General features: G+C 43.9%; 11 protein-coding genes and 1 long non-coding RNA gene across 33 annotated transcripts in view; 5 read left to right on the plus strand and 7 right to left on the minus strand.

The window, feature by feature from the left end:
* The first annotated feature begins 4,770 nt into the window (after nucleotides 1-4,770).
* si:dkey-6n21.12 (schwannomin-interacting protein 1) lies at nucleotides 4,771-22,838 on the plus strand. The gene is made up of 7 exons (XM_055938477.1): nucleotides 4,771-5,211; nucleotides 14,908-15,244; nucleotides 17,367-17,545; nucleotides 20,023-20,116; nucleotides 20,293-20,445; nucleotides 20,706-20,823; nucleotides 21,581-22,838. The coding sequence occupies exons 2-7, from the start codon at nucleotides 14,975-14,977 to the stop codon at nucleotides 21,679-21,681; spliced, it is 915 nt and encodes a 304-aa protein (XP_055794452.1). The 5' UTR covers nucleotides 4,771-5,211; nucleotides 14,908-14,974; the 3' UTR covers nucleotides 21,682-22,838.
* A 5,379-nt stretch (nucleotides 22,839-28,217) lies between these two features.
* si:dkey-6n21.13 (P2Y purinoceptor 3) lies at nucleotides 28,218-30,346 on the plus strand. Its single transcript, XM_055937111.1, has one exon. It carries the CDS (start codon nucleotides 28,435-28,437, stop codon nucleotides 29,851-29,853), a length of 1,419 nt encoding a protein of 472 aa, XP_055793086.1. The 5' UTR covers nucleotides 28,218-28,434; the 3' UTR covers nucleotides 29,854-30,346.
* Nucleotides 30,347-42,357: 12,011 nt separating this feature from the next.
* Nucleotides 42,358-69,541, minus strand: zgc:92664 (uncharacterized protein LOC436695 homolog). Of its 8 annotated transcripts, none has more exons than XM_055938478.1 (7): nucleotides 68,915-69,534; nucleotides 68,345-68,449; nucleotides 53,757-53,851; nucleotides 53,227-53,328; nucleotides 52,619-52,842; nucleotides 52,222-52,329; nucleotides 42,358-43,197 (listed from the first exon to the last, which is right to left on the minus strand). In XM_055938478.1, the coding sequence occupies exons 1-7, from the start codon at nucleotides 69,119-69,121 to the stop codon at nucleotides 43,133-43,135; spliced, it is 906 nt and encodes a 301-aa protein (XP_055794453.1). In that variant the 5' UTR covers nucleotides 69,122-69,534; the 3' UTR covers nucleotides 42,358-43,132. The 8 variants fall into 8 exon arrangements, with proteins under 8 accessions (XP_055794453.1, XP_055794454.1, XP_055794457.1 ...); XM_055938479.1 differs by having other exon boundaries at nucleotides 52,222-52,326; nucleotides 68,915-69,532; XM_055938482.1 differs by having other exon boundaries at nucleotides 69,107-69,531.
* Nucleotides 52,780-57,230, plus strand: LOC129865592 (uncharacterized). Its single transcript, XR_008761398.1, has 2 exons — nucleotides 52,780-52,862; nucleotides 53,081-57,230. It is a non-coding gene; the product is annotated as an uncharacterized LOC129865592 (long non-coding RNA).
* Nucleotides 69,542-75,829: 6,288 nt separating the features above from the next.
* On the minus strand, nucleotides 75,830-92,388 carry alox12 (arachidonate 12-lipoxygenase). 2 transcript variants are annotated; one of them, XM_055938487.1, is made up of 14 exons: nucleotides 92,014-92,388; nucleotides 89,303-89,458; nucleotides 88,965-89,166; nucleotides 86,341-86,422; nucleotides 86,139-86,261; nucleotides 85,701-85,807; nucleotides 83,075-83,247; nucleotides 79,533-79,676; nucleotides 79,240-79,443; nucleotides 79,034-79,120; nucleotides 78,680-78,849; nucleotides 78,049-78,271; nucleotides 77,795-77,965; nucleotides 75,830-77,577 (listed from the first exon to the last, which is right to left on the minus strand). In XM_055938487.1, the coding sequence occupies exons 2-14, from the start codon at nucleotides 89,447-89,449 to the stop codon at nucleotides 77,398-77,400; spliced, it is 2,013 nt and encodes a 670-aa protein (XP_055794462.1). In that variant the 5' UTR covers nucleotides 89,450-89,458; nucleotides 92,014-92,388; the 3' UTR covers nucleotides 75,830-77,397. The 2 variants fall into 2 exon arrangements, with proteins under 2 accessions (XP_055794462.1, XP_055794461.1); XM_055938486.1 differs by having other exon boundaries at nucleotides 89,303-90,030.
* Nucleotides 92,389-93,926: 1,538 nt separating this feature from the next.
* Nucleotides 93,927-117,783, minus strand: LOC129865594 (proline-, glutamic acid- and leucine-rich protein 1-like). Of its 2 annotated transcripts, none has more exons than XM_055938489.1 (17): nucleotides 117,582-117,783; nucleotides 117,056-117,226; nucleotides 114,993-115,142; nucleotides 114,754-114,825; nucleotides 114,563-114,622; nucleotides 111,720-111,876; nucleotides 106,361-106,493; nucleotides 106,115-106,202; nucleotides 105,872-105,960; nucleotides 105,507-105,620; nucleotides 105,090-105,240; nucleotides 104,728-104,884; nucleotides 104,459-104,514; nucleotides 103,068-103,301; nucleotides 96,623-97,285; nucleotides 95,318-96,370; nucleotides 93,927-95,080 (listed from the first exon to the last, which is right to left on the minus strand). In XM_055938489.1, exons 1-17 carry the CDS (start codon nucleotides 117,723-117,725, stop codon nucleotides 95,060-95,062), a joined length of 3,513 nt encoding a protein of 1,170 aa, XP_055794464.1. In that variant the 5' UTR covers nucleotides 117,726-117,783; the 3' UTR covers nucleotides 93,927-95,059. The 2 variants fall into 2 exon arrangements, with proteins under 2 accessions (XP_055794464.1, XP_055794463.1); XM_055938488.1 differs by having other exon boundaries at nucleotides 93,927-95,090; nucleotides 117,582-117,776.
* A 15-nt stretch (nucleotides 117,784-117,798) lies between these two features.
* Nucleotides 117,799-121,741, plus strand: LOC129865597 (mediator of RNA polymerase II transcription subunit 11-like). Of its 2 annotated transcripts, none has more exons than XM_055938491.1 (3): nucleotides 117,799-118,065; nucleotides 119,877-120,098; nucleotides 121,424-121,741. In XM_055938491.1, the coding sequence occupies exons 1-3, from the start codon at nucleotides 117,996-117,998 to the stop codon at nucleotides 121,642-121,644; spliced, it is 513 nt and encodes a 170-aa protein (XP_055794466.1). In that variant the 5' UTR covers nucleotides 117,799-117,995; the 3' UTR covers nucleotides 121,645-121,741. The 2 variants fall into 2 exon arrangements, with proteins under 2 accessions (XP_055794466.1, XP_055794467.1); XM_055938492.1 differs by having other exon boundaries at nucleotides 117,802-118,065; nucleotides 119,877-120,007.
* Nucleotides 121,742-121,793: 52 nt separating this feature from the next.
* On the minus strand, nucleotides 121,794-180,617 carry arrb2b (arrestin, beta 2b). Its single transcript, XM_055938490.1, has 15 exons — nucleotides 180,492-180,617; nucleotides 146,068-146,098; nucleotides 145,074-145,134; nucleotides 141,589-141,633; nucleotides 141,083-141,285; nucleotides 140,837-140,896; nucleotides 140,607-140,674; nucleotides 140,303-140,438; nucleotides 139,941-140,025; nucleotides 139,563-139,635; nucleotides 138,012-138,149; nucleotides 128,362-128,445; nucleotides 126,693-126,769; nucleotides 126,538-126,592; nucleotides 121,794-126,433 (listed from the first exon to the last, which is right to left on the minus strand). Exons 1-15 carry the CDS (start codon nucleotides 180,515-180,517, stop codon nucleotides 126,340-126,342), a joined length of 1,236 nt encoding a protein of 411 aa, XP_055794465.1. The 5' UTR covers nucleotides 180,518-180,617; the 3' UTR covers nucleotides 121,794-126,339.
* A 20,984-nt stretch (nucleotides 180,618-201,601) lies between these two features.
* hmgb3a (high mobility group box 3a) lies at nucleotides 201,602-209,692 on the minus strand. Its single transcript, XM_055938507.1, has 5 exons — nucleotides 209,584-209,692; nucleotides 205,937-206,166; nucleotides 204,996-205,135; nucleotides 203,410-203,584; nucleotides 201,602-203,074 (listed from the first exon to the last, which is right to left on the minus strand). The coding sequence occupies exons 2-5, from the start codon at nucleotides 206,084-206,086 to the stop codon at nucleotides 202,916-202,918; spliced, it is 624 nt and encodes a 207-aa protein (XP_055794482.1). The 5' UTR covers nucleotides 206,087-206,166; nucleotides 209,584-209,692; the 3' UTR covers nucleotides 201,602-202,915.
* Nucleotides 209,693-220,247: 10,555 nt separating this feature from the next.
* Nucleotides 220,248-241,385, plus strand: LOC129865601 (CD99 antigen-like protein 2). Of its 5 annotated transcripts, none has more exons than XM_055938503.1 (12): nucleotides 220,248-220,600; nucleotides 226,602-226,670; nucleotides 227,043-227,084; nucleotides 230,691-230,810; nucleotides 231,951-232,049; nucleotides 233,593-233,673; nucleotides 237,013-237,075; nucleotides 237,923-237,994; nucleotides 238,262-238,306; nucleotides 238,449-238,568; nucleotides 238,697-238,762; nucleotides 241,302-241,377. In XM_055938503.1, exons 1-12 carry the CDS (start codon nucleotides 220,543-220,545, stop codon nucleotides 241,361-241,363), a joined length of 897 nt encoding a protein of 298 aa, XP_055794478.1. In that variant the 5' UTR covers nucleotides 220,248-220,542; the 3' UTR covers nucleotides 241,364-241,377. The 5 variants fall into 5 exon arrangements, with proteins under 5 accessions (XP_055794478.1, XP_055794481.1, XP_055794477.1 ...); XM_055938502.1 differs by having other exon boundaries at nucleotides 220,252-220,600; nucleotides 227,040-227,084; nucleotides 241,302-241,385; XM_055938505.1 differs by lacking the exon at nucleotides 231,951-232,049 and having other exon boundaries at nucleotides 220,252-220,600; nucleotides 227,040-227,084.
* Nucleotides 241,386-248,570: 7,185 nt separating this feature from the next.
* On the minus strand, nucleotides 248,571-262,151 carry LOC129865598 (myotubularin-related protein 1-like). 6 transcript variants are annotated; one of them, XM_055938494.1, is made up of 18 exons: nucleotides 261,566-262,151; nucleotides 260,150-260,252; nucleotides 259,967-259,993; nucleotides 259,519-259,542; nucleotides 257,172-257,247; nucleotides 256,827-256,921; nucleotides 256,575-256,682; nucleotides 256,055-256,156; nucleotides 255,809-255,892; nucleotides 254,924-255,073; nucleotides 254,445-254,633; nucleotides 253,840-254,025; nucleotides 253,556-253,714; nucleotides 253,382-253,429; nucleotides 253,178-253,270; nucleotides 252,880-252,993; nucleotides 252,565-252,741; nucleotides 248,571-252,261 (listed from the first exon to the last, which is right to left on the minus strand). In XM_055938494.1, the coding sequence occupies exons 1-18, from the start codon at nucleotides 261,688-261,690 to the stop codon at nucleotides 252,088-252,090; spliced, it is 2,034 nt and encodes a 677-aa protein (XP_055794469.1). In that variant the 5' UTR covers nucleotides 261,691-262,151; the 3' UTR covers nucleotides 248,571-252,087. The 6 variants fall into 6 exon arrangements, with proteins under 6 accessions (XP_055794469.1, XP_055794468.1, XP_055794470.1 ...); XM_055938493.1 differs by lacking the exons at nucleotides 259,519-259,542; nucleotides 259,967-259,993 and adding an exon at nucleotides 257,545-257,610; XM_055938495.1 differs by lacking the exon at nucleotides 259,519-259,542.
* An 8,851-nt stretch (nucleotides 262,152-271,002) lies between these two features.
* The window catches only part of LOC129865600 (myotubularin-like), a 58,576-nt gene continuing 41,220 nt past the window's right edge, over nucleotides 271,003-288,358 (minus strand). The window contains exons 9-16 of one of the 3 annotated variants that reach the window (XM_055938500.1): nucleotides 288,138-288,323; nucleotides 285,912-286,097; nucleotides 285,409-285,564; nucleotides 285,097-285,144; nucleotides 284,627-284,719; nucleotides 281,425-281,538; nucleotides 279,960-280,136; nucleotides 271,003-271,606 (exon numbers count right to left, since the gene is read on the minus strand). In XM_055938500.1, coding sequence (XP_055794475.1) covers nucleotides 271,427-271,606; nucleotides 279,960-280,136; nucleotides 281,425-281,538; nucleotides 284,627-284,719; nucleotides 285,097-285,144; nucleotides 285,409-285,564; nucleotides 285,912-286,097; nucleotides 288,138-288,323 — 1,140 coding nt within the window. In that variant the 3' untranslated portion in view covers nucleotides 271,003-271,426. Of the gene's footprint in view, nucleotides 271,610-279,959; nucleotides 280,137-280,167; nucleotides 280,608-280,734; nucleotides 280,771-281,424; nucleotides 281,539-284,626; nucleotides 284,720-285,096; nucleotides 285,145-285,408; nucleotides 285,565-285,911; nucleotides 286,098-288,137; nucleotides 288,324-288,358 lie in introns of those variants that run through there. The other 2 variants (XM_055938499.1, XM_055938501.1) reach the window with 2 other exon arrangements.

Below are 288,358 nucleotides of genomic sequence, written 5' to 3' on the forward strand. Positions count from 1 at the left end.
GAATTCCTTTGTCTTCAGAAAAGCAAATGGAACAGAGCTCGCTCTCACATGAACGAGCGTCACGAGCTCAAAGCATTCTGCCAGACCTCTGACTCATTCCCCTCTCATTCGGCCCCACTTCACAGTAGAAGCATCAGACAAGGTTCTAAAGACTGTTGACATCTAGTGGAAGCCGTGGAAGTGCAACATGACTCATATCCCACTGTATCTTCAATAGGGAATGAGTTGTAAAAACGACCAACCTCAGATTTCGCACTTCCTGGTTGGATTTTTTCTCAGGTTTTTGCCTACCATATGAGTTCTGTTATACTCACAGACATCATTCAAACAGTTTTAGAAACTTCAGAGTGTTTTCTATCCAAATCTACTAATGATATGCATATATTAGCAACTGGGACTGAGTAGCAGGCCATTTACTCTGGGCACGCTTTTCATCCAAACATGAAAATGCTGCCCCCTATCCATAAGAAGTTTTAAGATGATGGATTTTTAGTATGAAATATAATTAAATGATACACTACTTCCAATTCAGAAATATCTGTCACTACAGTGTCTGACAATGTATGGGGTTGTAGTGGATATGACACTAAGCTTTGAATTTTCTCATCAGTGCCCCCATTTTAGAAAACAGTCAGACGGTAGCAGTTGTGGTGTTTATGAGTGCTTGTTCTCTAAAGCAGGCTTATTAAAGAGCAATGTGAATCCACTTTTTCACAATGGCAAGCGAGACTATGTTTTTCCTGAGTTATCAGAGAGGAAATTACTTAGTTGAAAGAAGTTAAGATTTTAAGCTTGAAGGACACAGCAGACTGATTAAATTAATCTATATGCTTAATAATTCAATGATGTTTAAATATAAATGTGTTATTCATTTAATGTAGTGGTGGGAACTGATATTAATAGTTCGATATGATATTAATATTGTTTGATATCGATATAAGAAAGGGATATCGTGATATTGGTTTATTCTTCTTAAACTCTGTAAAAAGGCATTACATGCCTGTTCCTGCATGCACAAAGCAAACCTCTCACAGACATTCTCACAGGCTGCTTACCATACATAATTATCTTTTATTTTTTTTACCATACTTAATTGCCTGCTGGTGAGCCATCAACTGTGGGTGGCCTTCCCATTGTATTAAAACTGGTTATGTAGGTTAATGCCACCAGAACACACCTGGCCCAATGGGAATTCCGCAAGTAGTTGTCTGGACTTTACAGAAAAGTGAACGGTCACACAGTTGCAATGTATTTTCTACAAACCGATTTGATATCAATATCTGTCACGCCCTGACCATAGTAAGCTGTTTTTTCTCTGTGTTGGTTGGGGCGTGATAGTGACTTGCGTGGGTCATCTAGGTGTTTTTGTACTTCTATGGTGGCCTGATATGGTTCCCAATCAGAGGCAGCTGTTTATCGTTGTCTCTGATTGGAGATCATATTTGGGTAGCCATTTCCTCATTTGTGTTTGTGGGATCTTGATTATGTGTAGTTGCCTGTCAGCAACATTTTGTATAGCTTCACGTTTCGTTTGTTCATTTGGTTGGTTTGTTCGGTGTTCATTCATTAAAAGAGAATGTACGCATACCACGCTGCGCCTTGGTCTCATTCTAACGACGGACATGATAGAAGATCCCACCAACAAAGGACCAAGCAGCGTGCCCAGGAGGAGGAAGTATCCTGGACTTGGGAAGAGATCCTGGATGGGAAGGGATCCTGGACTTGAGAGGAAATCCTGGCAGGACAGGATCGCCTTCCTTGGCGGGAGTCGCATAGGAGCATGAGAGGACAGCAATGACGTCGGGGAGGAAGGCCACAGAAACCCCAATAATTATTTTAGGGGGGGCCCATGGAGCAGTCGGCGGAGCCGAGGAGTGAACCAGAGCCAGTCAGGGAGTCGAGTGAGGAGCTCGGCGCAAGATTCCGGGGAAAGGTGCTGGCGTTGAGAGTGCTGCAGAGCGAGCGTGCTGAGGTCCGTGTCATCAGCCCGGTGCCACCTGTACCGGTCCCACGCATCAGGTCTCCAGTGCGCCTCCACAGTCCAATGCGTCCTGTGCCTCCTCTCCGCACTCGCCCTGAGGTGCGTGTCATCAGCCCGGTGCCACCTGTACCGGTCCCACGCATCAGGTCTCCAGTGCGCCTCCACAGTCCAGAGCTTCCGGCGACAGTTCTCAGTGCAAAGCTTCCGGCGACAGTTCTCAGTGCAGAGCTTCCGGCGACAGTTCTCAGTGCAGAGCTTCAGGCGACAGTTCCCAGTGCAGAGCTTCCGGCGACAGTTCTCAGTGCAGAGCTTCAGGCGACAGTTCCCAGTGCAGAGCTTCAGGCGACAGTTCCCAGTGCAGAGCTTCCGGCGACAGTTCCCAGTCCAGCGCTTCCGGCGACAGTTCCCAGTCCAGAGCTTCCGGCGACGTTTCACAGTCCGGAACCTCCGGCGACGGTCCCCAGTCCGGAACCTCCGGCGACGGTCCCCAGTCCGGAGCCTCCGGCGACGGTCCCCAGTCCAGAGCCTCCAGCTACGGTCCCCAGTCCCGAGCCTCCAGCTACGGTCCCCAGTCCGGAGCCTCCAGCGACGGTCCGCAGTCCAGAGCCTCCGGCGGGGGTTCCCAGTCCAGAGCCTCCGGCGACAATCTGCAGTCCGGAGCCTCCAGTGGTGGTTCCCAGTTCAGAGCCTCCGGCGATGATCCACGGTCCGGTGCCTCCAGCGACGAAGCCTCCAGCGACGGTCGGCGGTCCAGAGCCTCCAGCGACGATCTGCAGTCCAGAGTCTTCAGCAGGAGTTCTCAGTCCGGAGCCTCCAAGGATGATCCATGGTCCGGTGCCTACAGCATCGACCCACGGTTCGGAGCTTCCGGCAATGATCCCCGCACCAGATCCGCCATGGAGGAAGACGTATCTGCGAGCGGAGTGGGTACTTCGTCCCACACCGGAGCCGCCCTCGACGCCCTGCGTCATCCATCATAGATGCCCACCCGGACCCTCCCCTATTGAGTCAGGTTTTGCGGTCGGAGTCCGCACCTTTGGGGGGGGCTGTCACGCCCTGACCATAGTAAGCTGTTTTTTCTCTGTGTTGGTTGGTGCGTGATAGTGACTTGAGTGGGTCATCTAGGTGTTTTTGTATTTCTATGGTGGCCTGATATGGTTCCCAATCAGAGGCAGCTGTTTATCGTTGTCTCTGATTGGGGATCATATTTGGGTAGCCATTTCCTAATTTGTGTTTCGGTGTTCATTCATTAAAAGAGAATTAAAAGAGATCAATGATCTCTTTATCTGAGCAATTGTATTAGCATAAAATAATATAATTGTCCCATTTCTTTTGTATACAATATAGCTCAGTATTTGGATTATTTATTTTATATTCTTTTTTTGATAATCTTTATCAAGTGTGACAATACTTTTTGACCTGACTGTACATTTTCCATATCGGTGCCCATCACTCATTTTATGGATTTATTCGATAAGTGATTCAAATTTGTGATTCAAGTGACTGAGTGTATCATAGAGTGTGTCAGAGCAGGTATTTTTAATTGACACATTCATGGAATGGGTGATTGAAATCAATGAATGTATCATAGAGTATGTCAAACCATGAATTTCTAAGCCGATACATTTCATGAAGTGTGGACTGAAATGAATAGTGTGTTAGACCTTGAATTAACTGACATTTTATGAAATTGGTGACGGTAGTAAGTTAACGTGGTTCAACCTGCACTGTTTATATTAAGTAGCTGAAATACTGAGGGTTGTTGATAGGGTTAATCTTTACTATTTTCAGACCAATATTTCATCTACAGCCCAAATTGTCTTTGGTGATTCAAATACAGTATATTGCATTGTGGCCAATGGAATGGGTGGAGTAGACAGTGCTGCAGGGTATTTAGATCACAGTCCCCCATGAAATAACACCATACATAGATTCTACAGACCCTAATGAGTAATCCCAACCCCACTTTTACCTGGCACATAGAATAGTTTTTTTCTCCACAAGCCAATGTGTCTTTTATAGGCCTACAGTGTATTGCATTGGGAACAATGGAATAGGTGGAATGGAGTGCTGCTGGGTATTTAGACCGCAGTCCACCAAGAAATAACCCCATATAGATTCTACAGACCTCACTGAGTATTCCCAGCCCCACTTTTACATCTGCACATAGAATCATTTTTTCTCTACAACCCAATATTGTGAACATACCAGTCTGAACATAGATTTTTTGATAGTGGCCTTAAAATGTTTTTAGAAGAACATTTGTAATTGTTTCCATAAATGATGTATTGTATTTGCTTATAAGCACAATACAAATGGACATTGATTCAAATGTAATATCTTTTGAATGAGTTATCCACATTGCTAGCTTAGATTACTCGTTGGTTATTACTGCATTGTCGGAACTAGAAGCACAAGCATTTCGCTACACTCGCATTAACATCTGCTAAGAATGTGTATGTGACAAATAACATTTGATTTGCAAGGTTTAGAAATGCGGTCTTTCATTTTTAAGGATTACTGATTACCATATAAAGTGACGTTATTATTTGTGCTGCTGGCAGAATACTAGTCGCAAATACTACTAACACGACAAGGGGGAACATAGCCTAAATAAAGTTGACTAACATCGTGATTTGTATTCTCTTAGTAATCATCTCCCTATCAATCAGAATTAAAATTGACAGAATCAAATCCTACTTTCTTCTACCATTTGAATTTCAGTAGTCTGTTAGAAAACGGTGAAATATGACACCTGGCCATTTTCGTTACTTATTCAGCCCGTCTCTCTCCACCCCTCCTCTCTCTGTGTCCCTACTGAAAAGCCGTGAAATTCCTGAAGGTTTTACGCTTTTGTTTCAATTGTTTTGGCGCAAGAATTCGTGGATTTCTTGGAGATGCTCGGCTACTAACCAGCTATAACGTTAGGCTGCTAAAGTACATTTGCCATTGGTTGTAACTTCAATCAAAGCAGCGTAAACAAGCTTCCCATAATCTTGCAGTTCAACACCCTTCTCCCGTTACAGTGAGCGAGAGGTTGAGATAAAGGAACGGGGAATGAAAAAAAGTGTGGAAACTCAGGAAGAAGGAGGGGAAGAAGGAAGGAGAATAAAGGGAAACTAGGAAGAGTTTTCGCTCAAGGAAGAGAGAGAAAGTTATGTGGACACAAGAATCATCTCCCCCGGTTTGACAGCGCAAGAAGCTGTGATTTCTACTCCCCTGGGAAATTGGTAAGCGATTCCAAATAGCTATTGGGTTAAACGATCGACCACTGACTAACTAAACAATATGCATATTGGCTACATCTATCGATACGTGTCATGTGTTTATTTTACTTCGCTTCTTCTCTAGGCTACGTCTTGGGCCTATTATCATTATATAGGCTACTGTTACTATAGCGTACATCAATCAGTCTTGAAAACAATTTTCTGAAACAGCGTTTACGTAACTGTCTTTATTTTCTATTTCTTATTCAATTATATTCTGCAGTCTGTCTTGATCTATACACATTTCAGAGTGCAGTTTGGATAGCCACATAGATAGACCCACTGGTAACTGAGGCTGTAAGTTACTTACACTGGTACATTATAAAGTTGAAACGCTCTATATTCTGTTTCCAGGCATTCCATGTGTTACCTTACCGTTTAACAAAAACATAAACTTTCTGAAACTCTCCTCTCTGTTGAACTCTAACTTCAAGTCGTCCCAAAATATAATCATTTGAATAATGTTGATAGCTTCTTTAAAGTAAAATGTTCTTCCTGCATATAATTTTGAAGTCGTAGGCCTACCAGTGCTTAATTTTTGCCGGATCCTGCCGGAACAGGGTCACCTCCGTTTTGGACTGTTTTATTCCGGAACGTATTTGGCCGGATCCGGTACCTCTTGTGTCATGAAAAATAAGTGTAACTTTTTGCGATGTAAAAAATATAATAAAAGCGGTCAAAGTTCATTCGAGTTGCCTCTTCGTTAATCATAGCGCAAAGAGTTCTGGAGGTGCTGAGGCACCCCTGATGAGTGGTGTAAAGTACTTAGGAAAACATACTTTTAAGTACTATTTAAGTCGTTTTTGGAGTATCTGTACTTTACTTTACAATGTATATGTTTGACAACTTTGACTTTTACTTCACTGCATTCCTAAAGAAAATAATGTACACATTTTTGCAATTACATTTACTTTTGATACTTAAGTATATTTAAAACCAAATACTTTTAGACTTTCACTCAAGTAGTATTTTACTGGGTGACTTTCACTTTTACTTGAGTCATTTTCTATTAAGGTATCTTTACTTTTACTCAAGTATGACAATTGTGGACTTTTTCCACCACTGCCCCTGATAAATTGAAATACATTTGCCAAAGTTATAGAATAACTGCTGCCTGTTCAATGAAAATAATGAAATCATTCAGAATAGCCTACTACACCATGAAAATGCTTGTCATTTAGCCACAGAGGTCAATAGCGTCTTTTAAAAAATAGCCTAGCTGTGGATTGTGTGTAGCCCAATAACAAGACATAGCCTAGAGTCAGGAACAGGCAGCAAATCTGTCAGTGAACAGCATGCAGACAAAACAGGACTTACGCAATATTTCAAATACATTTGCGGGAAAACACAGGTTGGAAACCAAATGGCTCCTGCTGAAAAGAGAAGTCTCTAATCTGTCTGCTCTAGCCTAACAAAATATTTGATAAACTTCCAAATATTATTTTACAAAGTAAAACGAGTGAGATATACAGTGTATTCGGAAAGTATTCAGACCCCTTGACTTTAAAAACAAAAAGTACGTCACATACTTATTCTAACATTTATTAAATCGTTTTTTCCCTCATCAATCTAACACACAATACCACATAATATTGGGGTGGCAGGTAGCCTAGTGGTTAGAGTGTTGGGCCAGTAACCGGAAGGTTGCTAGATCGAATCCCTGAGCTGACAAGGTAAGACTCTGTCCCTGAACAAGGCAGTTTGCCCAGGCCAAGTCTAGGCTGTCATTTTAAATAAGAATTTGTTATTAACTGACTTGCCTAGTTATATTTAAAAAATAAAATAATGACAAAGCAAAAACAGGTTTTTAGAATTTTTTGCAAATGAATTAAAAATATAAAACTGAAATATCACATTTACATATGTATTCAAACCCTTTACTCAGTACTTTGTTGAAGCACCTTTGGCAGCAATTACAGCCTAGAGGCTTCTTGGGTATGACGCTACAAGCTTAGCACACCTGTATTTGGGGAGTTTCTCCCATTCTTCTCTGCAGGTCCTCTCAAGCTCTGTCAGGTCTGGTTGGGGAGCGTTGCTGCACAGCTATTCTCAGGTCTCTACCAGTGGCGACCCGTCATTCAGGGCAGGTGGGGCTCCAAATTTTTTTGTGAAGCTTGCCTATTTTGCCAGTTATTTTGACATTAGTACGTCTCACATATCATTTTGCAAACAATGTAAAAAAAAGATATATATATATATCATTGAGTTAATAAAACCGCATACAAACATGGCCTCTTTTTTGTTTTCTTGAGTAAGCAGCTCCAAAATGCAGGTGTTTCAACCTAGCTCAGTGCATTCTGTGGTGGTGGGGCAAGCCAGCAGAAAATAGGAGCATTGCGCCGTGATTGGCTCAGTGTTCTGTCACTCATGGGGACACTACTTCACAGGCCAAGTCTAAGTCCTTAGTAGGGGTAGACATCAAACATTTAAGCCCTTTGGGTCCTCCCATAGAGTTACATTAGAAAAGCCCTTCCAAGAAGGCTCGGAAAGAATCACAATCATTGGCCACAGATAAAATGACGTCAAATCACGTTATATGTACGGTAGCTTTGTTTGGACTGATCATGTCAACATCATACTTTCAAAATCTTAGCTAGCAGTTATCAACATGAATCAAGTCGACAATCTACTGACAAATCCTTTTTAATCCTTGTCATATGAAGAGAAATAATGAAGAGAAATTATAGATAAAATGTATCGGTGCTCATCAGGCATTGGACATAAACATTACACAACAAGTTGGAAATTGCAAATTAAACAATGAGTGGTTTGGAAAGAATCAGTGGCTAACTGCAAGCGTTACAAAGCAACCACTAGCCTGCTATTCAGTGAAGTGGTTGTGTGTTTTTGTCCCGAGTACCCACCATAAATCCAGAGAATTCCAGACTTTGATGACAAAATTTGCCCACAAAGGACTGCCGTGCCAACTTCCTGTTTAAGTGAGCACAGCACAAGGTGAGTCCAAAAGTGTCTTGTATGCAGCTGCATAAATGATGTAATATGCAAGGGAGATATGTATACTGTAGCAAAGAAAGTAATACTAAGTGTATGTTGTGTAGTAAGCTGTTAGTAGCCCATGTGCCTCACCCTAATAATTTGGTCCATTTTCACCAACGCGGTATTGTAAACACATCGTTTGTAGCCAGTGTTTGCTTGTTTGCAGACTTTTTTGTACAGACTCGACAGTGCTACTGATAGTAGTGGTGACGCTTGGCTTGCACATGTAAATTCAGCACACACAACATTCTATAATAGAATTTTGTTATTTGACGTATCAAATTAAAAGCTGATTTAATACGTCAAATAGTGTTATTTGACAGCGTTCAATGTGCCTCACCCTAATAATTGTGTCTATTTTCACCTCTTAATTTCGCCTACTGTTATAACATGGTGGTGCACATGTAGCCTATAACCTGTTTTAGAGAAATGTAATCATCAAATATTGTAAGAGCTTTCATTGTCTGCTTATATGCCCCGTTTATTTATCCTACGGTTCTGACTTGGTTTACAGGGAGTACACTGTAAGAACGGCCCATGTTCGGAATTCTGTCGCTGTACATTTCAAAGGTGCTGAACAAATAGTTATATTGACTACGTCCGTCGTCGTCGCTCGCTCATTAATGTCTTAATCGAAATTACGGATTGCCTCTTATCCGCTTGTCCTCCCCTTATGCCATAGTTTGTACATTTTAATTGTCAGTAGAAACCACATTTGTTTAAGCAAGTCAGCCATATCAGATATGTTTTTTTAAATGCAGTAAATGAGGCTGAATTAACTGTTTCGTTGCCAGACAAGGCTCCGCTGATAGCCAGGTGTAGCAGTGGTAAGGTGATGGGACTGCTGTTGGGACTCTGTTGTTGGGACAGCTTTATGTAGGCCCTAACAGTTTGTGGGACCCGTTTGTCACCGTTATAGCGTAATTAATGTACTGTTTAGTGTTGTGTTGTGTAGTGGCTTTGCTGGCATGCATCCCATTTTTTGTTTTGTCCCACCAAAATGTACATGCTAAAATCGCCATTAGTCTCTACAGAGATGTTCAATCAGGTTCAAGTCCAGGCTCTGGCTGGGACACTCAGGACATTCAGAGACTTGTCTCGACATTCAGAAACTTGTCTCGTTGTCTAGCTGTGTTCTTAGGGTCGTTGTCCTGGTGGAAGGTGAACCTTTGCCCCAGAGGTTCTGAGCACTCTGGGGCAGGTTTTCATCAAGGATCTCTATGTACTTTGTTTCGTTCATCTTTCCTATATTTCCTCCAGATGGTATATCCAGACTATATTTCCTCCAGATGGTCGTCCTTCTGGAAGTTTCTCCCATCTCCACAGAGGAACTCTGGCACTCTGTCAGAGTGACCATCGGGTTCTTGGTCACCTCCCTGACCAAGGTCCTACTCCCCCAATTGCTCAGTTTAGCCGGGTAGCCAGCTCTAGGTGTCACGTTCTGACCCTAGTTATTGTGTTAATCCTTTGTTTTGTTGGTCAGGACGTGAGCTGGGTGGGCATTTCTATGTGTTGTGTTTCTATGTTGGGTTTATGGGTTGCCTGGTATGGCTCTCAATTAGAGGCAGGTGTTTGGTGTTTCCTCTGATTGAGAGTCATATTAAGGTAGGTTGTTCTCACTGTTTGTTTGTGGGTGATTGTCTTCCGTGTCTGTATGTATGTTAGTACCACACGGGACTGTAGCGTTGGTTTGTAGTCTGTACCTGTTTCGTGCGTTCTTCGTGTATTTGTAAGTTCTCATGTTTTAGGTCAGTCTACGTCGTTTTGTTGTTTTGTAATTTTCCAAGTGTTTTTTCGTGTTCGTCTTCGTCTTTAAATAAATAAATAATGTCATCATACCTCGCTGCACATTGGTCTTCCGATCCCTCTCTCCTCTCCTCGTCTGAGGAGGAAGAAGTAGACAATCGTTACAGAATCACCCACCAAACTAGGATCAAGCAGCAGGGAAAAGGGCAGCGACAGCAACCGCAGGAATCCCAGGATTCATGGACATGGGAGGAGATCTTGAACGGAGAAGGACACTGGGCGCAGGCTGGGGAGTATCGCCGCCCCAAGGCTGAGCTGGAGGAAGCGAAAGCTGAGCGGCGGCGATATGAGGAGGCAGCAAGGCAGCGCCACAGGTACGAGAGGCAGCCCCATAATTTTTTTGGGGGGGGCTAGAAAGGAGTGTGGCTAAGCCAGGTAGCAGACCTGAGCGCACTCCTCGTGCTTATTATAAGCAACTGACACTGGTCAGGCACCGTGTTATGCGGTTAAGCGCACGGTGTCGCCAGTATGTGCCCATAGCCCGGTACGCTATAGGGCAGCCCCCCGAAAGTGTCGTGTGAGTGTGGGCATCCAGCCGGGGCGTGTTGTGCCTGCTCAGCTTGTCTGGTCTCCGGTACGCCGTTTCGGTCCAGGGTATCCTGCGCCGGCTCTGCGTGCTGTGTCTCCGGGGCGCTGGGAGGGTGCAGTACGTCCTATGCCTACGCTTCGCTCGTACCAGGCAAATGTGGGAGTGGAACCTAAGAGAGAGGTGCGCGTAGTAGGCACTAGATCTCCAGTGCTCATCCACAGCCCGGTTCAACCTGTGCCTGCACTCTGGAGGGTACGGGCTGGAATAGTACTCCAGCCTGGGGGAGTGGTGCAAAGGCTGCGCACCAGAGCTCCAGTGCTCCCCCACAGCCCGGTCCTTCAGGTGCCTTCTCTTAACATCAAGCCTCCTGTAGGTCTCTCCAGCCTGGTGGGTCCTGTGGCAGCCCCACGCACCAGGCTGTCTCTCCGTCTCCTTCCTACAGGTGTGCCCGTCTGCCAAGCGCCGTCAGAGCTGCCCGTCTGTCCCGAGCCGTCAGAGCTGCCCGCCTGTCCAGAGTCGTCCAGCCAGGACCAGCCAGAGCCGTCCAGCCAGGACCAGCCAGAGCCGTCCAGCCAGGACCAGCCAGAGCCGCCCAGCCAGGACCAGCCAGAGCCGTCCAGCCAGGACCAGCCAGAGCCGTCCAGCCAGGACCAGCCAGAGCCGTCCAGCCGTGACCAGCCAGAGCCGTCCAGCCGTGACCAGCCAGAGCCGTCCAGCCGTGACCAGCCTGAGCCGTCCAGCCGTGACCAGCCGGAGCCGTCCAGCCGTGACCAGCCGGAGCCGTCCAGCCGTGACCAGCCGGAGCCGTCAGCCAGCCATGACCAGCCTGAGCCGTCAGCCAGCCTTGACCCGCCGGAGCCAGCCGGCCGGGATCCGCCAGAGCCAGCCAGCCAGGATCCGCCAGAGCCAGCCAGCCAGGATCCGCCAGAGCCAGCCAGTCCGGAGTGGTCCCTCAGTCCGGGGCTGCCCCTAAGTCCAGCGGGACCCATGTCTAGGGTTCCCAGTCCAAGGTCGGTGGCAAGGGTCGCCACCTTGAGGAGGCCACAGAAGCGGACAAAGACAAGGGTGAAGTGGGGTCCACGTCCTGTACCAGAGCCGCCGCCGCGGACATATGCCCACCTAAACCCTCCCCTATAGGTTTAGGTGGTGCGGTCGCAGTCCGCACCTTGGGGGGGGGGGGGTTTGGTTTGTAGTCTGTACCTGTTTCGTGCGTTCTTCGTGTATTTGTAAGTTCTCATGTTTTAGGTCAGTCTACGTCGTTTTGTTGTTTTGTAATTTTTTCGTGTTCGTGTTGGTCTTTAAATAAATAAATTATGTCATCATACCTCGCTGCACATTGGTCTTCCGATCCCTCTCTCCTCTCCTCATCTGAGGAGGAGGAAGAAGTAGACAATCGTTACACTAGGAAGAGTCTTGGTGGTTACAAACTTCTTCCATTTAAGAATGATGGAGGCAACTGTGTTCTTGGGGACCTTCAATGCTGCAGAAATCTTTTGGTACCCTTCCCTAGATCTGTGCCTCGACACAATCCTGTCTCGGAGCTCTACGGACAATTTCTTCGACATCATGGCTTGTTTTTTTCTCTGACATTCACTGTCAACTGTGGGACCTGATATAGACAGGTGTGTGCCTTTCCAAATCATGTCAAATCAATTGAATTTACCACAATTGGTCTCCAATCAAGTTGTAGAAACATTTTAATGATGATCAATGGAAACAGGATGTACCTGACCTCAATTTCCAATCTCATAGCTAAGGCTCTGAATACTTATGTAAATAAGGCATTTCAGTTTTTTTATTTTTAATACATTTGCTAAAATCTCTAAAAAACTGTATTCAATTGGTCATTATGAGGTATTGTGTGTAGATTGATGAGGGGGAAAAAAAGACTGTAACGTAACAAAATGTGGAAAAAGTCAAGGGGTCTGAATACTTTCCGAATGCACTGTAGGCTTTTGGCACGAACGCATCGGCCATCACCGGTGAGTGAGCTGCGCATCATTGGGTGAGTAAGTGAAACCGAATCGCATTTTTTAGGACTATAATTTCATCCTCATATTGTAGTCTACAATATGTGTCTCCACACATGTAGGCCTATGCTGTTGATCAAATCAAATTTTATGCGCCAAATACAAGAGGTGTAGACCTTACAGTGAAATGCATACTTACGAGCCCCTAACCTACAGTGCAGTTTAAAACAATATGGATAAGAATAAGAGATAAAAGTAACAAGTAATTAAAGAGGTCAGTAAAAAATAACAATATATACAGGGGGTGCCGGTACAGAGTCAATGTGTGGGGGCACCGGTTAGTTGAGGTAGTATGTACATGTAGGTAGAGTTAATTAAAGTGACTATGCATAGATGACAACAGAGAGTGGCAGTGGTGTGGAGATGGGGGGGGGGGGCAATGTAAATCATCTAGGTAGCCATTTGACAAGATTTTCAGGAGTCTTATGGCTTGGGGGTAAAAGCTGTTTAGAAGCCTCTTGGACAAAGACTTGGCGCCGCTTTCCGTGTGGTAGTAGAGAAAAGAGTCTATGACTAGGGTGGCTGGAGTCTTTGACAATTTTCAGGGCCTTCCTCTGACACCGCCTGGTATAGAGGTCCTGGATGGCATGAAGCTTGGCTCCAGTGATGTACTGGGCCGTCCGCACTACCCTCTGTAATGCCTTGCGGTCGGAGGCCGAGCAGTTGCCATACCAGCAGTGATGCAACCAGTCAGGATGCTCTCGATAGTGCAGCTGTAGAACCTTTTGAGGATCTGAGGACCCATGACAAATCTTTTCAGTCTGAGTGGGAATATTTTTTGTCGTGCCCGCTTCATGACTGTCATGGTGTGCTTGGACCATGTTAGTTTGTTGGTGATGTGGACAGCAAGGAACTTGAAGCTCTCAACCTGCTCCACTGCATCCCCTTCGATGAGAATGGTGGTGTGCTCGGTCCTTTTTTTCCTTTAGTCCACAATCATTTCCTTTGTCTTTTTCACGTGTCCCCAGCACTCAACTGTGACCTCTGACCTTTGTTTTCTTGTTGTCCTGGCACCACACGGCCAGGTTTCTTACATCCTCCCTATAGGTTGTCTCGTTGTTGTCGGTGATCATCTGCAAATTTAATGATGGTGTTGGAGTCGTGCCTGGCCGTGCAGTCATGAGTGAACAGGGAGTACAGGAGGGGGCTGAGCACAGTGTTGTTACCTACCCATGTGTATGCTCGCAGTACACGTCCTGGTAATCCATCTGGCCGTGCGGCCTTGTGAATGTTGACCTGTCTAAAGGTCTTACTCACATTGGCTGCGGAGAGCGTGATCACACAGTCTTTCGGGTACAGCTGGTGCTCTCATGCATGTTTCAGTGTTATTTGCCTCGAAGCGAGCATATAAGTAATTTAGCTCGTCCGTTAGGCTTGTGTCTTTGGGCAGCTCTCAGCTGTGCTTCCCTTTGTAGTCTGTAATGGTTTGCAGGACCTGCCACATCCGACGAGCGTCAGAGCCGGTGTAGTACGACTCGATATTAGTCCTGTATTGACGCTTTGCCTGTTTGATGGTTCGTCGGAGGGCATAGCGGGATTTCCTATAAGCTTCCGGGTTAGAGTCCCGCTCCTTGAAAGCTGCAGCTCTAGCCTTTAGCTCAGTGCGGATGCTGCCTGTAATCCATGGTTTCTGGTTGGGGTATGTACGTTATGTCACTGTGGGGGGGACGTCATCGATGCACTTATTTATGAAGCCAATGACAGATACTCCTCAATGCCATTGGAGGAATCCTAGGAACATATTCCAGTCTGTGCTAGCAAAACAGTCCTGTAGCTTAGCATCTGCTTCATCTGACCATTCATCTGATGGATTTAAGGTTGTTTTTATTGATCTCAGTTTGTCAGCGTCAAAGTAGCCTGTCATTTCGATCATTTGTGCGGTATTAAAAAAGATTCTGCCCAAGTCTCCAAGCATGTAAAATTACGTAGAATTGCATGAAATGCGTTTATAAAAGGCCACATTTTTCCCGGACCCGAGGCTACTACAATGTTCCCCATGTGTGCAACTTCTGTAAGTACCTCTACTCTACTGCTTTGTGTCACTACGCAAATGTGATGATATGCATGAAATGATTTATTGTAAAGGTGATTTTTTTTTCTCTTTTCAGTACCTCAGAGCTCCCCAGGTCACCCCCATCTCGCACTCGCTTTTGGTTCCAGCACCTCCTGATTTACAAATTAAGCACTGCCTACCACCAAGTAGTGTAATATAGTTGTTATAACAGCGTAGTAACCAGTAGGTTACTATAGTTCTTTATAACGTGTTTATTAAGTAGTATGATATCATCTTTATCTTAGACAACCCTCCAACCCAGAGCGGAGTGAAGTCTACCCACGCTGGCAGTCTCTCCTACTGACACAAGAGATGGAGGGAGAGAAGGAGAGAGAGAGGGAGCGGGGAGAGGAGAAAGAGAGCGACGAGACGGAGGAAGAGGAGAAACAGAGCGACGAGGCTGAAGAGGAAGATGACGAAGAGGATGATGACGAAGATGCGGAAGGAGCGGCGTTGGTGTGGCAGGAGGGGTCATACGGAGAGGATGACCTGGGCCTACCCATAATGCATTGGGAGGCGCTGAGCCTGCGCATCGCAGAGCTGGAGAAACAGGAAGAGGAAAAGAGAGAGAAAAAAACAAAGGTCAGAGGTCACAGTTGAGTGCTGGGGACAGGTGTTTTTGGACAGGTAGTGGAGAGGAGAGGGGGAAGGGGAGAGGAGTGAGAAGAAAGAACAGAGGTAACGGGTCATAGTTGAATGCTGTCTGTTACTTATGGATGTGGACAGGTGACTCAGTTGTCTATTTATGGGAGAGAGGTGTGCATCTGTCAGGGACACAGTGTTGTACAAAAAAACATGAAATGTGTCCATGAATGCAATGTCAGTCAGCTGCTCTATTCAGTGACTAGTTTTGTGTTGAAGGAGACTACACAGCACTGCTAAACAATATACAATATTAACTTTTTTTGAATCCATTATAATTTTAACCTTTAATTTATCCAGGAAGTCCCATTGAGTTCAGAATACCTCTTTTACAAGGGAGACCTGGCCAATAGGGCAGCTCGTTAAAAAAACTATTAAACTTACACACAGGAGAGGCTCTCCATAACTTGCTCTGTATAACTTGTGCTACCTACAGTCATGTGAAAAAGTAAGTACACCCCCTGGAAAGTTTGATTTTTTAGTAAGTATTTGGACAGATGGATATGTAATCTTCACTTCAACACCATTGACAGATAAAGGTAACCTAATTTAACAAATTAAACTGAAAGTTTATACTTTGCAATCATTTATTCATCGAAAGTCAACAGAAATGCAATTCCATAGTGTGGGAAAAAATAAGTACGCCCCAAGCTTCAGTAGCTGGTGTTGCTCCCTTTGGCTGAAATAACTTAATGTAGCCGTTTCTTGTAACTGTCTATCAGTCTCTCATATCGACTGGAAGGAATTTTTTCCAACTCTTCTTTACAGTCCTGCTTCAACTGTGTTATATTCAAGGGATTTCTTGCATGCACGACCCGCTTCAAGTCCCCCCACAGCATTTCGACAGGATTGAGATCTTGGCTTTGACTCGGCGATTCCATAACCCTCCATTTCTTCTTTTTGAGACATTCTGTTGTAGCTTAGTTTGTGTGTTTTGGATCATTGTCCTGTTGCAAGATCCATGTTCGATTCAGCTTCAGCTTTTTGACAGATGGCCTCACATTCTCCTCAAGAATTCTCTGGTACAATATGTAATACATGGTTAACTAAATGATGGCAAAAAGGCCAGGCCCTCGGGCAGCAAAGCAGCCCCAAACCATAATGCAACCGCCTCCATGCTTTACGGTTGGTATAAGGTTCTTCTGTTCAAAGGCAGTTTTTGCCAAAGATGGCGTCTGGCATTGCGGCCAAACAACTCCACCTCCACCCTCCATCTGTCCAGAGCACATTGTTCCAGTAGTTTTGGTCTTTACCCAGGTGTTGTCTGGAAAACGTCAGTCTTGTCTTGATATTCTTTTTTGAAAGCAGAGGCTTCTTCCTTCCTGACCTCCCATGTAGGTCAAGATTGTGCAGTCTCTTTCTGACAGTTGACTTATGCACTTCAATATTGATTGTGGCAAGAGAGGCCTGTAGATCCCTTGTTGTTACCTTGGGGTTCTTAGAGATTTCTATGAGCATCTTTCGGTCAGCTCTTGGGATGAATTTGGTGGGACGACCTGTTCTAGGTAGATTGCCAGTGGTCTGGAATTTTCTCCATTTGTAGATGATTCGTCGGACAGTGGAACAATGTACTTCGAATTGCTTGGAAATGGATTTGTAACCCCTCCCAGACTCACAGGCATCAATAATCTTTCTTCTGGGGGCCTCGGATAGGTATTTGGATCTTTGCATGATGTGTTACAACACCCATATGGTTAAGACCAAACCAGACCAAGTTTATAATCTTTATGGAAGTCTGGACCCTCCCAAGGTACTCTCTAATGATTCCCTAATAATTTGCACCTGTTTTGATGCACCTGATTCTAATTTTAGCCATTTTAGGTGAAGGTAAAGGGAGGGGTGTACACATTTTTTCTGCATAACGAAATTGCTTTTCGGTTTATTTTAATTGCATAACATTTTCAAAGTACATTTTTTGGTGTGCGATTTGTTAAATTGGGTTCCCTTTATCAATGAATGTGGTTGGGAAATTAGCTCAAATATCCATGTGTCCAAATATTTAAAAAAGGACTACTTTCCAAAGGGTGTACTTCTCACGACTGTATATCTGATTCATCTCCAGTCTTCCAGTGTCCTGGAACGAGGTAAGAAATTGTCAGCAAGCCGGCCGGAGGAGAGAGAGAGAGGGAAGACTCTGTCCATGAACCGGCCAGGAGACAGGGAGCAAGGGAAGAGTAAGGAGAGCTGGGAGGACGGAGGCGAGGAGGACTGCAATAGCCGCGTGACAGCCCTAACTTCTCGGTACGAAGCGCGGTGCCGTCTACGTAACATTGTGTTGTGATAGTGCTGTTTCATTATGTACTAATAGTATAGTACCCAGGCTGATACAATCAGGAATAAATCCCACTTCTGACACCAGTGAAATAGTGAAATGAAACCAAGGGAGAAGCATAAGGTCAGAGGCAAGAAATGAACTCAGAACCTTGTGGTCAATAATCCAAGAAAGCTAGCTCCAAGAAAGCTAGCTTCCAGGAGGAGTGGTATCAAATAAAATTTGAATGGTCACATACACATGTTAGCACATGTTATAGCTAGTGTAGCGAAATGCTTTTGCTTCTAGTTCCGACAGTGCAGCAATATCTAACAAGTAATCTAACAATTCCACAACAGCTACCTAATACACACAAATCTAAGTAAGGGAATGGAATAAGAATATATAAATATAAATATATGGATGAGCAATGACAGAGCGGCATAGGCAAGATGTATTAGATGGTATAAAAACACTATATACATACACTACCGGTCAAAAGTTTTAGAACAGCTACTCATTCCAGGGTTTTTCTTTATTTTTTACTATTTTCTACATTGTAGAATAATAGTGAAGACATCAAATCTATGAAATAACACACATCATGTAGTAACCAAAAAACGGTTAAATAAATCAAAATATATTTTATATTTCAGATTCTTCAAATAGCTACCCTTTGCATTGATGACAGCTTTGCACACTCTTGGCATTCTCTCAACCAGCTTCATGAATGCATTTCAATTAACAGGTGTGTCTTCTTAAAAGTTAATTTGTTGAATTTCTTTCTTAATGTGTTTGAGCCAATCAGTTGTGTTGTGACAAGGTAAGGGGGGTATACAGAAGATAGCCCTATTTGGTAAAAGACCAAGTCCATAATGGCAAGAACAGCTCAAATAAGCAAAGAGAAACGACAGTCCATCATTAAGGTCTGTCAATACGGAAAATTTCAAGAACTTTGAAAGTTTCTTCAAGTGCAGTCGCAAAAACCATCCAGTGCTATGATGAAACTGGCTCTCATGAGGACCGCCACAGGAATGGAAGACCCAGAGTTGCCTCTGCTGCAGAGGATAAGTTCATTGGAATTACCAGCCTCAGAAATTGCAGCCCAAATAAATGCTTCACAGAGTTCAAGTAACAGACACATCTCAACATCAATTGTTCACAGGAGACTGCGTGAATCAGGCCATCATGGTCGGATTGCTGGAAAGAAACCACTACTAAAGGACACCAATAATAAGAAGATACTTGCTTGGGCCAAGAAACACGAGCAATGGACCGGTGGAAATTTGTCCTTTGTTCTGGAGTCCAAATTTGAGATTTTTGGTTCCAGCCGGCGTGTCTTTGTGAGATGCAGTGTGGGTGAACGGATGATCTCCACATGTGTATTTCCCACAGTAAAGCATGGAGAAGGGGGTGTTATGGTATGGGGTTGCCTTGCTGGTGACACTGTCTGTGATTTATATCGAATTAAAGGGACACTTAACCAGCATGGCTACCACAGCATTCTACAGTGATAAACCATCCCATCTGGTTTGGGCTTAGTGGGACTATCATTTGTTTTTCAACCGGACACTGACCCAACACATCTCCAGGATATATAAGGGCTATTTTACCAAGAAGGAGAGTAATGGAGTGCTGCATCAGATGACCTGGCTTCCACAATCCCCCGACCTCAACTCAATTGAGATGGTTTGGGATGAGTTGGACCGAAAAAGTGAAGGAAAAGCAGCCAACAAGTGCTCAGCATATGTGGTAACTCCTTCAAGACTGTTGGAAAAGCATTCCAGGTGAAGCTGGTTGAGAGAATGCCAAGAGTGTGCAAAGTTGTCATCAAGGCAAAGGGTGGCTATTTGAAGAATCTCAAATATAAAATATATTTTGATTTGTTTAAAACTTTTTTGGTTACTACATGATTACATGGCTGTTGGCTGATGGCCTTGAGATAGAAGCTGTTTTTCAGTCTCTCGGTCCCAGCTTTGATGCACCTGTACAGACCTCGCCTTCTGGATGGTAGCGGGTTGAACAGGCAGTGGCTTGGGTGGTTGTTGTCCTTGATGATCTTTTTGGCCTTCCTGTGACATCGGGTGCTGTAGGTGTCCTGGAGGGCAGGTAGTTTGAACCCGGTAATGCATTGTGCAGACCGCACCACCCTCTGGAGAGCCCTGCGGTCATGGGCGGTGCAGTTGCCGTACCAATCGGTGATACAGCCTGACAGGTTGCTCTCAATTGTGCATCTGTAAAAGATTCTGAGGGTTTTAGGTGACAAGACAAATTTCTTCAGCCTATGTTGTGCCTTCTTCACCACACTGTCTGTGTGGGTGGACCATTTCAGTTTGTCCGTGATGTGTACGCCGTGATGTGTATGCCGAAGAACTTAAAAACTTTCCACCTTCTCTTGTAATCATGTTCATCAATGCCAGGGTCATTTCACTACTTACTAACAAAAAATGTTTTTTCCCCTCATCAGTCTTTCGAATCAGATGAACCTCCAGCTGTGCTTCATCAATGACAGCGGAAGCGAAGAAGAGGATGAGGATACTTGCAAAAAAGTTAGCGTGAAGGTAAGCATACACACTCAAAAGGTAAGGCTGGTCATAGATAGAGTGCTACAGCTCTTATGAATCAAAATGGAAACAAAGAGGGACTGGATATATCATAGAATTGTGAAAGACACTTGTTTTCTTGTATTCCAGATCTCAATCGTAATGCCATTTTGTTTTGTTTCTGTCCTTTCAAGAATTCCAAAATGGTTGGTAAGAGCGGTCCCAGTGTGCAGGTGTGCCAGCAGCCAAAGTTGCCTGCCCCCCCTGCAGCCAAGAGCAAATCATCAGGCTTCAAGGCTGCACTGAGCGCGCTCAGAAACAAGCTGAGGACCGAGCAGAAACAGGAGGTGAGAGCGGGAGGGAGGGACCTGAATCCCAAATCAACACCTAGCCCCTACCCCCTCTGCACTCCTGTAGTTCTGAATGTATAGGATAGGCACTTGCTTCTCCTTGCCGTCTGATACAATCCCATCATATCTACAGGAGTGGCTAGGAAGGAGCGACTAGCAGTTAATAGTACTGCCCTCGGGGTGCACAGTGTTTTGTTATTAGCTATTATCCTCAGTTATCTTATATTCTGTTCTTCACTCTGTCCCCTGTGTCTCAGAGCCCAGCTTGTTGTAATCAGCTGTTGAAGAATAGAAGACTGGACCGTAGTGACCTGCAAGCCTTCAGTCTCAAAGACCTCAACGCCCACCAAAACTCTCTCAACAAGGCTATACAAGGTGAGTGGTCACTTATATAATACACAGGATATATTGCATATTTACACCGAGTGTACAAAACATTGCTCTTTCCATGACATAGATTGACCAGGTGAATCCAGGTGAAAGCTATGATCCCTTATTGATGTCCCCTGTTAAATCAACCTCAGTCAGTGTAGATGAAGGGGAGAAGACAGGTTAAAGAAGGATTTTTAAGCGTTGAGACAAGTGAGACATAGATTGTGTATATGGGCCATTCAGAAGGTGAATGGGCAAGACAAAATACTTAAGTGCCTTTGAACGGGGTATGGTAGTAGGTGCCAGGAGCACCGGTTTGAGTGTCAAGAACTGCAACGCTGCTGGGTTTTTCACACTAAACAGTTTCCCGAGTGTATGAAGAATGGTCCACCACCCAAAGGACATCCAGCCAACTTCACACAACTGTGGGAAGCATTGGCGTCAACATGGGCCAGCATGGAATGCTTTCGACACCTTGTCCTGACAAATTGAGGCTGTTCTGAGGGCAAAAGCGGGTGCAACTCAATATTAGGAAGGTGTTCCTAATGTTTTGTACACTCAGTGTATATTTTAGATATAGGCTACTTTATATTTGACCTTTTTCATTTATAAGTTATACCAACCTTATTATTGTACCTTTATTTCACCTTTGTCAAATGATCTGTTCAACTGCATTTGATCTTACATTTTTGATCTGACATTTTGTTTGTGTTTGTGTGTGCGTGTGCATGTGGGTGTGTCTCTGTGCCTCGCCCATCAGACCTTAGCACAGAGCTGGTGGTTCATCTACAGACTCGGGACCAGCTGAGGACAGAACAGGATGCTATGCTGCTGGAGGTACAGGATATGACATCACTCTGACGTCACCTTAGAATCACATATAGAAACCTGACCAAGATGGCTGCCATTATCAGCACAATCTAGAGCGATGCAGGTCTATGACAAGCCACTCTTGCGTATTATATACTCTATGGACGACACTTTCAGAAGGTCCATCACCATAGAATAATTCGAATCATTCTAAGTTCTACGGTCATCGTCTAATAAAATGGAATCCCGGTGTCAGAGATCAGGTCACAATCAGTCAATGACGGACACCGGTGCTTGACATTAATGGACGAATCAAATCAATGTGAAGAGACTGCATCACTCCTAAATACTTTTTGGATTGAATTGCACAGCATTTTGTTTTTATTTCCTAGTGAGCAAAACTGGTTGAAATGACATCATCACACCCAGTTTCACATCCATTATGACATCATATCAACCGGTTTTGCTCTGTGTTTTTATAAAGGGAAACGTGTGTCTGGACTTTTAATGTTGTTGTGTTGTAGTGTTTTAGGGGGAAAATAACGGTAATATTATAAGGGATTAATAAGCTGCTATTGCTGCCCATGGATCAGTCTAGTTCAAATGTCCATTGTCATCCACATGTTGAAATGCAATGATTGTTTGGTGGCACATTATTTGAACTATACGTCATACGGTATCATAACAAATGTCCGAAGATTTCTTGTCATTGAGCGTTACGACGTAGAGTTTGAATAAAGTGTTACCGATTGTTTTTATTCTTGTCGCTGGGACACGTTTCGTTGTTTGTTTTGATTTTATGTTGCCGGGACACAGCTATGTCTTCTATTCTCGTCTATGTTTTAATGTATGTATGATGATCGTTGAATGAGTCAGTCCGAGAAAGGGGCATTACTAACCAAACAGACACACACAGTAATGCGAGCACAGCTCAACTCATTGACTTGGGTCTATAGCAGGAAGTGTAAAGGGAAATTGAGTACTATATTAACCTGCGTACTGTTGTAACATGACAACAATGTACCTACCAGCCGACCGACAGGATGCCTGACCAAGCCTCACTCGTTTGGTACTGTTGTCATGAAACAGCAACACAAGGAGCATTGGGATTTTGTGCGGGTTACATGAGTTTGACGTCACTGTTGACGTTGTTTTATTCTACAATAATTTTGCATGAAATAAACAGGTTGTCAAGGAAACATATTGTATGTAGGTGTGCTAGTGCTGCTTTGTATGTATGTATGTATGTATGTACCTGTATCTAGAGATGGATTAAGTGTACGTGTACAGTAGCTATTTACATAATGTATTTAGCACAGATGTAAATTGTATACATTGCTCTGTGTGTGTGTGTGTGTGTGTGTGTGTGTGTGTGTGTGTGTGTGTGTGTGTGTGTGTGTGTGTGTGTGTGTGTGTGTGTGTGTGTGTGTGTGTGTGTGTGTGTGTGTGTGTGTGACTTCAGCCCTGGTTAGAGTTTGCCTTAGCCAAATGTCTAGATCAGCAGAATGGGAGGAAGTGAGGGGGACATGGGGAGGGAGGGAAAGATAGAGGGACAAGATGAGAGAGAAGGTGGGAGGGAGGGACTGTGTCACACCGACAAAGACACGAGGCAGACAGGGATGAGTTAGAGGAGCCAAAAACAGGTAGAAAGGAGGCAGACCGAAGGTGACTCATTATGTCAAGAAAGAGATAGACTTTCCAACACAGAGTTTCTTGATTGGTCATTTTGTTCTTATATGTTCACCATTTTACCCGTGGTCTTCACTGGTATCTTCTTGATTGGTCATTTTGTTTTTATATATTCACCATTTTACCCGTGGTCTTCACTGGTATCTTCAAAGTCTTTTTGTTTTTTTGGACTCTGTTTTTCTAACTTGGAGAACAGGGATAAAGGAAGAACGCTTTGAACCACAGATCATTTCAACAGGTATGTCCTTTATTTTGCTTACAAAGCTCACAGATTGCAGAGATTTAGGTATTTATGCTGTTTACATTTATAGATTTATTACAGTTACATTTATTGCCACTCTCTCTATGTGCCATACTTTCTTATGACAACCAGGAGAACATACCTGACACACACAGTACAACCAGGAGAACATACCTGACACACACAGTACAACCAGGAGACCAGTCCTGACACACACAGTACAACCAGGAGACCAGACCTGCCACAAACAGTACAACCAGGAGACCAGTCCTGACACCCACAGTACAACCAGGAGACCAGACCTGACACAAACAGTACAACCAGGAGACCGGACCTGACATACACAGTACAACCAGGAGACCAGACCTGACACACACAGTACAATCAGGAGACCAGACCTGACACACACACAGTACAACCAGGAGACCAGACCTGTCACACACAGTACAACCAGGAGACCAGTCCTGACACACACAGTGCAACCAGGAGACCAGACCTGACACAAACAGTACAACCAGGAGACCAGACCTGACACACACAGTACAACCAGGAGACCAGACCTGACACACACAGTACAACCAGGAGACCAGACCTGACACACAGTACAACCAGGAGACCAGACCTGACACACACAGTACAACCAGGAGATCAGACCTGACACACACAGTACAACCAGGAGACCAGACATGACACACACAGTACAACCAGGAGACCAGACATGACACACACAGTACAACCAGGAGACCAGACCTGACACACACAGTACAACTAGAAGACCAGACCTGACACACACAGTACAACCAGGAGACCAGACCTGACACACACAGTACAACCAGGAGACCAGACCTGACACACACAGTACAGCCAGGAGACCAGACCTGACACACAGTACAACCAGGAGACCAGACCTGACACACACAGTACAACCAGGAGACCAGACCTGACACACACAGTACAACCAGGAGACCAGACCTGACACACACAGTACAACCAGGAGACCAGACATGACACACACAGTACAACCAGGAGACCAGACATGACACACACAGTACAACCAGGAGACCAGACATGACACACACAGTACAACCAGGAGACCAGACATGACACACACAGTACAACCAGGAGACCAGACCTGACACACACAGTACAACCAGGAGACCAGATCTGACACACACAGTACAACCAGGAGACCAGTCCTGACACACACAGTACAACCAGGAGACCAGTCCTGACACACACAGTAAAAATATTCCCCATTTATTTGTATTTATTATGGATCCCCATTAGTTCTTGCCAAGGCAGCTGCTACTCTTCCTGGGTTTCAGCAAAATTAAGACAGTTACATACAATTAAAAACATTACAGTACATTTCACAACACATTAAGTGTGTGCCTTCAGGCCACTTCTCTACTACCACATATCTACAACACAAAATCCATATGTACGAGTGTATAGTGTGTATGTTATTATGTGTGTGTGTACGCGTGTGTCTGTCCCTTCACAGTCCCCACTGTTCCATGAGGCATAGTTGTATATGTTTTTAAAAAATCAGATTTTACTGCTTGCATAAGTTACTTGTTGTGGAATAGAGTTCCATGTAGTCTTGGCTCTATGTAGTACGGTGTGCCTACCGTAGTCTGTTCTGGACTTGGGGACTGTGAAGAGACCTCTGTTGGCATGTCTTGTGTGGTATGCATGGGTGTCTGAGCTGTGTGCTACTAATTTAAACAGGCAGCTCAGTGCATTCAACATGTCAATACTTTTCACAAATACAAGTAGTGATGAAGTCAATCTCACCTCTACTTTGAGCCAGGAGAGATTGACATGCATATTAATGTTAGCTCTCCATGTACATTTAAGGGCCTAGCAGTGCTGCCCTGTTCTGGGCCAATTGTAATTTTCCTAAATCCCTCTTTGTGGCACCTGACCGTACAACCGGACAGTAGTCCAGGTGCGACAAAACAAACTAGGGCCTGTAGGACCTGCCTCGTTGATAGTGTTGTTAAGGCAGAGCAGTGCTTTATTATGGACAGACCTCTCCGCATTTGAGCTACTGTTCCATCGATATGTTTTGACCATGACCGTTTACAATCCAGGGTAACTCCAAGCAGTTTAGTCTTCTCTACTTGCTCAATTTCCACATGATTTATTACAATATTTAGTTGAGGTTTAGGGTTTAGTGAATGATTCGTCCCAAATACAATTCTTTTCGTTTTTGAAATAATTATTGTAATGTCCCAACTCTCTAAATGCATGGCTCTTATCTATTATATTAAACACTCAGATAAATAGAGTAGTCATGAAGAAGCGATTGAGTTAATTAATTTGAATTTAAAAAATTGCACCTGTTGGTGTATATAGGACCTATATTTACCTAAATCCTCTATATTGTATGCGTGAAGTGATGTTGATTGCACACATTCACAGACATACACACATCATGTGTAGCCCACTCGCACTTGCTTGTGTGTGTGTGTTTTGGGCAGGGGGGGGTCGTAACTGGGCACGTGCAAAGCACTGGACAAGGAGATAGCAATGTGGTGATGGTACAGTATAATGGGATAGTAGGACCTGAATGAGTTGGAGTTCAGTAGATAGTGGCCAAATGTGAAGCGACCCACACATGTTCATGAATGACATACAAGCCTCAAGATGAAAGAAAAGAAATACAATGACACACAAGTTAATGAGTCAAGAGTATGAAAATGAGGTCAAAGAGGAGGTGGGAATGGATGGGTGGATGCATATGGAGTCATTGGAGGGTGGAGGGGAATGAAACGAAAGATGAACGGGGGGGGGGGGTGGAGGGATGGACTGATAGGACAAGGGGAAGTGTAGTTACTGATTATCGAGTTAATGGAGTGAGAAGAGACTGAATCAGCAGCATATAGTCGTACAGGAGGGCAAAACACACACAGGAGGGTAAACAGCACTGGAGATTGTGTAAGGGGCTGGGGGGAGTCACCGGTCAGCAAGGGGGAAGGAGGGAGGGAGAGTACAAAGGGAAGACACCTCATGGTGTATGTTGAATGAAAGAATGAAAGAAATTAAAAAGATGACGATAACCGTTTAGAGCCCTCAAACTCAATTCTGGACCTCAAAGCCATTTCCACATCATTTTTTCATTGTTCCTCTTTATTCAGGGACTGATTTAAACCTGGAACACCAGGTATGTGCAATTAACTATCCGGTAGAACAGAAAACCAGAAGGCTCTGAACCTTGTAGGGTAAGAGTTGAATACCCCGGGTTTAGAGTATGCTAAAAGTTCTATAACTCCAGACTTCCAGGTAACTGACAAAATAAAGAAAAGACAAACATAAATTGTCTTAATAGGGCGTTGGGGCACCACGAGCCAGAACAGCTTCAATGTACCTTGGCATAGATTCTACAAGTGTCTGGAACTCTATTGGAGGGATGGGACAACATTCTTACAGAAGAAATTCCATCATTTTGTGTTATGTTGATGGTGGTGGAAAACACTGTCCCAGGCGCCGCTCCAGAATCTCCCGTAAGTGTTCAATTGGGTTGAGATCTGGTGACTGAGAGGCCATGGCATATGGTTTACCTCGTTTTCATGCTCATCAAACCTTTTAGTGACCACTCCTGCCCTGTGGATGGGAGCATTGTCATCCAATGCTTTGGTAGCCAAAATAATGGCCTGCCTAGCATTTTTTCCATGACCCTAAGCATGATGGGATGTTAATTGCTTAATTAACTCAGAAACCACACCTGTGTGGTAGCACCTGCTTTCAATATATACTGAACAAAAATATAAATGCAACATGCAACAATTTCAAAGATTTTTCTGAGTTACAGTTCATATAAGGAAATCAGTCAATTTAAATAAAATAATTAGGCCCCAATCTATGACTGGGCAGGGGTGCAGCCATGGGTGGGCCTGGGAAGGCATAGGCCCACCCATTTGGGAGCCAGGCCCACTCAATAAGGGAGTGTCCTGACTCTCTGAGGTCATTAAAGATCCCATGGCACTTATCGTAAGAGTAGGGGTGTTAACCCCGGTGTCCTGGCTAAATTCCCAATCTGGCCCTCAACCATCACGGTCACCTAATAATCCCCAGTTTACAATTGACTCATTCATCCCCCTCCTCTCCCCTGTAACTATTCCCCAGGTCGTTGCTGCAAATGAGAACGTGTTCTCAGCCAACTTATCTGGTAAAATAATGGATAAATAAATAAATAAAATGGTAGAGAAATGAACATTGAATTCTCTGGCAACAGCTTTGGTGGACATTCCTGCACTCATCATGACATTTGCACATACTTGAAACATCTGTGGCATTGTGTTGTGTGACAAAACTGCATATTTTAGAGTGGCCTTTTATTGTCCCCATGCTGTTTAATCAGCTTGATATGCCACACCTGTCAAGTGGATGGATTATATTGACAAAGGCTAAAATGCCCATTAATAGGAATGTAAACAAATTTGGGCACAACATTTGAGAGAAAAGCTTTTTGAGCAAATGAAAAATGCCTGGGATCTTTTATTTCATCTCATGAAACATGGGACCAACACTTTACATATTGCTTTTGTATTTGTGTTCAATGTACTTTGTATCCCTCATTTACTCAAGTATTTCCGTTATTTTGGCAGTTACCTGTATATCCATATCATATCACTGTACAGGGAAGTATACTATGAAAATTCATTGATATGAGATGCAATGAATGAATGGGTGATTGTAACAACCCTCTCTCTCTTTCTTTCCAGGTAAACAGAATTTGAATTGTGAAGACAACATAAGTGAACTTGGGAATTGGATAATCAGAAATCAAACAGAGGCAACCAGAAGGAACAGTGGAATGCGAAGATGAGACATAATCTCAACTGACACGGAAACACCCAAACGTCACCATGACAACAACAACGATGGACACCCCTGCGCTCAATGATGACATTGTTGAAGGAGTACACCACCTCCTTAACTCCTTCTCTGTCAATCCCTCGCTCCCTCCCTCCTGCAGCATCGACGAGTCCTACAAGTACATTTTCCTCCCTCTGTGCTACTCCTTCACCTTCCTCTTCTCAATCTCCCTCAACTTTATCATTCTCTGGCGTTCCTTCAGACGCACCAAGCGTTGGAACGCCTCCCTCATCTACATGGTCAACCTAGCCTCCACAGACTTCATGTACGGGTTGTCACTCCCCTTCCTGGTGGCTAGCTATGTGATGCGTGACCAATGGATCTTTGGGGACTACATGTGCCGATTGGTCCGCTTTCTGTTCTATTTCAACCTGTATTGTTCTATATTCTTCCTGACGTGTATATCTGTCCATCGCTACCTGGGGATATGTTACCCTATGAGGACCATCACACTGGAGACTAAGAGAGCGGTCAAGGGGACGTGTGTGTTGGTGTGGGGGGTCGTCTTCGCTCTTACGTGCCCCATATTCCGGTTTGCCCAAACGAGCCACGTGATGAGAGGTGTAGGGGGAGAGGCTATGGCGATTACCAGTAATAACACTGGCACCGTTAGTAGTAACGGTACTGGGGAGGTGGAAACATATCAGAACTGTTGGGATGATGCCATCGATAAGGAGTTCCAAGACTATGTTCCATATGGAATCATCCTACATCTTCTAGGGTTCTTTCTCCCGTTCTCTATCATCGCCTGGTGCTACTCACATGTGGTTCTGACAATATTCCGGACCCTGCGCTCCCAGCCCCAGTCACAGCGAGGCAGAGGAGAGGGGGGTGGAGTACGTGGAGGAGGATTGAGAGGGAATGGAGCTGGAGTTGTAGGAGGAGGAGGACTTCAGGGAGGAGGAGAGGGGATGTCGATAGTTCTCGGCGCCCACTCTCCATACGCCCACCGACGGCGTAAATCCATCAAGACCATCATCACCATCACACTCCTCTTTGCCCTCTGCTTCTTCCCATTTCATGTCACCAGGACTATCTTCCTCATCCTGAAAGTGAAGAAAGGTGTCCCGTGCCACACCATGACGATGGTATCCATGTGTTATAAGATCACCCGGCCGCTGGCGTCTTTCAATGCCTGGCTCAACGCACTCCTCTACTTCCTCACCAAGGAGAAAGGGGGTGGCGCCCCCTGTTGCCCACCGCCAGACTCTACTGCAGCCAACCAGCAGCATGGGCTCCTCTGGCCACTGAGGAAGCTGGGAAGAGCGGGAGATGAGGAGGAGGGGGGCGACAGGGGCGAGAAGGGGGGCATGGTCAATAACAAGGGTAACAACAAAGAGACAAATAAAACGTCTGTACATTTATTTGGAGGGATGACCAAATCCAAGGTCAGATATACAGTGGAATAAGTTCAATTCAATTCGATAGACTTTATTCATCCCGAGGGTATCAATGCTGGCAGGCATAGGTTGAGTTGTTGTTGGTGGCGGAAGTCTTCTGCATTCCATGTGTTTCATTCAGAAGCAGACCTTTGTGAACAGTGTAAATGGTTGGGTGCAGAATTCAGGATGTGAAAAGGAACGGTTTGGAGACACAAAGGACATTAGAGATGATCATTAGAGATTATCTTACTATCATTGGCAGTATTCAAATGTTGATGAATAGATCTGGATGAGGATTGTGATACTGTACCATAAAAAAACAATGATGGACTCTGTTATATAGTTTTTTTTATTTTTATGAATTTGTTGAGTTGAAGGAAGTTATACCTCAGGAAAACAAAACTCAGAGACAGATTTGGTATCTGTTATTGTATCTTTTGATAACAGCCCTTGATGACAACTGTATTGGTCTATTTCCTATTCATCTTGTGTCTGACATTTTGGAAATGTGTAAAATATGACTGGATTAAACATGTTTAATGTAATGTAACTGTCCAATGAGATTGTGTTGTTGAATTGTGTGTGTGTGTGCTCCCACAAGGATAGTAAAACAAGGTAAATTCTCCCACGTGGCGACATTTCCCACGTCCCCATAAGGACAAAGGCTATTTTAAGTTTACGGGTTAGGTTTAGGGTTAGAGGTACAATTAGGGTTAAGGTTAGAATTAGGGTTAGAGTAAGGAGTTTGGGTTAGAACTATATGTTAAGGTTAGGGGTAGGGTAAGCGATAGGGTTAGGTTTAGGGAAAATAGGATTTTGAATGGAAATTAATTGTAGGTCCTTCACGAGGATAGAAGAATAAAATGCATGTGTGTGTGCATGTGTGTGAAAGAGAGAGAGAGTAAAAAATGGTCATGCCTTTGTAAACAAATTGGATTAGCAATAATGTTAATAATCTCCCTATTCACCTGAACTCAACCCAAAGGTCAACCTAACTAATGTAGTGCTGAGTGTCACACACACACACACAGAAAATACATTTTACAACACCCTAAAATCTGAGAAATACTCTCCACTCATTCACAAAAACAACCTACTTGATTTAACATGGAATGGGGTTGTACATTGTAGAATCTAGACTATAGTGATGTCACAAGCACTTGTCAGGAACTATGGATCCTGCAACCTACTCCACTCTGTCCTTCCGTTTGCTCAAATTATGGTGAGGTGAGACTGACGGACCGTAAAGACCTAAGATTGTTGTTGCCTTTAGTTCTGAGCTCTGGGTAAATTATTAAGCTGTCATTTGGGTTGTGTAAGTACAGAGAATCTGCTGTATTGATGGAAAACTACTTGTGTAAACATATTTTTTAATAACATACTATTTCCCCATGGAATTTCCTATGTTGCTGACTATCTTTCCCCTCGATCCACTATGTTCACAAGTTCACAACCCCTATTCCATCTCTTTGAAACAGATAAACTTATTGTCATTTGACTCGTTACAGGGGCCTAACATACCTAAGAGGTCTTGTACAGACGCATATACAGTATATATTTATCAGACATGTTTTTATGACATTTATGTTTTCATTGCTCCTAAAATAAACTCACAACAGTGCAACTCTCTCTCTCGCTATCCTGCCCTCTCTCTCTCTCTCTCCCGCCTCCACTCTCTGATCCTGGAAAAAAAGTATCAACATTGGATGAAGAGCTATTTATTGTCCATCAATTGAGCGAGGTATCTAAGAAACAGGAGAATGTAGCAGGCAGGGTGCCAACTGAAAGGCTTAGTTCCATCCTTGTACACACAGAAAGAGAGAGAGAACTACATAATGTTAGTAGCTTACACACTTTTAAGACAGCGTATTCTTATCTGAAAATATATCTAATGCATATTACATGGCAGTTAAACAAATAGTTTACCATACTAGTCAAAGGTGTTGTATGCCCTCTAAGGCCTAGACCTACTATATCTCTGGCCTAGTTGAGGAGTGAAATGCATAGGCATACATTGGTGAACTGAAGGGGGCGACAAATCCTCCCATTTCACCCTTTCCCGGCTTGGAAATTCAAAACAAAACCGGTTATGTAATTTCCCGTGCTGCACTACGACTAGAACAATCTTTGACGGTTATTAAAATTGAACAAAAAAAATAAAATTAAATCATAGGAGCAATTTTAAGCAAAAGTGAATAGCAATATGAATTAGGCTAACAATCACACACCTCGTGCATTTTGTTAAAAATTTAAATTCTACCGTTGAAATTTATATTAATTTTTTTCCCCTTTTTCTCCGTGTCACCAGTGTGTGTAGAGCTGTCGAGGCGAGGCGTTGGCGCCATTTTCAAACTTCTGCTGCAAGAGAATGAATGTCTTGGTTGTAAAAGATATTTAACGAATTAATTTATATTTTCTGAATTGCATTTACACGGGGATTTGTTTTGTTTGTTGCATGAATGGTCGTTTCTTCATGGGACGAGGACGTATTTTCTCATGGTAAGCATTTTAGCATGCCTTGTTTTACAGGCTAGATAACATTAGTTTCATTTAGCTAATGGTAGCTAAAAAGAAACATGAAGTTAACTAGCTACGTTTTCGACTGTTTTGTGGGCTGTTAGCCAGGAAATATAGCAAGCTACATTTAACAATTTCAACCGTCGTCATGTATTTCAAAACACTTTCACTCAATCTCAAGATAGATTAGTAGCTAACCTTATATAGGATGACTAGAAACTCGGCTAAGTTAACAAGATAGTTAGTTACTACGTTACTTTGGTGGAATAGCCATGTTTAGCTTACGTCGCTAGCTCGTTTGAAATCTTTATGGCAGTTTAACACTGCAGTAAGATTTAGGCGACTTAAAAGTGAATATCTTTTAACGTTAGCAAAGTACCTTCAGCGATGTAGTTAGCTAAAGTAAATTGATTCAAAGTTACTGTTATCTAACGTTAGCTGCTAACTATTAAATGGTTAGGACAGTTATGCTACGTCGGTGTCACACCCCCGTTTCAGTGCGAGTGCCATAGGTTTGCTTCGCGAACCCCTCCCCCAAATCCGCTCATGCAACCCCCCCTCGACAATCTACTCCACCCCCATATGTTCATATCAAATATTCGCTGAACTTGAAAATAATCACAAAACTGATTGTAAAGTTACAAAATGTTAGTAAACGGCTGAATAAGTTGTTTAAATTGAATTAAGTCTGTAGGGTAAACGGTCAACTGTGGGGGAAATCGCAACGACATTATCTGAATCAGCATTTTTTTTGTCGACCCAACCCCCGTACTGTGCCATCTAGCTAAACACGATACATCATATGAATAGATAAACAGAAAAAATATCGACAAATGTTATCTAACGTTGCATTGATCGATTGTAGATCACTTGAACCATTGTGACTTTCTTTGGTGTGCAATTTATACTAAGTAGCTTACTAGTTCCCTGTAACTGACGACAGTTGCCTGTCTTGCTCCTTGCCCTTTAGCTATGTTGCAAAATTTGATAGCCATCGCGTTACTTTTAGCTAAGATTGCGCTCTGATAAACGATGCTGTTCAACCATCAAGTTTAGTTAAAACCGTAGATAATGTATTCATCGGTGAATAATTTTACAATTTCTACATCTCACCCTATTCTTGCCATAAGATCACAATCTAAATATTTTAATGTATTGGATGATAGATACAATTAGTTGAATTTGTTTAATAAAACGTCTCCAAAATATTTAGAATAATACATAGGAAGAGATGTTGAATAGGTCAATGTAAAAAGATTCATTGAATTGTTCCTAGTGAAAACCAGAGACCACCATATCGAACCTTGTATTTGTAACTGCGTCATCGTTGATGCCACGTACTGCACTTGCCACTGTACAATAAAAATGTTTCCTTTGCTTCTTTTCAGAACATCATATAGTCCCATTCATTCAACTGCAATCTAGTATATATTCATATTGTGTGGAGTAAATCATTCATGTACTTTCAATGTATTTTCTGGTGCAATTTATGGTAAAGAAAAATGTATGCATGTCAATTAATATAAAAATAAGTAATAATATAGTGACCCCCAAACTAGGCGCCTAGGTTTTGAAAAAGCATTTACTTCACAATATGCCACCGATTTTGCTGAAGGACACACCCTACCAAACTTTTTAACCTAAACTCTATTCATGCAGATATAAGGCATGATCTAGAATCTGGTATCTGATCAGTAATATTTGTTAAGTGAGGCTCAGATTTCTGTGTACTGTAAGCTAAAACATCTGCTATCTTCTAACTAGTGTGTCATTTTAGCACAAAACCTACAGAAATATACAATCTGACTCATTTGACTTCTGCTAATAAACCACAATATATTCAGTCTATCATATGGCACTGCTATGAAACAGGTGTTCTTTCAAATAAAGGTTGATTTTTAAATGTATAAAACATTCTATACGTGCAGTGAATATGTCTCATATTTTAACATGGCCTAATTGAGTTTAGGAAGTCAGACGGGTAAAAGACAGCGCATTGCTGTATCATGGCCCCTGTTTAATACGCACTTTATTCCCTGGTGAATGTCTGAAAAGTTGTAGGTGTCTTTCTCTGAAGCATCTGTCACAGTACATTTTGTCAGGTTTGTGTGCATCATATTTGAAGCTATTTTCATGTTTGAATGGATTTGGATTGTGTGCTTGGCATGCTGTGGGCAGGATTTTAGACTTTTTCTGAGGTTGGATATAGTGGCTATTATCTGCTTAGCTTACACCCTGTGGCATATACTGCTAGGCTAATAATGACTTTATGTGACTGGATTCATTTGTGCTTGCCAGTTAAATGTGTGGTATTCTTTCAGACTCTATAATGCAGTGTTTCCCAAACTCGGTCCTCGGGGCACCAAGGGGTGCATGTTTTTGTTTTTGCCCTAGCACAACACAGTTTATTAAAATAATCCAAGCTTGATGGTTAGTTGATTTATTTGAATCAGCTGTGTAGTGATAGGGCAAAAACCAAAAGTGCACCCCTTGGGGCCCAGAGGACCGAGTTTGGGAAACACTGCTATAATGTAATGATTAAGCTTTTGTACTGGTCTGGGTTGTCTACAGTTACCAGAATAACCAGACAGGCGTGCCTATTTAGAGGTAGTTGGGCATTGCCAAGTCAACTTTGAGATGTTTTACTTTAGAATCAGAATTTCTGAATTGTGTGTTAAGTCTAAACATTTATGATGATGGCATTCTAGCTCTTTGTCTTTATTTTCGTGTGTGTGCGAGCGTGTTTGTACGTGCACTTATTTGTGTGGGTGTGTGGGGATGGTTGAGGCCTTCTGTCCCTGGTAAATCTATCTGTAGATCCAGAACTCAATTTTCTCTACTTTGTGTGCTTGCTCTCTTCCTTCTACTCCTCACATTGAACCCAGTCAAATTATTTGATTGCTGCTTTTCTGTTCGAACGATGATGTTGGCCAGAGACCCCAAAGGATCGGAGAGACTCGGATATGCCATTTTTTTTTTTTTTTTTCCCCCTGCCTGCTCGTCCTTTTCTTTTCTGTTAATGCGAAATGGAACTCGGACCAAGCTTGGAAAGTAGTCGTATCTTTTTTTTTTTGTTCAGCTCGGCAACGTTCATTTGTGGTTTGTGGCTAATGCCTTTTTGCTTCAAAAACTCTGAATTGTCGCTGTGGCAAAAACCACCACACAAACGCGCAATGACACTTTCCTTAATTTTTATTTCCCTCGCTCTCTGCTTTTCTGCAGTCTAGCCTGTTCCTTCTTTTGCCCCCCACCCCTCCCTTTCTCGCTCCCTCCCTCTCTCTTTCTCCCTCCGTTGGCGGAGTGAAAGCCTTGGCAAGACAACAAAAAGTCGAAGCGAGTGGCGGCTGCTGCTCGCACTGGTGCAGCCCAGACTAGACAAACGTACCCTCGCAAATTAATTTTTTCCAGCCAGGCCTTTACCCCCACAAGCCCCAAATTTCACACCCATCACCCCAGATACCTTGACGACCCCCTGCCTTTTTTTCAGATTTTTCGCACGCTCCGAAAATGACAATTTTTATTGTAGAAAGTGATGCTGAGGGAAAAAGAGTAACAGCTCCCCTTGCCTTTTTATGCCTACTAAGTTCCCCAAGCCTCCTCACTAGCTTCAGCGTAGAGCCGAGAGAGACTGCACACACAGCACAGCACAGGAGCCTGCCTTGGGGCCTGGTGGAGGTGAATAAGGGGGGAGGGCGGGTAACTGGGACTATGGCTTGGGGTGTAGTAGGCATTTTCATTTTTTTTATTTAACCTTTATCCAAAAAGTCCCATTGAGGTCAGAATACCTCTTTTTACAAGGGGGACCTGAGTGTAGGAGTGTGGCGTAGGAAGAGATATTGGTGTACTAGGGGACAAAAGTTTTTTTGGGCACATTTTAGGACTTGGTTCAGAAAACCTCCCCATTAGGAAAGGGAGCCCCCAAAGCTTCTTTGACATTTTTTGTTCTACTTAAATTAGGCTATGTTGTTATTCCCCAATGATAATTTCCTTGAGTAATTTTAGTCCTTTTTTTCTCCTTTTTTATTTTGTATTTATTTATTGAGTTATGGGTGAAGTTTTAGTTGAAGTTTGTGTGTGTGGAGCGAGAGGGTGTAGAGAGTACATTGGCCTTCAGAGGTGCATCAATATAAGGAGAAATAGGCTACTACACACAAGGTGTGGGCTAGATTTAATTTGAAGAGGGTGTTTACATTGTGTTATTGGCCCCCAACCATTCCCCTTTTTTCCCATTATTTTGAACAAGGACCCAAGGTAAGTGAATCCCTTCTTCTCTTTCTTCTTTATTTTCTCCTCTGTTTCAGGTCTTTTAAAATGGCCTCTGATTTGAATGGAGAGAGACAAGCCTATCTATGTCAGAGAGAAACACTGAAAATGATTTTCTACTACCTCGTATGTCTGTCGCTCTTCCTGCCTCACATTTTCTCATTCTCTCTCCCTTACCCTCCCTCGCTCTTTCTGTCCCTCTGCAACCACTCTTTCTGCCTCGCTCTTTTTCGTTCGTTCTCTCTTGCCCCCCTCCCTCTCTCCCTCCTTACTCATTTTGAATGAGCCTATCTGGCAATATAGAGTGAGAGAGAACAAATGCTTGTTGCCTGAGTTCTGACGTGATCATTGGCTTTTTAAAATCTCTAATGAGCTACTCATAATGTCTTCCTGCTTTTCCGGAATGAATAATAATAATATCAATGTGGTCGTGTGGCACTAGTCTGAAATAGGCTAATAGGCTATGTCATTATCTTCTAGCCTTTCCATTATTTTAATTGTATGAAAATTGTGAATTAGTTTGGCATTAATCAATACTGTCTTGGTTTTTGTCTGGTCCTACTAGGACAAATGCTATTTGACCTTGAAGTGTTTTTTTTCTCTTCCACATTGTAGGGTTAAAGTGGTGGTGATTTTGTTGAAAGTCTTAAAGTATGGCCAATTGGTGTTCATTCTGTTAATATGAATTCATATCAATAGTATATTGGTGAAAAGTTTAATTTCGGTCTACTTTATGCCTTGGAAATTCAACTTTTCTAAGTCTAAAAAGTTTATGCGAGACCCCCCCACCCCTTCCTAAAAAACAAATATTTTTCTTACTTGCAACAACAACTATCACAATTTTTACAGATTCGTTCATATTTCAGTAATTGGCTTCACTGTCTGTTCCTGTTTTGTCTCTTAACTTTTTTTTCAACAGATCACAAAACGGATTCCAAATATGCAGGTCTTAATAAAACTAAAAACCTATTGTAATTTATGTATGCGTTTTGTCTTATCTGTGTTCTGCAACTGGAATCGTGTTAGTATAGCCAGATTTGAGGGCCACATCAGTTCTATTTAAACAGTCAAGTCACTCTTCTGTATCTTGATAACACAAAAAATGTATTACTTGTCTCAAATGTAAATTCAACTAAACACATTGTGTGTAAGATTAGCCTTATTCGAGGGCCACATCAGTTCTATTTCAACTGCTAGTGCCAAGAACGGACCCCTTGTTGTAGTCATACAGTCAAGAGGCCTCTTGTGCCTCTTCCCCCTATTTTCATTCCCCTCTCCCTCCTCTCTGAGATGTGTGTGTGTGTGTGTGTCTTGTGGTTGCTACGTTAGCTGGAGCTCAGGTGTATCGCTGCTCGTGAATGTCAAGGTCACACCTTCTATGGGGGCTCTTTCGCCCTCCTTTTCCTCTATCTTCTATTCCCCCCTCCTTTCCCATTCTCTCCCTCTTTTCCTTAATTTTCTTTTCACAAACTCTCACACACACACGCACAGTCATGTTTGAAGATAATCTTGTCTTGATGACAGTGATGTCCCAAACGTTCGATTGGTTACTGCTGCATATAGGGTGATTTATTGTGGTGATGTCTGTCATTTCTATGATTAGAGTAATGACATGACTTATTATTTGTTTAAACTGGCCTTTTTTTCTGTTCTGTCAAATCTTTTTTTAAATGAACTTGTATTCCTGTTTTTACTATTGGGATAGATTTATAGATGTGGGGAGGTTGTCTTGATGAGAATAACTGACTCCTCGTGCTCTATGGTTTAGAATGGGTACTGTTTTCAAAATGGCACATTTTATAACGGTTATTCTACATATCGAGTTAATTGTGTTAATTTCAGCACATTATTTTCGGGATTCAGTTTGGCAATCTGCAGCACATAATGTCTTTTGTTTCGGGGGGGTTATTGTAGGCAATGGGGGAATAAACATTTATATTTTATTTAGTAACCAAAAACCATTTAGAATCATCAGAGTTATTTTCAATGTATGCGGATGTTGTCCTGTTTGGGCGTCTTGTATAAATTGTTCTTCTGCATGTAGCATATCAGTATACCACCTGTAAAACTTAGAAAAGGGGTCAAACAGGCAAAAAGGACAGGCTTTAAATATTAAGACTAAGTATTATACAAATAGTTATTTTTAAGTATATTTTTACAGACTCGGTTTCTAACATTCTGATAAAATTAGGGTTTGAATCGATACATTTATGCACCTGGTGTAGTTAGTGAACTGTTCAGAAAGTGTCCTCTCTCCCCCAACTTCTCTTTTTTTCATCATCATCCACCATTTTGTCCACTTGCCCACCATCCATTTTGTGGTCTCAAATACGTGAAGTATATCAAGTTGTATTATAATTACAGTTTAATTTAAATTCCTATGAATTACATAGAATTGACTTGGTATTGCATTTGCCAAGAAAATCATTTCACCATCTGTCTCTTATTGTTTTCTTAAGAAAGCATATCTATTGTTGTACTACTCACAACTCATGTTTCTAAAACTCTAGAAGCAATTTGCCACCAGAGTGTAAAAATCGCATATCTTTAAAATGTTATAGGCCTATATGTAATATCTTGGTTTTGTGTTATTTAAAGAATCTCTTTCACTGAAGTATGAGAGAGAGAGAAGAGAATCTTGTCAGATTGTTATGTTAATGATCTGTTTTCTTCTTTATCTCCACAGCTCTATACCATGGAGAATCCTCTCTCTCGCCATCTCTCTGGGGTACCCTTTAGCAGCACATCATGTTTTGCAGGTATCTAAAAGCAACTCCAAACCATTATGTGCTGCCGCTGGGAGCCCTTGGAATCACGGCAATTCCAAAAGAACACTTCTGCCAGTTCTGCCATTCCAATTCTGACTATCAATGTTCCATTCTGAAGGAGAACTCTCCTTATCTGCACTGGCAGTTGTCAGTGTTTGTTAAACCTGTAATGTTGTCAGCTTATCACTTTTACTGTTGGCTCAATGTCATGTTTTTTGCCTGTTTTACAGTGCCTACAGAAAGTATTCATACCCCTTGACTTATTCCACATTTTGTTACAGCCCGAATTCATAATGAATTCAATTGATTCTCACCTATCTACACATAGTACCCCATAATGACAAAGTGAAAGCATGTTTTTAGAAATGTTAACACATTTAGTAAGTATTCACACCCTGAGTCAATTAGAATCACCTTTTGCAGCAATTACAGCTGTCAGTCTTTCTGGGTACATCTCTAAGAGCTTTGCACACCTGGATTGTACTATATTTGCACATTTATTATTTAAAAACAAAAACAAATTTACTGTCAAGTTCGTTGTTGATCTTCACTAAACAGCCATTTTCAAGTCTTGCCATAGATTTCCAATTTGATTTGAAATCAACTGTAACTAAGCCACTCAGGAACATTTATTGTAATCTTGGTAAGCAACTCCAGTGTTTGTTTGGCCTTGTGTTTTAGGTTATTGTCCTGCTGAAAGGTGAATTTGTCTCCTAGTGTCTGTTGGAAACTAGGTTTTCCTATTTTCAAGGTATTGCCTGTGCTTAGCTCTGTTTCTTTTTATCAACAAAAGAAAACTCCTTAGTCTTTGCCAATGACAAGCATGGCGCTTGCAACGCCAGGGTTGTGGGTTCAATTCCCACGGGGGACCAGTACAAAAATGTATGCACTCACTACTGTGAGTCGTTCTGGATGGAGCGTCTGATAAATTATTTAAATATAACATGGTGCAGCCACCACCATGCTTGAAAATATGAAGAGTGGTACTTGGTGTTGTTGGATTTACCCCAATCATAATTCTTTGTATTCAGGACATAAAGTTACATTCTTTACCACACTTTTTGCAGTTTTACTTTAGTGCCTTATTGCAAACAGGGTGCATGTATTGGAATATTTTTTTCTTCTGTACAGGCTTCCTTCTTTTTACTCTCATTTAAATTAGTACTGTGGATTAACTACAATGTTGTTGATCGTCCTCAGTTTTCACCTATCGCAGCCATTAAGCTCTGTAACGGTGAAATCCCTGAGCGGTTTCCTTCCTCTCCGGCAACTGAGTTAGGAAGGACGCCTGTTTCTTTGTAGTGACTGGTTGTATCACTACACCATCCCAAAGTTCACAATGCTCAAATGGATATTGTCTGCTTTACTTTTTTTACCCATCTACCAGTGGGTGCACTTCCTCCCTGGTCTTTGTGGTTGAATCTGTGTTTGAAATTCACCGCTCGACTGGGGGACCTTACATTTATCTGTATGTATGGGTTACAGAGATGAGGTAGTCATTAAAAAATCACGTTAACACAATTATCCATGCAACTCGTGACTTGTTAAGCACATTTTTACTCCTGAACTTATTTTTGCTTGCCATAACAAAGGGGTTTGAATACTTATTGAATCAAGACATTTCCGCTTTTCACTTTTAATTAATAAAAAATAAATATCATTCCACTTTGACATGGCATGGACTCACTGTGTGCAATAAGTGTTTAATATATTTTTTTATGACTGCCTCATCTCTGTACCCCACACAAATTATCTTTAAGGTCTCTGTCGAGCAGTGAATTTGTGTGTAAGCCACTGACACACAAAATCAATTTTTAAATTCTGGCTGTAACATAACAAAATGTGGAGAAAGTCAAGTGGTGTGAATACTTTTTGAATCTTTCGGTTTGTTTAATAGTTGCTAGCTTCTTTTGAATATATCACTGAAGGGGAAATTCTTTGTGGTGGGGAATGAAACGTGTAAAAACATGGCGCCATAAAATACATAAAATGACAGTAAAGACGTAACTTTCAGGGTGTCTCTTCCTAATGTTGGAGCGAGGGCTTTGGCGTCAGCCAGAAGAGCCCAATGGTCCTACTGGCCGGCCAGGCTGTTAAGTCTGTAGCCAGGAATACTGTAGGAGGGACCAAGGGTTTTTGGTCTGCCTGGTGGTGCTTCCAATGCAGTGTCTGTGTGACTGAGGTCTGTCAGTCTCCATGGTGGGCTGTCTCCAGACTAAGGCCGGGTGGTCGACCTGGCTGGCCTCCCCTCTCTGTGTCTGACAGTTGGCCTGGCTGTTGAGCTCTCCTTTAGTCAGCCTGATAGTCTCTCTTCCTCTCCCCAGTGTGTCTGGCGTTAGCAGCACATCATTACTGGTAGCTGCCCCTTCTCTGGGCTGCCAGTATGGCTTGTGCTGCTCCAGTCAGCCACACACTTGTCTACAATACATTTTTACCTACTCCTCAACCTGGAGCTAAAATGACATAAATTCCTGTGTTCATATTCTGCCATTTTTATTTTACTCGGTTATGTTTTATCGGAAGCTCTGTGTTAGTGGTATTACAGTGGCATATTTTTACAATGTGCCTGGCTGTCCCTCAGGTGTACTATTGGGGGTTAGTGATCATTTGAATATATTACTTCATTTTATAAAGTTGGGGATATTGTGTAAGCGGAAATAGGCCTAATCTCACAACCCTAGTATTTAACCACTCTAGCAGTTTGAGCCAGTAACCAAAAGGTAGCTGGTTTGAATTCCTAAACCGACAAGGTGAAAAATCTCTGCCCTAGTGCAAAGGCACTTAATCCTAATTTGCTCCAGGGGTGCACGCCATACTAATATGGCTGACACTAAAACATCACTGCACCCATCTGTTGTTTTTTTAAAATATTTTTTTACACTTACTGTGCCCACTAGTGTTTTCAATTGTATAAAAATCTCATTTCAATAAAGACTACACATTGAGTGACATGACTCCTGAATTAAATATTACCAACTACAAGTTTACTAAGTCAATTTATTCAACATAATTCAGCAAATCACACTGGTCATTTGATTGTCTTTAGAGTAAGCCTCTATATAAAACTACACATTTTTGTCAGTAACTGACCGAGAAATATTTGCCCTTCAAAAATTACCTTGAAGGGTCATGTTTTGAACAATAAGATAATCCACTGTTTCAAACAAAACTGCACTAAACTAATTCCTGTCCTTCGATACAATTGTGTTCATATCTATATTATCCAGTATGCTTTTCAAATACCAGTTTAATTTGCTGGTGCGCTCAACACTGGGTTCACAAGTACACGATACCGTATACAAGTTTGCAGTTGCAGCCTTGTCAAAGGGGAATTCGCAGGGCCACCTACCCAGATATCATAGTTGACATAAACCAAGATGGCAAAATCTACACACTGTAGTCCTTGGCCATGCATCTCTGCACATTAGCTTTTTGTGTAGTACAAATCAATCGTGTATGAATAAATAAAATACCATTATTTACATCCACCAACACATTCCTCATGCAAGAGAAATTTGCATCCTCATAGGCCTTGGCTTAAAAGCAGGGAATAAGGTGCCATTTCAGATGCACACAGAGATCCGCCAAGGCAAATCTGAAGGATCTCGGCTGTTGTCCATAGGAGAGATGTCTGGTCTGCGTCTCAAATTGCACTCTAATCCCTATTTAGCAGATTACATTTGACCAGGGTCCATAAGGCTCCAGTCAAAAGTAGCGCACTATGTAGGAAATAGGGTGCTATTGAAAACATCTTGAGGTCAACGAGAGAGGAGCGGCAGGTCACTGGAGTTCATGATGAAGCTGGAGTCGAGGTTCAGGTTGTCTGAGAGGAGCAAAGAAAAACATTTTAGTTGGAAAAAATTGTGGATCTTTCTGGCAAGATTATAGAACTGACTTGCCACAAACTCAGTTATAGTATATTTTCTGCAAGATCTAAGCTATAAATGTATATCTTCTAGATCAATTTATGGCATGTTAATTTATACTTTTCCAATACAGTTTTTAATTTAGCAGACACTCATTCATTCAGAGTGCCTTTCTCACAGCCACATAGAAATATTTTTCCCCCACCTGGTGGGCTTTGGAATTCAAACCAGCAACCTTTCAATTATTGGCCCAGCAGGCTTAACCGCTAAGCTACATGCTGCCCCTCAGATATAGTAATAGCTTCAAATCAATTTTTATTGGTCACATTCACATTTAGCAGATGTTATTGTGGGTGTAGCAAAATGCTTGTGTTCCTAGTAGAGGTTGACCGATTATGATTTTAATGCTGATACAGATTATTGGAGGACCAAAAAAACCGACCGAAAATTTATCCGAAACCGAAAATTTATTTGTAATAATGACAATTACAACAATAGAGAATGAACACTTATTTTAACTTAATATAATACATCAATAATTCAATTTAGCCTCAAATAATTAATGAAACATAATCAATTTGGTTTAAATAATGCAAAAACAAAGTGTTGGAGAAGAAAGTAAAAGTGCAATATGTGCCATATAAGAAAGCTAACGTTTAAGTTCCTTGCTCAGAACATGAGAACATATGAAAGCTGGTGGTTCCTTTTAACATGAGTCTTCAATATTCCGAGGTAAGAAGTTTTAGGTTGTAGTTATTATAGGACTATTTCTCTACCATTTGTATTTCATATACCTTTGACTATTGGATGTTCTTATATGCACTTTAGTATTGCCAGTGTAACAGTATAGCTTCCATCCCTCTCCTCGCCGCTACCTGGGCTCGAACCAGGAACACATCGACAACAGCCACCCTCGAAGCAGCGTTACCCATGCAGAGCAAGGGGAAGAACTACTCCAAGTCTCAGAGCGAGTGACGTTTGAAACGCTATTAGCGCGCACCCCGCTAACTAGCTAACCATTTCACATTGGTTACACCAGCCTAATCTCGGGAGTTGATAGGCTTGAAGTCATAAACAGCGCAATGCTTGAATAGCTGCTGGCAAAATGCACTTAAGTGGTTTGAATGAATGCTTACGAGCCTGCTGGTGCCTACCATTTCTCAGTCAGACCGCTCTATCAAATCATAGACTTAATTATGACATAATAACACACAGAAATACGAGCCTTAGGTCATTAATATGGTCGAATCCGGAAACTATCATCTCGAAAACAAAACGTTTATTCTTTCAGTGAAATACGGAACCGTTTGGTATTTTATCTAACGGGTGGCATCCATAAATCTAAATATTCCTGTTACATTGCACAACCTTCAATGTTATGTCATAATTATGTAGAATTCTGGCAAATTAGTTCACAATGAGCCAGGCGGCCCAAACTGTTGCATATACCCTGACTCAGCGTGCAAGGAACGCAAGAGAAGTGACACAATTTCACCTGGTTAATATTGCCTGCTAACCTGGATTTCTTTTAGCTAAATATGCAGGTTTAAAAATATATACTTCTGTGTATTGATTTTAAAAAAGGCATTGATGTTTATGGTTAGGTACACGTTGGAGCAACGACAGTCCTTTTTCGCGAATGCGCACTGCATCGATTATATGCAACGCAGGACACGCTAGATAAACTAGTAATATCATCAACCATGTGTAGTTATAACTAGTGATTATGATTGATTGTTTTTATAAGATAAGTTTAATGCTAGCTAGCAACTAACCTTGGCTTCTTACTGCATTCGCGTAACAGGCGGGCTCCTCGTGAGGCAGGTGGTTAGAGCATTGGACTAGTTGCAAGATTGAATCCCTGAGCTGACAAGGTAAAAATCTGTCGTTCTGCCCCTGAACAAGGAAGTTAACCCACCATTCCTAGGCCGTCATTGAAAATAAGAATGTGTTAACTGACTTGCCTAGTTAAATAAAGGTGGGGGGAGGCAAAATCGGCGTCCAAAATTAACTATTTCCGATTGTTATGAAAACTTGAAATCGGCCCTAATTAATCGGCCATTCCGATTAATCGGTCGACCTCTAGTTCCTAGCTCCAACAGTGCAGTAGTATCTAAAAACTAATCACAATACACACATCTAAAAGTAAAAGAAAGGAATTAAGAAATATATAAATATTAGATTGGGCAATGTCGGAGTGGCATTGACTAATACAGTAGAATAGAATACAGTATATACATGAGATGAGTAAAGCAGTATGTAAACATTAAATTGACTTGTGTCTATGTATAGGGCAGCAGCCTCTAAGGTGCAGGGTTGTGTAACCAGGTGGAAGCCGGCTAGTGATGGCTATTTAACAGTTGGATGGCCTTAATGTTGAAAATCTTTTGTCTCTCGGTCCCAGCTTTGATGCAACTGTACTGACCTCGCCTTCTGGATGATAGCGGGATGAAAATACCGTAGCTCGGGTGGTTGATGTCCTTGATGATCTTTTTGGCCTTCCTGTGACATCGGGTACTGTAGGTGTCCTGGAGGGCAGGTAGTTTGCACCCGGTGATGCGTTGGGCAGACCGCACCACCCTCTGGAGAGCGGTGCAGTTGCCATACCAGGTGGTAATACAGCTGGACAGGATGCTCTTAATTGTGCAGCTTAAAGTTTGAAGGTTTTAGGGGCCAAGCCAAATTTATTCAGCCTCCTGAGGTTTAAGAGGCGCCGTTGCGCCTTCACTACATTGTCCGTCTGGGTGGACCATTTCAGATAGTCAGTGATGTGTACGCCGAGGAACTTGAAGCGTTCCACCTTCTCCACTGCAGTCCAGTAGGTGTGGATAGGGGTGTGCTCCCTCTGTTGTTTCCTGAAGTCCATGATCAGCTTCTTTGTTTTGTTGACGTTGAGTGAGGTTATTTTCCTGGCACTACTCTCCCAGGGCCCTCACCTCCTCCATGTAGTCTGTCTTGTCATTGTTGGTAATTAGGCCTACTACTGTTGTCGTCTGGAAACTTGATGATTGAGTTGGAGGCGTGCGTGGTCACGCAGTTTTGGGTGAACTTGTGGGGCCCCTGTGTTGATGATCAGCGAAGCGAAGGTGTTTCCTACCATCACCACTTGGGGGCAGCCCGTCAAGACCCAGTTCCACAGGGCGGGGTTCAGATCCAGGGCCCTGAGCTTAATGATGAGCTTGGAGGATACTAATGGTGTTGAATGCTGAGTTATAATCAATGAACAGCATTCTTACATAGGAATTCCTCTTGTTCAGATGGGATAGGGCAGTGTGCAGTGCGATTGCATCGTCTGTGGATCTATTGGGGCGGTAAGCAAATTGAAGTGGGTCTAGGGTGTCCGGTAAGGTAGAGGTGATATGATCCTTAACTAGCCTCAAAGCTCTTCATGATGACAGAAGTGAGTGCTATGGGGCGATAACTAAATTACTAAGTTACCTTTGCTTTTTTGGGTACAGGAACAATGGTGGACATCTTGAAGCAAGTGGGGACAGAATGGGATAGGGAGGGATTGAAATAGTGTTTACGGACAAAGGGATGCACGATATAAAAAAACGGTGCTCATATCGGAAATCGGCCGATGTGCAAAGCTGATGTGCATACCTATATAACATGATGTAATGACGCCACGTATAATTTGGCACTATACGTGCAACACAGCATTCCTAAACTAGCCCACAATGTCTGCTGTGTGGATTGAGCAGTCAACAAGTCGAGCAGTCATTTGAAAGAGTAAGAAAATTTCAGCGGGGCAACTCCCAAGGTGAAATCTATTAAGGCCAAGATAATGGAATTCATTGCCCTTGACAATCAACCGTTCTCTGTCGTGGGTGATGTTGGCTTTCGCCGGCTGGTCGAGCACCGGTACACTACCAAGCACGCAATTTTTTCAGATGTTGCCCTACCGGAGTTACACAGTAATAGCTTCACGACATACATACTATGGAACGCCGTGAGTCTTTGCATGTCAAAAAAGACAGTAGCACTGTCAAAGCTGTACAAAAGTCTGCAAACACCGGCCACGAACGATGGGTTTACATTACTGCGTTGGTAATAAAGCATCATTTGTTCGACCGCAACTTCTGGGGTAGCTAGCTTTAGCTTGGTACCTAGCTAGCACCAATACAACCAGCCTGAAAACAATGTTTCATTATTCTTAGCAATGATTTAGGAATCCTTGTAAGTATTAGCTAGGTTGCCACTTGTTGTTAAATTGAACTTCTGGTCATGAAAATAAATAGCTAGTCAGCAACTTAACCCTGTTACCCAAAACTAACGTTATAAGCAGCCAGCTAGCTTCATTTGGCTAGTGAGGCTCGACCGCACCGGGTTGTGTGTTGTGATGCTAGCCACATTAGTGGAATTTGAGGTTTGTCTTCAAAATAAAAGTAATTGACAGTAATGCAAATGAATACAAATAGTAAAATTATGCCATACTTATTTAAGGCTAATCGCAAAGTCCACTATTGTGGCTAATCCTTATTGTTGCTAGCTTCACATAGATGGGTCCAACCACCATTAATCAAATAAGAACTGTCTTATAAATTAGGGTTATTTTAGATGACACCTAGCTAACTATAGCTACTGAAACCGATGTCATATTTTTTGACACGCAAAGACCCAAACGGCATTCCATAGAAATGCTGGTTAAGAATGAAACGACTAAATGAACAAAAGCACAGCAAGTAAGTGAAAGAAATAGGTTTTGATTATGTTTTACTGGTAATGGGGATATACGTAAATGCCAACAAAATAACTTTTTGGTCAGTGTGGTGTGCGTGTAACCTTTATTTAACTAGGCAAGTCAGTTAACAAATTCTTATTTACAATGATGACGCTGGGCCAATTGTGCTCCGAACTATGGGACTCCCAATTACGGCCAGATGTGATACTGCCTGGATTCGAACCAGGGACTGTAGTGACCCCTCTTGCACTGAGATGCAGTGCCTTAGACCGCTGCATCCATGTATGCGTGTTAAATAGTTACAGAAAAACTATTGTCAAAGTAATGACTCGGGACGTCGGGTTTGAAATGAAAGCTTCTTTTAGTAATACTACTTGTTTGCATTACATTTAACAACGTTAGATTCTACAAAACAATAAAAGTTGCTAGTGAAAGTCAGGATAATCACTTGTACATAACTGCCGCGTTCTCTCTACTTCCTGTCGCAAGGCATTCTGGAACGTGCAGTCTATGTATGTAAAATATGTTTGTAGTTCTCTCAATCTCCAACACACAAATACAATTACATATGTAAACTGTAAAGAAAAATCTTTAGATACAGCTCAATTAATTAACTTAAACATTAACTCTGTAACCCATTAAAGTTACGTCATCCTCCCCCCGATGAACAACTGTGTTCATCTAAATCTCTAGGGAGTATATCAACTGAATAGGTCTCAACAAAGTCACTGAAGCAGTACGAACATGACCTAACTAGGCTATCTCGGCCTGGAAACAGTTCCTCAATCTTTCCTAGTTTCCAGGCTTGTCTGGGTGTGTCATCTTCTCCAATGAGTACAACATCACCCGCTTTCAGTGGGGTGGGCTGTGGTGTGTCACGACTTTAGATCCAGCAAGTAGTCTCTTCGCCAACTGTTCCAGAAGCTGGTCACAAGTCTCTGCCTGTACTTCCATCTGCGTGTCATTTCCTCCTTGTTTAGCGTTGGGTGCTGAGTGTCAGCTGGAAATGGCTTGGGTGGCAAAGAGGTTAGTCTTTTAGCCACCAGGAAGTGTGCTGGGGTCAGGGGTTGTGGTTCATCCACTTCATTGTGCAAGAAGGTCAGAAGCCTAGAATTTAGGATAGCTTCAACCTCTGTCAGGACTGTGCACATCTCTTCAAAGTTGAGTGAAGCTCTCCCAAGAAAATCTCTCAGGCATGTTTTCACTGACCTGACGAGTCTTTCCCAGAATCCGCCCCACCAGGCTGCTCGCTCGGCGATGAACCTACAGGTGATGCCCCTTTGAGAAGAACGCCAAGAGTTGGGGCTCTTCGATTGCCTTCCACAGCTCTTTCAAGTCCTAATCAGCTCTCTTGAACGTTTTTGCATTGTCTGAGTAGATTACCTTGCATAATCCTCTCCTTGAGATGAATCTTTTAGAGCTAACAGGAATGTCTCTTGACTGATCTGAGACTAGTTCCAAATGCACTGCTCTGGATACAGCACAAGTGAACAGTGCAATGTATGACTTCTTCACAGAACCATTTTCTTTCACATAGAGTGGTCCTGCAAAATCCACACCTGTGACTTCGAATGGTGGGGATTCAGTTATTCTGTCTTTTGGTAAAGGCGCAGTGACCTGCTGTCCAGCCCTTGCCTTGAATCTCTTGAACACTATACATATTGCCACTGTGCTCTTGACTAGCTGCCTAGCACACAAGATGCAGTATCGCTCTCTGATTTATACTTGAGTAACTCTTGCTCCAGAATGCATCACCTTCTCATGGTGGTACTGTATCCACATTTCTGAGTATCTGTACTTGAACCCATGGTTGCTGCTCTCTGAATGTGAAGTTGGACTGTGGCAGTCTTCCTCCTACACTGAGTAGTTCATGTTCGTCCAAGAACGGTTTCATTTCTCTGATTTTACAGTCATTGTTTAGGCTTTTTACTGTCTTCAGTAGTTTGATCTCCTGTCCGAAACTCTGTTGTTCTTTTACCTTGATCCAGTACTTTTCTGCATCGAACAGTTCGTCAGCAGTCGGTTCACCTTGCATCTTTATGTTTGTACGAGCATTGGCTATGACTCTTTATCCAGGCGGTGACTCTGAACACTCTTTTCAGTTTGCTGTACCTTTCAAGCTCCAACACAGGGTCAGTGACATCTGTGCTGCCTGCTGCGAGTTGTACAGTAACCTGGCGACTGGACTTGAGTTCTGAATTTACCTCTTCTGGAACCTTGTTATCATCAGTCTCCTCGGACTGATTGGGTGATGTCAGAATTCTGGGTCCATTCCACCATAGCTGGCTCTGTGTCAAGTTTCGAGCAGTTTTTCCCTCTTGTAGGGAGGTCGGCTGGATTAGTTTCCCCTTCAATATGTGACCATGACTCTGGATTGGTCAAGGCCTGGATCTCTTTGTCGCGAACAGAGTGACACTGTTTCCATTTCTGAGCTGAGCTGCAAATCCAATGCAGCACGATCATCGAGTCTGTCCACATTTTGATTTGTTTTTTCTTCCATTTTCAGTGTGGTCATCAGGTTGTTTGCTAGTCTCGCTCCAATCACAGCTCCCATGAGCTCCAGGCGTGGCAGTGTCATTTTCTTGAGTGGGGCTACCCTGGACTTGGATGCGACTAGACTTGTCGTTGTTTCCCTGTCTTGTGATTCACCTTGCAAGTAAGCTACTGCACTAAGCCCTTTCACTTGCATCACAGAACACGTGTAGTTTCAGGGTGTGGCTGTTCTGTACCACCTTGGTATGGTGAGCTGGTGTAACTGGGGTAGTTCTGGACACCACTGTTGCCATTCTTGTGTCAGATCAGGTGGTAATTCTTCATCCCAGCTGAGTCCCCACTCCCACATTTCCTGGAACATGCACTTGATCCTGAAGGGGGTCAGGAAACCAAGAAGGTCAAAGATACGTGCAGACCACTGCAGAACACTTCTTTGTGTTTTCCCTTGCTTTAGAATGCTCAGTAGCGGCCTGAGGTCAAACAAAGTAATCTGTTTCCGGTCTCCATCCTAAAACCTTCAGCACTATTCCTTGTGATTCTAGCGTCAATGGGTGGTCAGTTGTCGTACTCTCCTCCCATTTTGTTTTCAGTTCAGGAGAGTTGGTCATCCACTTGCAAAGGTCAATGCCTGCAATCGACAGCATTCGCTTTGCAGTTGTTGTCACAAGGTAAGCCTCTTCAACATTGCGTGAACTTGCAATGAAGTAATCTACAGAGTGACTCTCTCAATAGCTCTACAGCTTCTGGTTGTTCTGTTTCATATTGTTTCAGGTGCTTCCTGATTGTAGCTGCCAGCAAGAATGGACTTGGGGAAGCTCCAAATACCACTCTTTTCATCCTCAGCACACGCAGCTCCTCTTCATTTTCTCCCCTTGGTGGGCCTGTGAGCCATAGGAATCTCACGGCGTCTCTATCTCTCTTTGCTAGGGGATATCAACAGGAAAGCCTTCTTGATGTCTGCCATGAATGCGATCTCATGTAGTCTGAACTTTATCAGAACGCTGAGCTGAGCAGAACCGGATTCAGGTTAGGTCCTGTGAGTAGACAGTCATTGAGGAATGGACAGCCATCTTCATGGGACAAGGTTATGAACTCCGTCATGGTTATCCGTGTATTCGCCAATGTTTTTCTCTGAGGCTGGCCGGAACATATCCTTGTCCGCGTGATCAAAACAATCTTGAAGCATGGATTCCGATTGGTCAGACCGGTGTTGAATAGACCTTAACACGGGTACTTCTTGTTTGAGTTTCCACCTATAGGAAGGGAGGAGCAAAATGAAGTCGTGATCAGATTTTCCGAAGGAAGGGTGGGGGAGGGCCTTGTAGGCATTTTGAAAAGAGTGACAGTGGTCCAATGTTTTACCAGCGTGAATACTACAGTCAATGGTCAATGTGTTGGTAGAACTTTGGTAGCGTTTTCCTCAAATTTGCTTTGTTAAAATCCCCAGCTACAATAAATGTGGTTTCCAGTTTGCATAAAGTCCCGTGTAGTTCTTTTAGGGCCATTGTGGTATCAGCTTGAAGGGGAATATACAGGGCTGTGATTATAACCGAAGATAATTCTCTTGGGAGGTAATACGGTCGGCATTTGATTGTGGTATTCTAGGTCGGGTGAACAAAAGGACTTTAGTTTCTGTATGTTAATCACAATGACACCATCAGTGTTTGACTACCTTTCTTCTTCCCGGAGAGTTCTTTATTCCTGTCTTGAAGACCAGTAATTATTGATTTCCCCTCATTCGGGCAATAGCAAAGGCTGTGCATTATCACTAAATAGTAGTCAAAATAAGCCCGTTCTCTCTCACCCTGATCGAAGTTGAGTTTCTTGGAGTTGGATCCCTCTCCCAGTCCCTCTATGTCTACCAGGTCAGAGTTGACGTCAGAGTCATTCAGAGCACTCAGAGTCACATCTGCTGGAACACACAGGCAGGAAGAGCTAAGTATTTTTCTTTATCCCATTGTTTCAAATATAATAGACAAAGACTAAATATTTTCACAGTTAAACTATTCAATTTGATCTGCAAGGACTTTTCTAATTGCATTGCACATATTTTGTTGAAAAACAATTCTTTACTATTACTTTCAATATTGAGGTAAAAACAAGAAAAAAAAGGCTGAAGGTGGGACTGATTAGAAATCATTGCCAAGATGGCAACTACAAAATGTATTGATTGATTCCTTCCTTCATCCACCTCCACTCACCTGCAGACTTCTGTTTCTTCATGGTGGGAATGGCCACAGTCACATTTCCCTGGACACCTGCCTTCATGACGACCTTTGAGGTCGGCACAGCAATGACAGTTGGTGTTGCCGTGGTGGCCATGGTAACAGCAGTCTTCTTGGCGGTCTTTTTTGGGGAGTCGGTGGAAATGGGCATCCCGGTCTCGTCATAGAGCTTCCTCTTCACTGTACTTTTAATCTGGACCCTTCGGGAAGAGGAGACAAGGTAGGATCAGGTTAGCGGTGGTGATTTAACCAGTACCCTGTCAAATATTTTTTTTTTAAAGTAAACCATCATGAATTGATAGATCTTTAGCACTAGCAGATAGATAGTACAATGCATGTGTGGGTAAATAGATCTGAATGTGATATTTTAGATCTTCTAGTAATGGTTTAGCTCATCGGGGCTTGTGTCACTGATAGACTATCTTCCTATTGCTTTAGAGCTACCTCTGAAAACATCTCATTGGACACGTCACCCAGACGCGAATGGAGCAAAGTAGAGAGATAATGGGTAAGAGACCAAGACCTGGTAAGGAATACAATGATAGAAGGCCATTAGGAATGAAAAGAGACGGTGGTGTCCTTACACGGTGCGTTCCTTGATGACAGCGCTGAGGGAGTTCAGGTCATCACCAAACCTCACCACGGCCGATCTCAGCTGCCCAATCTCAGTGTCCGTCCACTTAGCTCTGCAATGAGACACAGGGCGTTTCAGAACCACTAGACTACATTGCAGTCGCACTGCACAGATCTACAAATCACCTAGCATCCTAAATAACTACACATTATGATTTTGTAGATCAGTCTGGTCAGTTGGTGATCAGCGATTGATGCCCTTGAACGCGGCCAGAGACGAAGAGAGGGTGGAGACGAAGAGAGAGTGTCGAGTGCTATCAGGTATTAATGACGCAACAGCGTTTCCTCAGATTGACTTCTTGCCGGGGATATTCAAGATGGAGCACATATCAGTGTAATGTGTACAGTGTGCTACAAGTGACACAAGCCCAAAAATTACTAAGTCATGATCAGTAGACTTATAAATCAGACTAGACTTGGAACACTACATAATCGATACAGATATTTATCTCTATCTGTAACTTGGTGTGTGTATTCTCACCCTGCGGGACTGGAGTCAGCCACGGGGTGCAGTTGCATGGTCAGCTCCCCTAACTTGGTAAAAGCAGCTCCTGCTGCTGAGAAGATCTCCCCAACCTTGAAAATTAAAGCAGAAAACGCCTAAATCAATACCTTTGAATTATCCTATTTTCTTTTGAGACAGTAGCAAAGGTCTTTCCACATTGTTACGTTACAGCCTTATTCCTTAGTGTACACACAATACCTATCCCATAATGACAAAGCAAAAACAGGATTAGACATTTATTTTTTAATAAATAATCACATTTAAATAAGTATTCAGACCCTTCACACAGTACTTTATTAAAGCTCCTTTGGCAGCGATTACAGCCAAGTCTTCTTGGGTTTGACGCTACAAGATGTATTTGAGTTTCTCCCATTCTTCTTTGCAGATCCTCTCAAGCTCTGTCAGGTTGAATGGTGAGTGTTGCTGCACAGCTATTTTCAGGACTCTCCAGAGATGTTTGATTGGGTTCAAGTCCAGGCTCTGGCTGGTTCCCTCAAGGACATTCAGAGACTTGTCCCGAAGCCACTTCTGCGTCTTCGCTGTGTGCTTAGGGTTGTTGTCCTGTTGAAAGGTGAACCATCACCCCAGTCAGAGGTCCTGAGCAGGTTTCCATCAAGGATCTCTCTGTACTTTGCTCTGTTCATATTTCCGTCGATCATGACTAGTCTCCCAGTCCCTGCCGCTGAAAAACACCCCCACAGCATGATGCTGCCACCACCGTGCTTCACCGTAGGGATGGTGCCAGGTCTCCTTCAGGGGTGACGCTTGGGATTCAGGCCAAATAGTTCAATCATCAAACCAGAGAATCCTGTTTCTCATGGTTCGAGGGTCCGAGAGTCTTTTAGGTGCCTTTTGGCAAACTACAAGCGGGCTGTTGTGCCTTTTACTGAAGAGTGGCTTCCGTCTGGCCACTAACATAAAGTCCTGGTAGATCCAAACTATTTCCATTTAAGAATGGAGGCCACTGTGTTCATGGGGACCTTCAATGCTGCAGAAATGTTAGAGTACCATTCCCCAGATCTGTGCCGACACAATCTTGTCTCTGAGCTCTACATACAATTCCTTCGAACTCATGGCTTGGTTTCTGCTCTGACATGCACGGTCAACTGTGGGATCTTATATAGACAGGTGTGTGCCTTTCCAAATCATGTCCAATCAATTGAATTTACCACAGGTGGACATCAATGAAGTTGTAGAAACATCTCAAGGATGATCAATGGAAACAGGATGCACCCGAGGTCAATTTCAAGTATCATAGCCAAGGGTCTGATTACCTATGTAAATAAGATGGGTTTCTTTTAATTAATTTTCTAACATTTTTTTTTTAACTTAACGCTGTGTCATTATGGGTTATTGTGTGTAGATTGATTTGATCTAATCCATTTTAGAATAAGGCTGTAAAGAAACCCAAATGCACTGTATGATCAACTGTATTACAAGGCAATGCCATGTTGAAAACTTTTACGGACTACAAAGGGAAACCCAGATGCGAGCAGCCCAGTGACGGAGCCTACCAGACGAGCTAAATGTCTTATCCTCGCATCGAGGCCAGCAACACTGAAGCATGCACGAGTGCACCTGTGTGATAACACTCTCGGTAGCCGATGTGAGCAAAACCTTTAAAAACAGGTCAAGATTCAAAGTCGTGGGGCCAGACGGATTACCAGGACGTGCACTCAAACCATGCGCAGACCAACTGTCAAGTGTCTACACTGACATTTTCAACCCCTCCCTGACCGAGTCTACAATACCTACATGTTTCAAGCAGACCACCATAGTCACTGTGTCCAAGGAAGCAAAGGTTACCTGCCTAAATGATTACCGCCCCGTAGCACTCACATCGGTAGCCATGAAGTGCTTTGAAAGGCTGATCATGGCTCACATCAACAGCATCCTCCCAGATGCGCTAGACCCACTCCAATTCGCATACCGCCCAAGCAGACCCACAGATTACGCAATTTCAATCGCACTCCACACTGCCCTTTCCCCCCTGGACAAAAGGAACACATTCAAGATCCTTGGTGTCCACATCACCAACGAACTATCATTGTCCAAACACACCAAGACAGTAGGGAAGAGGGCACAACAAAACGTTTTCCCCCTCAGGAGACTGAATAGATTTGGCATGAGCCAGATCCTCAAAAGGTTCTTCAGCTGCACCATTGAGAGCATCCTGACCAGTTGCATCACCGCCTGGTCTGGTAACTGCTTGGCATCTGACCGTAAGGCGCTAGAGTGTAGTGCATATGGTCCAGTACATCAATGGGGCCAAGCTTCCTGCCATCCAGGACCTATATAATAGGCGGTGTCAGAGGAAAGCCCATAAAATTGTCAGACTCCAGTCAGACTTTTCTCTGCCACCGTACATCAAGCAGTACCAGAGCACCAAGTCTAAGACAAAAAAGCTCCTTAATACCCCCAAGCCATAAGACTACTGAACAATTAATCAAATTGTTTTGTACACTGCTGCTACTCACTGTTTATTATCTATGCATAGTCACTTCACCCCTACCTACATGTACAAATTACCTCAACTAACCCCCACACACTGACTCAGTACCGGTACCCCCTGTATATAGCAGCATCGTTATTGTTGTGTTGTTACTTTTTACTTTAGTTTGTTTTCTTAACTCTTCTTTAACGGTAAGGTCTACACTTGTATTCGGCGAATGTGACAAATAAAGATTGATTTGATGGCATAATATCAAAACAGGATTAGTCCATTTTATCCAGCATTGTTGTTTTGTACGGTTGCAATGCAGACTTAATCTTTATTTTAAGAGATCATTAATGAGGGGTTTTCCTCCATGCAGACAGCGCCTTCGTGTGGTAGCTTCCATTAAAAGTACATGGAAGTGAGAAAAAAGTTAATGCATGACATTGACAACATTCAGCCACGTCCTGGGTCCTTGACTTATTATAACACGAATAATGTTTTTTTCTTCCTTCAAAAGTTGAGTTGCCTGGTATAGGACAGTAAAATAAAAATGTATCTTTGGAATAACCCAGGTGAGCTTAAATAGCGGTTACATGGCTGCCATTCGAATTCGCTTGTTAGCTGACGACGTTAGGTAGCTAACATGAGCTAGATTTGTGCAGGACCTAGCTAACAGCAAGATATACGGCTAAAATCAAAACGTGAGAATGACCTACCTTCGTTGAGGCTGAAGTCATTTTTCTTTTTGTAGTTGCTGAACAGATGCAGATTTTCCTGTGAATAACGCCGTTTAGAGAAGCTAGCTAAGCTTCAGGTTAGTTAGCCTGGTTGCACTGCAGGCTCAGCTGTTAATACAAATACTAACTTCGTCCACGTCCTACAATATTCATATTTTTGTTTGCAGTCCGCAACTGTTTTCGGTGAGCCTGTGAATTGTATTAACACGGATCTTATGTTTTTTTGTTGTTGCAATAATCAGAAATGTGTAGCTAAAAATAAATGACATACACAAATGACAATGTGGACAAACGAAAGACTTCACCTGCGCAAATAAATCCCAAATGCTGATTGGCCCAAAATTCACACCACGTGCTCGTGATTCTTCTTTGGTATCATGACGCACATTTGGTTTGTGCATACCGCCACCTATTGTGCGGTATTGTGTTCGAATATGTTACATATATTTTTTATTCTTCAAAGTAGCCACTCTTTGCCTGGATGAGAGCTTTGCACACTCTTGGTATTCTCCCAACCAGCTACATGAGGAATGCTTTTCCAACAGTCTTGAAGGAGTTCCCACAAATCACATTTTAATTGTCACATGCGCCGAATACAACAATGCTCACTTACAAGCCCTTAACCAACAATGCTATGAGAAGTTTTAAGAAAAAATAGTGTTAAGTATAAAATGGAAAATAAAAATAACAAATAATTAAACAGCAGAAGTAAAATAACAATAGCGAGGCTATATAAAGGGGGTACCGGTACAGAGTCAATGTGCGGGGGTATCGGTTAGTCAAGGTAATTGAGGTAATATGTACATGTAGGTAGAGATAAAGTGACTATGCATAGATAATAAACAGAAAGTAGCAGCATTGTAAAAAAGGGGTCTAGGTAGCCCTTTGATTTGCTGTTCAGGAGTTTTATGGCTTGGGGGTAGAAGCTGTTAAGAAGCCTTTTGGACCTAGACTTGGCGCTCCGGTACCCCTTGCCGTGCTGTAGCAAAGAGAACAGTCTATGACTAGGATGGCTGTAGTCTTTGACAATTTTTAGGGCCATCCAATGACACCGCCTGGTATAGAGGTCCTAGATGGCAGGAAGCTTGGCCCCGGTGATGTACTGGGCAGTACGCACTACCCCTTGTAGTGCCTTGCGGTCGGAGGCCGAGCAGTTGCCATACCAGGCAGTGATGGAACCAGTCAGAATGCTCTTGATGGTGCAGCTGTAGAACCTTTTGAGGACCCATGCCGAATCTTTTCAGTCTCCTGAGTGGGAATAGGTTTTGTCGTGCCCTCTTCATGACTGTCTTAGTGTGTTTGGACCATGATAGTTTGTTGGAGATGTGGACACCAAGGAACTTGAAGGTCTTAGCCCCGTTGATGAGAATGAGGGCGTGCTCAGTCCTCTTTTTCCTCTAGTCCAAAATCATCTCATTTGTCTTGACCACGTTGAGGGAGAGGTTGTTGTCCTGGCACCACACGGCCAGGTCTCTGACCTCCTCCCTATAGGCTGTCTCATCGTTGTCGGTGATCAGGCCTACCACTGTTGTGTCATCAGCAAACTTGATGATGGTGTTGGAGTCGTGTTGGGCCATGCAGTCATGAGTGAACAGGGAGTACAAGATAGGACTGAACACCCACCCCTGAGGGGCACCTGTGTTGAGGATCAGCGTGGCGGATGTGTTGTTATCTACCTCAGAAAGTTCAGAATCCAGTTGCAGAGAGAGTTGTTTTGTCCCATGGTCCTTAGATTAGTGATTAGCTTTGAGGGCACTATGATGTTGAACGCTGAGCTGTAGTCAATGAATAACATTTTCACATAGGTGCTTCTTTTGTCCAGGTGGGAAAGGGCAGTGTGGAGTGCAATAGAGATGGCATCATCTGTGGATCTGTTGGAGCAGTATGCAAATTGGAGTGGGTCTAGGGTTTGTGGGGAAATGGTGTTTGTTTGAACCATGACCAGCCTTTCAAAGCCCTTCATGGCTACAGACGTGAGTGCTACGGGTCGGTAGTCGCTTAGGCAGGTTATCTTAGTGTTCTTGGGCACGGGGACTATGGTGGTCTGCTTGAAACATGTTGATATTACAGACTCACAGGGAGAGGGTGAAAATGTCAGTGAAGACACTTGCCGGTTGGTCAGCGCATGCTCGGGGTACACGTCCTGGTAATCCGTCTGGCCCTGCGGCCTTGTGAATGTTGACCTGTTTAAAGGTTTTACATCGGCTGCGGAGAGCGTTATCACGCAGTCATCCGCTGTGTGGTCTCATGCATGTTTCAGTGTTACTTGCCTCGAAGCGAGCATACAGTTGAAGTCGGAAGTTTACATACACCTTAGCCAAATACATTTAAACTCAGTTTTTCACAATTCCTGACATTTAATCTTAGTAAATATTCCCTGTCTTAGGTCAGTAAGGATCACCACTTTATTTTAAGAATGTGAAATGTCAGAATAATAGTAGAGAGAATTATTTATTTCAGCTTTTATTTCTTTCATCACATTCCCAGTGGGTCAGAAGTTTACATACACTCAATTAGTATTTGGTAGCATTGCCTTTAAATTGTTTAACTTGGGTCAAACGTGTTGGGTAGCCTTCCACAAGCTTTCCACAATAATTTTGGTGAATTTTTGACCATTCCTCCTGACAGATCTGATGCAACAGTCAGGTTTTGTAGGCCTCCTTGCTCGCACACTCTTTTCAGATCTGCCCACAAATTTTTCTTTAGGATTGAGGTCAGGGCTTTGTGATTGCCACTCCAATACCTTGATTTTGTTCTCCTTAAGCCATTTTGCCACAACTTTGGAAGTATGCTTGTGGTCATTGTCCATTTGGAAGACCCATTTGCGACCAAGCTTTAACTTCCTGACTGATGTATTGAGATGTTGCTTCAATATATCCACATAATTTTCCTGCCTCATGATGCCATCTATTTTCTGAAGTGCACCAGTCCCTCCTGCAGTAAAGCACCCCCACAACATGATGCTGCCACCCTTGTGCTTCACGGCTGGGATGGTGTTCTTTGGCTTGTAAGCCTTCCCCTTTTTCCTCCAAACATAACAATGGTTATTATGGCCAAAAAAGTTATATTTTTGTTTCATCAGACCAGAGGACATTTCTCCAAAAAGTACGATCTTTGTCCCCATGTGCAGTTGCAAACAGTTGTCTGGCTTTTTTATCGTGGTTTTGGAGCAGTGGCTTCTTCCTTGCTGAGCGGCCTTTCAGGTTAGGTCGATATAGGACTAGTTTTACTGTGGAAAAATATATGTTTGTACCCGTTTCCTCCAGCATCTTCACAAGGTCCTTTGCTGTTGTTCTGGGATTGATTTGCACTTTTCGCACCAAATTACATTAATCTCTAGGAGACAGAACACATCTCCTTCCTGAGCGGTATGACGGCTGCGTGGTCCCATGGTGTTTATACTTGCGTTCTATTGTTTGTACAGATGAACGTGGTACCTTCAGGCGTTTGGAAATTGCTCCCAAGGATGAACCAGACTGGTGGAGGTCTACAATCTTTTTTCTGAGGTCTTGGCTGATTTCTTTTGATTTTCCCATCATGGCAAGCAAAGAGCCACTGAGTTTGAAGGTAGGCCTTGAAATACATCCACAGGTGTATTTCCAATTGACTCAAATGATGTCAATTAGCCTATCAGAAGCTTCTAAAGCCATGACATCATTTTCTGGAATTTTCCAAGCTGTTTAAAGGCCCAGTCAACTTCTGACCCACTGTTATTGTGATACAGTGAATTATGAGTGAAATAATCTGTCTGTAAACAATTGTTGGGAAAATTATTTCTGTCATGCACAAAATAGATGTCCTAACCGACTTGCCAAAACTATAGTTTGTTAACAAGAAATTTGTGAAGTGGTTGAAAAATGAGTTTTAATGACTCCAACCTAAGTGTATGTAAACTTCCGACTTCAACTGTAGATGTAATTTAGCTCGTCTGGTAGGCTTGTGTCATTGTAGAAGATAAAGAAATGCACACCTATTTAGGCGAGGTGCTGGCTAGCGGAGTAGAAAACTTGAAAATAAAGGAGAGCCGCACACTCTAGGAGCTCAGATGCAAAAATGCAATATCCAGCGTTTTGACAGGCAAGCTGTCTTCATCAGGGTATAGGGTATAGGCTTGTGTCATTGGGCAGCTCTCGGCTGTGCTTCCCTTTGTAGTCTGTGATCGTTTGCAAGCCCTGCCACATCCGACGAGCGTCGGAGCCGGTGTAGTACAATTCGATCTTAGTCCTGTATTGATGCTTTGCCTTCTTGATGGTTCGTCGGAGGGCATAGCGAGATTTCTTAGAAGCTTCCGGGTTAGAGACCCGCTCCTTGAATGCGGCAGCTCTACCTTTTAGCTCAGTGCGAATGTTGCCTGTAATCCATGGCTTCTAGTTGGGGTATGTACGTACAATCACTGTGGGGACGACATCATAGAAGCACTTATTGATGAAGCCAGTGACTGATGTGATGTACCGGAAGAATCCCGGAACGTATTCCATTCTGTGCTAGCAAAACAGTCCTGTAGTTTAGCATCTGCTTCATCTGACAACTTTTTTATTTATTTTTATTTTACCCCCTTTTTCGTGATATCCAATTGTTAGTAATTACTATCTTGTCTCATCCCTACAACTCCCGTACGGGCTCGGGAGAGACAAAGGTCGAAAGCCATGCGTCCTCCGAGACACAACCCAACCAAGCCGCACTGCTTCTTAACACAGAGCACATCCAACCCGGAAGCCAGCCGCACCAATGTGTCGGAGGAAACACCGTGCACCTGGCAACCTTGGTTAGCGCACACTGCGCCCGGCCCGCCACACGAGTCACTGGTGCGCGATGGGACAAGGATATCCCTACCGGCCAAACCCTCCCTAACCCGGACGACGCTAAGCCAATTGTGCGTCGCCCCACGGACCTCCCGGTCGCGGCCGGCTGCGACAGAGCCTGGGCGCGAACCCAGAATCTCTGGTGGCACAGCTAGCGCTGCGATGCAGTGCCCTAGACCACCCGGGAGGCTATCTGACAACTTTTAACCCGCTGTTCCCCGGTAGGCCGTCATTGTAAATAAGAATGTGTTCTTAACTGACTTGCCTGGTTAAATAAAGGTTCAATTAAAACCTTTATTTAATTGTATTTAGTTTTATTGCTTCTTTAAATCAGGACAACAGTTTTCAGCTGTGGTAACATTGCAAAAGGGTTTTCTAATGATTAATTAGCCTTTTAAAATTATAAACACAACGTGCCATTGGAACACAGGAGTGATGGTTGCTGATAACGGGCCTCTGTACACCTATGTAGATATTCAATAAAAAAATATGCTGTTTCCAGCTAAAATAGTAATTTACAACATTAACCATGTCTACACTGTATTTCTGATCAATTTGATGTTATTTTAATGGACAAAAAAATGCATTTCTTTCAAAAACAAGGACATTTCTAAGTTACCCCAAACTTTTGAATGGTAATGCATATATATTATATATATTTTGAAAGAAGAAGAATGGGAGAAACTCCCCAAATACAGGTGTGCCAAGCTTGTAGAGTCATACCCAACAAGACGCAAGGCTGTAATCGTTGCCAAAGGTGCTTCAACAAAGTACTGAGTAAAAGGTCTGAATACCTATGTAAATGTCATATTTCAGTTTTTTTATTTTGAATAAATTAGCAAAAATGTCTAAAAAAACCTGTTTTTGCTTTGTCATTTTGGGGTATTGTGTGTAAATTGATGAGGGGGAAAAAACAATTTAATCCATTTTAGAATAAGGCTGTAACCTAGCAAAATGTAGAAAAAGTCAAGGGGTCTGAAAACTTTTCGAATGTATTGTACATGTACTTACTTGGAAGGCCTGCGGGTGTCGCTGTTACTAACTACTACATGTGGTCATCTGTACGTGCGCTAGACCCATGACATCTGATTAACGTGGTTCTTCTATGGCATCCCTGCTTCCGTGTGCTAATAAATTACAATTTAGAACATTACTCGTTCTGAAATGTCTTAATTGCTGTCTTTTTAGTTTTGGGATTATGTGCATATTGTTAGGTATTATTACTGCACATTTGGAGCTAGAAACACAAGTATTTCACTGCACCTGTGAAAACATCTGTACATCTGTGTATGCGACCAATAAACTTTGATTGTATTTTGATAGGAATTATCTGTATACACTTACACTGGGTGGATTCGAATATGCTGAGCCGCAGGGCACTGTTCTATGGTCACATGTACGGCAAAAGTGATGATGGAGAAGACCCCTTCTCAAATAGAACAGTAATCTGCGCTGCTCGGTCATATTGTCAACAAGGCAGCATGGTGCAATTCAAAAACATCCATCCATCTCCTTTCCATAAAATATATGTTTGAATTTTCAAACTACTTTTCGTTGGGAAGGGAGATGAAGCGTTTTTATCAAAAGCAATCAGTTCTGCATGTGAAAAACGAATCCTACTCATTACTCCAAGTGCCCCAACGTCACTTTGTTTTGAGCCGACTTCGCTCTGGGTTATGCCCGGGAGTGCCCTGTTCCCAAAACTAATGCATTGTGTTCAAGTCTACAGTATTTATTAAGCCATATCACGGCAACTATTTGTGTGGAGAAAATAATAATAAGTAGAACTGATTGGGTCGCTATAAAAAATATATATTTAAAGTAGATATTGTCCACTCCCGGCTATTTTTGGTAAACTTTTCTGGCAACTTTTTTTTATTTACTATTATCTTTGAACATATCCTGGCTGAAAACGCTCTTCGGTTTCCGTAAATCACCTGACACTGGAGTTCCTCGGAACAGCTAGTTCGACAAACTAAATCAAATGAACAAATAGACGCCAAAGTGCCTTTTCGCTTTTCAAATTGGGAACTACAACAGTAGTTGTATAGCCTTTCAATCGGTGACGTCACTTGCTCTGAGACCTTGAAGTAGTGGTTCCCCTTGCCCTGAAAGGGCTGCGGCTTTTGTGGAGCGATGGGTAACGATGCTTCGTGGGTGACTGTTGTTGATATGTGCAGAGGGTCCCTGGTTCGCGCCCGGGTCGGGGCGAGGGACGGACGTAAAGTTAAACTGTTACATTGATGCTGTTGACCCGGATCACTGGTTTCTGCCAGATCAAACTGAACAAGTGCAAGGAGTACATGGTGCACTAATACCACCTGCTGGACTGGGCATGCTACTTCTGCAACACAGCAAAACACTGTCTGGAGAAGAAGAGTGGCTTTTTCCGTAAATGTTCTATACTGAGTCTGAATGAATGGTAGCGTTGTTATTGTCTGGCTGTGTCCCGATTATTCACACTTATCCCAAAGTGTTCACTTGTAAACTCTCCATCATGGATTTAAAAGCATTGGGATTGAGGTGGCAGGTAGCTTAGTGGTTAGAGCGTTGGGCCAGTAACCAAAAGGTTGCTAAATCGAATCCCCGAGCTGACAAGGTACAAATCTGTCATTCTGCCCCTGAACAAGGAAGTTAACTCACTGTTCCTAGGCCGTCATTGTAAATAAGAATGTGTTCTCAACTGACTTGCCTAGTTAAATAAATAAAAAAATGTAAGCATTGGCTGGAGGGAGTATCCACTGTTATTAAATCCATGAGAGGGAGTGTGCAAGTACACACTTGTGGAGAATCAGGAGACAGCCTTTGTCTGTGTATGATTAACAAATCACAAACACCTTGCTATTATTTATCTACTAAAATGAAATCACCAGAGTTGTATTATTTCCTAGCTAATGTCTGTCTTCAGAACTGGGAATGATAACTACCATGTTAATTCGCTGTGCCTGTCTTCCCCTCAGGTAAAAAAAATCTCTGTAGAAATGTATCAAATGACAGTTGTATTTGTTTTAAACCAGTTTGAGGCCTTAGCTTGTGTAGCAGATGCAAGGAAGTTTTGTTAGTGTGTTTTAGAACTTATACTGACAGCTGTGGCTGTTTTGCGTGATGTGTTGTTGTTTTTTCTACGTTCTTGTGCTGTTGTCTGTGCCCAATAATATTTGTACCATGTTTAATGCTGCTACCATGCTTTGTTGTCACGTGTTGATGCCTTGCTATGATGTTGTCTTAGGTCTGTCTTTATGTAGTGTTGTCTCTTGTCGTGATGTGTTTTGTCCAATTTTTTAAATCCCAGCCCCCGTCCCCACAGGAGGCCTTTTGGTAGGGCGTCATTGTAAATAAGATTTTTTTATCTGACTTGCCTAACGTTAGTTATAAAAAAAATAGTTGAGCGAAGACGAACTGCTGCACAAACACTACGGAAGCTATAGTCTAGAGCAGCGTTCCTTAAAGTATGGGTCTGGTCGCGGACCTGTTAATTGTGGGTCGTGACGTAAATCTATAATTATTTCATTAATTTGGCCAAGTGCAACTGCGCTTTCTGCTTAACAGCGGTCTCTGCTCAGTTTGGGAAGAGGTTGTAGAGGGAGATGCCCGTGTGCTTCGCTGTTTACCGAATCTTTTTCTGCAGTTTTCTTGAAGATCACTCCGCGATCGTTCAAGCCACTGACTTGTTATTCCCACTCGCCATCACTCACCGCTGTCATGAAATGGAATTATGCTTGCCACAAATTCTGACTGAGCTCAATCGTTATGAAACGCAAATAAGATGAGTCAATCGATATCCATAAAAATATGCACCTGAAAAGTGTTCAGCCTTTGTAACAGTAAATCCTTGTTAATTAGGGTGTGAAGCCAGGTCCAGTTGATGGGATAGAGTTCCGTAAACCTACTAACTCGTGTGCTGATGGAATAAGGTAAGTTGGAGGTTCTTAGAATGAAAACATTTTCTTGTGATTTTTTTTTGTTTGTATCCAGATGATAAGACTAAACAGTGGCATCTTTATGATGTAATGACACATATTTGGGATAAGACTGGGGGGAAATATAGAATCTATAAATCTGTATATTTGAATCCATTTTATTCTTTACTCCTACCTCCCTCACTATCTTTAAGCACCAGCTGTCAGAGCAGCTCACAGATCACTGCATCTGTACATAGCTCATCTGTAAATAGCCCATCCAATCTACCTCATCCCAATACTGTATTTATTTATTTATCTTGCTCCTTTGCACCCCAGTATCTCAACTTGCACATTCATCCTCTGCACATCCTATCATTCCAGTGTTTATTGCTATATTGTAATTACTTTGCCACCATGGCATATTTATTGCCTTACCTCTCTTATCCTACCTCATTTGCACATGCTGTATATAGATTTTCCTACTGTATTATTGATTGTATGTTTCTTTATTCCATGTGTAACTCTGTGTTGTTGTATTTGTCGAACTGCTTTGCTTTATCTTGGCCAGGTCGCAGTTGCAAATAAGAACTTCTCAACTAGCCTACCTGGTTAAATAAATAAAAATATTTGAACTTTCAGGCTTGTGCTGTTTCTGGAAAAGTTACATGAGTCTTTGTCATAGTAGTCTCTCCAACCTGATGTTAAGGTTTTAAAATGTTTTGCAGAAGTTCTCTCTACAAAGCACTCAATGGATACATGCCTGACATGGGCCTTCTCCGCGTCTCAGAAACGTATGCCAACTTTTCTCCACTTACTGCCCCTCTTGTGACAACAATGGAAGTGTCAGCTGACGTGCCCCTCGTTGAGTCCGCCTTTGGGCCAGTGCAAGCTGGCAGTGAGCTGTCCTATCAACTTCCACAGCCAAAGACCCGTGAAATTGTGAAGATTGCCGATGCCCCTTCACCAATACTTCCATTAGATGGCTTCAGTCTTCCCAGTGTACTTACAGTGGGGCAAAAAAGTATTTAGTCAGCCACCAATTGTGCAAGTTCTCCCACTTAAAAAGATGAGAGAGGCCTGTAATTTTCATCATAGGTACACTTCAACTATGACAGACAAAATGAGGGGGAAAAATCCAGAAAATCACATTGTAGGATTTTTAATGAATTTATTTGCAAATTATGGTGGAAAATAAGTATTTGGTCAATAACAAAAGTTTATCTCAATACTTTGTTATATACCCTTTGTTGGCAATGACAGAGGTCAAACGTTTTCTGTAAGTCTTCACAAGGTTTTCACACACTGTTGCTGGTATTTTGGCCCATTCCTCCATGCAGATCTCCTCTAGAGCAGTGATGTTTTGGGGCTGTTGCTGGGCAACACGGACTTTCAACTCCCTCCAAAGAATTTCTATGGGGTTGAGATCTGGAGACTGGCTAGGCCACTCCAGGACCTTGAAATGCTTCTTACGAAGCCACTCCTTCGTTGCCCGGGCGGTGTGTTTGGGATCATTGTCATGCTGAAAGACCCAGCCACGTTTCATCTTCAATGCCCTTGCTGATGGTAGGCTTTGTTACTTTGGTCCCAGCTCTCTGCAGGTCATTCACTAGGTCCCCCCCGTGTGGTTCTGGGATTTTTGCTTACCGTTCTTGTGATCATTTTGACCCCACGGGGTGAAATCTTGCGTGGAGCCCCAGATCGAGGGAGATTATCAGTGGTCTTGTATGTCTTCCATTTCCTAATAATTGCTCCCACAGTTGATTTCTTCAAACCAAGCTGCTTACCTATTGCAGATTCAGTCTTCCCAGCCTGGTGCAGGTCTACAATTTTGTTTCTGGTGTCCTTTGACAGCTCTTTGGTCTTGGCCATAGTGGAGTTTGGAGTGTGACTGTTTGAGGTTGTGGACAGGTGTCTTTTATATTGATAACAAGTTCAAACAGGTGCAATTAATACAGGTAACGAGTGGAGGACAGAGGAGCCTCAAAGAAGAAGTTACAGGTCTGTGAGAGACAGAAATCTTGCTTGTTTGTAGGTGACCAAATACTTATTTTCCACCATAATTTGCAAATAAATTCATTAAAAATCCTACAATGTGATTTTCTGGATTTTTTTTCTTCTCATTTTGTCTGTCATAGTTGAAGTGTACCTATGATGAAAATTACAGGCCTCTCTCATCTTTTTAAGTGGGAGAACTTGCACAATTGGTGGCTGACTAAATACTTTTTTGCCCCACTGTACATCCTTAGCCATCAGGAGAAGTTCCACGTCAAGGCATTAGAGACAACCTACGGGATGTCACACAAAGTCGAGGTTGCTACAAGGGAGCAGAGCAGCAGCCCGGAATGGCATCAGTTCAGGAAAATGAGAATAACATCCTCTCGTTTCCGAGAGGTTTGCCATGTCCAGGGAGAGATCTCAGCTGACCGCCTAGCTGTGCGGCTGTTCAAGGGATCTGGTATGCAGACCATGGAGGTGAAGAGGGGGCTAGCCATGGAGCCAGTGGCTGTACAGGAGTACTGCACACTGAAGAATGTTAACTTCTTTCCGTGTGGCTTCGTAGTGCACCCAGATGCCCCGTGTTTAGGATCCTCTCCAGATTGAATCATATTTGATTCCAGTGTGAGACCACACTTTGGACTCTGAGGTCAAGTGCCCAAATGTACCAAGTTATGTTGACTGCCCTTACCTGAAGATGCAGAATGGAGAGCTGAAGTTGAATAGATCTCATGCTTACTACTGGCAGGTGTAAGGTCAAATCCTTCTCACAGGTTGTAGCTGGTGTGACTGTCATCTGTGCACAGGAGGACATGCTAGGTGAAATGACATATAAAGATCTACAGGTTTCAAAAACTATAAGAGGGAAGGTTGACCACTTTTATTTTTACCACTACTTGCATCAGTGTCTATCTCGCACCTGAATGGATCCCCTCCATGGGTGCAAAGTTTAGTAGCTTCATAAAAAATAAGTATTGATGTTCTTGTGAAAATTACAGTAGAATATATTTGTTTTAAAAAACGTATTTCAGCAAATGTTCAACAGTTCAGTTAATCAATTACACATCTCTAACATTGTATTCAATTTTGCATTCTGGCTATTCTGTGTTTACTTGATTTCTTTCCCCCACCCCTAAACTCATTGCCTAATTAAAGCCAATACAAGCTCCACACAAACTGATATTCACCACAACACAAATTATTGATACATGTCGTAGATAAACAAATTATTATTTTGCTGCTAGCAAATAAACACATTTACATTGGCTTGGCCCATGCTCTGACCAAAGGTCCGTTTTGATAGTTGACTAACAGGCACGCCACTGCAAATAATTGGTTGATGGTCCCTGAGATGGTCAGGGGGATGACATTCAAACAGCTTGAGCTCCTTTACTCTGCGGATCATTCTTTCAACATGCACTCTCAGCCTGGCAATGGATTGGGACTCCCTAACCTCATGCGCTGGCATCTGTGTGCGTCTTGACAGAAAGGCTGGCCGGTAGAACAATGTCGTCTATGAGAAAGCCCTTATCCATCATAATGGCCATGTTAGGGGTGAGTAAGGAAATAATTAGACTGCTTGAAGATCTCCTTGTCACTCACAGATCCAGCATACAACGATGGCACAAAAGTGACAGCTCCAAGTTGTCACGACATACTGCCACCAACAACCTTTTTCTGAGCTCTACATCGACCGGGAAACTATGGAAGCTCACAATACCATTCAATTTTGAAGAAACTGAACACAGGCACTGAACAATGTTCATTAGCCCGTCCTTCGCGGGGCTGTAATTTGAACGTAGTCATTGCAAACTATTTCAGTCAGAAATGCATCGACAGCAGTTAGATAGCTAGTAAGCTAATGATAAAAACAATAGCAGAAATCGCTCCGGAAGTGATCAACCCGGTAGGAAGTAAATTAGAATGTTGGAGGCGGTACAATGCATAGAGCCTATTCCAGTTTAGTGGCCGGTTGGTAAATGGTGTGTGTGTGCATTTTATAAGGTACTTATTTATCAAAATACATAAATAATCTGAACATGTGTGACTTTTTTTTAACCTTATTTAACTAGGCAAGTCAGTTAAGAACAAATTCCTATTTTCAATGACGGCCTAGGAACAGTGGGCTAACTGCCTTGTTCAGCTCGGGGTTTCGATCTTGCAACTGAAAGGTTACTAGTCCAACGCTCTAACCACGAGGCTACCTGCCACCCCGACATGTAGGCCTTTGTGTAGGGAGTACTTTATGTTTGGTCTTAAATATTTCAACCTATTTTCAGCATATTGATTATGAACTTAGACATTTGAACTGGTGTTTTGACACTGAGCTATAAATAAAAAGTCGATGACAACAGGAAGCAGCAACAGTATTTCAATTTATGTTTTAGGAATATAAATTGTAGCCTAGTTTCAACATTATTTATCAAAAGTATTCTCCTTTATCATGTAAAAACTGAATGAGGCCAAAAACGTGTTTGATTTATTGATTGTGATGTTATAACTGAAATCGTGAAAATATGTTTGTCTTTGAAACCCATTTAACTTCTCTCTGAATCTAGTGTGCCTTTTTGGACAGAGTCTGTTCTTTCTCTTTGCCTTTCCATGGACCAACTGTTAGCGTATGTCAAATTGGGCCACTTCTGGTCGGCCATGATACTTTTTTCTCATGTTATAAAATGTGATTGTAAAGAAGTTGATTCGATGAGTTTCTTTATTGCAAAGATGTGATGTAGGCAGTAGTAGCCTACTCGGATCGTGTGCATCACTGTATGAAATAGTTTCAATAAAAGTACAAAGTTTACAGTAGGCTACAACCGTATTATAGAAATATATAGGAAAAAGGATGAAGTCCTAGTTACAGAACACATTATTATTACATTATTATAAATAGTATAGGAATGAATCACAGTATATTCCCTTGTATCGACCAATCTCTGTTGGCTTCTATTCTAACTATTGGGGTGCACACCACATTGAGGACAAATGAGAGGACACCACTCAAGACTACTATTGGGGTGAACCCAACACGTTGAGGTCAAGGGAGAGGAAGCCACTGCAGACTATTGGCATGCACCCCATACTCCATAAATGATAGGTCTAAAGGTTAGAGTCATGTAATCTCTCGTTGATATATTATTACGGTCCGGCTCCGCTAGGGGGTTTAGCCCTCTCAGTACAAACTTTAGCACCCTCCGTTTAATTTGATGTTACTATATAAAATGACTGAGTGTCAGGTGGCGTAAAAATATCTCCTCTGTGCTCTGTCAGCACAATGGACGTAGCGCGACGCGGTGTGAAGGGAGGCTATGGAAATCCATTGGGCGGTTTTCCATAAAAAGCGGGGGGAAACTCAAGCGTTCCTACAACACAGAACTAAGACGCGAGGCTACAGGGATGCACAGAATCCTCTGACTTCTACAGCCTCCAAACAAATAGATGCGTTAGCTGACAACATCACGGAAACAATGTGATTCTGGATGTCTTGTCCAGATTGCTAGCAAGAATGCCAAGAAACTGCCACGTGGGGAATCGCAATTTGCTCGTTTCAACTCGTTTCATGTTTTGATACCATGTCTTGCTTTTAGGTGTTTTGACTAATTTCATGTCAATGATGTTTCATGTTTTGATACCTGTTGATAAAACAATTTTACTGGAGAACTGAGACGAAGTAGAGACTCTGGACAGGGTGGATAAGGTTTAATTAAAAGCAATTTATTCAGAGGTAAAGATATCTGAAAAAGCGTGCACGGACCCTTTCATCAAGCTCAAATGGAACTATCCGAAAGAAGCCCAGATAACAGAGTGCATAGACATTTTATACAAAGATAGAAAGTAGGTTGAGTCTGGAAGTTCTTGTCCTCTGGTTGGTTCTGGACAGGTTGTTGTCTTCTCAGATTGGTCCTGATGAGCTGGGCGTCATCCTTCTGAGTCTTATAGCAAAAGTTATTTGTTATCAAATGTTCAGCTAAACAGGAGATTTTGTGTGTGCGTAGTCAGCCCTCTGTCCTTGAGTATGTGTGTGTCTCATTATTTCGTGAAATGCGGACCCAAGCACCATTTTCTTATCAGTGTTTATGAAAGGTTTACGTCAGCCCTCTGTCCTTGGGTGTGTGAGAAACCCTGCTTAGAAAGAAGTTAGTTATAACAATGTAATAGCAATATGCTTGTGTTATTTTAAATGGTATTTATTACATACCATGTCTTGCTTTTAGGTGTTTTGACTAATTTCATGTCAATGATGCTAATATGGTTAGAATTCGCTAGCTAGCTAACCAACAACTGTACGGATGTATTTGAGAGACAAGTGCTCATTGTGATAATGTATACATTTAAAGAATAAAAAACATTGCAGAGGAAATATAGCTAATGTAAGCCTACATGTTGTCAAAAGTCTAAGCCAAACCTTTCTGTTTTGCCCCATAGTTGCGCAAGCGTCGCAAAAGCAACGGACCGTCTTCACGCTTCGAACACACCGACTGCGTCATTGCATCCCTGCTGCATAACATTTTGCACAGCTAGGCAACTATACTGATGCAGGTACCTTTTGCAAATGGTCGCATGCGGTTGGACACATGGAGGAGAGAATCATTTTCGCAGTATCCTCAAAACCGTGTCTTTTTGACACAACTGCTGACAGCTACAGGGACATAAACACAAAAAATGCTGCTTGGAGACAAGTGTCCACGATAGTAGGATTGCCAGGTCAGTTTAGTAGTGAGCTTGTGCTAGATGTGGCTAGTTAGCGCTAGCTAGCTTTCGGCGGGGCTGGTCCCGGCCCAACAGCGCGATCAAGACCACCTTCCTCAACGTTGGTCTCATTGTTGAAAGAGCCTACTCTGCCTATCTTGACTATTTATTATTGCATTTCGCTCCAAAACTGCATTTTGGAGGGAAATTATATTATAGGCTCTCCCAATTAATTTGAGGATGTCATCGAATAAATAATATACTTGGCAAATAAATAAATAAAAAATGTAAAGAAATTATGCAATCAAACTGTTTTTATGTAATACCAAATTTTTACTGAATGTGTGCAAAAAAAAAATCTACATTCATATTTTGCTACTTTCTGTCAAGTCCACTCATACAATTTGATGCATATGCACCACACAGAACGCACTGCAACTGCCTCTGCAACGCAACAAGGCAAATGCAGCGTTCCATTGGAAATGAATGTACTTCTGGTGTATCGAAACGCAAAGACACAGTCGGTGTGTTCGAAGCGTTACACTGGAGTCAAAGTGGTCCGCAGTGCGTCGAGAAGTTGACGTGCGACAGCGAGTTCGAAGCCATTTGTGCTCAGTGTCAAGGGCACGCACCAGGTTCAAGCAAACGAAGACGTTATGTAAGTACAAATCTCCAGCAATAGGCAATGACCAGTACAGTAGGATAGATGAGAAGAGACTGAGTGTAAACTATTTTCTTCATCACGTTGTAGTTGGATGGTGAAATGTCAGAACGATTCAGCGAGTGCAACAGCCAACTGGTGGAGGCTCTGTGTGCCCTTGACAAAGAGAGCCATAACTTTTTAGATGTGAAAAAGATTAAACTAATGATGGATCTAAGCAAAACTGATTTGGTGGAAGCTGAGTTTAGTGTCGCTTGCCAGTTTTTGAAGACTGAAATCGCCTGCTCTGGCTCCAATGAGAACAAATGGATCCCACTTGATATCCTGCAATGATTCTCTGGGCCTCTCTCCGCTATGCCAACCGTGCTTACTGCACTGAAACATGGACTGACTTTTGGGGCGTCCACAGCTACATGCGAGAACTACATTTTCCACTTTGACAAACGTGTTCAGTAACCTCAGAAGACGAGGAAAGGTCAACTAATCCAACTGGCATTTGAGGGGATCATACAAGAAGATTTCGGGGAGAATGGAATGATCGATTACTCAGGAAGTTCCACAGAGCATCAAGGAAGCTGCAACTCTTTTGAAAAGGTAAGATTGAAACAATAGTTATTTAAAAAAAATCGTAATCTTGCTTTAGTGTGTAGGGCGCTGTCCATGGTGCTGATAGAGCGCTGCGAGATTTCGTGGCATTGAACCTGTCACTGCTTGGTCAAAAACATGTTTTAAACGTTTGTGTTTATTGTGGTATAGCGTGAAATTAGCAATGCAAGAACCCAAAATGACGCCCCTGGGTATAGCTACCTACCAGTATGTGTCATCATAAAAATAAATAGGCTACATTCTATTATGGTTTTCTTGGTTTCCTATTGGTTTTTGTTGATGTATATAGAACTGTACGTATTGGAAACGTGTTCATGTTACATGCTGACCAGACCGGACACGTCGCGTGCGCAAGCGTCGCAAAATAAATGTAGAAATCCATGTTATTCAATTATTGCACCCACACTGCTCGTGCGTGCCAACAAGCGTCTGCTATGCCAAGGGCTAAAACAGAACTCCTTCTTATTTCTGACGCAGGTCCTGCCTCCCATCTCCCAAGTCCTGCCTCCCATCTCCTCATTAGTTTATAGAGGCAGGTACCCACGTGCCATCTTCTCATTGGTTATACCCACGTGGGTGATTGAAAGACAAACTGTTTTGCCGGTTGTAGTGGTAATACTATGAAAGTGTAGATGCAGATCACCATATAAGTTCAAAGATGAAAAAGCCTGGAAGGAGGAGAGATGACTAGAAACGATTCGGTTGGCCGTTTTATGTGTGGATTAATTGTTGGAGTAGAGGACCTTGTGCATTTCAGGTAAAATAACAACTCAATGTTTATATCCCAGGACTAATTAGCTAGCAACAGCAAGCTAGCTAAATAGGACAAATTAGCTAGCAAGTGCAAGCTAACTAGCTAAATTGCCATACATGTTTAATGCTTTTCGACCTGTCCCCAAATTAATGTCATTGGTTCAGAGTTTGTTTTGATATTTTAACATGCGTGTCGTGATCGCGTTTGGTGTAGGGGGACAAAATACATTTATGCACGATGGCGCACGCGCGCAGCCGGTTTGGGTTCCGTGTTAGGCTGGCATTGCTTAATTAATTACGTGGGTCGGGTTTTATTCACAGAAGTGTATTGTGCCATATCACAACGTGTTGCTGAACTCATGAGCGAGCGACATGCTTTTCCATGTTTAAAGCGGGCCTATTTATTTGGCAAGACAGCTGGCTGGATCTCACTGTAGTAGGCTATGTTTTGGTTATTTGGATATCCATTCAAATTTGGTTCACTGTTAATGTAACTAGTCTAAATATGGATTGTTTCATGCCTTTATCAATCTGATATTTACCGCTGTTTTGTTCTGTTCCATTCTTTCAAATTCACAGTTGTGTCGGGGGGCGACAGCATAGCCTAGTGGTTGGACTAGTAACAGAAAGATTGCAAGATTGAATCCCCGAGATGACATGGTACAAATCTGTCATTCTGCCCCTGAACAAGGCAGTTAACCCACTGTTCCTAGGCCGTCATTGAAAATAAGAATTTGTTCTTAACTGACTTGCCTAGTTAAATAAAGTAAAATAAATTCTATGCCAAACTGCTATTCAGTATTTTTGTTTGCATGCATGAATAACTAGTTTGCATGATTTTGGTAAGACAGCTGTGTGTAAGGCTGCATTCATATAAGCTGTTTGTAATATGTGAATTGCCCTATCTATCTTATATTCATTACCAAAATGGCCTAGCTGTAGGGCGCTGTCCATTGTGCTGATGCAGCGCAGCAGAGATTGGCTACAGATTTCAAAAGCACTCAAAGATCTCAGAGCATCTGAACTTTGTTTATTGTGGTATAGAGCAATTATATGAGCAGAATCCAATATAATTCCAATGCAAGAACCCCCCCCCCCAAATGTATCCCCCTCGCCAATTTCAACTGCTCCCTTAGTCCTGGTGCAGGGTCTGGATTTTAGTTCTGGGTTAACTGAGATAAAGGTTAAGGCAGTGTTTGCTGGAGAACTATAGTTGGTCTGTCCACTGGGCAAAAACATTGAATCAATGTTGTTGCCACATAATTTCAACCCCAAAAACCAATGTGATGACGTGGAAAACACATTGAATTTGCAAAAAGCAATCAATGTAACGCATTTAGTATTTTTTCACACAACTTTTAACCTAACTCCAATGACATGGGGAATTTTTGTTGTTGATTTCACGTTGAATTCACATTAGTTGAGAACTCAACCAATGTACAGAACCAGTCAAAAGGTTGCACACACCTATTCATTCAAGGGTGTTTCTTTATTTTTACTATTTTCAACATCGTAGAATAATAGTGAAGACATTAACACTATGACATAAAACATATGAAATCCTGTAGTAACCAAAAAAGTGTTAAATAAATCAATGTTTTATATTTGAGATTCTTCAAAGTAGCCACCCTTTGCCTTGATGATAGCTTTACACACTCTTGGCATTCTCTCAACCAGTTTCATGAGGAATGCTTTTCCAACAGTCTTGAAGGAGTTCCCACATATGCTGAGCACTTGTTGGCTGCTTTTCCTTCACTCCAACTCATCCTAAATCATCTGGTTATCTAATGCACCACTCCATCAATCTCATTCTTGGTCAAATAGCCCATACAAAGCCTGGAGGTGTGTTTTGGGTCATTGTCCTGTTGAAAAACAAATGATAGTGTCACTAATCGCATTCAAGATTGAATGGCATATCGCTGCAGAGTGCTGTGGTAGCCATGCTGGTTAAATGTGCCTTGAATTCTAAATAAATCACAGACAGTGTCACCAGCAACGCACCCCCACACCATCACTCCTCCTCCTCCATGCTTCATGGTGGGAACCACACATGCAGAGATCATCCATTCACCTACTCTACGTCTCACAAAGACACGGCGGTTGAAACCAAAAATCTCCAGTTTGGACTCATCAGACCAAAGGACAGGTTTCCACTGGTCTAATGTCCATTGCTCGTGTTTCTTGGCCCAAGCAAGTCTCTTCTTCTCATCGGTGTCCTTTATTGGTGTTTTTTTTGGTAGTAAAATCGACCATGAAGGCCTAATTCACGCAGTCTCCTCTGAACAGTTGCTGTTGAGATGCGTCTGTTACTTGAACTCTGAAGCATTTATTTGGGCTGCAATTTATGAGGCTGGTAACTCTAATGAACTTATCCTCTGCAGCAGAGGTAACTCTGTCTTCCTTTCCTGTGGCGGTCCTCATGAGAGCCAGTTTCATCATAGCGCTTGATGCTTTTTGCGACTGCACTTGGACTGACCTTTATGTCATTTCTCTTTTCTTATTAGAGCTGTTCTTGCCATAATATGGACTTGGTCTTTTACCAAATAGGGCTATCTTCTGTATACCACCCATACCTTGTCACAACACAACTGACTCGCTCAAACACATTAAGAAGGATAGAAATTCCACAGATTAACCTTTAACAAGGTACACCTGTTAATTGAAATGCATCCCAGGTGACTACCTTATGAAGCTGGTTGAGAGAATGCCAAGCTGTCATCAAGGCATAGGGTTGCTACTTTGAAGAATTTGTTTAACACTTTGTTGGTTACTACATGAATCCATATGTGTTATTTCATAGTGTTGATGTCTTCACTATTATTCTACAATGTAGAAAATAGTCAAAGTAAAGAAAAGCCCTTGAATGAGTACGTGTGTCCAAACTTTTGACTGAAACTGTATATCAAAACTAGAAGTTGAACTGACGTCTGTGCCCAGTGGGATGCTCCTTAGCAGGGCCCCGGGGCCCCAAATGCGATAGTCCGGCCCTGCTCCTCAGACAGTGAAAAAGTAATGGTGATAAGACATTGGGGTCTAATCTATATAGTAATGCTGTTCTCGATGCGACTGGGCAGGAGGAAGAGGTAAGGTAGCTCCAGTCCCTGGTTCTGGCTCAGGATGTGTTCCTCTATATCCTTCAGTTCCTTTCTGAACCTGTCAATCACCTCCTGGGCCTGGGGCTCAGTGAAGTACTGCTCTGGATACTGACCCAACGGGACCTGGAGGGGGATAGGGGAAGGGAGAGAAAGAGAACGAAAGGAGGTGGGAGACAAGGGTTTCATTCAGTAGGAGCAAACGGGAGAAAGCGTTTTGAAATGGAACCAAAAATGTATGTTGAGGTGGTACCACCCCCACTTAAAAAATATGTGTAACTACTCACAAGTTTGACTGGAGTTCTATGGGCTCAGCTAGTGTTAGCGTAACCCTTTAACTTACTGCATCAGGTTGTGGCCGCCCCAGGTGCCATGTGATCGCCATCTCCAAACATGTTTGGCTGACATCAGGCAGGCTGTCCATGATCATCGCCATGGTAACAGCATCCTTGTCGGTTGGCGTGGGGTGACGCATGGTGCACGGGGTGTTGGGTACCCAAGCACACCAGTCAAACTATGTTAAAGAGAGCGGAGTAAGTTCATAGAAATGTGTGCTTGCTTGCTCGCGTGCCTGGTGTGTGTGTGTTTGTGAAGTACCTGTCCATTGTTGGTGGCTGCGTGCTGTGCTGTGCTCGTGAAGATGGCTACACTCAGCAAGGTAACCAGCTCTGCTTTGTTTTTGAGTTCGTTGGACAAGCCAAACGTGGGGACATCGACAAAGCCCTCCTCAGCGATGTCCTTTATCCAGGTCTGTAGCTCAGGGTCCTCCACCACATCACTGTCACAATGGTAGTACACAGATATCATCCCTGAGACAAAACTATGGAGGGGTGGAGAGAGAGAGGGGGGGGAGAGGTAAACAGTGAGGTAGAAATAAAGATGGAGAGTAAGAATAGCCTAATTAAAGGAGATAATACTGCACGAAGATTAAAACGTTTTATTTTCCCAATATGAATTTCAGCATGTCCATATTTCAGGCCTAAGAGCATGTTCACTCCTTTCTTTCCGCTTACAACCTAATAAACAATGTGTCTGTGGTCATAAAATAGGGGTCACATGGGAATTGCACCCGTGTATGGCGTCCCACTGCATCAGACTGTGTTCCATGTAGAAGTAGTCTCTGAGCTTAGTGGCTCTGCACACTATTCCCTATTTAGTGCACTACTTTTGACCAGGGCCTATAGGGAATAAGATGCAATTTCGACCACAACCGCATAGGAGTAAAAACCTGTGTATGGCATCCCACAGCATGAGGCTGTGCTCCCTGTAGAAGTAGTCTCTGAGCGTGGTGGCTCCGCGCTGTTGGAAGTCCCAGCAGGGCTGGAGAGAGCGGTAGGTCAGGACCTTGTACTCTCTCTGGGACAAGACGAGCAGGCCCTCCCCTCCTGTAGACACCACCTGGAGGAAGAGAGCAGGAGGATGCTGCCAGCTTAGACCGCAATGGTGGGAAATCGAACCACTGGTCCACCACTTTCAAAGCTGTCCTTCTATCTGTGCCCCTATGACGTTTCACACATTCGGGGGGGTTACAAAATAAGAAATGGGGAAAATGAATCGTCAAGGAAGAGAAAAGTAAGCTGACCCTTTTGAAGATACCGTCAGCGGAGACGAGCTGAGTGCGTCCCCTGCAGTTGATCTCCAGAGTGTAGCGCAGGTGGGGAGCCAGGAGCTAAAGACAGCGATAGGGATGAGACAGCAACACGCGCACACACACACACACACTCACACATACGCGCACACACATGCACTCACTCACACATGCGCACGCGTGCGCACATACACTCCTACCTTGTATACAGGGTGTACAGCGGGAAGTTGACGTAACGTAGCCACACAGAACACTTCTACCAACAGGTGCGTTCTCAACAGGTGTGACAGCAACTGAAACACCTGGAACTCCGAGTGACGGACCCAGATCTTAGCCAATAGCCAGGCCAGGGGCGGGTCATTAGGCAGGAAGATGGGTGTGTCCAAGCCAGGAGTCTGTCCTAGCTGGAGAAGAGAAGGGATTAATTGTGTGTGTGTGTGTGTGTGTGAGAGAGAGAGAGAGAGAGAGAGAGTGAGAGTGTGTTCAGTCCTACCTGTATGGCAATGGGTATGAGTCCCTGGTCAGGGTGCTCATATAGTAGACACAGAGGTGCAGCGATGTACTGTGGTTTCCCCCGGATTACATTGGTGGGAACACCATCCATAATGGCATAGTCAATCAAGTAGATGTTACCAGCCTAGAGATGAAGGGAGGAGAGCGGAAAATCTGTAGAGGCAGCTGAGGCTAGGGTTAGGATAGTATTTTTATTTGTTTAGGGGGTAGATCAGCTTTAATATTGCAGATAGATTGTGGCTTCTGTCAATGTAATTGTCTGCATCTTTTCCAAATCCCATATATATACAGTACCAGTCAAAAGTTTGGACACACCTACTCATTCAAGGGTTTTTCTTTATTTTTACTATTTTCTACATTGTAGAATAATAGTGAAGACATCAATACTATGAAATTACTCATGGAATCATGTGTAACCAAATAAGTGTTAAACAAATCAAAATAATTGTAGATTCTTCAAAGTAGCCACCCTTTGCCTTGAGAACAGCTTTGCAGATTCTTGGCATTCTCTCAGCCAGCTTTAGGAGGTAGTCACCTGGAATGCATTTCAATTAACAGGTGTGCCTTCTTAAAAGTTAATTTGCGGAATTTCTTTCCTTAATGCATTTGAGCCAATCAGCTTTGTTGTGACAAGGTAGTGGTGGTATACAGAAGATAGCCCTATTTGGTAAAAGACCAAGTCCATATTATGGCAAGAACAGCTCAAATAAGAAAAGAGAAACGACAGTCCATTACTTTAAGACATGAAGGTCAGTCAATACGCAACATTTCAGGAACTTGAAAGTGCAGTCGCAAAAACTATCAAGCGCTATGATGAAACTGGCACTCATGAGGACCGCCACAGGAATGGAAGACCCACTGTTGCAGAGGATAAGTTCATTAGAGTTAACTACACCTCAGATTGCAGCCCAAATAAATGCTTCACAGAGTTCAAGTAACAGACACATCAACTGTTCAGAGGAGACGTGAATCAGGCCTTCGTGGTCGATCGAATTGCTGCAAAGAAACCACTACTAAAGGACACCAATAAGAAAAAGAGACTTGATTGGGCCAAGAAACACGAGCAATTGACATTAGACCAGTGGAAATCTGTCATTTGGTCTGATGCAGTCAGTGCAGTAGAGCACAGTACAGTAAAGAACAGTAGAGCAAGTAACATTACAGTATATTATAGTAGAGCACAGTACAAGTAGAGTACAGTACAGTATAGCATATTATAGATGTCTATGTTTGGGCTCTTGAAAGGTTGGAGCCCCCTTGCTGGCAATGCATCTCAATACTCTACACTTTTTTCTGAAGTGTGCACTTGTCCACTTCTCACATGGTGGTCCTCTGTAGCTCAGTTGGTAGAGCATGGCGCATGCAACTTTAAATTGGAGATAGCACAAGCAGCGCCATTGAGGCTGTCACAGAATCCATAATGGCACAAATACAAATATGAGACCTCTACATCTCTATGGTGTTAATTGTTTTTTGACTTATTTTGTACTTTAAAGAATCTCCATAACTAACATATGGCTGGCTATTTTTTATTTGGACATATTTACATTCCAGCAAAACATGGTGGTGGTCCCGTGTGGCTCAGTTGGTAGAGCATGGCGCTTGCAATGCCAGGGTTGTGGGTTCAATTCCCACGGGGGGACCAGGATGAATATGTATGAACTTTCCAATTTGTAAGTCGCTCTGGATAAGAGCGTCTGCTAAATGACTTAAATGTAATGTAAATGTAAACATATTTCAATCCTAAAACCATACGTGACATATTTCTTGATATACAGTTGAAGTTGGATGTTTACATACACCTTAGCCAAATGCATTTAAACTCAGTTTTTCACTATTCCTGACATTTAATCCTAGTAAACGATTTCCTGTCTTAGGATCACCACTTTATTTTAAGAAAATGAAATGTCAGAATAATAGAAGAGAGAATGATTTATTTCAGCTTTTATTTCTTTCATCACATTCCCAGTGGGTCAGAAGTTTACATACACTCAATTAGTATTTGGTAGCATCGCCTTTAAATTGTTTAACTTAGGTCAAACATTTCGGGTAGCCTTCCACCAGCTTCCCACAATAAGTTGGGTGAATTTTGGCCCATTCCTCCTGACAGAGCTGGTGTAACTGAGTCAGGTTTGTCGGCCTCCTTGCTCGCACACGCCTTTTCAGTTCTGCCCACAAACTTTCTATAGGATTGAGGTCAGGGCTTTGTGATGGCCACTCCAATACCTTGATTTTGTTATCCTTAAGCTTCCAACTTTGGAAGTATGCTTGGGGTCATTGTCCATTTGGAACACCCATTTGCGACCAAGCTTTAACTTCCTGACTGATGTCTTGAGATGTTGCTTCAATATATCCACATAATTTTCCTGCCTCATGATGCCATCTATTTTGTGAAGTGCACCAGTCCCTCCTGCAGCAAAGCACCCCCACAACATAATGCTGCCACCCCCTGTGCTTCACGGTTGGGATGGTGTTCTTCGGCTTGCAACCCTCCCCCTTTTTCCTCCAAACATAACGATGGTCATTATGGCCAAACAGTTCTATTTTTGTTTCATCAAACCAGAGGACATTTCTCCAAAAAGTATGACCTTTGTCCCCATGTGCAGTTGCAAACCGTAGTCTGGCTTTTTTATGGCGGTTTTGGAGCAGTGGCTTCTTCCTTGCTGAGCGGCCTTTCAGGTTATGTCGATATAGGACTCGTTTTACTGTGGATATAGATACTTTTGTACCTGTTGTCTCCAGCATCTTCACAAGGGCTTTGGCTGTTGTTCTGGGATTGATTTGCACTTTTCGCACCAAAGTACGTTCATCTCTAGGAGACAGGACGCGTCTCCTTCCTGAGCGGTATGACGGCTGCATGGTCCCATGGTGTTTATACTTGCGTTCTATTGTTTGTACAGATGAACGTGGTACCTTCAGGCGTTTGGAAATTGCTCCCAAGGATGAACCAGACTTGTGGAGGTCTACACATTTTCTTCCTAATGTCTTGGCTGATTTCTTTTGATTTTCCCATGATGTCAAGCAAAGAGGCACTGAGTTTGAAGGGAGGCCTTGAAATACATCTACAGGTACACCTCCAATTGACTCAGGCTAATTGACATCATTTATCAGAAGCTTCTAAAGCCATGACATCATTCTCTGGGATTTTCCAAGCTGTTTAAAGGCACAGTCAACTTAGTGTATGTAAACTTCTGACCGACTGGAATTGTGATACAGTGAATTATAAGTGAAATAATCTGTCTGTAAACAATTGTTGGGAAAATGACTTGTGTCATGCACAAAGTAGATGTCCTAACCGACAAAACTATATAACTATATCGCCAAAACTTTGGACAAAAGTACACTATTTTGGGTTTAGGGCTCTGGTGAAGAGTAGGGCACTATTTTGGGAATAGGGTGCTATTTTGGTACGTAGACAGAAGGACAGGGGGATGGACCCCAGGGAGGTCAGATAGATAGATAGATAGATAGATAGATAGATAGATAGATAGATAGATAGATAGATAGATAGCGGGGCCCCACCTTGAGCTCCTTGTCCAGGGTGGTCCTGGGTGCCAGCGACCCCTGCACCATGTCTCCAGAGACGGGGAAGTTTCCTGGAAGCTCCTTGCAGCGCTGGATCATGCGGGGGTTTGAACCATTCAGACACTGGTACCCAAAGAACCAATCTTCCTTCCAGTGCTCCATACAGTACTCTGGAACCATAGGGATAATCAATCAATCAATCAATCAATCAATCACAGAATGAAAAAAAGTACTGTCTGAATGTATCAATAATAATTTCTTAATATAATAATCTACACTTCCGGTCAAAAGTTTTAGAACACCGACTCATTCAAGGGTTTTTCTTTATTTTCACTATTTTCTACATTGTTCAATAATAGTGAAGACCTCAAAACTATGAATTAACACATATCGAATCATGTAATAATCAAAAAAGTGTTAAACAAATCAAAATATATTTGAGATTTGGCCTTTGGTCTGGTCCAAATTGGAGATTTTTGGTTCCAACCGCCGTGTCTTTGTGAGACGTGGTGTGGGTGAACAGATGGTCTCCGCATGTGTATTTCCCACCGTAAAGCATGGAGGAGTAGGTGTGGGGGTGCTTTGCTGGTGACATTGTCTGTGATTTATTTAGAATTCAAGGCACACTTAACCAAAATGGCTACCACAGCATTCTGCAGTGATACGCCATCCCATCTGGTTTGGGCTTAGTGGGACTATCATTTGTTTTTCAACAGGACAATGACCCAACACACCTCCAGACTGTATAAGGGCTATTTGACCAATAAAGAGAGTGATGGAGTGCTGCATCAGATGACCTAGCCTCCACAATCCCCCGCCCTCAACCCAACTGAGATGGTTTGGGATGAGTCGGATCGCAGAGTAAAGGAAAAGCTGCCAACAAGTGCTCAGCATATGTGGTAACTCCTTCAAGACTGTTGGAAAAGCATTCCAGGTGAAGCTGGTTGAGAGAATGCCAAGTGTGCAAAGCTGTCATCAAGGCAAAGGGTGGCTATTTATAGAATCTCTATAAAATGTTATTTGTTTAACACTTTTTTGGTTACTACATGATTCCATATGTGTTATTTCATAGTTTTGATGTCTTCACTATTATTCTTCAATGTAGAAAATAGTAAAAATGAAGAAAAACTCTTGAATGAGTAGGTGTTCTTTAACTTTGGACCGGTAGTGTATATTCGTTTTTTTTCTTTGCTTTGGTACTATTTTCACAAGTATGTGGTGAAACTCTGAACTGGTAACACTTGTAATTCTGCCAGTCTTACATTCAAAATCTTTCATTGTGCGTTAATTTTGTTTGTAGACATCTTTCATCACACAACCATTAATACCAAATCTAAGTTTACTGTGAAAAATAAGGAGTACAATGGTTTAATCACCAAAACATAACGATATTTTCTCAGTTTAGTTATTTTAACAACCAGTTAATACAATAGCAAAACATTTCAAATGCATGTTTCATAATTGCCTTTTGAATGTAGTAAGCTACAGTAATGTAAATGACTGTGCTCTACACGGTTTTCAAATTAGGTCATTGACTGAACAGAAAATGTCCATAACTTCTATCCAATGCGCGATCAAAGGTGTGATCATTGCAAACATCTTTCACAATGTAATCAAATGAAAGAAATTAAAGAAACATTATGTTTAGAAGGCACTAGTTTGCATCAAGCCTGTCTTGAGCATTTGGAAATAGACTCTCATCGAAATCGCAGTAAATATCCCAATTGTTCATGCACCTGGGGGAAAAAGCCTTTTGGCATGGCGAATCCAAGCCTGACATAGGTCTGGATTGAAAACTTTGCATACCTCATCCATGGCCTGAAGGAGGGTGGTACGCTCATGGGGATGGCAATCATACATCTTCCACCTGTATTGTAATCGTGTATTGTATTTTACAGTATTGTATTGTACGTAAGTACTGGATACATGTTTAGTGTATACGGGATGCATTTCTTTCTTGTTTTGGACTTTCTGGATTATTTGCGTAGTGGTATTTTTTTACTGCACAAGCATTTCGCCGCACCTGCTGTAACATCTATTAATCTGTTTACGCAGCCAATAATCTTTGATTTGTTACATACAGTCTTGTCAATATCAGATTTTAAAAAATAATAACTTGCTATGAAGTAAAATCATAAGTGATCATCATACTAGTACATTTGAGCATATATACTTTTTATGTTTCTACTTTACAGACATACTGTACATTTGAATTAGTTCTCAAACTCTGTAGTAGACAAACCAGTTCTATAGGTTTCCCAAACGTTTAAGTGATCATCAATTAAGAGCAGCCGGATTAAGTAATAGTAAAATGTATTTTAACAAAATAGAAGAGAATCATATCAAAAGTAAATGTGAGCATTGCATTGTGAAAGGCAATGACTTCATATGAACATATATTGCAATGTGAAGCAGTAGATTAAACACTGGTTAAGTTAGGTGAAAACTGTTGTTGCATTACTCCGAGGCCTCACTTCCTAAATGTCTATGATTATGAACAGGAAGAGACAGCAATAAAAAGTGTCGCCCTGTACTCTACAACCAATAACACATCTGATGCAGATAGCAGGGATGGCTAAAGCACTGAATGTAAATAGTGTATATTTGTTTTACGGTACTCTACCAGCTATGGGGCTTTTGAGTTTCCAGAAGCATCGTTTAAAGTCCTCCAGATCATCCCATGACTTTCCAAACCTGATGGCTAGTTTCTTCAGAGACAGCTCTAGAATACTTGGAGAGAGAAGGAGGGAGGGAGAGGAGGGTGAGAGAGAGGGTAGAGAAAGGGGGCGATGGGTGAGCGAGAGAGGGTAGAGCGAGGGGGTGATGGGTGAGAGAGGGGTAGAGAAAGAGCGAGGGGTGGAGGTGGGGTAAAGAGAGAGAACTTGAAAAAAATTTAAGAAAGGGGGAAGTTGAGACACGTAATGTGGATAAGACATATGTCTGAGCAAGTGAGGGACATTTTACATTAGATTTCCATTAGATTTAGGGGAAATTTGACCCGCATGTGTGAATGTCAATGCGTAAGAATAACATCACAGAGAAAAGTGTGTGTGTAACTCACGCATAGTGTAAGGAGCCTTCAAAGTCGCTCCTTTTCTCGCTGTCAAAACGTACGTCCTGATGCAGGTCTGCTTCGGTCTTGGCATCGATACACTTGGGAATCCCAGAAGCCCATGCAGCCCATCTGGATAAACAAACATAACTGTAAGATCTAGGCTCTCTTTCTGGAGGGATTGGAACAACATTTCTGTCATCTCACTGACCTGTATATCGTTTGTCTCTCCTGCAGTTCTGCTTTTCTGTGAGCCAATAGCTGAGGAGAGGTATCATCGGAGAGTCTCTTCGCTAAGGGAGGGAGAGAGACCGCGAGAGAGAGGGATGACTCACTCACACATACAGGTAACTGCCAAAGTAAAGGAAACCCTTGAGTAAATGAGGGATAGAAATTATATTGAACGCAGGTGCTTCCACACAAATCAAATCCAATTGTATTTGTCACATGCGCCGAATACAACAGGTGTAGACTTTACAGTGAAATGCTTACTTACAAGCCCTTAACCAACAATGCAATTAAGAAAATACCCCCCCAAAAATGTAAGAGATAAGAATAACAAATAATTAAAGAGCAGCGGTAAATAACAATAGTGGGGCTATATACAGGGGGTACCGGTACAGAGTCAATGTGCGGGGGCACCAGTGTCGAGGTAATTGAGGTAATGTGTACATGTAGGTAGAGTTATTAAAGTGACTATACATAGATAATAACAGAGAGTATCAGCAGCATAGAAGAGGGGCCAATGCAAATAATCTGGGTAGCTATTTGATTCGCTGTTCAGGAGTCTTATGGCTTGGGGGTAGAAGCTGTTTAGAAGCCTCTTGGACCTAGTCTTGGCGCTCCGGTACCGCTTGCCATGCAGTAGCAGAGAGAACAGTCTATAACTTGGGTGGCTGGAGTCTTTGACAATTTTTAGGGCCTTCCACTGACACCACCTGGTATAGAGGTCCTGGATGGCAGGAAGCTTGGCCCCGGGGGTGTACTGGGCCATACACACAACCCTCAGTAGTGCCTTGTGGTCGGAGGCCGAGCAGTTGCCATACCAGGCAGTGATGCAACCCATCAGGATGATCTCGATGTCGCAGCTATAAAACCTTTTGAGGATCTGAGGACCCATGCCAAATCTTTTCAGTCTCCTAAGGGGGAATAGATTTTGTGCCATCTTCACAACTGTCTTGGTGGACCATGATAGTTTGTTGGTGATGTGGACACCAAGGATCTTGAAGCTCTCAACATGTTCCACTACAGCCCCGTCGATGAGAATGGGGGCGTGCTCTCTCCTCCTTTTCCTGTAGTCCACAATCATCTCCTTTGTTTTAATCACGTTGAGAGAGAGAGGTTGTTGTCCTGGCATCACACGGTCAGGTCTCTGACCTCCTCCCTATAGGCTGTCTCATTGTTGTCGGTGATCAGGCCTACCACTGTTGTGTCATCAGCAAATTATAGTGTTGGAGTTGTGCCTGGCCGTGCAGTCATGAGTGAACAAGGAGTACCCTGAGGGGATCAGTGTGGCGGATGGATTGTTACCTACCCTTACCACCTGGGGGCGGCCCGTCAGGAAGTCCAGGTTCCAGTTGCAGAGGGAGGTGTTTAGTCCCAGGGTCCTTAGCTTAGTGATGAGCTTTGAGGGCACTATGGTGTTGAACGCTGAGCTGTAGTCAATGAAAAGCATTCTCACATAGGTGTTCCTTTTGTCCAGGTGGGAAAGGGCTGTGTGGAGTGCAATAGAGATTGCATCATCTGTGGATCTGTTTGGGCGGTATGCAAATTGGAGTGGGTCTAGGATTTCCGGGATAATGGTGTTGATGTGAGCCATGACAAGCCTTTCAAAGCATTTCATGGCTAAAGACGTGAGAGCTACGGGTCGGTAGTCATTTAGGCAGGTTACCTTAGTGTTCTTGGGCACAGGGACTATGGTAGTCTGCTTGAAACATGTTGGTATTACAGACTCAGACAGGAAGAGGGTGAAAATGTCAGTGAATACACTTGCCAGTTGGTCAGCGCATGCTCGGAGTACACGTCCTGGTAATCTGTCTGGCCCAGCGGCCTTGTGAATGTTGACCTGTTTAAAGGTCTTACTCACATCGGCTGTGGAGAGCGTGATCACACAGTCGCCCGGAACAGCTGATGCTCTCATGCATGTTTCAGTGTTATTTGCCTCGAAGCGAGCATAGAATTTATTTAACTCGTCTGGTAGGCTCGTGTCAGTGGGCAGCTCTCTGCTGTGCTTCCCTTTTGTAGTCTGTAATAGTTTGCAGGCCTTGCCACATCCGACGAGCGAGAGTTCTTCTTCAATTTCAGGTGAATAATCCTAGATCTGATGTCCAGAAGATGTCTTTTCGGTCATAAGAGACGGTAGCAGCAACATAATGTACAAAACAAGTTACTAACAATGTTATTATTATTATTATTTTTTTAAATAGCATGATTGGTTAAGAGCCGATAAAACGGCAGCCCTCCCCTCCAGCGTCATTTTGCACAGATGTGGTTCCTGAGTTAATTAAGCAAGTAACATCCCATCATGCTTAGGGTCATGTATAAAAATGCCCAGTTGCCCATTATTTTGGCTACCATGGCTAGAAGAAAAGATCTCGGTGACTTTGAAAGAGGGGTCTCAAAGGAGCTTTAACGGGTGTGTGTGTGAACACTTATGGGAATTTTTGGAGCAGCCCCTGAGTTTCTATGCCAAGGTGCATTGAAGCTATTCTGGTGGCTCGTGCCCTTTGTTTGACCAAATCTACGACACAGATCTAGGATCAGCTTTCTCACCCCAAAACATAACCTTTATCACTAAAGGGAAAAAAACGCAAACTGACTTGAGAGCAGTATTACCTGTGCCTTCTCGTATCTCCACCTTGACGTCTCCTATGAGCCAGCGGTAACAGGGGAAGGTGAGGGCTGTACCACCACCTGGTGGCTCCACAGTGACATAGCGACAGAACCAGTTATCCTCCACCCAGTAACGCTGCTTCTCCAGACGAACCAGGAGGAGAGGACCCAGAGGGGCCGGGCTACACACCTTGTACTCATCCACCTGGAGGGTAGGGAGGGAGAGAGAGACACACACACACTTTATACACTTGATATGAACCTACCTAAAAAGGACGCACACATCATACACCTTGTACTCCTCCTGAATCACTTGCACAACACAACACAGCCCTACTTACTGCTCCTCTACAGAAGTCCAGTCCAGGGTTGTCCAGGATTGTTCTCTTACTCTGTCCATTCTCTCCAACCAGGGTGACATATATGTAGTTATTGGTGCCGGAATACTCTGATGTGCCTGTAGCAACTGTCACCTTATATTCCTCCATCTAAAAACACTGGTACATGCACGCACACACACAGATGCAGTGAAACACAAGAGACATAAGCCTGAGGCTGTATGTCAGAACATTTCTGAGTGTGATGTATAGGGGATGAGGAGTCTTGTGTGTCCTCAAACACTGATCTCAGGTCAGTTGAATGTTTATCCTCTTATGGTTCAGGTTAAGACTTGAGGAGGGTAACCTGATCCTATATCTGTGCCTAAAGGTAGACCAGCTGGCAGGCAACTTCATGGTCATTTTCAATCTCTCCTTCTCCCAGTCTATAATCCCGACATGTCTCAAGTTGACCACCATCATTCCTGCTCTCAAGAGCTCTAAGGCTACCTGCCACATAGACTACCTCCCTGTAGCACTAACATCTGTAATCATGAAGTGCTTTGAAATGCTGGTCATGGCATACATCACCTCCATCATCCCAGACACCATAGACCAGGGGTCTCCAACCTTTTCTAGCAGGAGAGCTACTTTAAAAAAAATTAAACATGTCGCGAGCCACAATTTTTTTTTAGCTTTCAAATAGGCACATTCTTCTTTTCTCCTCTCCCCTGCAACTCTTCCCCCAGGTCCTTAGTGTACAAGATAAAGTAATGCTTTCTGTCAATATACCTGGTAAAAATAATGGTTATTATAAACTAGGTGGTTCAATCCCTGAATGCTGATTGGCTGACAGCTGTGGTATATCAGACCGTATACCACAACATTTATTTTTACAGCTCTAATTACGTTGTTAACCGGTTCATAATAGCAATAAGGCACCTCAGGGGTTTGTGGTATATGATCAATATACCACGGCTAAGGGCTGTATCCAGGCACTCCGCATTGCACAACTCAAAGGGTTAAGCACTATATCAGTTTAGTATTTTTCCTTGTTTTAGATTATTATTTGCACTAGAAATTACAATTGTTCAGAGAGATGTTGTGAGTCCATGTCATGCTTAAATCACACCAGAAGACCTGGTCTGGAATGTCTGGAATAAACCAACAAATAGATTGTTGAGTGTAATTCCCCTTTGTTTGCCATCTAGCGAGTGAAGAATGTGCCATCTAATGTGCCAGTCTAGCACTGGTTCTGTACTGCTGCTGCTCATTTCATGGCAAAGTTTGCAAATAACAATACAAAAAAATATATACAAATAATTTACTTACTCGTGACATACTTTTTTTGCCAGGTAAGACTACTTTGCAGTTAACATTTAGGCCTATTTGAGAACTTTTTGGGGAAAGTTTTTCTGTCAACCCACAGGACTGTTATCACATCAACTGGTACACACAGAGTGATAGACAAACGCACGCACCACACAGACAGATGGGGCAATATTGATGGAAATTAATTGCCAGATATTGTGTTAGGGTTGGCTTTTCGGCCCTGTTTGCATGTATATCCTACTACCAGTCACTTTTTATGTATAAACCCACCTGAACCACTCCAGTAACCCTGCACATTGAATAAGGTACTGGCACTGACCTGTATATACTTGCATTCTAATGTTACTTTAACTCTTATTGTAGTTCGTGCTTTTTATTATTTTTATTATATTTTCTATTATTGTCTATATTATTATCATCATTGGGAAAGAGCTCTCAAGGGAAGAATTGAACTCTACTGTTTTACCTGTTGTATCCTGTGTACGTGGCGAATAAACTTTGAAACTTTGCATGGATTAATAGCCTACATCAGGCACACAGTTATCGGTACATACCTGATAGGTACGGCACCCCTCGCTCTAAACAATGGAGAGACTGTGAGCTGAGAACGCACCCAAGACTCATAACTTAAAGCTAATGTTTGCACTTGTGCTTTTATCGCTTTGTTTACAGCGCGTAGCCGGTCCAGCCCTTTCCATATGGTAAAATCACTTATTAACTTTGCCTGCCTTCCAAATGGCACCCTATGCATTTGGGCACGTAGTGTTCTCCTGGCATCTGCCAAACCCAGATTTTTCAGTCCTATTGCCAGATGGAGAAGCGTCATTCATCACTCGAGAGAACACGTTTCCACTGCTCCAGAATCCAATGTCGGCGAGCTTTACACCACTCCAGTCGACACTTGGCATTGCACATGGTGATCTTAGGCTTGTGTGCGGCTGCTCGGCCATGGAAACTCATTTCATGAAGCTCCCGACAAACAGTTATTGTGCTGATGTTACTTCCAGAGGCAGTTTGGAACTCGGTAGTGAGTGTTGCAACCGAGGACAGACGACTTTTATTCGCTACGCGCTTCAGCCGTCGGCGATCACGTTCTGTGAGCTTGTGTGGCCTACCACTTCATGGCTGAGCCGTTTTTGCTCCTAGACGTTTCCAACTTCGCAGTAACGGTGTTTAAAGTTGACTGGAAGAGCTCCAGCAGAGCAGAAATTTGACTTACCAACTTGTTGGAAACAAGTACTTTTCTACCTTGCATTTCAGTACTTTTCTACCTTGCATTCCTATAGCAACCCTTAGGTAAAAGCCTCGTCCGTATGTAATGTATTGCAGACTAAAATGCATTCATTCAGAATGTATGTACAGTTTGTTCATCAGTCATTATAACAGCAAAAGGAAGAACTTACCTCACTGCTGTTAGGGAAAAAGATAGAACATTCACTGTTTGGCTCCGTACACTTTTCTCTACACCTCTTTCTCTCTCTCTACCTCTCTCTCCTGTTTATTTCCGTGTCACTAACTCTTCCCCCGTCCCTATTTCCTCATCCCTCACTCTCTCTCTCTCTCTCTCTTTGTGTAGAGTGCAAATTTTCTTCACTCCAGAGCAACCCTCTCTCTCCACTTCCCCCTCAGAAAGTTAGTCAGTCCACTCCACTGTCAACCGGTTCAGTCATCCAACAGCAGTCTGCTACACTTCAAAATACACTTGAATAAAAATCCTCTTTCATTCACACCCTCTCACTACCTGTCCACGTTTCCAAGCTAATGACTTGGTTTCTCTCTCTCCCTCTCTCTCTCTATCACTTTGTTTGTCTACATGCCCTCCTCCCTCTGGCACCCCCCTTCGCTCTCTCTCTTTCTCTCTCTAGCACAAGGAAATGAGAAGTACACCAACCTGTATGAGCACATACAGAGAGATAAGGTATACAAAATATCACTGAGGCATCATGCAAAACCTAGTCTACAAATATGTAAACAACCCATCAAGCACCTCTCCTGAACTTACACCTCCATGTAATCGTTTACACAGTTATATATAATCATAGTGTCGTATCTGATGTTCTATTCAGCCCCTACAGAGAAGCACAATACGGAGTAAAATATGACTTCACAAATTCTAATTAGGTTCTCACACATGTCAATATGCATAATGTCACTCTGCTTATAGCTTTATGGCTCTAAGAGATGTGGTCTGAGTAAACTTGACTTCTATCTGCAAAATTTCGATTGCCTTAGAGACTGCCCTATTGTGTTTCGTCCAAGAGGGATAGATTGTGAGCGTTAGTGTGGAATGTGTAGACTTTGACAGGATCTGCTGCTTCATCCTGTGGGCTAGAATCATGTTTGTTCTAAACATTTCATCTTTGGGCAAAGACTTAACTGACAGGTCCCCGTCACAGTCACACACTCTTTAAGAACGTTAAAAAACGTTCAGTCAAGATGCAACCTAGTTTCGACACAGTATTCAAATAAAATGTTATTTGTCACATGCTTCGAATACAACAGGTGTTGTACCTTACCATAAAACGCTTACTTATAAGCCCTTAAACAACAATGCAGTTCAAGAAATGGAGTTACGAAATAAATATTTATGGTTCTGTGAAATCCATAGATTATGGCCTAATCAGTCAATTGAAATAAATGTATTTCCTGATACGATCTGTAACTCAGTCAAATCTTTGTTCGGTATAGAGGTCTTTCATTGATCCCTATATTCTGCACCCGTTCTCTCAATGTATTCTAGTGAGTCTGTAGACTAAATTCTGATTGAAAGGGTACACCTTATTTAAAAGGGATGACTTAAGATCAATTTAATGAAAACTCGAGAGAAAATCCGTTGGCCAGCAAGTGGGAGTTTTCAGCGGTTGAATTCAATTCTGCGTATTCAGCGTGCGCATGGGAACCACGCCTGCAAAGCCCATTACCCACCTGCATAAAGTAAGTCTGAATACCAACTACTGTGTAGGAAAGGCACACATTTCCTAAATCGAATCGGCCACATAGTGAAGAACATTTGGTATTACAAAACAGTTTTTAGCAGAGAAGTTGTTGGGTGAAGAAACATCTCAAAACCTTCACAGAATGTCTGCATACACTTACGCTTCTAAATTAAGCATTGACAGGGCGGGTTCACAACCTCAACACAGCATAAGAAGCTACGTTTATTCATTCCTAAAGTGAACATGTAACGGATGTGAAATGGCTAGCTAGTTAGCGGTGGTGCGCGCTAATAGCCTTTCGCGCCAGGGTCGGGGCGAGGGGATGGACTAAAGTTAAACTGTTACACACACACTGAAACAATACAATAAAGACTTGACAGTTATTAGTTTCAACATGTTTGCATTTGACGTTTATTTTATAAGAAAAAATGGGAGAACAAAAAGAACAGAAGTTATACTGTATATAAAGATCCAAAAACACACTACTACTACACTCACTAACCATAGAATAGCACACACACCAGTATGAGCTGAAAAGTCTTTATGGTTGATGTAAAATAATCAAAGTGTTTAAAAGAAATAATAGTCCAGAGAGTTGTATTACAAATGCATCTACTGTCCTGTATTCAAGACGAAACGTGATCGTTTAAGACCGATCTAATTCCAACCTCTATGGCTGGCTGTGTTTACACAGGTAGCCCAGTTCTGATATTTATTTCACTAATCGGTCTTCTGAACAATTAGATCAGCTCTGAAAAAGATCTGTTGTGAAAAGATCTGATGTGATTGGTCAAAAGAACAATTAGTGAGAGGCCTCCCGAGTGGTGAAGTGGTCTAAGGCCCTGCATCGGAGTGCTAGCTGTGCCACTACAGATTCTGGCTCAGAGTCCAGGCTCTGTCGCAGCCGGCCGTGACCGGGAGACCCATGGGACGGTGCACAGTTGGCCCAGCATCGTCCAGGTTAGGGGAGGGTTTGGCCGGCAGGAATGTCCTCGTCCCATCGAGCACTAGAGACTCAGTGGCGGGCCGGGCGCCGTGCACGCTGCCACGGTCACCAGGTGTACGGTGTTTCCTCCGACACATTGGAGCAGCTGGCTTTCCGGGTTAAGTGGGCATTGTGTCAAGAAGCAGTGCGGCTTGGTTGGGTCGTGTTTCGGAGGAGGCGCGGCTCTCGAACTTCGCCTCTCCCAAGTTCATACGGGAGTTGCAGCGATGAGACAAGAGACAACTACCAATTGGATACCGTGAAATTAGGGAGAAAAAGGGGTGCAAAAAAATATATAAAAATAAAACAAAGACAAATTAGTGGGGAAAAAAGATCAGAATTGGGGTGCCTGTCTAAACCCAGCCTCAGTGTGTTTAATGAAAGAATGTGTGAGACTATGGAAGGGACTAGAAATCGAGTTGTTCTGATGGTATTGTGATGGAGCCGTGTCTGGCCTTGTTTAGGATGGGCGGTTGGATGCAGAGGGCACATTTTCTACATTGTCCGGAGGGTAGGCTACGAAGTCGGCTAACATGGACGCCATCGCTTCTTCATCCAACTGAGAGAGAGAGTGGGTTGTTAGACAGAATTGGTCAACAAAAGTTGTGGCAGAGGAAATGCACAACAGTCATTAACCAACATCATTTGTATATCTACAAAGTATTCCCCCTAAGCCATGTCCATGTAACACATTGGAAATGTGTGGGTTGTACATTACAAAAAGCCTGAGTTGTACAATGGTTATATGGACACTTTTTGAACAGTGTGTTTGAGTCCTTTTCTTACCTTTTTCTTCTCTGTTCCCTGTCCGGTTCCTTCCTCCTCTCCCTCTCTCTTCCTCTTCATCCCTCTCCCATCCTCTCCCTCTTTTCCTTCTTTCTCTCGTTCAGGCCCCTCTCCCTTGGTCTCCCTCGGAGCTGTTGATGACCTCATATCCTGTCCGGTATTGTTGCCGCCCTGTTTGGATATTTCTCCCTCCTGTTTGGATGGCTGATCGTCACCGTGCACCCTCACTTCCGGTGCAGGCTCCGCCTCCTGTTGTTGTTGAGCAGCAGGACCGTCTTCAAAAGAGGACGTTCCCTCCGGCCGATTGCTTCCCTTCTGCTCCCATGACCTCAATTTCTGCCCATGCTCGGCCCCTTCCTCATCTAGCTCCTTCCTCTCTCTCAGAGCTCCGCCCGTCACACACAGGATCTGAGGCATGGTCGGGTCATTCATTCCTTCATTGGCATCCTCCTCTCCCTCTCTCTCTTCCTCCATCACTCCGATGCTCTCTACCTCCTGAGCCTTTATCCCTCCTTCCCCCTCACTCTCCACCTCCTGAGCCTTTATCCCTCCTTCCCCCTCACTCTCCACCTCCTGAGCCTTTATCCCGCCTTCCCCCTCGCTCTCCACCTCCTGAGCCTTTTTCCTTCCTTCCCCCTCGCTCTCCACCTCCTGAGCCTTTATCCCTCCTTCCCCCTCGCTCTCCACCTCCTGAGCCTTTATCCCTCCTTCCCCCTCGCTCTCCACTCGGAATCCTCCTATCCCTCCCTCCTCCGCCAACCCTCTGAGCACCTCTCCTTCCATCCCTCCTCTCCTCCCTTCTCCGTCCAACAGCCGAATCTCTCCCTCTTCTTCATCCTCCATCTCCTCCCCCTCTTCCGCCTCATAATCATCAAGCTCTTCATCATCATATTCTTCCTCATCTGGGAAATCGCTCTCTTCCTCCTCTTCCTCTTCCAGCTCATCCTCTTCTTCATCAGAGCTGTTGATATTAATGACAGTGTGATCTTCGTCAGTGGATTGCTGTTGCTGCTGTAGGGCTCTGCTGGACTGGACTAACTGGTTCTGGTGAACCTGTAGAGTTCGAGAATTGTATTTAAAGGCGCAATACGTAGAATTGTTCCTCCTGGTTTCTAAAATTCATTTTTTTTTTTGGCCTGATTTCAGTTTGTGCCAAAACAAGCTATGTGTAGTGTAGATAATCATTGTATCATCCATACCGTTGTGAAATGTATTTTCAGCTGGTGTACAAAACCAAAAGATAAAAGACACACAAGCGAAACTTAACGACAGGACATTTAAGTGAAAATTAAGTGATTTTTGTACCTGTATGGGGAGATCTGGTGCTGGAGGCTGGCCCTGGAGCAACATCTGCTGGAGCTGGGCTCCAGGCAGGGAGTCAGCCCCGAGTTGGGCCACACCGGTGGAGTTGAGAGGGGGAACCAGAGAGACTAGCGGAGCTGGAGGGAACGAGTTGATGGTGGAGTTTGGGGTGGAGGAGGGGAGGAGAGGGTGAGGGAGGGAGGTAGAGGGAAGGTCGTTGGAAAGGGGGAGGGAGATGTCCCCACCCGGGTCGCCCCCTGGACAGGGCACGGGGAGTGTGACGCCACCTGGTGCTAAGGAAGACCCGGGAAGAGTGGCCGCAGCGCTGGTGCCATCTTGGCTTTCTAACATCAGCATCCTCTGTGGCACGATGACCACGCTATCGTCCGAATCGCTCTCTAGCGAAATCTCCACATCCTCTGCCTCTTCTTTGTTGTAACGGATGAAAACGGGTCTCTGGCCGCCGGAGAGCCCTGGAAGAACCAGAGGTAGGTGGTTGTCCAGGGAGCTGGGGAAGGGAGGTCCGGGGGTGGGCCCCCCTAGGAGGGTGAGGTTGGATGCCTGGGGGGGGGTGGGTTTGAGGGTGAGGGGGAAAGTGAGGGAGGGGGTGCGCGGATGGAGGAGGGAGTTGCATATGGTCAGGGCCTCTGTACAGAAGGAGGATACCTGGAGAGAGAGGGAGAGATGGGGATAAAGAGAAATAGATTCAGTAGGCAAATGTCGCTTGCTAGTCCAGTACATTTCACTAAGGATACAAATTTGCCTGAGCTAACCAAAAGCAGAAAATAACAGCACACATGGAAAATACTCCTACGCTATAAACAAATCTTCCCAGAGTATTACACCTCTCTAAACCAGTCTAAATAGTCCTCAACAGCACGAGGGTAAAATGACACCACTAAACATACTCGGTGTTAGTACAGTAGCATTATCACCTGAGCTTCAGCTAAGAGACAATGGCTGAAATGCATGGAACTGTGTCCAATAGCCAGAGTCAGATAGTAATTACATCCTTCACACACCTCAAAACAAACTACACAATCAACTCTAGAAAATGAATCCGCTGTTGTAAATGCTTCCATTGGACATGTTCATAAGGTTACATTATAAGGATGGCTACTTTGAACAATCTCAAATAGAACATATATTTTGATTTGTTTAACACTTTTTTGGTTACTACATGATTCCATGTGTTATTTCATAATTTTGATGTTTTCACAAATTTTCTACAATGTAAAAAATAGTAAAAATAAAGAAAAACCCTGGAATGAATAGGTGTGTCCAAACTTTTGACTGGTACTGTGCACACACACACACACACTGCTTGTATGTGTCGTTGAAATTGTTCCATGTTGCATTTATATTTTTGTTCAGTATGTATGCATAGTGCCTTCGGAAAGTATTCAGACCCCGTGACTTTTTTCCTCATCAATCTACACTCAATAACCCATAGTGACAAAAACAGGTTATAATTTATTTATTTTTTAATCTAATTGATAAAAAAACACAAATGAAATATCACATTTACATAAGTATTCATACCCATTACTCAGTACTTTGTTGATGCACCTTTGTCATTGATTTCAGCATCGAGTCTTCTTGGGTGTGACGCTTGTCGTGGAAATTCAGTACTGAGAGAGACTTGGTCATATCTTTAAACAATCATCTATATTTAATATTGATTCATTATTGCAATAATGAAACCGTCGACCCAACAGTCTTGATTGTTAGTCTGTAAAGGGTAGGCTCTCAGACTATGCTGTTCCTTAAATACCTCATTCCAAGATTGCTCAGTCATACCTGGTTCAACCCCCCCCATATAGATTGGGGCCACCATTAGCCACTTTGTGTTCATCCTCTGGTTTTATACATTTTTATTAAAAAAGATATTTAACTAGGCAAGTCAGTTAAGAACAAATTCTTATTTACAATGACGGCCTACCAAAAGGCCTCCTGCGGGGACGGGGGCCTGGGGTTAAAAAAATAAATATAGGACAAAACACACATCACAACAAGAGAGACACAACACGACATAAAGAGAGACCTAAGACAACAACATAGAATGATAGCAACACAACATGACAACAACATGGTAGCAACACAAACATGGTACAAACATTATTGGGCAAAGTTAACAGCACAAAGGTCAAGAAGGTAGAGACAACAATACATACAAAGCAGCCACAACTGTCAGTAAGAGTGTCCATGATTGAGTCTTCGAATGAAGAGATTGAGATAAAACTGTACAGTTTGAGTGTTTGTTGCAGCTCGTTCCAGTCGCTAGCTGCAGCGAACTGAAAAGAGGAGCAACCCAGGGATGTGTGTGCTTTGGGGACATTTAACAAAATGTGACTGGCAGAACAGGTGTATGTGGAGAATGAGGGTTGCAGTAGATATCTCAGATGGGGGGGGAGTGAGGCTAAGAGGGTTTTATAAATAAGCATCAACCAGTGGGTCTTGCGACGTATACAGAGATGACCAGTTTACAGAGGAGTATAGAGGGCAGTGATGTGTCCTATAAGGAGCATTGGTGGCAAATCTGATGGCCGAATGGTAAAGAACATCTAGCCGCTCGAGAGCACCCTTACCTGTCAATCTATAAATTATGTCTTCGTAATCTAGCATGGGTAGGATGGTCATCTGAATCAGGGTTAGTTTGGAAGTTGGGGTGAAAGAGGAGCGATTACGATAGAGGAAACCCAAGTCTAGATTGAAATGTTAGCCTGCAGCTTTGATATGTGCTGAGAGAAGAACAGTGCACCGTCTAACCATACTCCCAAGTACTTGTATGCAGTGACTACCTCAAGCTCTAAAGCCTCAGAGGTAGTAATAACACCTGTGGAAAGAGGGGCATTCTTCTTACCAAACCACATGACCTTTGTTTTGGAGGTGTTCAGAACAAGGTTAAGGGCAGAGAAAGCTTGTTGGACACTAAGAAAGCTTTATTGTAGAGAATTTAACACAAAATCCAGGGAGGGGCCAGCTGAGTATAAGACTATCATCTGCATATAAATGGATGAGAGAGCTTCCCACTACCTGAGCTTTGTTGTTGATGTAAATTGAGAAGAGCATGGGGCCTAGGATTGAGCCTTGGGGTACTCCCTTGGTGACAGGCAATGGCTGAGACAGCAGATTTTCTGACTTTATACACTGCACTCTTTGAGAGGTAGTTAGCAAACCAGGCCAAAGACCCCTCAGAGACACCAATACTCCTTAGCCAGCCCACAAGAATGGAATGGTCTACCGTATCGAAAGCTGTGGCCAGATCAATAAAAACAGCAGCACAATATTGCTTAGAATCAAGGGCAATGGTGACATCATTGAGGACCTTTAAGGTTGCAGTGACACACCTGAGCGGAAACCAGATTACACACCTGAGCGGAAACCAGATTGCATACCCGAGAGAATACTATAGACATCAACAAAGCCAGTCAGTTGATTATTGACAAGTGTTTCCAACACTTTTGATAAACAGGTCAAAATAGAAATAGGCCTTTTACAGTTATGATCAGCTTGATCTCCCCTTTTAAACAAAGGGCGGACTGTGGCTGCCTTCCAAGCAATGGGAACCTCCTCAGAAAGGAGAGAAAGGTTAAAAAGGTCAGCGATAGGCTTGGCGATGATAGGGGCAGCAACCTTAAAGAAGGGTCTAAACCATCTGACCCAGATGTTTTTTTGGGGTCAATTTTAAGGAGCTCCTTTAGCACGTCGGACTCAGTGACTGCCTGCAGGGAGAAACTTTGTAGCGGGGCAGGGGAAAAACAGGGAGAAGCATCGGGGATAGTCGCATTAGAAGGGGTGGGAGATGAGGAAATGTTGGACGGGCAAGGAGGCATGGCTGAGTCAAATAGGAATCCTGACTTAATGAAGTGGTGATCTGCCACTGGTACTCCCAGTCTCCCAGATGCCATGAAGATTAGGAATACTGAGGCCTTTGTTCCTCCAGCCTCTCTCTGTGACACCCACCACATCTTATCTATGGAACGCCAGCTGTAGGTTTTACCTAGCCATCAAATAGTTGCCAGCCCCAGCTTAAAAAAACTCCTCTCAGTTCACTCAGAATGAAGGAAATAAATGTTTTACTACAGTATTAGTTAAGTCAATAATGGCTAACTATTCATCTCAAACAAATAAGGTGAATACATAATTTTCCCCTCAAACGCTACAAGCTTGGCACACCTGTATTTTGTGAGTTTCTCCCATTCTTCCCTGCAGATCCTCTCAAGCTCTGTCAGGTTAGATGGGGAGCGTCGCTGCTCAGTTATTTTCAGGTCTCTCCAAAGATATTAGATCGGGTTCAAGTCCGGGCTCTGGCTGGGCCACTCAAGGACATTCAGAGACTTGTCCCGAAGCCACTCCTGCGATTTCTTGGCTGTGTGCTTAGGGTCGTTGTCCTGTTGGAAGGTGAAACCCAGTCTGAGGTCCTGAGCGCTCTGGAGCAGGTTTTCATTAAGGATCTCTGTACATCTTTGCCTCATTCCTGACTAGTCTCAAAAACAACAAAAACATCCCCCAGCATTTTGCTGCCACCACCATGCGTCACCGTAGGGATGGTGCCAGGTTTCCTCCAGAAGTGACGCTTGGCAATCAGTCCAAAGAGTTCAATCTTGGTTTCATCAGACCAGATAATCTTGTTACTCATGTTTTGAGTCTTTAGGTGCCTTTTGGCAAACTCCAAGCGGGCTGTCATGTGCCTTTTACTGAGGAGTGGCTTCTGTCTGGCCATTCTACCATAAAGGCCTGATTGGTGGAGTGTTGCAGAGATGGTTGTCCTTCTGGAAGGTTCTCCCATCTCCAAGAGGAACTCTAGAGCTCTGTCAGAGTGACCATCGGGTTCTTGGTCACCTCCCTGACCAAGGCCCTTCTCCCCTGATTGCTCAGTTTGGTCGGGCAGCCAGCTCTAGGAAGAGTCTTGGTGGTTCCAAACTCCTTCCATTTAATAATGATGGAGGCCACTGTGTTCTCGAGGACCGTCAATGCTGCAGACATATTTTGGTACCCTTCCCCAGATCTTTGCCTCAACACAATCCTGTCTCCGAGCTCTACGGACAATTCCTTCGACCTCATGGCTTGGTTTTTTTCTCTGACATGTACAGACAACTATGGGACCTTATATAGACAGGTATGTCTTTCCAAATCATGTCCAATCAATTGAATTTACCACAGGTGAACTCCAATCAAGTTGTAGAAACATCTCAAGGATGATCAATGGAAACAGGATGCACCTGAGCTCAATATGGAGTCTCATAGCAAAGGGTCTGAATACTTATGTAAATAAGGTATTTCTGTTGTTTATTTTTAATACATTTGCAAAAATTTCTACAAACATGTTTTCGCTTTGTCATTGTGGGGTATTGCGTGTTGATTGCTGAGGAATATCTATATTTTTTAAATCCATTTTAGAATACGGCTGTGTAAAAAGTAAAGTGGTCTGAATACTTCCCGAAGGCACTGTATGTATGCATGTATAGATAGATAGATCTGTGTGTGTGTTCTATACGTGTAGTTTTGTGTTTGTGCATGTGTCGATTGTGTGCTTGCAGTGTATGAGTTGGTGAGCGTGTGTGTGTATATGTTCTTATTTAAAGTGGAACAGAAGAGGCAGAATAATGTTTACTTGGTTGCTTAGACACAGACCACCAAACCAAAACACGACCCCAAATAACCCTTTAGTCCCCCTCCCTGAGTGTGTGTGTGTGTGTGTGTGTGTGCATGTACTTTCAGGTTGCAGTCCCTGTGTGTGTAGGTAGGGTTTCTGCATGTGTGTGTGTGTGTGTGTGTGTGTGTGTGTGTGTGTGTGTGTGTGTGTGTGTGTGTGTGTGTGTGTGCATGTACTTTCAGGTTGCAGTCCCTGTGTGTGTAGGTAGGGTTTCTGCATGTGTGTGTGTGTGTGTGTGTGTGTGTGTGTGCATGTACTTTCAGGTTGCAGTCCCTGTGTGTGTAGGTAGGGTTTCTGCATGTGTGTGTGTGTGTGTGTGCATGTACTTTCAGGTTGCAGTCATTGTGTGTGTAGGTAGGGTTTCTGCATGTGTGTGTGTGTGTGTGTGCATGTACTTTCAGGTTGCAGTCATTGTGTGTGTAGGTAGGGTTTCTGCATGTGTGTGTGTGTGTGTGTGTGCATGTACTTTCAGGTTGCAGTCCCTGTGTGTGTAGGTAGGGTTTCTGCATGTGTGTGTGTGTGTGTGTGTGTGTGTGTGTGTGTGTGTGCATGTACTTTCAGGTTGCAGTCATTGTGTGTGTAGGTAGGGTTTCTGCATGTGTGTGTGTGTGTGTGTGCATGTACTTTCAGGTTGCAGTCATTGTGTGTGTAGGTAGGGTTTCTGCATGTGTGTGTGTGTGTGCATGTACTTTCAGGTTGCAGTCCCTGTGTGTGTAGGTAGGGTTTCTGCATGTGTGTGTGTGTGTGTGTGTGTGTGCGCATGGTCCCTGTGGGTATATTACCCCCTACCTTCAGACTCCTATCCCTCCTCCCGTGGCTGAGTATGGACACAGTACAGGTGAGGGGTGGGGGCCATCGCGGTGCGGGCACTAGGACCAGAGCCAGTAGCAGACGGTACAGCTCCCTACGTGGGGGGGCACTGCCATACTGGCCACTCACCCCCCCAGCCCCGCTGTCACTCCAGTTAGCGCCATGCTGTTGCTGCAGACACACACACAGGGGGAGGACGACATCGTGGAGACGCTAGGGGGAGAGGGATGGGAAGGGAGATACAGGGTTAACATACACAGCGATCACATAGATACACAAAGGGGCAGGCAGAGAGAGCGGGGAGGAAAGGAAACATGACCAAAATTATTGGAAAATTATATTATACTAATACAATTGCTCAGAGAAAGATTTTGTTAAACAAGTAATACTTTCCCGGTCAAAATTATTGGCACCCTTGTTTTCAATACTCCGGCACTGAGCCTTTTTCTAAAATGTTTTATGAGATTGGAGAAGACATTGGGGGGGGGGGGGGGGGGAATCTTAGACTATTCATCCATACAGAATCTTTCCAGATCCTTGATATCCTTCATCTGCCTTCTTCAATTCAAACCACGGGTTTTCAATGGGGTTCACGTCCGGAGACTAAAATGGCCATTGCAAAATGTTGATTTTGTGGTCAATTAACCATTTCTTTGTGGACTTTGCTGTTTGCTTGGGGTTACTGTCTTACTGAAAAATCCACTTACGGTCAAGTTTCAGCTCCCTAGCAGAGTTTTAGGCTAAAATGTCCCGGTACTGGGTAAAGTTCACAATGCTGTCGACCATAACAAGGGCCACAAGACCAGTAGAAGCTAAATCGGCCCATAATATCAGCGATCCACCACCACCATATTTTACAGTAGGTACGGCGTTCATCTCTGCTTATCACAACACCAAACCCACCACTGGTGCGCGTGGCCAAATTGTTTTCATTTCATCTTACAAATGTAGATGCTTGGAGTTTGCTGAACGGCATTGGCAATTGGATTGGAACCGGTGCCATGGCCAGATGACAGCAAAATAGAGCTCTTTGGCCACGCACACCAGTGGCAGGTTTGCCGTTGAAAGCAGGATGTAATGAGCAGAGAACCCCATACCTACTGTAAAATATGAAGGTGGATCTTTGATATAATCATTTTGAAACCTTATTTTAAGATAATCGTTTTTTTATTACTTGTTCAACAAAATCTATTTATCTGTTCAATTGTATTAGTATAAAATCATTTCCCAAACAAATTAGCATACAATATAGTTCAGTACTTGTATTATTTATTCTATACAGTCTTTCTTTGCTCGTCTTTATCAAGGGTGCCAATAAGTTCGGTCATGACTATTACGGAGAAGGTTTAATAACAACACACACAACTGACCTTGTGTATATCTTCCTTCAGTAGAGATCCACTGGTCAGTATGACTTGTCTCAATGCTGCAAAGAGAGACAGTCATATGTTGTATTACCATACTCATTACAGCTCGTCAAGATATCATTGACCTGTGATTGATTGTAAATGCTAAAAAATACACTACGAAAGGGATTGGTCATTCATTGGCAACATGACTGGAAAATGTATACTTTTGTTTTGTTTACACACATCTCCAATAATCAACAAATGTCAACACACTAGATAAACCCCCCCACCTCTGAGTGCAGACAGGCAGGTGTCCTGATTGGCCAGCGAGTCTCCTTTCCTCTGGAAAGAGGCTCCGCCCCCGTCGCTCACAGCCAATCCAGGCTTCCGGCTTTTAGGGCAGGGCTTGCTGGAAACCAGATCACGTAGCTGGGGAGAGCTAGAGGGCTGGAGAAGAGGAGGAAAAAGAGAGGAGAGGGGGATGTGTTAGACTTAAGTGGAGCGTGAGTAAATATCGTGCAATGGCACCCTATTCCCTATGTAGTGCACTACTATTGACCAACATTTTTTGACCAGAAATAGTGCACTACATAGCCATAGTGGTGACCATCCTAAGCTTCTCGTTGGCAATATACCAATCAGATCCTCTCACCCTAACAGAGTCCGCCCCTGGTGTGATGTCACCCAGCAGGTGGGCCAATAGGAGCTCGGAGTGGGTGGGGCTTCCCTGCAAGACACTGGCTGAGGCTCCTCCCACTCTTACCCAGAGTTCTAAGGTACGGTACAAGGACACACGCACTGCACTATGGGTCAAAAGGAGAGAGATTATGAACATACGAATACAAATACAGGAGGTTTGGAGTGTTTGTATCAGCGGAGGCTGCTGAGGGGAGGACGGCCCATAACGGCTGGAGCGGAGTGAACGGAATGACGTCAAGCTATGTGTTTGAATTATTTTATACTAGTCTACGCATTCCGCTCCAGCCTTTACCACAAGCCCGGCCTCTCCAATTAAGGAGCCACCAACCTCCTGCATAGCGCGCAGGGTGTGTGTGTGTGTGTGAGATACCTGAATGCTCTCTGTTGTCCCAGGCTGGTTTCAGGTAGAGGGGTCCAGGCAGACAGGGTCTGAGAGAATAGTCTCTGGAGCACACCGGAGTACTGCACCAACCCACTGCCTAAACTGAGATAGGAGAGAGGAAAGAAGAGAGAAGAATTAAAGTCCACCAGTCCACTAATGAATAAAAGACCCATTGCATTTAGATTCTTTTCAAACCAGCACTTGCGTAGCCTGGTCCCAGATCCGTTTGTGCGCTCATGCCAACTCCTTGTCACTCACTGTTTGACGAGACAAATGAGAGCAATGGAGTTGGCATGAGCGCAAACAGATCTGGGACCAGGCTAGCACTTGGGTTGCCTTCAGTAGGTACTTACGCTGTGATGAGAGCGTGCAGCACCTGTAGAGTGTCTTTGTGTACGGCAGGCAACACCAGCAGCCTCACACACCCATCACCCGTTACATTCTGTTGATAAAGAGAACCATGCCAACGATACACCAAGACTCTTGTGTACCTCACCTTACTGCATTTTGGATGGTTGAATGTTTATTACATTTTTGGGGGTGTTTGACAAAACAGTGGTGTGTGTGAGTGAGTGAGTGAGTGAGGAGGCACTCACTATGCTCTTGGAGCTGACCGCCAGGGCGCGACAGACCAGGTTGAGCACCTGCTGTACAGGTAGACGCACTGCAGAGGCCGGGTCCACACTGAGAGAGACAGAGAGAGAGAGACAGACAGGAACATTTGTAATTTGGGTAGTTAGTAAAAGCTTCCGATGTGTGTGTGTGTGTGTGTGTGTGTGTGTGTGTGTGTGTGTGTGTGTGTGTGTGTGTGTGTGTGTGTGTGTGTGTGTGTGTGTACCTACCTGAGTGTGTGTTTGAGAGCCAGGCAGGCAGCTCTGTATCTGTGTTGTAACTGCAGCAGGAGGAGGGGGTCTGAGTCGTCCAGAGGATGGTAGGGCAGCTCGACACCTGGCCCTTCATACTGCACTGTCCCTTCTGAAACACAAGAGGGCAGAACACACCGTAGGGAAAGAGGCATGACTCACTAGACTAGATAGTAGGGATGGGAATCGTTCCTTTCAAGCACGATCTAGATACATGGGCTCTGATATGGATACTTTTAGTTTGAAATGTTTCGGTTCGATTCGGGGAAAAACTCGATACGATCCGAGGCACTAACATTTGTTGCATGAACACATTCATTTTCCGTTCTAAATTCAAATCGGTTACCGATGGCGCTATAGCCTGACGACTCACACTAAATTCTCACGCTGCTCTGTTGCTACAGACTTTAGTCCGAGACTGCCATCGTTGAAGTTGTTTGTGGTGACGAGGGCACGAGGGGCTTTGTACAAAACAAAGTCCTCAGCGATTTGATCGTCTCTAACCAGTCAGAGTATCAAATCCAAAGGCTAATTTTCAAACCGCCGTTCTGGCTCTGGCCCAACCCATCGGCGCGAAAGTGTTCAAATTTGGTGAAGGGTTGGGGAGCTATTCATTGCGGAGGAGAAACTAATGTCCGTGGGTGTGGCGTAGCATTTGGCTGGAGCAAGGAGTCTGGGTTGCCAGGCAAATGGAGCTAAGGACCTGAGCATCCAGATTAGGGAGGGTGTTTAATCTCAACTCCCCATCACCTACTGTTTAACTTGTCATTTTAACAGATGCTTTTTTTTAAATAATAATGATTCAATATTTATAGCCAATTCATGTAAAACACAGCTTTGGATTTCACCCCCGTCTCAAAAACAAATGGTTTTGACCGTTTGGAACTTTAACAAGAGATACTTGTTATGAAATTACAACTTTAACCTGTTCCTGTAAAAATGACCAAATGCACTGACTGTTTAAAAGCAAAACTACCAAAACTATTTCTTATGGTCAAACCTGGCAATCGAAAAGACCCAATCAGCAGTTAGATGTGCAATCAGAAAGATGTAAGTTGTGTCCACTCCGGTAGTCTACACATCTCCGCCGGTAAAAACCCCATTTTCTACAGCGCATTTGGTAACAATGACCCAGCAAATTACAATGGTTGTCACCCAACTAATAAAGCCTATGATTTGACTTTGCAAAAGCCACAAGCATTGGAATGCTGAAGGTGCCATGCAGGAGTTTGAATATAAGATCAGTGGTAGAGATGCACGATATATCAGAATCGGCAGACATTATCTAAAAATGCCAACATCGGCCCGATGTCTAGTTTAACGGCGATGTGCCAAAACCGATGTCAACGCTAACCTGCATACATATATAACGTAGGTAATTACATAACGACGCCACGAAAAATACAGCCCTACTCAGAACAAAAGCAGAAAAATACTAAGCGCAAACTTCCAACAACTAAACAAGTTCAAGTCGAGCAGTCATTTGAAAGAGTAAGAAAATTACAGCGAGACAACTCAAAAGCTGAAATCCATTAATGCAAAGATAATGGAATTCATTGCCCTTGACAATCAACCGCTCTCTGTCCTGGATGATGTTGGCCTTCGCCGACTGGTCGAACACCTAGAGCTTCGGTACACACTACCAAGTAGGCACTATTTTTTAGATGTTGCCCTACCAGAGTTGCACAGGATTGTTGAAACGCACATCCATGAGCTACTTTCTATGGGCGTCACTGCTATTAGCTTCACGACTGACATTTGGACCAGCGAAGTCAGCCCCATGAGCATGCTGAGTCTGACAGCACCGTGGGTCGACGAGGATTTCGTACTGAGGAAAGCCGTATTACATGCTCAAGAATGTGCTGGTTCACATATCTGCTGCTGCCATTTCAATGGCATTTGAGAACATGTTTGAAACTTGGAAACATGAACACATTCCTAGCTCCAGTCGAACAACAGACTCGAGAAATAAGCTCATCAACTGCGTCTGCAGCAGACGTAATACCCTCTGTCATGGCATTGAAACGCCTGCTCAACAAAACTGCCAACACAGACCGTGGGGTTAAAAATTTGCAAAAGTACTCTACAAGAGGCTGTGAACAAGCGGTTCGGGTGGCATTCTCTCTGAGTCTCTTTACTGTGTCGCCACCATGCTCGGTCCCGCTACTTCGATGGAGACAAGGAACAGGGTTTACTTGAAATGTTACAGACAGCTAGACATGACGGAAACGGACAGTGACAGTGCGCACCGAGGATGAGAGGCCACGGACAGACCGAGCTGAAACTTCACTGCTTGACATGCATGAGGAAATCCTGGCTGAGACTGAACTAATCTGGAGTATTTCTCCTGTCTTATCTGGTGTCCTGTGTGAATTTACAGTTGAAGTCAGAAGTTAAGATACACTTAGGTTGGAGTCATTAAAACTTGTTTTTCAACCACCCCACACATTTCTTGTTAACAAACTATAGTTTTGGCAAGTTGGTTAGGACATCTGCTTTGTGCATGACACAAGTCATTTTTCCAACAATTGTTTACAGACCGATTATTTCACTTATAATTAACTGTGTCACAATTCCAGTGGGTCAGAAGTTTACATACACTAAGTTCTCTGCCTCTAAACAGCTTGGAAATTCCAGAAAATGTCAGGGCTTTAGAAGCTTCTGATAGGCTAATTGACATAATTTGAGTCAATTGGAGGTGTACCTGTGGATGTATTTCAAGGCCTACCTTCAAACTCAGTGCCTCTTTGCCTGACATCATGGGAAAATCAAAGGAAATCAGCCAAGACCTCAGAAAATAACATTTAGACCTCCACAAGTCTGGTTCATCCTTGGGAGCAATTTCCAAACGCCTGAAGGTACCACGTTCATCTTTGCAAACAATAGTACGCAAGTATAAACACCATGGGACCACGCAGCCGTCATAACGCTCATGAAGGAGACGCATTCTGTCTCCTAGAGATGAATGTACTTTGGTGTGAAAAGGGCAAATCAATCCCAGAACAACAGCAAAGGACCTTGTGAACATGCTGAAGGAAACAGGTACAAAAGCATCCATATCCACAGAAAAACGAGTCCTATATCGACATAACCTGAAAGGCCACTCAGCAAGGAAGAAGTCACTGCTCCAAAACCAGCATAAAAAAGCCAGACTACGGTTTGTAACTGCACATGGGGACAAAGATTGTACTTTTTGGAGAAATGTCCTCTGGTCTGATGAAACAAAAATAGAACTGCTTGGCCAGAATGACCATCTTTATGTTTGGAGTAAAAAGGGGTGGCTTGCAAGCCGAAGAACACCATCCCAACCGTGAAGCACGGGGGTGGCTACATCATGTAGTGGGGGTGCTTTGCTGTAGGAGCAAAATAGATGACATCATGAGGCAGGAAAATTATGTGGATATATTGAAACAACATCTCAAGACATCAGTCAGGAAGTTAAAGCTTGGTCGCAAATGGGTCTTCCAAATGGACAATGACCCCAAGCATACTTCCAAAGTTGTGGCAAAATGGCTTAAGGACAACAAAGTCAAAGTATTAGAGTGGCCATCACAAAGCCCTGACCTCATTCCTATAGAAATTTGTGGGCAGAACTGAAAAAGTGTGTGCAAGCAAGGAGGCCTACCTCCTGACTCAGTTACACCAGCTCTGTCAGGAGGAATGGGCCAAAATTCACCAAACTTATTGTGGGAAGCTTGTGGAAGGCTACCTGAAACATTTGACACAATTTAAAGGCAATGTTACCAAATACTAATTGAGTGTATGTAAACTTCTGACCCACTGGGAATGTGATGAAAGAAATAAAAGATGAAAAAATTATTCTCTCTACTATTTTTGTGACATTTCACATTCTTAAAATAAAGTGGTGGTCCTAACTGACACAAAACAGGGAATTTTTACTAGGATTAAATGTCAGGAATTGTGAAAAGCTGAGTTTAAATGTATTTGGCTAAGGTGTATGTTAACTTCCGACTTCAACTGTATGTTTGCTCTCTCAAATTCTCCCCCTTTCTCTCTGAGGACCTGAGCCCTAGGACCATGCCTCAGGACTACCTGGCCTGATGACTCCTTGCTGTCCCCAGTCCACCTGGTCATGCTGCTGCTCCAGTTTCAACTGTTCTGCCTGTGGCTATGGAACCCTGACCCGTTCACAGGACGTGCTACCTTGTCCCAGACCTGCTGCTTTCAACTCTCTAGAGACAGCAGGAGCGGTAGAGATACTCTGAATGATTGGCTTTGAAAAGCCAACTGACATTTACTCCTGAGGTGCTGACCTGTTGCACCCTCGACAACCACTGTGATTATTATTTGACCCCGCTGGTAATCTATGAACATTTGAACATCTTGGCCATGTTCTGTTATAATCTCCACCCGGCACAGCCAGAAGAGGACTGGCCACCCCTCATAGCCTGGTTCCTCTCTAGGTTTCTTCCTACGTTCCGGCCTTTCTAGGGATTTTTTCCTAGCTACCGTGCTTGTATACCTGCATTGCTTGCTGTTTGGGGTTTTTAGGCTGGGATTCTGTACAGCACTTAAGGGCTTTATAAATAAATGTGATTAATTGAACAAATGAACAAGAAAACAGCACAACAAGTAAGTGAAAGAAATAGGTTTTGATTATGTTTTACAGGTAATGGGGACATATGTAAATGCCAACAAAAGAACTTTTTGTTCAGTGTGTGTGTGTTTCAGCTATGCTTAAAAAGGCAGCTAAAAAAATGTATATCGGTTATCGGTATCTTTTTTTTGGCAAGGAAAATATTGGCTATCGTTATCGGCCAGAAATGTAATATCGGCGCATCCCTAATCAGGGGTATGCCTAGCTCTTGTTGGCATGAGCACCTGCGCTCTGTGCGCACACACCGTTGTTATCTGGCTTGGAGATCAATGACTGTCACACACATTTACGTGCTTAGTTAGATAGGCTACTATTCAGTCACAAAAGATAAGAGGTATTTTCGAATGGGGGAAATAAAATGATATGAGTAAAAGACATCAGTGAATCGGCAGTTCGTTACGTTTGAATCGATTTTCAGACCGATTCATGCTACATTTGCATCGGTTTGGGCTCCCGTGGACCGGTGCACTCGTATCTTAAACATTTGAACCGGTGAATCATTACCTCCCTAGCAGATAAGCATCATTCTGGTTGTAAAACCCTGAAGACAATTTTCATGTTTTTAATCATTCATGAAAACATCTGAGAGTAGGAGTGCTGATCTAGGATCAGGTCTCCCCTGACCATGTAATCTTATTCATTAAGATCTATAAGGCTATACTGAGCCTAGATCAGCGCTCATACTCTGAAACGCTTTATGAAAGAAAAAGCATTCTCTACCTGATTCAGAGCCCTGGTAGAGTTGTGCCAGTATGCCATTGGCCGAGGCCAACAGGCAGTGAAGCTGATTGGTCCATCCCTCGGCTCTGCGCCCGCCTCCCCCTCTCTCCACCACTCCGCCCAAACAGGTCAGACGACCATAACACTCACATGCTACCTGGAGATGGAGAGATAGATAGAGAAGATAGAGAGATGGAGGAGAAAAGTGAAGGCGTTGACAAACATGAGGTTATATAAATAAAGCATACAAATAGAGACAGATTTAACATGGAAGAAAATGTGACCCTTTTCAAGAAACTAGGTGTATGTCGCATGTCACTACTTCACAGGAAAGGCATTTGAACGTTGTTTTTGCAGAAATGTTTTCTGGAACATGTTAACTTTCATGTGCCTTACTAACAAACTTGTATACCATCTGTAAATACGAATAAAACATTTAAAATTACGAGCCTAGTTGGTGTAGCCACGGAAAAATACAGGAACCTTTTCGCTGGAAATGATTGGCTGAGATAATGGTTGGGCTTGACCTGCCAAGGAGAAGAGATTGGATTGATCTGCCATGTAGCTGGCTTCTGTCTATAACATGAGCTATTATTATAACACGAAGATATAATGAAGAACTGAAACATTTTCTGCTACTGCTCTCTACAATGAAGTTAATTGCGATATCGACAAAGCTCAGTAGTATGATGGACTACTTTCTGGAGGATGATAGTGACTCTTTCCGACTGTAAAAATTAACCAGACAATGAGGAAATCCTTGATTTCGGGAAAAACATTTTTCATTGAACCAGACATTGTAGTCCTCTGATGACAATGGTGGGGAAGAAACGGTGTCGTTGTCACGGAAGTTGACCGAATTTTCGAATCAGTGGAATGCCCGGTGGAAGCAGAGAGGATTAGATTACATCTTCAAACTAAGGGCAACCATGGCATCCATGACAGAGAGGAAGAAGCATTCATCCATGTACAGTTGAAGTTGGAAGTTTACATACACCGTAGCCAAATACATTTAAACTCAGTTGTTTTTAAACTGGCTTTTTAAGCTCTGCCCACACATTTTCTACAGGATTGAGGTCAGGGCTTTGTGATGGCCACTCCAATACCTTGACTTTGTTGTCCTTAAGCCATTTTGCCACAACTTTGGAAGTATGCTTGGGGTCATTGTCCATTTGGAACACCCATTTGCGACCAAGCTTTAACTTCCTGATTGATGTCTTGAGATGTTGCTTCAATATATCCACAATTTCCCTTCCTCATAAGCCATCTATTTTGTGAAGTGAACCAGTCCCTCCTGCAGCAAAGCAACCCCACAACATGATGCTGCCACCCCCGTGCTTCACGGTTGGGATGCTGTTCTTCGGCTTGCAAGCATCCCACTTTTTCCTCCAAACATAACGATGGTCATTATGGCCAAGCAGTTCTATTTTTGTTTCATCAGACCAGAGGACATTTCTCCAAATAATACAATATTTGTCCCCATGTTCAGTTGCAAACCGTAGTCTGGCTTTTTTTGGCGGTTTTGGAGCAGTAGCTTCTTCCTTGCTGAGCGGCCTTTCAGGTTATGTCGATATAGGACTCTTTTTACTGTGGACACATACTTTTGTACCCGTTTCCTCCAGCATCTTCACAAGGTCCTTTGTTGTTGTTCTGGGATTGATTTGCACTTTTTGCACCAAAGTACATTCATCTCTAGGAGACAGAATGCGTCTCCTTCCTGAGCGATATGACGGCTGCGCGGTCCCATGGTGTTTATACTTGCGTAAAATTGTTTGTACAGATGAACGTGGTACCTTCAGGCGTTTGGAAATTGCTCCCAAGGATGAACCAGACTTGTGGGGGTCTACAATTTTTTTTCAGAGGTCTTGGCTGATTTCTTTTGATTTTCCTATGATGTCAAGCAAAGAGGCACTGAGTTTGAAGGTAAGCCTTGAAATACATCCAAAGGTACACCTCCAATTGACTCAAATGATGTCAATTAGCCTATCAGAAGCTTCTAAAGCCATGACATCATTTTCTGGAATTTTCAAAGCTGTTGAAAGGCAGAGTCAACTTAGTGTATGTAAACTTCTGACCCACTGGAATTGTGATACGTGAAATAATCTGTCTGTAAACAATTGTTGGAAAAATTACTTGTGACATGCACAAAGTAGATGTCCTAACCGACTTGCCAAAACTATAGTTTGTGAACAAGAAATTTGTGGAGTGGTTGAAAAACAAGTTTTAATGACTCCAACCTAAGAGTATGTAAACTTCCGACTTCAACTGTACATGACTAAACCAAAAACTCTACTAAGCAAGTAACCATTTCACTATACTGTTTACACCTTCTGTACCCTGTGCATGTGACAAATAAACTTATATTTTATTTGACATAGTGTGCATTTACCAGATACAGGTCATGTGAAGAACATGACCTGCACCAAAATCAGATTAGGATATAGGCCAAGGACTAGATAAAGTCAATTTTTGCTACTACTTTTTCCTACTACTTTCACCACATTTAGTCTTGAAATCTTTGGTTGTTTACTACACTGTGAATCCTTAAAGGGTTGGGTGGGACTAAGGCTTAAGAGGGTGTGAACAATGCTGAATGAACATACACAAAGAAGAGCTCTCCAGCAGGTGTACCAAAACATTCACGGGCCATTTTCTCTAAAGTGGGGTTACAAGTTTATCATCACCTTTCAAAGCAGAACTACTTTCCCATTGTTCCTCAACTGCAGTGTACGATATACCATTTTCTAGATCGGAGTCTCTACTTTTATCTAATGTAAAAAACACAATTTCACTACATAGGACCGAATCCAGGTGGTGCGTCACAAAATAAACTGAAGACAAACCTCTTGTACTTTTGGGTTGACACTCTCCATTTTGGATAAGAAATAGGCACCCAGTTTGTCCTGTTGAAGACAAATTGTCAGACAGAGATAAAAACAACATCAATAACGACAACACGGAGTCTCCCAAATTATGATGTACTAAAAGAGCATCTGATTTGTCATGTAGTAAATGAGTGTGTTGTAATGCTCACCCTCAGGGAGCCACAGGCTCGGGGATAGAAGGTCATACATGCAGTCATCCCCTCCATGGCAGCTAGGTGACACTAAACATACACACACTGTTATCGAATTCTGCTCTAGTATTCCTCAATAAAAAGTTCCAACAGAGAATGAATCACTCGTGTTTCATTGCCACCTTTTTGCTTTAGTATCCTCCAGCTTACATAGTTAACTGCTACTGTATACAAGCAATTCCCCAGCCCTAACTTACCTCAGACTTGAGGCCTAGCAGGGAGGTGAGGATCCCCAGGACAGAGTTGAGGCCCACCTCCCTGGCCAGCTCAGGTAGCTGGGATGAATACTGGAGCAGGTCCTGGAGGACACCCACCGCTAGCTGGACGGACGGGAGGGGGTCCTGGGACTGGGGGAGAGGGAAAAAGGGTTTGAATTAGCTTAAGTAGATTTTTTTTTTAAGTAAGAAATGTCAAGAGATTTAACCCAGTTCTTTCTGATGTCCCCATCCACATTTGATTAAGCAAAGTCATAAAATGTGTGCCTCTCTCTAGGTTATGCATTGTGCTGTACAGGTGTGTGTCTTCAAATCAAAGTTTATTTGTCACGTGCGTCGAATACAACAGGTGTAGTAGACCTTACAGTGAAATGCTTACTTAAAGGCTCTAACCAATAGTGCAAAAAAGGTATTAGGTGAACAATAGGTAAGTAAAGAAATAAAACAACAGTAAAAAAGACAGACTATATACAGTAGCAAGGCTATAAAAGTAGCGAGGCTACATACAGACACCGGTTAGTCAGGCTGATTGAGGTAGTATGTACATGTAGATATGGTTAAAGTGACTATGCATATATGATGAACAGAGTAGCAGTAGTGTAAAAGAGGGGTTGGGGGGGCACACAATGCAAATAGTCAGGGTAGCCATTTGATTAGCTGTTCAGGAGTCTTATGGCTTGGGGGTAAAAACTGCCTTTTTGTCCTAGACTTGGCACTCCGATACCGCTTGCCATGTGGTAGTAGAGAGAACAGTTTATGACTGGGGTGCCTGGGGTCTTTGACAATTTTTAGGGCCTTCCTCTGACACCACCTGGTGTAGAGGTCCTGGGTGGCAGATGCCCTCCTCACGATTGTCTTGGTGTGTTTGGACCATTCTAGTTTGTTGTTGATGTGGACACCGAGGAACTTGAAGCTCTCAACCTGCTCCACTACAGCCACGTCGATGAGAATGGGGGCGTGCTCGGTTCTCCTTTTCCTGTAGTCCATAATCATCTCCTTAGTCTTGGTTACGTTGAGGGATAGGTTGTTATTCTGGCACCACCCGGCCAGGTCTCTGACCTCCTCCCTATAGGCTGTCTCGTCGTTGTCGGTGATCAGGCCTACCACTGTTGCGTCGTCTGCAAACTTAATGATGGTGTTGGAGTCGTGCCTGGCCATGCAATCGTGGGTGAACAGGGAGTACAGGGGGGGACGGAGCACGCACCCCTGGGGAGCTCCAGTGTTGAGGATTAGCGTGGCACGTGTTGCTACCTACCCTCACCACCTGGGGGTGGCCCGTCAGGAAGCCCAGGATCCAGTTGCAAAGGGAGGTGTTTAGTCCCAGGATCCTTAGCTTAGTGATGAGCTTCGAGGGTACTATGGTGTTGAACGCTGAGCTGTAGTCAATGAATAGCATTCTCACATAAGTGTTCCTTTTGTCCAGGTGGGAAAGGGCAGTGTAGAGTGCAATAGATATTGCATCTTCTGTGGATCTGTTTGGGCGGTATGCAAATTGGAGTGAGTCTAGGGTTTCTGGGATAATGGTGTTGATGTGAGCCACTACCAGCCTTTCAAAGCACTTCATGGCTACGGACGTGAGTGCTCCAGGTCTGTAGTCATTTAGGCAGGTTGCTTTTGTGCTCTTGGGCACAGGGACTATGGTGGTCTGCTTGAAACATGTTGGTATTACAGACTCAATCAGGGACATGTTGAAAATGCCAGTGAAGACACCTGGTCAGCATATGTCCTGGTAATCCGTCTGGCCCCGCAGTCTTGTGTATCTTGGATTTGTCTCAGTGAATGTTTTGTACAGATGTGTCTCCGGTGTGTGTGTGTGTGTATGTGTGTGTGTGTGTGTGTGTGTGTTTATCATGAAAGTCTACAACAGTGCTTGACTTGGACTGAAATAGGTGCCGGTACAGTTATATTTAGGTGCAATATTCTATAAGAGAAACAGGAGATCAAGCAGTAGAACATTTGAGGCGCTACTCCTGAGCTCCTGCCAAAGTCAAGCACTGGTCTACAGGCGTCTTCATACAGTGTCTTAGCTTCATACTGTGTCTTACCTGTATGACCTGCTGTAGGGACCGTAGCCATGAGAGACAGTGTTGTTGGAACACATCACTAGAACTGTCTTTGACCAGCACTGAGAGAAGACACAGCCCCTCGAACTTGGTTTTGCTGTTGCCAAGTTTGGCGTTGCTGAGTCCCACGAGACCACCCACAGCTCCAGTACTCTGAGGGGATAAGAGCGAGAAGTAAGTGACATCAACCGGGCGATCAGCGGCTATACAAACTTTAGACGCAAAACGACATTAGAGTGGGCTATGTAGCAAGATATGACACAATGCTATTCAGCAAGGGAAAAACAAAGACTAGCACGAGTCGATTGCATTGAGACGATACTCATTGAGACAGCTCCCGAGTGGCGCAGCGGTCTAAGGCATCTCATTGCTAGAGGCTTCACTACAGACACCCTGGTTCGAATCCGGGCTGTAACACAGCTACCTTGCTAAGGTAAAAAAAAAAAAAAATTGAAAGCAGACGGGATGCCATGCTTGGTCAATTCCAAGAATAGCAAGCCAGTTTTACCTGTGTCGAGAACACGCCGTGCTCCCGGTAATTCGCTAAAAGTGCAGGTAAATATTCGGGCCGCTGCTCCTTCAGAACAGACACCAGACCCTCGGTTAGCCGCATATTGGAGGAGCCATGCATCCAAGCCGCTGTTACAGCCATCTTCCCACTCCGCCACGCTAAAACGTGTCAATTATGCGACGGACGTAGTTATTCAACGAAGATGTTGACGTCAATTATATGCGCCTTTACTCGGAAAGCTTTTTGTTTTGTTGATGTTCGCTTTCTGTAGTGTTTTTGACATTAGTTTGGCTACATTTTGGATTAATACATTGACGTAACAACCCATTTGCTACGATAGTGTGCCGTACGTAGCCGCTTCTGATAAGAATCGTCTATTTTTATTACTCCCAGTGTGTGAAATTGATCCTGATGGCGAATGACCGACTGCGAGCTTTGGAAGAGGTTGAGAATCAAATTGCAACGATTCTCCAATGCGCAGGTTCGTCTATCCCTGCATGCAACAACAGTTCAAATACATTGTAATAACAAACGCATACCTAGCTAGTTAGATATACAATGCATTCCCGAAAGTATTCAGACCTCTTGACTTTTTCCACATTTTGTTACGTTACAGCCTTATTCTAAAATTGAATTTTAGAAATTTTAGCAAATGTATTAAACATAAAAAAAAATGAAATAACACGTTTACATAAGTTTTCAGACCCTTTACCCCAGTACTCTGTTGAAGCACCTTTGGAAACGATTAGAGCCTCGAGTCTTCTTGGGTATGACACTACAAGCTTGACTCAACTGTATTTGGGAAGTTTCTCCCATTATTTTCTGCAGATCCTCAAGCTCTGTCAGGTTGGATGGGGAGTGTCGCTGCACAGCTATTTTCAGGTCTCTCCAGAAACGTTTGATCGGGTTCAAGTCCGGGCTCTGGCTGGGCCTCTCAAGGACATTCAGAGACTAGTCCTGAATCCACTGATGCATTGTCTTGGCTGTGTGCTGAGTGTCATTGTCCTGTTGGAAGGTGAATCTTTACCCCAGTCTGAGGTCCTGAGCGCTCGGGGGCAGGTTTTCATCAAGGATCTCTCTGTACTTTGCTCCGTTCATCTTTCCCTTGATCCTGACTAGTCTCCCAGTCCCTGCCGCTGAAAAACATTGCCACAGCATGATGCTGCCTCCACCATGCTTCACCGTAGGGATGGTGCCAGGTTTCCTCCAGGCGTGACACTTGGCATTCAGGCCAAAGAGTTCAATCTTGGTTTCATCAGACCAGATAATCTTGTTTCTCATGTTTTGAGTCCTTTAGGTGCATTTTGGCAAACTCCAAGCGAGCTGTCATGTGCCTTTTACTGAGGAGTGGCTTGTGTCTGGCCACTCTACCATAAAGGCCTAATTGGTGGAGTGCTGCAGAGATGATGTCCTTCTGGAACTATGTCAGTGACCATCAGGTTCTTGGCCACCTCCCTTACCAAGACCCTTCATCCCCCGATTGCTCAGTTTAGCTTGGCGGCCAGCTCTAGGAAGAGTCTTGGTCGTTCCAAACTTCTTCCATTTAAAAATTATGGAGGCCACTGTGTTCTTGGGGACTTTCAATGCTGCATCATTTTTTTTGGTACCCTTACCCAATTCTGTCTCGGAGCTCTACGGACAATTCCTTCAACCTCATGGCTTGGTTTTTGCTCTGACATGCACTGTCAACTGTGCCTTTCCAAATCATGTCCAATCAATTTATTTTACCACAGGTGGACTCCCAAGTTGTAAAAACGTCAAGGATGATCAATGGAAACAGCATGCACCTGAGCTTAATTTCAAGTTTCATAGCAAAGGGTCTGAATACTTATGTAAATAAGGTATGTTTATTTTTAATACATTTGCAAAAATGTCTAAACTTGTTTTCGCCTTTGTCATTATGGGGGTATTGTGTGTAGATTGATGAGAAATGTATTTAATCCATTTTAGAATAAGGCTGAACGTTACAAAATGTGGAAAAGGGTAAGGTGTCTGAATACTTTTCGAATGCACCGTACATTAGCTCTGATCCAGGGCGTTAGTGCGGCTTGCTAGCGCTGGGCCTTCACCCTGGACCAGAGCTAACTGTAGTACCTGTGTCGTTACATAGCTAGCTAACTGTACCTAGCCACACATTTATAGTAATAGAAAAGAGCTCGAGAAGGAATGGGCATTCATTGTCGCTCTACTTTCTCAACGTCTGTAGTTGTTTAAGACAAGCCTTCGGCGGTTTCTGGAAGTAAATACATAAACTGTAGGCCTAATTCTGTTTTCTGTGTTAATCTTCTCTAGGGAACGTTGTGTTGGAGCTGTCTAAAGACAAGCACAACGCCAGTTTCCTGGACAGACAGCTCAGCCAGTTTACTGGATCCGTCAACAGAGTGGCGACTGAGCTCAGCTCACAAATCAGATACCTCACACAGGTAACGCACGCACACAGAGAGACGCAGGCAGACACAGTTGTACGTTTACTGGGGCCGTCAACAGAGTGGAGACTGAGCTCAGCTCACACAGGTAAGAGGGGACACACAGAGATGCACAGACAGTCAGCCCAGTCAATTCACTAGCTCTGTCAGAGTAGACTGAGTTCAGGTCCCAGATCAGTACCTCACATAGGTAGGAGAAAGAAAAGACACACAGTGTGCCATGCCGTGAATTGAAACGTATACAGAACCAGTCAAAAGTTGACACACCTACTCACTCCAGGGTTTTACTTTATTTTACTATTTCCCACATTGTAGAATAATGGTGAAGACATCAAAACTATGGAATCATGTGGAAACCTTCTGACCCCCCCCCCCCCCTTAAAAGATTTAGATGCACTATTGTAAAGTGGCTGTTCCACTGGATGTCATAAGGTGAATGCACCAATTTGTAAGTCGCTCTGGATAAGAGCGTCTGCTAAATGACTTAAATGTAATGTAAATGAAACCAAAAAAGTGTGAAACAAATCAAAATATATTTTATACTTGAGATTCTTCAAAGTTGCCACCCTTTGGCTTGATGACAGCTTTGCACACTCTTGGCATTCTCTCAACCAGCTTCATTAGGTAGTCACCTGGAATGCATTTCAGTTAACAGGTGTGCCTTGTTAAAAGTTCATATGTGGAATTTCTTTCCTTCTTAATGTGTTTGAGCCAATCAGTTGTGTTGTGACAAGGTAGGGGTGGTATATAGAAGATAGCCCTATTCGGTCAAATACCAAGTTCATATGACAAGAACAGCTCAAATACACAAAGAGAAACGACTGTCCATCGTTACTTTAAGACAGTGCAGTCGCCAAAACCATCAAGCACTATGACAAAACTGGCTCTCATGAGGACCGCCACAGGAAAGGAAGACCCAGAGTTACCTCTGCTGCAGAGGATAAGTTCATTAGAGTTAACTACATGTCAGACTGCTGCCCAAATAAATGCTTCACAGAGTTAAAGTAACAGACACATCAACTGTTCAGAGACTGCGTGAATCAGGCCTTCGTGGTCAAATTGCTGCGAAGAAGAGACTTGCTTGGGCCAAGAAACACAAACAATGGACATTAGACCGGTAGAAATCTGATGTCTATCTGAAATCTATTATTCTACAATGTAGAAAATGGTAAAGAATAAAGAAAAACCCTTGAATGAGTAGGTGTCCAAACTTTAGACAGGTGCTATATATGTATGTAACTTGGTAGTGTAGATATAGCTCTCGTGTAGTTTACCTTTCTTTCTACATCAAAGTTATGCTTGTTTCACATTCACCTAGTAGTGTAGCCTTGTGCCAGCCAGAACGGTCCACATTCACCTAACACTAACATTTCTCCCTTTCACCACACTGCCTTCTCCCTCCGTCCCCTGTAGGTTGCCACAGGTCAGCCCCACGAAGGCTCCACATACTCGGCCAGGAAAGACTGTCAAATGGCCTTGAACCGAGCAGAATACACCAGGGTCAAACTGGGAGAGCTGGGACGCACCTGCGAAGTCATGCTGGATCCACAACTCTGAGAGAACACACATGGTCGGTAGTAGGGGGATGTTTCCATCGCTTGCTGCCACCATGGTGTTTTAGGACCACCTGCTGAAGAGAGGTGGGGACTGAAATACTTCATAAAAATTTTTTTTTGTATGATATCAATCATGTATCTGGTAATGTTCTGTAATAAAGTTAGTGTTTCATTACATTATCCTGCTTGTGTCATGCATACACAGAACGTACACGCACTTTCAAATAGACCATTTTATATGTTAAGTTTTTTATTTGACATTTTCTAAAATGCAGTACAAAATAAAGAAGCGACATATATTCTCCAATGTAATTTTTTTTAGTCTTTTACGTTTTTTTCATTGTCATTTTGTTCCATTTTATTGAGTAAAATAACATTGCTTATACAGCATCTTGGTTTCCTTGATAACAATATACTTTGTCTTAATTTAATTAATTCACAGATAAAGTATCAGGTAGCATTTAAGTATAGTTCTCTATGAATCTACATTTTTGTAGTAGCTTAAATTGTCCTTAAAATAAAATGTCTGACTCAATACACAAGCCTACAAATTGACATGATTGCGTGCGTTTCCATGGATAGATACCTCAACTAAGATTGAAGGGAACAAAAATAAAATATTTGTTTTTAAAAAGGGGAAGTTAAGTATTTTACTGAATATTTTAGATGGTTCCTCACCCTGAAAATATTCTATGGGCCAGGAGAAATTGTAATCCATGGTTAAGTTGTAAAATACTGAACTTCTACTTTAAGTTTTTCTACAATTCACTGGTTTATAGACATGAGGACAATCGCCATTCAGATTTACAAAAAAAAAAAAACCTGGTAACACTTCTACCCGAAGCGGTTTCTTATGAAGTCTTATGCCTTATTAAACATTCATAGCACATGTAACTATAATATAGTAACAAAACAAGAGGCCCCTGGCCTTAGCTGTGATATTACCAATATAACGTCCTTACTGCTTAATTACACAGTTTAATAAGCCTCTACGGTGCTGTGAATGTTCATAAGGCCTTATAACACTTCGTAAGATGCCACTTAAAGTACAGAGTTACCAAAAAGCTCATTGTAACGTTTACATGGTCCCTAAGAGTTTCTGGAGGTTCTAAAAGTTCTATATCACAAATATCACAACATTTTCCATATTGTTGCAGTGCATTGTTAGAATACCATGCCATGCGTTGATCCATTCATAACATGAACAGAGTATGAGCTTCGTAACCTTCTTATGAACCTTTATAACCTTCATGTGAAACTTCATAACCAATGTGTTGTGACTGACATCGCACCCCTGGAAATATATTTACACAAAAGCAAAACATTAACTTGAATGCAGATTTCCGTTCTAGTAATTATATTTCTATAATTGTTACAACCTCAATCATCTGGGTGTGTTCAAATGTGTAAAAACCAACCAATGTACAAAACGTTTTGTTAACGTGACCAATAACTCTTGTTAACCATGGACAGTTGTTGAATTAGGCAACACGTTATGAAAAAAACACATTCTTGTCATTGAACCAAAATGGCGACAGTTACAATCTAATCAATTTAAAACACACCTCTGCCCTGATATTAAAATACATCTTATAAGAAGAGGTGGTCATTGTTGTTACATTGCATTTGCTGGCTTAGTAATTTGTAACTCTTGGTTTGCTGTAGTTGAAGCTTAATCCTTCTGAAACTGTACATAAGGTGGATACTATACCTTTTATGTTTATACGTTATATAAATCTATAACCTGATCAAACACAGTGATTTCCAATCTGATAAGTGAGCCAAGTTGCAATCAATCAATCCTCCTTATCTACCTTTGTTCTGCACCTACACACCATTATAGACACGCGTAATTGACTGCAATGTACTTCTCTGTACTATCCTATCAAATGTCTACAATCTAGATACTACAGCAGTAGCCTATGGCTGAATCTCAAATCACCCCCTCGCCCCTCCATTTGCGCATTCACGCTTTCCTCCACCATGTGCACAAGTGTCCCAAAGCTGAGGGAATGAAAATTATCAAGGTTGTACGGGCTAATTAGACTCTCAGATAACAAGGCTGGAGGCTTCAGAGTGAAGTGCAATCCCAACATGCACTGCGATATGTTTGGAGTTTGCGCAATTTCATACAAAACAATGTAGAGGTGTGCCTAATTATGTGTCACATGCATTCGTTTTTTTGTCTGATTTCAAGACTTGACACATGTAAAAGATTAAATACCTCCCAAATTAAATGTTTAACTGTTACTGAGGTTTATATCTTGTAAAACGGCAGAGGGGATTTGTTCACTTGAATCTCATGCTTGTTTTATTCATTTAAGTGTGTCCCAAAGTTGATGGGTTTATTGCTTATCCCATCGTCACTCTCTGGAAGTCACCCTCGGAGTTTCGTCAGCAACACGCGACAACGGAGGGCCCTCAGAGCGAGTTGGGAGGGGCGAGGGGGTGGTTTGGGATTCACTGTATCTCCATATCCTGTTCCAGAGAGGCTCCTGGTTATACCAGTTTCCTATACAAAACATTTTTATTGACCTTAACATGGACTTAATGAAACCAACATTCAATTGATGTAGAATTTTTAAAGTTCAGATTCCACAATTTTAACTGTGAAACCGGTTCAGAACTAAGACCAACATACTAAGAGGTCCTGGAGAACCTGGATTGGGGAGTCTTGACTATCCTATAAACTGTGCTCTGATTGGACTGCAGTGTTCTATAGTGAACTCTTATTGGCTGTTGAGTTGCACTTACAGTAATAATATTTACAGCAGTTGAGAGAATACAGCAGGGAATTAGGATAAGGTTAGTTCATATCACTTATGACTTTTTAATAATGAAAAATAAAATGTCTTTAGAATAAAATAAAAATAATGGCAACATTTAAGTACACATATCTCTGGCAATTATTACAACAACAAAAATATAATTATTTTCCCGCCATTATTTTCCCTACCTCCCATCCCCCTTACCTGGCTTTTCCCCTCTTTCCTCCCATCGCCCTTTCCACTCCTCCCTACATTGGTGATTCTGATGATTGAGGCCAATGTTGGATGCTGGTAAGTTTGAGAGATTGGTCAATGATAAATTTAGCAGATTTGAGGTAGAAGATGCACCTTAACCACAGATCTAGGATCAAATAACTCTACCATCAATCCTAACCTTTACGCGGTCAGATTGTTTTAATCCGTGTATCAGTGATTAGGGGAAAACTTCAACCTGCATCAAACTGTCTTTCCAGGATCTACAGTATATTCCAGAGACCTGCAGAAGACCGCAGTACTGCTTATCACACACCAGGTGTGCCATTGAACACGCATTTGTGACTATCAAAAAAATCTCCTTGGCTGATTTTGAATCAGTTTGAGCCAGGTTGATCATAATGAATAACACTACATGGACGGGACCGGGGGCTGATCCTAGCTCAGTACAGTACATCCTAGACATGAGTCCTAATCTTATCGATGGTGGGGTTTGTCAAATAATAAACTTTTGGCAAATCATACATGTAAAAGAATAGTTATTTATCGTGTTCATGGCAATCATTGCATGTAGGATGTGTGTGCGCGTAGGTTTTGATGCCGGAAGTCTCCTATGTCGTCCCTAACAGAAAAGGCCACACTGTCTACATACGAGTCCCTGTATCTTCACGATGAGTGCACCACACTCGCACCCTCCGTGTAAGTGCACTGCACTTGAAAACACTGACTGTACTCTTCGTGCACTACACTCACACCCTTCCTCACTGTAAGTGCACTACACTTACACACTCCCTCAACTGTGGCGATATGCAATCGTTCTACACTTGCCATAATGGATAGAGTATTGGATAGTGAGTTATTACAAATTGGGTAATGAGCGTGTGTTAAGGATAGGTGAAAAGCTGTAATGATAATGTAACATAATAACCCGTCATGTTGTGGTAAAATAAAGAGGTGGGTAAACGCTGGTCACCATTCGCGGTGAGTAAAGTAATGCTCCATATACTTTCAATGCATTTTCCCGCAAAAGGTGGGAGAAAAAAAATCTGCGTAAATGGCGTTTAGGTGCGTTTACCCTCCACTCCACCACTGATAATAACAACGTAATAACAGTGTAATAAGAGGTTATAACCATGTAATAACAATGCAATTGCATAAACTATTAAACTCGTGTTCCCTCTAAGTAGTTGCGCAGCAATGTAGTCCTGTACATTCAAGTTCCAGATTCCCCAAATTTTCCAAAAATTCCCAGATTTTCCAGAAATCCCGGTTAGAAGATCCCGGCATCAGAAGGGAATAAGCAGGAAATCCGGAATCATCCAACTGGGATTTAAAGGTAAACCTGGGGATTTTGGATACGTTTTTTTTAATTACAAACGTATATCTGTCTGTCCGACCGCTTCTTATAGAGTGGGACCTATAAAACATATAAGATCAACCCTGAATCAACGAATGGACCCAAAACGTATAGAATGATTTCCTAAAACAGAGACAGTTGACTCGACACACCCTTTAAATATCTCCATCTCTCTCCTTATCTCTTTTTCTCAAACAAAAGGAGTGACAAAACGAAGGAGATGAAATGAACAATGCCATCGCAAATGTAGGAGAAAGAAGAGGGGAGAACAATTTGAATATGAAGAGAAGGGGGGGGGGGGAGCTTTTAAAAATATCTGAGTGCTCCTGCACCCCTTTTCTGGAGTTGGGCCTACTGTCTGGTACTGAGACTAGACCAGTGATTCGCCTAGCTCCTCTCCCCAGGTTTGGGTGCCCGGTCCTGGGGGAGGGAGAATTAGCAGAAGTGGTCATCCTCATCGTCCTTCATTCCTTTCAGTCGGAGACGGGCAAAGTCCTCGAACACAAAGTCATCATCCTGAGAGAAATTACTGAGAGAGAAGGAATGGAGGAAGGGGAAGAGATTCAAATTGTGTTCAACAACAAACAAGGTTAAATTGAAATCTGAGAAACACACTCTCTCTCGCTCTCTTACTTTGTCTCAAACTCTATAAGGTTAGTGTCCACTGGGGCATCAGTTTCTGGGACGGCTGTGGGAGAAAGTAATGACATTGCAAAACAGGTAACTATCACTGCAAAACACTACCATTTCTAAAACATATTTTCTCTCGATCACACACTGGTCTGTACCTGATTGAGGTCTGGAAATGTGTTGGTCTGAGGGTTTGGGGTGCATCAGGACAAAAGGTAGCTCCACCGACACGTCGCTGTACAGAGGACATACACAGTAATGTTAAAGCAATACCAACCCACTGGGCACACCAAGTCATTTCAACGTGGACAATCGGGTAACATTTGGTTGAGACATTGTGAAGATCTCCTAAGACCTGCGACAACCTGTGCATGCGATCTTGAACAAGCACGCTTTATATGATTGCGTAAGAAGACATTTATAGTCGCAGGTACTTCAAAATGTGGCCATGGCTGTATTACTCGTTTTAAGGTTGAACGTTACATTAGCTTGTAAGATGGGTTATTTACTGTAATACAAAAGTAATACTGAATTCTGTTTGGTTGACAACCCAACCAAATATAAACATTTAAAGGATATGTATCTGCTGTTTGGAAAGTTCCATCTGAGCCACTGGCTTAATCCCATTCTTTAACTTCTATTTTTGGTTGAGATGGAGACGTGAATCCAACATATGATTTGTTAGGCTATTTATTGTATTTCAAATGTGATATTGAACTGCGTTTGGTTGTCAACACACTTAAAGGAGATTTAGGGCAATTGTACTAACAAAGACTACGGAGACTCCGATTTTTCACTTTAAAATGTGCGTCAAACAAAATCCAATGATTGCAAAGTTAAACAAACCATACAACTCTATCCACCAGGACGACTTTTAACAATTTCTACTGAACATTTTACAAAAACGACCATTGTTTTGGTTGAGATGCGAATACAACATATCAATTATACATTTGTAGACCAACTGGAATTAAAGCCAGACCTAGCCAGGTGCACAGATTAAACTATCCAAGCAGACGATAAAGGTCAATTCCAAAGTAGCAGAATGATACTGAGACTTTCAAATGTACGCCAAACAAAAAACAATTGATTACAAAGTTAAACAAACCATTCAGCTCGATTCACAAGGACAACTTTTAACAGTTTCCACTGACAATTTTGCAAAAACACGTTTACGTCAAACAGCGCAGATGCAAAGTTAAAACGACCATTCGGGATGACTTCGATAGCAACACTGAATCTATTTACTTTATGAGCGGAGATCTCTCAACATTCATTCTCACGATAGCACATTGGTAATAGTGAGTGATAAATATCAAAGCAAGGCTGGGCCTAGTTAAAACCCTGGATGGGAGACTAAAGGATAGCTGTAGATATAGAAATTCTCCAGTAGGAAGTACTGCCTAGCCTATTGTTTTTTTTCTGATACTGGATATAACGTTGAAAATCTATCGCTTTTTTAAAAAAAAGGTACAAATTCAACATATTTTATGTTTTGTTATGTTGAAATTTGCTTACTATGATTACACGATCCTGTGGTTGAAATTTCACCCTCAAACAACCGTTTTCGTTGACTACTTTTTTCAATTCGATATGTATTTTCCACGTTGATTCCGTGTCACAATAGGTTGACAAATGAAATCGAATCAACGTTGATTCAACTAAATTTGTCCCCAGTCGGAGAACACTCAGATATCAGGCAGAGGTGAACTAATACTCATAAAATATTCCAGCTTAATCCAGGTGGAAATGTTTGCTTACAACCACTTCATGAATCTATGTAAAACAGACCATTAGTGCATGTGTACGAGCCAAGATGTAACGTACCCGCCACGGGACACCACTAGTTTGACCTTGACTCTGTAAGACACCAGGATTCCCAGAACCTCCTTATTGGACACGTCTTTCACTCTGGAACACATCAAAACAGACACACATCAATGAAACCCGACAGACAGACGAGGAAAACTGCATGCATATACACCCTGTTTATTAGGTACACCACCCTGTTCACGAAAATGGATCGTGGCTTGCTGTATAAATCAAATCCAATTGTATTGGTCACATACACATGGTTAGCAGATGTTATTGCGAGTGTAGCGAAATGCTTGTGCTTCTAGTTCCGACAGTGCAGTAATATCTAACAAGTAATCTAACAATTCCACAACAACTACCTAACACATACAAATCTAAGTAAAGGGATGGAATAAGAATATATACATATAAATATATGGATGAGCGATGACCAAGCGGCATAGGTAAGATGAAATAGATGGTATAAAATACAGTATATACATATGAGAAATGCAAGATATGTAAACATTATTAAAGTGGCATTATTAAAGTGACTAGTGATCCATTTATTAAAGTGGCCAATGATTTCAAGTCTGTATGTAGGCAGCTGCCTCTCTGTGTTAGTGATGGCTGTTTAACCTCTTGACGCTAGGGGTCAGATTTTTTATATATTTTTTTAAATAACGTTCCCAAGGTAAACGGACTATTTCTCAGGTCCAGATCGTAGAATATGCATATAATTTAGAGATTAGGATAGAAAACACTCCAAAGTTTCCAAAACTGTCAAAATATTGTCTGTGAGTATAACAAAACTGATTCTGCAGGTGAAAACCTAAGTAAATCTAACCCGGACGTGATTATTATAATTTTTTTAAATCTGTGTTTCCTGGCCCGTATTTCTTCCATTTAAAGGGGTATCAACCAGATTCCTTTTCCAATGGCTTCCTCGGGCTGTGACCAGGCTTTAGAAATAGTGTCAGGCTTTTATTTTGAAAAATGAGCGAGATATTTCAAAAGTAGTCAGGTGTCCTTTGATTAGTTCCTGCACCCGAGAGGGTAGCTCTATATTTTACGGTCCGGTTGAAATATTATAGATGGCGTAGCAGTGTAGACGTCTTTGTCCTGTCGTGTCCCGTGTCCCTTGTATATATCTTTTTACATCTTTTTCTTCGCATATCTTTTAAAAATACTTTCTTAAACCTCAACTTCTAAATACTCTCCTGCAACCCGCCTCACCCAATGTGGCGTGGATCTGCTTTTTTCTAAAGTATTTCTATTTACTTCTGATCTGGAATCCATCTACTGAAGATAGCCAGCTAACTGCCTACCAGCTATCAGTTAGCAAACCATTGCTAGCGGTCATCAGCTAACCTTTAGCTCGGAAAGCTCTCGCTAGTTCGAACAACGTGACTAAAACCAGAGCATAACGGACCTATTTCTCTCCATATCCCCGGATTCCTACCGTAAACTCGGAACATTTTCATCTGGATCTTCGCAACTAGCTAACCACAATCCCGGGTGACCACTCCTGGCTAGCGTTTCCATCCCGGAGCAAGCACCAATTAGCCTGAAGCTAGCCCGGCTAGGGCTCCTGTGCTACCACTGAAGCCCACTCCTGGGCTACAATATCCGGACCCCTTTACTGCCGGTACGGAGCACGGAACCCCGCCGATCCTCTACGACTGGAATACCGACATAATCTGCCCGAGGACTCCAACAGGCCCCTCAGGCGTGACGCCCGCTGAAGGCCCATTCTGCTAACCTACTAGGCCTGTTAGCTACCTAGAGCTACCTGGAACCCTACTAATTCCACGACTGGTCTATTGACGTCACCGCACGAAGAGGCAAAACAGACTTCCCCCCCCATCGCGACGTCCCCCAAAGGCTAACTTGCCTGCCCCGGTCTGCTAACTGCTAGCTTATCTTGCAGCTAGCGCAGCCAGGAAGCTAGCACCAGTTAGCAAACACAATTCTACAATTCACAACCTCTCTTTCGCCATCGCTATCCGGCTTGGATTCTCTGTCGACACGACCACGTCTGGTCTGCAGACGTGCCCTCAACCGGTGCCCTCAACCGGCCTCCGTCTGAGCAGACCCCCTCCGTCTGAGCAGACCACCCCCCGGGCTACTAACTTTAAAACGCGTGCTAGCTTAGTGGAGGCCTCACTGCTCCATCTACGGCTGCCCCCTGGACACTATGATCACTTGGCTACATAGCTGATGCCTGCTTGACTGTCCATTAATTCATGGTATTCCATTCTGTTTATTTGTGTTTTTTCTGTCGGCTCTGTGTCTTAACTCAGGATCTGTGTGTAGTTAATCCGACCCTCTCTGCCCAGTCGTCGCCATTTTTACCTTCTGTTGCTGTGTTAGCTGACTAGCTGCTGTTACCTCACCTGTTGTTTTAGCTAGCTCTCCCAATCATGACCTGCAATCACTTTATGCCTTATTGTATGTCTCTCTCAAATATCAATATGCCTTGCATACTGTTGTTCAGGCTAGTTATCATTGTTTTGGTTTGCAATGGACCCCGTAGTTCCACTCTCCGTACCTCTGATACCTCCTTTGTCCCACCCCCCACACATGCGGTGACCTCACCCATTGAGACCAGCATGTCCAGAGATACAACCTCTCTTATCATCACCCAGTGCCTGGGCTTGCCTCCGCTGTACCCGTGCCCCACCATACCCTGGTCTGCACATTATGCCCAGAATCTATTCTACCACGCCCATAAATCTGCTCCTTTTATTCCTTGTCCCCAACGCTCTAGGCGACCAGTTTTGATAGCCTTTAGCCGCACCCTCATCCTACTACTCCTCTGTTCCTCGGGTGATGTGGAGGTAAACCCAGGCCCTGCATGTCCCCAGTCACCCTCATTTGTTGACTTCTGTGATCGAAAAAGCCTTGGCCTCATGCATGTCAACATCAGAAGCCTCCTCCCTAAGTTTGCCTTACTCACCGCTTTAGCACACTCTGCCAACCCTGATGTCCTTGCCGTGTCTGAATCCTGGCTTAGGAAGGCCACCAAAAACTCTGAGATTTCCATACCCAACTATAACACTTTCCGTCAAGATAGAACTGCCAAAGGGGGAGGAGTTGCAATCTACTGCAGAGATAGCCTGCAAAGTTCTGTCATACTTTCCAAGTCTATGCCCAAACAGTTCGAACTTCTAATTAAAAAAATTAATCTCTCCAGAAATAAGTCTCTCACTGTTGCCGCCTGCTACCGACCCCCCTCAGCTCCCAGCTGTGCCCTGGACACCATCTGTGAATTGATCGCTCCCCATCTAGCTTCAGAGTTTGTTCTGTTAGGTGACCTAAACTGGGATATGCTTAACACCCCGGCAGTCCTACAATCTAAGCTTGATGCCCTCAATCTCACACAAATCATCAAGGAACCCACCAGGTACAACCCTAAATCCGTAAACATGGGCACCCTAATAGACATTATCCTGACCAACTTGCCCTCCAAATACACCTCTGCTGTCTTCAATCAAGATCTCAGCGATCACTGCCTCATTGCCTGTATCCGCCACGGGTCCACGGTCAAACGACCACCCCTCATCACTGTCAAACGCTCCCTAAAACACTTCTGCGAGCAGGCCTTTCTAATCGACCTGGCCCGGGTACCCTGGAAGGATATTGACCTCATCCCGTCAGTCGAGGATGCCTGGTCATTCTTTAAAAGTTACTTCCTCACCATATTAGATAAGCATGCTCCGTTCAAAAAATGCAGAACCAAGAACAGATATAGCCCTTGGTTCACTCCAGACCTGACTGCCCTCGACCAGCACAAAAACATCCTGTGGCGAACTGCAATAGCATCGAAGAGCCCCCGCGATATGCAACTGTTCAGGGAAGTCAGGAACCAATACACGCAGTCAGTCAGGAAAGCAAAGGCCAGCTTTTTCAAGCAGAAATTTGCATCCTGTAGCTCTAACTCCAAAAAGTTCTGGGATACTGTAAAGTCCATGGAAAACAAGAGCACCTCCTCCCAGCTGCCCACTGCACTGAGGCTAGATAACACGGTCACCACTGATAAGTCCGTGATAATCGAAAACTTCAAACATTTCTCAATGGCTGGCCATGCCTTCCTCCTGGCGACTCCAACCTTGGCCAACAGCCCCGCCCCCCCCCCGCTGCTACTCGCCCAAGCCTCCCCAGCTTCTCCTTTACCCATATCCAGATAGCAGATGTTCTGAAAGAGCTGGAAAACCTGGACCCATACAAATCAGCTGGGCTTGACAATCTGGACCCCCTATTTCTGAAACTGTCCGCCGCCATTGTCGCACCCCCTATTACCAGCCTGTTCAACCTCTCCTTCGTATCATCTGAGATCCCCAAGGATTGGAAAGCTGCCGCGGTCATCCCCCTCTTCAAAGGGGGAGACACCCTGGACCCAAACTGTTACAGACCTATATCCATCCTGCCCTGCCTATCTAAGGTCTTCGAAAGCCAAGTCAACAAACAGATCACTGACCATCTCGAATCCCACCGTACCTTCTCCGCTGTGCAATCCGGTTTCCGAGCCGGTCACGGGTGCACCTCAGCCACGCTCAAGGTACTAAACGATGTCATAACCGCCATCGATAAAAGACATTACTGTGCAGCCGTCTTCATCGACCTGGCCAAGGCTTTCGACTCTGTCAATCACCATATTCTTATCGGCAGACTCAGTAGCCTCGGTTTTTCTAATGACTGCCTTGCCTGGTTCACCAACTACTTTGCAGACAGAGTTCAGTGTGTCAAATCGGAGGGCATGTTGTCCGGTCCTCTGGCAGTCTCTATGGGGGTACCACAGGGTTCAATTCTCGGGCCGACTCTTTTCTCTGTATACATCAATGATGTTGCTCTTGCTGCGGGCGATTCCCTGATCCACCTCTATGCAGACGACACCATTCTGTATACTTCCGGCCCTTCCTTGGACACTGTGCTATCTAACCTCCAAACGAGCTTCAATGCCATACAACACTCCTTCCGTGGCCTATAACTGCTCTTAAACGCTAGTAAAACCAAATGCATGCTTTTCAACCGTTCGCTGCCTGCACCCGCACGCCCGACTAGCATCACCACCCTGGACGGTTCCGACCTAGAATATGTGGACATCTATAAGTACCTAGGTGTCTGGCTAGACTGCAAACTCTCCTTCCAGACTCATATCAAACATCTCCAATCCAAAATCAAATCTAGAGTCGGCTTTCTATTCCGCAACAAAGCCTCCTTCACTCACGCCGCAAAACTTACCCTAGTAAAACTGACTATCCTACCGATCCTCGACTTCGGCGATGTCATCTACAAAATAGCTTCCAATACTCTACTCAGCAAACTGGATGCAGTTTATCACAGTGCCATCCGTTTTGTTACTAAAGCACCTTATACGACCCACCACTGCGACCTGTATGCCCTAGTCGGCTGGCCCTCGCTACATGTTCGTCGTCAGACCCACTGGCTCCAGGTCATCTACAAGGCTATGCTAGGTAAAGTGCCGCCTTATCTCAGTTCACTGGTCACGATGGCTACACCCACCCGTAGCACGCGCTCCAGCAGGTGTATCTCACTGATCATCCCTAAAGCCAAAATCTCATTTGGACGCCTTTCCTTCCAGTTCTCTGCTGCCTGCGACTGGAACGAATTGCAAAAATCTCTGAAGTTGGAGACTTTTATCTCCCTCAACAACTTTAAAAATCTGCTATCCGAGCAGCTAACCGATCGCTGCAGCTGTACATAGTCCATCTGTAAACTACCCACCCAATTTACCTACCTCACCCCCCATACTGCTTTTATTTATTTACTTTTCTGCTCTTTTGCACACCAGTATCTCTTCTTGCACATGATCATCTGATGATTTATCACTCCAGTGTTAATCTGCTAAATTGTAATTACTCGATTTATTGCCTACCTCATGCCTTTTGCACACATTGTATATAGATTCTCTTTTTTTTCCTACCATGTTATTGACTTGTTTATTGTTTACTCCATGTGTAACTTTGTGTTGTTGTCTGTTCACACTGCTATGCTTTATCTTGGCCAGGTCGCAGTTGCAAATGAGAACTTGTTCTCAACTAGCCTACCTGGTTAAATAAAGGTGAAATAAAATAAAAATAAAAATGTTTGTTAAAAACAACCTAAGGATTGATTATAAAAAACATTTGACATGTTTCTACGACCATTACGGATACTTTTTGGAATTTTCGTCGAACGGAACGAGGCTTTGGTTTTCTTAACATAACGCGCAACCCAAATGGCGTTTTATTTTGTTATAAAAGTAATATTTACCGAACAAAAAGAACATTTGTTGTGTAACAGAGTCTCGTGAGTGCAAACATCCGAATATTATCAAAAGGTAAGCGATTAATTTTATTGCTTTTCTGACTTTTGTGACCAAGCTAACCAAGCTAATATAAGGCTAACTGTTCTAGCATTGATTGATACACTCACAAAAGCTTAGATTGCTTTCGTTGCAAAGCATATTTTCAGAATCTGACACGATAGGTGGATTAACAACAAGCTAAGCTGTGTTTTGGTATATTTCACTTGTGATTGCATGATTATAAATATTTTTAGTAATATTTTGCGCCCTGCAATTCAGCGGTTGTTTAGGAAAATGATCCCGTAAAAAGGGATCCGTAGCGCAGAGAAGTTAACAGTCTGATGGCCTTGAGTTAGAAGCTGTTTTTCTGTCTCTTGGTCCCAGCTTTGGTGCACCCGTACTGACCTCACCTTCTTGATGGTAGTGGGGTGAACAGGCAGCTCGGGTGGTTGTTGTCCTTGATCTTTTTGGCCTTCCTGTGACACCGGGTGCTGTAGGTGTCCTGGAGGGCAGGTAGTTTGCCTCCGGTGATGCGTTGTGCAGACCGCACCACCCTCTGGAGAGCCTGCGGTTGTGGGTGGTGCAGTTGCCGTACCAGGCGGTGATACAGCCCGACAGGATGCTCTCAATTGTGCATCTGTAAAAGTTTGTGAGGGTTTTAGGTGACAAGCCAAATTTTTTCAGCCAAATTTCTTCAGCCTCCTGAGGTTTCCAAACTTTCCACCTTCTCCACTGCTGTCCCGTCGATGTGGATAGGGGGCTGCTCCCTTTGCTTTTTCTTGAAGTCCACAATCATCTCCTTGTTTTGTTGACGTTGAGTGAATGGTTGTTTTCCTGACACCACACTCCAAGTGCCCTCACCTCCTCCCTGTAGGCTGTCTCGTCGTTGTTGGTAATCAAGCCCACTAGTGTTGTGTCGTCTGCAAACTTGATGATTGAGTTGGAGGCATGCATGGCCACGCAGTCATGGGTGAACAGGGAGTACAGGAGAAGGCTGAGCACGCACTCTTGTGGTGTTGAGGATCAGCGAAGTGGAGATGTTGTTTCCTACCTTCACCACCTGGGGGCAGCCCGTCAGGAAGTCCCAGACCCAATTGCACAGGGTGTAGTTGAGACCCAGGGCCTCAAGTTTAATGATGAGCTTGGAGGGTACTATGGTGTTGAATGCTGAGCTGTAGTCAATGAACAGCATTCCTCTTGTCCAGATGGGATAGGGCAGTGTGCAGTGTGATGGCGATTGCATCGTCTGTGGACCTATTGGGGCGGTATGCAAATTGAAGTGGGCTAGGGTGGCAGGTAAGGTGGAGGTGATATGATCCTTGACTAGTCTCTCAAAGCACTTCATGATGACAGAAGTGAGTGCTACGGGGCGATAGTCAGTTCAGTTACCTTTGTCTGGGTATAGGAACAAATGGTGGCCATCTTGAAGCATGTGGGGACAGCAGACTGGGATAGGGAGCGATTGAATATGTCCGTAAACACACCAGCCAGCTGGTCTGCGCATGCTCTGAGGACACGTTTAAAATGTCTTACTCACGTCGGCCACGGAGCAGGAGAGGGAGGGCCCGTAGTCCTTGGTAGCGGGCCGCGTCCGTGGCACTGTATTATCCTCAAAGCGGGCAAAGAAGGTGTTTAGTTGAATTGCAACTCCACTTTGTCTCTATACCGACATCTCGCTTGTTTGATTGCCTTGCGGAGGGAATAACTACACTGTTTGTATTCGGCCATATTCCCAGTCATCTCTCCATGGTTAAATGCGGTGGTTTGCGCTTTCAGTTTTGCGCGAATTCCGCCATAAGCAGGCAGACAGGCATTGAGGCATTCAGTTACTCTTTGATTGAATGTTAGAATGTGAAAACAAGTGACCTAAACAACTTTGAGCATGGTGTGAAAATCGGTGGCAGGCACGCCGGATCCAGTAATACAGAAACGGCCACCCTTCTGGGCTTTTCACGCACGGCCGTGTCTAGGGTTTCCGAGAATGCTGCGACAAACAAAAAAAACATCCAGTCAACGACAGTCCTGTGGGAGAAAACAGCTTGTTGATGAGAGAGAGCTCGAAGGATAATGGCAAGAATCGTGCAAGCTAACAGGCGGGCCATAAACAGACTAATAACAATGCTGAGCACTTGTTGGTTGCTTTTCCTTCACGCTGCGGTCCAACTCATCCCAAACCATCTCAATTGGGTTGAGGTCGGGGGATTGTGGAGGCCAGGTCATCTGATGCAGCAGTCCATCACTCTCCTTATTGGTCAAATAGCCCTTACACAGCCTGGAGGTGTGTTGGGTCATTGTCCTGTTGAAAAACAAATGATAGTCCCACTAAGCCCAAACAAGAGGGGATGGCTTTTCGCTCCAGAATGCTGTGGTAGCCATGTTGGTTAAGCGTGCCTTGAATTCTAAATAAATCACTGACAGTGTCACCAGCAAAACAGCCCCACACCATCAAACCTCCTCCTCCCTGCTTCACGTAGGGAATCACACATGCGGAGATCATCCGTTCACCTACTCTGTCTGTGTCTCAAATTTGGACTCATCAGGCCAAAGGACAGATTTCCACCGGTCTAATGTCCATTGCTTGGGTTTTCTCTCTCAAGCAAGTCTCTTCTTATTGGTGTTGTTTAGTAGTGGTGTCTTTGCAGCAATTCAACCATGAAGGCCTGATTCACATAGTCTTCTCTGAACAGTTGATGTTACTTGAACTCTGTGAAGCATTTATTTGGGCTGCAATCTGAGGTGCAGTTAACTTTAATGAACTTATCCTCTGCAGCAGAGGTAACTCTGGGTCTTCCTTTCCAGTGGCGGTCCTCATGAGATCCAGTTTCAAAGTGCTTGATGGTTTTTGCGAAGAAAGTTCTTGAAATGTTCTGTATTGACTGACCTTCATGTCTTAAAGTAACGATGGACTGTCGTTTCTCTTGGCTTATTTGAGCTGTTCTTGCCATAATATGGACTTGGTCTTTTACCAAATAGGGCTATCTTCTGTATACCACCCCTACCTTGTCACAACACAACTGATTGGCTCAAATGGATTAAGAAGGAAATACATTTTTAACAAGGCACACCTGTTAATTGAAAAGCATTCCAGGAGACTACCTCATGAAGCTGGTTGAGAGAACGCCAAAAGTGTGCAAAGCTGTCAAGGCAAGGGGTTGCCATTTGAAGAATCTCAAATATAAAATATATTTTGAAATGTTTTTGGTTACTACATGATTCCATATGTGTTCACAGTTTTGATGTCGTCACTATTATTCTACAATGTGGAAAATAGTAAAAAATAAAGATAAACCCTGGAATGAGTAGGAGTCCAAACGTTTGACTGCTACTGCGTGTGTGTTTTCATGTGCGTGTCTCTCTCTCTCTAGTCTCTTACATGGTGCTGGAGGCCAGGTTGGTGTCTTCGTGCTTCAGCTTCCCGTCCAGAGCCAGGCCTCTCTTCTCTCTGTTATTGGTGAGCGTGGGAGTCAGGGTGTACACCTTACAGAACGTACTGCTGGGGGACACCTGGTCACTGTGGAGAGGGAAAGAATTGATCATTTCTCCGTTTCATCATACACGTTGTTTTTTTTTTTAATCATTCACTCTCGTACACGCGTCCACAACGCTTGGGAAGCGGTAAGGAAAGTTGAGGAAAGAAAAGGATTAAAGATGCTGCCTTTAGAACAGAGAGGAAGAGGAGTATTGAAGGGGACTAGATTGGGTACCAGTCAGAGATTTCCCGCAATTTGAGAGGAAGGTAGGTAATTGGGTTTTGGGGCCATTGGCCTCTTGAAGAGGACTGGATAAGGGGGGACAAAAAGGATAATTATCCAGGTGGGAGGTTGGGGATCAAGATTTAGGCTATGAGGGGACGTTTTGGTGAGCCTAAATCAAGCCAGGTACTGGGGTTGTGGGGAGGTCTAGGTCTGGGAGGTCTGGGGGTTAAAGCAACTGTCCAGTGAAAATCTCACTTTTAAAAAGTTCATATTCGGGTTAACTCATACCCAAATAATAATAAGCATAAACTGGAGAAGAAGAAAAAACAACACTTCAAAAACCCCACCTCAATCTTGTATCTCAAACAGACCGTTTCAAAAATGCTTGCTATTTCCTCGCAAGGAATGATGTCATGACTTGGCCAATCAGCGATCTACTCGTATTCATATTTGAATAACCGGTATACACCCACGCCATTCTGTTGTTGGGAGTACGCCCACGCCATTCAAAATACGGAAAAGCAGCTTTTTAAACATACTTCGTTAACGAATCCTAGGCCATATTTGATCGAAATCTGGAAACACTGGATAGTTACTTTAAGCCATTCGCATTGTTGCTCCTCTACTCACCAGTCGGAGGTGTGGCCCACAGACTTATTGTAGGTGTCACGTCTGTGCAGCACTACATCAGTCACCTGTAAGACTACAGTACAGAGGGAGAGAACACCAACTCCATGATGTCATAACAAGGGGACGAGGGGCTGTGATGTTACTAGACGTGTGGAGGAGATGAGGTTGCCTGGGGGTCTCGGGAGTGGGTTGGGTGGGAGGTAGCAGGGCAGGAGAGGTGTTGAGCTGAGAGGAGGAGAGGGGTAAGTCTGGAATGGTAGTACCAGTAGAAAGGTGGGTTTGCAGGGTCTTGTATAGTGGGAGAGGGGCAGGAGTGATGTCGAAGCACAGAACGTTTTCAGTGAGCTTAGAGGGCCATACAACACGAGGGTAGCGGTTATGCAGAAACAATGAAACGAAACAAGAGTACCGAAAGTGAGTCTCTAAAATTGGCCACACAACCTGTGCGCATTCACCCAACATTCTCTCGCAGAGGAGAAAAGGGAGAGGCGAAAAAGAGGAGAGTGTGGTCCCGAGGGGCCAAAGGAGAGAGAGAACGTGACGAAGAGAAGGTTACGGGGGACGGAGAGAGAGGTTTTCGGAGAGATGGGGGTACTCACTCTGCCTCCTCCTGTGCAACAGGACACTTGTACTGAGCCGTACTGAACAGACAGATATCAGCATACTGACGCACTGGAGCAGGGGAGAGAGAGAGGGGTTAACAACACCAGGAGAGGCAAAATACTGACAGACACACAGCAACAAAAGATGGAGAGAGCAGAGGAGTGGCAGATGGGAAGGCCGCGCGCCTCTCCTCTGATACAGCCTTCCCCAAAGCGCTCCCGAAACCTTCCCCCTTGGGCCTAACCCCTCGGTGTTTGTAGATCTGTAGGGTCTGGGTAGGTATCAGCAGCGCAGTGACGGAGCTTCTGCAGAAAAGAAGGGTTGGGGCGAGGGGGTTGAATTGGGGCCAGCTGGATTACACGTTTGTCTCTTACCTGAAATTTTCATCCTCTTCACTGTTTTGGTGGAGTTGTTGGTGACATGGACATTCACACTGATAGGCTCTCCATGGTAGTAGAGCTGAGAAACAGGGGGAGGAGGAGAGGAAGACAGAAGAGAGGAAGACCGAGCGAGAACGAGAAGGAAAGGAAGAGACGGAGAGAACGGGGAGGAGTGAATTCGGTTGGTTGGGTGATAATCTCAGGCTTTAACCAATCCAATCAACCAAATGTTTGCATAATGCTTTTAACTAATTCATGCGCGCGCGCGCGTGTGTGTGTGTGTGTGTGTCCGTCGTGCAGCCATGCGTCTGTCTATGCGCGTCGGCCTCTGTCTGTCTCGGTGTGTCCTGTCCTACCTCTTTATCCAGTGAGGCCTCTAGATGTAGGGATCTATCTGACATTAGGAAGGATCGCGTTGTCTCCACCATGGGCTGAGGACCAGGCTTCTCAGGGGCATACTGCACCTTACGGATCACCAGACGCACAGAGTTCCTATAATAACATATATAATATCATATGAAAAAGCTAGTCATATAACAAACACACACACACACTAGGGTTATCAACAGCACAGAGTTCCTTAAACGTCACATACACAATCACTTAAACCATCTGCACTGAATCCCTGAATCAAAACGCATAGCTTCGACTACATTGTACCTTTTGTGTATTTTCTCCTCTACAGTCCTGGCGCAGAAGGCTCTGACCTCAAAGTCCACTCCACAAGCCTGAGCAGAGACGAAGGCAGAGGCAGAGGGAGAGGCAGATGGAGAGGGAGAGGCAGATATTCAATAAAAAGTTTTGTGAGTGTATACAGTGTGTGTGTGTGTGTGTGTGTGTGTGTGTGTGTGTGTGTGTGTGTGTGTGTGTGTGTGTGTGTGTGTGTGTACCTTCCCTGTGTCCTCTGGTCCTGGCTGTAGGGTGACTGAGCAGGGCAGGTTCTGAGGGATCTGGAAGAGAGATATTTGGCAGTCCCACCACAAAATTAATACACAACTGCTCAACCAATAAACAGGCACACAGACACCGGAGACAGAAATGCACAACCACAGAATTGAACGCGAGCTAAGAGCCGCTAAACAAGTCGATTTAAACTGGTGTGTTTGCTGCGCAGCGGGCCAGTCTACAGAACTCACGGTGAAGTTGAATGGGTGTGCGTGCTGGCCCAGCTTCTTCAGCAGTCTCTCCTGCAGGTGGCTGAGTGGTTTGCGCTCCTCCTCTGTGGTGACGGCGGGGAAGGCCTGGAAGGTGGAGATGTAGAGGTCTTTCCTGAAGGACAAACCCAGAACGTCCAGGTCCTCACGGCCATACCGGAACGCACAGGTCAGAGTCACAAAGACTGGAGGAGGAGGAGGGGAGGGAGAGAGAGGGAGAGGGATGAGGAAGAGATCGTAGGAAAAGGAGAGAGAGAGGGAAGACGGGAACACGAGAAGAGAAATAAAGGGATGTGAAATTGTGAATACTTTATGAATTGTTTTATTCACACACGCGCGTGCTCGCTCGCTCACACACACACACACACACACACACACACACACACACACACACACACACACACACACACACACACACACACACACACACACACACACACACACACACACACACACACACACACACACACACACACACACACACTTACCTTTACGGTCTTTTAGGTACTCTGGGTCTATTAGTAGCACTCCATCTGTAGAAAAACAACACACACTGTGAAAAACACACACACACAGTGAAAAACAACACACACACTGAAACCACACACACACACACAGAGAAAAACCACACACACACACACACACAGAAAAACCACACACACACACAGAAAAACCACACACACACACAGAAAAACCACACACACACAGAAAAACCACACACACACACAGAAAAACCACACACACACACACACAGAAAAACCACACACACACACAGAAAACCCACACACTGTGAAAAACAACACACACACACTGTGAAAAACAACACACACACACACACAGAAAAACCACACACACACACACAGAAAAACCACACACACACACACAGAAAAACCACACACACACACTGAAAAACCACACACACACTGAAAAACCACACACACACACACTGAAAAACCACACACTGAAAAACCACACACACACACACACTGAAAAACCACACACACACACACACTGAAAAACCACACACACACACACACACACACTGAACAACCACACACACTGAAAAACCACACACACAGAGTGAAAAACAACACTGTGAAAACCCACACACTGTGAAAAACAACACACACACACACTGTGAAAAACCACACACACACACAGAAAAACCACACACACACACACACAGAAAAACCACACACACAAAAAAACCACACACACACACAAAAAACACACACACACACAAAAAAATACAAAAAAAACACACAAAAAAACCACACACAAAAAAAAAACACAGAAAAAAAAAAACACACACACACAGAAAAAAAACCACACACACACTGAAAAACCACACACACACACACTGAACAACCACACACACACACACTGAACAACCACACACACTGAAAAACCACACACAGAGTGAAAAACAACACTGTGAAAACCCACACACTGTGAAAAACAACACACAAACACACACACTGTGAAAAACCACACACACTGTGAAAAACCACACACACACTGTGAAAAACCACACACACACACACAAAAAAAACACACACACACAAAAAAAACACACACACACAAAAAAAACACACACACAAAAAAAACCACACACAAAAAAAAAACACACTGAACAACCACACACACACAGAAAAACCACACACACACACAGAAAAACCACACACAGAGTGAAAAACAACACTGTGAAAACCCACACACTGTGAAAAACAACACACAAACTGTGAAAAACAACACACAAACTGTGAAAAACCACACACACTGAAAAACCACACACACTGTGAAAAACCACACACACACACAAAAAAACACACACACACAAAAAAAACCACACTGAAAAACCACACACACAGAAAAACCACACACACACAGAAAAACCACACACACACACTGAAAAACCACACACACACACTGAAAAACCACACACACACACACACACACACACACACACACTGAAAAACCACACACACACACTGAAAAACCACACACACACACTGAAAAACCACACACACACACTGAAAAACCACACACACACACACTGAAAAACCACACACACACACTGAAAAACCACACACACACACACTGAAAAACCACACACACACACTGAAAAACCACACACACACACTGAAAAACCACACACACACACTGAAAAACCACACACACACACTGAAAAACCACACACACACACTGAAAAACCACACACACACACACACACTGAAAAACCACACACACACACACACACAGAAAAACCACACACACACACACTGAAAAACCACACACACACTGAACAACCACACACACACACACACTGAACAACCACACACACAGAAAAACCACACACACAGAAAAACCACACACACACACACACAAAAAAACACACACAAAAAACCACACACACACACACACACACAAAAAAAACCACACACACAGAAAAACCACACACACAGAAAAACCACAAACACAGAAAAACCACACACACACACACACACACACACAGAAAAACCACACACACACACACACACCACACACACTGAACAACCACACACACACACACTGAACCACACACACACACACACACACACACACACTGAAAAACCACACACACACACACACACACACTGAACAACCACACACACAGAGTGAAAAACAACACTGTGAAAACCCACACACTGTGAAAAACAACACACACACTCTGTGAAAAACAACACACACACTCTGTGAAAAACATCACACACACACTCTGTGAAAAACAACACACACACACTCTGTGAAAAACAACACACTGAAAAACAACACACTGTGAAAAACAACACACTGTGAAAAACAACACACACACACAGTGAAAAACAACACACACAGAGATCATATTACGTATGAGTGTTTCTGTTACCCAAGCCGCACAGTATTTGGTTACTGAGATTGAGAGTAATAGTCCGATGCGCATGCTCATACACACGCACACACTACTGAACCTGCATTGTACACACAAATACAGAGTACACACACATACAGAGTACACACAAATACAGAGTACACACACATACAGAGTACACACACATACAGAGTACACACACATACAGAGTACACACACATACAGAGTACACACACATACAGAGTACACACACATACAGAGTACACACACATACAGAGTACACACACATACAGAGTACACACACATACAGAGTACACACACATACAGAGTACACACAAATATCGGACAACAAAGTAAGGGTTAAAGTGCTATTCCAGATTCAACATGTAAGTGGCGCCCTCTGATGAAAGCTACGGTTATTCATATAGAAACATAACATAGTATAAGCCTTGTTATAAGACAATATCAAGGCTCAGACATGCTTATGACAAGTTATAAAGCACCAACGTTACTTATACATGGATAGTTACGGTAACCCCTTACTTCTTAAAGCTGACCGTTATAATGCATATTATTAGACTGGTCATGAGCGCGTATGAGCATTTATAACGCCTTATAGAAAGCAATGTATGGATTTCAAAACAGGCGAGAATGACCTGATACTTCTCTGGCGTATCGTAGATGTATAGTTCCATAAGTAGCCCCGGTGTGTGTGTGTCATAGAAAAAAGATTTGGTTGTTCTGATATCGTAGTCCTGTGTGTATAAGTCAATGTGAAATAATCAAAACACTACCTCACTAGGGTTACTCCCATCGTCACACACACACACACACACACACCCACCCCGTGGTGAGGGTGTTTCCCTAATGTGAGGTGCTGTCGTCATAGCAACCCTGAGCTAGACGCCAGGGGGTTGATGTGATTTTCCGACAACATTACATCAACAATAGTGTGTGTGTGTGTGTGTGTGTGTCTATTAGACGTTGCATCACAAATAGGGGTAGCCCATGTCCCCTGCACCCCAGAGTGGAAAAGCCGTGGTGTAGGCGATCCAACGTTACTGTGTGTGTGTTACTACTCACCCACTGGATCTACATGGTCTAGGTGATCCACAAAGTCTCTCTTTCCCAGGTATACAGTGAGCTAGAGAGAGAGGGGGAAGGCGAGAGAGAGAGATATATAGTTACAGAGGGAGAGGCACAGAGAGAGAGAGAGAGACATAGAGAGACAGAGAGAGAAAATGGACAGAAGGGTAGAGATAACAAAATAGACAAAATGAGAGAAAGAAGGCGAGAGAGAAGGATGGAAACAGAGGGTGGGTAAAATCGGGAACAGTATGTGGAAATGGAAAGAAAAACATGGCGTACGTCAACATTACTCTTTAAATTAGACCATACAGGTGAAACACACACACACACACACACACACTGACCCCTAGTCTCTCCACTCCCTTCCTGTATACTATCTTCCCTTGTGGGGTCAGATCACAAAACACGTCATCTACACACACTGATCCCTCCATCATGGAGACACAGAGAAAAGAGAAAGAGAGAGATAGAGAGAGGGAGGGAGAGAAAGAAAGATAGATAACAACAGAGAGGGGAAAGGGAGCAAAGATGATACAGCAAATGAAATAAGAGAAATCAATAAAAGGCACTGTGTGTAGGAAAAATCTACAGAGGCAAAAGTATAGGCCCGTAGGAAAAATCTATAGTTACAGCAGAGAGGAAAGATCACCTAAGTCTTTAGACATAAAAACAGATAAATCAGATAGATAATCTACTGTTGTAAAGAGAGAGAGAGCGAGAGAGAGAGAGAGAGAGAGAGAGACGAGCTACGAGTGTAATCCAGGAGAAGGGACGAGCAGAGAATGAGGGAAGAGAAAAGAAGAGAGGAAGTCTACAGGGAGAAATATACTCCACAGGGAAAGAGGAGGAACCCGCCTTACCTTGTCTGACACACACACACACACACACACACACACACACACACACACACACACACACACACACACACACACACACAAGTATGCACATGCACTAGCAAGCAGGCACACAAGGGGGAGTTGTGACCTACCTTGCAGTTGGGACTGGACTTCTTGAAGACTCTGAAAAGAAAGAAAGAAAGAAAGAGAGAGAGAAACCGAATTAGTCACCAAAGATTCCAATTTTTATAACTATATAGCGATATTCCCACTCAAAAGTAGACTGTTCTGTATCTGTAATGAACACGACATCAAAAGACAGTTGCATGAACGTAAACCACAAGCAGTGAGACAATGCAGTGGGCCTACTCTAGAATGGCTTGTGCAAGATGGAGCCTGTTTCTGTAGTGTACGGCAGCTTAATGTACAAGTACACCGCCTGGACAGGACACTAGCCTTTTACCCCCAAATCTATCGCATTAATGTTGAGGGCCAAGCAGAGAGGCATCGGGTCCATTTTTACACTCTTTGGTATGAGACTTCCGGGAACGCTTGCAAAACAGACCAGGCCAGGGTTTGGGGTTTGTGAAGTCAGTGAGATATGTGAAAAATACTTCCTTAGTTGTTAATATTTTTTTTTAACTCTAAAAGGCACAGCCTATATTCGCGCCAACGTCTTAAGTAGCTGAACATGTTTTTACTCCAACCTCGTGGAAAAAATACGAACCGACAAGTTCTCATTTTCTTCAAAAACAACTTCATATCGAAGGAGCGCCTTCGATTTGAACGGCCTGCACGAGCGCAGTTCGGCCCGCGAGACAATCGTTCGACCCGATTGACGCGTTTCTGCGCATGAGCTTAGCTAGCCTACGTCGCCACGACATCGCCTACGAGCGCGATTTCTATTGGAGAAGCAGTTTCTGCCTGTCGTCAAACTGCACTGTCTTTGGTACGTCTACTAGGTTGAAATGTGAGAGACCTAGCTCCCCCAAGTCAGAGAGGCTGTTGTTCAGTGGCCATAAGCCAAAGCGTCCTGTGTCTGATGTTGATGGGGTGACAATGAGCGCGCTCCAGACTATCATAAACCGTTAAGCTCTGTATCTCGGCTGCACCGCAAGAGATGAGAAAACAGAGAGAAAGAGAGTAGAGAAAGAGAGAGAGTGCGAGAGACAACAACAGGGGCCGCAAAAGAGGGGGAGACAGGCAGACAGAGGGAGTGGAGCGAGAGAAGGGGACAAAGGAGACGCAAAGAGGGACAATGAATGAATGACTCTTTCCCCTCCGTTTCTTTAGTAAATGTAAGGGAAGATAATGTGAGAAATAAAATGGTATGTTTCTGTGGTGGTGTGTTGTGAAGCTTGGGGAGTCACACGTTAACAGACACGACAGTGATGAACAATGGTTTATTACAATATGAAAAGATGATTGATCATAATGATAGAGACAAATGCAGAGTGAAGAGGGGAAGAGAGTTGAGAGGGGGGAGAAGGGAAAGAGAGAGAGGGTGGGGGAGGGAGGGAGACGGGGAGAACAGAGCGTGAGTGAGAAAGCACGAGGTAAAAGGAGGTGGAACACAGGCAGAGAGAGAAGAGGGGAAGAGAGTTGGAGAGAGAAAGAGAGAGAGAGAGAGAGAGAAAGCAAGAGAGAGAGCAAGAGAAGGAAGGAAGGAGGGATAGAGAGAGAGAATGAGCTACAGGTGTTTGAAGGTCTGTCTAAACATCATAATATGTGGTTAAGTCAGCAACTAGAAGAGATGGATCAAAGGAAAGTGTGGGAGGGAGGAAGGGATGATGGATGGATAGAGGAGGGAGGAAGGGATGATGGATGGATAGAGGATGGATAGAGGGAGGGATGGCTAGAAGAGTGAGGAAGGGATGGCTAGAGGATGGAGGAAGGTATGGCTAGAGGATGGAGGAAGGGATGGCTAGAGGATGGAGGAAGGGATGGCTAGAGGATGGAGGAAGGGATGGCTAGAGGATGGAGGAAGGGATGGCTAGAGGATGGAGGAAGGGATGGCTAGAGGATGGAGGAAGGGATGGCTAGAGGATGGAGGAAGGAATGGATAGAGGATGGAGGAAGGGATGGATAGAGGATGGAGGAAGGGATGGATAGAGGATGGAGGAAGGGATGGATAGAGGATGGAGGAAGGGATGGCTAGAGGATGGAGGAAGGGATGGCTAGAGGATGGAGGAAGGAATGGATAGAGGATGGAGGAAGGGATGGATAGAGGATGGAGGAAGGGATGGATAGAGGATGGAGGAAGGGATGGATAGAGGATGGAGGAAGGAATGGATAGAGGATGGAGGAAGGAATGGATAGAGGATGGAGGAAGGGATGGAAAGATGAATAGATGAGGGATGGAAAACATCACTAAAATGAAGGTCAGAGCTCAGGAAGACACACACAACAGCATGTGCAGGCACACACACACACTTACACTCCTCATCCCACTTTCAACCAGTGAATAAAAAGAGAGAAGTAGAGGGAAGAAAAAGAAGGAAAGGAGACAAATGAACAATTGATGAGGGAGATCATCCAGAGGCCATGGGCAAGATTATCTGAGGGACAGGGACGGAAAAAAACAACAAGTGAGTGAGGAATAGAGAACTTGTGAATGAAGCCAGCGAGAAGGAGTGATTGAGAGGGAGAAAGAAAAAAAGATAGAAAGTAATTAAGAAAGAAAGAAAGAAAGAAAAAAAAGAGAAAGCACACAGTGTGTGTGTGTGTGTGTGTTGGGGAGACAGGTCAATGCGTGGCTTACTTTTCACTCCCCAACTGATGTGAATGCTAGCCGCTTTGTTGGACTACATAGCAGCACACGTACAAACACAGTACGCACTCACGGCCCTCGCTCTCCCTCCCTCTCTTCCAGAGTGCCTGCTTAATCTTTGGCTTGCTCCATAAATTCTTGTCTTTCTCCCCATTTTACGGCTCTCGCTCTCCCCCTGATAGCTATTTCCCCCCTCTTTCTTCCGTTCCCTCTCCCTGAACTCTCCCTCTCTCTCCAGAGCTAATTACAGATTTAAGGCCTATTAGTGTAGTGCCTTATGTGCATCCCAAATGGCACCCTATTCTCTTCATAGTGCACTACTTTTGACCAGAGGCCTATTGGCCCTGATCAAAAGTAGTGCACAATATAAGGAATAGGATGCTATTTAGGATGTAGACAGTGTCTCAGCCTGCCTGGTCTAATGAACAGACCTTATTAATACTGCATCTTATCTAACCAGCCCAGGGCGACGCACGGCCAACACACACGCACACAGTGAAAGGTTACTGATCGACGACGAGTCAGAACTGCCTATACTCTCATTTAGCTGTTAATCCACTTTTGTGTGTGTGTGTGTGTATGTGTGTACTCGCTTGTATGTGTGTGTTACAAGACTTCCCCCCCCCCCCCCCGCATGGATTCTATTTAGTTGCCATGGCAGCCAGATGGGGCTTGCGCCTGTTGTCATGGGAACGGAAAAGGCCCAGAAAATGATAAGATACAACATGTACAGTTGAAGTCGGAAGTTTACATACACCTTAGCCAAAGGATCACCACTTTATTTTAAGAATGTGAAATGTCAGAATAATAGTAGAGAGAATGATTAAATTCAGCTTTTAATTCTTTCATCACATTCCCAGTGGGTCAGAAGTTTACACACTCAATTAGTATTTGGTAGCATTGCCTTTAAATTGTTTAACTTGGGTCAAACGTTTCGGGTAGCCTTCCACAAGCTTCCCACAATAAGTTGAGTGAATTTTGGCCCATTCCTCCTGACAGAGCTGGTGTAACTGAGTCAGGTTTGTAGGCCTCCTTGCTCGCACACGCTTTTTCAGTTTTGCCCACAAATATTCTATGGGAATGAGGTCAGGGCTTTGTGATAGCCACTCCAATACCTTGACTTTTTTGTCCTTAAGCCATTTTGCCACAACTTTGGAAGTATGCTTGGGGTCATTGTCCATTTTGAAGACCCATTTGTGACCAAGCTTTAACTTCCTGACTGATGTCTTGAGATGTTGCTTCAATATATCCACATAATCTTCCTCCCTCATGATGCCATCTATTTTGTGAAGTGCACCAGTCCCTCCTGCAGCAAAGCACCCCCACAACATGATGCTGCCACACCCGTGCTTCACGGTTGGGATGGTGTTCTTCGGCTTGCAAGCCACCCCTTTTTCCTCCAAACATAACAATGGTCATTATGGCCAAACAGTTCTATTTTGTTTCATCAGACCAGAGGACATTTCTCCAAAAAGTACAATCTTTGTCCCCATGTGCAGTTGCAAACAGTAGTCGGGCTTTTTTATGCCGGTTTTGGAGCAATGACTTCTTCCTTGCTGAGCGGCCTTTCAGGTTATGCCAATATAGGACTAGTTTTACTGTGGATACAGAAACTTTTGTACCCATTTCCTACAGCATCTTCACAAGGTCCTTTGCTGTTGTTCTGGGATTGATTTGCACTTTTGAACCAGACTTGTGGAGGTCTACATTTTTTCCCCCGAGGTCTTGGCTGATTTCTTTAGATTTTCCCATGATGTCAAGCAAAGAGGCACTGAGTTTGAAGGTAAGCCTTGAAATACATCCACAGGTACACCACCAATTGACTCAAATGATGTCAATTAGCCTATCAGAAGCTTCTAAAGCCATGAAATAATTTTCTGGAATTTTCCAAGCTGTTTAAAGGCACAGTCAACTTAGTGTATGTAAACTTCTGATACACTGGAAGTGAAATAATCTGTCTGTAAACAATTGTTGGAAAAATGACTTGTGTCGTGCACAAAGTAGATCTCCTAAGCGACTTGCCAAAACTATAGTTCTTTAACAAGAAATTTGTGTAGTGGTTGAAAAACAAGTTTTAATGACTTATACAGACTTCAACTGTATATGCATATGTACTGCAACTGTATATGCATATGTACTGTGGATGGTGTCCATATTGATCATGTCCCTGCTTCCAAGTATCTGGATAGATGAATAGCTGTCTTTTAAAAAGAATATTGAAGAATTAGTTAAACTGAGAATAAAAATGGGCTTCTTCTATAGAAATAGGTCCTGTCTCTCGATAAATAGTAGAAAGCAGATTATTCAGTCAACATTCCTATAGGTCCTAGACGACGGCGACATCATCTATATGAAAGCAGCTGCTCCTTCATTAAAGCCGTTAGATGCAGTTTATCATAGCTCATTGCGCTTTGTTACGTGCGACAATTTTAATGCTCATCACTCTGCATTCTCTACCAGAAAGTTGGTTGGCCCTTGTTGATGTCATGTAGGTTGATACATTGCTAGGTTTTCATTTATAAAAGCCCTTTTACAAAAAGTCCCACTTTACCTAACGTCATTACTAAACTTTAGGCATACGAGTTACCACGCCTGGTCTTAGGGATGGCTAACTCTGGAAATTCCTTTGGTCTCTACTAGTGTTGCACATTTTGGGAAATATTCAGAGGTGGAAACTTTCCGTGGGAATTAATGGGAATATATGGGAATTCATATTAATACCATTTAAATGTTGATGTTTTTTGCATTGGATATATTTACCATATCATATGGAGACAGAACCATAAACCGTTTACCTTATAAGTAAACATAATTGCAAATGATTAAATCCTTCCAATATATATATTTTTTTAACTATTTATTTACAAATTAAACTTTAATTAAATGAGTTGACTCTTCACATGGGATGATTTCACCGAACAACAAAAGGGAATATTGAATGATCCCCAATGATCCATCGCATCTCCCAGAAACATTTTTCAACATACATCTATCTGTACAATGACAGTCTAGAAACTAAAGCTTTGTCTTCCTCTCAGGCTTCCATTGTCTTCTCCCTGGACCTCCTCAATGTCCACCTCTTGAACATAAGACTCTGAGGCCTCATCTTCACTGTCACTTTCCAAACTTGATGAGGATGGCTCGTTGTCAGGCTCAAAATGCCTCAAATTTGCCCGGATGGCCACCAATTTTTCAACCCTTGTATTGGTCAGTCTGTTGCATGCTTTGGTGTGTGTATTCCCAAACAAGGATCAGTTGCGCTCTGAGGCGGCTGATGTTGGTGGGATTTGGAGGATGATGGAGGCAACAGAGCCTCAGATCCACAAAGTCCCTTCCAGCAGGTTGCTGATGAGATATGTTGGCACGACTGTCATATTGCAACCCTAGTCTCTACTGAGTTAGGTAAATTAGCGGTTCAATTTTTTTGCACCTTATTTGTGTAACAATCTTAAAAATGTTCTGAAATTTGACATTTTGGTGCCTGTAGGCCAATTGAGAACTTGCATTTTGTATTTTCTGTCATTTATGTAATTCAGGTCTCATCTGTAAAAGAGAACTTGGTCTCAGTATGACTCCCTGATAAAAAATAAAAGGTTATATAAATAAATATATAAATACATGTAAATACAGACATCACAAAGCTGCCCTGACTGGGACCACGATCCCAGAAAGAGTGGGAGAAAGCAGCCAAGAGGCACACACACACCCCGCCTTAGGAAACATACACACACACACACACACACACGCACACCTACATACCCCGCCTTAGGAAACATACACGTGCACATCCGCACGCACACACACACACACACAGACACACGCCTTAAGAAACACACGCGCATCTGCTCACACACACACCACACCGCCTTAGGAAACATACACACACACGCGTGCATCCGTACACATGCAAACACAAACAATTGCAGGCTTTCAAAAAACACACAGGCCTATGACATGGGTCTCCCCAATGAGTGGAGAAAGCAGCCAAAGCCCCACGCAGGCATATGCATTCTCTCTCTCTCCCTCTGTGTCTGTCTCTCTATCCCTCCCTCCCTCCATCCGTGTCTGTCTCTCTATCCCTCCCTCCCTCCATCCGTGTCTGTCTCTCTATCCCTCCCTCCCTCCATCCGTGTCTGTCTCTCTATCCCTCCCTCCCTCCATCCGTGTCTGTCTCTCTATCCCTCCCTCCCTCCCTCCATCCGTGTCTGCCTCTCTATCCCTCCCTCCCTCCCTCCATCCGTGTCTGCCTCTCTATCCCTCCCTCCCTCCATCCGTGTCTGTCTCTCTATCCCTCCCTCCCTCCATCCGTGTCTGTCTCTCTATCCCTCCCTCCCTCCATCCGTGTCTGTCTCTCTATCCCTCCCTCCCTCCATCCGTGTCTGTCTCTCTATCCCTCCCTCCCTCCATCCGTGTCTGTCTCTCTATCCCTCCCTCCCTCCATCCGTGTCTGTCTCTCTATCCCTCCCTCCCTCCATCCGTGTCTGTCTCTCTATCCCTCCCTCCCTCCCTCCCTCCCTCCCTCCGTGTCTGTCTCTCTATCCCTCCCTCCCTCCCTCCGTGTCTGTCTCTCTATCCCTCCCTCCCTCCCTCCGTGTCTGTCTCTCTATCCCTCCCTCCCTCCCTCCCTCCGCGTCTGTCTGTCTGTCTCCCTCCCTCCGCGTCTGTCTGTCTGTCTCCCTCCCTCCGCGTCTGTCTGTCTGTCTCCCTCCCTCCGCGTCTGTCTGTCTGTCTCCCTCCCTCCGCGTCTGTCTGTCTGTCTCCCTCCCTCCGCGTCTGTCTGTCTGTCTCCCTCCCTCCGCGTCTGTCTGTCTGTCTCCCTCCCTCCGCGTCTGTCTGTCTGTCTCCCTCCCTCCGCGTCTGTCTGTCTGTCTCCCTCCCTCCGCGTCTGTCTGTCTGTCTCCCTCCCTCCGCGTCTGTCTGTCTGTCTCCCTCCCTCCGCGTCTGTCTGTCTGTCTCCCTCCCTCCGCGTCTGTCTGTCTGTCTCCCTCCCTCCGCGTCTGTCTGTCTGTCTCCCTCCCTCCGCGTCTGTCTGTCTGTCTCCCTCCCTCCGCGTCTGTCTGTCTGTCTCCCTCCCTCCGCGTCTGTCTGTCTGTCTCCCTCCCTCCGCGTCTGTCTGTCTGTCTCCCTCCCTCCGCGTCTGTCTGTCTGTCTCCCTCCCTCCGCGTCTGTCTGTCTGTCTCCCTCCCTCCGCGTCTGTCTGTCTGTCTCCCTCCCTCCGCGTCTGTCTGTCTGTCTCCCTCCCTCCGCGTCTGTCTGTCTGTCTCCCTCCCTCCGCGTCTGTCTGTCTGTCTCCCTCCCTCCGCGTCTGTCTGTCTGTCTCCCTCCCTCCGCGTCTGTCTGTCTGTCTCCCTCCCTCCGCGTCTGTCTGTCTGTCTCCCTCCCTCCGCGTCTGTCTGTCTGTCTCCCTCCCTCCGCGTCTGTCTGTCTGTCTCCCTCCCTCCGCGTCTGTCTGTCTGTCTCCCTCCCTCCGCGTCTGTCTGTCTGTCTCCCTCCCTCCGCGTCTGTCTGTCTGTCTCCCTCCCTCCGCGTCTGTCTGTCTGTCTCCCTCCCTCCGCGTCTGTCTGTCTGTCTCCCTCCCTCCGCGTCTGTCTGTCTCTCTCCCTCCCTCCGCGTCTGTCTGTCTCTCTCCCTCCCTCCGCGTCTGTCTGTCTCTCTCCCTCCCTCCGCGTCTGTCTGTCTCTCTCCCTCCCTCCGCGTCTGTCTGTCTCTCTCCCTCCCTCCGCGTCTGTCTGTCTCTCTCCGTCCCTCCGCGTCTGTCTGTCTCTCTCCCTCCCTCCGCGTCTGTCTGTCTCTCTCCCTCCCTCCGCGTCTGTCTGTCTCTCTCCCTCCCTCCGCGTCTGTCTGTCTCTCTCCCTCCCTCCGCGTCTGTCTGTCTGTCTCCCTCCCTCCGCGTCTGTCTGTCTCTCTCCCTCCCTCCGCGTCTGTCTCTCTCCCTCCCTCCGCGTCTGTCTCTCTCCCTCCCTCCGCGTCTGTCTCTCTCCCTCCCTCCGCGTCTGTCTCTCTCCCTCCCTCCGCGTCTGTCTCTCTCCCTCCCTCCGCGTCTGTCTCTCTCCCTCCCTCCGCGTCTGTCTCTCTCCCTCCCTCCGCGTCTGTCTCTCTCCCTCCCTCCGCGTCTGTCTCTCTCCCTCCCTCCGCGTCTGTCTCTCTCCCTCCCTCCGCGTCTCTCTCTCTCCCTCCCTCCGCGTCTCTCTCTCTCCCTCCCTCCGCGTCTCTCTCTCTCCCTCCCTCCGCGTCTCTCTCTCTCCCTGACCTCCGCGTCTCTCTCTCTCCCTCCCTCCGCGTCTCTCTCTCTCCCTCCCTCCGCGTCTCTCTCTCTCCCTCCCTCCGCGTCTCTCTCTCTCCCTCCCTCCGCGTCTCTCTCTCTCCCTCCCTCCGCGTCTCTCTCTCTCCCTCCCTCCGCGTCTCTCTCTCTCCCTCCCTCCGCGTCTCTCTCTCTCCCTCCCTCCGCGTCTCTCTCTCTCCCTCCCTCCGCGTCTGTCTCTCTCCCTCCCTCCGCGTCTGTCTCTCTCCCTCCCTCCGCGTCTGTCTCTCTCCCTCCCTCCGCGTCTGTCTCTCTCCCTCCCTCCGCGTCTCTCTCTCTCCCTCCCTCCGCGTCTCTCTCTCTCCCTCCCTCCGCGTCTCTCTCTCTCCCTCCCTCCGCGTCTCTCTCTCTCCCTCCCTCCGCGTCTCTCTCTCTCCCTCCCTCCGCGTCTGTCTCTCTCCCTCCCTCCGCGTCTGTCTCTCTCCCTCCCTCCGCGTCTGTCTCTCTCCCTCCCTCCGCGTCTGTCTCTCTCACTCCCTCCGCGTCTGTCTCTCTCCCTCCCTCCGCGTCTGTCTCTCTCCCTCCCTCCGCGTCTGTCTGTCTCTCTCCCTCCCTCCGCGTCTGTCTGTCTGTCTCCCTCCCTCCACGTCTGTCTGTCTCCCTCCGTGTCTGTCTGTCTCTCTCCCTCCCTCCGTGTGCGTCTGTCTCTCTCCCTCCCTCCGCGTGCGTCTCCCTCCCTCCTTCCGCGTCTGTCTCTCTCCCTCCCTCCGCGTCTGTCTCTCTCCCTCCCTCCGCGTCTGTCTCTCTCCCTCCCTCCGCGTCTGTCTCTCTCCCTCCCTCCGCGTCTGTCTCTCTCCCTCCCTCCGCGTCTGTCTCTCTCCCTCCCTCCGCGTCTGTCTCTCTCCCTCCCTCCGCGTCTGTCTCTCTCCCTCCCTCCGCGTCTGTCTCTCTCCCTCCCTCCGCGTCTCTCTCTCTCCCTCCCTCCGCGTCTCTCTCTCTCCCTCCCTCCGCGTCTCTCTCTCTCCCTCCCTCCGCGTCTCTCTCTCTCCCTCCCTCCGCGTCTCTCTCTCTCCCTCCCTCCGCGTCTCTCTCTCTCCCTCCCTCCGCGTCTCTCTCTCTCCCTCCCTCCGCGTCTCTCTCTCTCCCTCCCTCCGCGTCTCTCTCTCTCCCTCCCTCCGCGTCTCTCTCTCTCCCTCCCTCCGCGTCTGTCTCTCTCCCTCCCTCCGCGTCTGTCTCTCTCCCTCCCTCCGCGTCTGTCTCTCTCCCTCCCTCCGCGTCTCTCTCTCTCCCTCCCTCCGCGTCTCTCTCTCTCCCTCCCTCCGCGTCTCTCTCTCTCCCTCCCTCCGCGTCTCTCTCTCTCCCTCCCTCCGCGTCTGTCTCTCTCCCTCCCTCCGCGTCTGTCTCTCTCCCTCCCTCCGCGTCTGTCTCTCTCCCTCCCTCCGCGTCTGTCTCTCTCCCTCCCTCCGCGTCTGTCTCTCTCCCTCCCTCCGCGTCTGTCTCTCTCCCTCCCTCCGCGTCTGTCTCTCTCCCTCCCTCCGCGTCTGTCTCTCTCCCTCCCTCCGCGTCTGTCTCTCTCCCTCCCTCCGCGTCTGTCTCTCTCCCTCCCTCCCTCCGCGTCTGTCTCTCTCCCTCCCTCCCTCCGCGTCTGTCTCTCTCCCTCCCTCCCTCCGCGTCTGTCTCTCTCCCTCCCTCCCTCCGCGTCTGTCTCTCTCCATCCCTCCCTCCGCGTCTGTCTCTCTCCCTCCCTCCCTCCGCGTCTGTCTCTCTCCCTCCCTCCCTCCGCGTCTGTCTCTCTCCCTCCCTCCCTCCGCGTCTGTCTCTCTCCCTCCCTCGCTCCGCGTCTGTCTCTCTCCCTCCCTCCCTCCGCGTCTGTCTGTCTCTCTCCCTCCCTCCCTCCGCGTCTGTCTGTCTCTCTCCCTCCCTCCCTCCGCGTCTGTCTGTCTCTCTCCCTCCGCGTCTGTCTGTCTCTCTCCCTCCGCGTCTGTCTGTCTCTCTCCCTCCGCGTCTGTCTGTCTCTCTCCCTCCGCGTCTGTCTGTCTCTCTCCCTCCGCGTCTGTCTGTCTCTCTCCCTCCGCGTCTGTCTGTCTCTCTCCCTCCGCGTCTGTCTGTCTCTCTCCCTCCGCGTCTGTCTGTCTCTCTCCCTCCGCGTCTGTCTGTCTCCCTCCCTCCCTCCGCGTCTGTCTGTCTCCCTCCCTCCCTCCGTGTCTGTCTCCCTCCCTCCCTCCGTGTCTGTCTGTCTCCCTCCCTCCGTGTCTGTCTGTCTCCCTCCCTCCGTGTCTGTCTCTCTCCCTCCCTCCGTGTCTGTCTCTCTCCCTCCCTCCGTGTCTGTCTCTCTCCCTCCCTCCGTGTCTGTCTCTCTCCCTCCCTCCGTGTCTGTCTCTCTCCCTCCCTCCGTGTCTGTCTCCCTCCCTCCCTCCGTGTCTGTCTCTCTCCCTCCCTCCCTCCGTGTCTGTCTCTCTCCCTCCCTCCCTCCGTGTCTGTCTCTCTCCCTCCCTCCCTCCGTGTCTGTCTCTCTCCCTCCCTCCCTCCGTGTCTGTCTCTCTCCCTCCCTCCCTCCGTGTCTGTCTCTCTCCCTCCCTCCCTCCGTGTCTGTCTCTCTCCCTCCCTCCCTCCGTGTCTGTCTCTCTCCCTCCCTCCCTCCGTGTCTGTCTCTCTCCCTCCCTCCCTCCGTGTCTGTCTCTCTCCCTCCCTCCCTCCGTGTCTGTCTCTCTCCCTCCCTCCCTCCGTGTCTGTCTCTCTCCCTCCCTCCCTCCGTGTCTGTCTCTCTCCCTCCCTCCGTGTCTGTCTCTCTCCCTCCCTCCCTCCGTGTCTGTCTCTCTCCCTCCCTCCCTCCGTGTCTGTCTCTCTCCCTCCCTCCCTCCGTGTCTGTCTCTCTCCCTCCCTCCCTCCGTGTCTGTCTCTCTCCCTCCCTCCCTCCGTGTCTGTCTCTCTCCCTCCCTCCCTCCGTGTCTCTCTCCCTCCCTCCCTCCGTGTCTGTCTCTCTCCCTCCCTCCCTCCGTGTCTGTCTCTCTCCCTCCCTCCCTCCGTGTCTGTCTCTCTCCCTCCCTCCCTCCGTGTCTGTCTCTCTCCCTCCCTCCCTCCGTGTCTGTCTCTCTCCCTCCCTCCCTCCGTGTCTGTCTCTCTCCCTCCCTCCCTCCGTGTCTGTCTCTCTCCCTCCCTCCCTCCGTGTCTGTCTCTCTCCCTCCCTCCCTCCGTGTCTGTCTCTCTCCCTCCCTCCCTCCGTGTCTGTCTCTCTCCCTCCCTCCCTCCGTGTCTGTCTCTCTCCCTCCCTCCCTCCGTGTCTGTCTCTCTCCCTCCCTCCCTCCGTGTCTGTCTCTCTCCCTCCCTCCCTCCGTGTCTGTCTCTCTCCCTCCCTCCCTCCGTGTCTGTCTCTCTCCCTCCCTCCCTCCGTGTCTGTCTCTCTCCCTCCCTCCCTCCGTGTCTGTCTCCCTCCCTCCCTCCGTGTCTGTCTCCCTCCCTCCCTCCGTGTCTGTCTCCCTCCCTCCCTCCGTGTCTGTCTCCCTCCCTCCCTCCGTGTCTGTCTCCCTCCCTCCCTCCGTGTCTGTCTGTCTCCCTCCCTCCGTGTCTGTCTGTCTCCCTCCCTCCGTGTCTGTCTGTCTCCCTCCCTCCGTGTCTGTCTGTCTCCCTCCCTCCGTGTCTGTCTGTCTCCCTCCCTCCGTGTCTGTCTGTCTCTCTCCCTCCGTGTCTGTCTGTCTCTCTCCCTCCGTGTCTGTCTGTCTCTCTCCCTCCGTGTCTGTCTGTCTCTCTCCCTCCGTGTCTGTCTGTCTCTCTCCCTCCGTGTCTGTCTGTCTCTCTCCCTCCGTGTCTGTCTGTCTCTCTCCCTCCGTGTCTGTCTGTCTCTCTCCCTCCGTGTCTGTCTGTCTCTCTCCCTCCGTGTCTGTCTGTCTCTCTCCCTCCGTGTCTGTCTGTCTCTCTCCCTCCGTGTCTGTCTGTCTCTCTCCCTCCGTGTCTGTCTGTCTGTCTCCCTCCGTGTCTGTCTGTCTCCCTCCCTCCGTGTCTGTCTGTCTCCCTCCCTCCGTGTCTGTCTGTCTCCCTCCCTCCGTGTCTGTCTGTCTCCCTCCCTCCGTGTCTGTCTGTCTCCCTCCCTCCGTGTCTGTCTGTCTCCCTCCCTCCGTGTCTGTCTGTCTCCCTCCCTCCGTGTCTGTCTGTCTCCCTCCCTCCGTGTCTGTCTGTCTCCCTCCCTCCGTGTCTGTCTGTCTCCCTCCCTCCGTGTCTCTCTCCCTCCCTCCGTGTCTCTCTCCCTCCCTCCGTGTCTCTCTCCCTCCCTCCCTCCCTCCGTGTCTGTCTGTCTCCCTCCCTCCGTGTCTGTCTCCCTCCCTCCCTCCCTCCGTGTCTGTCTCCCTCCCTCCCTCCGTGTCTGTCTCCCTCCCTCCCTCCCTCCGTGTCTGTCTCCCTCCCTCCCTCCCTCCGTGTCTGTCTCCCTCCCTCCGTCTCTCTCCCTCCCTCCGTCTCTCTCCCTCCCTCCGTCTCTCTCCCTCCCTCCCTCCCTCCGTGTTTGTCTCTCTCCCTCCCTCCCTGCGCGTCTCTCTCCCTCCCTCCCTGCGCGTCTCTCTCCCTCCCTCCCTCCCTCCCTGCGCGTCTCTCTCCCTCCCTCCCTCCCTCCGTGTCTGTCTCCCTCCCTCCCTCCGTGTCTGTCTCCCTCCCTCCGTCTCTCTCCCTCCCTCCCTCCCTCCCTCCGTCTCTCTCCCTCCCTCCCTCCGTGTTTGTCTCTCTCCCTCCCTCCCTGCGCGTCTCTCTCCCTCCCTCCCTCCCTGCGCGTCTCTCTCCCTCCCTCCGTGTCTGTCTCCCTCCCTCCCTCCCTCCGTGTCTGTCTCCCTCCCTCCCTCCGTGTCTGTCTCCCTCCCTCCGTCTCTCTCCCTCCCTCCCTCCGTCTCTCTCCCTTCCTCCCTCCCTCCGTGTTTGTCTCTCTCCCTCCCTCCCTGCGCGTCTCTCTCCCTCCCTCCCTCCCTCCCTGCGCGTCTCTCTCCCTCCCTCCCTCCCTCCCTGCGCGTCTCTCTCCCTCCCTCCCTCCCTGCGCGTCTCCCTCCCTCCCTCCCTGCGCGTCTCCCTCCCTCCCTCCCTGCGCGTCTCCCTCCCTCCCTCCCTGCGCGTCTCCCTGTCTCCCTCCCTCCCTCCCTCCGCGTCTCCCTCCCTCCGCGTCTCTCTCCCGCCGCGTCTCCCTCCCTCCCGCCGCGTCTCCCTCCCTCCCGCCGCGTCTCCCTCCCTCCCGCCGCGTCTCCCTCCCTCCGCGTCTCTCTCCCTCCCTCCCTCCGCGTCTGTCTCTCTCCCTCCCTCCGTGTCTGTCTCTCTCCCTCCCTCCGTGTCTGTCTCTCTCCCTCCCTCCGTGTCTGTCTCTCTCCCTCCCTCCGTGTCTGTCTCTCTCCCTCCCTCCGTGTCTGTCTCTCTCCCTCCCTCCGTGTCTGTCTCTCTCCCTCCCTCCGTGTCTGTCTCTCTCCCTCCCTCCGTGTCTGTCTCTCTCCCTCCCTCCGTGTCTGTCTCTCTCCCTCCCTCCGTGTCTGTCTCTCTCCCTCCCTCCGTGTCTGTCTCTCTCCCTCCCTCCGTGTCTGTCTCTCTCCCTCCCTCCGTGTCTGTCTCTCTCCCTCCCTCCCTCCGCGTCTCTCTCCCTCCCTCCGTGTCTGTCTCTCTCCCTCCCTCCGTGTCTGTCTCTCTCCCTCCCTCCGTGTCTGTCTCTCTCCCTCCCTCCGTGTCTGTCTCTCTCCCTCCCTCCGTGTCTGTCTCTCTCCCTCCCTCCGTGTCTGTCTCTCTCCCTCCCTCCGTGTCTGTCTGTCTCCCTCCCTCCGTGTCTGTCTGTCTCCCTCCCTCCGTGTCTGTCTGTCTCCCTCCCTCCGTGTCTGTCTGTCTCCCTCCCTCCGTGTCTGTCTGTCTCCCTCCCTCCGTGTCTGTCTGTCTCCCTCCCTCCGTGTCTGTCTGTCTCCCTCCCTCCGTGTCTGTCTGTCTCCCTCCCTCCGTGTCTGTCTCCCTCCCTCCGTGTCTGTCTCCCTCCCTCCGTGTCTCTCTCCCTCCCTCCGTGTCTCTCTCCCTCCCTCCGTGTCTCTCTCCCTCTCCCTCCCTCCCTCCCTCCGTGTCTGTCTCCCTCCCTCCCTCCCTCCGTGTCTGTCTCCCTCCCTCCGTCTCTCTCCCTCCCTCCCTCCCTCCGTCTCTCTCCCTCCCTCCCTCCCTCCGTGTTTGTCTCTCTCCCTCCCTCCCTCCCTGCGCGTCTCTCTCCCTCCCTCCCTGCGCGTCTCTCTCCCTCCCTCCCTCCCTGCGCGTCTCTCTCCCTCCCTCCCTCCCTGCGCGTCTCTCTCTCTCCCTCCCTCCCTCCCTCCCTCCGTGTCTGTCTCCCTCCCTCCCTCCCTCCGTCTCTCTCCCTCCCTCCCTCCCTCCCTCCGTCTCTCTCCCTCCCTCCCTCCGTGTCTGTCTGTCTCCCTCCCTCCGTGTCTGTCTGTCTCCCTCCCTCCGTGTCTGTCTGTCTCCCTCCCTCCGTGTCTGTCTGTCTCCCTCCCTCCGTGTCTGTCTGTCTCCCTCCCTCCGTGTCTGTCTGTCTCCCTCCCTCCGTGTCTGTCTGTCTCCCTCCCTCCGTGTCTGTCTGTCTCCCTCCCTCCGTGTCTCTCTCCCTCCCTCCGTGTCTCTCTCCCTCCCTCCGTGTCTCTCTCCCTCTCCCTCCCTCCCTCCCTCCGTGTCTGTCTCCCTCCCTCCCTCCCTCCGTGTCGGTCTCCCTCCCTCCCTCCCTCCGTGTCTGTCTCCCTCCCTCCCTCCGTGTCTGTCTCCCTCCCTCCGTCTCTCTCCCTCCCTCCGTCTCTCTCCCTCCCTCCCTCCCTCCGTGTTTGTCTCTCTCCCTCCCTCCCTCCCTGCGCGTCTCTCTCCCTCCCTCCCTGCGCGTCTCTCTCCCTCCCTCCCTCCCTGCGCGTCTCTCTCTCTCTCCCTCCCTCCCTCCCTCCTTCCCTCCCTCCCTCCCTCCCTCCGTGTCTGTCTCCCTCCCTCCCTCCGTGTCTGTCTCCCTCCCTCCGTCTCTCTCTCCCTCCCTCCCTCCGTCTCTCTCCCTCCCTCCCTCCGTGTTTGTCTCTCTCCCTCCCTCCCTGCGCGTCTCTCTCCCTCCCTCCCTCCCTCCCTGCGCGTCTCTCTCCCTCCCTCCCTCCCTCCGTGTCTGTCTCCCTCCCTCCCTCCCTCCCTCCGTGTCTCTCCCCCTCCCTCCGTCTCTCTCTCCCCCTCTCTCCGTCTCTCTCCCTCCCTCCCTCCGTCTCTCTCCCTCCCTCCCTCCGTCTCTCTCCCTCCCTCCCTCCGTCTCTCTCCCTCCCTCCCTCCGTCTCTCTCCCTCCCTCCCTCCGTCTCTCTCCCTCCCTCCCGCCGCGTCTCCCTCCCTCCCGCCGCGTCTCCCTCCCTCCCGCCGCGTCTCCCTCCCTCCCTCCGCGTCTCCCTCCCTCCGCGTCTCCCTCCCTCCGCGTCTCCCTCCCTCCGCGTCTCCCTCCCTCCGCGTCTCCCTCCCTCCGCGTCTCTCTCCCTCCCTCCCTCCCTCCGCGTCTCTCTCCCTCCCTCCCTCCCTCCGCGTCTCCCTCCCTCCCTCCGCGTCTCCCTCCCTCCCTCCGCGTCTCCCTCCCTCCCTCCGCGTCTCTCTCCTTCCCTCCGCGTCTCTCTCCCTCCCTCCGCGTCTCTCTCCCTCCCTCCGCGTCTCTCTCCCTCCCTCCGCGTCTCTCTCCCTCCCTCCGCGTCTCTCTCCCTCCCTCCGCGTCTCTCTCCCTCCCTCCGCGTCTCTCTCCCTCCCTCCCTGCGTGTCAGACAGACAGGACAGACAGGACAGACAGGACAGACAGACAGGACAGACAGACAGGACAGACAGACAGGACGCCTTTAACATGGAACAGAGTGTACTGGCACTAGTTCAGGCAGTCCATATTGCTGAGAGAGTGAGGTCAACAGTGAGGTCTGTAGTGAGGTCAACAGAGGCCCCTGGCCCACAACACAAGGTAGAGGGAGATAAAGGAAAGAATTGGACCAAAACAGTCATTAACATTTACAAAGGCATCTGGAGTGTGGTTGAAGCTAGTTTATGTTTGTCTGAGCTTTCATAACGTTATAAACTACAACAAAGAATAAAGAATAAGATGGGATTTCATGTCACAAATAAAAAAAGCCAGGTTATAGAACAGAGAAGAAGAAGCAGGAAACATGAAGGTCAGATTCTTCATGTTTCTGTATCTTAAATCCATTCGACTTTATCTGCCAACAGAGCCCAACCTTTATAAACACAGCACTGATATAAACACACAAGCTACCCTCCACACATGTGAACGCACGCAGACACATACTGGCTAATAAAGTCAACATATACACACACACACACATTTCAGAGTGTTGATATAGTCAAGTATATACAAACACATACACATGGGGCCCAGAGGAAAGGGAAATATTAGTGATACCAGACACCACCGTACACGACACACACACACACACACACACACACACACACACACGAATGCAGGCAGACAAGACCTACAGAAAAAAAGACACGCAAAGACACTTTCCCTGCCTCTCTATCCATTTCCTTATTCCTCCCTTCCCTCCCTCGACACCATCTCCTTCTCGCCATCTAGCTCTTCCTCTCTCCCCTCCTTTCTTGCTCTCTCTCTACATGGCTCTGTCCAATCACAGCTAAGCTTCACAGAAGACCACCGCAGCTGTGTGACGTCATGATGACATCACACAGGAAGTGATCCGTGTCCCTGTGGGTCGGTCAATAGAACCCCTCTCATTGCAAGGACAGTGTGTGAGTGTAAGAAATCTATCAGGGTCTTAATTTAACTTGGGCCAGGTGAAGATGAGCTAAATAAAGACGCATTTATCGACACACACACACACACCTCTCTAACCTTCTCAGAGAGAGAGAGACAGAGACAGAGAGAGAGAGCTATACAGTCAGGTAGGTGTTAAACCCATTATAAGGAGAGGATAGGAGAGCAACTGAACACCCACCCCCCCCCCCCCCCACATGCCCGTATGGTCCCTCATAATGTGTTCTCTGTAGACATAAGGGTATGACGTGGGTGTGTGTATGTGTGTGTGTGTGTGTGTGTGTGCAACCACACAAAATAATTGTCTATGAAATGCATGCAGTTCAGTGGAGTTCACACACACACACGCACGCATAGACACACATACAAAGACTTTAGAGCGGTTCTGATCAATAGTATCCTTTAGTGTATTGATCTGAAGTCTCTGTGGAAAAATCCTTCACGTTCATTATGTTAATGGTTCCATGGTGTGTGTGTGTGTGTGTGTGTGTGTGTGTGTGTGTGTGTGTGTGTGTGTGTGTGTGTGTGTGTGTGTGTGTGTGTGTGTGTGTGTGTGTGTGTGTGTGTGTGTGTGTGCATCCATGAGTAGTTACAGCTGGGGCCAGGAGGTTTCCTGACCATGTGACGTGACCAGGAAACCACTGGCCCTTTCTGTAGAAAACAAACATGATCCTTGTGTTTCTGTTGTTCAGTTGTTTGTCTGGTTGTTCTTCTCTAACAGTGTTCCCCAACTCCGGGTCCTCAAATACCCCCAACAGTACACAAGCCCTCAATGAGTTGAATCAGGTGAGTTTTTGTCCGGGGCTACAACTTAAATGTACACCGTTGGGGGGTACTGAAGGACCGGAGCTGAGAATAACTGCTCTAACACACAGACAGATTAGGGATTAAAATGTGCCAGATTACCTCATATGTACAGTAGTAAAGCGTTAGCAGATTAACACACAGACGGACATAGGACGGGACAGATGAGCTTAGATGTACATTAAGGCATTGAGAGATTAACACACACACACACACAGGACGGCTCAGATTAGCTCAGATGTACAGTAAAGTATTGTGAGATTAACACTCAAAGTTTTAGAGTTTAAACCTGCGGCAAGACTACAGTAATCCTAATCTGGAAGACTCTCGGTTCAGAATCAACACCCACAGTCCTAGACTGGAGTAAGAGAGGGGAGAGTGTGTGTTTATACTGTGCAATGTTTAGTGTAAAAACATGACGGAGGCTTAGCAGAAAGAATGGAGGGGAGAGAAGGAAGGGGGGGATCAAGAGCAAGAGAGAGAGAAGCGAGAGAGAGAGGAGAGAGGAAGACACTTCAGTTTTTAGAACAAGGAACAGCCTATGTGCTTCAGAGGCAATGACAATGTGTGTGCGTGTCAGTGTTTGTGTGTCAGTGTTTGTGTGTGTCACAGGTGGCCGGTGGCACCTTAATTGGGGAGGACAGGCTCATAATAATGGCTGGAACAGAATATACGGATTTGTATCAAACACATCAAAAGACATGGTTTCCATGTGTTTAGTACCACACCACTCACTCCAGCCATTACTAAGAGACGTCCTCCCCTCACAAGCCTCCTGTGGTGTGTGTGTGTGTGTGTGTATATAGAGCAGGAAGTGGTAGGGTGGGGGGGTCATGGGGTTTTGTGGTCTAGGTGTTAAAGGTTGCCACAGGAGGCAATGACACAGACGCACACACTCAGAACAAACACACAGTATAAGGAGGAAAACACACAGGGTAGCACACACACACACACACACTTCCTTTACTGAGAGAGAGCGAGAGCGCCGAGCGAGAGAGGGGTTGCGAGAGAGGAGTAGCACAAACCCTGTCAATATCCGAAGTCGCAAACAACACGGCCAGACAGACAGGTTGCAGCAGCAACAACAACCTAACATGGTTTAACTCAGTCCCGTGTTGTTGTCTAGGGAACTCTGCCCAGTTTGTCTGTCAGACACACACACACACACCCTACCAAAAAATTACTGAGCCTATGTCTAAAATAGCATTCTAATCCCTATAGTACACTACTTGGACCAGAACCCTATGGGCCCTGGTCAAAAGTAGTGTACTATATAGGAAATAGGGTGCCATTTGAGATGCGGTGTCTAACCATAAAATGACTAAGCCTATGTCTGAGATTCACTAAAACAGGATACCTGTATCTGCCTGCACATATAACACCTACGTCAATGGTGGAAACCCGGGGAACTAAGCATGTAATTCACGCTGCAAAGCTGACAGTTCCGTTTGCAGCAAGAGACTGTGCCAGTTTGGTAAAATACATGGGGAAAATGCATTTCTCAAATTTTACCCTCAAAAGACCTCAACCACACAAGCAGTGTGTGAGAGAATATGCTTCTGTGTGTGTGTGTGTGTGTGTGTGAGAGAGAGAGAGAGAGACGGGGTAACACTGGTGGTCTGCTAGTTAAGCAATCTGTTTCCTACACCGGTGAGTGTGTTGTTTGTCTAACTGGGGCAGGATATGAGCTGGCAGGAGGACCATTTACATAAACAAGTTTTAATGACTCAAACCTAAGTGTATCAAACACTCCAAAGGTCTTGTTAACAAACTATAGCTTTGGCAAGTCGGTTAGGACATCTACTTTGTGCATGACACATTTTTCCAACAATTGCTTACAGACAGATTATTTCACGTATCACAATTCCAGTGGGTCAGAAGTTTACATACACTAAGTTGACTTTGCCGTTAAACAGCTTGGGAAATTCATGAAAATTATGTCATGGCTTTAGAAGCTTCTGATAGGCTAATTGACATCATTTGAGTCAATTGCAGGTGTACCTGTGGATGTATATCAAGGCCTACCTTCAAACTCAGTGCCTCTTTGCTTGACATCATGAGAAAATCAAAAGAAATCAGCAAAGACCTAAAAAAAATAATAATTGTAGACCTCCACAAGTCCGGTTCATCCTTGGGAGCAATTTCCAAACGCCTGAAGGTACCACATTCATCTGTACAAACAATAGTACGCAAGTTTAAACACCATGGGACCACGCAGCCGTCACACCGCTCAGGAAGGAGACGCATTCTGTCTCCTAGAGATGAACGTACTTTGGTGCGAAAAGTGCAAATCAATCCCAGAACAACAGCAAAGGACCTTGTGAAGATGCTGGAGGAAACAAGTATCTATATATCCACAGTAAAAAGAGTCCTATATCGTCATAACCTGAAAGGCCGCTCAGCAAGGAAGAAGCCACTGCTCCAAGACAGCCATAAAAAAAGCCAGACAACGGTTTGCAACTGCACATGGGGACAAAGATCATACTTTTTGGAGAAATGTCCTCTGGTCTGATGAAACAAAAATAGAACCGTTTGGCCATAATGACCACCGGTATGTTTAGAGGAAAAAGGGGGAGGCTTGCAAGCCAAAGAACACAATCCAAACCGTGAAGCACGGGGGTGGCAGCATCATGTTGTGGGGGTGCTTGCTGCAGGAGGGGACTGGTGCACTTCACAAAATAGATGGCATCATGAGGGAGGAAAATTATGTGGATATTTTAAAGCAACATCTCAAGACATCAGTCAGGAAGTTAAAGCTTGGTCGCAAATGGGTCTTCCAAATGGACAATGACCCCAAGCATACTTCCAAAGTTGTGGCAAAATGGCTTAACCTGTTAGGCGGGCTGTCCCGATGTCGGTACACTTATGACAACATCCAGCTCTATTGCAGGGCGCGAAATTCAAAATCTATTTTTTAAAAATATTTAACTTTCACACATTAACAAGTCCAATACAGCATTTGAAAGATAAACATCTTGTCAATCCAGCCAACATGTCCGATTTTTTTTTATGTTTTACAGAGAAAACACCACATATATTTATGTTAGCTCACCACCAAATAAAAAAGTGGACAGACATGTAGCAGCAGCACAAGTATGATTCAAGTAGCATGCACAAGCCAACCTAACTAACCTAGAACCAACCTAAACAACCTAGAAAAAACTACCTCAGATGACAGTCCTATAACATGTTACACAATAAATCTATGTTTTGTTCATAAAATGTGCATATTTTAGCTATAAATCAGTTTTACATTACTGCTCCCATCATAGCTACAGTCTGAAATCGCACGGGAGTAGCCAGAGAAAATACAGACACCAACGTCAACTACTAATTACACCTCATAAAACATTTTAGAAAAACATATGGTGGATAGCTAATGAAAGACAAAGATCGTGTGAATAGAGCCAATATTTCCGATTTTTGAAGTGTTTTACAGCGAAAACACAATATATCGTTATATTAGCTTACAACATTAGCTAGCATATGGCAGCATTGATTCTAGTCAAACGCTAGCATAGCACAGTTCGACAGATATATGAAAAAGCATCCCAAATTGGGTCCTTATCTTTGTTGATATTCCATCAGAATGTTGTAAAGGGGTCCATTGTCCAGTACAGTCTTTAGTTGGGTTCCAGAACAAACTATTTCCCTCTTGGGTTAGCAAGCACAATGGCCGTGCGGCGCTAATCTCTCTTTCTTCAAAAAATTCTTCCAAAGCATCACGTCTAAAGTCCAGAATAAATTTCAATAATATAATTAAAGTATATTGAAAAAACATACTTTAGGATGATTTTGTGACATGTATCAAATAATATCGTAGCCAGAGGTCATATTCACCTTTAACGAGCGTATTCCAGGAGCCGAGTCCAGGTTCTACCTCGCGCCCAGAAAAAAAATAAAGTGCGCAGGTCTCACTACAAGATGTTGTGTTCAGCCCCTGGAAGAGATATTCAACTGCTTTCTTCTCTCACTTCCGCATTACACCCAGATGAAGGCGTATGACGTGTTTCTACGGTCCTAAGTGACATGACCTTTTATAGACACGCTCTTAAAGAGAGACATCGCATTTGGAAATCTCAATTCCGGATAGGAAATGGTCTGTAAAAATAGTTCTGTTCCACTTAGAGAAATAATTCAAACGTTTTTAGAAACTAGGGACTGTTTTCTATCCAATAGTAGTAAATATATGCATATTGTAAGATCAAAAATTTCTTAAGAGGCCGTTTGAAAATGTGCACATATTTTCCAGTTTTTTCAATATTCACACTGCAGCCAGAAGAAGTGTTAAGGACAACAGAGTCAAGGTATTGGAGTGGCCATCACAAAGCCCTGACCTCATTCCCATAGAACATTTGTGGGCAGAACTGAAAAAGCGTGTGCGAGCAAGGAGGCCTACCAGCTGTGTCGGGAGGAATGTGCCAAAATTCACCCAACTTATTGTGGGAAGCTTGTGGAAGGCTACACGAAAGGCAATGCTACCAAATCCTAATTGAGTGTATGTAAACTTCTTTGCTGCCCTTCTTTGACACCAGGCCATCCTCCAAAAGTCTTCGCCTCACTGTGCGTGCAGATGCACTCACACCTGCCTGCTGCCATTCCTGAGCAAGCTCTGTACTGGTGGTGCCCCGATCCCGCAGATGGATCAACTTTAGGAGACAGTCCTGGCGCTAGTTGGACTTTGGGCACCCTGAAGCCTTCTTCACAACAATTGAACCGCTCTCCTTGAAGTTCTTGATGACCCGATAAATGGTTGATTTAGGTGCAATCTTACTGGCAGTAATATCCTTGCCTGTGAAGCCCTTTTTGTGCAAAGCAATGATGACGGCACATGTTTCCTTGCGGGTAACCATGGTTGACAGAGGAAGAACAATGATTCCAAGCACCACCCTCCTTTTGAAGCTTCCAGTCTGTTATTCGAACTCAATCAGCATGGCAGAGTGATCTCCAGCCTTGTCCTCGTCAACACTCTCACCTGTGTTAACGAGAGAATCACTGACATGATGTCAGCTGGTCCTTTTGTGGCAGGGCTGAAATGCAGTGGAAATGTTTGGGGGATTCAGTTCATTTTCATGGCAAAAAGGAACTTTGAAATGAATTGCAATTCATCTGATCACTCTTCATAACATTCTGGAGTATATGCAAATTACCATCATACAAACTGAGGCAGCAGACTGTGAAAATTCATATTTGTGTCATTCTCAAAAAGCTTTTGGCCACGATTGTATATGAGTAAGACGGAAGACTATATAAAACGTGCCGATTCTGCCTTGCAAATCCTGATAATTCACAACTAGGAAAGAGAATGGGCGAGAAAAAAGGGCGAGAGCGCAAACTCAACCTGGTTTGAAGTAGCGCTCTACAGCAAACCCATCATCACTCCTTGGAAACCTAGAACCTCTCTTTACTAAGAACCAACTAACCCCAAAGACCTCGAAGTTCATTCAATTCAATAAAGTTTATTTCCATCATTCTAACACTGTTTATTTGTTAAATGATTATAGGCCGATGTCATTGTTTTGACTTTTGACATAGTTAGCATTTCACACACACACTTACTCAACCCTGTGAGACCGAATTGGACTCAACCGAACACAATCTAACATAGTGACATTTCCCTTCAGTTCAAAATGATTTTGTTGTGGTAAGAAACCCTTGAGGGAGAGATTTTGGGTAGAAGGGGAGGACAAAGAACAGTGAAAGGAGTGAAAGGAAGAATTTGGATAGAGGGATGAGGACATGCGAGAGTGGAGGAGTGTGTCCAATTTTGATTTGGACAACTCATTCCCTGTCCTCCTTTTCTCACTCATTAACTCTCTCTCCCTCTCTTTCTCTCAGTCCCTCTCTCTACCTTTCCCGGTCTCTCCTCTCGCTCTGTCGCCGTCTCTCTCCTTCCTTCCCTTTCTCTCTCTCGCTCTAGTTTGCTTTCTAATAGTAGAGAACTTCCTGTGCTTTTGCAAAACAATCACTCATCTGTCCATCCTTCCCTCTCTCCTTCCCTTCCTCTCTCTCCCCCCCTCCCTCCGGCCCTTCCTCTGTCTGACTGACTCGAGGAAACCCTGCCTTGCCCTTCCTCCCTCCCTCCCTCCTCTCCCTCTCATTTTCTCTGTGCCTTCTCCCCTCTCTCCGGTTCTTTTTCCTTCAGTAATACCTAGTCAAGATATGGAAAACTGGGAGAATGAGGGAAATAGAGAGAGATGGAGGCAGTGAAACAGAGCAAGAAAACGGTGGTTTGAGCTAACGTCCCTGATTAGATTGTGGTGAAATATGACAGAAAGCAGAGATAGATACACTGAATCTAATCAAAACTTGTCTCTTCCTCTGTGATACCTGGCTCAGGCAGTGGGTTAAATGCAGGGGTTAGAACCGGTTCAGGGAACAGTACCGGAACTGTTTTTTTTTTTTAGGAACAGAATCAGAACCGGGAACGAAAGTAATCTATACAGTTCCGGTTAATTACGTTATTTTAAGCGCCTATGCAAAGCCCTCACTGTCACTCAGAAACGTATTTCAGTGCCTGCCTACCAGCTGAAAATCTTTGCCAGTGTGTGTGCGCATGTGTGTGTAGGCTTTCTGCCCCCGCCGAAGCATAGTCTACTGTAGTTTACGGACGTTACAAGCGTGACTCAGAAATTAGGGAGAGAGATTTTTAATTAGAGAAGAATGGATTCACTTTTTCAATACAAGTTAAGGATATTATAGTTCTCGTTTCATATTGGATTTATTAACTACAAAAAGGTAAGACGTGTTTTTTTTTACCCCCTTTTTCCCCCCAATTTCAGGATACCCAATTGCGATTCAATCTTGTCTCGTCGCTGCAACTCCCTAACGGGCTCGGGAGAGGTGAAACATGACCTGCCAAGCTGCGCTGCTTCTTAACATCCGCTCGCCTAACCCGGGAGCCATCGGCACCAACGTGTCGGAGGAAACACCGTTCAACTGATGACTGAAGTCAGCTTGCAAGCGCCTGGCCCGCCACAAGGAGTCGCTAGAGCGCGATGAGCCAAGGAAAGCCCCCCGGCCAAACCCTCCCCTAACCCGGACGGCGCTGGGCCAATTGTGAGCCGCCCTATGGGACTCCCAGTTCCTGCCGGCTAGGATTGAACCCTAGGCTGTTAGGACACCTCAACACTGCGACGCAGTGCCTTAGACCGCTGCACCACTCGGGAGGCCCGTAAGACGTGTTTTTATTTAAATGCTGGTGCTGCTCTGCACACAAAAGCTTGTTAGCTAGCTAGCTCTGGTCCAATGTTAAGCCAACTCTCTGAAGTTGAACGATATTCAACATTTCCTTCATAGAAGCCACTCCTCTGTAGGTATAATTCTTTGGGCCTAATTCAGACAACGCATGTCATAACAACAATATGCTCAGTGCTTCAAGTCAAGCTTCCTCCACACTCTTTTGCTCTCGCCCCAGCTGCAAAATTTCAGTCGCATCTCACGCCCTACACGTGTCTGTCCAATGCATGTCAATAGCTTGCCCGCTCCATAGCAAGCTGCTTTATCCGCAATGATTGGTGAAGTAATTTAATGTCGAGCTAAATGTTTTTTAAAAATCAAACAATTCTGGGGTTTAAAAAGGAACTGAAAGGAACAATATAAACCGTTACTGTTTTGGGGTTCAAACCGGTTCAGAACCTAATTTTGCTGGTCAGAACAGTGGAATGTTCAGAATGAAACGATAGGAAAATAATTTCGGTTCCAAACCCTGGTTAAATGAGATAGATCAGAAATGTTTGTTTGTATCTAGCCTCTGATTCAGCCCCTATGCCATCCATGAAGAGAGAGGGACAGAGAAAGACGGGGTGGGGAAGAGCAAAAGGGGGAGAGAGAGAGAGAGAGAGAGAGAGAGAAGGAGGAAGGGGCAGAAAAAGAGAAGGATAAAAAAAAGTAAAAGAAATGGAGAAAGCAAGAGATACAAAGAGAGAATGATGAGAGAGGGGGAGAAAAAGAGAAGGAGAGTGAGGAGAGAGAGTTCTTGCTTAATCATTCTGCTCTCACACTTCCTCTATTCTGCTGGCTCATTTCCTGTCATCACAGAGAAGATGTGAGCAACTGGGTTCACATAAATGTACACAGCCTACAAAACCATCTTGCATACACTTGCCTGCATCTATCCAATCTAAGGTGTAATCATTTAGTACAGATAGTTGCGAATTCGAGTTTCTATTGGACAAATTCAGGTATGTTTATCACGGTTTTGTTTGCTTTCATTTAGAAAAGTTTTTCAACAAAATTGACAGAATGAATACACCCCGGATCACCTGCACACACAGTTCACTGTCATAGCAGCCACATACAAACATCATGGTCACTTTGCTCGTTGTATAAATTATTCTTGCATCTACGCACTCTCCTCTCAACATTTCCCTTTGCTTATGGACTTTCCCTTTGCAGTGCACAAAACAGCAGCTGTCTGTGGCCAGGTGAAACATTTTTTTCAAGCCAAACCTTCAAACCATAACTACTAACCGCTACACACAGCCTACATCTTCGTCACCATATTAGCTAGCGTCATAGTCAACATAGCTACTAGAACTAACGCATTAGTAAACCCGTTACAGTAAAGTGGACAGCAAGCAATTTAGCTGTTAACCCGGCAGGCCCCGGTGGCAATACATTTATAAAACCAAAAGCTTGACTTGGAAGAGTTCCAGTGTTGGATAGCCTTAGCCAGCTAGCTAACATGGCATCGCTCTCTGTTTGAGCCGGGTGTTTGAGTAGAATATACTAGCTAGCTGCATTCGCTAGCTAAATAAGTGAAAGTGAAACAAATACAACAAAATATAGCTAGCACTTACTTATAGTTAGCACTCTTGCGTCTCCTTCATTTTTTAAAATAAATTAAATTTGTGCCTTTTTCTTTGGGTCAACTACTCACCACATTTTATGCACTGCAGTGCTAGCAAGCTGTATTTTATGCTTTTAGTACTAGATTAATTCTCTGATCCTTTGATTGGGTGGACAACATTTACATTTAAGTCATTTAGCAGACGCTCTTATCCAGAGCGACTTACAAATTGGACATGTCAGTTCATACTGCAAGAGCTCTGATAGGTTGGAGGACATCCTCCGAAAGTCGTCATAATTACTGTGTAAGTCTATGGAAGGGGTAAGAACCACGAGCCTCCTAGGTTTTGTAAAGAAGTCGATGTACCCAGAGGAGGACGGAAACTAGCTGTTCTCCGGTTACACCATGGTGCTTACCCTACAGAGTGCTGTTGAGGCTACTGTATCCATTCTTTGCAAAATAGTGTTTCAATAAATTGTTTGGTGACGTAAATATATTTAGTATAGTAATATCTAAAAAGGAGAACTTTTTCACTATTAACATTTTTCCAAAATTCACTGGAGAGGGTCCTCCCTTTCCTCCTCTGGGAAGAGCCTCCACTGAGATTTACAGTACCAGTCAAAAGTGTGGAGACACCTACTCATTCAAGGGTTTTTCTTTCTTTTTACTATTTTCTACATTGTAGAATAATAGTTAAGACATCAAAACTAAGAAATAACACATGTAGCAGCCAAAAGTGTTAAACAAATCCATATTTATTTTAGATTATTCAAAGTAGCCACCCTTTGCCTTGAGGACAGCTTTGCACACTTGGCATTCTCTCAACCAGCTTCATGAGGTAGTCACCTGGAATGCTTTTCCAACAGTCTTGGCATTCCCACATATGCTGAGCACTTGTTGGCTGCTTTTCCTTCACTCTGCAGTCCAACTCATCACAAACCATCTCAATTGGGTTGAGGTCGGGGGATTGTGGAGGCCAGGTCATCTGATGCAGCAGTCCATCACTCTCCTTCTTGATCAAATAGCCCTTACACAGCCTAGAGGTGTGTTGGGTCATTGTCCTGTTGAAAAACAAATGATAGTCTCACAAAGCCAAAACCAGACGGGATGGCGTATCGCTGCAGAATTCTGTGGTAGCCATGCTGGTTCAGTGTGCTTTGAAATAAATTAAACATTTATAAAAAAGGTGCTGACATGTTGCACCCTCGACAACCACTGTGATTAGTATTATTTGACCCTGTTGGTCATCTATGAACATTTGAACATCTTGGCCATGTTCTGTTATAATCTCCACCCGGCACAGCCAAAAGAGCACTGGCCAGCCCTCATAGCCTGGTTCCTCTCTAGGTTTCTTCCTAGGTTCTGGCCTTTCTAGGGAGGTTTTCCTAGCCACCGTGCTTCTACACCTACATTGCTTGCTGTTTGGGGTTTTAGGCTGGGTTTCTGTACAGCACTTTGAGATATCAGCTTATGTAAGAAGGGCTTTATAAATAAATTTGATTTGAAAAATCACCTACAGTGTCACCAGCAAAGCACCCACACACCTCCTCCTCCATGCTTTACGGTAGGAACCACACATGCGGAGATCATCCGTTCACCTACTCTGCGTCTCACAAAGACACAGCAGTTGGAACCAAAAACCTCCAATTTGGACTCATCAGACCAAAGGACAGATTCCACCAGTCTAAAGTCCATTGCTCGTGTTTTGGCCCAAGCAAGTCTCTTCTTCTCATTGGTGTCCTTTAGTAGTGGTTTCTTTGTAGAAATTTGACCATGAAGGCTTGATTCACGTCTCCTCTGAACAGTTGATGTGTCTGTTACTTGAACTCTGTGAAGCATTTATTTGGGCTGCAATCTGACGTGTAGTTAACTCTAATGAACTTGTCCTCTGCAGCAGAGGTAACTCTGCGTCTTCCTTTCCTGTGGCGGTCCTCATGAGAGCCAGTTTCATCATAGCGCTTGATGGTTTTGGCGACTGCACTTTCAAACTTTCAAAGTTCTTGAAATGTTCCGGATTGACTGACCTTCATGTCTTAAAGTAACGATGGACAGTCGTTTCTCATTGCTTGTCTGAGCTGTTCTTGCCATAATATGGACTTGGTCTTTTACCAAATAGAGCTATCTTTTGTATACCAACCCTACCTTGTCAAAGCACAACTGATTGGCTCAAACGCATTGAGGAAAGAAATTCCACAAATACACTTTTAACATAACGCTTCTTTAGTTACTACATGATTCCATATGTGTTATTTCATTGTTTTGATGTCTTCACTATTATTCTACAATGTAGAAAATAGTAAAAATAAAGAAAAACCCTTCAATGAGTAGGTGTATCCAAACTTTTGACTGTACTGTATATACACAGAACAAAATTATAAACGCAACATGCAACAATTTCAAAGATTTGACTGAGTTACTGTTCATGTAAGGAAACTGAAATTCATTGGGCCCTAATCTATGGAATTCACATGACTGGGCTGGGGAATCAGGCCGAGCCAATCAGAAATGGTTTTTCCCGACAAAAAGGGCTTTGTTATAAACATAAATACTCCTCAGCACCCCCCCACACCTCCACTCAGACGATCCCACAGGTGGAGAAGCCGGATGTGGAGGTCCTGGGCTGGTGTGGTTACACGTGCTCTGCAGTTGTGAGGCCGGTTGCCAAATTCTCTAAAACGACATTGGAGGCAGCTTATGGTAGATAAATTAACATTACATTCTCTGTCTACAGCTCTGGTGGACATTCCTGCAGTCAGCATGCCAATTGCGCACTTCCTCAAAACTTGAGACATCTGTGGCATTGTGTTGTGTGACAAAATTGCACATTTTAAAAGTGGCATTTTATTGTCCCCAGCACAAGGTGCACCTGTGAATGGATTGTCTTGGCAAAGGTGAAATGCTGACAGCAATGCAATCTCCATAGACAAACATTGGCAATAGAATGGCCTTACAGAAGAGCTCAGTGACTTTCATAGGATGCCACCTTTCCAACAAGTCAGTTGTCAAATCTATGCCCTGCTAGAGCTGCCCCGGTCAACTGTAAGCGCTGTTATTGTGAAGTGGAAACGTCTAGGAGAAACAGCGGCTCAGCCGCAAAGTCGTAGGCCACACAAGCTCACAGAACGGGACCACTGATTGCTGAAGCACGTAGCACGAAAAATTGTCTGTCCTCGGTTGCAACACTCACCAAACTGCCTCTGTAAGCAACATCAGCACAATAACTGTTTGTCGGGAGCTTCATGAAATGGGTTTCCATGGCCGAGCAGTCGAACACAAGCCTAAGATCACCCAGTGCAATTCCAAGCATCGGCTGGAGTTCGCCGCCATTGGACTCTGGAGCAGTGGCAACACATTCTCTGGTTTAGCATGATTCAGCGCTCCATCTGGCAGTCCGACGGCCAAATCTGGGTTTGGTAGATGCCATGAGAACGCTACCTGTCCCAATCCATCGTGCCAACTATCAAGTTTGGTGGAGGAGGAATAATGGTTCGGGCTAAGCCCCTTGTTCCAGTGAAGGGAAATCTTAATGCTACAGCATACAATGAAATTCTAGAAGATTCTCTGCTTCCAACTTTGTGGCAACATGTTGGGGAAGGCCCTCTTCTGTTTCAGCATGACAATCCCCTCTGTGCACAAAGGGAGGTCTATACAGAAATGGTTTGTCGAGATCACCTTCCAACAGGACAACGACTCTAAGCACACAGCCAAGACAACACAGGAGTGGCTTCGGGACAAGTCTGAATGTCCTTGAGTGGCCCAGCCAGAGCCCGGACTTGAACCCGAACATAACATCTTTGGAGAGACCTGAAAATACCTGTGGCCATCCAACCTGACAGAGCTTGAGAGGATCTGCAGAGAAGAATGGGAGAAACTCCCCAAATACAAGTGTGCCAAGCTTGTAGCGTCATACCCAAGAAGACTCAACGCTGAAATCGCTGCCAAAGGCGCTTCAACAATGTACTGAGTAAAGGTTCTGAATACTTATGTAAAAATGTGTTATTTGCTAAAATGTCTAAAAACCTGTTTTTGCTTTGTCATTGTGTGTAGATTGATGAGGAAAAGGTTTTCCTTAATCAATTTTAGAATAAGGCTGTAACGTACCAACATTTGGGAAAAGGGAAGGTGTCTGACTACCTTCCGAATGCAATAATTAGTTTCAGGACAATTTATGTAATAGCGCTTGGTAACTGTTGGGAGCCTTACTTGGCCCCAGTCTTACTTCGTTTGGAAGAACATGGGTGTATTCTTTGATTCATTAAGTAGCTGTTGGTATTGTCTTGCTAGGTCAGTTGCATTTAACTGGTGTCTTTTGCCTTGTAGCCTACTTCATCATTGCGGTTTGAACTAAAATGGAGACACAGAGCAAGGAGATATAGATAGAAGGAAGTAGAGAACGAGAGAGGGTGACAAAAAGAAAAGGAGAGAGACAGAGTTCCGGATAAATCATTCTGTTCTCACACTTACACTTTCCTCTATTTATCAAAGAAGACGTGAGCAACTGGATTCACAGAAATGTACACATACCTGTATATATACACACACACACACACACACACACAAAGGGTACGTGCACACACACACACACAGTGTTTTACCTACTGCCATGTGTTTGCCATTGCTGCAAGTGTAAGAGTCAAAGCTACACTAAACTGAGAACCAAGTAAACCAAAGAGAGAGAGAGAGAAAGAGAGGAGAGAGAACGAACAACAACTCATACCCCATTATTATAACATCTATCATCCAAACTGCCCTTAGAAAATAACCGGAGCTCAGGTGTGCATACACAGGTCCCGGTGAGCATAGACACAGACGCACACCTGCGAGTCATCCGATTACCCCAGGAGTCATCAAGGAAAGAGCGATGATAAAATAAATTACATGGTAGGTTGTGTCTGCGCCTGCGTTCTCCAAGCCGACCCCACTACCGAAGAGTTTCATCAGCATATTACTCTTGCATCGCATCATCGAAAACTCCACAGTAATCCATTACAGCACCTTGACGACGTACCAAATGGCACCCTACACCCTCTGGTCAAAAGTAGAGGACTATAAAGGGAATTAGGGTGCCATTTGGGACGCAGACCCTTGACCCCTTAGAAACACTAAATCAATCAATCCTCATGGATGAATTATCATGGCACAATTATTAATAGAAACACTCATGGACACACTAAATACGCATTAAACCCACTTGGCACTGTTCTAAGGTCAATCGACTTTTCATCTCTACTATTAGAACACCTCAATAAGCGTTATTGAAACACTCAACCAATCAATTCTGTCATTATTGATGCATTATCGTGACAGGAACATGAACGGTTTAAAGTTAGACCGTTCTAGAAAACACTCACGGACACACTAAATATGAACTGCTCTATTCGGACACATGATACACGGCAGGTCAATAGATGTCTCACAAAAACCTTGGAGGAAAGGCAGGACAGTGCACAGACAGCCGGAATGGGCGGACTGACGGCGGGACGGACGGACAGACAGGAGACAGACTGGACTAGCTTATACTGTGTAACAGTACACCAGTGGAGGCTGCTGAGGGGAGAACGGCCCATAATAATTGCCGGAACGGAGCAAATGGAATGGCATCAAATACCTGGAAACCATGTGTTTGATGTATTTGATACCATTCCACTGATTCCGCTCCAGTCACCCCAATTAAGGTGCCACCAACCACCCGTGCAGTACACACATAGAGAGACACGAATACATACAGTATAGCAATGTAAACAGACACGTATGTGCGCACACACACACAGACTATATACTCAGACAGTATGCTACACAGAGAGAACACACACACACATACCGACAGTGCGGGTTAGAGATTTCAGTAGCGGGGGCAGGCAGCTCGTGAACTTGCTGGTGAGCTGAAAATGCAGCCAGCCTGCGTCAGAGAGGACAGCGTAGGGCTCTAGCACTCGTAATGTTTCCCTGTGTGTGTGTGTGTCAGGATCTAGATGTATATGTTGTTACTGTCACTGTGAAGCTAAAAGCATTCGCTAAGCAGAGGGACGGTGTGGTAAAACACATATGCACGCTCAGACACGCACACTCACGGTGTGAAAAATATTTCCCTGCCCTGTCCGTAGGTCAAATGCATTTTTCCAATTGTTGTTCCACTGAGCCCAGGGATGTGGGAGAGGTTACACTCACTTCCACACACACCTTTTATAAACACACTTGTACCGGTGCACAAAGGGACAGATGTATCAAGATACAGTACATACCGACACACACACACACACACACACACACACACGTAGGATTTGGGAATTTTGCATGAGACGAAGCCTTGTGCTATTTCTCCCCCCACGCAAGGCGCGGGAGAGAAGGGGAGAGAAAGAAAGGGAGAGCGAGCGAGAACAATAGAGACTCAATCGCTCTCCTCCTCTCTCTGCACACATTTACACCAACTACAATAACCACAATGCCCGGCAACAATGGGCCAGTTAAAGGGATTAGAGCGGTGGAACGAGGCAAGGAGGGAGGGGAGGAGAGGAGAAAAGAACAAAAAAGACGGGAAGAGAGAAAGAGAAGGAAGATAAAGCGGACAGTAGCTCGAGTTTAGAAGGAACAAAATATAGATAGCCGTCTTTCTGCAAAGTCACAATGATGTGACAAGCAAAACACAACACAACAAAAGCATATGGATTTATACCAGGCTACTGTGACAGATAAGACACTTTTCCCATGGTACGGTAGTAGTCACCTACTAATCTTTCGTAATAAGTTGACATCTTTAGTGATACGTTGACATGGAAACCTGCGCTTGTTTTATATTCTTACATCGTTATGAAGCTCTTACCACAAAGCTTAAGACTCCTTTGTTCAACAGTATTGACAATTTAGAATACACACGATCCAATACTCAACATCTCACGCCCATCGTTACTATGAATGCACATGGCATTTTTGTTGTTGTTGTCGCAAGTCTGTTCATTTCTCGTTCATGACAACCAGGCTACACCAAAACGAACTCAGCGTTATAATCATCGCTATGTAGCTACACTACACAGAGGTTATGAACTCCAGATCGTGTACACGTTAGCTAGCTGGTGGTTTTGCCTACCCGGAAAAGCGATGTCGTCAGATATTTGCCTATTTCATTTTTTTGTTGTCCAAATTTGTACAAAAACTCGTTTATAGCGACAAACACACATTGATAAAACAACAAACAATGGCCTTACTGTTCTAAAATGCCATCGTCCTCCATCCCTACGCATTGATTTCACCAGAGAGCAAAATGCAAACAGATACACACGGGTGCAGAATAATAAACGCACACACACACAGAGATACACTTTCAGTAAAGCAAGTTGAATACAACCATGAGACACAGGTGAACAAGAGGCAAACGCTGGGCTTTATTCAAACACACACACACACACACACACACACACACACACACACACACACACACGCTTTATCATAGTGAGTCAATATTGGAGCTACGGGATTTGAATAGGGCGAGACTAGCTACCAGTGCACCTGTGTTCAACTCATCAATCATTCATCAAACAAACACACACACACACACAGTGCTAATGTGTTTCGCTGTCAGTCAGTCGTGGATATAGGATATGTACACAGTCAAATCAGGATCTGCACTGGCAGGGCGGAGAGACGAAGGAGGAAAGTAGATGGGGAGAGTTGCGAGACAGAACATGCAAATGTTAGTAGGGAAACAGAGCAGGACGAGAGCGAGAGAGGGCGCTAAAAGGAGCGAGAGAGAAAGGGAAAGAGATGCCGGGAGCCAGAGAGGAATCGAGAGCGAGAGAGGGGGAGAGAGAGAGAGAGAGAGAGAGGAGAGATAGGAAGCGAGAGAGAGAGAGAGAGAGAGGAAGCGAGGGAGGGGGAGAGAGAGGAATCGAGAGAGAGAGAGAGAGGAAGCGAGAGAGAGAGAGGAAGCGAGAGAGAGAGAGAGAGGGAGCGAGAGAGGAAGTGAGAGAGGAGGTTGGGCTACTGTTTTATTGGAGTATCAGTTAGAGAGTATTGTAGTGTGTGTGTGGTGGTGGCGGGGGGGGGGGGGGGGGGGGGGAGTGGAAGACCAGAGTCTCTGGTACTGATCACCTGTCAGAACACCCAGGGAGAGAACACACACACAACCTCCCCACTCTTCTCACTCCAGCCAGTTCGCTCAAGATTCACTGCGGAATCAGACATCCATCCAAGTGAGCAGGATGTCAGGAGATTGCTTCAAAACAGGCAACTGGGGGCAACGTTGAGCGTTATTAGCATCAAGTAGGCATGGGTTTTACTAGAGCAGGGGTTCAATAATGTAATTAACAGCCCGTGTTTACTTTTTTTTAATTGAGGCTATGGCAGTCAATTGCTAAACATTCTAACAGTATTTCGGAGTGTATTCTCAACACACCATCGTATACTTATGTGGGGGCTATGACAATCAATTGCAAATGAGTCTGACATCATTTCTCTTATATCACCACCACAAATCCAATGGGTGTGCTTGATGCATGTCGGGAACATCTCAAAGTCAGGGGGGTGTGATCGACAGTGCGAACCTCATCTCTCCGGTCACATCCCACCTGGATCGGTATTTTGTTTCTAATGCAGACGAGAGCACTGAATCAGTGTACTGTGAGTTTTAATGCTCGGAGGGAACCGGCACAGTATTCCCTCCGAGTCAGGAACCAAAAACTCCTCCCTGGTGACCTGTAATGTGGACGAGTTGTCTGCAGCATTCCGGTCACATGACAGCTCGATCAGCTGTTCGATTTCACTTACCGGCATGTCAACTGAGCCAGGATCACAGTCAAATGGATTTCGCTGAGTCGGTCACTCATCTGTAGAATGTTTTTTGTATTTCCCCTGCATGCCTGCATTCGGTTCGTTCCGTTTCCCAACTATGTCTGTTACAATAGGCAAGGAGACACATTTTCTTTTCATAACACAGAGAGTCAAAGTCTGTTTTTTTTTTACATCCATTGCGAATGACAACAGTTCCTCTCTCAATACAAACAATCTTTCCAACAGTCCCCCTCGATAACCACCAAGCCTTGGTGTGAAATAGAACATTGTCATGCTCTGACCTCACATCACCACATAGTTTTGCGAACAGACAAGCGCAATGTAGCTTACAATAGAATTTGTCTGCTGAGCTTCTCGGAGTTCTCTTTTGCCACCAGTTACTCTCAATGTATCCGTTATACACTACATTACCAAAAGTATGTGGACACCTGCTCGTCAACCATCTCATTCCAAAATCATGGGCATTAATATGGAGTCGGTCCCCCCTTTGCTGCAATAACAGCCTCCACTCTTCTGGGAAGGCTTTCCACTAGATGTTGAAACACTGTTGTAGGGACTTAATTCAGGAACTTGCACAAGAGCATTAGTGCGGTCGGGGACTGATGTTGGGCGATTAGGCCTGGCTCGCAGTCGGCGTTCCAAAATCATCACAAAGGTGTTCGATGGGGTTGAGGTCAGGGCTCTGTGCAGGCCAGTCAAGTTCTTCCACAGTGATCTTGACAAACAATTTTTGTATGGACCTCTCTATGTGCATGGGGGCATTGTCATGCTGAAACCGGAAAGGGCTTTCCCCAAACTGTTGCCACAAAGTTGGAGGCACAGAATCGTCTAGAATGTTATTGTATGCTGTAGAATTAAGATTTCCCTTCACAGGAACTGAGGTGCTTTGCCCAAACCATGAAAAACAGCCCTAGACCATTATTCCTCCTCCACCACACTTTACAGTTGGCACTATGCATTGGGGCAGGTAGCGTTCTCCTGGCATCCACCAAACCCAGATTCATCCATCGAACTGCCAGATGGTGAAGCGTTATTCATCACTCCATAGGAATGCGTTTCCACTGCCCTACTGGCGGCAAGATTTACACCACTCCAGCCAACGCCTGGCATGGCGATCTTAGGCTTGTGTGCGGCTGCACGGCCATGGAAACCCATTTCACAAAGCTCCCGAAGAACAGTTATTGTGCTGACGTTGCTTACAGAGGTAATTTGGAACTTGGTAGTGAGTGTTGCAACCGAGGGCAAAATATTTTTTACACGCTACGCGCTTCAGCACTCGGTGGTTCTCTTCTGTGAGCTTGTGTGGCTTACGACTTCGCGGCTGATCCGGTGTTGCTTCTAGACGTTTCCACTTCACAATAACAGCACTTACAGTTGACCGGGTCAGCTCTAGCAGGGCAGAAATTTGACGAACTGACTTGTTGGAAAGGTGGCATCCTATGATGGTGACTTGTTGAAAGTCTCTAAGCTTTTCAGTAAGACCATTCTACTGCCAATGTTTGTCTATTGAGATTGCATGGCTGTGTGCTCGATTTTATACACCGGTCAGCAACGGGTGTAGCTAAAATAACCGAATCCACTAATTTGAAGGGGCGTCCACATACTTTTGTAAATACAGTACAAGTCAAAAGTTTGGACACCAACTCATTCAAGGGTTTTTCTTTATTTTTACTATTTTCTACATTGTAGAAAAATAGTGAAGACATCACAACTATGAAATAACACACATGGAATCATGTAGCAACCAAAAAAAAGTGTTAAACAAATCAAAATATATTTTACATTTGAGATTCTTCAAAGTAGCCACTCTTTGCCTTGACGACAGTTTTGTACACTCTTGGCATTCTCTCAACCAGCTTCATGAGGTAGTCTCCTGGAATGCATTTCAATTCACAGGTGTGCCTCGTTAAAAAGTTCATTTGTAGAATGTCTTTCCTTCTTAATGCGTTTGAGCCAGTCAGATGTTGTGACATGGTAGGGGTGGTATACAGAAGATGTATTTTACCAAATAGGGCTAAGTCCATATTATGGCAAGAACAGCTCAAATAAGCAAAGAGAAATGACAGTCCATCATTACTTGAAGACATGAAGGTCAGTCAATAAGGAACATTTCAAGAACTTTGGAAGTCTCTTCAAGTGCAGTCGCAAAAACCATCAAGCGCTATGATGAAACTGGCTCTCATTTTTATTTATTTTTTTTATTTCACCTTTATTTAACCAGGTAGGCTAGTTGAGAACAAGTTCTCATTTGCAACTGCGAACTGGCCAAGATAAAGCATAGCAGTGTGAACAGACAACAACACAGAGTTACACATGGAGTAAACAATAAACAAGTCAATAACATGGTAGAAAAAAAGAGAATCTATATACAATGTGTGCAAAAGGCATGAGGTAGGCAATAAATCGAATAATTACAATTTAGCAGATTAACACTGGAGTGATAAATCATCAGATGATCATGTGCAAGAAGAGATACTGGTGTGCAAAAGAGCAGAAAAGTAAATAAATAAAAGCAGTATGGGGTGAGGTAGGTAAATTGGGTGGGTAGTTTACAGATGGACTATGTACAGCTGCAGCGATCGGTTAGCTGCTCGGATAGCAGATTTTTAAAGTTGTTGAGGGAGATAAAAGTCTCCAACTTCATGAGGACCGCCACAGGAATGGAAGACCCAGAGTTACAGTGAGGGAAAAAAGTATTTGATCCCCTGCTGATTTTGTACATTTGCCCACTGACAAAGAAATGATCAGTCTATAATTTTAATGGTAGGTATATTTGAACAGTGAGAGACAGAATAACAACAACAAAAATCCAGAAAAACGCATGTCAAAAATGTTATAAATTGATTTGCATTTTAATGAGGGAAATAAGTATTTGACCCCCTCTCAATCAGAAAGATTTCTGGCTCCCAGGTGTCTTTTATACAGGTAACGAGCTGAGATTAGGAGCACACTCTTAAAGGGAGTGCTCCTAATCTCAGTTTGTTACCTGTATAAAAGAAACCGGTCCACAGAAGCAATCAATCAGATTCCAAACTCTTCACCATGGCCAAGATCAAAAAGCTCTCCAAGGATGTCAGGGACAAGATTGTAGACCTACACAAGGCTGGAATGGGCTACAAAACCATCGCCAAGCAGCTTGGTGAGAAGGTGACAACAGTTGGTGCAATTATTCGCAAATGGAAGAAACACAAAAGAATTGTCAATCTCCCTCGGCCTGGGGCTCCATGCAAGAGCTCACCTCGTGGAGTTGCAATGATCATGAGAACGGTGAGGAATCAGCCCAGAACTACACGGGAGGATCTTGTCAATGATCTCAAGGCAGCTGGGACCATAGTCACCAAGAAAACAATTGGTAACACACTACGCCGTGAAGGACTGAAATCCTGCAGCGCCCGCAAGGTCCCCCTGCTCAAGAAAGCACATATACATGCCCGTCTGAAGTTTGCCAATGAACATGTGAATGATTCAACCTGGGTGAAAGTGTTGTGGTCAGATGTGACCAAAATGGAGCTCTTTGGCATCAACTCAACGTGTTTGGAGGAGGAGGAATACTGCCTATGACCCCAAGAACATCATCCCCACCGTCAAACATGGAGGTGGAAACATTATGCTTTGGGGGTGTTTTTCTGCTAAGGGGACAGAACAACTTCACCGCATCAAAGGGACGATGGACGGGGCCATGTACCGTCAAATCTTGGGTGAGAACCTCCTTCCCTCAGCCAGGGCATTGAAAATGGGTCGTGGATGGGTATTCCAGCATGACAATGACCCAAAACACACGGCCAAGGCAACAAAGGAGTGGCTCAAGAAGAAACACATTAAGGTCCTGGAGTGGCCTAGCCAGTCTCCAGACCTTAATCCCATAGAAAATCTGTGGAGGGAGCAGAAGGTTTGAGTTGCCAAACGTCAGCCTCGAAACCTTAAATGACTTGGAGAAGATCTGCAAAGAGGAGTGGGACAAAATCCCTCCTGAGATGTGTGCAAAACTGGTGGTCAACTACAAGAAACGTCTGACCTCTGTGAATGCCAACAAGGGTTTTGCCACCAAGTACTAAGTCATGTTTTGCAGACGGGTCAAATACTTATTTCCCTCATTAAAATGCAAATCAATTTATAACATTTTTGACATGCGTTTTTCTGGATTTTTGTTGTTGTTATTCTGTCTCTCACTGTTCAAATAAACCTGCCATTAAAATGATAGACTGATCATTTCTTTGTCAGTGGGCAAACTTACAAAATCAGAAGGGGATCAAATACTTTTTTCCCTCACTGTACCTCTGTTGCAGAGGATGAGTTCATTAGAGTTACCAACCTCAGAAATTGCAGCGCAAATAAATGCTTTACAGAGTACAAGTAACAGACACATCTCAACATCAACTGTTCAGAGGAGACTGCATGAAACAGCCTTCATGGTCGAATTGCTGCAAAGAAACCACTACTAAGGACACCATTAAGAAGAGACTTGTTTCGACCAAGAAACACAAGCAATGGACATTAGACCGATGGTAATCCGTCCTTTGGTCGAATTCCAAATTGGAGCTTTTTTTTTTTGGTTACTACATGATTCCATGTGTGTTATTTCATAGTTTTGATGTCTTCACTATTATTCTACAATGTAGAAAATAGTTAAAATAAAGAAAAACCCTTGAATGAGTAGGTGTGTCCAAACTTTTGACTTGTACTGTATAGTGTAGCTCAGTGGTTGTATCATACAATGCATCCACATGGCAAAGGGAGACACATTCATAACTAGAGTGCAGAGGCCCGCCGTCCCATGATAGACGGAGCCCCATCTGTGCAAAAGCCATCTGTGTTTTTCATCAATATAGCCACGCAGCACACTAAACATAGCCTGTGCAGTTTCATGCTCTGGAATCGTGAGACAGAACAATTTGTCCACGTGAATAGCATCCCACGACATGTATTGAACAAAAGTCAAAGCACAGGCATCTCGGCCCTCAAAGCTAAAGTCCATTTGGAGAGCGGGGAGTTATGTCATTCAGTCAGAGTTTCCTCTTGCGTGCTAGCTATAGAATCAACTCTTAGTTTCACCGTGTTATCTGACAAAGGCATTGATGTGAGATTCTGTGCCTCTGCCTCCCAACAAATTATTTTCACCAGATCTATTGCAGCCGGTAACAGCAACGTCTGTGCAATATTTTTGGCTTCATAGCGTAGTGGCTTAGACTTTCACCATGGGAATGATTCAGGTGCAACGGTCAAGTGCCGACTTTTCCCACCATCTAAGGGCGCTCTCTGGTTGAATTTTTACTTTTAGATTTGAATCATTTTCATTTCGATTAAGGTTAGCCACTTTACAATTATTTTGATAGACAAAGACGATATTACATACTGTATATACAGTACAAGTCAAACGTTTTAGAACACCTACTCATTCAAGGGTTTTTCTTTATTTTTTTTAATCTTTTCTACATTGTAGAATAATAGTGAAGACATCAAAACTATGAAATAACACATATGGAATCATGTAGTAACCAAAAAAATGTTAACAAAATCAAAATATATTTTATATTTGAGATTCTTCAAATAGCCACCCCTTGCCTTAACAGCTTTGCACACTCTTGGCAATCTCTCAACCAGCTGCATGAGGTAGTCTCCTGGAATGCATTTCAATTAACAGGTGTGCCTTGTTAAAAATGTATTTGTGGAATTTCTTTCCTTTTTAATGCATTTGCGCCAAACAGTTGTGTTGTGACATGGTAGGGGTGGTGTACAGAACATAGCCCTATTTGGTAAAAGACGAAGTCCATATTATGGCAAAAACATCTCAAATAAGCAAAGAGAAAAGACAGTCCATCATTACTTGAAGACATGAAGGTCAGTCAATCCAGAACATTTCAAGAACTTTGAAAGTTTCTTCAAGTGCAATCGCAAAAACCATCAAGCGCTATGATGAAACTGGCTCTCATGAGGACCGCCAAAGGAATGGAAGACCCAGAGTTACCTCTGCTGCAGCGGATAAGTTCATTAGAGTTACCAGTCTCAGAAATTGCAGCCCAAATAAATGCTTCAGAGTTCAAGTAACAGACACATCTCAACATCAACTGTTCAGAGGAGACTGCATGAATGAGCCTTCATGGTCAAATTGCTTCAAAGAAATCACTACTAAAGGACACCAATAAGAAGAGACATGCTTTGACCAAGAAACACGAGCAATGGAAATCGGACCGGTTTAAATCTGTCCTTTGGTCTGATGAGTCCAAATTTGAGATGTTTTGTTCCAACCACTGTGTCATTGTGAGACGCTGTGTGTGTGGGTGAACAGATGATCTCTGCATGTGTGGTTCCCAAAAAGGAAAGTGATGGAGTGCTGCATCAGATGACCTGGCCTCCACAATCACCCGGCCTCAACCAAACTGAGATTGTTTGGAATGAGTCGGACCGCAGAGTGAAGAAAAAGCAGCCAACAAGTGCTCAGCATATGTGGGAACTCCTTCAAGACTGTTGGAAAAGCATTCCAGGTGAAACTGGTTGAGAGAATGCCAAGAGTGTGCAAAGCTGTCATCAAGGCAAAGGGTGGCTATTTGAAGAACCTCAAATATAAAATTTATTTTGATTTGTTTCAAAAGTTTTTGGTTACTACATGATTCCATATGTGTTATTTCATCGTTTTGATGCCTTCACTATTATTCTACAATGTAGAAAATAGTAAAACATAAACAAAAACCCTTGAATGAGTAGGTGTTCTAAAACTTTTGACTTGTACTGTATAGTGTAGCTCAGTGGTTGTATCATACAATGCGTCCACATGGCAAAGGGAGACACATTCATAACTAGAGTGCAGAGGCCCGCCGTCCCATGATAGACGGAGCCCCATCTGTGCAAAAGCCATCTGTGTGTTTCATCAATATAGCCACGCAGCACACTAAACATAGCCTGTGCAGTTTCATGCTCTGGAATCGTGAGACAGAACAATTTGTCCACGTGAATAGCATCGGTAGTTTATATATTATTTTTTTTAACCAGGATTTGGGAAATTCTCCTGTGACCACATTTTCATATCAGGCAAACCCCGGTTTCGGAACCGCTATGCTAGGGCGTTGTGAACGGGGATGGCGAATGGACATAAGCCGCAAGCTTCAGCTTTGAGGGTTGCGTGTTCAATTCCAGAGCTAGACATTCGTTTTTTTTTTTACCCTACACTAAACCTTAATCCTTAACATTCCGAATGAATGCCCAAACGTAACCAGAGTTGTTTTTGTTTTCGTCACGTTCAATCCCAGTTCTAGGCACTATTTGTTTTATTTGGAACCCTATCCTAAACCATAAGCCCTTAACCATTTGGAACGAATGCCGAAACTTAACCTTCGCAATTTGACGTTTATGGACAAACGTCTGATTCTGCAGTGAGTCGGCGAGACCTTGTTGCAGCCTCCTCCTCTAAGCCTTGCATATCCAGCATCAGGGTCCGTATGTTGAGCTTCTCAGAGTAAGAGCACTGATCTAGGATCAGTAATATATGCCATTTAGCAGTACTCCCCTGTCCATCTTATTCATCTAAAAGGCTAAATTGATCCTAAATCAGCAGTCCTTCTCAGAGACGCTTGATTCTCTCGGCCCAGCTCTACCTTCCCTTCGGTCTTCCCTGGAGGTGTGAGAGGGACTGCCGTAATAGAGAATTCAATGTCTATCTTTGGCTCTCTCTCCCCTTCCTTATCCCCCCCCTCTCTCTATTTCGCCCTCTCGCTCCCCTCTTTTCACCTGCTACCCTGAGGCAGAACTTTAATTTAGAACCCAATGTCGCATTTCATACACACAGACTAGTCAATAGTTGCATATCGCAATATTATTTTTGGACGATAGTATATTGATATGACTCCCAAGTATCGATTTGTAAAATAAATGTAAAAAAACTCTAGGTTGCGCTTGCTAGCGCTAGTGGGAAGGACATGCGGCAAAACTCCGGGATTTTTCATCCTACTGATTGTTCTCCATCGTCTTTTTAAATAGTGACCCAACATGTTTTCAGCACTTCTATTTCCCTGACTGATCAAACCTCATTTTCTCCTCTCTCTAGGAGCAGACATATAAATGAGCAATATATTTGGATCGCCAAATCCTAATATCAAATCGCAATACATATCTTAACGGCACCTATGTATAGTGATATCGTATCGTGAGGGCCCTGGCAATACCCAGCCCTAACACACTCCACACACACAGGGGCTAGAACAATTAATCAATTAAAGAGATTCTAAGCTCTTTTGTTAATCCATTCCTTATACAGATGGATATGGACAGATCAGTTAAAGGGTATGACAGTAGGTGAGACGTCAATGGCCTTGATTTTCTTTTCATCTACCTAAAAGGAGAGGTGGAGAATGTAACACGCACACACGACATGGGGAACACACGCAAACACACACGGCATACGGAGATACAAATGGATTGTGTGTGTGTGTGTAAGTGACAGAGGTGCAGCCTAAAAGACATCCTCTTAAAACTACCAGACATGAGGGAGTAGACACTCACTCACTCCCTCTCTCTCTCTCTACCTCTCTCTCCAGTGAGGTCAGTCAGTCCATCACTATCCTGTTCTATCCATCCATCCCACGCTTGTACTCTTCATGCACCATTTGGGACTGTCTCTGTTCTCTTCTCCTCCTCCCTCCGCTCTAATAACAGAGGGAGGAACGAGGGGGGGCTGAGGAATTCCTTAATGCTCAGGGAGGATACATCTTTGTACTTACAGGAGTGTGTGTGTGTGTGTGTGTGTGTTAAGAGGGGCCAGACAGGGTTGCAATTGACTTCCCTCATCTCTCACCATTCCATCTCTCACCAATCCATCTCTCACTCCATTTAGTTCCCTCTATCTCTCCCTGTGCTCCTCTCTGCCTCTGTGTCTCTAACCACTAAAGTTGTGTAACACCACTACAATAGTCAGAAACTTCACCCCAAGGCATTCTATCACCCAATACACATAATTGGCAAATCAAATCAAATTGTATTTGTCACATGCACCGAATACAAACAGGTGTAGACTTTACCATGAAATGCATACTTTTGAGCATTTTCCCAATAACGCTTATTTAAAAGAAAAAGAAAAAAGGAGACAGTAACACAATAAAATACTAATAACAAGACTACATACAAGGAGTACCGGTACTGAGTCAATGTGCCGGGGCACGAGGCAGTTGAGGCTATATGCACATGGCAGTACTGACGTTAAAGTGAGAGTTCACTCAAAACTGTATTTCTTTCTTTTTTTTTTTTACCTCAGAAGTGTTGAAATGAGTCCACGTCCCAAGTCGGTGAACTGAACTGAGAACCCAACCTTTGGTTGTTCCCCATTGTACAACCGTGTGTGTGTGTGTGTGAGCGTGCGTGTGATCACATCTAACAGCAATAAAAGGACAACTGGCTTGCGGGCGGTTACAATGCGTTCTACATCACACCCACTCCTCTACGCCTCCTCTCTATCTGTCTCTGTAGTGAGAAAAGCGAGGGAGTCAGAGAGAGAAGCAAAGGATGAGAGAGAGTGGGAGCAAGAGAGATGAGAGACCAGATTGAGAGGGCCAGTAACAAAACCAAAAAAATAGGTGTTATTTTTTTCCTAGACTAATCTGAAAGCATAGCACACCGGATGGATGACACCTATTTCTTGCAAGCAGCCTCCTGCTTACCGTCTGTGAATCTATGGGTGCGTCTTAAAAATGGCACCCTATTCCCTTTATAGTGCACTACTTTTGACCAGGGCCCATAGTGCCTAGGGCTGGACTATATATCCAATTAATTTGATTCATTCGAATGTATATTTTAGTGCAATGTTCCAAATGCCTGTATCGCAAGAATCAAGATTGTGTCTTTTTGGTCTCATCTCCTTTCGCTCCTTCTGTGCTGTGTGCACCAACCCCTCCCCCTGCCACTCAACAACAACAAAGGCAAAAGATCCCTTCATCCTCTCTGACAAAGCGCAGTTTCAAATTCACTATTTGCATTTGAGGTTTGGTCCAACAGAATCAGTCGTTTCCCCTTTTTTAATGTTTCAACTACTAAAACCCGGAGTATCAGTGAACAGGACTGTGGGAAACTATATTTCTCGGTTTCTGTCGCGTGCGGCATTGTGGTACGATATACCTGCTAGCAGTTTAGTCTGTGTTTTATAAAATGTGCAGAAGCATAAAAAGGCACATTTACAGTGGGCTCCAAAATGACCGGCACCCCTGACTGGCAATGCACAAACACTTAAAAAAATATTAACAATATAATTATAGAGATAAACTCAAAATAGCAACATGTGAGAAATACTGTACTTTATTAATGTTTCAAAGGAACCAACCAAAATCATTCCATTATTTAATACAAAATAATTCTAACCAAAATCAAGGTTTCATAATTCTTGGCACTCCTCATGTAGTACTTCGTACAACCACCTCTGGCAAGGATAACAGCTTGGAGTCTTTTCCTGGAAAGTTTGACAAGGTTAAGGAACACATTTGGAGGGATTTTGGACCATTCCTCTATGTAGATCCTTTCAAGATCCTTCACATTCTTGGGTTTGCGCTTATCAACTGCCCTCTTCAAATCAGCCTACAGGTTTTCTATTGGATTGAGGTCCGGCGACTGAGATGGCCATGGCAGAACATTGATTTTGTTGTCACAGAACCATTTCTGTGTGGATCCTGAGGTATGTTTCAGGTCATTGTCTTGTTGGAAAGTCCCCCTACGGCCAAGTCCCAGCCTTCTGGCAGAGGCAACCAGATTGTCAGCCAAAATTGCCTGATACTTGGTAGAATTCATTATGCCATCAATCTTAACCAGTGCCCCTGGACCTCTGGAATTAAAAACAGCCCCAAAACATCACTGACTCCCCTCCGTATTTCACTGTGGGTCAGTGATGTTTGAGGTGCCTCTCCTTGTATGCATCTCTGTTTCGACGCCAAACATGCCGATGCTGTATCTGACCAAAACGTTCAATTTTGGTCTCATCTGACCAGAGCACCTTCTTCCAGTCATAATTTAAATGACGTTTGGCAAACTCCAAGCGCTTGCGCCTGTGTCTTGGGGTCAGAAAGGGCTTTCTTCTGGCAACCCTTCCAAAGAGCCTGTGGATGTGGAGGTGGCGTCTGATGGTGCTTTTGAAAACCGGTGACCCCAAGACGCCACCAAGGCCTGCAATTCTTTCACAGTTTTTCTTGGGGATTTTGTTGCTTTTCTCACCACCCTCCTCCCTATCCTGGGGGGCAAAATGCATGTGTCCTCTACACGTGAGTTTTTCAAGTGTTCCATATCTTTTGAATGTTCTAATAATTGCCCTGACAGTGCTCAGTGGTATATTCAATCGTTTTTGGATCTTCTTGTAGCCATTACCAGATTTATGAAGGTCTACGACCATCTGTCTCTTTTTAACTGCTAGTTCTTTTGTTTTCTTCATGGTGTTGGATGACAGTGGGATATTGCATGTGTATTACCTCATTTTTATACCCTAGTGAAAAAGGAAGTGATGTAATGGCTCAATATAGTTCCTTAAGACTTAGATAAACTTAAATAAGTGGAATTTAATGTGTGGTTTAATTTTGGTAGATGTTATTTACAATAATCTTTAAGGGTGCCATTAAATTGTGAAACCTTGATTTGGAGGACATTAATAAAGTACAGTATTTCTCACGTTGGTATTTTGAGTTTCTCTCTATAATTATATTGTTTATATTTGTTTAAGTATTGTTTGTGCATTGCCAGTCAGGGGTGCCAGTAATTTTGGAGCCCACTGTATATAAGGAATTAGCGTATTCTTATCCAGGTAGGCCCCTTGATTTCAACATCTAAAACAAAGCGAACAGGCTGTTGTTCAAACAGTAGGAGGGTGTACTCATAACAGTGTTCTACCTTGTTAAGCAAGCAAATAGATCCAAGTTGGCTAGACTTATAAAAGATTAGCTGGCTAGTCACTAGCACGTGTGCTTAACATATTGTTTATGAGACCTGTGTTCATTTTCTAGTATGCCTGCTAATAATCATTTGTGGATGTGCATTGATCGGATCAAATTTGTAACAAAAAAGGAATTGTCATAGACAGACAATAACGCCAGATCAGTGATTATTACAAAAAAAAGCAGGGTAAACTATTTTGATTAAATAGTTATCTTATTAGTGGGTCGTATGGTTGTGGATGGCTGATACTTAGCCTAGGTATCATTTTACAAACCCCGAATTCATTTGATTATTGCCGACTGTTTGAAATGAAGTGTATTTGACCGTTAAATTGTGCAACAAAGCTTATTTAGAGAATTGTTTGTATTTTTAGATATACCGTATATAACCTATTGTGAAACGCCCATAAGTTTGAAAATAATAATAATCTCGATATGATCTTTAGGCCATATCGCCCAGCCCTAATAGTGCCTATAGGGTTCTGGTCAAAAGTAGTGCACTATGTAGGGAAAATGGTGCTATTTGAAATGTACCCTTTGCTAATCAATAGGCCTTGCCTGCCGCTTTTTTATTTGCTTTTTCGTTATGTTTTTTTTTGGTTAGTTGGCAAAAGAACACCGTTATAATCTGGTTTAAACGACAATGTCCCACATCCCACACACCCATAAGACAGATAAAACCCACCACACACACAGAGAGAGAAAAGGAAACCACATTAAACATGTTCATTTGTTCTTCTTCCTCAAGTGGTCACATTTAACTGAGAAAGGAGGGGATTAAAGAAAACAATATTAAGGCTTTCTCCATATGTAGGCTAGTTCAGATGCACACCGAGTGAGAGAGAGAAACAGTCAGAATGAGAAAGCCCGTAAGAGAGTGAGACAGAGAGATAAAGACAGAATGAGCATTTCATATGGGATCTATCTATTGTACTGTATCTCAGATCATGAACTCCCAAGGTCTAGGCTCGAGCTACCACCACGTGTGCGTGCACTAGAATTAAACCAGAACCATACGTCAAACACACGTCATAGTCGGGGGTGTCATGCTTTGGTGCTGTGGTAGGCTAAAGTTAGTTTTATTTTCACAGAAACAGACAGAAACAGTTGACGGCTTTTAGAGGTAGCCTTGTGCATGACATTCAGGGTTACCCTAAAAATGAAGTGGGGAAGTAAGCAGGGCCGGATTAAGAAATCATAGGCCCCGAGTGGCTACTCTGACAAACTGAGATCAATCTGGTCTTGAATTTAAACAAACAATAGCCCAGGCCAATGAAGCAACACACAGATTGCACAATATTAGGAGGATAGAGATATATACACACACATATACAGTGGTTTCAGAAAGTATTCAGAGCCCTTGCCTTTTTCCCACCCAAAGAATGTATTGATTAAATTGTTGTTTTTTTCCTCATCAATCTACACACAATACCCCATAATGACAAAGCCACTCAAGGACATTGAAACTTGTCTCAAAGCCACTCCTGCGTTGTCTTGGCTGTGTGCTTAAGGTCTTTGTCCTGTCGGAAGGTGAACCTTTGCCCCGGTCTTGAGCACTCTGGAGCAGGTTTTCATCAAGGATCTCTCTGTACTTTGCTCCGTTCATCTTTCCCTCAAGTCTCCTAGTCCCTGCCGCTAAAAAACATTCCCACAGCATGATGCTGCCACCACCATGCTTCACTGTAGGGATGGTGCCAGCTTTCCTCCAGACGTGATGCTTGGCATTCAGGCCAAAGAGTTCAATCTTGGTTTCATCAAACCAGAGAATCTTGTTTCTCATGTTCTGAGAGTCATTTAGGTGCCTGGCATGTGCCTTTTACTGAGGAGTGGCCAGATAAAGGCCTGATTGGTGGAGTGCTGCAGAGATGGTTGTCCTTCTGGAAGGTTGTCCTATCTCCACAGAGGAACTCTGAAGCTCTGTCAGAGTGACCATCGGGTTCTTGGTCACCTCCTTGACCAAAGGCCTTCTCCCCCGAAGGGTCTGCATACTTATGTAAATAAGGTATTTCCCTTCTTTCTTTCTTTTTTTATAAATGTGCAAAACTGTTTTCGTCTGTCATTATGGGCTATTGTGTGTAGATTATTAAATATGTTCCTCATCACATTTTAGAATAAGGCTGTAACTTAACAAAATGTGGGAAAAGTCAAGGGGTCTGAATACTTTCCGAATGCACTGTATATATATATATCATAGGCTACAGTAGGATACTAAATAAAAATGTCCAATGAGAAACTGACGCACATAATTATGAAGATGAAGCCATAGGCTAAAGCCACCACTGTGAGTAGCCTATCTCAAGATGAGCTACTTCAGAAAAACAGTGCTGCTGTTTGCTACAAATTGGGATTTGAGAAAAATGTATTTCTATTGCTTTTACAGACAGACTAGTCTCCTTTTTCAGCAGTAGGCATTTGCTTTTCAAACTGTGCTGTTTGTCCAGCGATTTAATTTTGAAATATGAAAAAAGCAAACCGTCTGCTGCAACCAACCATAGAAATATAATACATGGATGGCGGTTCCCATTCAAGTTAGGACTGGCATCCGTTGCTAGTGTAACCATTGAGTTTAACAGTCAAATTGCTAGGATAAGAAGTTACAAAACTCTATGGATTATATGGCTATGGCCACAACACAACAAGCTCTAGTCTGTATTTGTTGCGCATGCTACCCAAACTGCGGCCTTTCCGACTGTAGGCATACCGGTAACTGCAAAAAATAACGGAAACAAGGGATACAAAGTATATGTTATGGTGTGGGTTGCTTTTTCCTGGCATGGTTAGGCCCACTTGTAGAATCTATGCCAAGGCACATTGAATGTGTTCTGGCAGCTTGTGTTGGTGCAATATCCTTTTAAAACACTTCATGCTAGTGTTTCCTTAATTTAGGCAGATACTGTATGTGCTTGTGATAAAACTTAATCCACAGTTATTTTTTTTATAAACTATTGATCCTCTGTGGCTAAATTATGCTCTCTGGTGTATTTGAGAGCAGGCTCCTGTGGTTGGATAAAAAATTGTTACATTTAAAAATATATATAGTTTATTTTATGCCTCTTGGGCCCAGCCCAGTCACATTTTATTTATTAGACAGTTTTTGTTTTGTTTGTTACCCAATCAAGGCAGGGGCCCCCAGTTACCCACATGGGCCCTCTACCTCCTCTGCCATCTGATGATTAGCAGAGCTGCAGCAGGCTGTCTACACTCATTGAGAGCAGGCTCCTCAGTCTTCCTGTGGTTGGTGGTTGCATTGAAAAAGTATAACATATATACTACATATCAAATAGACAGTATATATTTCCTTAACAAAAAACAAAATTATTTAAAAAAATGTCTGCTTCTTGGGCCCCCATGGGCCTGGACCCAGGGGCTTCAGCACCGGTAAGACCCTGCATTAATTCGGCCCTGGCAGTAGGTTAACCTACTGCAGTCTAGGTTACATTGTAATAATAAGAGAGTTCTCACGTTGACAATGATGAGGCCGCACACAGTAATATCATTTTTCTAAACACTGTTTCAAGACATCAAGTCGCTGGCTACAATAGCCGAGTTCATCAACACTTGCTAGATCTGGTAAGGAGTAGGCTAGAATTCATGAAGGTTGTTTGCCATGTAACCCCACCCTATGCGAATTCTGACAGCTGACAAAATGATCCACTGTTTTGCATTCTGGATAACGCCACAAGTCCGTGGGCTAGGCTATGCGTTGCGAGCATATTTGATGATGATGATGATGATGATATCGTTTGTACTACAATTCTCACTCCCTCCTTCCCTCCTCTTTTCCCCTGAACCAACGAGCACACTTCTTAACTAACCCCCTCTTATCGCGGATTCTTTGCTGGGAAACTCGACCAGTGTGCTGCCTTCACTTCCCAGTCTCTGCATGTTAAACTAGGCTACCCTTTCATCCCTTCGATGGCCTATTTTCCCAAATAACACAAAACATCACCGCAAAAATCAAACGCCAAAAAAACACCAAAATACTGAGAACGTCTCCTACCTGGTGCCTGCCTTGTCTCCCATCTTCGCAGGCCTTGTGTTTCAGTGCTACTAAAGTGTAATATTTGTGTAAATCTTAACGCTATTTTGGATATCAAGGTCTTCTTCAATTCTCTCCTCTTTCCTCCTCTCCGTTGCGGGCTCGAGCTCCAATCCGTCTCGGTTCGGCTCGCACAGCTAGCTACCTGAAATTCCGTTTCCACAGCCTACAGACGGCAATGAACAGTTCGTTTCGTTCCTCGCCTTCTCGAGTTCTGACAGCGAGCTAAACACAGAGCGACGCCCTCCCCGTGTGACAGACACCACCTTCGACTAATTGCTGCTTCGGAAACATGTGAATTAGTGAACGACAACAGGGTTGGCCCGCCCTTGCCCTCGGGCCCACCAATTAGAAATCGGCTTTAGGAAGAGGGTGTGGCTTTTTGTAACCGATAAGGAGGAAAACAAATCGCTGGCAGAATGTATTTGTTTTACTCTTATCACAATCATAATTAAATATCCTCCAGTTTGTCGTGCATTTCCATAGGGAATAACCAAAATAACCAAACCAAATACCGAATTCAGGGTTCCCCTGTCCCCAGTTCACCACATAATTTCTGGATTGAATCCTGATTTTAATATGGTATTGAAATGTAATAGAAGTGTAGGCTAGGTTATAGACTTCATATAGGAATGTTCTATATTTCAAAGGTGACACTTGAGAGAATGCTCTTTAGATTATTGCTTTCACTGCAAGGCCTGGCAGTTTATTTTTTATAATCAATATTGGTGCAACAATAGGATAATCTGCTTCAGCGCTGAGACCTTTTCGGTCATCATTTGTCATTGGAAAGGCTGCTTGTGTGTGTGTGTGTGTGTGTGTGTGTGTGTGTGTGTGTGTGTGTGTGTGTGTGTGTGTGTGTGTGTGTGTGTGTGTGTGTGTGTGTGTGTGTGTGTGTGTGTGTGTGTGTGTGTGCGCTTATGTTTTTGGTTAGTAAAACAAGGAACATTTGGACAAGTGGGCTTAAGGGTTAGGTTTAGGAGTAAGGGTTAGGTTTAGGGTTAGAGGAAATAGGATTTTTAATGGGAATCAATTGTTTGGTCCCCACAAGGATAGTAAAATAAATGTGTGTGTGCGTCTGTATGTGCGTTTGTGTGAAATTACATTAAATTCAGCATTGAAAATAGGTGCACGTTTAAGTTTGTTCCACCTGAGCGATTCTGACCACTAGTCAGAGATCACTATGATGACACACCAAATGCGTTTGATGGATCCTTTTGGTCTTCTTCTAATGCCTCTTAAAGGGAAAGTAATCCAGAAGTAACTGGAAGTAATCAGATTACGTTACTGAGTTTGGGTAATCCAAAATTTACGTTACTGATTGCAATTTTTTTTTTTTTTTTCTATCCAACCCTGCATGCTTGTGATTGTCCATCTAGCTCTATTGCCACCTAGTGGCAAAATGTAGAAAGTAGTGAATCCAGATGTGATCACAGGTGTGCAATTCATTGACACAGTACATGCAGAGGAGGGCTTAAAATGGGAATTCAGAGGTGGGGAGCTCTATTTGTTGGTGGTGGTGGTGGTGTGGTGGGGGGATAAGGGTTAGGGTTAGGGTTGGAGTTGGAGCTGGAGTTAGTGTGCTACCTTTTCAACCCCGATTCAACCCTAACTCTAACCCTAGCTTCATGTCTACATCCTAGTTCAACCCTTACTGTTGTGAAGAGTCATGGCACCCCTACAGGACTCCAATTGCTTCCAATTACCCTAGGTCACTCCCCTTCCATCCACACCTGTTCCCACTCCACTCTCCTATACCCTTTTCACCCCTTTCATTCCCCATAATAAGCTGCATGCTCCTTCCTACCTACCAGTTCAGTTTATGCTTGGCGATGCTGTGGGTGGCCCTATCCTTCCTCCTTCCATTGTGCCTGATAGAATGAAGTGAGTGCTCTTTGTTATTATACTGTTTGAAGATTGTAAGTCCTAACTAATACATAGTTGTTGCCCAATGTTATTTCCCTTTGTATATCCATGTCCACAATTTGCAAAATTCTATGGCTCCTTTGTTCTCGGTATGTGTTTGCAGTCTCCTCAGTTTATAGTTCATGTTAAGCTCACATTCTCTCCATAGTCACTTGGTACTACTTTATGATTCATGCACCTCTTATGTTGTGTTCCTAATGTTTCCCTTTTGTATCTCCCTTCCAGAACACCACATCCGTGTTATCCACATCCAATCCTATCGCCAAGGCTTTACAAGCCACACCCTAAAGCACATCCTTGTTATTCACATCCATCCTAACCTCCATCCAAGCCCTCCCCCATGTGCTCTGTTCGTTCCTGTATTATTCAAACTGTGTGAATAATAAATACCACTAAACCTGGATTTCCTCATCTCCATCTCCTCATTGCATTCTGACTGACGTGACATGGTGGCAGAAAAAGTCCCAAACTTACAGTCCATCCTAGCCCTAGTCCATTTTCTTCAATAGCTCTAACTTTAGCCTCAACCACATCCCTTAACCTAGAGAGAGAACCAATGGTCCTCCACTCTTTAATTAAATGAAAACAACCCTCTAATCACCCCGTTGTGATCCAGCGGACACCATTCATATAGCACATACCCTATTACCCTATTAATACCATTATACAAACATATCAACACTGCCTAGCAATAGACCTGTGGACCCCTACTGAGAGCTATGTATATTGTTTAAGGGAGTCACTCTGTGGATTGTGTAATGCTGTGGTTAAAGGGATAGTTCACCCAAGTTACAAAATGCCCCGTAAGCAGTCTATGGACAAGTTATGACAGCAATCCATGCTTGGTGTAGTTTCCCTGGCACTGTTTCTACATGCTAACGTTTTAGCATTTGTGGCACAAATCCCATTCAAGTCATGGGACCGGTATTAGCATTTTTCTCACATGCTCAAAACATCTGTAAATTACTTTGTTGAGCTTCACAAGAAATTGTAGATACTTTCGGATGATTTGAACAAATGCTAATATCGGTCCCATGACTTGAATGGGATTGGCGCTACAAATGCTAAAACGTTAGCATGTGGAAACAATGCCAGGGAAACTAAACCAATGCATGGATTGCTGTCATAACTTGTCTATAGAATGCTTACAGGGAAAAAAGAAACCAATGTGTCATTTTTGTAATTTGGGTGAAATATCCCTTTAAAGAGAGTAGTAATACAGACCCATTATATTTCACTGTCAAGAGGATAATAACGCTGTAGGACATGTGGGAGTAAAATTATGTTTACCTGTAAAAATGAGGATTTAAGGTGAATTCTAGAATTTTTCCTAGAGTGACCTATATCACATTGATTAATCAGCAATATGTAATGTAAAAAATATGAAGTTGTAATTATTTGTTAGAATATTCTGTTGTCAAACCTGTAGGTTGAGATGGAATAAGTCAGGTATTTGACCAGCAGGATAATTATTTTGAGAGTAAAGTATAGAGTTCAAATGGCAATTGATGTTCTCTTTATTGTTGATTCACTTTTAGTTATAATATCCAGACAACTCTCTTTATAATAATAACACATGTGTTATAGGTGGGGATGTTCACTTTTTTGGCAGATGAGTGTGGAGCAAGTTTAGATGGCTTGGATGGAAATCATTAATACATAACACCACATGTAAAAATGTCATACTTTAATAATAATAGCAAACGTAGCTTTTCTAAAACATACAAAAAAGAAAAAAATCATCTTAGATACAGATAAGTACAGGTTTATTATAATAGTCAACAGCCGTGCTTTTTCACTCAGTGTGTCGTGTTTTAAACCGTGAGAAGATCTTGTAACAATGAACGAACGGTTAATAGTAAAAGTGCACTTAGCCAAAAGGGAGATAATAGTTTCCATTAAATACCATTGGATGGATGGTATCCACCCTCCTCTGTTACATGACTAGGTGAAAATTTGACTTAAATGGAAGTTAGGAATTACCCCAGACAATGAGTGAGTTGTAGTGTGAAATTACTGTTAGCCAGTGTGTACTAGCTAACCAGCCATGGCTGTTTGTTTACATGGGAGGCTGTTGAACAGTGAGTTCGACTTTCACGATTACAACACTTCCTGGTGCAACAACCAACACACAGCTACACACACAGCCACCTAGCTACATCAACAACACCACTACTAGATATGTGCAATCTGATATCCCTTACATCCGGAGGCCTCCATTTTTTTTGTTAAACGGGAAAAACAAGGACTAAGTCTAAATCAACCATATACAGTAACGCACCACCTTACACATTCTTTTTTTTTTAAACGATGTTTGCCTCCCAAACGACACCCTATTCCCTATATAGTGCACTACTTTTGACCAGAGCTCTATGGGATTCCCTACGAGCCGAGGTGAAATGTAGTGCACTGTATAGGGATTATGGTGCCATTTGGGACGCACAGCCAAAAACAGAATGATGTTTTGCCGCAATGCTACTACTGGTTTTAAATGCTTCTCCGTTGAATCGATGTACACCCAGTATAAAGACAATGCTATGAGGGTTTTGAGGAAGACACTGGACAGTGCTGGTGAAATGGACACAGTAACACACACACACGTGCACATGTGCACACACACAGCTGTTGGGGGGATTATTAGGGATCTGCTTTGAGTTCAATCACAGTTGCCGTAGTAATGTACAGTCTCAAATTCTTAACTGGACTCAGTGTTACATAGAGAACTTTGTGTAAGCGGTTTACACAAAATCAACATAGTGACAAAGTCAAAACAACAAAGAGTGGGGAGGAGGGAAGTGTGGCAGGGGCGGAGCAACGTAATTAAGCAACACAAAGATATCACCAGTGTTTCTTCCTCTAACCCCTACAAATCGCATTTCAAACTGAAAGAAAAAAACCCTGCATCACTTAATAATCATGGCCATCGTCGTCATCATCTTCGTCGTCATCATAATAACACAACACACAAAACAGAACGCGGTTGGGTCTACTCGTCATCCTCCTCCTCCTCCTCATCCTCCTCCTCATCTTCCTCATCGTCATCATCATCCTCGTCATCCATATTACTCTTCGTCATGGGTTTAGGGGCCATCACCATGCTCGGAGCACCCACCTTCCCCTTACCGGACTTATAGTCAGCCACGTCCTGGAAAGAGAGAGAGACAGATAGAGAGAGAGGAGGGAGGGAGGGAGTCAAATGTGTTATTATCAGTATCATATTATATTACTATCTTGTTATCATGTGTTGTCAGACATAGAATAATACTGAATTAAGTTTACAAGCACTATGGATACATCTCTAAGGTGGCTTCCTCCCCTTATCTCCTTTCGAGACGAATCCATAGAAAGGTATAGCATCTTGGTTCTGTAGGTGTGTGGTTTGTTTGGACCCGAAGGAAGAGCAGCTTATCCTAAATTAAAGAGGATCTGATTTTTTTTAAAGTACTAATTAAATAGCTAATACACAGGTGGTTCTTCTACCTTCTGGTACTTGTCTTTGAGTTTGTTGGCCTTGATCAGGTAGGGCTGTTTAGTAGCATCAGTCAGGTTGTTCCATTGCTCGCCTAGTTTCTTGGCCACGTCCCCTATCCCCAGGCTGGGATGCTGGGCCTTGATCTTGGGCCGGTGGTCCGCGCAGAAGATGAAGAAACCAGATCTAGGGAGAAAGGATTTTTTTTTAAAGGTACAATATTAATTTATTTACTAGTATGGATTTTCTTTTGTCATTTTGGGCGATGTGATGTCTTATGTGAGTATTGATATAAACACGAGCTAAGTAGTGTGTTGCGTGTCTATCTGTCCGCCCGTCTGTCCGTCCAGTCATATACAGTGCCTTCAGAAAGTATTCACACCCCTTGACTTTTCCCACATTTTGTTGTGTTACATCCTGAATATAAAATGTATTAAATTGAGATGTTGTGTGTCACTGGCCTACACACAATACCCCATAATGTAGAATTATGTTTTTAAGACATTTTAAGAAATTCATAAAAAATGAAAAGCTGAAATGTCTTGAGTCAATAAGTATTCAACCCTTTTGTTATGGCAAACCTAAATAAGTTCAGGAGTAAAAATTTGCTAAATGCCACTGGCCTACACACAATAAATATCCCATTGTGTCAAAGTGGAATAATACAAAAAAATGGCTTAACAAGTCACATAATAAGTTGCATGGACTCACTCTTTGTGCAATAATAGTGTTTAACATGATTTTGGAATGACTACCACATCTCTGTACCCCACACATACAATTATCTGTAAGGTCCCTTAGTCGAGCAGTGAATTTCAACCACAAAAAACAGGGAGATTTTCGAATGCCTCGCAAAGAAGGGCACATATTGGTAGATGGATAAAAAATAAAATATCCCTTTGAGCATGGTGAAGTTGAATATCCCTTTGAGCATGATGAAGTTATTAATTCAATTTTGGATGGTGTATCAATATACCCAGTCACTACAAAGATACAGGCATCCTTTCTAACTTTTTCAGATAAAAAGAACGGAATAGAGCTAAGCACCAGCAAAATCCTAGAGGAAACCTGGTTCAGTCTGCTGTAAAACAGACACTGGGAGACAAATTCACCTTTCAGCAGGACAATAACCTAAAGCACAAGGCCAAATCTACACTGGAGTTGCTTACCAAGATGACATGTAATGTTCCTGAGTGGCCTAGTTACAGTTTTGACTTAAATCGGATTGAAAATCTTTGGCAAGGCTTGAAAATGGCTGTCTAGCAATGATCAACAACCAATTTGACAGAGCTCGAAGAATTTTTAAAAGAATAATGTGCAAATATTATACAATCCAGGTGTGCAAGGCTCTTAGGAACTTACCCAGAAATCACTGCCAAAGGTGATTCTAACAGGGGTGTGAATACTTATGTAAATTAGATAATTCTGTATTTAATTTGCAATACATTTTCAAATATTTCTAAAAACATGTTTTTACTTTGTCATTATGGGTATTGTGTGTAGATGGGTGTAACAGGCTATAACACAACAACATGTGGAATAGGTCAAGGGGTATGAATACTGTATGTCTGTGTGTATTTGTGTGTGTGGTACATACGGGGGCCTCTTTGGTGCGTTGGGGTCCTTCTTCCTTCCCTTCTTGCCACCAGGGGCAAAGTGCATCATCTCGTTGTCATAGCGCACCTTATCCTGCTTTGCCATGTCCTCAAACTTCCCCTTCTCTTTGCCAGACATCGTCTGCAAAAATCACATTTATACCACTTAAAATATTCCCACCAGTAGACGGACACACGGGCTGTGTTCATTAAGCACCAAACAAAAAAAGGTCTTATGCAAGGTCGCTTGTGTTGTGAGCGAGCGTTTCATACTATTTTTTATACATGACAAATAGACTTAACCCTGTACCCTTGAGGGGCTACCTGGACTTGTCCTTCAATATAAGACACCAGTATTTTTGTGTTTTCTGTTCCAATTTTTTATTTTTTTTATTTTACATAATTTACATTGGCATGCTAAGTCAGCATGACATCATTGAGTACATGTGTGGTCTTGTTGCGCCACCTGAAGTGAGGAATATGTAACTGCTCCTTCGTTACCAAATAACTTGCCATTCTTGACTTGTACAGTACCAACCAGCTTGTAGTCTACCAGTTGGTTTGTCAAACGTGTCCTTTATGGGAACAATAGATTTGGAAACAAAAGATTGATTGAATTTAATTTAGCTCCGTACCAATAACCAAATGTAGTATTAAGAGATGTAAACTCGAAAATCGACTATCTCATCTTGTCATCATCATGTCTATACAGTGACTTGTGAGCTGTGAAAATAATGAAAAATAAATGTCTGTGAAAAATAAATGTCTGTGAAAAATAAATGTCATCATCGTTCATCAATTACCAATCAAACAATCAATCAATCAACCAATCATCTGTCTACCCATCAATGAATCAATCAATCAACCATCCACCTACCCACCATCAATCAATCGCATTCTCGGAAGGACAATAAAGATCTATTCTATTATATTCTATCCTCACCTTCCATCGTCCGGAGCACTTCTTGGAAAACTCAGCAAAGTTGACAGGTATCTCGGGACTCTTCTTCTTGTGCTCCTCTCGGCAGGTCTGAACGAAGTAGGCGTAGGCAGACATCTTGCCTTTGGGCTTCCCAGGGGTGCCTTTAGCCATCCTGGTCACTGGGCGGGGCCTAACGGCGTTGTGGAACTCGTTTATTGGTTAATTGGTCAGGTGGTTGATTGGGTCACTATCTGCAGAGGGGAGAGTGGAGAGAAGATGGATATCGGTTCATTCAATGGTGTGGTTCGATTTTTGCTGGGAAAGTAAACAAAATATTTTTTTTTTTTATCAGGTGATGCAACTGCCAAAGTATACTGAACAAAAATATAAACATAACATGTAACAATTTAGTTACAGTTCATATAAGGAAATCAGTCAATTGAAATAAATAAATTAGGCCCTAATCTATGGATTTCCCTAATCTATGGACTTTGAATACAGATCTGCATCTGTTGGTCACAGATACCTAAAAAAAAGGTAGGGGCATGGATCAGAAAACCAGTCAGTATCTGGTGTGACCACCATTTGCCCCATGCAGCGCGACACATCTCCTTCGCATACAGTTGATCAGGCTGTTGATTGTTGCCTGTGGAATGTTGTCCCACTCCTCTTCAATGGCTGTGCAAAGTTGCTGGATATTGGTGGGAACTGGAACACGCTGTCATACACATCGATCCAGAGCATCCCAAATATGCTCAATAGGTGACATTTCTGGTGAGTATGCAGGCCATGGAAGAACTGGGACATTTTCAGCTTCCAGAAATTGTGTACAGATCCTTGTGACATGTGGCAGTGCATTATCATGCTGAAACATGATGTGAAGACAGCCGAGGAATGGCACGACAATGGGGCTCAGGATCTTGTCACGGTACCTCTGTGCATTCAAATTGCCACCAGTTGGACGTACTGCCAAATTCTCTAAAATGGCATTGGACGCAGCTTATGGTAGAGAAATGTACATTCAATTATCTGGAAACAGCTCTGGTGAACATCCCTGCAGTCAGCATGCAAGTTGCACACTCACTCAAAACTTGAGACATCTGTGGCATTGTGTTGGTGACAAAACTGCACATTTTAGAGTGGCCTCTTATCGTCCCCCGCACAAGGTGCACCTATGTAATTATTTGTGCTGTTTAATTAGCTTCTTGATATGCCACACCTGTCAGGTGGATGGATTATCTTGGCAAAGGAGAAATGCTCACTACATCTTGCATTTATATTTTTGTTCAGTGTACATTGGCCATGGCATTTTAATTTTTTATGATTATTCAATCAAGGTTTGATAACATTTGTTAAAGTCTCTATATTGGTTTGTAAAAATTAATAGACTAATTTAGACATAATTTGATTACGCAACATCTATTATATTCATTTAACATCATTAGCCACCAAGTGAAGGTCAACTTCATAGTATGGTGGAACCATAGACGGGAACCAGGGAATTCGAATTTAGAACGAGTTCTAGAATAAGAACGAGTTCTAGACTTAGAATGAGTTATAAAATCTGAATGAGTTCCAATTAGCTCCAGAATTAGAATTGGTTGGAATGCATTAGCATTCTGTGGGTGTGACACTGAAGAAGAAATTGCTCAAGGAGTCTTGGAATTAAGGAAATTATATGTATTTTTAAAAAATGTGTCTAGGAGTCTGTGTGCTGTTCTGATGTCTGTTTTTGATTTGTTATTATGTTGTACAATGTACTATGTAATTACAATGTAATACGATTGCATTATTTAAAGTGTTTTCTTTTAATTTCTCAAAAATACTTACAATTGTTTAACTACTAACTATTTGAGAAATATGATATCATTGTTAGGAATGTGAATTCATACTTTGATATAAATTCAATATTGAAAGAAAAAAAACGAATTCGAATCTAAAAAGGATTTTTGAATATTTACAAAATACCTTACATTAAATCTCAATCTAATAAGGATGCCCCGCCATATTCTCCTCTCGCCACCGCCCACCTCCTTGTCATTAGCCATTTTCAGCCTTTTAATTTCATATTTTTCAGCTCCCTAAACTTTACTTCACTGCATCCAACGCAACGCGAACTCAACTCTCTTCATACAAGCTATAGTATAGCGAGCGCTCCGACTCTGGTTACAATGTTGCGATAGAATGAGAAGCTTCAACTACACAGGCAGAGAAAAACAAAGGTCATCAACGCGAATTATTCATCTTCCATTTTGTGAAATGCGTTCTCATGAGAGAAACTCCTGTTTATTTTCCACCTTCTTGCATATTTCGATCTTACTTTGCCCAAAAATGTATTACTTTTTCTAGTTTTAATTCGCCGCTCCGTTCGGTTGAGTCCCAGTTCATAGCGCCTTGTATTGGGTAGTACTAGCTGCTATACAGGCGAAGAGAGCTTGCTGTTCTTCGCTGGAGCTCCCATTGAATAAAATGGCTTCTGTAGGTCTAGCGAGAGGAAGGCTTATGGGTTTGACTATGTAACAAAGCGACACACACCCCCTCCGGTTCCAAGGGCTATAACGACTAAATTTGACCATTAATTAAAAACAAAACAACCTAGTCAGATAAAATAAAGACGGTTATTTTTATTCATGTTAAAACATTAAAACTGGCAATGCGTATTTCGTGACATTTCACTGTTTTCCGAAGTTATACCCCTGACGGTCGCTTGGTGCATTGCTATCCGTTAACAAAGACAGTGCGCCAGCCATTTCTTATGTGAGTCATCCTGGTGCAAGCGAGAAGTTGCGAAAATGAATAAAAAGGGGGGAAATAAAAATCCTTTACGGCAGAAAGTTAGAGATAAACATTTCGAATGGAAAACGATAAAGAGTGGTATTTTTCGTCCGTAGAAAATTGTTTTTTTCGAAAAGAAATCGCCGTCCCTTCTCCGTGTTAGAACTGCCTCTCTTCAATGGTTTAAATCGCCAGCCATTTTACTACATGGTGAGAGCGATCATTTGACTAAGCACGATACAAATCTCCAAAACTAATTTTCGACGATGACATTCACATTTTCTTTACATGGTTGAATAGAGATAATAAAGTTGGGAAGAAAACGAATATTTCCTTTGAAAATGTACGAGTATTTATGTAGATGACATCGAAATTGGTTCGCAATAGAAGGACAGTGTTATTCGTAGACAGGCTACAGCCAGCCATATTCAGTGTCACACAGCAGAGATGCGTGTAAGGAATACAAGCCTCAGAAAATGTACAGTTTAATAACTTTTGGTTACTTTAAAAATCAGGAAAAAACACAGAGTCAACGAAACAACAGTGACATGTTCATTTTCGTTATGGTAAATGACCCTGTAAACGATAATAAAATAGATCAAGAAGATTTTCGGCAGATTTCTGTATATAACACAAGACATCACACATTATAGAGAGGAAAATTATCAAACACTATTTGCCTGCAAGATGAATAACATCTAAACACATGTAAACTATAATTGCACTAAAATACCACGTAAACACTTAAAAATAACACAATCTTACTTCAAATCATTAAAATGACAATCTGATTTAACACAAAACAATATTCTTAAGGTATTCCAATGGAAAAGTAAAAAAATGTTAATGTCATGTTATTATTGCGTTATGAATAACATAACAGTGGAACGTACCTGTATTGTTAACGATCAGTCAGTCTGGATTCTGGAATCCTACAGTCTCGCCTTTCCCCTATCTTCTCTATCCCCATGTAGACTGCACAGCCTCGCGCTAGCTCAATGCGAGAACGGCCTGATTGGCTAGCGGCCGGGTCGATTCAAAATAGCCTCCCAAACTGCTGATTGGATGTGTCTTCACACGCGCTCCGGATTTCTCGTTCGTTATTGGTCGTAACGGAGGCCTGGTCACACCCACCCCTTTGAAAAAGAGCCGCTGAGAAAAGTTTTAGACTAGTATAGAAATAAATTCAGAGGGTGAGGATGGTAGGCAGTGTGTGCTGTAGAGCGTATGGGTACGGGTTGTATGCTGACACAGAGGTTCAACGGGAGATCTTTTTAGATGTTAGGAGATAGCGTTCTTTCTCAGGTGATAGGTTCAAATAGGACAGTAGGATACAGATACAGATCTGAACACACCTGTAAAGTCATTGGATTGACAAAGGATGGATATACATAATACAATAATTAATTAATTTTACTACAGTTTTGTATTTTACCTCATATGTAGTGATAAAATGTATAGTTTAATGGAGTTGGTAGGCCTATATATAATTAAGCAATAAGGCCTGAGGAGGTGTGGCATTGTGGCCAATATACCACGGCTAAGGGCTGATCTTACGCACAACGCAACGAGGAGTGCCTGAACACAGCCCTTAGCCGTGGTATATTGGCCATATATCACAAACCAACGAGGTGCCTTATTGCTAATTATTAACTGGTTACCAACATAATCAGAGTAGTAAAAATAAATGATTTGTCATACCCGTGGTATACATTTACATTACATTTAAGTCATTTAGCAGACGCTCTTATCCAGAGCGACTTACAAATTGGTGCATTCACCTTATGATATCCGGTCTGATATACCACGGCTGTCAGCCAATCAGCATTCATGGCTCGAACCACCAAGTTTATAATATTTAATGAATCACTGTAGGATAATTACCATGTTGTAATCATTTAATAAAATTGAGTTAGATGGTGCTTATATTTCTCATTAATTTGAGACTGAGACCTGCAGATTTCTCCTACTGCTTATAGTGGAGTCTATAGAATAGATTATATGGAATGGTCGCTTGAGGAAAATGCTCTGATACATGTTTTACTTCCGACTGAACTATCTCTTTAAAGGGGGGTCCTCCAGATGTACTCCTTGTGGGCCACATCCTTTTGAGTGAACTGTCCCTTTAAAGCAGATGCACATATTTCAGTGTTTGTTGATTTTCGCCCTTTCCTTTTAATCATAGATAGATTTTTACAATGGCAACCAGGTGTTTAGACTCTTAAACCAAGCAATCATATTGATCAATGAAGTTCTGGTGAGGGAAGAGATATGAAAATCAGCAGGACTGCATGCAACCCTCATGGACTGGAGTTGTGCATTGTTTTTTTAAAGCAGGGGAGGCCAATGGTCCTCTTTGGGAGCTGTACCCAGTTGTGTTGTAGTAGGGAGAAGCTACCCTACTGCCTCCAGCTGCACCTACCCTAAGGTGTGCTATGTGTGTTATAGTAGGGCTGGACCAAAAGACTGCATACACACTGCACAAGAGACCCAAACAGTATCTGATCCCCAAGGTGAAGGAATAGCACACATCCAACTCCACATTTAAATATATATGATTTGGGCTCAGTTCCACTTCCAAAAACGTGCATGATTTGTCATAGATCACTTGCTCCCTTGCTCCTTTCTCCATGCTTTTGACCCAAGGTGACAGTAGAGCAACAGAAACAGCCTCTGGTATCTGAGAACAGGGCTATAAAGCTATAATTCAATAGGAATTGATTATGGGCTATAGGTGGAGCCATCACTACATTGTTAGTGCTGCACAGCTGTAATTACCCTTTTAGATCATGCAACAGCTGTAGTCTTTAGCTGTAAACTAATTAAACTTCTACATCATGCAGTAGCTGAAGCTGTAGGGAAATTACACCACTACATCATGCAGCAGCTGTATCTGTAGCTGTAGGGTAATTCAACTTCTACATCATGCAGTAGCTGTAGTCTGTAGCTGTAAAGTAATTACACTTCTACACCCTGCAGCAGCTGTAGTCTGTAGCTGTAGAGTAATTGTCACGATCGTCAAAGGGAGAGAGAGAGGACCAAGGCGCAGCGCGTGAAAAATACATCTTCTTTTTATTATAAGAAGGAAAAAAACGAAACAAACCAACAAAACAGACGACCGTGAAGCTATACAAACATTAGTGCTGACACAAAACACTTCAACATAGACAATTCCCCACAAACAGCTAAAGCCTATGGTTGCCTTAAATATGGCTCCCAATCAGAGACAACAATAACCAGCTGTCTCTAATTGAGACCCGATTCAGGCAACCATAGACTTTCCTAGATACCTACACTCAACCATAGACACAGCTAGACTTCTATACTAAACATAAACCCAACTACTCTAATAAACCCCCTAAACTTTACAACTACCCTAGACACTACAAAAAACACATACATTCCCCATGTCACACCCTGACCTAACTAAAATAATTAAGAAAACAAAGAATACTAAGGCCAGGGCGTGACATAACCCCCCCCTTAAGGTGCGAACTCCGGGCGCTCCAGCACACAGTCTAGGGGAGGGTCTGGGTGGGCGTCCGTCCACGGCGGCGGCTCCGGCACTGGTCGTGGTCCCCACCCCACCAGTCACTACCCGCCTCCGTAGCCTCCTCCAAATGGCCACCCTCCACATTAACCCCACTGGATTAAGGGGCAGCACCGAACTAAGGGGCAGCACCGGACTAAGGGGCAGCACCGGACTAAGGGGCAGCACCGGACTAAGGGGCAGCACCGGACTAAGGGGCAGCACTGGACTAAGGGGCAGCACCAGGATAAGGGGCAGCACCAGGATAAGGGACAGCACCAGGATAAGGGACAGCACCAGGATAAGGGACAGCACCAGGATAAGGGGCAGCTCCGAACTGAGGGACGGATCCTGGCTGGATGACGGCTCTGGCGGATCCTGGCTGGACGGCTCTGGCGGATCCTGGCTGGACGGCTCATGGTTGGCTGACGGATCTGGCTGCTCATGGCTGGCTGACGGATCTGGCTGCTCATGGCTGGCTGACGGATCTAGCTGCTCATGGCTGGCTGATGGATCTGCCTGCTCATGGCTGGCTGACGGATCTGCCTGCTCATAGCTGGCTGACGGATCTGTCTGCTCATGGCTGGCTGACGGATCTGTCTGCTCATGGCTGGCTGACGGATATGGCAGATCCTGTCTGGTAGGCGGCTCTGGCAGATCCTGTCTGGTAGGCGGCTCTGGCAGATCCTGTCTGGTTGGCGGCTCTGGCAGATCCTGTCTGGTTGGCGGCTCTGGCAGATCCTGACTGACGAATGGCTCTAGCGGCTCCTGACTGACGAACGGCTCTGACGGCTCGGGACAGACGGGCAGCTCTGACGGCTCGGGGCAGACGGATGGCTCAGACGGCGCTGGGTAGACGGATGGCTCAGATGGCGCTGGGTAGACGGATGGCTCAGATGGCGCTGGGTAGACGGATGGCTCAGATGGCGCTGGGTAGACGGGTGGCTCAGATGGCGCTTGGCAGACGGGTGGTTCAGATGGCGCTTGGCAGACGGGTGGCTCAGATGGCGCTTGGCAGACGGGTGGCTCAGATGGCGCTTGGCAGACGGGTGGCTCAGATGGCGCTTGGCAGACGGGTGGCTCAGATGGCGCTTGGCAGACGGGCGGCTCAGGCCCCGCTGTGCATACGGCAGACTCTGGCCGGCTGAGGCGCACTGTAGGCCTAGTGCGTGGTGCCGGAACTGGAGGTACCGGGCTAAGGACACGCACCTTCAGGCTAGTGCGGGGAGCAGGAACAGGGCACACTGAGTTCTCGAGGCGCACTATAGGACTGGTGCGTGGTACCGGGACTGGTGGTACCGGGCTGAGGGCACGCACATCAGGGCGAGTGCGGGGAGAAGGATCAGTGCGTACAGGGCTCTGGAGAAGCACATGAGGCTTGGTGCGTGGTGCCGGAACTGGTGGTACCGGACTAGAGACACACACCTCAAGGCTAGTGCGGGGAGCAGGAACAGTGCGTACAGGGCTCAGGAGATGCACAGGAGGCTTCCCAACCTTACCTGGTTGTATGCTCCCCCATATCAACATCTCTCTCTCTTCGCTCTCCTCCAATAACACCAACAACTCCTCAAATGTCTCATAATCTCCCATCCTTTCACTTTCCTCCAATCTGTCCAATAACTCCTCCACATTCTCCGACTCATACCTTAGTTTAGCCAACTGCTCCTGATGGTAAGCACGGGGAACTGGCTCAATTCTCCCACTTGACCCAGCCACACTCCCCGTGTGCCCTCCCCCAAGAAATTTTTGGGGGAGCCTCTGGGGCTTCCAGCCACTCTGCCTTGATTTACGCTGCTTGGTCCGATGTTGGTGGGGAATTCTGTCACGATCGTCAAAGGGAGAGAGAGAGGACCAAGGCGCAGCGCGTGAAAAATACATCTTCTTTTTATTATAAGAAGGAAAAAAACGAAACAAACCAACAAAACAGACGACCGTGAAGCTATACAAACATAAGTGCTGACACAAAACACTTCAACATAGACAATTCCCCACAAACAGCTAAAGCCTATGGTTGCCTTAAATATGGCTCCCAATCAGAGACAACAATAACCAGCTGTCTCTAATTGTCACGATCGTGTGGTGGATTGACGGACCAAAATGCAGCTTTTGGAAAATAAGCCATCTTCTTTATTAAACACAACACGAAGATGAACACGACACAAAAACTCTATACAAAATAACAAAACGACCGTGAAGCTACAAACGTTGTGCACAAACATACAGGCTACTAACGTTCTTACATAGACAATTACCCACAACTAATGAGAGCCTATGGCTACCCTAAATAAGGCTCCCAATCAGAGACAACCGACATCAGCTGTCTCTAATTGGGAACTCATTCAGGCAACCATAGACTCTTCTAGATCACTCACCAACATAGACAACGCTAGACATCTACACTAAACACAAAACCATATTTTACACCCCATAACCCCTTTACCAAATAAACATCCAAAACCAACAAAACATTACCCATGTCACACCCTGACCTAACTAAAATAATCAAGAAAACAAAGAATAATAAGGCCAGGGCGTGACATAACCCCCCCCTTGAGGCGCGAACTCCGGGCGCACCATACACAGTCTAGGGGAGGGTCTGGGTGGGCTCCCCTCCACGGTGGCGGCTCCGGCTCTGGTCGTAGTCCCCACGTCACCACAGTACCTAACCACCTCCTAGGCCACCTCCAAACGACCCCCCTCCACATTAACCCCATTGCATTAAGGGGGAGTTCCGGACTAAGGGACAGCTCCGAACTAAGGACCAGTACCAGGGTAAGAGGCAGTACCAGGGTCAGGGGCAGTACCAGGATAAGGGGCAGTACCAGGGTAAGGGGCAGCACCAGGGTAAGGGGCAGCACCAGGGTAAGGGGCAGCACCAGGGGAAGGGGCAGCTCCAGGGGAAGGGGCAGCTCCAGGGTAAGGGGCAGCTCCGGACTGAGGAATGGCAGCTCCGGACTGAGGGACTGCAGCTCCGGACTGAGAGACTGCAGCTCCGGACTGAGGGACGGCCCATGGCTGGCTGACAGATCTGGCTGCTCATGGCTGGCTAACGGATCTGGCTGCTCATGGCTGGCTAACTGATCTGGCTGCTCATGGCTGGCTGACGGATCTGGCTGCTCATGGCTGGCTGACGGATCTGGCTGCTCATGGCTGGCTGACGGATCTGGCTGCTCATGGCTAGCTGACGGATCTGGCTGCTCATGGCTAGCTGACGGATCTGGCTGCTCATGGCTAGCTGACGGATCTGGCTGCTCATTGCTAGCTGACGGATCTGGCTGCTCATGGCTAGCTGACGGATCTGGCTGCTCATGGCTAGCTGACGGATCTGGCTGCTCATGGCTAGCTGACGGATCTGGCTGCTCATGGCTAGCTGACGGATCTGGCTGCTCATGGCTAGCTGACGGATCTGGCTGCTCATGGCTAGCTGACGGATCTGGCTGCTCATGGCTAGCTGACGGATCTGGCTGCTCATGGCTAGCTGACGGATCTGGCTGTTCCTGTCTGGTTGGCGGCTCTGGCTGTTCCTGTCTGGTTGGCGGCTCTGGCAGATCCTGTCTGGTTGGCGGCTCTGGCAGATCCTGTCTGGTTGGCGGCTCTGGCAGATCCTGTCTGACGGACGGCTCTAGCGGCTCCTGTCTGGCTGGCGGCTCTAGCGGCTCCTGTCTGACGGACGGCTCAGTGGGCTCATGGCAGACGGGCGGCTTTGCAGGCTCATGGCAGACGGGCGGCTTTGCAGGCTCATTGCAGACGGATGGCTCAGATGGCGCTGGGGAGACGGATGGCTCAGATGGCGCTGGGGAGACGGATGGCTCAGATGGCGCTGGGGAGACGAGCAGTTCAGTCAACGCTGTGCAGACGGCAGACTCCTGCCGGCTGAGGCGCACTGTAGGCCTGGTGCGTGGTGCCGGGACTGGTGGCACCGGGCTGGGGACACGCATCTCAGGGCTAGTGCGGGGAGCAGCAACAGGACGCACAGGACTCTGGGGACACACAGGAGGCTTGGTGCGTGGTTTAGACACTGGTGGTAAAGGGCTGGAGACACGCACCATATAGCTAGTGCGTGGAGGAGGCACTGGTGGTACTGGATTGGGGCGGGGAGGTGGCGCCGGAAATACCGGACCGTGCAGGCGTACTGGCTCCCTTGAACGCCGAGCCTGCCCAACCTTACCTGGTTCTATGCTCCCCGTCGCCTGACCAGTGCGGGGAGGTGGAATAACCCGCACCGGCCTATGTAGGTGAACCGGGGACACCATGCGTAAGGCTGGTGCCATGTACGCCGGCCCGAGGAGACGCACTGGTGACCAGATGCGTTGGGCCGGCTTCATGACATATGGCTCAACGCTCAGTCTAGCCCGGCCGATACGTGGAGCTGCAATGTACCGAACCGGGCTATGCACGCGTACAGGAGACACCGTGCGCTCTACTGCGTAACACGGTGTCTGCCCGTACTCCCGCTCTCCACGGTAAGTACAGGGAGTAGGCGCAGGTTTCCTACCTGACTTCGCCACCCTCCCTTTAAGGCCCCCCCCAAGAAATTTTTGGGGTGTACTCACGGGTCTCCAGCCTTGTCTCCGTGCTGCCTCCTCATATCGCCTCCTCTCGGCTTTCGCTGCCTCCAGCTCTTCACGAGGGAGGCGATATTCTCCAGGTTGTGCCCATGGATCTTCTTCCAATTCCTCCTCCCAACTCCAGAGATCCTGTGTAGGTATGTCCTGTTGCCGCCTTCCATGCCGCTTGGTCCTATGGTGGGTAATTCTGTCACGATCGTGTTGTGGATTGACGGACCAAAATGCAGCTTTTGGAAAATAAGCCATCTTCTTTATTAAACACAACACGAAGATGAACACGACACAAAAACTCTATACAAAATAACAAAACGACCGTGAAGCTACAAACGTTGTGCACAAACATACAGGCTACTAACGTTCTTACATAGACAATTACCCACAACTAATGAGAGCCTATGGCTACCCTAAATAAGGCTCCCAATCAGAGACAACCGACATCAGCTGTCTCTAATTGGGAACTCATTCAGGCAACCATAGACTCTTCTAGATCACTCACCAACATAGACAACGCTAGACATCTACACTAAACACAAAACCATATTTTACACCCCATAACCCCTTTACCAAATAAACATCCAAAACCAACAAAACATAAACATTACCCATGTCACACCCTGACCTAACTAAAATAATCAAGAAAACAAAGAATAATAAGGCCAGGGCGTGACACTAATTGAGACCCGATTCAGGCAACCATAGACTTTCCTAGATACCTACACTCAACCATAGACACAGCTAGACTTCTATACTAAACATAAACCCAACTACTCTAATAAACCCCCTAAACTTTACAACCACCCTAGACACTACAAAAAACACATACATTCCCCATGTCACACCCTGACCTAACTAAAATAATTAAGAAAACAAAGAATACTAAGGCCAGGGCGTGACAGTAATTAAACCTTTTACTGCAGTAGGTTAAATCAGTGTCACACAGAGTGTTTCTTGGTAGTCTTACACATATCTACTTTGAGACAAAAGTACACGCCTCACACATATGGCTATGGGCTTAAAAAAAGAAGACACCTGGAGCATGTCAGATATAGAGTTGAAATGTATAACATTTTTAGTTTGTATCCCAATATTAATGTCACGTTCTGACCATAGTTCTTTTGTGTTTTCTTTGCTTTAGTGTTGGTCAGGACGTGAGCTGAGTGGGCATTCTATGTTGTGTGTCTAGTTTTCCCGTTTCTGTGTTTGGCCTGATATGGTTCTCAATCAGAGGCAGGTGTTAGTCATTGTCTCTGATTGGGAACCATATTTAGGTAGCCTGATTTCTGTTGGGGTTTGTGGGTGGTTGTCTTCAGTCTTTGTGTGTCTGCACCAGACAGAACTGTTTTGTTTCGTGTTATTCCCGTTTATTGTTATTTTGTTTGTTTGTTTAACGTATTCTATTAAAATGGATACTTTTCACGCTGCGCCTTGGTCCTCCTCTCTTCCTCCATACGACGAACGTTACAATTAAATGTTATATACATCACAGAAGACAGAAATACAACAAAACCGTTTGACATAGAAACACCAGATTTTTCAGCGTTATTAAAACAAATTAAAAGTTGATTAGTTATTAAAAATATTAATAACTGTCACAATCGTCGTACGAACTGTAAATATACTCAGACCAACGTGCAGTGTGATTTGGGTTCCACATGTTTAATAAAGGAAACTCACAAAAACAATAAACAGCAAACGAAAAGTGAAGCTCAAGCAGTGCTCACAGGCAACTACACAGAAACAAGATCCCACAAAAACCAGTGGGGAAATGGCTGCCTAAATATGATCCCCAATCAGAGACAACAACAAACAGCTGCCTCTGATTGGGAGCCATACCAGGCCAACATAGCAATAAATGCACTATATCACCCACCCTAGTCACACCCCGACCTAACCAAAATAGGGAATAAAAAGGTTCTCTATGGTTAGGGCGTGACAATAACATTACACCCATGAGGCCACTAGGTCATTTTACTGCAGGAAAGTGCTACACTTCTACAGCCTGCAGCAGCTGTAGTCTGTAAAGTAATTAAACTTCTATATCATGCAGCTGCTGTAGTCTGTAGAGTAATTACACTTCTACATCCTGCGGCTGCTGTAGTCCGTAAAGTAATTCAACTTCTACATCCTGCAGCTGCTGTAGTCTGTAGAGTAATTACACTTCTACATCCTGCAGCAGCTGTAGTCTGTAGAGTAAATCAACGTCTACATCATGCAGCAGCTGTAGTCTGTAGAGTAATTCAACTTCTACATCCTGCAACTGCTGTAGTCTGCAGCTGTAAAGTAATTACATGTCTACATCCTGCAGCTGCTGGAGAGTGTAGCTGTAAAGTAATTTAACTTCTACATCATGCAGCAGCTGTAGTCTGTAGAGTAAATCAACTTCTACATCCTGCAACTGCTGTAGTCTGTAGCTGTAAAGTAATTAAACTTCTACATCATGCAGCAGCTGTAGTCTGTAGAGTAAATCAACTTCTACATCATGCAGCAGCTGTAGTCTGTAGAGTGAGTAAACTTCTACATCATGCAGCAGCTGTAGTCTGTAGAGTAAATCAACTTCTACATCATGCAGCAGCTGTAGTCTGTAGAGTGATTAAACTTCTACATCATGCAGCAGCTGTAGTCTGTAGAGTAAATCAACTTCTACATCCGGCAACTGCTGTAGTCTGTAGAGTAATTAAACTTCTACATCATTCAGCAGCTGTAGTCTGTAGAGTAATTAAACTTCTACATCATTCAGCAGCTGTAGTCTGTAGAGTAATTAAACTTCTACATCATTCAGCAGCTGTAGTCTGTAGGGCAATTCAACTTCTACATCATGCAGTGTCTATTACACACCATTTAAAACCAAGCTAGAGGCCATTCCTGAATATGCATTGGCTTTTTTTGCCATTGGAAAGGGACATGGAATTTATATCACCACCAATGTGTCTGCATGCCTGCCTTTCTGTCTGTCTGTCTGCCTGCCTCTGTAATAGCTGGATGCTAACTAAAGTTCAACATCATAAATAATTCTCTATTAGCCAACACAACCTCACTAAAAACCTAGCCTACAGGCCTTTCCAGAATATGAAATATGGAACTATCATAGGCCTTTTTCGACATTGAAATAGGAAATAAGGTACGGGATTTAAATCACCACTGTGTCTGTGTGTCTGTCTGTGTGTCTGTCTGTCTGTCTGCTGTCTGCCTGCATTTGTGTGTGTGTGTGTGCGTCTGTCTGCCTCTGTAATAGCTGTAGGCGAATGAAATTTCAACATCATGCATAGTCTATTACACACCCACTAAAAAACAAGCCTACACGCGATTCCTGAATATGTAATATGGCACAATCACATGCATTTACACCATTGGAATAGAAAATAACGGGATTTAAATCCCCACTGTGTCTGTGTGTCTGTCTGCATCTGTAATAACATAAAGGAACCGCCCTACACCGCCGTTGTAACGTATGATTCCACCACGCTGTAGCTTGTGCTGCTGCGCCAACCTACCACCCCGTCGTTTCTCCACCAGCGCACAGCGCCATATTCGCACTGCAGACTTTTGGTTCAGTTGCAGCAAACTGTTTGCCACTGTCGCACGGGTGCCGCCAAATAAATATTTTTTTTGAGATCAAACTAGCAAAAAACTGTTACATTGTAGCAACCAGACTCACGGATAAAAATATACGTCGATTTATGGTTACAGTGTAAAGCTATTGTATCACTCTCTTCAGAACCAGTGTCGATACAACACCGGACGGACGAATTTCAAACATGGGCACATTTTCGGCATGGTCGATCTTTCTGGTGGTCTCGCTGCTAGCTGTGAAAGGTAAGCGTTTCGCCCAAACCCTCTCTCTCTTCTTTGTTGCGGTTCACGCTATTGCATAGTTCATCAGTTTTTTGTTGCCTCGGTCTGTTGTTTGTAACTAGTGGGCCCTTTATCTTTATTCTAAAGAGAATAACGGTACACGGGCAGCAGCAACTCACCGCTGCATAGTTCATTAGCCTACAATCGAGACAGGGTTATTACATAGTTACGCGTTGCGGTCTAAAATATGTTTTAGCCTAACTACCCAGTCATGCCTGTGTGTAGCCTGCTACGTTAGTCTGGTTTGGACTTAGAGCCATATTGACCAGCCAGTCTGGCTGCGAACTGATGTTCCATATGTTTGATTCTAGAACCAAAATGAATCACGTTCTAAATCACGCTTTTGTCGATGTGAATATTCTAATTAATCAAACAAGAGGAAGCTTTATGTGAAGATGTGGGGTGAAAAAACGTTCCCCGAGATGCTGATTTCGTTGCAGTCTAGTCACATAGCAGTCAGTATGATCAATAGAATTCATGTTATAGGCAAGACAATAAGAACTAATATTCAGGATTGATATAGGTGTTATTCTGGGGTAATATGGATGGATTTTTAAAGGTTAAAATTGTCTTTGTTTATCTCAAACGATGGATGAATTAAATTAAGACATATGCAAACGGACTATTGATGTTGATTGTCTGAAAATAATTGATAGTCCAGTTAACATTTTTTGGTGGATCACTTAGGCAATTAGGATACACTCATAAGACAGCATGGTTTTTGATTGAATGGTTAGATTGTGAGCTAAGGAGCTACGGTCTCGTTCAGTGAGTGGAGTGTCTTTCGTTCTCTCCATCATGGCAGGTGCAGGTTCAGACCTCGAGGGTGCCAGTTTCCTCCCTCCACACAGACGCAGGCACACACACACACACACACACTCACACTGAGCGTGTCATTGTGAGACAATGAGACCTGTCGAGTCCTCAAGTCCTATTCTGTTCTATTCAGATTATTACTGCATTAATGATCTGAATGTTCTATCCCAAATGGTACCCTATGCTATGTAGGGAATAGGGTGCCATTTGGGACAAACACCTGCATGTTTAAAGTAGAGGTCACGATTATGATTTTTCAACGCTGATACCGATTATTGGAGGACCAAAAAAAAGCCGATACCAATTAATCAGCCGATTTTTTAAATGTATTTGTAATAATGACAATTACAACAATACTGAATGAACACTTATTTTAACTTAATATAATACATCAATAAAATCAATTTAGCCTCAAATAAATAATGAAACATGTTCAATTTGGTTTAAATAATGCAAAAACAAAGTGTTGGAGGAGAAAGTAAAAGTGCAATATGTGCTATGTAAGAAAGCTAATGTTTAAGTTCCTTGCTCAGAACATGAGAACATATGAAAGCTGGTGGTTCCTTTTAACATGAGTCTTCAATATTCCCAGGTAAGAAGTTTTAGGTTGCAGTTATTTGTATTTCATATACCTTTGACTATTGGATGTTCTTATAGGCACTTTAGTATTGCCAGTGTAACAGTATAGCTTCCGTCCTTCTCCTCGCTCCTACCTGGGCTCGAACCAGGAACACATCGACAACAGCCACCCTCGAAGCAGCGTTATCCATCGCTCTACAAAAGCCACGGCCCTTGCAGAGCAAGGGGAAGAACTACTCCAAGTCTCAGAGCAAGTGACGTTTGAAACGCTATTAGCGCGCATCCCGCTAACTAGCTAGCCATTTCACATCGGTTACACCAGCCTAATCTCGGGAGTTGATAGGCTTGAAGTCATAAACAAGAGCTGCTGGCAAAGCTGCTGGCAAAACGCATGAAAGTGCTGTTTGAATGAATGCTTACGAGCCTGCTGGTGCCTACCACCGCTCAGCCAGACTGCTCTATCAAATCATAGACTTAATTATAACATAATAACACACAGAAATACGAGCCTTAGGTCATTAATATGGTCGAATCTGGAAACGATCATCTCGAAAACAAAACGTTTATTCTTTCAGTGAAATACGGAACCGTTCCGTATTTTATCTAACGGGTGGCATCCATAAGTCTAAATATTCCTGTGACATTGCACAACCTTCAATGTTATGTCATAATTACGTCAAATTCTGGCAAATTAGTTCGCAACGAGCCAGGCGGCCCAAACTGTTGCATATACCCTGACTCTGCGTGCAATGAGAAGTGACACAATTTCACCTGGTTAATATTGCCTGCTAACCTGGATTTCTTTTAGCTAAATATGCAGGTTTAAAAATATATACTTCTGTGTATTGATTTTAAGAAAGGCATTGATGTTTATGGTTAGGTACAGTCATGCAACGATTGTGCTTTTTTCGCAAATGAGCTTTTGTTAAATCATCCCCCGTTTGGCGAAGTTGGCTGTCTTCGTTAGGAAGAAATAGTCTTCACACAGTTCACAACGAGCCAGGTGGCCCAAACTGCTGCATATACCCTGACTCTGTTGCAAGAGAAGTGACACATTTTCCCTAGTTAAAATAAATTCATGTTAGCAGGCAATGTTAACTAAATATGCAGGTTTAAAAATATATACTTGTGCATTGATTTTAAGAAAAGCATTGATGTTTATGGTTAGGTACACGTTGGAGCAACGACAGTCCTTATTCGCGAATGCGCACCGCATCGATTATATGCAATGCTGGACACGCTAGATAAACTAGTAATATCATCAACCATGTGTAGTTAACTAGTGATTATGATTGATTGATTGTTTTTTATAAGATAAGTTTAATGCTAGCTAGCAACTTACCTTGGTTTCTTACTGCATTCGCGTAACAGGCAGGCTCCTCGTGGAGTGCAATGTAAAGCAGGTGGTTAGAGTGTTGGACTAGTTAACCGTAAGGTTGCAAGATTGAATCCCTGAGCTGACAAGGTAAAAATCTGTCGTTCTGCCCCTGAACAAGGCAGTTGACCCACTGTTCCCCGGTAGGCCGTCATTGAAAATAAAAATGTGTTCTTAACTGACTTGCCTAGTTAAATAAAGGTGTAAAAAAAAAAAAAACGGCCAAACCGATTTCCGATTGTTGTGAAAACTTGAAATCGGCCCTAATTAATCGGCCATTCCGAATAATCGGTCGATCTCTAGTTTAAAGTTCAGTCTGTCAGCTCTGCCACCCTTCACAGATTAGTGCGTATTTAGCTAATTTTAGCTAGAGGGGTTTGGATTGTGGGATGAGGGGATGAAGGAGGGGGTAGAGAGGGAGGAAAGGAGGGGGGGGGCATAACCTTAGCTGCAGTCTTTTCTTCGGGAGAGGGAGATGATGGGTTGTGTGTGAGTGTGTGTGTGACAGAGAGAAAAAGAGAGCTGTCTGGGTTGTGTGTGCGTGTCTGTGGAGGAGGAGAGGGAAGGGTGCGTGCGGTGGGTCTGTGGAGACGGAGAGGGGTGTGTGTGCATGAGAACATACATGCGTGCGTGTCAGCTTTCTTTTTGGGTTGTGTTACACCCTGCCACAGACTTAATGAAGAGTAATAAGATCAACCCCATAGACCGGCAGTGAGACAGAGCCATGTGGTGTTCGTCAATGAACAGAGGAATCGATTATTTATTCACTTTGTTACTCACCAGCTGGGGATCCAAACAGGTCTCTATAGACAACTGTTCGTATTGTGAATTCAGTGTTGACCTGAGAAATTACAGCTAATTAACTGCTATGGTATAGAGATGACTGTTGATGGCTAGGATGTAGAAAGTAACTAGTTGTTATGCACAAGATCCATGTGGGGGGGGGGGGGGTAATTGGCTTCAAATAGCAGCGGAGGTCAAACGATTGCGTTCGCTGGACAAGCCTTCATCGGCGTTTGAAGAACGTCTATACGCATGATCGCGTCGCACGGGTGCGAGGGCGATGGTCAGAAGTCATGTGGTTGTTTTTGAGGTCGTCACCAAGCTCGCATGGAATCCCGGTAAGGATATTTGTCCTGCCCTGCTATAGAGGAGAAAAGCCATTTGAAATTATGTAGATTGTCGTAGGAATTCTGGAACGCAGAATCAATCTACATAATTTCAAATGGCTTTTCTCCTCTATAGCAGAGCAGGACAAATATCCTTACTACCCGGGTGGGAGATAGCCTACATAGCTATAAGTCCTATAAATAATGATAGCGTAGCAATAGTAATAGAGCTATGTTATAGCATACTAATAGCAATAGCCATAGCTAAGAAAATGCAACAATGAAAGTCATATTATCAGTTAGGGCCTCATTAGTAATTGAACCATGGCTGTGTTGCAGAGGTGCATGGTGACCCAGCCTGGCCTGCAGTCACATAGACAGTGGTCTTTTTAGCCTTGAATCTATTTTTAGTGTTACCGTCCAGTGTCACCCACAAGTTGCCTGCCAGATCTCAGAAGGGACAGGGAGAGGGCAGCCGTGTGCGTGTGCATGCATGTGAGTGTGCGTAACTAGGCAAGTGTGGCTCCTCTGTGTTCTTGGTGCTAAGCATCTTTCTAATTTCCGAAGGGGAGGAGAGAGGGTGCGCCTTGCAACGAGAGAGGGTGGAGCACATACAGTATAGACCTCGGACTTAATCGAGCTGCTGACAAATTACACAAGACTTTAGTTCTGGGTTGACCAACATTATTCTTGGTCTAAAGGTCGAGCCTTCAGTACTTGGCTAGTAGGGTTAGCTGAGTCTGTGTTTCTGCTTCCTCTCTCAGACCAGTGTGTGTGTGTGTGTGTGTGTGTGTGTGTGTGTGTGTGTGTGTGTGTGTGTGTGTGTGTGTGTGTGTGTGTGTGTGTGTGTGTGTGTGTGTGTGTGTGTGTGTGTGTGTGTGTGTGTGTGTGTGTGTGTGTGTTTGTGTGCGTGTGCGTGTGTGTGTGTGCTAGGATAGTTCCCTTCTCAGACCAGTGTAGAATGCTGCTCTCTGACCCTTACAGATATTATTAGAAATAGGATGCTAACCTTACGCTAACATGTCTCCTAATGAATTTCACTAATAAACACACAGGAACTGCAGCAGTTTCATAACGATCATTGCGTAAATTGCACTGTAAGTGTTTAGAAGGGTAGGGTGCCTGTAGACACAGATCTAGGATCATCTTGTTATTCCCTGAAGCCTAACCCAGCACCATTAGGGTGCACAATTATGAACAGACCTTAGATCAGTAGAGGGACAGCTTCATCCTACTTCCACTTAGCCCTGCTAGAGATAACCTTTGACCCGTCTGATGATAATGAGACACACAGATTGTATCTGCCCTGATTGAAAACGTCCCAATTTATTTTGTTGGAGGGCCTTTTGAAAACCGCTTATGGGCCTTTTGAGATCTTTCATCGGTCACTCATTGTCGCAAGAAAAACTTGAAAAAGACGTGTGTGTGTGTGTCACCACATGGACACAAAAGCTATTCTGTCCCATGTGCAGGAGGAATGCATTGGAGTCTGTCATGGGTTGTGTCGCAAATGACACCCTATTACCTTTAACATGTACTACTTTTGACCAGAGCCAGTCACCTCAGTTGATATCTAGATCTGACAGAACGCAAGGCATTCTTCACTACACTGCAAAGAAAGATGGGTCGGCTGCAGACCTGGGTTCAAATGCTATTTGATATCATTTCAAGTACTTTATCTGAACTATTGAACGTACCTGTTAAAACCCTGCCTCGTCTGGCACTCCAGGCAGGCTAGTGCAAACGCTCAATGTAGTTGAGAGATTTCAAATAGTATTTGAACCCATGTATGGTTGGTAGTGTCGTTGGACTCAGAACTAATGTGTTGTGCACATGTTATATACTACCGCACCATTATTATGGCTGTAGTTTGGAACGATTGGAACGCATTGTTGTAGATATAGTAGCGGAATCACTGATGTGGGACTTGGGGTTTGTTGGGGATTGGGGATTGGGGATTGTTTAATGGTCACATGTACAGGGAGGGTGACTAGAGCAAAGTTCCTGTCCTTTTCGCTGCAATGGATTGTGTAAAAATCCTCACTCTTCTCCCTCCCTTCCTTCCACCCTTCCTGTATTGCAGTCCTGTCCCAGGATTTTGGTGACTTAGACCTGTCTGATGCCTTGGATGACGGCGATGTCACTAAAGCACGTGAGTACAGAAAGACAATATGACGGTAAAATATACAGTATTCAAATGCTTTAGACTTGCTGCTGTCTATTTCTGGCAAAACCTGGATTCATGCTTTAGGTCTATGGAATCATACATTTATTACGACGAAGTCATGGACAATGCATTCAGCTGACAATGTTTATCTAACAGGGTTTGGGTCCATTCCATTTCAATTCAGCCAATTCAGGAAGTAAACTGACATTCCAATTGTTTCTCATACAGACGCATTGAGGATAACTGCATTTGAAATGTCAGTTTACTTCCTGAATTGACTGAATTCTAACCCTGATTTCCAGTATTTGAGGACGAAGCTATACATTCTGTGTAACATTGTTCTCTTCTCCTCAGCAGCAGCAGCCACACCGAAACCCAAACCGGTTCCATCGGGAGCAGGTAAACGATCCCAGATTCACTGATTCATCTAGATATGGACTTTCTCTGTTATTGATTATATCTGCCTGTACCGTAGACACTGGGCTTACATGAGTAAACACAATGCTCCTAATTTATTACCATTTATTAAATTGGTAGGCGTTAAAGCTGGTATTGACCACTTGAAAGACTACTAATAAAGATGTAGTGTATTTTCTGCTAATGATTATATAAGGTTCTAATATTAGAATAAGCAGCATCTACTTCCAATTCTCCCTATATCAGCCTAATGCAGATAAAGTGTGTGACAAGCTGGCTGATACCGTGTCATCTAAAAGGCATAAAAGAGGAACTGAGAAATAGTCTTAAAAGTACTTCTTAAAAACGGCTGATTTCGCGTTGCTTTGCCCTCAGCGCCGCGTCAATGTGACGCTCCACCTGCTACACAGAGCGTTTTTTTCCCCCTCATTATTTCAATTCACAATATAGAATGAACACATCGAGAATTGAACCTCGGCCATTCCTGAGCTTGGACGCTGCCATCGCACGTGACGCAACGTGAGCGCAACACGGGCAGCACAGCAGCTTTCGTTGAGTTCAAAGGAAGAATTCCCTTGATGGCTGATGGCAATGGCGGACGCCCGGTGGCTGTAGTGTCGCTGGGTCGTTACAAAGTAAACGCACATGACTGCTGGCTAAAACAAATGGCTCTCTCACGGTCAGGAAAAAACCTTTTCAAGAAAACACAAGCCCTGGTTACACATTGGAGGCACCTGTGCCAATGAGCAGTGCAATACAACAGAAAATGTTGGCAGTGACAGAAAGCGCCGGTTATGGCTTAAACGAATGCATTTAAACAGAGCATAAATAACATTGCATGATGTCAATAAATACTTTGAATCCATATGTTTAAAAAGAGTAATTTAGTACTTAGTGAACGGGTCTCCCTCACATTTCTTCCTTGTCCAGTTTCACAAAGCTTGAATCGGTGAGACAGGCAGAGAAACAGCCACCAGTGTAGTTGCCATTGAGTTCACTTTAATTGAATTACCTTCCAACCTTCACCTTGCTATTGTGCATACTGAATGAATGGAATACACCTGAACCGGTGCTCTCCTATACCACGCTCCGCTGCTCTCCTCAGGGCTGAGCAACCGTCTACTCCCGCCCATCCTGGACTCTCCTCCAACGGAACACTTGCACCACTGTGGTTAGTTGACCTCCTCTGCTGCTGGTCTGCATCCTCAGGACTGTATCTGCTCGAGGCCACTATCACCGGCTGTTAATTCAGTCCATCCTGGAACCTCAGTCTTCTAAAAAAAAAACTTTTAAAACCATAGGTCACCCCAAAGGATTGGGGCTAATCCCAATTCTGACAGCAAATGTGACAAGCTGGCCAATACCTTCTCATCTAAAAGGCATTAAAAGAGGAACTGAGAAATAAATAGCTATAAAATGACTTTGTTTATTTTAAAAAGTGCAGACTTGCAAAGTCAACGTCTTCTTCTATGAGGTTTTACGGAGGTTGGCATGCAATATATGTTGCATTACCGCCACCAACTGGACTCGGGTAAACACATTATAATTTGCGGCACCAAATAAAATAAAGACATTTAAAGAAGGCGAAAGGGAAAATGGGGGAAAAAATAAACAAATCTCGTACCATCCCTGCAGTACAGTTGATAACCGTTGCTATGAATGCTAAGAAGCCAATCTTACTGAAGCATATATCACTTGTTGGCCTATCCCTCTTTGCTGGCACAGATCCACTTACTTACACGGATCCTCTCAGGATCTTTCCCCCTTGACCCCTCTTCCTCTACTTTCTTCACCGTCTCAGCATACGACACCCCCTGGACTACTCCCTTGCACTGGCACTTCTGATCCCCAGCACCTTGGCCACCTTTACAATTAACACATACCGCTTCTTAGTAATCACAATAATCTATGGTTTAAACATGCCAAAAAGTACTTTGAATCCATATATTTAAAAATACTTTTACCCTCTACTGTAGCTACGGTGCCTACCCCTTGACTTATTCCACATTTTGTTGTGTTACAGCCTGAATTCAAAATGGATTAAATATATATTTTTCTCACCCATCTACACACAATACCGCATAATGACAAAGTGAAAACATGTTTTTAGAAATATTAGCACATTTATTGAAAATGAAATACAGAAATATATAATTTACTTAAGTATTCACAACCTTGAGTCAATACATGTTAGAATCACCTTTAGCAGCGATTACAGCTGTGAGTCTTTCTGGGTAAGTCTCTTAAGAGCTTTGCACACCTGGATTGTACAGCATTTGTACATTTTTATTTAAAAAAATCTTCAAGCTCAGTCAAGTTAGTTATTGATCATTGCTAGACAGCCATTTTCAAGTCTTGCCAAAGATTTTCAAGTCGATTTAGGTCCAAACTTGAACTAGGCCACTCAGGAACATTAAATGTCGTCTTGGTAAGCAACTCCAGTGTAGATTTGACCTTGTGTTTTAGGTTATTCTCCTGCTGAAAAGTACATTTGTCTCCCAGCGTATTCGGGACATAAAGTTAATTTCTTTGACACATTTTTTGCAATTTTACTTTAATGTCTTATTGCAAACAGGATGCACATTTTTGTATATTTTTATTCTGTACACGCTTCATTCTTTTCACTCTGTCCTTTAGGTTAGTATTGTGGAGTAACTACAATGCTGTTGATCCATCCTATCACAGCCTTTAAACTCTGTAACTGTTTTAATGTCACTATTGTCCTCATGGTGAAATCCCTGAGTGGTTTCCTTGCTCTCCGGCAACTGAGTTAGGAAGCACGCCTGTATTTGTGTAGTGACTGGATGTATTGCTTTACCATCCAAAGTGTAATTAATAACTTCACCATGCTTTTAATGATTTTTTTTTACCTATCTACCAATAGGTGCCCTTTGCGAGGCATTGGAAAACCTCCCTGGCCTTTGTGATTGAATCTGTGTTTTACATTCACAGATAATTGTTTGTGTGGGGTACTGAGATGAGGCAGTCATTCAAAAATCATTTTAAACACTATTATTGCACACAGAGACTTTTACTCAAGACTTTTACTCTTGAACGTATTTAGGCTTGCCATAACAATGTCTAAAAACATCATTCCATTTTGACATTATGGGGTATTGTCTGTGGGCCTGTCAGTGACAAAAAAAAAACCTAAATTTAATCAATTTTATAACGCAACAAAATGTGAAAAAAGTTAAGGGGTGTGAATACGTACTTTTTCTTATTTTTTCTCTCCCAGTACTAATCAGGCCCGACCCTGAACACACATGTACACCTGGTATGGCCACAAGCGCATTTTGTTTATCCCGTTTTATCCCTGAATTTGGTCCCTTGGCTCATCTCTGTGTGAATACTTTCTGAAGGCACCGTATGTACTAAAGGGCTACTTACCACATGCATGAAAATAATTCCTAGTGCAAATTTAGACAAATGACAAAGACCTATAGGTGTACGGGCACATAGCAGGTAAATAATCTCTTAAGCAGGTAGGCAATAATAATTCATATACAGGCTTTGTCTTGACGTGTATCCAATCTAGCCATGGTTTGACGGTACTGACTACGGTCATTTTGATGTTGTGTTCTTCAGACCTGGACCTGTCAGACTTCTTTGGAGAGGGGGACAAGATTACCACCACCAAAGCTCCTTCTAAGGTTCCTCCTAAAGTCCCAGCAACCAAGGCCCCGCTCAAACCCAAACCCAAACCAGGTGAGACATGAGGGAAGAAACCACCATAAAATACAGGCTTTCTAATCAGACCCTTTACACTTAGCACGTGAATGGAGAAATCCCTGCAACGGCCTGCTTACTAAACCCGCATGCATTAAGTCTCTCGTTTAGGAGAGGCTTTTACCCTAAGTGACTCACACGTAGGCTATGTAGAAGACAGGTGGTGTACTTAGCAAATGCAATGGCCGCAGTCGAGTCGCGTAGTGTAGAGTCAGCCAATACCGCTTGTCAATAGAAATTGATTATAAGCAAAATACAGTCTCGGGTTTGAGTCAGCTGGAACAGTTGATGGGTAAACTATTGACAACAACGTCTAGACAATGCTTAAGATGGATCACTACACACAAACCGTTTTGAGAACCACTGCTATAAGATAGCACGGTACCATCAACACATGTATGTCTGTATCTCTCTTGTGAAAAAGGCTGTCCCTTATTTGTTAGTCATAGTCTTGGCCTTGCACCTCGTGTTTATGTTGTGCAGAAGAGGCTGGTGGGATGAGCTATCGGAGGACGGGCTCGATGTAATGGCTGGAATATAATAGATGGAACAGAGTCAGATACGTTGTTTTTGTGTGTTTGATGTTTGGTACCATTCCATTGATTCCATTCCAGCCATTACAATGAGCCCATCCTCCTATAGCTCCTCCCACCAGCCTCCTCTGATGTTGTGGTATTAACGTGTATGTACATTTGCAGTCACCATACTATTCTCAGATCATCTCTAGCTAAATCCGCTACAACTCACAAGCATCTCTACTATAGTACTGTATGGGATTCCATTAACCCTACTAGCTATCCCTAGAGTGATCACAACACTAACAGATCTGTACAGAACTTGTCCTAACACCACTTAAACGAAGGGCTAGATTCAATCCAGAGCGTGGAAGAGCCACGTTATCGTGTGATTTACATTTAAAGGGGATTTCCGATTGAGCCGGCATATGCAGCGTTTACTTTGAATGCAGTCCCTATGAACGCAGAAACATTGCCTTTAAATTCCAATCACGCTATAGCCAAATCTTCCACGCTCTGGATTGAATCTGGTCCTAAGCCTTGTTAAACCAGACTGAATGCTAACTAGGCTATACTAATTCCTGAGCACTCACTACACTAACAGATGACACCCAGGCTGATTTTGACTTTGGGCCCGGCCTCCGCCCGGGCCTGCTCCCACGCGCCACCAAGGGCCCCCGTAACCCACCTAGGCCCCAGCCCGGTTGGTACCGCTACCACTTAACGAACAGACGTGGGTTCAAATACTATTTGAAACGCTTCAAAACGTAAATACTTTGAGCCTGCCTAAGTGCCAGATGGGCGGGAGCTTGCAGTCTTCTGACTATTCTATTGGTCCATTAAGCTAGGCGAGCTCAAAACAAGCACCGATAAAGTATTTCAAACGATTTTGAATAGCGTTTGAACCCAGGTCTTAGAACCACCATCCCACCCTCCCGTCCGTTTTCACATCTTGCTTGTGTGTACCAAATGGCACCCTGTTCCCTATATAGCGCACTACTTTTGACCAGGCCCAGATGTGGGGAACAGGGTGCCATTTCAGATGTATCAGCGTCAATATACGTGTGTATTCCCGTTGTCGCACATCATCATCCCATCTGCACGGTTGGTTCGAAAGACCAGCGCTGCTTGTGGGTGACGTAGGCCTCTTGTCAGACTATGTCCCATCAGTCTGAAACAGAGGTGTAGATATACAGAGTTTGGCAAACTCCGTTTTAGATTTTAGAATTTGTATAGGCACCGTTTTGACACCATTCTCATTAGAATGCATATTAGAACGTTAATGGCATGGAATGTTTGGATCCAACATGGAGGCTAGTTTGCCAAAATCTCTATACAATATCAATGGCTCTGGTCTAAACTAGCTTCCTTGTTCCCGGTTTCTGCTTTGCCTCATGAACACTGGTCTGATTGGACCGGACAGATGACAACTCCTAATGGTTATAATGGGGGAGAGGAGATGAGGAAAGGAAGCGAGTGGAGATTATTGGAACACACTCCATGTCTATATTCACACACGTTATAGTGGTATCTTGTCTGCATCAGTTACATCTTGTTCTCCTATAGCACACCATTGTAGACACACTATAGACACACACGCCATGTTGTTTTCATGTTGTTGTTGTTTGTCATCTGTTGTCACACATGTTGTTGTGTGTGTAAATATTGTGTTTTGAGTCAGTATCTTCTTTCACTGTTGGGCTTTTGAGCCATAGAACTCTGTCACATTCTGGAATGCAACCAAGTGACCAAACAACAATTTGACCTTTGAATGACCTTTGGACCTATTTAGTATGTATTCAATCCCAAAATGTCTCGTTGTCCTTATTTGTGGTCATTGTAAGTTTGTCTATTTGTTGTATACAACAGCTTGTTGTATATTGCTCTATTTCTGGAATGCTTGGTATATTGTGACATAATTGTAGCCTAAGTGCATGTTTGGCTTGACAATGACAGCAATGGAATTGGCAAGAGCACAAACAGATCTTGGACCAGGCTAACAGAAGTCACTACTGCAGTGGTTTCCTCTCGGGTGAGGTGTGCTAGATGCCCTAACGCATCGTAGCAGTGGTTTGTTCAGGCTCACCTTTGTGACAAATTTTCTCCACATTTCCTGGTTTTCCAGAAATCCCGGTTGGAAGATTCCCAGAATAAGGAGAGAATAAGCACGAAAACTTGGGTATTTACTGTAATTTTGCAACTCTACCTTTGACTTTTGACTCCTGACCTGTGACCTTTCCCTGCAGCAGGTGATGAGTTTGACCTGAGTGATGCTCTGGACCCCAAAAACGACATTGGAGGGAAGGACAAGAACAAGGGACAAGCAGGTTACCTATTATTTTATTATTTGTCTATTTAAGTGTTTTGTATTTTTTTGTTAATTTATTTGTATTTGACATACTTATAGTGGGGGTTTGCAATAGGTATGGTACAGGGCACCAGAACGAATCAGTTGGACGGGCATTTGATTTCCAGAGGGGGCGCGCTTTTTCACAGGACCTCCTATGTGTGAACGAGCTTGGCACGAACACATCCAGTCATGATGCCTTCATCTGATTGTCAAACAAATCACGTAAAAAAGTAGGTTATTTTCGCACATTCTTCCGAAATAAGTCATGCATCCGAACAGCGCATTCGCCAACTTTCCTTCAATTCGCAAGTGGCTGAAACTATCTCACCGGAGAAAGCATTCGATCGAGCGAAACAGCGCCCCTCTGTCTTACTATATGTTAATCAAATCAAATGTGGTCACATACAAGTGTTTAGCAGATGTTATTGCGGGTGTAGCGAAAAGCCCATGTATCTGATGCTGACTGACCTGTCATACTCTTTCTGGCCAGACAGCATCAGATACATGGGCTACATATAGTAACTAATCAAAAGAGAACCATCGCGTTCTCCCAGAAGCTTGGCTGGTGCGTAAACCCGCGAATACAGACAAACAGGTGTAATGGGTTCGCGCTCAAATTTTTATTTATTAATATATATATATATTTACTGCATCAGGGATAGCGTACACAGATGTTTCGGCTTTAACAGCCTTCAGTGTGTAGGTACACATTTCTTTCATTCAAAACAGCATTTGCAAAGATCAACAGCTGTGCAGCAGGTGCTTCTAATCAGAGGTTGCATTCATCTGCCAATCAGGGATATCGCATTTCTGGTCTACCTGTATACAAATGAGTCACAAAGAGATACAGAATTATAGGATATGGGAGCGGGCACGGGCAACTCACAAATCAATCGCCCTCAGGTGTCCACTCACCTAAATACATCACATCAATTCATCAGATAGCCTACCACAAAAGCCTACCACAAAGGACATCAGGCAAAGGCGTTCATCAATATGTCGGGACAACTCATAAACGATATGCAAAATATGATATGGACAGTTCTTGTATAACAGTCTAAATGTGGCATATAGGAAGGAGGTGAAATCGAATTCTTCGTTTAAACCGCGCGGAGAGACAGAATTGAATGTATACATCCACATGGCTTCTTTTTGGAGTAGTTTGTTGTCATAGTCACCTCCTCTACGTGGTGGATTAACTGTTTCGATCCCGACGCAACGCAATTCATAAAAAAAAAAAAAGTTTTGTTTTATAAAGTGTTTCTCAACTGGCGAGGTGATATCTTGACGTCTAATAGTGGATTTATGTTCTCCAAGACGTAATTTCAAGGCACGGGATGTTTTTCCAATATAATTATAATCAAGAACACTGTAACATATACGCAACTCCTTTAGTCGTGCAAGTTATACGTTACTTTCATAGGTCCTAGAAGTCTGAGGGCATACAAAGTTGGAACATTTCCTGATGTTGCTACAAGAGGTACATGGGAAGATCTACAGGGGGAAGCATCCTTTTACGAATGCCTCTGACCACATCTGATTTAACCAATACGTTTGATAGATTTCTTGATCGTTTACAGGTGAATAAAGGTAGATTCTAAAAAGCAGAATTTAAGGAGGAGTCTGATGATAATGTACCAGTGTTAAAGACTCGATGCCATTACGGCTATTATTGAAAGTAAGTATATAGTTTACAGGAAACAGTTTCTTTTTTTTGTGGGGATTTATTAAGTAACTGGCTTCTGTTAAAGCTTTGAACTTGTTTTTCGAGCTTTATCAAGCCAGGAATCGGGTATCCTCTCAAGCAGAAACGCTCAAGAAGAGAATTTGATTGTCTTATCATATTATTCATTTGTGTCACAGATGCGACGCAGTCTATGAAGTTGGCTTACTGGTAAACCTCTTTTTAGGGGGAGAGGGTGATAACTATCAACTGTCAATATAGTATTTTCTGTAAACTGTAGTACTTAGAGATTGTCCCTTCTTTGTATCAAGTACATCTAAGAAATGTATAGATTTAATGTTATTTTCCATAGCGAATGAAATTGATTGTACTTCAGAGTTAATGTAGTTAAGACATTTAATTTAATTTCGTAACCCGACCAGATCATAAAGCAATCGTCTACATAGCTGGTCCAATATTTAACATGATCTTTGTAAGGATTGTTTTCAAAAATAAAATCCAATTACAATTTCCCCATAAAGGGATTTGTATTTTTTTTTTTTTTACTGCATCAAGGGATAGCGTACACGGATGTTTCGGGCTTTAAAGCCTTCAGCGTGTGGGTCCAATTATCTTTAATTCAAAACAGAATTTGTTCTAATGAAACTACAAAGTAGACCAGTTATTATTGATCGAGACTGGTTAGTCACTCTTAATGGCTCATTGCTATATAATATATATATATCAATATTCCAAACGATGGCGGTTTGGACGCCCTCAAATTCTTCCTCTCCAACCGCTTAAGCGAGGTGCCTACAAATTATATCATTGAGTTTACACAACGAGTGCTTACTAAAAAAACATTATTTGATAAATATTATTATCTACAGACTTTTGGAACAGCAATGGGAACTTAGCTCCATTGACTATAATAATAATATTGAAGTAAGCTTTATGCGACATATTTTTGAGTGCGAACCCATTACACTTCTTTGTTTGTCTACATATAGTAAGACAGAGGGGCGCTGTTTCAGACACTTGCAAATTGAAGAAAAGTGCACTGTTCGGACGCTAGAATTATTTTGGACGCACGTCATCTTTCTGTTGGCGCATGTCTCGGTCAAATAAATTATCAATACTCTATATTTCATTTGGACGGCAAGGAGGTACGGTAAGGCCGGCCAGGTACCCTAAGATCCGCCCATAACGCCGTCCCTGTTCAAATCCAAGTTTATTGTTCGCGTACGCAGATTTGCAGATGTTATCGCAGGTGCAGCGAAGTAGTATGGTATTTACTAAGCCTAGATTCAATCCGGACCTCGGGAAGATCCGCGTTATAGTGCAATTGACATTTGCAGGTAATTTCCGATTTGAGCAGCGTTTACCACGAGTGAGTTCTCTGTGAAGAGAAAATATTGCCTTTAATGTTGTAGTCTAGTAGCAAGTAGTATAGCTGGACAATCGCAGTAATGTTCTAGACACCAGAAATAGTAGTATTAGTGGTAGTATTAGTTTAGTACCAGGGGGTTGATGGTGTGTAGGCTATAGTACTGTAACGTAGTAATAGTACAGTACAGTAGCAATATAGTAGAGCCGTAGTATTATTATAGTATTAGTATACAGAAGGTTGATGTGGTGTCATGTGCTCGTCAGATAAAGGTATCGGAGGCGGGGGCAAGGGTGCCGGAGCTTCCAACAACAGAGGGGGGAATGGGGGTAAGAACCCTGCCTGACCTACCCTATACCGTGCCTACCCTAACCAACATGGTCTACCTGACCAAACTAAACTTTACTGTGCCTGTCCTGCCTCTGTCTACTGGGCTGGGTACTAGCTTTTTTGGATAAACCTTCTTGAATAATACCGAGTTCAATTTAACCTCATTCCTCTCTTTAATAATATATCTGTCCTGTCTTTATGTCACATCTCTCTATCTTTTATGCCTGTCTCTCTCTCTCTTTATTTCTCCCTGTCTCTCTGTCTCTCACTTTCTGCCTCTCCATCTCCATTTATCCATCTCTCTATCCCCCCAATCTCTCTCTCTCTCTCTCACACCATTAACAAGGCCTACTGGGGAGTTATCGACTGGGCACACACTGAGCGTGTGTACTGCGTTTGGATGGGTACTCTGTTTGGATGTGTTTAACACGTACTCTACTAAAAGCTTCCTCTTGGCATGTTTGTACTGTGGGTGTACTGCGCACAAAGCAGGACTGATGGTCTATATCCAAAACCCACATCCTCAAAAAGGCACCACTTCCACTTTCCTGCCAATGTGGTCATAATATCTGGCAACTTGCATGGGGATGGTAGCTGTAGTTTCACTCCGGCTGGGTCTTGTCAAAGGCTAATCTTCTCTTTTTTCCTCCCCGGGTGAAATCTGGCAACCAGCACTTATCCTCTACATACTGTGGTTGACCCCACGTCTGCTGAACTTTGTCCTCTCTCTGGTGACCTTCCCTTGGATACATTGGCGTTGTTTGTATGGGGACCGTCCCTGGCTTGGAGCCTGGTGTGTCAGGTTAGGGTTGCCAGTTAATGTAATCCTATATCCCACATTTTTAGGTGGATCCTTCTCGGACGATGATCTGCTTGACGTTGGAAAAGACAACACCTATAAACCCGACAAAGGGAAAGGTGATGATCTCAGATTTGGGAAATTATGAGTTTAAGGAGCTTAAGGACAGACTTCTGTGTTCCGACCTTTGCTTGTATTTCTTATGATGAATTATTGAAGATACTCTTGTTTTAATATGACAAATAAATATATTTACATCTGGGTTGTTAAAGATTCTCTTGTCAGGACACAAGATGTAAATACTGTATATTTACGCACATGAATGCGCGTTAATAAATAACGTGATAGACTACCTCGCAGTACATCTTTCAAATGTGTCCATATAGGTGGACGTAATGGTGGCCCATCCACTGCTGATGACAACAACTATGGTATGATGACAACAACAACAATATTGGTTGACAGCAACATTATTTCTATGAGAAAAAAAAGATTTACATGGCCATGGTCTGTGTCTAATATTGATGGTTGATTGTGAATTATACCTCTCTCTGTGTTCTCCCTTCGTTCCAGACACCATGGCGGAGACCGGAACCATCGCAGGGATCGTCAGTGCCGTTGGCGTGGCGCTGGTTGGCGCGGTTACGAGCTACATCTCCTACCAGAAGAAGAAGTTCTGCTTCAGCATACAACGTAAGTGACCAGCTGGGAAAATTGTCATCTATAATCTAGAGATAATAATACTTTCATATTTAATCATGAATTAGTTATAATAATCTAGATGTGAGATGATCTCAGACTGTTGTCTCCTCCCATCACAGAGAGCCTGAATGCAGAACTGGTGAAGACTGATAACCCGGACGCTGTGGTGGCCACAGAACCACAAGGTAACCACCCATAGAGAGCTAGAGCTCTATTCAATCAGATCCGCTTTAGCCCACATTTGCATAGCGGTTGTTTTTGCGGGGTCAGAGGTGGAACTGCGTTAGAGCTGACAAATCCACAAGCGGCTCTTCTGGCATTATACCTAAAGCGGACATTGCCATTGGCTGCACGGAGTGGCGTTACGAGAAATCCCATACATCCTTGTTTACAAGTTTGAACTCTGGAATGTGAGATGTAATCGACACCTTGATTAGGCTGATGGAAATCCTCATTATTTTGTGGAATGATTTTCAATTTGAGCGCCATTATTTCTACATACCACTTTCTCGTTCTTAACTTCTAACGCAAAGTGGGACGGGCAGTGCTTCATTTGTAAATCGGGAGGTGCCGGGAAACAAAAAGTGAGCGAGAGAGAGAGGGGGGTGACCTGGGGAGCTCTGAGGTACCGGAACGCATGAGAGAAACCTTTATAATAAATAATTTCATGCATATCATCACATTTGCGTAGTGACACAAAGCAGTAGAGTAGAGGTACTTACAGAAGTTGCACACATGGGGAACATTGTAGTAGCCTCGGGTCCGGGAAAAATGTGGCCTTTTATAAACGTATTTCATGCAGTTCAAAATAATTTTACATGACTGGAGACTTGGGCAGAATGCTTTTTTAATAACGCACAAATGATCGAAATGACAGGCTACTTTGACGCTGACAAACTGAGAATCTGAGCTCAATTAAAACGACCTTAAATCCATCAACAGCTTAGGCCTACGTGTGTGGAGACACATATTGTAGGTTACAATATGAGGATGAAATTATAGTCCTAAAAATGCTATCCGGTTTCACTGACTCACCCAATGACGCGTTGCTCCCTCGCCGGTGAGTATGGATAGTTTTGCGGTGTTGTTGGTTGACACAAGAGTGAAATACGAAACTGTATTCTCTCCAGTTAAAAGGGTCTGCCAGGGAGATGGGGAGGGAGGAAGTGGGAGGGAGATGGAGGGGGAGGAACTCGTGTTTTGTTTGGCAACTCAATACTCTGGGATGTCTCCAATCTGGTGAGAAAAGGAGACAAAAGAAAAGTGAGAGAAAGGTTTTCCTTACCCCGGAACTTATACCATATATGACAAACACCTTTCTTATAATGGAATACATGAGAAGAAGTGATCTTTGTGTTTGGACAATATGCAGCCTATTTGACTTCACTTCAAATGAAGTAGATTAGAGTAGATAAAATGACCGCCAATTGAAAATGGTCATAGGGCTGGTTCTGGTTGTAAAAGTTTATGAAGGCATTATTAAGCTTTAGAGGTTTCAGTTTGTGGGCCCTACCGTTTGGCGCAGCGGTCTAAGTCACTGCATCACAGTGTTGCGGCATCACTACAGCCTGGGGTACGATCCCTGTGACTGGGAGTCTCATAGGGCGATGTCCGGGATAGGTGAGGGTTTGGCCGGGGGGGCTTTACTTGGCTCATCGCACTCTAGCCACTCCTTGTGGCGGGCCGGGCGCCTGCAAGTTCAACAGTATTTCCTCTGACACTTTGGTGCTTCTGGGTTAAGCGAGCGGTTGTCAACAGTGAAGAGGCGACTCCGGGATGCTGGCCTTCTAGGCAGAGTTGCAAAGAAAAAGCCATATCTCAGACTGGCCAATAAAAAGAAAAGATTAAGATGGGCAAAAGAACACTGACACTGAACAGAGGAGCTCTGCCTGGAAGGCCAGCATCCCGGAGTCGCCTCTTCACTGCTGACGTTGAGACTGGTGTTTTGCGGGTACTATTTAATGAAGCTGCCAGTTGAGGACTTGTGAGGCGTCTGTTTCTCAATCTAGACACTCTAATGTACTTGTCCTCTTGCACAGTTGTGCACCGGGGCCTCCCACTCCTCTTTCTATTCTGGTTAGAGCCAGTTTACGCTGTTCTGTGAAGGGAGTAGTACACAGCGTTGTACGAGATCTTCAGTTTCTTGGCATTTTCTCGCATGGAATAGCCTTCATTTCTCAGAACAAGAATAGATGGACGAGTTTCAGAAGAAAGTTCTTTGTTTCTGGCCATTTTGAGCCTGTAATCAAACCCACAAATGCTGATGCTCCAGATACTCAACTAGTCTAAAGAAGGCCAGTGTTATTGCTTCTTTAATCAGGACAACAGTTTTCAGCTGTGCTAACATAATTGCAAAAGGGTTTTCTAATGATTAATTAGCCTTTTAAAATGAAATACTTGGATTAGCTAACACAACATGCCATTGGAACACAGGAGTGTTGGTTGCTGATAATGGGCCTCTGTACGCCTATGTAGATATTCCATATAAAATCTGCCGTTTACAGCTACAATAGTTATTTACGACATTAACAATGTCTACACTGTATTTCTGATCAATTTGATGTTATTTTAGTGGACAAAAAAATGTGCTTTTCTTTCATAAACAAGTGCATTTCTAAGTGACCCCAAACTTTTTAACGGTAGTTTATATATAAAAAAAAGAAGTTGCAGTTTGTGATCAGGTTTATAACCATCAGTTTCATCTCTCCTCTCTTTCACCAACAGTTCAACAGACTCTTCTGGAACCCCCCAATGCTGAGCCCCCTAGTGAGGAGAACGCTGTCTAACACCCCCCCCCCCCCCCCCCCCTGTTCTGCCTCGTCCCCCAACCTACACACACGCACAAACAAAGAGGGCATGACAACACACACTTACACGCTCCCACCTTATGAAATATCTCTCTACACCTGACACACACCAACACACACACACCCGTTTTGAATGATAGTCCCACCCCCCCTTATACCTGGCTATACAGAGATCGGCAAACTCTGTTTGTAATGTAGCGTTCCATTGGCGGCCATGTTGACACAGCTAACATGCATGACATTCTAAGGTCAGAATGTCATTGTGACATAACTTGGTGCCAACATGGAGGGTAGTTTGCCGACCTCTGTAGACCTACCCCTGCCAAACGATGTGTAAATATCATTTTAATTTATTTTAACTGTTTTGAATACCACTAATATGTCTGTTTACTATATGATTATGTCGGAGATGTTAACCTGATCCCGGATCAGTTTGAGTTTGATAGTCAGATGACTTGCTAAACTAAAACACATACAGATCTCGGGCCAGGCTTCCATCTTGGTATTTCCTGAAGAGATAGTATAGGACATAGTATAGCCCACATACTTGTCCCGTAACTCTGTTTATTCAATCAAAAAGCGTATCTAATCGACACAAGCCCTATGATTGGTGTGGATTTGTTTGCTTAAGCATATAAAAAAGGAAGTGGTTTGAACTGTTTTAACTGTTGATGCTAGAAATCAAACGTCGATTGATATCCGACCTGCACTTTCTATCTATTGGATTGCCTTCAATATTAGTTGAATTGGTTGAATTCAATTGGTTGTACCGTACGTATATCCCTCGTGTGATTTTGTACCATTTCTACCTTCATTGTATATACTCGTCTTGTCCTACAGACACAAAGCGTTTTTGCAGTGGTTACTTACACAGGTTCATGTCTAAAAGCTGCATTTTTATAGCCTCGATGCCAGTCTTTGTGCTTTTTAGGCACGTCCTTGTCACTCATTGTAATGCTAGCATTTTTATAGTGTTGATTTGAGGATGGGAAAAAAATGAAGCAATTTGAACAACTTATTTGTTACCTACTAACCCCAGAGCTGCTGCTTATTGTCCATCATAAAATGTGCGCTTTTTAATGACACTGAAGAGGAAATAGTCTCTTTTCCAATATCCTTAATAGCATACTACTTAGGGAACGAACCAGTAGGGAATGAACCAGTGTATTGGGTCCTAGCATTCTAAGTAGTATTCCAGTATGGACATCGGAGGGTACACAAAGGCCCTGTTCCAATATCCACACTAGCACACTACTTAAGCTGCGTTTATACTGCCAGTCCAATTCTGATATTTTGCCCAATTATTGACAAAATATCTGATCTGATTAGTCAAAATACCAATTAGTGGCAAAAGATCAGAATTGGGATGCCTGTGTAAATGTAGCCGTAGGGAACGAGCCAGTGTATGAGGTCCTAGCATTCAAAGTGGTATGCTAGTATGGATATTGTAGCGTAGCCTTTAAGTCTACTTGTGTGGAAACGTGTTTGTGATGAAGATACTAATACTACCCTTTGTACGTTGTATATCTATTTTGTCTTATTGAGATAATGCCAGTGCTAGAGAAAGTTAAGTGAATGTGAAATCAAAGCCTAGTTCAACTTTAAAACCTCTTGATATTGAAGTAACATAATGGTCGCGTTCCAGGCCAACTGCATTGTAGACGCTGCAGATATTCCAGGGCATCAACCAATAGTTGCGTGCCACATCATCGACTTGGCGGTCAGGCATCAGGTTGCTATATCATAATGTGGTTAGCTGATGTGTTAAAGTCTTATCCAAGCATTGTGAGATCTGGAAGGCGTCTGCAATGTAGTCAGTCTGTAACGCGCCCAGTGGCTCTATAGAAAATTGAAGGTTTTTTTGTAACAAAGTCATTTATGGCTATGTATAGACTTCTGAAGTCCTTCAGATGTAGCTCTTTGCTATATGAAAGCATAGTTAGTTAGTCTTAGGTTATTTGGGTAGTCTTCATACTAGGTGTTGCTTTGCTGCAGTCAGTTGCTTGTTAGGAGGATTGGGGTCAATTCCATCTCAAACCAGCCAATTCAGGAAGGGATTTCAAATTCCATTTCAAGAATTGAGAAAATGCACAAGAATTTATAAAATCTTTAATTGAAAGACAATGGCACATTTCAGTTCATGAATTGGGATTTGAAATCACTCCCTTGAATTTACTTAATTGAAATGAAATTGGCCCTAATCCTGGTTAGGAGACTAGTAGTGAAAGTGAAGCTTGTAAATTGCGGTGTGAGCATATTTCTGTGTTTTGACTATTACTTGTTGTATGAGCATATTCCTTGATATTACAGTGTGTCCTGATGATCTATACACTCCTTCCTAAGTGTGTTTTGCGAGAAAATAATTGCGTCTCTGCACCCCCACTCTTTCTACACTAACGTTTCCTAGAGTGGGTTTTGTCTTAACTTCTTATCTCAACTTATTTAACATTTATTTTAGATATAGAAGTACGTTTGTTTCCAAGTGACTTTTATTCCAGAAATGAAAACCTTTTTAGGGCGGATCTAAAATGGCCCCCTATTCCCTTTGTAGTGCACTACTATATAGGGAAGAGGATGTGCTTTGGGATGTAGTCCTACTGTATGCTGCACCCTGTTCTGTTTGGCTCCCTTGTTGCCTTGGAAACACAGCTCTAGAACCACTCCTGTGATGTTCCAGCACTCTCCCTACCTGTAGTAACTCGCTGTCCCTAACAACTGCACCAGGATCAGTTGTATCATCTTACTTATAATGGGTAAGGTAAGGATTTAGGTCGGAGGAACTGTTGTTAACCCTTTAAAAATACGGACAGAATATCCCGAAGACACATTTCAGTTCAAGGCATTTAGTTGTACAACTGACTAGGTATCCCCCTTTCCCCTTTCTTTCCATTCATTTTCAATCGTTCTAATTCATTCTAATCAATGACATAATAAAGAACCGTAGTATTGCGGAAAACAACACAGAACAATACAACTGTCCAAAAATTCAATTTCACAAAAGTTAAAAGGTCCAATGCAGCAGTTTATTATCTCAATATCAAATAATTTCTGGTTAACAATTGAGTACCTTACTAGCTAGGTTTCCATCCAGTTGTTGATTTTCTTGCAAATATGCAAAAATCCACATGAAAACATTATGCACATTTTCCCACCAGAGATGTGTTTCCACCAAATTGACTTGTTGCAGATAAAAGGCTGTGTGTGATGACGTAGTGCACATGAAAATACCTTTTGCGGTTAAATTCCCATGTACCGAATTAAGAAATACAAGTTACTGTAAATGGGTTTCCATCGCATTTTCAACTCTACTGATGGTTTTCTCGCCAAAAGAATTAGCGCGTGCCCACTCTGGTATTGGCGTGTGCGCTCTAGCCAATAGATTGCAGATAACTTTGTGGGTATAGCCTACATGATGAGATTATTATGGACAAATGGCAGCCAATCATCGATGATCATGTCACCAGAATAAGACCCTCGATATTTATTGGAAAGGAGCATCAAGCTCACCACCGTGCACTTTCACCACCCTGTGAAGTTCATCATAATTTATTTCATCTGTAGCCTAATGAACTGCATGCTTTCCCGACGAGTCGTAGTGGGAGGATCACACACCATGTCATCGTGTGACTCCCAAGTTTACTTCGATATGATGGTTATTATATCAATATTTGCGCATTAAAGCATTTCCACCAACATTTCTTGCATAATTAATTTTCCAAACACAAAAACGATCCCACCTTGTCTAGCGTATTTTGTTTTGTCGACATTTGAAAAGTTTACCGACAATTTTTCTGTTTCCATCAGACATTTTTTATTTGATGTACTTTATGCGCATAAAAAGGGTGGATGGAAACCTGGTTATTGTGATTGGTTTCAATTAAAATAGTCAAAAGGAAACAAAATTAGCAATTTCTCAAGCAAGAATTTTGTTAGGACTGTCTGGGAGTGGTCTGAGTGGGGAGGGGAAAACTGATGTCACCAGGCAGGCCAAAACTCCATCCCACCAAAACAGGCCGAAATTTCAGCTCTTACACTAAAAGGGCATTATCATAATTTTCACAATTTCACAGTATTATTCTAACCTTACAGTGGAAATATATATAAAACATAGGAAATCACGTTTTTGACTGCACTGGTCCTTTAACTAAGGGGCAGTGAGTAACTGGAGAACCGTAGTTAACACTTTCCTCTTCTGTCACCCAGATTCAGGTGTGCATTGCTAACCTCTCTCCTATGACACTGCTGTAGTAGTTATGGTGCTTCTCTATGCCTTATAACCTGCTAGCTCATGCTGGGTCCCACAGTGCTAACCCCATAGATCTAGAATCAATAGAATGAACAACGTTGTCTCTGAGCATTTGGTATGTAAACCCAAGACACTCCATTTAATATAATACGTTACATTTCATATGGTATGTTTTAATTTGTGGATGTCCTTCCTCCATTTCATGATATGTTACGAATTGCAATGCGTACAATATGTTACGAATTTGCATACCGTACAATATGTTACAAATTCCAATTTGTTGTTGCTAATGTTAGCTAGCTGGCTAAAATTAGCTGGGATAGGGGTTAAGGTTAGGAATAGGAGTTAGGTTAAAGGGTTAAGGTTAGGGTTACGGGAAGGGTTAGCTAACATGCTAAGTAGTTACAAATGAGCTAAAAAGTAGTAAGAAGTTGCTAATTAGCTAAAATGCTAAAGTTGTCCGTGATGAGATTTGAACACAACCTTTGGGTTGCTAGATGTTCGCGCTATACCAAATGTAACATCATACTAATTTCAGTGTTATGGATTTGCATTTACTATGTTACGTCTAGTCTATGAGACCAGTCTGGAATGGAACATTCAATGGCTAGAATCTTCTCAGTGTTCTACACATGCAACAATGGTGTAGGAACTAGAGATGATATTTCTATGGGAACTACCAATTGAATTCCAGTGGTCTAAGGGCATGTGTCCATTCTATGTATTCTATTTCTATGGCTAAAACACCCCCGTGACTGAGATCTGTGCTTACACACAAAAACAACCAACAACGAATGTTAAACGAATGTAATCTTTCTCTTAACTCAGATGCGACAGCGCCTACCGCGGTGTTTTTCGCTCGTAGCAAAGATGTTCAAAAACCCACCAAAGATGTAGCATTGATGGATTTGACCATTGGAAGATTTTCAGATATTGGATCTTAGTGTTGTGCTTTGGGTTGAATGTTTCACTTTATAACTGCCACTAAATAGTAGAGGAAGGAATCCCCTTTCTTTTTACTATTGCATGCGAGGTAGTTTTGGGCACAACCAAAAATAAAACACATGTGAAGACATTCGATTCTGGACCAATTGAATGTTTAGGAGTGTCTTCCACATGATAACGACATCACATAGCTACATAAAAATCCTCAAAATAAAATGACATAGAAATTCCTCACAAATATTCACTTTTTTAAATGTGGATTGAGACTGTTAGGGCGAAGAATCCCAGCATCCCTTGTCATAGACTTGTTATAGGCTTGGTAGATATAAGAGAATTTGATTTGAAGAGCACAGAGTTTGTGTGTATCAGTACTGCCTGTGAGATGATTATCTTGTGGTACTATTGTGTACTCTTGTGGTACTATGCTATACTATGGTTTTGAAGGGTATTATTGTGCCTCTTGGATGCAGTATGGATAATTTGCCTGATTTGGAAATTAGATCATGTCAAGTTTTCGAAGACATAAGGAAATGTATATACAGTAGTATACGAGTCAATGAACTAGGAGACGCTGCCCAGTAGTTTGCAGTCCTAAGGCTTTGATGTTTCCCTTAGTTTCTATGGTTTACGATAACTGGAAACTGAAGGTAGCAGACATAGCAGCAGTTGGATCGCCTTAAATCTAGGGGCTCCTCTACTACACATATAACGGTATGGGCTATAATGAAACTGTACAGAAATACAACGCATGTTTTGGGATATTTAGCAGTAGTCTTTGGAAGTTTTCCTCATTGGGTTTGCATTGAGAAAGCCTGGGCACCAGTATGTTTCTGCTCTCTTGCCAACTCCTTATGACTTGACGCATGACAGCAATGGAGCTGGCAAGAGCACAAACAGATCTGGGACAAGGCTAGCATTGGTAGGCTTGGTCTGATGATAATATATTTGGATCAGGAGTAGTAGTTGGTGGTTGAACGTGAAGGAATGTATGAACTGGCAGTGAAGTCTAGGATGAGAACAATAAGGATTGTACCGGTATGTCATCATAATAGAAACCTGGAAGTACGCAAGAGTGCCACGTTTTCCTACCCAGTTCCATTCACTGGTGTCTCTGTTTTAAAAGTAGTACACTAATATCTAGGAAATAGGGTGTTCTTTGAGACACAGTTCAATTTGGTTCCAGTGCAGATATACTTCATTAAGAATGATCTATTACACAACTGTCTCATTCTTCTTTATCTTATTCTAGAGTGAAATCATCCAGTCGTTGCACTAGCTGTCACTCCAACCCCACTGACCAGTTAGAAGTAAGAACGCAGGGCTCTTATGACATCACAATGTAAACAATGTATTCCGACTGTACCATTCACTTCAGATACATACTAACAATATGGCCTTCTGCATGCACAGAATCCACGCCTGATTCACTAGTGCCTGTCAACTGAACTACACACACACAATTTACGCACGCACGCACGTACATATGTATGCGCAATCACACACACAAAACACACATTTTACATGTATGCACACACACACACACAGTCAATAAAGGCCACTGGTTTGCTAACTAACAATGAGCATCTGAATGTTGGACAATCTTGGATAAATCTTATACTATCAACAGAAATGTGATGATTCCTACTGAGGCTTTCTATACTGCTGCAGTTCTATACTATATCTCACTGCTGTCTCTCACTCTCACTGGCAATACATTATGGAACAACATTCATCAATCAATGAAACCCAATAAAATAATTTGAAAAGAAAAGAAACCCCAAGACTCTGGAGTCTGCTTAAATTTTTTATATCTGTGGAATGTCTGAAGGTTTTTATTGACAATGGCTCAAACACTGGACTGGGTGTACGTCTGTTTCTGTTCTTGCCAACTCCATTGCTGTTGTTGTCAAGACAAACAGTTTGGTGTGACAGGGAGTAGGCATGAAAACACAAACAGACAGGCACTCAGGCTAGCTCATATACAGATATGACATGTTTCCGAGGGGGTTGGGATTTATTTAGAGTATTCACAGAAGCACCAAAGCATAATACCGAATGCTTGACATGTTAGATGACTGAAAAAAAAACACATGGTAAAACACAGAATGCTAAAAAATCTGTGAGCAGCAATGAACGGGGTTCACAGGATGAAAGGAAAGACACAAGATCAGTTGGATAACAAAGCAATCACTCCATCGTGTAGGACAGGGTTCCCCATCTGGTTGCCCGCAGGCTGAATTTGACCCACAGGTGATTTTATTTGGTCGCCCAAGTTTTCAGAGCAAAATGTTTTATTTCATTTTTATTGTTGGACATAAAAAAAAAACACCAAATCAGCTCCAAGTGATTTTAATTATGGAAATCTGTTCCAAAGTATTCCAACGCATAACATGTGATCACATACAATTGTAAGCAGGGTCAGTCAATTACTAATACTCGTAGTAAAAGTATTTATCTTCAACTCACAGTCTGTGGATTCTATTCGATCAGATAGATTGAAATTGTACGTTAAACATCACAGCATAGTTGAAAGATATGTGTCGCGTAGAAACCCGAAGTGGGTGGCCAGCAGAGACAGATGGGATGGGCTGAGGGAAGCTCAGGGTTAGTATGTGGAATTGGAGACAAGTGGGAGTGGATGCTGTGTGGGAGATAGAATGATGGTCAAAGATAAAAGTTAATGGTCAAAGATAAAAAAGTCAAAATAAAACATTAAAAAGTTCTCGGGGGTGGGGAATGGAATTGTATTTTTAATTGTACATTTTTCTTCCTGGGGGGGACTGTGGGAGGGGTCTCAAATGGTTGAGGGACAGCTAATGGAGGGTTCGGGTTCACGTTTTTTGGCCTGGTGGTAGATCGGTCAACGTGCCCTTGAGCAGGGCATTGACCCTGGATGCTTCTGTGTGTTGCTCTGAATGGGAATCTGTTGGATGACCGGTATGATATAGTTGTTGAGCGGCTTCACTGCAAGTATATTGTATGTTTCGAATATTCAATAAATTATGTTAATAGTTTCCTTGTTTAAAAAAATATTAATACCAAAATAGCGACAAGTTTCAAGTTGATAGGCCACTGTGAAGTGATTTAAATGTACACACAGATTTTTGATTTGTCAATAACTCTGCCATCTATTGACCAATTCCTTAGCTTTTCTCAAACTATGAGCCTACATTCAATTTGGTCATATTGTTCAGGAGAACATTTTACGTTTTTTTTTTTTTGCATATTACCATATGTGCTAATACTATTTCTCAAACTCCTTAGGGACTATTGTAAGTCCAAATACCAAATTGAGTTTCTGACTTTTAGTCCATGAGAATATTTATGACTATTTTAAGCATTACCATTATATAGTCATAAAAGTAAATTGTTAAGTTTCCTTTTTTAATTTCAATGCCCTAAAACATTTCCAGTTGATTCCAGGCCATTGTGGAGTGGATTTACAAAGGATATAAATACACGTCAAATCAAATGTCCTGATTTATCAATAACTCGGCCATCTCTCAACCAATCATTTAGCTCAGGGGTAACAAACTCATTCCACAGAGGGCCGAGTGTCTGCAGGTTTTTCCTTTCAATTAAGACCACCGGGTTCCGGTGGGAAGGAGAAAAAGGGGATACCTAGTCTGTTGTCCAACAATGAATTCAACTGAAATGTGTCTTCCGCATTTAACCCAAGCCCTCTGAATCAGAGAGGTGCGGTGCGGTTGCCTTAATCGACACCCACGTCTTTGGCGCCCGGGGAACAGTGGGTTAACTGCCTTGCTCACCGGTAGAACGACAGATTTTTACCTTGTGAGCTCGTGATTCGATCCAGCAACCTTTCAATTACAGGCCCAACGCTCTAACCACTAGGCTACCTGCCGCCCCATAATTAGTGACCTTAATTCATCAATCAAGTACAAGGGTGGAGCGAAACCTGCCGACACTCAGCCCTCCGTGGAATGAGTTTGACACAATGTACTTTAGCGTTGCTCAAGCTAAGTTAAGAGATGGGCCTACATACCGAATTTGGTGTTATTTGTACATTTTCAAGATGGAGGAAAATCTATCCTGACCTTATGGGTCCTTGAAGCAAATTTGTTCACCTACATACAATGTTTCAAGTCTCTAGGTCAAACGGGGCGACGGATATGAGGGCGTAAGTGAGACTGTTTATAACAGCACCACCTATAGGCCAATTCGTGCCATTTTTTATTTTTTTTTTTACACACCAAGTTACTCATGGCCTCTAGGTTCTGTGTGCCAAAATAGAAAATATGTTACAAATCGATTCATAAGTTATTTGACCATGTCAACCCAAAAAATAATTAAGAGAAACACAATAGGTTATAATAATTGGAAAATAAACAAATACATATGACATTTACCACGGAACAGCACAGTAATGAGAACATAAGCTTGACACAGGAAACAGTGTTATAACCATCACGACACAGGAAACAGTTATAACCACCATAATACAGTAGAAACCACACATGTCAAAGACATTAAGGTTAGTTAGGCTTAAATGATATTGATCTAATCCTCAAGGAAAAGGATATGGGTATCATATGATAGCAGTATTGCTGCAGTGTGTCTTCAAAGCCACAATGGGGATACGAGCTCAGACCACATTACCATTGATTAACGTCGGCAGAGGGCAAGGAGAGCATCTTGGTGCAATTGGTAACATAAAATGAGGATTTGGCATCAGCACAATGAAAGAAAAGTCACAAAGGAATACCACAGATAACAAGAGTACAAGATATAATACAGATCATATGGATATCACCATTGCATAGAAATTAAACGCACATTGAATAGAAAAAAAATTACCTAAAAATGCAGAGTAAAAAAACAAGTGCACAGAGACTTTCAATGGAACGTGTTGATAGGAACACAACATACACAAAGGTAAACCTCCAGTCAGGGCACATTAAACGGACGGACAGGAAGAGGGGGCACATTATATTATAGAGTAATAGTTATGGCACAGCTGGATCAGGTTAAGTTAGTACAGAGAGAGAGAGATCTTATTCAGACTACACTCCAAATGGCACCCTATTCCCTACATAGTGCACTACTTTTGAACGGGCCCTATAGGGAATAGGCTGCCATTGAGTTGATATAACATGCTTATTAATACATGCTTACTGGAATGTGGCAGTTAAGTGCTGTTGATAGTTTAGAAATATGAAATCAATTAGAAATTGTAATAGAGTATGCGTAAAGAGTATACTACTTTTGGTCGGTAGAAATATATTAGTTACATCTATTTATATTTACACTTTCAACGTTCGACAAAAATACTATGGTGCATTTCTCTCAATACTGTAATATTTCTTTCAACAATTACATTACCATATATCTTTTCTCTTATTTGAACACAACCAAGAACAAGACTTTGTTACAAGTGTGTACTTATTTTCTCTATGATAAAAACACTTGATGTGAAAAACTAGGGGAACACAAAGAAAACGTGTTGGTAGGGGTATGTGTGTGTATCAGACGGTGTTGTGTGTGTGTGTATTCAGACGGTGGTGTGTAGGGGCGTGCCCCCGCTGTGTGACGGTGATGATGTGCGTTCTGATGAAGAGGAAAGAGAGCCGTGTGATGAAGATGCTTCTCTCTGTAGCTCTTCAACCTTCCTCTGTAACTCAGCTTTCAGGAACAACAACTCCTTCAGGTTCTGGTGCACTGGCATCTGATGGGGAGAGATACATAGTTAGTAAGATATACACAAACATAAAACGCATTTGGAAAGTATTCAGACCCCCTCACTTTTTCCACATTTTGTTACGTTACAGCCTTATTCTAAAATATACTGTATATATTTTTAAATTCTAGTTTTTCTAAATAGTATAGTACGATTAGTACACAGTTAAGCAGTTTATGTAAGGAATAGGCAAGACAGATTTCAGAACCCACACACTTTTCCTTCCTTCCTTCCTTTCCTTCCTTCCTTCACAAGCACACTACCACCCACAAACGTGCACAACACCCCTACCTGCGGCCTCATACGGGGGTTCCATCGCACGTAATACCCGGTCCACAGCTCCAGGTGTCTAACACTAGCCAGAGGGTACAGGACGTGGTGCTCATAGTCCACATAGAACGGGTTGGTGAAGTCCTCTGGTTGACTGTTGATGTAGGACCATAAAGAGACTGTCTTAGTCTGGACTTTCTGTGGAGGAAGAAGGAAGAAGAAGAGGCAGATGGGCAGGAGTCAATTAACATTCCATAGACAGTTTTACTGTAAGAGACCAGCTGAGAACTGTACCTCTCAGCCTCCCACCCCCGCCGGTGAAGAAATGATACTTACATTGGCGACTCTCTCCTGTTCGCTGTTGTAGAGGAACGTACCAAAGAGACAGCTGTAGAGGTGGTCCAGAATGGTGATTAGGAACAACTCATTGAACTCAAATGCTGCAGGGAACTTGGAACAAATAAAGAGACAGAAAGACAGATTGAGTATAACTACACAATTACCTGTGTGTGAGTGTGTGTGTGTGTGTAGCAGGGAAGTCTCACCAGATGTGCATCTACATGCATGTACTGTGAGTGTTTGTGTCTGTCTGTGCGTGCGTGCGTCCCTGTGCGCGTGTGTGTGTAACACTCACCTGTCGGGTCATCTGCCAGACACAGTCTATAAATTGGATGAAGAGAGGTGATCTCTCCGAGTTGGCATGGTTCTCATCCCCATGGCCCACACGCTGAGAAACACACCCACACAGGTTATTAAACACACACATACAAAGATCCCCTCAGACATCTTTAAGAAAACACACAAGAAACCATGCGGACACCACACACACTCCTCTCACCGCGGCGAACTTGTGTCCGAAGCTGATCCACTCCTTCTCCAGCAGCACCTGAGAAGACACACCTCTTATACTTTACTTATAACACAAATGACGACAGAGACAAAGGTTTCCCTTCCTCACTCACTACAGTCTGCTCTCCCTCTCTCTTCCCTTCCTTCCTTCCTTCTTACTCACCTGGAAACCCCTGAGGGTGCGGTAGTGGCTGTCCAGCATCAGCATGGCCAGAGAGGTGAGCTGGGCTGTCCGGTCCCACCCATCACTACAGTGGACCACCACAGAGGTTTTACCAGACTCCAGCTTGTCAGCTATACGCACTGCACCCACAAGGAGGACCTGGGTAGGGGGATGATATGTAAGGACTTGTGAAAATGTGTTGTGTGCGTATCCGTCTCTCTCCCTTGAGCCAGTGTGTGTGTATGCGCCTGTGAGCAAAAGAGAGAGAGAAACAGAGTCCTCACCCGCATGTACTCTAGCCAGTGTGTCTGGTCGACTGCAGAGTGCCAGTGAGCCTCATCGGTACTAGGGTAGACCACTTCCTTCAGTTTCCTCAGTGACTCCCTCATCACGTGGATGTTGGGGATCTCCAGGAAGTTGAGTTCTACGTTGTGATAGAAACTCTCACTCTCATAACCACCATCCTTAGCCTAGGGGAGAGGGATGGAAAGGACATTTAGCAGAGCGAAAAAGGGAGGAGTGGCAAAAGAGAAACAGAAGAGAAAAAAAGATAAAATGAAAAAAAGGGAGAGGGCAGGAGAGAGAAGAGAGGAATGCAGCAGAAGGCGAGGAAGAGATGGAAACAGACATGAAGTAATCAATAACCCTTGGAGAGCTGGTGGTGTGACAAGAGTAACCTCAAAACAGGCAGACACAGTTACAGGACATTCACCAAAAATGCTCAAACACCGTACATACCAGACATTGACCATACCATCACTTTACGGTCACCATAAAACACAGAGTGATATAGAACGTAGCTGAGATTCAAGTCAAACTTAGCTTGAACACCAATGCTTACATCACGGTCTCCAGTTGACTACATCGGTCTTAAATTGCAATAGATCACCTTGTTGTTGTCTGCCACGCTGCTCTGTCGGGCGTCAAATATGGTGAGTTTGTGAGACTGTGCGTTAGCATCCATGATGGTCTGGAGGTATCTTTCGTCCTCCTTGCAGCGCCGGTCAGAGGGTCCCACTAAAGGCTGACTGCTACGGACTATAGTGGCCTGGCTCTCCGGGTGGATCCATGACAATACCTAAAGAAGAGGAAGGAGAGAGAGAGCAAACGAGAGAGCGAGGAAGGAAGGAGAGAGTTAGCTGGCTGCTAAGGCCTATAGTGGCCTGGGCTCTCTGGGTGGATTTATGGTAAACACCTAGCGGGGTACAAGGTAAGTTTCGGCATAATTTTGAAGATAACATTTGAGGAATCTTTCCAGGTAACTTTCAAAATAACAGCACATTTAAACATGTACACAGTATACACAAAGCTAGCACCAACAGGTAAAACATTTTTTTTCTTCTCCACACATACCACCCCCACACGTACCGGTATGCGGTGCCTGGCCCTGAAGGCCACAACTCGTTTGAGGTCGTCGTCCTTGATGCTTGTGGGGATGACCAGCAGGGCAGGGTAGGTGTCACACACCTCATAACTACTGTTCATCTTACTGATGGTCCAACTCTCGTTGGGAAGACCCTGGTGTGGGGAGAGCAGGAATACAAGAACTTCTAAATGTAGTGAAGAACAGTTCATTCATCAGTTCTTTAACTACAGTACTGCAGAAACCAATTTTTTTTAAGCAAGTCAGCCATATCAGCTATGTTTTTTTTAAAAGGAAGTAAATGAGGCTGAATTAACTGTTTCACTGCCAAACAAGACTCCGCTGATAGCCAGGTGTAGCAGTGGTAAGGTGTTGGGACTCTGCTGTTGGGACAGCTTTATGTAGGCCCTAACAGTTTGTGGGCACCGCTTATCACCGTTCTAGTTCAATTAATGTATTGTTTAGTGTTGTGGCTTTGCTGGCATGCATCCCACGTTTTTTTGCCCCACCAAGATTTACATGCTAAAATCGCCACTGGAACTAACAACCACCAGATTTAGTGGAAAAATTTGAAGGTATGTATTCACATATCAAAATGAAAATAGAATTTAAAACATGTTATTTCTTACGGTAAATGTGTGTTTAGTTGTCCATTACTTGCAAAGTAATGTACAGAACATCTGCATTTATCCATTACATATCCGTTAGTCTTACATGAAACATTTCAAAGGACTTTAAGACTCAAAGCAAATAAATCTCAGGGGATCTCTCTAATTACTAACACAGGATTTCTCCAATTACACAGACATTTCAGATTTTCTAATGTTGGAAAATCAGGAATATTATTTTTTATGTCATCTGTTCTCTTAGCTAATATCAGCCATGGTTACCTGTCTCTTGTACTCAGATATGGGATCGTACACCTTCCATCCGTCCACAAGAAACTTCTCCTTATACAGGAAGGCAAACAAGGGCTGCAAAGGGATAAAACAGGGAGAGTAAGTGACAGGTCTCAACAAATGAACAAGCAAGGATTTTAACTAAGATCACAACCCATATTGAGTTACATGCCGGCACCTATCAGAATGCTAGGATCCTTAACTCCCGCCCTGTATTGGTTGATTGACAGGTCTTACCAGGCCATTTGATAGGGGGAAGGTGTGTTTTGTTAGAACCTCCACTATCTCTGGTTGGCTGGCGTCCTCCTTCTTATAGGCAAACCTGGGACTACGCATGTCCTGATGGAGGGAGAGAGAAAGGGGAGAGAGAGAGGAGAAGAGAGTTTTTATAAGTAAAATCTATGAACACAAATGAAATCAGATATTCCAACAATCCTTCCTTCAACTCTCGTACACAATTCGTAAACCTGTGGGCAAGCACATGCATTTTAACAGAGAATCCTAAGTGTGTGTAACTCCTGGGTTGTACAAGGCTGTTATAAGCAGTCATAACAACCGCCATCAGTGGCCAGAGTGATGGAGGGAACATATAGGACATCGAGATAGTCTGTAGTCTGTAAGGTACAGACTATCTCGATGTCCTATATGTTCCCTCCATCACTCTGGCCACTGATGGCGGTTGTTATGACTGCTTATAACAGCCTTGTGCAGGTTTAATAAACAGGCTTTATAACAGTAGCAGGGTGTGCTTTCTCACCTTACAGACTATCTCCATGCCCTGTGTGTTCTCTCCATGACTCTGGACACTGATGGTCTCGAGACGACTGATCGCTCCCAGGTTCACATCCAGGATGAACGGAGTATCCTGGGAAAATAGTGGGATGAGAAAGGGACGGGAATGAGACGGGAACAGGATGGGGAAGTTTACATATAAACGTTTTAAATAAAGAGTTGGGTGAACAAGGGTCAAGCTTGAGTCAAACTTGAGTGTGTATGTGGGTGCTCTTACCCTCTCCAGGCTGATAAAGTATAGTTTATAGTCGGTGCTGGTGAGGGTTCCTGTCACCAAGCCAGTGAAGGGACAGATGTACATCACATCCTTGGCTGAGGGGACAAACAACAAAGCAAACAGACATGTCAACAACTAGAGCTCCTCTCATATTAGGCTGAAGACAAGAGAGAGGAAAACAGAAAGGTAGAGAAAAATGGGAAAAGAAGTCCAAATGGAGAAAAAGAGATCTAGAGGGAGAGAGAGAGGGAGAGGCACACAGAAAGGTAGTGGCTGGATTCGAGAGAGAGCGAGAGAACGTGAGCACGAGCGACAGCGAGACAGAGACACAGAATGGATGCCCACCCACAGCCTTGATGGTCTCTCCCGGAACCAGTGGAACCTCATCCATCTGGACCTGCATGGTTCCGTCTCTGAGAGCCTAGAACATAGAACCATAGAACCATCTCAGAGATCTAGAACATCTGGTTCTAAGCAGAACCTTTTCTCACTGTCCGAGCTACAGCTACACAGCCAAAGAGAGGGGGAGGCAGAAGGAGAATGAAACGAAGGTTGTAGGTGGAAGAGAAGGAATGGACAGAGAGAGGGGGGAGAAGAGAGAGTGAAAGCGACAGAGAAATAGACAAGGGGAAAGGGGCAGCAGTAGATAAGGAACAGAGGAGGCCGAAGGGGCAGGAGAGAGGGATGGAGGGAGTGATGGACAGAGAGCAAAACTTGCCAAAGCGTGGGGGGGAAGCTCAGAGTCCCTATCGCCTTGGTAACAATGCCCCCTTTCCATAAAGTCCTGGACCAAGATGGGAGGCAAGGCAAGCGTGGAAGCGGAGAGAAAGAGAGAACGAAGGGAAGAGTTAATTCTCTTACAGTTGCAAGTTATGGTGAGAGAACAAGAGAGAAAATGAGGAAAGAGAAAATGAGAGAGAGAACGTGAGAGAAAGAGAGAATGCAGAAGGGGCAGAGAGGTTGATAAAAGGGTCTTTGAGGCCTAGAAGGTCACAGAGACCGGACGTGAGCATTAAGTGGGTGAAGCACTGTGGAGAAATTAGAATAGTTAGAGTCAGTAGAGTTCTAACCGGAAGTGAAGAAGGGAGCAAAGCTGCGACCTCACTATGGAAAAGAAAAGTGATGTAATCAACGGCTAATGTTTAGTATATTGTAAATCAGTCTGACAGTATTTTTGACAGTATTTCAATATGTAGGAAGTATGGTTTGAAATGACAAATGCATCAGAAATGGTATAGAGAAGTTGAGAAGACCATCAGTTAATGAGTTTGTAGGATTTTCTGTGTATAAAAGAACATCATTATTAGCCTGGTTACCATCCAATTGGCAACAGATTTTAATGAGAACATTCTAAAATCTGCATAAAACAATATGTACATTTCCCCACCAGAGGTGCTTACATCAAATTGACTTGTTTAACTAGGCAAGTCAGTTAAGAACAAATTCTTATTTACAATGACGGCCTACACCGGCTAAACCCGGTCGACGCTGGGACAATTGTGCGCCGCCCTATGGGACTCCCAATCACGGCCGGTTGTGATACAGCCTGGAATCAAACCAGGGCCTGTAGTGACGCCTCTAGCATTGAGATGCAGTGCCTTAAGACTGCTGCGCCACTCGGGAGCCCACGAAATTCCAATGATGATTTTGTCACACAAATTGTTGCGTTATATAGCGAGTGTGTCCTCTCTGATATTGGCACGTGCACTCTAGCCAACAGCTCACAGATACAGTGCAGGTATAGCCTACTTCACGATGAGATTATTATGGACAAAAGAGCGAGATTCTTTTTATTTGTCAAACGGCAGTCAAGCATCTATCATCATGTCACTAGAATAAAACCCTCTATAGTTATTGGAAAGGAGCATCAACCTCATTGCTGTGCACTTTCAGCACCCTGTGAAGTAACTTATTTCATCTGCAGCCTTAATAAACTGCACGTTTTCACGAGTCGTAGTGGGAGGACCACAACACATTATCTTGTGACTCCAAGTTCACTTCGATATGATGGTTATTATATCAATATTTGCGCATAAAGGCGATTCCACACATAATACATTTTACCGACACAAAAAGATTTTGTTGACATTTGGAAAGTTAAGCGGCAAATTTGCTGTTTCCATCAGGCCTGTCGTGACATTTTTTTATCCGGCATTTCCCTTACTCTAATAAAAAGGTTGGATGGAAACCTGGTTATTGATTCTGTTATTTTCCCCCCAGTTTGATTTAGAAAAGATAGAGCCACATTTGTAGTAAGTAAACAGAAACGGCTCGGTTTATTACAACCATATCTAGTGGCTACCGGAGGCTACTGACGAAACCAGTGTTCCATGAATGAAGCACAATGAAAAACATATTTCGGACTTTCTCTCGCAACCCTATTTTCAAATCAGGCGAGCCCACACGGGGTCGCGACCTCTGGTTTGGGAAACGCTGGCCTTGACCTTGAAGGCTGTAGACCCGCAGTATCTTTATCCTTGAAAGTAATAGCTACAGGTACAAACAGCATGACAGCTCCTACAAACTACTGCACAAAGAACTAGCTGACAACCATAAAAATAGAAGTAGAACATCACAAATAAACGATATGTAGGTAATCACAAAGAAACACACTCCTTGACAGGTTGTACTAAGATAACCTACAAATATTAAAAAGGCTGTTGGGTAGATGCCACCAGTCATCAAATCTTACCCTGAGAACAGGCCTCTTGGACACCTGTGGGTTACAGACAACCGCACACACCGAGTTACTACACACACAACCACACTCTCCGGGTTAACACTCACATACACAAAACACACAGAGCTAAAGGATAGGCCTAGCAGACCCCTGAACAGTGGTGTATCCCCGGAAGGCAAAGCTGCAACAGACAGCAAGAGAAGCATTGACACACTGAATACAAAAGCTATAACCTCAATTCAGAAACAGACTAAAATAATGCTTTCTGAACAGTGCAAAGAGAGAGACAGACAAAAGGTTGACTGTGGCCTTTGCAAAAAGAATGACATTGCATGAATGAGTCAGTTGCTATAGAAAAGACTCAGCATAGGAAGACTACCTAAATCACTCTACACTGGGTACATAGAGCGTGTAAGCACACACACACAAGCAACACTGCTGCTGCTATGGTTAACCTTACCCTTGGGAGATCTGTCCTTCTCCCAACCTGTCAGTCAGAAAACACAGGTTATGACGTGTGTGTCCAAACCTGTTATTGTGTGTGCATTGGTGTGTGTTGTCATAAGCCTGCTATTACAAACAGCAAGTGTGTGTGTGTGTATCAGTGCTTGTGCATGCGACCAACCACGCGTGTTTCCCCCACCTTGAAGTCTCTGGATGCAGTGTCTGGGGGTATGGATGACATCTGGATGGAGATGGTGGCTGCTATCAGCTGCTTACACCACTCCACATGAGAACCTGTGGGACTGGGCGAGGGATGAAGGGAGAGGGGGGTGAGAGAAACAGACAGACGAAGGTATATAGGGGATATACAGAAAGACAGAGAGACACAGATAGACGAAGGAATATGGGATATACAGAAAGAGAGGGAGAGAGAGAGAGAGAGAGAGACATGAGGGAGAGGGGAATAGACAGAGAGAGTTCAAAGGAGAGAGGGACAAGGGGACACAAAAACAAAGAGACAGACAGAGTGGGACAGAGGGCTCAATAGTGGTTTCAAGGGAGGGAGAAAGAGAGCAATGTTTAAGAGATACCAGAGGTAGGCAGTCAGTCAGTCACGCACAGTAGTAGGCTACATAACATTAAAAAAGCCTGTTTGCAACATCTGGGCAAAAATAGGTCGTGGTTAGGCGGATTCCTGCTGGGCAAAGCCACTGCTTTAGAACAGGGGCGTGTTCACTTGGCACAGATTAGTGATGGGCATTCCGAGTCTTTTCGGCGAGCCGGCTCATTTGGCTCCCAAACGGCTCTTTTTTTCCACAATGCTTAAAAAAACGACCTAGAACAATAAAATAAAAAAATAATCCCCAATGTGAAGCCCAAAAGTCTGCCATTATGTCAGCTCGTGAAATGCGCATTCAAATACATTTTTAACTGGCCAAATATGGAATATTACGTTTTTCTTAACGCACTGCAAAAAAGAGCGTGGACCAGATTTACTTGCTCTCCCCACATTTATTGTTTATGCAGTGAGGATTCATCCTCATTATTTTGTAACTTATCCGTAGAAAATCTTTTGAGCTCAAAAAGCAGTGTGCAAAATCAGGGCACCAAATGAACGGCTCTTTCACCGATGCGATTCAGTTCCCGACGTTCACCAAAAAGATCCGTTCAACGACCCATTACTAGCACAAATCCCTACGCCCATCTGGCGCTCTTGTTGCCGAAATACACAAGAGACACAGTAGCTTACTTTGAATTTACTGCATGTTACAGCACAATGAAACGCTTTGAAAATCAAACGTTAAACTCTTTGAAAATAACACTAACAACATGTCAAACAAGTACCTAAATGCATGCAGGCAGGCTATTGCCTAGGAAAGAACAAGTCACTTTTCTACAACGATAGGCCTATACACCGCCCAAGAGCCAATACTCAAACATAACGAACGCTGTACTAACATTCTAAACGTTTTGTAACATATGACAAACAATGTCTGCAGCCTACGAAAAGGGGAATTCGTTCTTATATTTCTACTGCCCAGTGCAAAATCATCAGAACAGTGTAGCTAGTAACACGAACAGTTTTGTAGCGACACCGGAAAAGCTATATATTCACCTGTCCAATGTCTCCACGCTAGCCTGTGTCGATCCAGAGTTGGCCAGCGTTCGTGGCTTGTTGTTTCGATTCGGTACTCCCGGCAGCGCAGGGCTATCTCCTCCTCCAACCGACTGCTTTTCCATTTTAGTCTCCACTCAACCCCGTTTCCTTCCCGTTAGATGACGGATCAAATCGGCTTCCTTTCTGAAGGTCGACAAATCTGTGTCGCGGCAACGTGTTTAAGAATTGACTTTGTTTTATACCGATGAGACTGACTCTTCCGCTAGCTAGCTCACAGCACGCACGAGAGAGAATACGGATGTTCGCTAGCTTCCGAGTCTCATTCTGTAATGAAATAGAGCCGGTGAGTTTATTTTGCAGACTTGAGGAAGCAGTCAGTGAGCTCAACCCTGGAGCAGGACAGCACACACCTTGCCCAGGCGAACCATTAAGATCACCCAAAATGCTCACATCCTTACTAACCAGCCTCAGCAACACATAGATTGAGGATAAATTTGAGGCCTGCTTCCAAAAAATGGTTATTACATTGTTAGTGTTCCTGCAAATGTAGGTCACAAGAGGCTTACTACATGTGGCCTATTGTAACTAACGACTGACTGAGGGCAAATGGCATCAACCAGCCTCATCAGCAACAGACGCCTAGACAGGGAAATGTAAAAGGGTGTAGGGATTTTATAGTAAGCCTGGAAAATGTAATAAATACCATTTAAAATAACACAAGCATATTGCTATTACATTGTTATAACTAACTTCTTTCTAAGCAGGGTTTCTCACACACCCAGAGACAGATGGCTGACACAGAACATTCCTAAACACTGATAAGAAAAGGGTGCAGACACACACACATACTCAAGGACGGAGGGCTGACTACGCACACACAAAATCTCCTGCTTAGCTGAACATTTGATAACAAAGAACTTTTGCTATAAGACTCAGAAGGATGACGCCCAGCTCATCAGGACCAATCTGAGAAGACAACAACCTGTCCAGAACCAACCAAAGGACCAGAACTTCCAGACTCAACCTACTTTCTGTGTTGTATAAAATGTCTATGCATTCTGTTATCTGGGCTTTTTCTGGAGGTTCTCTATGAGCCGAAGGAACGAGACCGTATACGCTTGTACCAGATATCTTTACTCATAATTAAACTGTCGCTTGTCATACAATTTATCACCTTGTCTGAATCGATCCTTGACCGGCTCGCCCTTCTCCATATCCAATTATCAACAAAAACTAATAGCCTAGATCATAAGAGGTTACTACAACATATAGCCTGATGTAGCACTGGGGGGGATATTAAACATATTGATCACTTGAAAGGTCACTGGGTCGTTCCACGAAATCAGTCCCATTTCGGTAATGTAAGTTTATTTCACATAATTTAACATTCGGTTATATAGGCAGAGAATTTTCCCATCTCGAGGTTAAATAAAAAATGCCTATATTAAGTGCCAAATAAAGTAAAAGGGTTGACGATTTCATCTTAATTCATCCAAAAATCCCTGTGTGAGAGGAGAAATGGAAGCTTAGTGTGCAACATGGAGGTGCAATTAAATGCAAGCTTAGTTTTCTACCACAAAACACCAGAAGTTTGCCAGAAAGAGTAGAACCAGCTTACCTGCATTTACAATGTGATTGTTGTTCAACGTTTCTTTTGAAAATAATATTTACAAATAAATAGTTTCACCATATTAAAATGAGCATTCACATTACAGGGTTGACCTTAAAATGGTAAAATGTTTTACCTTGAAATCACATCACTAATAGCTGTCTATTTACCACCACAAACCGATGCTGGCGCTAAGACCGCACTCAACGAGCTGTATAAGGCCATAAGCAAACAAGAAAATTCTCATCCAGAGGCGGCGCTCCTAGTGGCCGGGGACTTTAAAGCAGGGAAACTTAAATCAGTTTTACCTCATTTCTACCAGCTTGTTACATGTACAACCAGAGTAAAAAAAACTCTAGACCACCACCAATTGTGCACTCAAAAAATAGCATGGTATTATTTCACTGTAATAGCTACTGTAAATTGGACAGTGCAGTTAGATTAACAAGAATTTAAGCTTTCTGCCCATATCAGATATATCTATGACCTGGGAAATGTTCTTGTTACTTAGCTCAACCATCCCGTGGTGGGGGGTCACCAATCCCGTAGAGGTTAAAAGCAAAAACTAAAGCAGGAAGTACCAGTGACTCGCTCAATACGGAAGTGATCAGGACTGGAATATGTTCCGGGATTCTTCCAATGGCATTGAGGAGTACACCACATCAGTCACTGGCTTCACCAATAAGTGCATCGATGACGCTGTCTCCACAGTGACCGTATGTACATTCCCCAACCAGAAGCCATGGATTACAGGCAACATCTGCACTGAGCTAAAGGGTAGAGCTGCCGCTTTCAAGGAGCGGGACTCTAACCCGGACGCTTATAAGAAATTCCGCTTTGCCCTCCGACGAACCATCAAACAGGAAAAGCGTCAATACAGGACTAATATTGAATACTACTATACCAGCTACGATGCTTGTTGGATGTGGTAGGGCTTGCAAACTATTACTGACTACAAAGGGAAGCACAGCCACGAGCTTCCCAGTGACACGAGCCTACCATACGAGCTAAATTACTTCAATGCGCGCTTCGAGGCAAGCAACACTTAAGCATGGCATGAGAGCACAGGCTGTTCTGGACAACTGTGTGATCACTCTCTCCGTAGCCAATATAAGTAAGATCTTTAAACAGGTCAACATTCACAAGGCCGCAGGGCCAGACGGCTTACCAAGACGTGTACTCAGAGCATGCGCTGACCAACTGGCAAGTGTCTTCACTGACATTTTCGAGTCTGTACTACCAACATGTTTCAAGCAGACCACCATAGTCCCTGTGCCCAAGAACACCAAGGTAATGACTACATCTGTAGCCATGAAGTGCGTTGAAAGGATGGTCATGGCTCACATCAACACCATTATCCCAGAAACCCTAGACCCACACCAATTTGCATACCGCTCCAACAGATCCACATATGATGCGATCTCTATTGCACTCCACACTGCCCTTTCCCACCTGGAAAAAAAGAACACCTACGTGAGAATGCTATTGACTACAGCTCAACATTCAACACCATATTGCTCTCAAAGCTCATCACTAAGCTAAGGACCCTGGGACTAAACACCTCCCTCTGAAACTGGATCCTGGCCTTCCTGACGGGCCGCCCCCAGGTGGTAAGGGTAGGTCACAACACATCTGCCACACTGATCCTCAACACGGGGTGTGCCCAGTCCCCTCCTATACTCTGTTCACCCATGGCTGCATGGCCAAGCACAACTCCAACGCCATCATTAAGTTTGCAGACGACAACAGTGGTATGCCTGCTCACTGACAACGATGAGACAGTCTATAGAGAGGTCAGAGACCTGGCAGTGTGGTGCCAGGATAACAACATATCCCTCAACATAATCAAGACAAAGGAGATAATTGCGGACTACAGGAAAAGGAGGGCCAAGCACGCCCCCATTTTCATCAATGGGGCTGTAGTGGAGTAGGTTGAGAGATTCAAGTTCCTTGGTGTCCACATCACCAACAAACTAGAACGGTCCAAACACACCATGACAATCGTGAAGAGGGCACAACAAAGCCTATTCCCCCTCAGGAAACTAAAAAGATGTGGCATGGGTCCTCAGATTCTCAAAAAGTTCTAAAGCTGCACCATCGAGAGCATCCTGACTGACCAGTTGCATCACCGCCTGGTATGGCAACCGGTCGGCCTCCGACTGCAAGGCACAACAGAGGGTGGTGCATACAGCCCAGCACATTTTATTTTTTAACTTCAGTTTATTTAGTAAATACTTTAACACTTATTTTTCTTAAAACTGAATTGTTGGTTAAGGGGTTGTAAGCATTTCACAGCACATGTGACAAATAACATATTATTTGATTTGAAATACATAATCTCCAGAAATTGCTTTGTCAAAACAACAAAATAACTTGGGCTCAACAACGATAGTGAAACATGGGTTAAAATCTTCCTAGAAGTCACAGAGGGTGCACAGAGGGACATGCCAAAGTGACTCATTTCGTGGAACAACCCCACTAATGGAATAGACCTAGTGAACGTTCAGTAGTCTGAATGTCATTTATAGTAGGAATCGATTCCAGGGAGCTAGATAATCTCATTTAAATGCAGCTATAATGTATAAAACAAGCATTTTGAACCAATTCCAATATCCTAAGGAGACGTGAACTGGTGCTTCTGTTATATTTAGGGCTGAGATATGCTATGATGGGACAAGGTCTGAATATCCACAATCTTCTCCGATCCACAATTTTCACATCAGCAGACATAAGATATTTTGCACATTTCCTTATGATCCTGAATAAATAAAGGATAACTTACCACAAGAATTTGAACGAAAGAATCAATCCATTTTTTTTTTTTTAAAGTGAGAAATCTTTAAATTAATTTAATCAGCATTATTTACACAACAAGAGCCGGTCAAAACAACCAACAGTGGAGCACTCATACATGAGAGGGAGTAGTACAGCCCGGATCCCACATCGATTCGTGTTGTCTTGCCAAAACTCCCACGTAGTCTGGGTGCAAGTCTGTTTCTGCTCGTCATGGCATGAACAGAAAGAAAGCCTCGTCTGAGCCAGGACGTCCCATAGGACAACAGCCCATCTCCTATTTCAGTAGGGTGAGGCAGGTGGTTGTAAAAGTACACCCCCTGGACAGAATGCCCCCTGAAAGACACTCAAGCTAACTCCTATGGTCACGAGTCATGACTCACAAGGACTTTGCAAGACAGCACAAACTGATTTGGAACCAGGCTAGGGAGTCGTAAGTAGGCATTAATATGACAAAGAAACCCCCCTTTAGACTATATATTACCTACGTTAAGATATAATAAATGAAGAAAAAAAATAATAATGAGTGACAGTTTGCTTGTGTCCCAAATTGTACCCTAGTCCCTATATAGTGCACTACTTTTGTAGTGCACTAGGGTGCCATTTATCAGAGTCCTCAATTCCTCAAGGTCTGGCATTTAATCCAACTTGCTATGGGAATGTTTACGGTAGTGCCTTTGTTTACAAACTACTGTCCATGCAGACTTCTTATTGTGGAAAATGGAATCATCTACTTGTCAGAGGAGTCTACTTGGTAGTAGTAGTAGGTTTGAACAGTTCCCATAACCATTCTGGCATTTCATTTGACCATGGGGGAAAAAGAGCTACACTGAAATTCGAGTTTGATTGAATCACGCACCAAGTTTCACAATCACAGGTAAAGAACCAAAAGGAACTGAATCGATTCCCAATTGAATCAAATCTCCCATGAATCATGATTCAAACATGATTTACTGTCCTCTCTTCTATGTTAGAAAGCAAAAATGCCCATTAGGTAAAAAAAAAAAAACTAAAGAAAACTACATTTATGGAACAAATCCACAAATTATTAACCAACCATTCAAAGCAACAAAAAAGACATGTCTATTACTTTCCTTTTTATAAAACGTGTCAAATTTGACACTAAATAAAATAATTATATTTTACAACAATATAACTTTTCTACAGTAAAATAGGTTTTGTTTGAGGTAATTATACTGAACACAAATATAAAAGAAACATGTAAAGTGTTGGTCCGATGTTTCATGAGCTGAAATAAAAGATCACACACATTTTTCATATGCACAAAAAGCATATTTCTGTCAAATTTTGTGCACAAATGTGTTATATCCCTGTTTGTGAGCATTTTTCCTTTGCCAAGATAATCCATCCACCTGACAGGTGTGGCATATCATTAAGCTGATTAAGCAGCATGATCATTACACAGGTGCACCTTGTGCTGGGGACAATAAAAGATCACTCTAAAATGTGGAGTTTTGTCACACAACACAATGCCCCAGATGTATCAAGTTGAGGGAGTGTGCAATTGGCATGCCGACTGCAGGAATGTCCACCAGAGCTGTTGCCAGAGAATTGAATGTTAATTTCTCTACCATAAGCCGCCTGCAAGAGAATTTGGCATTACGTCCAATCGGCCTCACAACCGCAGACGATGCGTAACCCCATCATACCAGGACCTCCACATCTGGCTTCTTCACCTGCGGGAATGTCCCAGCCCAGCAACCCAGACAGTTGATGAAATTGTGGGTTTGCACAACCAAAGATTTTCTGCACAAACTGTCTCAGGGAAGCTCATCTGCGTGCTCGTCGTCCTCACCAGGGTCTTGACCTGACAGCAGTTCGGCGTCGTAACCGACTTCAGTGGGGACATTATCACCATTGATGGCCATTGGCACACTGGAGAAGTGTGCTCTTCACGGATGAATCCTAGTTTCAACTGCACCGGGCAGATGCCATACGGCGTCATGTGGGCGAGCGGTTTGCTGATGTCAACATTGTGAACAGAGTGCCTCATGGTGGCGGTGGGGTTATGGTATGGGCAAGCATAAGCTACAGACAATGAACACAATTGCATTTTAACAATGGCAATTTGAAAGCACAGAGATACCATGACAAGATTCATTCGGCGCTATCCGGTTTCAGCATGATACTGCACGGCCCTATGTCGCAAGGATCTGTCACACAAAACCTGGAAGATGAAAATGTCCCAGTTCTTCCATGACCTGCATACTCAACAGCCATGTCACCCATTGAGTATGTTTGGGATGCTCTGGATCGACGTGTACGACAGCGTGTTCCAGTTCCCGCCAATAACTTAGCACAGCCATTGAAGAGGAGTGGGACAACATTCCACAGGCCACAATCAACAGCCTGATCAACTCAATGTGAAGATGTGTCGTGCTGCATGAGGCAAATGGTGGTCACACCAGATACTGACTGGTTTTCTGATCCATGCCCCTACCTTTGTTTTTAAGGTATCTGTGACCAACAGATGCAGATCTGTATTCCCAGTCATGTGAAATCCATAGATTAGGCCCTAATGAATTTAAATAAATTTACCGATTTCCTTATATGAACTGTAACTAAGTAAAATCTTTGAAATTGTTGCATGTTGCATTTATATTTTTGTTCAGTGTACATCAGTTACTGTACTTGTACAAAGTAAAAAAGAAAAATAGATTTTTGTCTTTTACATTTTTCGCTAAAAACAATCAACCAACTAACACAATCAAACAACAAAATCTTCTGCGATGTGGTTATTTTTCCCTTGCAGTCTCGTTTTTTACTTTCCCCCCTTATTGAGGCCAAAGACTTCCAAAGTGATGCATTCTGGTGCGGCATTAGGGAGCCGCTAGTGCACTCATTCTTTCCCAACCACCATCTTTCAACATGGGTGACCACCTACAAGCCTTCTAAGTCATTTCTATTCATTCTCTTGTATTGCGTTGCCAAATCCAGTATGGTGACTGTTTTAAAACAAGCGTAACCCACCCGAAGTCTTCACCATAACGAACCCACAGCAACCCATCAACGGTTTCCTTTTCCCATCTTTCTCCCCTCTGACGACGAATCAGGATTTTACTTTCCCACACCACAACAAATCAGGTGCTTCCTTTTTCCTGCCACAACCAATCGGGTGCTTTCTTTCCCTTTCTCCCTGCCACAGAGGAACGATGACAAAGACAAAATGTATAGTTTGAGCAGAGAGGAAGAGGTGAAGCGAGAGGTTTCACTCCTGCCAAAATATATTTAAAAAATTGCCCAATGTGTTTCTATGGGCTAATTTTTGACCTAAGCTTGGTCGCCTGCCTTGATGCCTTTGGGTCAACGACTCCCATTGCTGGGGCAGAGACATGAGCATCTCATCATAAAATACAGATCTCTGGTTTGGGTACAAAACGTCTACCTGAGGTTGAACCTCAGATGATCAAAGGCACAGAACTGGACCCGACCAGCGGTCCTGAGAACACTGGACCTGCCCTGTAAAGAGTTACTAAACATTTCTAGACTTCTTTTTACTAATCTTCTCCCAAATATTATCTCAAACTCTATGGTAGTTATTGTCCAAAGAACTGTATCTTGTCTGAGAATACTTGGGACACATTGTTGTTCCTTGAAAGGTTTTAAACTATTCTGGACTTTTCCACCGATCTAATCCCACCTCTGGTTGTTGCTCTTGTCAAAATAACTATTTCCTGCCCATAGTCTTTTGGAGAATACTCTGTGGAAGTCCTAAAACTTTTAAATCAAGCAAACTTGATCTAAACCATTTTTCTCCCTGGATTGAGATAAAGTGGTTGGAGACAAATGTTTAAAGATGGAATGCGCAGTAGGCAAAACAGCGCCACTGTCCGCCCCACGGCCGTTGTCATCATTTTTGTTTTGTTGATGAAGCAGAGCTGGGGAGCGTTGCGCATCATGGTAATTTTTGCAATGATGTCGGAGGGAAATAACCAGAATTAGTTGTTTGCAGTAACTTCTTTGTTGTTATAATCGCAAATGGACGTGGCAGTTTCAACATTAGGGATTCCAGGTATTATTACTTTACTAACGCTATGTACAAAAAAGTTAATGCCAAGAGGAGTTTGCCTGGTTTTAAGGTGACAGGTTCTCAAGTTTTAGGTTGGCAAAATGAGAGTCCCGTTGATGCAGAACTTTATTGGACTGACTGAGTGGACCTAGCCTGGTGCCAGATCTGTTTGTGCCGTCTTGCCAATTCCTATGGTCATTGTCATACATGACATGCATGAGTTCGCAAGACAGCACTAACAAGTCTGGGACCAGGCTAGGGTGGACATTGTTGGAGATAAAACTCACAGCTCCTCTGATAAAAACCAATACAACTCAGTGTCCTGTCTCTCCATAGACCTTCTACAGTACAATACATGGGGATACTAGGCCCACTGGACATCTCATAGAGTGGGACTACAGTCAACCCCTGATAAATGCCAGGACTTTGGGCTGTTACGAATGTATGCAGTAAACTGAAGGATGCAGATATTCAGAGAATTTAAGTGAGTTGGGACTGGGGAACTGCAGGGTTTGTACTTAGCCAACTTATGGGAGTCGACTGAAGTTACTCTAGTTTGTTTTCCAAACCTCACTGGTTGACTGGACTGGTATTGCTCATATTGAAGACATTTGTACAGGTGCACACTGATTTAAGTCAGCCAAATGCACTAATAGTCAAACTTTCTCTTTTTAGTATGTTTGTCATAACAGTTTAACAATGCCCTTTTCAGGTCTTGGAGTTGACACAGTGTACAGAGTTCAAGAGGAGCAGGGGCTATGTTCCCATTCTTTACCCTTCTGGAAGTGTGCACTCGTTCACACCCCTAATGGATTTAAAATGAATGGACTGGTGTGAGTAATACGATGGAAACTACATCCAGCCTTGCTTTTACCGATGCAATGCATAAGCATGACGGGGAGTAAATGAGTGCACACTTCTATGTAAAGTGTAGAGTATCGTAATGCAGCCATTGAGTTTTAACCCTTCACACATGTCCTTTAGTATAGTTTATCTACAACACACTGAGTATTTATTTTATTTTGTATTAAGGCTTCTCTGTTTTTGCAGGAAAAAAACAACGTTATACAAAAGTTGTCAAAAGGCTGTACTGTGACATATTGCATAATCACCATAGTTAAGTTTTTGTTATGGTTATACGTCATGATTTCCATGTTATTTATCGTCTCCATTATTACTTTACTAACGCTATGTACAAAAAACTTATTGTGTCTGTGTCTGTCAGGGTCAAATTACATGTCGATTCAGGAAGTGAATTGAAATCGTAATTTAAGAATCTGAAAAATTCCTATTTGGAATAAATGTCACTTTTCAACTCTTAAATTAGGAATTTCTATTTCCTTTGATTCATTGACTGAATTGATATTGAAGTAATCTCAACCCTGACGAACAAACACACACTCACGTGTGTGTTTGAGTACCCCACTCAGAAAGGGGTGTGCAGGTGCGTGATGTGCTGTGTGGGCGAGGCCGCATTGGGGGCAGAGCTATTTGATAGATGGGAGGAGTTAGGTGAGGAGTCAGTGAGCTGCAGTTCCTCTAGTTTCTTCAGGTATTCGTCTCTCAGTGCCAGGAGCTCCATGTAACGCTGTTCCACTGGACTCTGCTGCTGTAGAATAGAGTAGAGACAGATAGAGTCGAGTACGATAGGATAGATTACAACCACCACCAGGTGGAAGCAAAGAGAGAGAAATGAGAGGAGGGAGATGGACGGATGGGGAGCAAAGAGGGAGAGAGAGAGACGGGGGTAGGGAGCGGGATGAGGAGGGGAGAGTGAGAGAGGGGGGAGAGAGTAAAAAATACTTGAATGATATGCAAACAATGCAAAAAGATCAGCAAATAAACAAACAAAGAGGTGTACAGACAGATTTTCTCTTTTTACATTTACATTCTACACACATTTTACATACAAAGCATTTTTTACCACAATAGTTACAGTATATAGCAAGAATATAGTTATTTGATATACATTACATCTGGATAGATAGTACTTAAACACATACAGCAGGGGTGTCAAACTCATTCCTGCTGGTTTTTGGTTTTTCCTTTTAATTAAGCCCGAGACAACCAGGTGAGGGGAGTTCTTTACTAATTAGTGAGCTTAATTCATCAACCTTATACAAGGGAAGAGTGAGACACCGCAGACACTTGGCCCTCTGTGGAGTGAGTTTGACACGTGACATACTGTATACATTATATAGTGTCAACTATTAGAGTGCATTCGGAAAGTATTCAGATCTACACACAATACCCCATGATGACCAAGCAAAAACAGGTTTAGACATTTTTCAACATTCATTAAAAAATAAAATAAAAAAAATTAAAAAATAATCACATTTACAGAAGTATTCAGACCCTTTACTCAGTACTTTGTCGAAGCACTTTTGGCAGCGATTACAGCCTCGAGTCTTCTTGGGTATGACGCTACAAGCTTGGAGTTTCATTATTCTCTGCAGATCCTCTCAAACTCTGTCAGGTTGGATGGGGAGCGTTGCTGCACAGCTATTTTCAGGTCTCTCCAGAGATGTTCGATCAGGTTCAAGTTCGGGCTCTGGCTAGGCCACTCAAGGACATTCAGAGACTTGTCCCGAAGCCACTTCTGCATTGTCTTGGCTGTGTGTTTAGGGTCGTTGTCCTGTTGGAAGGTGAACCTTCGCCCCAGTCCGATGTCCTGAACATGTTTTCATCAAGAGTATTTATCTGGTCAATATATCAGTGTATTATGTCTGTTTGTAACAGTGTGTTATACAGTTGAAGTCAGAAGTTTACATACACTTAGGTTGGAGTAATTAAAACTCTTTTTTCAACCACTCCACAAATGTCTTGTTAACAATCTATAGTTTTGGCAAGTCGGTTAGGACATCTACTTTGTGCATGACAAGTAATTTTCCAACAATTGTTTACAGACACATTATTTCACGTATAATTCACTGTATCACAAGAAAATTATGTCATGGCTTTAGAAGCTTCTGATAAATTATGTAAATTAGCCTGAGTCAATTGGAGGCGTACCTGTGGATGTATTTCAAGGCCTACCTTCAAACTCAGTGCCTCTTTGCTTGACATCATGGGAAAATAAAAATAAATTGGCCAAGACCTCTTGCTCCCAAGTCTGGTTCATCCTTGGGAGCAATTTCCAAACGCCTGAAGGTACCACGTTCATCTGTACAAACAATAGTATGCAAGTATAAACACCATGGGACCACGCAGCCGTCATACCGCTCAGGAAGGAGACACGTTCTGTCTCCTAGAGATTAATGTGCTTTGGTGCGAAAAGTGCAAATCAATCCCAGAACAACAGCAAAGGACCTTGTGAAGATGCTGGAGGAAACAGGTACAAAAGTATCTATATCCACAGAAAAACGAGTCCTATATCGACATAACCTGAAAGGCCGCTCAGCAAAGAAGAAGTCATTGCTCCAAACCCACCATAAAAAAGGCCAGACTACAGTTTGCAACTGCACATGGGGACAAAGATTGTACTTTTTGGAGAAATGTCCTCTGGTCTGATGAAACAAAAATAGAACTGTTTGGCCATAATGACCATCGTTATGTTTGAAGGAAAAAGGGGAAGGCATGCAAGCCGAAGAACATCATCCCAACCATGAAGCATGGGGGTGGTAGCATCATGTTGTGGAGGTGCTTTGCTGCAAGAGGTACTGGTGCACTCACAAAATAGATGGCATCATGAGGAAGTAAAATTATGTGGATATATTGAAGCAACATCTCAAGACATCAGTCAGGAAGTTAAAGCTTGGTTGCAAATGGGTCTTCCAAATGGACAATGACCCCCAGCAATACTTACAAAGTTGTGGCAAAATGGCTCAAGGACAACAAAGTCAAGGTATTGGAGTGGCCATCACAAAGCCCTGACCTCAATCCCATAGAATATTTGTGGGATTGAGGGATTCTATTGTACGGGATTGAGGGACTCCAACCCTGACTCAGTTACACCAGCTCTGTCAGGAAGAATGTGCCAAAATTCACCCAACTTATTGTGGGAAGCTTGTGGAAGGCTACCCAAAATGTTTGATCCAAGTTAAACAATTTAAAGGCAATGCTACCAAATACGAATTGAGTGTGTAATCTTCTGACCCACTGGGATTGTGATGAAAGAAATAAAAGATGAAAAAATTATTCTCTCTACTATTATTCTGACATTTCACATTCTTAAAATAAAGTGGTAATCCTAACTGACCTAAGACAGGGAATTTTTATTAGGATTAAATGTCAGGAATTGTGAAAAACTGAGTTTAAATGTATTTGGCTAAGTTGTATGTAAACTTCCGACTTAAACTCTATGTATGCTCTTTCTAATTATCTCTCTCGGAGGACCTGAGCCCTAGGACCATGCCCCAGGACTACCTGGCCTGATGACTCCTTGCTGTCCCCAGTCCACCTGGTCATGCTGCTGCTCCAGTTTCAACTGTTCTGCCTGTGGCTATGGAACCCTGACCTGTTCACCGGACGTGCTACCTTGTCCCAGACCTGCTGTTTTCAACTCTCTAGAGACAGCAGGAGCGGTAGAGATACTCTGAATGATTGGCTATGAAAAGCCAACTGACATTTACTCCTGAGGTGCTGACCTGTTGCACCCTCTACAACCTGTATGTGAATATGTGATTGCATTATAAATTGTATTTTCATGTTTAAGAACTCTTGGAAGATTAGTCCAAATGAGGACTAACAGAGATCCTAATAAAATCAAACCTCTGTACTTTGCTCCGTTCATCTTTCACTCAATCCTTACTAGTCTCCCAGTCCCTGCTGCTGAAAAACATCCCTACAGCATGATGTTGCCACCACCATGCTACACCGAAGGCATGGTGACAGGTTTCCTCCAGACATGATGCTTGGCATTCAGGCCAAAGAGTTCAATCTTAATTTCATCAGACCAGAGAATCTTGTTTCTCATTTACTGAGAGTACTTTAGATGCCTTTTGGCAGACTCCTCGCGGGCTGTCATGCCTTTTACTGAGGAGTGGCTTCACTCTACCATAAAGGTCTGATTGGTGGAGTGCTGCAGAGATGGTTGTCATTCTGGAAGGGCCTCCCATCTCCACAGAGGAACTCTGGAGCTCTGTCAGAGTGACCATCGGGTTCCCATCTCCCCCAATTGCTCAGTTTGGCCGGGCGGCCAGCACTAGGAAGAGTCTTTGTGGTTCCAAACTTCTTCCATTTAAGAATGATGTTGCCCACTGTGTTCTTGGGGACATTCAATGCTGCAGAAATGTTTTGGTACCCTTCCCATGATCTGTGCCTCGACATAATCTTGTCTCGGATCTCTACAGATAAAAAACCGAGCCATGAGGTCGAAGGAATTATCTGACATGCACTGTCAACGGTGGGACCTTATATAGACAGGTGTGTACCTTTCCAAATCATGTCAAATCAATTGAATTTACCACAGGTGGACTCCAATCAAGTTGTAGAAACATCTAAAGGATGATCAATGGAAACAGGATGCACCTGAGCTCAATTTCGAGTCTCATAGCAAAGGGTCTGAATACTTAGTACCCTCTATTTTCCAACTGTTCTGGTTCACATACAGTACAATCAAAACCTTTCTAAATCGCATAGTATGTACAGATTGTAAGTTAAGGATGAATATTTTTCCTATATGTATTTTTATAATGATGATTGATTGACTATGGCTTTCCAAATCTCCCAACAGTGCTATTTGTAGGGTTCATTTTAGGTAAATGTTTTGTTTTCAGCCATTCCTGAACCTGACCAGAAACTAGCTACATACTGTAGGGGCAATATCAAAATAAGTGATCCAATGATTCTGTCTCTTCGCAGAAAAATCTGCCCATAACATTCTGTTGGCAAGAATTTTGTACAATAATTTTAATAGAAAAAAAACTTGAATCAAGCGTTGTTTTGTGTATCACTTGATAAATCATGTGCCATGGAATCGGCACATTGAAAATCTGTATGGCGCCGCTGTCAACATGTTGGTCCTCAAATGAAATTGTTATATTTTTCTATTTATGAACATGTTTTGGTGCCAATTTTAGTCTTTAACAAAGGGAAGACAAAAAGGTTTCTCTACCTTCTCCACTTGCCTCCATTTTTGCGGTAATGCTGCTATCAGTTGGTTCTAATTTTAGATAACAAAAATACATGGAAATGTTCTCTAACTGCACATTACTCCAACTTTCCTATTCATAATATCATTAGCAAAGATAGTTCCGTATTTATTTTTATTCCATACATTTAAAAAATATATATTTTTGATCAATTAGTATATTTGAGTTTAACCATAATATTTGTTCTGTCTTTTCTGGGGGATGAAACTGGAATTGCAATTGTATGGATTGTTTTAGAAAGGGAAATAATTAGAAAATGGTTCCATTTTCAATTAACTGAAAGTGACAGGTTCTAATCTGGATAGAGGTTTAATGATTTAATAATTTTAGCCTCCTGAAATCATATTCATTACACAAATAAGCATGTTTAATTTTGTCTGGCTTATCGTTCCAAATAATGCTCAATATTTTTTGTTTATATAATGAAAAAAATGAATTGTTCGGAATAGGCAGGGCCATAAGTAAACAGATAAACTGGGATATGACTAAAGAATTAAAATCAGGGATATTTCTCCACAAATAGACCCTACAACATAGGGTCAAATGACTCAATCCTGACTTGAGATTCAATAAGACTTTTTTCTGTCAATTCTGCATTGATATTAATGTGAGGTTCCTCTTTAAAAAAGGTATTTTCGGATATTATTCATCCTGATCAGACAGGTTTTTTTTTTTTTTACATGGGCTAAAATTGGAGATAATTTAAGACAAGTACTGGAAACAGTAGAATACTATGAAACATCTGGGAAACCAGGTCTGGTATTCATGGTAGATTCTGAAAAGGCTTTTGATAAAGTACGACTAGAATTTATATATAACGGCCTGGACTATTTGAATTTGAGAATCTCTTATACAATGGGTTCAAGTTATTAGTAAAACAACAAATAATGGCTACTTCTCAGAAAGAATTAAACTGTCGGCGTAAAACAAGGTTGTCCACTGTCGGTGTATCTATTTATTATGGCCATCAAAATGTTAGCTATTAACATCAGATCAAATAATAATAGAGAGGGGCTAGAAATCCAAGGCTTAAAAACAAAGGTGTCAGCATGCAATGACAACTCAAGTTTCCTCTTATATCTGTAATTTGGATCTCTGCACAGTCTCATAGAGGATCTAGATAATTTGTCTAACCTCTCTGGATTACAACTGAACTATTGTACGATACGTGTACCATATTACGTATTGGATTGCTAAAAAAATACAACTTTTACATTACCGTTTAGTTAATCAATAAAATAATGGTGAAGTGGACATACTCAGTATTCATATCCCAAAAGAAAGAAATGAATTCACTACAACAAATTTCAATAGAAAGTTACCAAAAATAGGAAATAAGATCTTGCTACCATAGAACAGTGCTGACTGGAGAGCTGGATTCAATTTTCGCCTGAAATGACATGCCTTGTAGCTCAGAACCTGAAGCAAGGATATTCTAGATACCATTTGAAAGGAAACACTTTGAAGTTTGTGGAAATGTGAAATGGCTGTAGGAGAATATAACACATCAGATCTGGTAAAAGAAAATACAAAGAAAAAAATAACTTGGGGGGGGATTTTTTTGTACCATCATCTTTGAAATGCAAGAAAAGGCCATAATGTATTATTCCAGCCCAGGCGCAATTTAGATGTTGGCCACTAGATGGCAGCAGCGTATGTGCAAAGTGTTAGACTGATCCAATGAACCATTGTATTTCTGTTCAAACTGTTGCATCAAGACCGCCCAAATGTGCCTAATTGGTTCATTAATAACTTCAAGTTCATAACTCTGTACTCTCCTCAAACAACAGGATGGTATTCTTTCACTGTAATAGTAAATTGGACAGTGCAGTTAGATTAATGCTATGCCCTATTTTCAAGGATTTTTGCACCACAACACTGAAGTCTAAAGGGCCTACAGTTTTTTAGATGAACTGGATCTTTATACTTACCACCTGGGTCCTGTAATAGTGAAATCAGACCTTCTTGCTGAGTACCTGATAGTTTACCATTTTTATAGGAGTGGTTAAAATTTGAGTACATAAAAAAAAAAGATATACCTCAACTGGTATGCCATCCAGCCCTTGAGTTTTCCCTGGCTTAAAGGCATCAAGAAGTTCATCCTCTACAATTTGGCCTTCACACAAGTCTTTCTTTACAGCTGTTCATTTTACAGTATTAGGGAAAAAAATCCTTACAGTTAACTTCAGTTAGTGGAAATGGAGACTGCAGAGAACATATGCTTAAAGTATTTTGCTTCCTCTTTCAAAATATAATTTGGTGAATCATGGTTGACAGTGTGTGTGTGTATTGTGTAAAGACGATTTTCAGCTCCAGTGACTCAGGCCCTGCCGAGGGGGGCCAGGGATGTTTCGGCTAGAGTGAGTGTGTGTGTGAATATCAGTGTGTATGTGTGTGTTGAGGATGGGAGGGGGGTTAAAAGAGCCAGAGGGTGAGAAGGGTGTGTGTGTGTAAGAACTGGAGGGGGCAGGCAGCAGGTGCTCTACAGACATAAACAAGTATTTAATTTACACACACACACACTGCAAGCCCTATAGGATGCCACGGCATCACTGCAGCCAAACCAACCAATCCCCAGAGGCGATACTTCACACTCAGACTGACCACACGATAACCACAACTAATTGTCCGGTGTATCTGACTGACAGTATGGTATATTCTGTGTTTTGGCTAAATCCGAACAAAACGTCAGCTAGCCCACTAGCTTACCTGGATTATCAAAATCAATCAAATCAAATTTTATTTGTCAGATGCGCCAACAACGCAGTTTTAAGAAAATACCTCAAAAAAAGTAAGAAGCAAGAATAACAAATAATTAAAGAGCAGTAGTAATAAACAGGAGGTACCGGTACAGAGTCAATGTGCGGGGGCACCGGTGTCGAGGTAATATGTACATGTAGGTAGAGTTATTAAAGTGACTACGCATAGATAACAACAGAGTAGAAGCAGCGTAGAAGGGGGGGGGGGGGGGGGGGGGGCAATGCAAATAGTCTGGGTAGCCATTTGATTGCTGTTCAGGAGTCTTATGGATTGGGGGTAGAAGCTGTTTAGAACCTAGATGGACCTGTTGGACCTAGATTTGGCGCTCCGTTACCGTTTGCCGTGCAGTAGCAGAGAGAACAGTCTATGAATAGGGTGGCTGGAGTCTTTGACAATTTTTAGGGCCTTCCTCAGACACCGCCTGGTATAGAGGTCCTGGATGGCAGGAAGCTTGGCCCCGGTGATGTACTGGGCCGTACGCACTACCCTCTGTATTGCCTTGCAGTCAGAGGCCGAGCAGTTTCCATACCAGGCAACTGCTCAGGATCGTCAGGATGCTCTCGACGGTGCAGCTGTAAAACCTTTTGAGGATCTGAGGACCCATGCCAAATCTTTTCAGTCTCCTGAGGGGGAATAGGTTTTGTCATGCCCTCTTCAAGACTGTCTTGGTGTGCTTGGACCATGTTAGTTTGTTGGTGATGTGGACGCTAAGGAACTTGAAGCTCTCAACCTGCTCCACTACAGCCCCGTCGATGAGAATGGGGGCGTGCTCGGTCCTCCTTTTCCTGTAGTCCACGATCATCTCCTTTGTCTTGCTCACGTTGAGGGAGAGGTTGTTGTCCTTGCACCACATGGTCAGGTCTCTGACCTCCTCCCTATTACATTTATGTTATAAATTTGTAACATCAGTTGTGATTGTTATAACAGTATTATTTAGGCCTTATGTACGAGGGTCTAGATAACGATACAGTATATTAGCTGGACTAAATGTATGTTAGGACTGTGTAATATCAGTTGTCATAAGCGGACATTATGACAGTGTTATGTAGCCTTATTAGAGGGTAAAGTGTAACCGTACTTTCATTTATTCCTCCCATCCCGCTGTACCTGTTGTCGTATGCGTGGGTTCCAGCGGATGTAATAAGTCACCCAAAGCTCTAGGTGTCTCATGCTGGCTACGGGATAGAGGACCCTACTGGACTCAGGAGTGTAGAAGGGGTTCAGGTAGGAAGTAGAGTCACTGTTCACCAACGACCACAGGGACACTGTCTTAGACCGTACCTCCTGGAGAGAGAGAAGGAGAGAAGAAGAAAAATGATTTGTTTAGAGAGAGTGAGAGAGAGGGATGAGGAAGAGAGAGAAGGGGTTCAGGTTCATCAATGACCACACCTCCTGGTGAGAAGAATAATACTTTAGTTAAAGAGAGAGAGGTGGGAAGTATCACTGTTCACCAACGACCACAGAGACATCGTATTACACCGAACCTCCATGAGAGGGAGATGGAGGGGAAGAATAAAAATTGAGAGAGAGGGGTGTAGAAAGGGTTGAGGTAGGGGACACGTCACTGTCGACCTAACCTAACGTAGCAGGCGTAGAAAGACGCCTGAGCAGAGTTCGCACTTCAGTTAGGTTGAAAATACTGTATCCCTGAAAACCGGACGTTAATGTTTTCTGGCGACTCCACATAGGCTACTGTTGACCAGGGACCACAGAGACACGTCTTGGACCACAGAGACACGTCTTAGACCACACCTCCTGGAGAGAGATGGAGAGAGAGAGGGATAGAGCGGGAGAACGATCAGACGTTTTTTTGTCCAACGCAACCTACAGTTAATAGATATATTTAGCATACGGCCCATGCTTGAATCAAACCCTGAATTACCTGAGCCATTGGAACCACAGATAGATGGAAAGCAAACTAAAGAAAGAGCAAATACAGCAATGAGTCTCTGGACCAATAATTAAACCCTTCTGCAGTCCACAAATTTTAACACTGGGATGTAAAGGGAGAGGTGTGTGTAGATAAGAGGGTATCTGTGTTTTCTAGATGTACTGTTACGCAGACAGTCTCTTTGTTTGTGTCATAGAGCGAGTGCAGTGTGTACTACTGTGTGTTGCATCCCCCCATAGTGCATTATTACTGTCTGTTTGAAACTCAGAACCAGTGATGCGTCCCGTCTTTCTCCCTCTCTCTTCTGCTCTACTTCACATGATCAGGATGGAGAGAGGGAGGGGGAGGGAGCGTGGTGGGACAAAGAGAGGGAGAGAGACATATTAGACAGGGAAATGGTTGGAGATGGAGAGAGGGTTGGGAATGAGAAATATTGTAGAGAAGAGAGGGTGTATTGGAAAGGAGGAAATTACCAAAAGATAGAGAAGTGGAGCTCTGACTCATTATGTTGTGGTCTCAGATACTTGCAGTTGTAGAGGAACAGAGAGAGCGATAAACAGAGGGAGAAAAATAGATAGAGAGAATGAGGAAAGTGACAGCATAACTTACGTTGGTGTCCCAGGCGCTCCAGAAACAGAGAGAGAGAGAGAGCGATAAACAGATAGTAACAGTCTGACTTACGCTGGTGTGTCTGGCGCTCTCACAGTTGTAGAGGAAGGTTCCAAAGCGACAGCTGAACAGGTGATCCAGGATGGTCATTAGGAGCCGCTCGTTGAACTCAAACGCTGTCGGGAACTGATGGGGAAATAAGGAAAGAAGAGAGGAGAAGGAGAAAGAGAGAAATGTAAAGCCTGGATGGCTTTCACTCCAGCAGTGATAAATTCATTAACTTATTTGACGAAAAGATCATGATCATTAGAAAGCAAATTATGGACTCCTCTTTAAATCTGCGTATTTCTCCAAAGCTCAGTTGTCCTGAGTCTGCACACAACACTGCCAGGACTTAGGATCAAGGGAGACATTCAAGTTTTTTTAATACTATATCTCTTGACACATTGATGAAAATAGTCATGGCCTCTAAACCTTCAAGCTGCATACTGGACCAAATTCCAACTAAACTACTGAAAGAGCTGCTTCCTGTGCTTGGCCCTCCTATGTTGAACATAATAAACGGCTACCTATCCACCGGATGTGTACCAAACTCACTAAAAGTGACAGCAATAAAGCCTTGCTTGAAAAAGCCAAACCTTGACCCAGAAAAATTAAAATAAATAACTAATCGGCCTATATCGAATCTCCCATTCCTCTCAAAGCTGTTGCGCAGCAACTCACTTCCTTCCTGAAGACTAACAATGCATACGAAACGCTTCAGTCTGGTTTTAGACTCCATCATAGCACTGAGACTGCACTCGTGAAGGTGGAAAATTACCTTTTAATGGCATCAGACCAAGGCTCTGCACCTGTCCTCGTGCTCCTAGACCTTAGTGCTGCTTTTGATACCATCGATCACCACAATTATTTTGGAGAGATTGGAAACCCAAATTGGTCTACACGGACAAGTTCTGGCCTGGTTTAGATCTTATCTGTCGGAAAGATATCAGTTTGTCTCTGTGAATGGTTTGTCCTCTGACAAATCAACTGTAAATTTCGGTGTTCCTCAAGGTTCCGTTTTAGGACCACTATTGTTTTCACTATATATTTAACCTCTTGGTGATGTCATTCGGAAACATAATATTAACTTTCACTGCTATGCAGACAATACACAGCTGTACATTTCGATGAAACATGGTGAAGCCACAAAATTGCCCTTCCTGGAAGCCTGTATTTCAGACATAAGGAAGTGGATGGCGGCAATTGTTTTACTTTTAAACTCGGACAAAACAGAGATGCTAGTTTTAGGTACCAAGAAATAAAGAGATCTTCTGTGACATCTAACAATTTATCTTGATGGTTGTACAGTCGTCTCAAATAAAACTGCGAAGGACCTCGCCGTTACTCTGGACCCTGATCTCTCTTTTGACGAACATATCAAGGCTGTTTCAAGGACAGATTTTTTCCATCTACGTAACATTGCAAAAATCAGAAACCTTTTGTCCAAAAATGATGCAGAAAAATATATCCATGCTTTTGTCACTTCTAAATTAGACTACTGCAATTCTTTACTTTCCGGCTACCCGGATAAAGCACTAAATAAACTTCAGTTAGTGCAAAATACGTCTGCTAGAATCTTGACTAGAACCAAAACATTGTATCATATTACTCCAGTGCTAGCCTCTCTACACTGGCTTCCTGTTAAGGCTAGGGCTGATTTCAAGGTTTTACTGCTAACCAACAAAGCATTACATGGGCTTGCTCCTACCCATCTTTCCGATTTGGTCCTGCCGTACATACCTACACGTAAGCTACGGTCACAAGACACAGGCCTCCTTATTGTCCTTAGAATTTCTAAGCAAACAGCTGGAGGTAGGGCTTTCTATAGAGATCCATTTTTATGGAATGGTCTGCCTATCCATGTGAGAGACGCAGACTCGGTCTCGACCTTTAAGTCTTTATTGAAGACTCATCTCATCTCTATGATTGAGTGTAGTCTGGCCCAGGGGGGTGATGGTGAACGGAAAGGCACTGGAGTGACGAACCACCCTTGCTGTCTCTGCCTTGCCGGTTCCCCTCTCTCCACTGTGATTCTATGCCTCTAACCCATTTTATGGGGGCTGAGTCACTAGCTTACTGGTGCTCTTCCATGCCATCCCTAGGAGGGGTGCGTCACTTGAGTGGGTTGAGTCTCTGACATGATCTTCCTGTCCGGGTTGGCGCCCCCCTCGGGTTTGTGCCGTGGGGGAGATCTTTGTGGGCTATACTCTGCCTTGTCTCAGGGTAGTAAGTTGGTGGTTGAAGATATCCCTCTAGTGGGGGGGTTATATCCTGCCTGGTTGGCCCTGTCCGGGGGTATAGTCGGACGGGGCCACAGTGTCCCCCGACCCCTCCTGTCTCAGCCTCCAGTAATTATGCTGCAATAGTTTGTGTCCAGGGGCTAGGGTCAGTCTTATATCTGGAGTATTTCTTCTGTTTTATCCGGTGTCCTGTGTGAATTTAAGTAAGCTCCCTCTAATTCTCTTTCTTTCTCTCTCTTCTAGGATCATGCCTCAGGACTACCTGGCCTGATGACTCATTGCTGTCCCCAGTCCACCTGGTCGTGCTGCTGCTCCAGTTTCAACGGTTCTGCCTGCAGCTATGGAACTCTGACCTGTTCACCGGACATGCTACCTTGTCCCAGACCTGCTGTTTTCGACTCTCTCTCTACCGCACCTGCTGTCTCTAACTCTGAATGATCGGCTATGAAAAGTCAACTGACATTTACTCCTGAGGTGCTGACCTGTTGCACCCTCGACAACCACTGTGATTATTATTATTTGACCCTGCCGGTCATCTATGAACGTTTGAACATCTTGGCCATGTTCTGTTATAATCTCCACCCAGCACATCCAGAAGAGGACTGGCCACCCCTCAGAGCCTGGTTCCTCTCTAGGTTTCTTCCTAGGTTCTGGCCTTTCTAGGGAGGTTTTCCTAGCCACCGTGCTCCTACATTTGCATTGCTTGCTGTTTGGGGTTTTAGGCTGGGTTTCTGTATAACACTTTGTGACATCAGCTGATGTAAAAAGGGCTTGAAAAATAAATTTGATTGCTTGACTGGTTCGAAAACAATTTGTAGGCTCTGTCTCAGTTATTATTTCCTTGATTCCTTGCATCCTCTCTCCTTACTTCCTTCTCAAAACCCATTGGAGAAGAAGGTCCGAGAGGGACCTTAGGCCTTCTCACCAATACGGTGGAGACAAATTCAGATAGAGCCGTAGCCATACACAGGTGAGTGAGTGTGTGTACCTACCTGTTTGGTCATCTGCCAGACACAGTCTATGAACTGTACAAAGATAGGAGACCTATCCTGGTCTGCATGGTTCTTATCCCCGTGTCCTATCCTCTACACATACACAGACAGAGAAACAATATGGCGTGTTATCAGCTTCCTGTCACTGTAGTTTGTACTTTTTGGTCATTTACATGCTGTAAGACAGAGGTGATGTCTATGCAATCACACAGTCATAACATTGCAGACAGTATAGGTGCCGTCAACAGGGAAGTTGGTACAGCTGGAACAGCTGGTACATCACATGGAGCGACAATTGCAGCACTGGGACTGATTTATACAAGAGTGAGGGCACATATACGTTTCTAGAAATAATGAGTTATATAGAAAGAAATACAACTCTGAACATGGACAGCACAGAGCCTGGTTTTCCTGATCAGAAATGGGATTAAATGTCTACAAGGAGAACAAAACGCCTTTGTCTGACTTACAGAGGCAAACTTGTGTCCGAAGCTGATCCACTCCTTCTCCAGCAGCACCTGAATGAATTAATAAATGTATATTTATACATCTAGTTGCCTCATCAATTTGAGTACAACAATTCATACATACCTGGAATCCATTGAGTGTGTGATAGTGGCTGTCCCTTGTTCTTCCCTTACCCCTTCCTGCCTCCATCCCTCCTACTCACCTGAAAGCCCCTGAGGGTGCTGTAGTGGCTGTCCCCTCTTCATCACTTACCCTTTCTCTTGCTCCCACCCTCCCTCTCCCCTTTCCCCTTCTCACCCATCCTTCTTACTCACCTGGAAGCCCCTGAGGGTGCGGTAGTGGCTGTCCAGCATCAGCATGGCCAGAGAGGTGAGCTGGGCTGTCCGATCCCACCCATCACTACAGTGGACCACCACAGAGTTACCCCCCGATATCTTATCTGCTACCTGGATGGCTCCGGAGAGGACGAGCTGGAGAGAGGAGAGTAAGAGAGCGAGAGAAAGAACAAGAGAGTTAAAGTCACTACAGTGGACCACCACACTGTTACCCCCACTGATCTTTTCTGCTACCTGGATGGCTCCCAATTACACCAGCTAGAGAAGAGAGGGGTGTTAAGGTGTGTGTGTGCCAGGGTTGGGCTCAATTCTAATTGAAGGCAGTCAATTCAGGAAGCAAACTGAAATTCCAATTCAATGATTGACAAAGACTTCTCAATAAACTGAAAGGGAGAAGTCATTTATTTTTTATTCAAATCACTTCCTGAATTAACTGACTTCAATTCGAATTGAGCCCAATCCTGGTGCGTGCATATCCCTACCTTGATGTGTTCTAGCCAGTGTGTAGACTCCAGACTAGACAGCCAGTGTGACTCCTCTACGTTGGGATAGACGATGTCCTTTAGCTTCTTCAGTGACTCTCTCATGACGTGGATGTTGTGTATGTCCAGAAACACCAGCTCAGCGTTCTGATAAGTATCGTCACCTTCGTAACCCCCACCCGTGGCCTATAGGGATGGAATAGAGGTCAGAGGTCACGGGTTAAGGTTAGAGAGTGATGTCATCATTCATGGACAAAAATAAAAAATACATCTATTTTATTTAACCGTTATGTTTGAATACTGAAAAAATTAAGGGCCATTTTGAGAACTTAAGGAGCATCAGGTACTGCTGGAATGTCTACCAATGGCATGTCCGTCTTTTTGTTTGAAATTACACTGGTCATTCTAAACATTTATATTGTAAGTATAAATAGGCCTCATCTAAAGCGAGGGCTTGCAAAAAGATTTCACTAATGATTAGTAAATGGCTTATAAATTCTGCAAAAAATTAAGAGACCACTGCAAAACGATCAGTTTCTCCAGTTTTACTATTTATAGGTATGTGTTTGGGAAAAATTTACATTTTTGTTTTATTCTATAAACTACTGACAACATTTCTCCCAAATTCCAAATAAATAAAAAATGTGTCATTTAGAGAATTTATTTGCAGAAAATGACAACTGGTCAAAATAAGAAACAAAAAATGCAGTGTTGTCAGACCTCGAATAATACAAAGAAAATATTTCACAGTGGGTGCGAGACACTGTGGCTCGTAGGCCTCTCCAGGTCTCACACCCACTGTGAAATTTGGTGGAGGATTGGTGATGATCTGGGGGTGCTTCAGCAAGGCTGGAATCGGGCAGATTTGTCTTTGTGAAGGACGCATGAATCAATCCACGTACAAGGTTGTCCTGGAAGAAAAATTGCTTCCTTCTGCTCTGACAATGTTGGTTTTGGTTTTTCCAGCAGGACAATGCTCCATGCCACACAGCCAGGTCAATCAATGTGTGGATGGAGGACCACCAGATCAAGACCCTGTCATGGCCAGCCCAATCTCCAGACCTGAACACCATTGAAAACCTCTGGAATGTGATCAACAGGAAGATGGATGGTCACAAGCCATCAAACAGGAGTGGCATAAAGTCACCCAACATCAATGTGAAAGACTGGTGGAGAGCATGCCAAGACGCATGAAAGCTGTGATTGAAAATCAGGGTTATTCCACCAAATATTGATTTCTGAACTTAAAACATTAGTATTGTGTTGTTTAAAAATATGAACAAATTTTCTTTGCATTATTCAAGGTCTGAAAACACTGCATCTTTTTTGTTATTTTGACCAGTTCTGCAAATAAATGCTCTGAATGACAATATTTTATTTGTGAGAAATTTGGGAGAAATGTTGTCAGTTCATATAAAACAAAAATGTTAATTTTACCCAAACACATACATGTAAAACCAGAGAAACTGATTTGCAGTGGTTTCAATTTTTTCCAGAGCTGTATATTCAAAATCTTAGAAAAGATCTTAGGAATCATAACATACTTTAAAAGTTGTTTATAAATGTGAATAAATTGTTTACTAATATTTACAAATGTGGAAGTAAGGATTATTAAATTAATAAACTATGTACTAATCCATTATAAATGCCTTATTCAAAGATGTTAATATAAAGTGCTACCCATTCCTTCCTTGAGGTTGTTCAAACAGGGTCATTAGTAAATGCTTTGGGCTTTTGATCAGTCATTGACACACACACTGCAACACAATGTGCAAAGGGCAGCTAGCTGTTAAAAGCCTCTCACTTGGGTGTCAGATATTTTGGGATTATCCTCATAGATTCCATATCAGTAGAGTCCAAACACACTCACACACAGTGTAGTTGTTTTGTCCTCTTAGCTTCTAAACACTAGCTCCTCGGTACTGACACCAGTAAACAATGTAGGAGACTACTAGAAAGGCCCTACAGTAGACAACAAGAGAACACAACATCCTATGTGGATGTCTAAAAGACACCATAACCAACACACCTCCTTCCAAAACATTGCACCGTATCACTCTGTCTCTATGTAGCAAAGCTTTGCTGTGACGTAGGAGCTCACAAAGAAAACTCAATACTAAAGATTCCTTGCTAGCTTGCCTGTACATGTAAATAAAAAAGGGTGGAATTGTCCCCATTTGATCCATTGACTCCATTGTGACCTTTCAGTGACCTTTGTCCCCTGACCTTGTTGGCAACGGCGTTGACGCTGGGCCGTGCGTCGTAGATTGTGAGCTTGGCAGTGCCGTTGGCCTCCCGGATCACGTCCAGGTAGCGCTCGTCGTCCTTGTTCCTCTTCCCAGACATCCCCACCAGGGGCTGGGAGCAGCGGCAGATAACGGCCTGGTTCTCACGGTGGATCCAGGATAGGACCTAGAGAGAGAGGAGAAAGAAAGACGCAGTGTGAG

Source organism: Salvelinus fontinalis, chromosome 11, assembly GCF_029448725.1.
Source record: "Salvelinus fontinalis isolate EN_2023a chromosome 11, ASM2944872v1, whole genome shotgun sequence".
In the NCBI taxonomy this organism is placed as follows: Eukaryota; Metazoa; Chordata; class Actinopteri; order Salmoniformes; family Salmonidae; genus Salvelinus; species Salvelinus fontinalis.

Excerpts from the sequence above, each read along its gene's own strand:
- si:dkey-6n21.12 (XM_055938477.1), top strand. The coding sequence starts at position 14,975 with ATGGAGGGAGAGAAGGAGAGAGAGAGGGAGCGGGGAGAGGAGAAAGAG. Across the intron at positions 15,245-17,366 it reads AGAGAGAGAAAAAAACAAAG|TCTTCCAGTGTCCTGGAACG; the intron begins GTCAGAGGTCAC and ends ATTCATCTCCAG. Across the intron at positions 20,824-21,580 it reads TCTCAACAAGGCTATACAAG|ACCTTAGCACAGAGCTGGTG; the intron begins GTGAGTGGTCAC and ends CTCGCCCATCAG.
- LOC129865594 (XM_055938488.1), bottom strand. The coding sequence starts at position 117,725 with ATGGCTGTAACAGCGGCTTGGATGCATGGCTCCTCCAATATGCGGCTA. Across the intron at positions 106,494-111,719 it reads CTACCAGGGCTCTGAATCAG|AAGGGACAGTGCAGTATGAA; the intron begins GTAGAGAATGCT and ends CTTGTGTTTCAG. Across the intron at positions 97,286-103,067 it reads GGAGGGATAGGAGTCTGAAG|GTATCCTCCTTCTGTACAGA; the intron begins GTAGGGGGTAAT and ends CTCTCTCTCCAG.
- si:dkey-6n21.13 (XM_055937111.1), top strand. The coding sequence starts at position 28,435 with ATGACAACAACAACGATGGACACCCCTGCGCTCAATGATGACATTGTT.
- LOC129865601 (XM_055938502.1), top strand. The coding sequence starts at position 220,543 with ATGGGCACATTTTCGGCATGGTCGATCTTTCTGGTGGTCTCGCTGCTA. Across the intron at positions 232,050-233,592 it reads CCCACCTAGGCCCCAGCCCG|CAGGTGATGAGTTTGACCTG; the intron begins GTTGGTACCGCT and ends CTTTCCCTGCAG. Across the intron at positions 233,674-237,012 it reads CAAGAACAAGGGACAAGCAG|ATAAAGGTATCGGAGGCGGG; the intron begins GTTACCTATTAT and ends TGTGCTCGTCAG.
- arrb2b (XM_055938490.1), bottom strand. The coding sequence starts at position 180,517 with ATGGAGGACGATGGCATTTTAGAACA. Across the intron at positions 141,634-145,073 it reads AGACCATGTAGATCCAGTGG|ATGGAGTGCTACTAATAGAC; the intron begins GTGAGTAGTAAC and ends GTTTTTCTACAG. Across the intron at positions 141,286-141,588 it reads GTACCTAAAAGACCGTAAAG|TCTTTGTGACTCTGACCTGT; the intron begins GTAAGTGTGTGT and ends CTCCTCCTCCAG.
- LOC129865597 (XM_055938491.1), top strand. The coding sequence starts at position 117,996 with ATGGCGAATGACCGACTGCGAGCTTTGGAAGAGGTTGAGAATCAAATT. Across the intron at positions 118,066-119,876 it reads AACGATTCTCCAATGCGCAG|GGAACGTTGTGTTGGAGCTG; the intron begins GTTCGTCTATCC and ends AATCTTCTCTAG. Across the intron at positions 120,099-121,423 it reads ACTGAGCTCAGCTCACACAG|GTTGCCACAGGTCAGCCCCA; the intron begins GTAAGAGGGGAC and ends CGTCCCCTGTAG.
- hmgb3a (XM_055938507.1), bottom strand. The coding sequence starts at position 206,086 with ATGGCTAAAGGCACCCCTGGGAAGCCCAAAGGCAAGATGTCTGCCTAC. Across the intron at positions 205,136-205,936 it reads AGTGCTCCGGACGATGGAAG|ACGATGTCTGGCAAAGAGAA; the intron begins GTGAGGATAGAA and ends TGATTTTTGCAG. Across the intron at positions 203,075-203,409 it reads TCAAAGACAAGTACCAGAAG|GACGTGGCTGACTATAAGTC; the intron begins GTAGAAGAACCA and ends CTCTCTTTCCAG.
- alox12 (XM_055938487.1), bottom strand. The coding sequence starts at position 89,449 with ATGGAGGAATATAAGGTGACAGTTGCTACAGGCACATCAGAGTATTCC. Across the intron at positions 86,262-86,340 it reads GAGAGACAAACGATATACAG|ATGGGCTGCATGGGCTTCTG; the intron begins GTCAGTGAGATG and ends TTGTTTATCCAG. Across the intron at positions 79,121-79,239 it reads CTGTACACCCTGTATACAAG|CTCCTGGCTCCCCACCTGCG; the intron begins GTAGGAGTGTAT and ends CGCTGTCTTTAG.
- zgc:92664 (XM_055938478.1), bottom strand. The coding sequence starts at position 69,121 with ATGCCAGCGCATGAGGTTAGGGAGTCCCAATCCATTGCCAGGCTGAGA. Across the intron at positions 68,450-68,914 it reads AGAGCATGGGCCAAGCCAAT|ATGACAGTCACACCAGCTAC; the intron begins GTAAATGTGTTT and ends TCCTGTGCACAG. Across the intron at positions 43,198-52,221 it reads GAAACTCAACTTCGATCAGG|ACAACCTGAACCTCGACTCC; the intron begins GTGAGAGAGAAC and ends TGCTCCTCTCAG.
- LOC129865598 (XM_055938493.1), bottom strand. The coding sequence starts at position 261,690 with ATGGAAAAGCAGTCGGTTGGAGGAGGAGATAGCCCTGCGCTGCCGGGA. Across the intron at positions 254,026-254,444 it reads GCGTGGCAGACAACAACAAG|GCTAAGGATGGTGGTTATGA; the intron begins GTGATCTATTGC and ends CCTCTCCCCTAG. Across the intron at positions 253,430-253,555 it reads GCACCCTCAGGGGTTTCCAG|GTGCTGCTGGAGAAGGAGTG; the intron begins GTGAGTAAGAAG and ends GTGTCTTCTCAG.